Genomic DNA, 255,281 nt, shown 5'->3' on the forward strand with positions numbered 1-255,281 from the left:
TATCTAAATTAAAATGATTTTAATTTCCTTGTATAATAATATCTGCCTTTACTTTCTCTAACTTTCATGTAGAGAGAAAATCCTATCTGAAGACAGTTTCTCCCTGACAGTTGTGATAGAGCTGCCCATCTCACAGGCTGTGTCTCAGAGAGGCTTACAATAAAAATTATAAAAATTGCAATATTAATATATATTTTACATGGGAAAAGACCCGAATACACCAAGACTTGCATACCTGTACCCATGAAAATCTATGAAAACATGTATGTATGTATGTATGTATGTATGTATGTATGTATTTCTCTTTAGCCAGGTTCTTCCTACGTAAACCAAGATTTTTATGCAGCCCTATGTCTGTTTCTTTTTTTACTAATATACCTGGAACTCGTATTTTTAGAATAGTTTGTTATATATGTTTGTTTAGCCAGAAAAAAAAACCTAGTGTGTTGGGTTGACATGGCTTCAAGTTCCCACCCAACTATGGAGTTTGTTAGATGCCTTTAGGCCATTGACTCTTTCCTGTCTCTCAACTCAAACTAACAGAGCGGCTGATATGGTAAAGATAAAAATCAGGGCTTTATCTGTCTTCAGATCTCAAGAGACTTGGTGGTGGGCTGTAAATTGCAGAAACAAAATAAATAAGGGAGAACGTCATTTGTACATCCGTATCTCCTTCCCACCCAGGCAGAGGCCCATTTTGTCCAAGTTAACTGCTGCATCCAACAGCAGCATTTCTTTTAATGTCAGTATACCAGGCAGAATATCTGTGTAGAAATCTAAGGTAAGCTTTGCAGGAAAATTTTGGAAAAACAGCAGAATCCAAAGAGTGCTTGAATTAGTGTCCCCTGTGGATTCCTGGATTCCAGGAAGCTGTTTGGCAAAGTAGAATTGTATCAGGATGTTTGGAAGATGACGTTCCTTCCTGTTTCCAATTATTTCTTTATCTCTCCATGATGCTTCATGTTACTTCACTGTTTTCTTAGCTGACAGCCATTATACTTTAGGATTGGGAGGATAAATGGAAAACTTAACAAATTATAAATATCCTGTTTCAAGATGTGTTATCACCCACCAAAAAGAAACTGCAACTGCAGCCTGAGCTCTTTTGACAAGGGTTTTCTGTTTGACTTGAAGTTTTTTCTTATTTTAAAGGAAATATGACATTGGCAAACACTAAAGACCATGTTGGTATAACAGCAAGGGTGAATCTTTGAATCTTTGCTCTTCAGCTGAAAAGAAAATTAGCATGAAAAAACTGAAGGAAAAAGAAAACCTTTAATTAATAAGAGAAGAAAGGAGAGGAACATCATCAAGGGGCATTTAACAGCCATCTAAACATTTTTTGGACATGATACGAGTGTGGATAATTTCCAAGGAAAATAGTAGAGGCTGAAAGTATGTGTACAATCTCATGGCTCTGATTAGCGCATCTGAGCGAAGATGATAGTGAAGTGGAAATTGCTAAAGATTAAAAAGCCCAAATGTGTTGGAAAGAAATGTAACTCAGGATAATAATTATTCCCAAATATTATCTATAGTTGATACATTTTATGCAATCTTAATGTATGTTCCTATATTCAACAGAAAATCATGGCTGCTTGCTGCTCTTCTCCCAAGTCATATACACAATAAGCAGGAAGGATACAAGATTTTCTGTACAGCACTAACTTACTGTATAAAAAGGTGATCATACCAGAGCAAAAGAACTAAAATGCCTCAGAGAGATAGGTTACCTGGTCCCAGGACATGTTTGGGCTACAGCTTCCCTTGCTATTGGCCACTCTGGGACAGGATGATGGGACCTGAAGTGCTTAAGTGATTGCCTGAGGCTATTGATGTTAAAATACTCTCACCAGTTCTATGACCTGAGGGGATATTTCTTCTTCCTGATGGCAAATTTACAGAAGATGCCATTGAAAAAGCACTATGCAATCTAAAACCATTTCTATCTATTGGCCCTGATAGATTATGTGCCTACTTCTTAAAAAAGCTCTCAACCACCATAGCAGAACTTTTTAGCATAATCTACGAATATCTTTCAGAACCAGCTTCTTGCCTAATTTACTAGCCATGGTCATCCCTATCTTCAGAAAGGGTGACCCTAGCCTAGTTGAAAATTACGGACCAATCTCCTTATGTTGCATCACCTGCAAAGTCATGGAATCAATCATAAACCAATCCATTACCCTCTACTTAGAAACAAACAACCTACTCTCTAACAAGCAGTTTGGCTTCAAAAAAAATTTGTCCTGCGATCTGCAACTCTTACACTGCAAAAACCTATGGACTTCACAACTCGACCAGGGTAAAGCAATAGATGCAATTTATATAGACTTCTGTGAAACCTTTGATTCAGTGGTACATGACAAACTACTTCTAAAACTAAAATCTTATGGCATTTCTGAATCCCTGCATAAGTGGATAGCTGCATTCCTATCAAACAGGCAACAAGTAATCAAAATAGGAAACACCTTATCAAACCTTGCACCTGTTAACAGCAGTGTCCCCCAAGGTAGCGTTTTAGGACCCACACTCTTTATACTTTACATAAATGACCTTTGCGATCATATTATAAGCAACTGCATTCTCTTCGCTGATGATGTAAAACTATTCAACATCACCAACAATGCTGCTACCCTACAAAAAGACCTTGACTATGTGTCAGAATGGTCAAACAATTGGCAACTACAAATCTCAACCAACAAATGCTCTGTCTTACACATTGGCAAAAAAAATTAGAACACAAAATACAAGCTGAGGTGATACGACCTCGTAGATGTCCCTCACTCTGTCAAGGACCTTGGAGTACTCATCTCAAATGATCTAAGTGCCAGAGCTCACTGTAACAGCATTGCCAAAAAGGCATTAAGAATTGTTAACCTAATCTTGCGTAGCTTCTTCTCCGGTAATATTGAACTGCAAACTAGGGCATACAAAACTTTTGCTAAACCAATTCTTGAATAAAGCTCATCTGTCTAGAACCTGCACTGCATATTGAACATTAATACAATCGAATGAGTCCAGAGATATTTCACGAGAAGAGTCCTCCTCTCCTCTGCTCGCAACAGAATACCTTATGCCACCAGACTTGAAATTTTGGCCTTAGACAACTTAGAACTTGCTGTCTTCCTAAGACCTAAGCATAGTACATAAAATTATCTGCTACAATGTCCTACCTGTCAATGAATACTTCAGCTTCAACCACAACAATACATGAGCACACAATAGATACAAACTTATGGTAAACCACACCAAACTTGATTGTAGAAAATATGACTTCAGTAACAGAGTTGTTAATGCCTGGACTGTACTCCCTTATTCTGTGGTTTCTTCCCCAAACCCACAAAACTTTAACTTTAGACTGTCTACTGTTGACCTCACTCCATTCCTAAGAGGTCTTTAAGGGGCGTGCATAAGCGCAACAGCGTGCCTACTGTCCCTGTCCTAATATTCCCTCTTATTTGTATCCATTTCATGTATTCATAATAATGTTTATACTTATATCTGTTATCTAATACATGCTTGATGAAATAAATAAATAAATAAATAAATAAATATAAATAAATAAATAAATAAATAAATAAATATAAATAAACAAATAGATCAATTGGTTATGTTTTGAGTACAAAGAAAAACATGTAGAAAGTGCATAAAGCACATAGTCCAATTTTATCTTAACACCAAGGACAAAACACTTAAAGGCTAAATTTGTATGAAATGTGAAGCCATAAATTAGCCATCCACAGTTAAACTGTGCTGAGTGTGTTGTGTAAACCCAGAACATTTGATTGAGTAAACTACTTATTTATGCATAAACATGCCATGCAAACAAGACCAAAAGTTTATATGCAGCTATGACATGTTCTCAAACCCTCAGGCCAGAGCAAAGTAGGTCCATAGTACTGCTTGATGTAACACTTCTTTTGTGTCTGTGTGTGTCTATGTGTACCGCCAAATGAATATTGACTCTAAACATAGACAAGTCCTTGCAATTTTCTTGGCAATATTTTCAGATCTCGTTTGCTACCACTTTCTCGGGTACATAGGGAAAAGTAAGTAACCCAGTTAGCTTTCTTGGTAAAGGGAAGACTTGAAGTCACAATTGTCCGGCTTCTAGTTATATGTCATTAATTACAACACTAAATAGGTTCTCCATAATACCTAATATTATATCTATTTACTATTGACAAACATTATTGCTCATAAGGCAATAAGACGCTGCCCATATTTGTGCATTGTTGCCAATGCCTGATTGTGTCCCATGTTGCCTTACTCAACCTGGCACCTCCAGATGTGTTGCGAACAACAATTCTCACGATAATTAGTGAGGAAACAGGCTGGGGAGATTGTTTTATGACAAGAGACTTTATTTTCCTTCAAGTTTTTTATTTTATATTACATATACATATCAATGCTTGAACAGTGTGACACCCGGATGCCAAACATTTCAGTACTGATAAAATAATATTGTTAATCATAGTTATCACATTCATCCAGCTTATATATTTCTAGTAGTAATACACATTTATATCAAATTGTAATCTTGCATTATTTCATATTGTTTAAACATACACAGTACTACCGCCATTCAGTTTCTAAACCTCCCTCTTATCATTGCACTTATTTTATAAAAACGTGTATGCTAATATTCTCCCTTTCTCTTATTTCCGTCTTTATTCTTTTATATTAAAAGACGCTCCCTTTGTATTACAATACTATCCTTCATTATTTCATTGTTCAATATTTAAATATACAATCCTAATACCAATCACAGTATTATTTAAACATACAAATTATTTCTATTTATATTCTTTACATTCGCCCAATCTATATGATTACACCATTAATACACCTGTTTATATTAAAATGTTCTTTCAACATTTTATTACTCATTATTTCACTTTATTATTCCACTACAAATCATAACATGAGTTAAAGATACTCAATAATACCATTATTCAATCTCTAATTTTCCCCTTTTTAATACTTAGTTCTTATTCATATTTCCTATATTTCCCTCTTCGAATTTATTTATATTAAAATACTATCTTTCATTGTTTCATTATTCAATGTTTCAATATACTATTCTAATGCCAATCACGATATTATTTAACATACAAAATAACTCTATTCATTTTCTTTACTTTCATCCAATCTACATGATTCTAATATTAATACAAATGTTTATATTAAAATATGTTCTTTTCGTTATTTGATTGCTCAGCGTTTACCAATCACAATGTTATTTAAGCTTATTTAATAGTACCATCATTCAATCTCTATTTTTCCCATTTTATTATTACTTTTGTTTCATCATGTAAAGATATATGTACAAGTAATCCCTCAATCTCTTACTGAACACATTTCTATCTCTGTTCTAATTTCTCCTCCTGCCACCATTATAAAAAAAGGAAAGAAAAAGAAAAAAAGAGATTTTTTTCTTTCTTCTTTTTCCTATCTGCCTTCTATCCATCATCTCTTGTCCGCATCAATACTTTAATTCTTATTCTTTTTTTAACTTGCCTCCCATATTCTTCTCTTAAATCTTTATCTCTGTCTGTATCTGTGTCTACATCCTACCTAGTCAATTCAATTTTATTTATTGATTAGCCCTTTGGGCCATATCAAGTGCAGAATTACAAAGACAAATCATTACAAAGGTTTGGTAAAACAAATTAAGTAAGATTGGAATAACTCGCAATTAAAATACAATTAGAATAAAATACGATCTAAAATAAAATCGGGATAAAATACAATAATTTAAAGTAACATTTAAATATAATTAAAATTATATTATAATGTCGCCCCTGCATCTACCCAATCAGTGTTAACTGCTATTAAAATTACATTGTTAGATCAAGTGGTCATTCTTATAATCTACCGCATTTTGCTGCACCAACTTTGTCCTCCTTCCCATCAACTTTACCACAAATTTAGCAATCCATTTTACCAACTGCAAGTTGGAACCTAACAAACAATATTGCAATTTAGACTTAGGGGTGCTGGTATAAAAGATCCTGCCCAGTTGATGTTCCCTCAGTTCTGAATATAGGGGGCAATCAAAAATTACGTGGGACGTTGTTTCGACTTCCCCTGTCCCACATAGACAGACCCTTTCCCTTACAGGAATACCCTTATATCTACCCCAGAGCATATTTGTTCCAAGTTGGTCCAACCTCAATTTTGTAAAGAATCTTCTCAGGATGGGAAACAAAGGCACAGCTAAATATTTTTCTATTTTGAAAATTTGTTTATTGGCTGATAACCAGGGGCAAACTTTACTGCTGTCACCTGTGCAATATCCGATTGGGCACTTATGTCCTTAAATCTCTGTGCAATCCAATTTTGGATCTGCCTATAGTCGTACTGCTGCCAATTTAAAGGGATACCAGAGCTAGATACCTGCTTCAGAACTCTTGATAACCAGTTATTTTTATTACTTGAGATAATCTGCTCCATTAGGGCTAATTTTGGTAACCTCCCTTTCTCCATCTCGATTATTCTCAACCAATAATAAACAGTCTTCAACAAGGCCCTAGTGCCAGTCGCATGGACTCCTATTTCTGCCCTTACTACACATGCTGGGGTTCCGGGGGACACTGCCAAAATTCTCCTCAGGAACTTATTTTGAGGGGTTTCCAGCCCAGGCAGCTTAACTGACCCCCATATTTCTGCCCCATAGGTAAGTACTGGTTCGATTTTCGCCTGGAAGACCTTTAGCACTGGGATTAATGAAGATGGAGTTTTCTCTAAAATAAGTTTGTTTAATTGAGCCATCCGAGCCATGGCCTTCCGAGCTCCGGCTTTTACCTGCTTATTCCATTTGCCATTTGTCTGAAATACTAGCCCTAAATAGGTAAATGACTGAACTTGTTCTATTCTTCTGTCATTTAAAACCCATCTCCTTATATTTTGTTGCCTGCTAAATATCATTACCTTTGATTTCTCTATATTAATTGTCAGGCAATTTTTTATACAATATGCTGCCAACCTCCCAAGTGACCTTCGTAGCCCCACCTGTGAGGCCGACAACAAAATTATATCATCGGCATATAACAAGCAATTGACCTGTCTTGTTCCTATACTAGGCCCATGGAGTGATGTATCTTCCAGACATTTTGGGAGGTCATTTAAATATAAGTTAAAAAGTGTTGGGGCTAAAATGCAACCTTGTCTGACGCCCTTTTTTAATGGGATTGCATTTGTTACCGATCCTGACCTATTCACTCGAACTCTTACTTGTGTTTCCGTGTATAACAGTCGAATTAAATATAACAATTTCTTTTCTATTCCCATAGCCTCTAATTTATCCCATAAAATTTTTCTATCAATTGTATCAAAGGCTGCCTTCAGATCTATGAATGCCACATACAGAGGTTTTTTCCAAGACTTAAACTTTGTTATTAGATGGTTCAGCACAAAACAATTATCCATAGTAGATCTTCCACTCCTGAAACCTGACTGCTCTTCAGCTAAAATGTTATTTCTCATTATCCAATCCTCTAATTTATGAAGCAAGTGTTTAGCATAAATTTTTGCTGAAATATTGATTAGACTAATTAATCGAAAATTATCTGGGTTATCTCTAGAGCCTTTTTTATGTAAGGGGATAATTATTGATGAATGCCAACTAGCAGGAATTTGCCCTGTTCTATTGATAAAAGTAAAGAGACCCGCCAGGACGGGCGCCCACCAGGCTATGTTATCTTTAAATAATGAAGCCGGGAGCGCATCCTGTCCTGGAGCTTTGTTTGTCTTCAGGGAGGAGATTAAACTCCTCACCTCCGTGATTGACACTTCTTCCCACTGCGGTAAGGCTTCATATTCCTGTATCAAGCTCGGGGAGGATATAAGCTCATCAGAGCTTTCCGCTGCTGCTGGTGTGGCCAAATGCTTCTCCCATCTTTCTGCACTAATGTTTGGGTCACTTATTAGTTTTCTATCTCTAATAATTTTTGAGACCTCCAACCAGAATAGTGTGGGTGAGGCCAGCTTTGCTGCCTGTTCTAGACCAGCCCATAAGTTGTCGATATAGGAGGCCTTTTTTTCAGTAGCTGCTTATATTTCTGCCTTATGGTAATATACTCCTTCTGTAGTTCCATGTTTGGGCTGATTAAGTATCTCCTAAGTGATTTCCTAAGCTGTTTTTTCTTTTCCTTACAGTCATTATCAAACCATGTTGAGTACCTAGTCAATCTAAGTGTTTTTCCCATCCCTACCCTCTTCCACTGTCTAGATTTGAAATTATCAGCCCGGATCCCAGTCTCCCTTCCCAAAGTATCTTCCTGCTCCTCCTGTTCTCTTTTCAGATCTCTTAGAATGTTTTCCCCTGGTTTGATTCATCAAACATTATTGATTTTATTGATGACTCCTCATTATCTTCTTTTCATTGATTCCTCAATTCTGTTTTTCCTCTATTCCTTCTGCTAGCTCCTTTCTTTCCTGGGCATCTTGGTCATTACTCTTTGTCCTTTGTATAATATTTCCCAATTTTTTATCTATGCCATCCATTAATTCCATTATGTTCTTTCTGTATAATATCCTTTATGCTTTGAAACATCAAATCCATCTCATTCAAAGTTCCACTCCTTATGTTGCATCTTATCTTGTTTTAATAAATTCCACTTTTGGCCACTAGCCCAAGAACCATTTGTTTAAACCTTTAGTATACACTAATCACAGTTCTTTATGTTCCATAAATAGTCAGTCAGTTCCATTTACATAGTCCAGGGAGTTATCCAAGCTTCTTTAATTCACCTTTATAGATTCAATCATATAACTTAACACTCAGGGGTCACTTTAATTAAATGTCTTCCTTGTTCTCACATTTAAATGTCCAGTGGTCATAGGATAGATGAATATAGTCCAAGGGACGTGGTGGCTGAGTGGCTAAGATGCTGACCTTGTCGGCAGTTCAGCGGTTCAAACCCTAGTGCCGCATAATAGGATGAGCTCCTGTTACTTGTCCCAGCTTCTGCCAACCTAGCAGTTCAAAAGCACATAAAAAAATGCAAGTAGAAAAATAGGGACCACCTTTGGTGGAAGGTAACAGCATTCCATGCGCCTTTGGCATTTAGTCATGCCGGCCACATGAATATGGAGACATCTTCGGACAGCACTGGCTCTTCAGCTTTGAAACAGAGATGAGCACTGTCCCCTAGAGTTGGGAACAACTAGCACATATGTGCGAGGGGAATTTTTGCCTTTACCTTTATATAGTCCAGTAAATATTTTCACAGTTCTGTAAATGGGTATTTCCAGGCTTGTATATTTTCCTTTCACCAGCAGGCAGCACGCTCAGGTTAATTTTCAATATTGTTACTAGAAATCTGGTTTTAATTATTTTAAATTGTAATTCAATTATAGAAGCAAGTTAATTTTTTAAATCTATAATTCCAGGATTTTAAATTGCTGGGATTTAAATTCCCAATGTCACGTCTTCCCAATTTGACAGTCCAATTTCCTGCGTTTTTAAAGAAAAAAATTTCTCTCTCTTTAATCCTTTCCTTTCAGTCTGATAGTTTTCTCAAAGTGTTTGATCATCACTTTAACAGATAGTCTGAGTAAATTCTAGATTTTTCTTTTGGGGATAACATTCACGTAAAAAAAAATCCTTTCACCCAGTTCCACACTGTTCACCAAAGTCCGCTCCAACTCAAAGTTTAGATGGTTGTTGGCTGTCCCAGCTTTGTGGCAGCTATCTTAGGCTGTCTCTTCTCCTCATTGTGGCTGAGAGGGAAAATAAGCTCTGAGTCAGGCAGGAGAGCTGCGACTCTCCAAGACCTCTCAGGGCATACCTCTTTGCTTCACCACCCATTCAAGGTGGCTTTGGTTCCTTTCAGAGGCTACCAACGGGGAGAGCACGGGAGCATTGAGACGCGCTCTCCATGTCTGATCTCACCGTGACATCAGCCAGAAGTCACCTATGACAAGAGTCCCTCTCTCTGACTTCAATGGAGCAGTACTGAATGAATCTAAATGTGGCTATTTAACAGATGAAGCTTCAAGGAAAAAAAATCTAACAAAGGGAAATAGTTTGCTCTTAGAAGTTTGAGCCGTCTTCCCCAGAGGGATACTCCTTCATTCTTCCTTTTAGTAACCAGTGTTTGCTTAATCCTGTTGTGATATTTTTAACAGTCAACAGTAGACAAGGAGACAGTTGTTCCATGAGCAAATAATCACCTGTAGAACTGTAACCTTAGGGTATATCCATCAAATTTGGCCACACAAGTTAAATCTTGACTTCCTGATTACAATCAACAGATTAAGAGTGAGTTTGAAGAAGCTACAGCAAGATCAAATCAACTGTTGCATACGTGGTTTACATAAGAGCTGTTTTTCCAATATTTGCCTATATTTCATTGGATTGATTTTTGCAAACCAAAAAGTGATACGTTATATATTTTTTAAAAAATAATTTTAAAGTTTTAGAGACCACATGAGTTTAACACAAATGAATAGAGTGCAGCACAAAGGAAAAGAAGGAGGGAGGAAGGAAGGAAGGAAGGAAGGAGTGCAGAAAGAATCAAAAAGAAAAATAAAAGCTTCCAATTTCTTTTGCAGCACATATAACTATATTTACAAAACTCTTTCTAAATCTGATTATTAAAAACCTTCACTGTTTCTATTCTCCATTTTTTAATCATTAAAACCATAAATCTTTATTATTATTATTATTATTATTATTTACAGTATAACACAACACAATATAACAAACACAAAACACAAAACACATATTCTCTTTTTACAACTGTTTTGTAATGGTCATCTTCTAATATTTACATTTTCCTCCAATTCCCTTTGTATTATTCATTTTCTTTCCTGTCCCTTTCTCTCTTATTTACACTATAATTAACGATCATAATATTAATTTTGAACACTTTATACATTGTTCTATACACATTTTACATTTATAACTTCTCCTCCTTCCTTATTGTTCACTATTTCTGGTCTCCAGCCACAAAACCATAAATCTTCAGTGCCTTTTTTGTTTCATGCAAAAAGTGTATAAGGGGTTTCCAGTTGACCATAATGTAGATATTGTTTTTTCTCTAATCAAAGAGGTTAATTTTGCCATCTCTGCAAGTTCCATCACCTTCACCAACCATTCCTCTGTTGTAGATAGTGTCGAGACAGTCCACTTTTGAGCATATAACATTGTTGCTGCAGTTATCATATATAAAAACAAAGTTCTGTGACTTTTTTCTAGTTGCCTGTCCATTAGTCTCAAAAGAAAAGTCTCTGGTTTCATTTGTACTTCAACCTTTAAAATCTTCGTGCATGGACTTCTATCCAAAATGTTCTGGCTTTTTTTTTTTTTACATGTCCAGCAAACATGATGAATTGTCCCTTCAAGTTGTTCACATTTCCCATATTTTCCCATTAGTCTACTTGTATATTATAGCCAAAATTTTTAGTCCATTTTATCATGCATTCTTTCACTTGTTCTTCTTCTGTCTCATATTTCAATAAAAGTGTGAACTTCTTAGCAATAACACGCTCATTTTAGTACATAATTCTGTTTCTTCCTTTGTCCAAAACCATAAGACTTTTATCCATTTCAAACTTTTCTATTAATTGTATTTAAGAAACCCGTTGACAAGAATATCCTTCTGTTATCAAATCTTCTCATTTTACAATCTCAAGGAGATTGACAAAATTCTAGCACATCTAGGTATGCTAACTACTGATGTTTAGCTATTTTTTTTTATTTATAGAATGCTTCTTGTCCATTATAATTTTATACACTGAAAAAATTATAACATGCCTTTAGAGTGCATACAAAACAGTTTCTACTGTGCTGCTGTCCAACAACTATACTGTAAGGGCAGGGGTTGGTGGTTTTCTCCAGCTGAACCTTCAATTTCACCAACTCACAGAAACGCCACCACCAATCATCCTACAGAACATGTGTGGGGCAAAGCTTGTATACTCTGGGTGCTCCCTCCAATCAATTGTTTTTTCTTTTTTCTTTTTTTTTCTTTTTGCCAAAGGATAATCAACCTATGTGGCAACCAAGAGCTGCATTTTTGGGGTCAGGGTTATCCAAATTTATGCAACTCAGATGAAGCTGTTGTGTTACTGAAGAGTTGAAATATGAGAGAGTGGTTTTGGTATGTATAAATGAAAGAGATGTTTCTCAAGAAAATACATGTGCGGGTGCATATGTATTCTTATTCCAAGGCAGAAATACTCTGTATTTTTGTGGATGGATATTTCTGTTAAAATTCAGTTGGAGTTTCAGTTCCCCACAGACCAAAACAACAATGAGGTGCATTGCCCAACATCCAGAGGGGAGAGGGATTTCCTACAGCAGACCTGATGGGCCCATTGAAAATGAGATTGCCAATGCGGATAGAGCCACCACAATGTGCTCTACATTGTCCATAGGAGAGGTCTTGTGGTAGAATAAGAGGGAAAACAACTTCCAGGAAAACATTCCTGAAACTAACTTTGGGCTGTCTCAGCAGCAGGCTGGCAACGAGACGATGACTTTATAAGGATATGACCTTATACAGACCATTAGTGGGCTCTCTGTGCCATGGCACGTGAGACACATGGTTGGCTTAAACAAGCAAAGTAAAAAATGTAATTGGCATAATTTGTTTTCCTATTTCAGATTTTTTTGTTATTATTTGCAGAGTGATATCCACTGAAATCTGTCTTTAACCTGATCTTTCAGGTCTCCCACTGCAGGTGTAACTGAGTCCATCCACTTTACTGCTGGTCATCCTCTTTCATTCCACCCTAGCCAGCGTTCAAGTCCTTGCCAGAAAGCTAGGTCTTCGTATAATGGGACTTCAGTAGGATAATTTGAGCCTTACTATTTATTTATTTGTTTGTTTGCTTATCTATCTATCTATCTATCTATCTGTCTGTCTGTCTGTCTGTCTGTCTGTCTGTCTGTCTGTCTGTCTGTCTATCTATCTTCTATCTATCATCTATCTATCTATCATCTATTTAGTCAAGCATGTATTTTATGACAGATACAAGTGTAAATATAATTATAAATACATGAAAAGGATACGAATGAAAGAAAACATTAGGACAGGGACGGTAGGCACACTGGTGCACTTATGCATGCCCCTTACAGACCTCTTAGGAATGGGGTGAAATCTACAGTAGATAGTCTAAGGTTAAAGTTTTGGGGATTTGGGGAAGAAACCACAGAGTCAGGTAGTGCATTCCAACATTCCAACTCTGTTGCTGAAGTCGTATTTTCTGCAGTCTAGTTTGGATCGGTTTACCATGAGTTTGTATCTATTGCGTGCTCTTGTATTGTTTTGGTTGAAGCTGAAGTATTCATTGACTGGTAGGACATTGTAGCAGAAGATTTTATGTACTATGCTTAGGTCAGACCGAAGCCAGTGAAGTTCTAAGTTGCCTAAGCAGCTCGGTACTGTAATAAAGCAAACAGACAACAAAAAGTTGTTCTAAATTTAATTCTAATGTAAATCTTTAAATGTTAAATTCTAATTGCATCTTATTACACCCTAAGGCCATTTTTAAACTGAATGCATATAAGACAGTGCTGTTTATATGGAAAGTTGTATTAGCGACAGCAACTGCATTGTGTGGAGAGGTGACATTTTTAATCACTTAGCTCTTGAAGTTTTCTTCCTCCTCCTCCAGTTATCTCTGCCGTCAATCAGGCAGGCAGGCTGCTTTTACTTTGAAAAAATTAATAATGGTGAGTCTGAAGTTATCCTCGGTATGTTTACACAAATCAATTCGTTTTTTAAAGCAGAAGAAACTTATTCCTCTTCAGAATCCCTCCCTCCCCCCTTTATAATAGGCAAGACTGTCCTTAAAGCTTTGCAGCCTCAAGCAAGGGGTAGATTATAGGCCTGTTTTTAGCCTTAGCTATTGAAACTTTCCACACCTGTGTCTGTGTGTATACCTTCTAAGGATTGTTTTGAAGTCCTATTCCCTCCACCTTTTCCCCTAGGCTAAGATGACCTCTAGATGACTTGACCTGACCTTGGAGAATGTGATGAGCCAGAACCTTCCCAAAGGAGAACAGAACAAAACAAGAGTTATTACTGAAATGAATTTAAAGATAAGATCAAGAGTTCTGCTGAGCTGTGTGCTCTTTGCCCAGTGCTCTGCAACTTAAGCAGTGCTGATTTTTTTTGTCTTCATCTGCTCAGTTGCATCTGATTTTCAAGTATATACTATATCTCTCTCTTGATTCTGTTTTGCAATTTCATTTAAGATTTCTAGATTCGAATTAGTAACTTGTTTCATAGTATTAATCCAGCTTGTTCTCTGCCACTTTTGTTTTCTAGTCCCATCAGCCATTCCTAGCGTAATGGATTTTTCTAATGAATTTGAACTTGTGGTATGATGAAAATAAAACAGCCTTAACATACTGTTAAGTATGTAACAGTCTTACATACTGTTGTTTCCAGTGATATTCTGGCTTGATGCAATCTAAAATATCTTTACCTGTAGTTTTTGCTGTCTAGGAGCTAGCTCCAGTTTAGTTTTCGTCTTCCCATTTTTTTTTCAAAAAATCTAAATCTACTGGACAATAAAAAACCTGTACTGTTACAGATAACAAAATAATAATAATAATAATAATAATAATAATAATAATAATAATAATAATGTAAAAATATGTAAAAAATAATGTAAAAAAACCCAAAGATACAAAAATCCACTAACAATCCAAACTGCCGACTTTGCATGTCCTAGAATTTTACAAAACACATCAAGAAATTGCAGCTTGTTGCAATTGTTGGAAGTGTGGGGAGATAGGTACTTACTATCACGTATGGTGGACCTGCCCTAAGGTAATCGAATTTTTGAGATTTATACAGAGGTGGATATTAGAAATCATGGGATATAAATTACAATTGAAACCAGAATATTATCTATTAAATATTAGGCCAGATAAGATAGGCACGAATATATGGTGTCTGATTACATATATCACAACCACAGCAAGAATATGTTTTGCTCAACATTGGAAGGGGAAAGACCTACCGGCTGAAGATTTGATTTTGGGAAAAATTATCAAATATGTGGAAGCTGACAGGTTAACAAAAATTCTGAGAGATCAAAAGGATTCCATATATTTTCAATGTTGGGACCAATGGTATATCTGGTTGAATAATAGAATAAAAAAAGGATAAGGTTAGTGTAGATTTTATTTTTTATTCTTGACTGAAGTTAATATACTGTGTAAAGCTCCCGTTGCGATCTGTGTGTGAATAAATATTTTGTTGTAAATAAATAAATAAAAAATTTAAAAAAAATTGCAGCTTCCTGCAATAACACCAGCGGAACTGCAAAACTGCACTACTCGGAACATCATATATTTTAAGATACTTGGTTGATACCTAGGACACTGGCAGCAACCCGTATCAACCATTAGTACCAATCAATCATATTTGTGACACATTTTTAAATGTTCAGTTGACTGAGTTTCATGTTTAATGAATAAAAGAGATAATAATAATAATAATAAAGAACAAGCACTACAAACTAATGCCATGAAAGCAAAGGTACAAAAATCCATCAACAATCCAAACTGCTGACTTTGCAACAACAAAATCGAAACTGTTTCACATTTAATATGTGAATGCAGCAAAATTGCCCAAACTGCTTGCTAAATTAATCTACTGGTCATTATGTAAAAAATACGACTTTCCTGTATCCAAAAAGTCAAGGGAACATAAAGTGGAAAAAGTTATAGAAAATGAGAAGGTGAAGATCTTGTGGGATGGATCGTCACTTGGAACACAACACGCTAGATATCACAGTTGTCAAAAACCGAAATGTATAATTTATTGACAGGCAAATTTAGAATTTCAAGGTTATCCTTGTAGTATTATTATAAAACGGTTCCTTTAGGCCTTTTTTACATCAGATTCAATCATATTCAGACACTGCTGCTTTAATGAGTTGCAGGTCCTGCATTACAAAGCATCATCATATTGATCTGAATGCAAAGTCCTACCAAACCATGGCTAATTGTTGTTCAGTCACTAAGTTATGCCCAACTTTCCATGATCCCATGGATCACAACACACCAGCCACTCCCATCCTCCACTGTCTGCTGGAGTTCACCCAAACCCATGCCTACTGCTATCACCTTCTCTTTTTGCCCTTAATCTTTCCCAATATCAGTCTTCTCTTCTCATTTAGTGGCCAAAGTATTTGAACTTCAGATTCAGATGAATAATTACAAAACACCAATATATTAGGAGGCCAAGACAACAGTATTGTGCTAAAGCCATTCTCCTTACCTGAACTATATAGAGAAAAAAAAATATTCAAACTTGAAAATATTCTTCAAATTATTAGCTTGCTTGTTATGCTAGTTTCCCAGAATCTGCACAGATGATGGCAGGGCAGCAGGAAGCACGGGGAAAGCCAAGGAATGTGCTCATTTACCAAATTAGGCAGCCAAGGTTTGCATCTTTTAAGATAGGTTTAGTACCCAATTAAAGGAGGACATGGACAGGAATTTTTCATTTTTCTTCAGAAACCAATGAACTACAACTTTCAGAATGGCTAGCAATCAGTCCTACTAGCTGGAGCTGTTTTGAATGATAGTTTGCCAACCTCTGGAATGCCACAGTTTTTCTTTTGAGTCAGACAGAAATTAAGCCAAACCTTCTTTTTAAAACGTTTGAATCTAGATTTGAGGGTCTTTCTTTCTTTCTTTTTTTCTTTTTTCCTTTCTGGCAGCCAGCAGAAAAAAAAAGCTCAGAAACTAGTGAATTGTGATTTCACTGAACTAGGGCTGCATAATATCTTGGTTTACGTAGGTGAAACCTGGCTAGAGAGAAATACACATAAAACCTACGAAAAAGAAAGAAAAACAAATATTGTACCTTTACAGGGAGGATACATGAGATGAGGGTGTGGCTAACTGATGAGGCCTTATAAGGCCGAAATAGATCTATCTTAGTCTCCCAATGGGCAGCAAAGGGTCTGCTGGCTGCCAGAAAGAAAAAAAAAAGCCCAGAAACTAGTGAATTGTGATTTCACTGAACTAGGGCTGCATAATATCTTGGTTTACATAGGTGGAATCTGGCTAGAGAGAAATATACATAAAACCTACGAAAAAGAAATATATATATATATATATATATATATATATATATATATATATATGTAGGTCTTTGGTTATTCGGGTCTTCTCCCACGTAAAATTGGAAGTGTCTTGGCGACGTTTCGACGAAGTCTCATTCGTCATCTTCAGGCTGGTGTTCTCGGCTTCGTGCTTCCAGGAGCATTGCATTGCTCCTGGAAGCACGAAGCCGAGAACACCAGCCTGAAGATGACGAATGAGACTTCGTCGAAACGTCGCCAAGACACTTCCAATTTTACGTGGGAGAAGACCCGAATAACCAAAGACCTACATACAAACACCCGCGAAAACCTGAGAAAACAAATATATATATATATATATATATATATATATATATATATATATATATATATATATATATATAATTTTTATTTCTCATAAAACATATATAAATGTAAATCTCTTTAACCATTCTTATCACACATATTATCTTTTGGTTTCCATATTGGTTCATTCTTCATCCTAAAACTTTAAAATACATTCGGAATTGCTCTTCTACCATTCCATATCTCGCTTCTTCCACAACAACCATTCCTCTCCTTCAGTGGTGGGTTGCCCCTGGTTCGCACCTGTTCTATAGAACAGGTAGTAAAACAGGTGGGAGGCTCTGCCCACCAACCCCGGCGTCATCAAAATGCTTCTGCGCATGCGCATGCACGGTCCCATTGCAAACTGGTAGTAAAGGTAAGTAGAACCCACCCCTGCTCTCCTTCTCCCCTCTTACCCTTCCCTCCCTTCTTTTATTCTTTTCAACTTTCTTCTTTCCTCCTCTCCTTCCCCTCCTCTACTTTTCCTTCCTTTCCCCCACTCCTCCCCTCTTCCTCTCTTTCCAACCCTCTCTCCTATTCTTATTTCCCCTCTCTTTCTTCCTCTCCTTTTTCCTTTCTTCTCTCTCTCTCTCTTTCTTTTCTTCCCTTCTCCTCTCTCTTTCCTACCTGTCCCTCTACTCCTCTCTCCCTTCTCTCTCCATTGTTGTGTCCATTTTCAATTCAATATTTTGTCAAGATGGTATTCAAGCAAATCCGATCTTATATTTACCCACATTTTCCTTTCAATTTCTTTTCTATTTTGCTGGTTAGACATATATCATCCTTAACGTACATTTATATAGTACCTTTTTTTTCATTTTCCCCTCCTTCCCCCTTTTTCATTTACTCAGGTGTCATCTGGATTTCTATTTGATAGCCTTTCTATATGAAGATGGTGTGCTGATCCTATTCCGCTTGATTTTCCCAATTTTGTATTTTATGTGGATAAGGCCCACAAAAAAGAGGTGAAGCTTCCATTGTCCAGTGCAAGCTGCATCTTGACATGGTTGACCCTGACCTGCAAATGCCCCCAGCCTTCTACAGCTCTTTTCTGCTCGAGCTGATTATTTTTTTGTCTCGACTGCAGAAATAGAAAGACGTCTCTGACAATAGTTCCGCAGCCTGAACTCCAGAGGAAGGGGGGAAGAAGGCATTTGCCCTGGCAAGAAGACTTGCCTTACCGCCAGAGGTCTCCTCCCTTTGCTGAAATTGAAGTGTCAATAGCTTTTGGTTCTGTATTTTTCCTTCTTACAAAACTGAGTAAGACATTGGCTGCAAGTAATTGATGTGTTCTTCCATTGGTTAGCTAGAGGGATGGGGATTGGTTCATGAGAGTTTTAAGGATGACAGTGGTGCAGACATTGGCAGGATAAGCAGGGTGAAAATGCTGCTGATGGTTTTGGAGGTGACGCGGGTAACGGGGTTTAAATGCCCATGACTTCCATTTCTTTCAAAGAACTATTATTATTTAAAAACCAATGAAAACAGTCTTAAAAATAGTGCCCAAACAAAATAGACTTTTATTCCCCACAGAGTAGTTGAAAAAAAGAGGGAAGATTAAATATTTTGTGTTTAAATATTTATTTTTATGTTTTATTACTTACTCTAATAGACACAGACCTACACATATGCAGCTTGTTCTCCACCGAGTTAATCTGCCTTCTTTTCAGTGGTGGCTCTCATTCTTGGAGCCCGTCCACTTGGCCAGGACACAGAGAGATCAGGCCTGTTGGGGAAATGTTTTCAGTGCTAACAATTTCAATGCAGCAAGCTTAATCATTCTTTGTTACTTTATGACATTTTACTGTGGTTTTTGTGTTGATTCTATTTTTACTATAAGCCATGTTGTGGTCTATCCTAGATAAAAGATGGGATTAAAACTAAACAATTCAGGCTTTGTCTTGCGTTGGTGGATTTGAAAGTGTCTTGCTCTACACCTTTATTTATGTCTGCCTGAAGCAGCACTGGGGAGTTTCTTTTCAGTGTTCTAACAAGGGGGAAAAAATTAGAAAAATTATTTCTTGATCTCAACTCCTGGATCTGCCAAATCACAGGGCCATCAAGAATTTCACTCCTATATTTCAGCAGCTGCAAAACACTAAAACCCAAGGGCGCAATTTCCTACTAGTTTACAGCAAAAAACAAATCAAAATAGATGTGTAACCTTCGTGAAATATTAACACACCCAAATGATTAAAACCCTCAACCATTCTGAACAAGCTAGGAACCCTGTTATCTTACAGCCCCGGGCCAATTTCTTTTCTGCCCTCAAACATTCCTTTTTCCTACTGAAGGTTTGTCCACCCTTGATGTAAAACTTGCAATATCCCTTATTAACAATGTTTTGCTTAACTTTGACTACACACATACACACATGTACACTCTATGGTTCAACCTATTTCATGCACAATATATTTTGTCTCTGGCTGCTACTCATGATTTGGTATTTCAATCTCCTGGTTCTGGTACTTTGTTAGCTTTCAGTAGTTCTAATTGCCTCCTTATCTACTATAGGAGGAAGGAAAATCCTTTCAACAATTCACTCCCCAAAGCTTAGAAAAACAAGCCTGAGTTACTAGGCCTCTTATCTTTGTTCCTTTTGTGTGCTCTGACATGAGGAAATCATTCAGACTCTCAACAAAATACCCATCTATCACTAAGTCAGCTCCCACTTTGATCTCTCTCCTACTGCATCCTTGCCTTTGAGGTGGCTTCTCTGTGGATTTTCTTTCTGTGCTGTCTGCTCATTTTCCATGCTCCTAAATTCTCCACACCTTTGTCTGTATATTATCCCTTTATTTTTTGGAAAATATATATGTTATTGTAACAGGGACTATTTTCCAGTTTTATTGTCTTCATCAAAATACCATATTCTCCTCCCCAAATTTATAATTGCACAACTATCCACAATATGTAACTCAATTAGATGGTAATTCTTCTGGCCAAAATTTGAAAGTTGTCATCTTGGTCTATTAAAGAAAATCCAAAAGGAACAATATAATAATGATTTTATGGAACAACTACCAAGTAATAATAAAAGAAGGAAGAAGAAGAAAAGTTGATAAGCTTTCAAACAGTATGTTATTAACCTTCGTAAAGGAGGTTTTAGTGGGAGATAGGAAAAAAAAATGTTATGGGGTTGGATTAAAATTCAAAATTCAAGGTTGCTGAAAATGCTACTCTATAATTCAAGCCCAGAAACTTTGAATGATCAAAAATGGATCTGAGAAAAAAATTGTGTTCCCCTTGAAAATATTAAAAAACATCAGGAATTTTTTCTGTCCTTTTGGTTGTTTTTTTTTTTGCCTCCAGAAAATTCAGGAACAATCCTATTGATAATCTCATGAAGTCACAATTAATGAGTTGCAGCAAATTAATTGAATGCTGGTCCCAATGACATCAGCAGAACAGATTAATTATGAATTAACCTGTCCACTAATTTCTTATTGAAATAAGTGGACAGGTTTCTTCTTTAATAAAAACTAAATGCAACCAACATAATTTGGATCTAGATCTGTGAACACAATCTAGCCAAAATCAATAGTAGCTATAGCAAAGTAAAAGTTTAGACTGACAAGTTAAATACCTTTGATTTCAGCTGATGAAATCAAAACTAATATTTGCTGTCTGAAAATACTTAAGTATACATTTGCTATTGAATATTGATCTGTTATTGGATGTCCAAATATTTGTATTCAAGTGCAACCTTAAATGCTCCCAACTATTGAAGCTATGGATGAAAGCGTTTAATTCTTTGACTCCACACAAGCTTTTCTTTGTTTAAATTCTCCAGCCTAAAGCTAATGTTAGCTGTTTGGGGGAATGATACAGCTCATGTTGAACTTGTACACAAGCTGTACAGAAGATCTTATAAATATGTGTGGATCAAAAGAATTTCCAGGAGATGCAACCTCAATCCACATAGATGTTTTCCCAACAACATCATAAGCACATTGTTTTCCAACAACATAATGTCTACATGCTGAAGTCATCAAAATAACTTTTAGTCTAACATTCTGCTTCTCATGTAAGTTCTTCACAGAATTGGCTATCTACAGGTATTGCGTCATAGGTCTTCTGGAATCAATCACTCGGAAGAGTGACAGTATGCTGTAGTGATAAAAGTATTAGGTTATAATTTAGGCAGTCTCCCCTAAAAATGAGCCAGCTTTTAATCATATAACCTGGGAAATATAGAAAAATAGGTTCATCAATCTTGTTTGCTGTAGCCCAGTAAATCTGTAGACATTGGGGAACACTTGGAACCCTTGATTTTCAAAACATGCCCCTGAGAACAGCCACATCCTGCAGTATGTAAGAGTGCTTTGCTCCTGTATGAACACTGGAATCATACCAACATTGAGACTGGAACCCATCCTTTCCTCCTTGGCTCATCCTAATAAATAAGAGTTTAAGTGAGTTCTTATATTTTCCTCCAGAATATTTGGACTTCAATTAGTCCTAACAAGCAGGGGTGGGATTCTATCGGTTCGGACCAGTTCGGGTGAACTGGTAGCTTCGACAATCAGCTGGGAAAAAAACGGTTCGTCCCGACATTCGGATGGGCCCTCCCGCCCACCCGCACTATTTTCTGACCTTTATCTTCTCAGCTGATTCGCGTGATAGAGTAAATTGCTGCGTGAATCAGCTGTATTACTCTTCCAAAGAAACCAGGAAGTGAAGATTTCTTGAAACTGCGCATGCATGCGCAGCAAATCACTGATCACCGAACACCTAAACTCCGCTGAAGATGTTACCTAGCCTGGTAACGAAATGTTCAGAAACCAACCACAAGCTTGGAGAATGAACCTTTATCCTCATCCTACACCTAAGCTACAGATATTCGCCACTATAGATGACTGAGAATCTCTATAGACATCCAATCTCATTCCCCCAAACAGCTAACATTAGCTTTAGGCTGGAGATAGCAGTCATCTTCACTTTAGAGCAACAGATAGATAACAAGAAAAGACTTGAGTCCTGGTATGCTTTAGCCAAGTAAAACAATTACTTTAAGAGACAGATGGGTTCAATCCTGAATCAATGCTGGGCTGTTCTGCTGCTCAAACTGGATGTTTGAGCAGCAGAACTGGTGCATAGGCAAGGATGTTTGAGCAGCATCCTTGCCTATGCACCAGTGGTGAAATCCAAAATTTTTTACTACCGGTTCTGTGGGCGTGTGGCATGGCTTGGCGGGTGTGGAGGGGAAGGATACTGCAAAATCTCCATTCCCTCCCCGCTCCTGGGGGAAGGATATTGCAAAATCTCCATTGCCACCTTACTCTGGGGCCAGCCAGAGGCGGTATTTGCTGATTCTTTGAACTCAAAATTTCCGCTACCGGTTCTCCAGAACCTGTCAGAACCTTCTGGATTTCACCCCTGCTATGCACTGAACACCAACTTGTCCAACTGTATCACTATCAAGCATTTTTCTAGAGAAAGATACTTTGAATATAGCAATTCAGACTGGAGAAGCAGGAGGAAAGGTGCTTTCATTTTGCCAACCTGCCCATTTTCCGCTATATTCATTGCCTTCCTTCCTGGGAGCACTGAGAGAAGCCAAAGTAATGTATTTTTTATATTGATTTTAAATAGGCAACCCAATCTGGGGTGCTGGCCGCTATGTTTTAATATCCAGAAATCCATCATATTCAGAAGCGTTTCTCAGTTGTGCATTCATATTTCTGGTTAAGATGAAATCTTCCAAAAATAATATTGGCTAGAGAAATCCAGGAGGTGATTGCTTCTGTGGCTTTTCTGGTTGGGGCCTCTGTTAGGCCACATTTCCAATAATCAGTCTGTGCTCCTTAATTATGCACTATATATATAACAGTTTCGGCTACAAATGATGTTTTCTTAGCTCTACTATTTTGCCCATTAAACTGTACAGTAGCTGGAAACATTTCCATCCCCAAAGAGAAACCTTTGGCTTAAAAAATATTGTCATTTGGGAAAGCTAGACATACTTTGGCAAAGTGACCCTATAAAAATATTATCTGAAGTACAACTGAGGCTAAATTGTATGACAGTCAGCTAAGTCCCCTTCAATGGAATAATTTGAGAGGTCAGAAATCACGTAGTCAGATGCACAAAAGAGTTTAACAACCTTCTCCAGGTTGCAGAAAAGAAATCCACCACAGCTCTGCCTCTATCAAGGCCTATTACCTTTTTCTTTGGGAGTTTTATACAGATCAAAGAATTTGGCGGAGCAAAATGTGGCTCCATTGTCTAGACAGCTGGGGAATTCTGGGAGTTGGAGTCCACACATCTTAAAGTTTTTGAGGTTGAGAGACACTGGCCTAGTCTAAAGATTTCTTTGGTATCTTTCATATTAAAAAACCAAGGCTGAACGCAAGAAATAGTAAAGCACTGGAATTATTCATAGCATCTTGCACTCTTTCCAGAATATATAAATAGAAAATTTATATCTATTTAAAAGAAGAAGACAAACGCTATTATTATTTGAGCATGATATCATTGAAAACATCCCAACCTCTTATTTAATAGATAAGTGAAAGCTTATTAAGATATGATTCATATGTTGTTTTGAGACAAAGTCAATCTTTAAAGGGAAGGCATGTGATAATTTTTCAGCAGACTTTTGCCTTGCTTTGTAAGAGACTAAAAGGTAGAGCATAGCAGTTTTTGTGCAGCGGAGAGGCCTTTTGTCTTCTTGGATACATTTAGCATTTGCTATCAGAGCTATCTGTAGGAAAGATAATAAAAGTCAGGGTGATGGCTGGGCCTGCATAATCAAAACCATGCCGTCTTTTTTTAAAGCATGCATCTTGATCTTATCTTGATCTATCTAAACTCAACAAAATTTCTGAAATGCAATCCTTCCTTCTAGTTCCTGGCTGATAGTGGAGTTAAAAAAATACTGTAAAATATTTGCAACCTAACCATGTTACCATTTATCAGCAGGTAGACTTCAGTTTATTGGGACTGCAAATTCTAGATGCCCAACAAGACCCTTCTTGACATCATTTAGGAAAATGGTTAAAATCAAGTTCTTTTGAAAACTGTTTCCAGATTGAGATGACACAATCTGTGTTGAATGTGTCTATAGAGATTCTCAGTCATCCAGGTCATGGTTGTCCCAAAGATGCTTTTTCAAGAGGCAACTGGACTGTCTGGTTTTTCTTTGAAGACATTTCGGTTCTCATCCAAGAAACTTCTTCAGCTCTGATTGGATTGTGAGGAATGGAAGGATTTATACTCCTTGCAGCAGCTGGTCAGGGTCACCTGAGTAATACAAATGGGTGTGGATCAGGGGTGAAATGCTACTGGTTCACCCCAGTTCGGGCGAACTGGTAGTGATAAAAACTACCAGTTCGGGCGAACCAGTAGTAAAAAAAAGCTACTGGTTCATCTGAACCAGTATTTCTGACGGTCAGCTGTGCCGCACAGTTTATATTTGCTAGAAAGCAGGAAATTCTTACCTAGTGAAGTCTTCTTTTTCCGTGTGATGTGCGCATTTGGTGTGTGATGCACTTTTGGTGTGAGCTTTGCATGCACGTGCATAGCGTGCTTTTGGCATGCATTGCACATGCGTGCGTGCAGCATGCATTTGGCACGCAGCGTGCATGTGCGGACAGCAAACCGGTGGCAATCCTCGGAGGATTTCACCACTGGTGTGGAGCCTTCTTGGAATTGTTGAAAGGATTGTGTTGTAGACTGGAGATAGATGATTTCGTATTCCTCTCCCTCTGTTTCTAGTTACAGGCTGAGGAAGAGCAAACTACCATGTAAAAATGTGTGGTTCTAGCTTTTTACAATAAATGAGTACAGCATACTGTCAACATCAGCATGTCCATGAATTCCTTTTTTGATGTCCTCCAAAATTCCTATCTCACCAGATTTCAGGTTTTTTTTTTTTAAAAAAAACCCTGATTTATTTTTTTAAAATGCTGCAAATACTACTCTCTATTCTGCTATTCCTGCTATAGGTTATTTCCAAAAAACGGTGGTTCCTCTGCCTGTTTCAGTCCTGTTTCAAATCCTTCATTCAGCCACAGAACTAACTAGATGACTGGATAAATCACTGACTAGGTTTATACAATTTATTAAGCAGAGGTGCTATTCAGCAGATTCTGACAGGTTCTGGAGAACCGGTAGTGGAAATTTTGAGTAGTTTAGAGAACCGGCAAATGCTACCTCTGGCTGGCCCCAGAGTGGGGTAGGAATGGAGATTTTGCAGTATCCTTCCCCTGGAGTGGGGAGGGAATGGAGATTTTGCAGTATCCTTCCCCTCCACACCCACCAAGCCACACCCACAGAACCGGTAGTAAAAAAAATTGAATTTCACCACTGATACTAAAGTATAAAGTGGGTTGGTTGTTGTTGCAAAGACCCAGCTAAATTATTATGTTTATTCAACAGTTATAGTTAGATAAGCCACAAATTGCAAATTGAGTTACTTATCTTACAACTATCTACCTTGACATGGTACAATGAACAAAAATGCAAGGGAAGGAAGTGAACAGAGATACTGTTCAGAGCAAGGAAAAGTTGCGTATGAAGTGCAATAAATCAATACATTGTAGTTCCACTTTGGACCCCAAAGCAAGCTAGGTGACCTTGGGCTAGTCACCTTTTCTTAGCCCTTGGAATGAGGCAATGGCAAATCCTATCTGAAAAAGAAAAAAAAAGAAGAAAAAAGAAAAAAAAAAGAAAAGAAAAGGTTCCTGGACTGGGGCTGAAAGGTGAAAGTGGAAGCAATATGCTCCATCCCATATTTGGGTAAACCAGGTTCCCCTGATAAAAAAACACACTCTCTTCCATGATATAGCCAACAATAGAGCCTTGGTGGCACAGCAGACTAAAGCACTGTTAAGTAACACCAGCTGCCTGCAATTACTGCAAGTTCAAATCTCACCAGGCTCAAGGTTGACTCAGCCTTCCATCCTTCCGAGGTAGGTAAAATGAGGACCCGGTTTGTGGGGGCAATAAGATGACTTTGTATAAAAAATAACACTGCTTAGGGGGGGGGGCGGCGAAAGCCCTACTAAGCAGGTATATACAAAAGTATGAAGGCTATTGCTTAACGCATTGTAAGCTGCCCTGAGTCTCCGGAGAAGGGCAGCATATAAATCGAACCAATAAATAAATAAATAAATAAATAAATAAATAAATAAATAAACAAACAAACAAACAAACAAACAAACAAAGTGAGGAGAGCCTGCGGCTTAAAGGTTAATACATCTACTTAATATATAAGTAGCCCGGGTTCAAATCCCAGGAAGGTATGGCTAGCTGATGTGAGCTAAATAGCTTCAAATAGATCTATACTAGTCTGCCTTTATTTCTTGTTGGTAAAAACATAAATTTAACACAAAAATAGTTTGTCGTGAAAGCGACTGCCTGTGGAGGCTCCTGGATTGGGGCTGAGAGGCAAAAGCGGAGGCAGTATGTTCCATCCCATATTTGGGTAGACCAGGTTGCCCTGATTAAAAAAAAAAACTTTTTTTTTTAAAAAAAGAGAAAACTTTGCCAAGACAACTTCAGGGATTTGTCCAGACGGTATCTTAGAATCAGACAGAATTGAATGGAAGACAATAATAAACAAACAAACAAGCAGAAAACATCAGAAAGAAAATGGGCATGCAAAATTCTCCTTTAAAAACAACTTTAATGAACATACTGCATTTTTCCTTTAAAAATAGAGATGCTATCTTAACATAATGCCCATAGACCTCTGTTTAGAGTTCATTCCATTGCTCTTAATATTTGGGGCTCCACTTACAAAAGAGGCTAAAGGAAAAGTAAGTCAAGGAGTATTTAGTGTATCAAAGGCATTTATGATTTAAACAAGCAGTAAATTTTTCTCTGGCTTGCCATACTTGCTTTTAACACTGTCTCTTTCTCTGTCTCATTATTCAATATAATCCAGGGGTCGGCAACCTTAAACACTCGGAGAGCCATTTGGGCCCGTTTCCCACAGAAAGGAAAACACCGGGAGCCACAAAACTCTTCCCGTACCTGACTATTTCCTGAGCATATATACTTGAATTGAAGATTCTGTTTTCTTCTGAAACTTTTCTTTTCTTGGATTTATCCATGATTGGCTTACCGGGGATTGAAAAGCTTAATAAATTGCGTGTCAGCGGGTGTCGCACATTGGCAGTTGTGATGTATATTGTGAGCGACAGGGAGCCGGAGCAGAAGGATGAAAGAGCCACATGCGGCTCCAGAGCTGCAGCTTGCAGACCCCTGGTATAATCATTAAACTTCATCAAACAACATATTTTGGTTTCACCATGAAACACAATGTAAAAAATAGTCTAATCAAGACCACTGCTGATCAAAAAGTTTAAAATAACCCCAATGATTTTTTTTTAAGAAAGCTAAAAGAAAATTTGAAATGGAAACGTTTTCTAAATAAATTTTGAATTACAGCTGCTGCCAAGAGGATTTCATAACTTTGGTCCATTGTGCATTATAGATGTATTTTTTTATTATTCTACTTTTTATTTAACTCTGATTTGGGTCACATTTTAATTTTTTCCAGATATGGAGACAGAAAAAGGACGTAACACTTTTCTAATTAAATCTGTCCCTTTTCTTCTCCCTATACAATAATCAGTGGGTGAAAAGGGAATACTTGTGATAGGTTACACATTATTTCTTGCTTTGTATTATTATTGGCTTACCAAGTAGCTTTTTACTTATCATTAGTCAATCAACAATTGTTTCATTCACCGTCTTATGGGAGGCAAAGTCACTTTTAAAAAGTACATATGCAGTTGATGGGGATTTACATTTTTGTCAGCCTATTTGGAGTTTTCAGCCTGTTTTATCATGTGAACAGCCCACCGTGAACCCAGATTCATGGAATCAATTTTATTTATTCAGCACCATATTTATATATCCTGCCTTTCCACATTTACAAAAAACCCACAAGATAGTTAACATGAAAACATTCCAGGACATCAAAATAGCAGTGAGTCTGATAATAATAGCAAATTTTTAAAATTCCAGCCACATTGTCATTAGCTATAATGGGATGTCAATCCAAGATCCCATTGGATCAGCATATTTTTGTATACCCATAGATAACTGTACACTCAGTGCATTCATCTTGCCGTTTTTTAAAAATCATTTGAACCTTCAGCCTTCACCACCTCGAATAGCAGTCATTTCTCCAGTTTAGCCAATCCCAGAAAGGAATGTTTTATATGTTTTTCCCAACAGATTTCAGTTGCTGGGATAAAAGATCATTTCTTTTTGGAATCCTTTTAAAAGCAAAGAGAATCTCAGAGGGAAAAAAAAGGTAGATTATTAAGGTATAGTTGCAGTGTTGGGTTTCAAAACTTTTTACTACTGGTTCTGTAGGTGTGGCTTAGTGGGCATGGCATGGCTTGGTGGGTGTGGCTTGGTGGGCGTGGCAGGGGAAGGATACTGCAAAATCCCCATTTCCTCCTGATCACCTGGGACTTGGGAGGCAGAGAATAGATGGGGGTAGGGCCAGTCAGAATTTTTACTACTGGTTCTCCAAACTACTCAAAATTTCCGCTACCGGTTCTCCAGAACTGGTCAGAACCTGCTGAAACCCACCTCTGGCTTACAAGGTGACCACGACTGTGCTTCCCATAATCTCACTAAAGCCCAAGTGATGACATCATAGAGGTTCTCCTTCTCCTGAGCTTTTTCAGAGGTGACAATCCCTCTCTGCTAAGAGAGGAACCTCTCCATAAGAAAGTCTGGAGAATTTGTTGGAGAATTTCTCCTCTTCCTAGAGAAGTCATTACCTATTTCTATGGGTAACATAAATGAGGTACAACATTTAATCTGAGGTTTAAATTTATCTGTGTCTTGCTTAAAGACATACCACTTCTGAACAATCCTTAAACTCCTCACAATTAGTCTCCATGGATCATCTTCATGGGTGTTGTGATACAGGGAGAAAGTTTTTTCTCTGGTCAGATTTCCTCTGCCATACTCATTGTATATCCCTATATATGTCATATCCTTTTCCCTGGCTTCTTTGTAGAAGCATACACAGGAGGGATCAAAATTGAAGATGGTGGCCACCACTGTTATCCAACACAATTGAAAGAGCTTTATGTGATATAACCCACCATTGACTTCCTCCACTCCTCACCTGTTTCTTTCTATGCAACAAAGCTTAAAATATGTTGTTTTTACTCTCCCCCGTCCCCCCCCCGAGCAGTGTGTCTCAACTTTGGTAACTTTAAGATATGTGGACTTGATCAGAATTCTCAAATTAGGCTTCACTGACATCCAGTCTCCACTGCAATGCCACCCCTTCTCCTTCTAGGATGTCTAGTCCACCATAGATCTTCTCCTGGAAGCCCCAAGGAGGGAGAACAATCACTTCTTGGTGTGAACCAGAAAACGACAATGTGTTGTCTATCTTTTTGTACTGTATTTCTTGGCCTCTTCTTCATTTACCCTTTTTGGAACAGTCAGTTGCCCATTCCGCTATCTTTCCTAATCATGTTCTATGTCCTTATGGGCCTGTTCAGAAATTCTCTTTCCTGAAACTTTTCATTTGCCAATCCATGTGAATGCTACCGTATGATCTATCTGAGGCATTCATTCCTGAATTTCAGAAAGAAAATGTAAGGTAATGATATCAGCTATGCCTGCTAGGTTATCTTATTTGTCATTCTTATCTGCATGGAAGTTTCCAGAGTATATTTCCTAAAGCCTGTTTTAAATAGTTGGAGATTTTTTCTTAATTTTTGAAATATGAATTCTTTTATACTTTTCAAGATGAAAAAGTAATTGCTGTTTCTTGCAAAAAAAACCCCAACCATTTGGAAGGAAATTAATCCCTTGGTAAGAAATTAATAGCATACAGTGAATGGTAGATATAATTAAAGTGATTAATGTTTTAAGACCAAGGGGTCAGAAACAATTGAAAATATGTTTATGGCTGTATTTATCATATTAGAATAATAGAATTAATGAATATTGATGACTTACGTGTCCTAAATGTTTGAGTATGGTCATTTGTGCTTTGAGTGAGAACGTTGAAGTGCTTTGTTCTATGATCCATTTGTTTTCTTCATTATGCATGGTACTCTCAGGAATTTTATCCAATACTAACATTTTAAAAAGTTGATTTTGTTTCTTTGAAGTCCAACTTTTGCTTCTATAGCAAAAGTTATTATGTCCAGCATCAGCATCAGTCCAGCATCAGTCAAGGATTTCATTCCTAGCCTACCAACTTCTTGTCTTTGTACACTTCTTGCCTGCTAGTTCCTTTACTAATCTTTGTTTTCACTGTCATTTCTAAGGATGATTACCATGCCTGGTGTTATGATTTGGTCTTCTTCATCTTAAGCTTAGTCCCATTTTTTCCCCATTTTGTTCCTCCATTTCCATTACTACAGGTTCCAGATCTTCAACTCTTAGAAATAATGCCATCAGCACAGTGCATGTTATTGGACATTCTTCCTTCCAATTCAGTCTCCCTCATTTAGTACATATGTTGAATAAATGGGAATATATAGCTTTGTGTCCTTCCTTTGCTATCCTGGAGTCAGACTCGGGCAGCCAAGGAAATGTTCCTTCCTGACTATAGTTTCCTCCCCAATGTATAGATTTCTCACTAAGTACTCTGGAATACCCATTTTCCTAAGAATATTGCACCGCTTGACTTTATCAATACAACTGATGGCTTTTCTATCATTAATGTTGGTTTTTAATTTTTCTCAATGATCAATCATGAATCAGCAATGATGGTTTGCACACTCTGTTAAGTCATCTGTTTTTGGTGTTGGCATATGTATGCTGTTCTCTTCCAGTGTCTTGAACACTACACCCTTCTCCAGATTTGCTGTCATCATTTGTTGGAAACTTACTGATTTTCCCTTTGTTGCTTGTTTCTTGAGATATTCCATCTACAACCTGTTGACTTGGTAATGATAGATCCAATGTCAACTTTTAGTGCAAAATATTCTTGTAAAGAGTGAATGTTTTCTAATATCATCCATCTGCAATCACAGTATGCCAAATTAATTATGCGTATAGGTAGACTGGAATCTGGGATATTTTCTGTAGCAATAAAAATACCTAAGTTTTATCTACCCATGCATTTTCATGAACATAGCATTTTAAAAGAAACATGTATATTCCAACCCCCTGTCTGTAGAATTTGAGTTTAAGCAAGTGGTGGGTTGGGAAGGCATTAAATGTTTAGGCTGGAGAAATCTTGAAATTTTTTTCCTCCCAACAAAGAATTTTCAAAATTGCTCAAACGTAGCAAAATTTAATCTTGTTTGTAAGTGAAATGCTTGATGAAAAGCCATATGTTTGATGATATTGTTATTTTAATTCATTTGATAGACATTTTGTTTACCCTTCAGCAGGATTTTCAGGCCATGCGGCATTCAACAACATAATGTAAATCCTTTAAATGTCTATAAAAATGAAATCAGTCGCCACTATTTTAGTAGAGTTAAAATTAGTTTGAGCACAAAAGAAAACAAGATAGCTTGAGAAAACAAAAAGGTAACTACTTAGTGCTGAAAAAAATATAAAAATGGCACCCAAAGAACCTTCAACCCTAGAGTTGAAGCTACTCAATGAAAATATCCTTTGCGTGTGGATTAGAGAAATAATAAAAGAAAATTTTGATTTTGACCCAAAAGCTTTTCTCCTGGGAATTTTGAAAACTGAATATGCAAAAAAGAAAAAGTATTTAATTATACATATTCTGACAGCCACTAGAATTTCCTTTGCCCAGTATTGGAAAGAAAAACAAATACCACCTCAAGAACATGTTATTGGAAAAATACTGGAGTGCGCCGAAATGAACAAATTGACTTCAGAAATTAATGACAGAGAAGATTCAGAATTTTATAGCGTGTGGGACATGTGGTACGAATGGATGGGGGAAAGAAATAAAGAAGGTAATAGAGATTAAATTTTAACTAATTAACAAAATCTATATGAATAGTATTAGATTTAGTCTTAGGGAGTTGAGCACTATTATTTTTAAGTGTTTGAAATTAAATCTAGCTTCAAGAAACAATATCAACAAAAGACAAGCAATAATGTATGTAGATGTATATATGTATATAACTGCACCAATGAACCGAAAATGTACCGATTGTATCACTATATGTTATAATAAAATCAAATTTAAATAAAAAAAAAAAAGAAAATATCCTTTGCGTCAGAGAGCAAATTTGGTATAATGACCAGAGTGATGGATTAAGGCTGGCCGGGTGCAAATTCAAATTTTCATTCTGCCATGGGGTTCTTTCTTTTTCTTGAATTGATACGAAGCTTTTCAGGCCCAGCACCATCATATGATGAACTTGTCCCTCCAAAACCTGAAATTACCTATAATCTCAATAATTTTACTATGAGGGGTTCAGTAGATAATGCTAAACTTTGAAAGTTTTCAGCATCCTCTTACAAGGTCCTGCAATCTCATCGAATTTGTGGGACAGCAGGTGCCCAGGCCAAACCTTTTCCCAGCACTGTGGTCAAGGTTAAAGGAGTTAAGTGAAAAATTTTGATTTTGGAACATGAAATAAACTTCAGATAAATAACAGCAGTTTTGAACTTATCTTTGCATTTATAGTTGGTCTCTTCTAAAAATTTCTTCTTGGCTAGTATATGGACATAATATATTCCCGCAGAACTTCAATCTCTGGCAAGCTAATTTTTGTTTCCTACTCCAAGTCTGTCAATTAAAGTCTTAAATATTCCCATTCTGTCTGCTGCATTTATGAGAACTACTTCCAAATCAGACTCTACAATTTTTTAAACATGTGGAAGCTTTGTAATATAATGATTTCCTACATGATTGAAGTCAGAGAATAGTAGTTGAGAAAAATGGCAATATGCCCTGAAATAAAATATATTTTTAAAACCAGCAATCTCTTTTACACTAGTTAGGGTAGCTGTCTAGAAATATATTACTGAGAACTTTATCTGAATTAAGTTGGTTTAGCAGAACTTAAGAAGTAGCAGATCAGTAATACAATGGGACCAATAGAACACGAAACACCAACATAGAAAATTGCTTATTTAGAGTTGTTAGCTTTAGGCTGGAAGTTTCCAGAGGGCCTTGAACTCCTACAGCACATGATTGGCTGAATACAATTCTGACAACCAGTGGTGAAATCCAAATTTTTTTACTATTGGTTCTGTGGGCGTGGTTTGCTGGGCGTGGTGTGGATTGGTGCACGTGGATTGGTGGGCATGGCAGGGAAAGGATACTGCAAAATCTCCATTCCCTCCCCACTCCTGGAGGAAGGATATTGTAAAATCTCCATTCCCACCCCACTCTGGAGCCAGCCAGAGGTGGTAATTGCCAGTTCTCCGAATTGCTCACAATTTCCGCTACCGGTTCTCCAGAACCTGTCAGAACCTGCTGGATTTCATCCCTGCTGACAACCAATATGACTGGCCAATGCATTTATCCATTGCTATAATTTTAGATTGATTCAAATCCAAGCAACAATTGGCTGGTTTAGTTTCAATGTGCAGGTTTCCTCTTGTGTCCTATAATGAACTTTCCATCCGTGATGCTGTGTTCTCCACTGTAGCTTCTATGAACTAAAACTATTCCAAAAATATGCACATATCATCTCTAGCCCAGGGGTCCTCAACCTGTGGGCCACAACCCACTACTGGGCTAATCACCACCGGCCGCATTCCTCTGCATGCGTGCACAGCTGCACTCGCATGAGTGTCCTCATGGGTGCTCATGGCCCCACTCATGTGAACCTTGTCAGGACACTCACGGCTGTTGTCACCCACCAGCAGCCTGCGCGGATCGTGGCTGACCCTGACAACGAGGAGGCTGGTGTGGTGTCACGCCAGCAGCCTGCGCAGCCAGTGCTCGCGTCGGACAGCGAGGAGGCTGAAGAGGATGTGGTGCCAGAGGCAGAGACTCAGCCAGGGCCTTCAGAACCTCCAGAGGCTCCTTCAAGTGGAGAGAGTGAAGTGGAGGAGCCTCTCCTCAATGCTCGAGCATGCAGGGCTGCCAAAAGACAGGAATGGCTACTCAGGAGGAGGAGGTCTCCTCGAGGGTAAAGCTTGAGGATAATTGGCCACTCCCTTAGCCTATTTAAGTCACACGCCATTAGTAAGTTTCTTGCTAGAAACAACTCGTATTTATTATCAGAGTATTTTGGTTTACATATCTTGTTTTCTGGGCTGGTTGCCAACCTTTGCCTGTCTTGTTTATTCTTGCTACTTAATAAATTTGATAAGGACTGTTCGTGTGTGTCAATATCCTCGGAAATCCGGAGCTGGGGCAGAACAGCGGCCCCCCTCGCACGAGCCTCATCATGGGCGGCATGAACATCATAAGTATTCTTGTGCACATGCACTTGCCCCTCTCACAAAATCATCCCCTCTTTTCTCCCTCCCCCTTCCCCACTACGGACTGCCAACTCAAAAAGGTTGGGGAACTCTGCTCTAGATGGCAGAAGAGAAATACAGAAAAAGCTACCTCTTTGCTGCCTTCTGCCTTGCAGAATCATTCAGCCTAGATCTGTTAACCGGGAAATATTTTTATTTAAGGCTTCCTAATAACTTTGAAATGTCATCTAAACTTTAAATTTATATCTGTTGATTGATGATTGAAAGTTATCTTGGAAATTCTTTGGAGCCAAAATGTAGTTAATGAAATAAAGGGAGGAAAGTGTTAACAATCAAAAGGGTTCTTAATTTTTCTTTTACATTCTTTCATCCATTTTTATCGAGTCTGTTTGAAAGTAAATTGCCTTTTTTTTTGTTTCATTGCAAAATAATAATTTGATGAACTTGTCTTATGTGTGTGCACAAGATTATTTTACGCAAGCCAAGTAGCTGAGAAATCTATGTGAGGGCCTTTCAGTGCACAAGTGTCTCTATATCTCTGCAGTCTTCCAGTTTTCCATGCTTCACTTAATACCAAGAAAAGATTTTGCATGGGCTCTCTTCCTATGAGACTTGTTCAGAACAGGCATGCAGGAGCTAGCAAGGAGCGCCTCTGGGTAATTGGATATACATAACAGAAATGAACAGCAACGGCACTTTCCATTTAATAAGAAAGTTAGCTCAGAAATCATGCATAAAGAAATTCTGAAGAAATTCTAGAAGATCCCAGAATGGGGTAAAATAAATAGAAACCTCCTTTATAAGAGAAGGACATTTGAAAAACTGGGGGACAGGCTTGGGCATAATATTATTTCAAACTTTAGGTACAGCATGTCTGTCAACTTTAATATTGTAAGCTGCTCAGAGTCACTTGCAGTGAGATGGGTGGCAAACAAATTTATTAAATAAAAAGCAATAAATTTATCGCAACAAGCAACATAAACAGCTGTATTTGAATCATAAGTCAAAAGAAAATAGTGATTGAGCCTTACACATTTTCTTTAAGAGAGCATTTTGGCACTGTGATGTTGTTACAGGCATGTCGTTGATGCCATTACATACATGTCATCCATGAAAATACTTGACACTTAAAGAAACTGGAAAAGGATGTGCATGCAGGTTAGACATAAGGGGAGAAATATCAATTTCTCTGTCACACATTTAATCAGTTTCAAGTTTTTATACATTCTGTGCATTCCTAATTGGAAAGAGGGAATCAAAGAGCTACCACCAAATTCATAGGAATTCCATACTTAAGGTACCTTGCATTCATCTTATTTAGTGGTTAGTGGCAGATATGGTCCTTTCTGCAAAATATCATTCCCATGTCAGTCTTTTTTCAGAAAAAAAATATTTAGTCAGTGGCACCTCATTTAAGATACACACATGCCAATTACAAAGACTGAGCTGTCAGTGGTGTCTTGTACATTTACAATGAAGCCCTCTGCAGATGTTCCTGGTTAGTTTAACTTACTACATAATGATAAAGTAGTCAAAGAAAACACTGAGAAACCAAAGGATCAAGTGTATGGTCTGAGCAGATTTTTTCCCCCAAAGCTGTTGCTGCTTTTAGCAGAGAGATATGAGATGTAGCCACTGGATAAATTGCTATCATGAAAAATAATCTGTTTTCAAGGCAAATTGAAAGCACTGAAATGAGGAATGTCTGAAATGAAGAAGCTCCTTTCCAAACTGATACCCTCCAGCTTCTTTTGAGACTACAGTTCCCAAAATTTCTAGGGAGTCAATCTTGCTGATGTGGTATTCTGGGAATTGGCCCCAAAATGTCCAGGAAGCATCACATTGAAAAGTCTGCAAGGATGTGAGCATCTTCAGGGAGAGGCAAAGTAACATCATGATGACATTTGACCACATAATGTCATTCTAACTTCTACAAGACGCCTAGGATATGACATATTATTACCACTCTTACTAAAAAAAATAATCTTCAATATTATTAGCCTGTTCAGAAAGAGACTTTGGAAAAGCCAATAAGATGATCAGTCCCTCAATTCAGTTGGCAATCCAGAAAGCATAGTAGCTACACTGGTGCTGTGAGTGAATCTTTAGCACTTTAGGCAAAGTTCTTCAGATCTTTGGTGTGTGCTTGTGTGTGTGTTGGTATCATAATAGTTTGGATCCTGATCTTATAGAATCTTTAAAGCTAATAGCCAACACTTTGTATCACCTCTAGAAATAAACTGACAGTTGGTGCAATGCTTTCCTCATAGGTGTGAGATGTTTCTTTGAGCATTTTCAGAGAGTTCAGAGGTCTAGTTGCTCTTTTGCATTAAGTTGACACTAGATATAATGGTAGGCCTTCAAGAGATGGACTTCATCTATGGTAAATACAAATATAAATTCATCCCTCATCGTTCACATTGACCAAAAAGGAACCTCTAAAAGCAGCATTTTCTTCCCAACAAAATAAGGATGGCCTGATCACCTCCCCATATATATTGTATGTTATTGAATGGCATACAATATCCCTAAACATAAAGTCCACTTAGGTATCATAGCAAATTGTTATTGAATGTCTGCAAATGTATTTATTATCCTTTTAAAATTATATGAGGCTGTATTTATGTGTGGAAAAAAATCTCTCATAAATAATTTCTGAGGTGGAAAAGAGGAGGAGAAGGGAAGATTGTACTCAATCTGAAATATTTTACCCTGTTTCCCTGAAAATAAGACCCAGCTGGAAAATAAGTCCTAGCGTGATTTTTCAGGATGCTCGTAATACCCCCAAAATAAGCCCCAGTTAAGATTGTCAGCCAGATGGGTGCATTTAGTACTGTATTTCCCCCAAAATAAGACCTAACCAGAAAATAAACCCTAATGCGTATTTTGGAGCAAAAATTAATATAAGACCGGGTCTTATTTTCGGGGAAACATGGTATCACATGATGGCCTGCTTCAGACAATATTCTGAAACAATATCTATCGTCTGACAACATGCTAAAGCAAAAACTACCCAATCTTGTTTTTTTAACTAGTGGTGGTATAGAGCCGTGGTGGCGCAGTGGTTAGAATGCAGTACTGCAGGGCTAACTTACTGCTCACTCCAGGAGTTTGATTCTGAGTGGCTCAAGGTTGATTCAGCCTTCCATCCTTCCGAGGTTGGTGAAATGAGGACCCAGATTGTTGGGGGCAATATGCTGACTCTGTAAACCGCTTAGAGAGGGCTGTAAAGCACTGTGAAGTGGTATATAAGTTTAAGTGCTAGTGTTAGATGAGCCCAACTAGATAAATCAAACCAGGCAATTATATTAAGCCATGATATGTTTGAGTTGTTTACTTGGGCATTGCATGTTATATGAGCATTGCAATTCTATTTTATTAATAATTTTTTGAGTCATTAAAACAGTAGGACTATGCTATGCTAAGTCATAAAATGGTCTGATTTTAGGTCTTAGGTCTTTCTCTCATCTCTGTCTATCATCTATCTATCTATCTATCTATCTATCTATCTATCTATCTATCTATCTATCTATACCTACCTACCTACCTACCTACCTATCTACCTTCCTACCATCTATATATCTACTTATCAATTGACGGGTCTATCTATACTGTAGATCACTCTGTAATCTATTTATTTACGTAGTTACTAGGAGTTGAAAATGAATCACTCAATGTCAACCCAAGTGAATAGGATTAATTCAATAAACTATGGTTAATCATCACACTGCATTGTGCATTGTGCAATGTGTAAATCAGATCTTTGTTAATCTAAACTATTAGCAACCTGAGAAAGCATAGCTGTAGTAATTCAGCCTGTGCTGTAAGAGGAGTGGACAGAAGTAGGGTAACAGTTAAGGGAATGTGTATGTGCATCTTGACTACACATCTGTAAATAATATTGAATGTACATCTAGATAAGAATCATTGAATAATTCAGAGACACAGAATAGTCCAATGTGACAGTGAGGATAGAACTACTGAGTAATTGCTAACATATTGACCTCTGAAGAAACTATCTGCAAAGTTACAGCAGAATAGAAAAAATTCTAAATATTTTTTTGTTAATGGTTTGTTCCTCAAATTGCTTATCATAAAGGTCTCTAGTAAAGTAAAGCAGGACTTTTGCATTATTCTTTATTCTTATGGTGCCAAATTGTCTGGAGCTTATACTTTTTATTTCCTTCTCCCACCCCAATGAGAGACAAGAACTTTTACTGCAGGATTTTCAGACTAGTTTCAAAGTTCAAATAGTTTCAAATATTTCAGCCTATTGCCAAAAATTCAGGGGCACCGAATAAATAAAAAAACAATGGGCAGTCATTTTTATCACTTAGTCTTTGAGCATATGACTCCTTTGCCAAACTGGAACATATTTTCTTTTTCTTTTTCTATTTCAGATAGTAAGACATGGTACTAAGATACCTTATGAACATTTGAAAAAAACCAACAACACAACACACACTCTCACACAGCACTTCTTCCTGTCCATTCCGTGAGAGCTAAGAATTGCCAAGCTGTCTGGAAAAACTTCTTTCTCTAACAGAGTTGAGAACTGAGCCTACAAACTGTTCTATATTTTTTTTCATCTCAGATCCAACTAAGCTGGCTGTAATTACAGACCACATTTTAGGCTTCTAGTGTGATGCTAAAAGTGATGCAGTAAATGTTCATTACACCCTGAGTCCCAATAAACATTATTTGTCAGCTGCAAGAAAAGAATCTCTTGAAATGCACTTCTGTTAGACTGCTTTTCTGCAAGAGCTCATTCCACACTTAGTAGGAAATTGGTCAGGCTGCCAGATTTTAGAGTTATGCTTCCCCGAAACAGATGGGGTTTGGGGGTGTTACTGTCTTCAGTCTCGTATGCAACACAGGGGTCGCCTCAGCAAGAGTATGTCTTGTGGAACATTAAAAAACAACAACCCCCAGTCCTTGTTATGACTGCCATCAGAAAAAATATTGAGTCAGAAGGACAACCCAAATGAAACAAAAGCTTCACATCTGTTCATTGCAAAGAGACTGGTAGCAGCCTTTCAGGCTAATGATTAGAAAAAAGGCACATGTTTTTGTGAATCAGGAAAGCTTATGCCTTTTCATAAAATGGGATAGTTTGAAAAGGAGCTATCAGGCGCCTCCACATTTTTAGATACCATAAACTAACATGGCACTCTTCCTTCAGCACAAAATGTCATGTTCTCCAGAACGTGTCCTTGGGGAAGATGTTAGAAAAACCAAGGCACTGAAAAGGGATGATAGAATAGAATAGCTGGAAGGGACATTGGAAGTCTTCTAGTCCAGCCCCCTGTTCAAGCAGAAGAACATATACTATTTCAGACAAGTGACTGTCTAGTCTCTTCTTTAAAATCTCCAGTGATAGAGCACCCATGATTTCTGATGGCAAGCTGGTCCACTAGTTAATTGTCTTCGCTGTTAGGAACAGTGGTGGGTTCCTCCCGGTTCGGCCGAGCCAGTAGCGGTGACGATATGACATCACCGAACCGGTTCTCTTTGTTCAGGAGCTGGGCCCTCCCGCCCCCCCACGTTATTCTTACCTTTTATTTGGCCCCGCCCCCAATCTATTTGCTGCCTCCTGAGTCCCAGCTGATTGGCTAGAAGGAAAAAAATGGTTTAAACTCTTGCCGTGGGGCTTCAAAGGGCCACCCTACAGCTGATCAGTGTTAAAAGGCAGTGTGGTGGTAGACCGGTGCCTCCAAAAACAAATGAGTAGACCGGTGCCTCCAAAAACAAATGAGTAGACCGGTGCCTCCAAAAACAAATGAGTAGACCGGTGCCTCCAAAAACAAATGAGTAGACCGGTGCCTCCAAAAACAAATGAGTAGACCGGTGCCTCCAAAAACAAATGGGTAGACCAATGCCTCCAAAAACAAATGGGTAGACTGGTACAGCTCTGCAAGCAGTTAAAAGCCTGGTAGACCAGTACCTTTGCTAATCCTAAAGAATTGTAACATGACCATCAAACCACACCCACAAAATAAGCCACGCCCACAGAACCGGTAGTAAAAAATTTTAGAACCCAACCCTAGTTAGGAAGTTTATCCTCAATTCCAGGTTGCTTCTCTGATTAGTTTCCAACCATTGTTTCTTGTCCTGCCTTTTGGTGGCTTGTAGAATTTGATCCCCCTCTTCTTTGTGGCAGCCCCTCAAATACTGGAATACTGCTATCATGTCACGCCCTAATTCTTCTTCTCTTTCAACTAGCCAAACCCAAATCCTGCAGCTGTAGCTCATTTGTTACAACCAGTGGTGAAATCCAAATTTTTTTACTACCGGTTCTGTGGGCATTACTTGGTGGGCGTGGCTTGGTGGGCATGGTAGGGGAAGGATACTGCAAAATCTCCATTCCCACCCCACTCCAGGGGAAGGTTACAGCAAAATCCCCATTCCCTCCCCACTCCTGGGGGAAGGATATTGCAAAATCTCCATTCCCACCCTACTCTGGGGCCAGCCAGAGATGGTATTTGCCAGTTCTCCGAACTACTCAAAATGTACACTACTGGTTCTCCGAACTACTCAAAATTTCCGCTACCATTTCTCCAGAACCTGTCAGAACCTGCTGGATTTCACCCCTGGTTACAACCATGTAGTGCAGTTGACTGTCCCTACTGAAAGGGAGGATTGCAGACTGAAAGCATTTGCAGTGTCAAGAGTTTATTTACCATTCAGAAACAAGGAGAAGAATGGATCTCTCCTTTACCTACAGATGATAAGCAGGATTACAAAGACTATCTAACAAAAGATAAGTGAGGGAGGTGGAGGCAGGCAGCATTAAAGTAAAATGGTTCTTCTAATTTCTATGTTCTTTATAAAACAGCAAGTCATTTGACAAGAGTATCAACTCATCAAAATCTGGTCTAAATGCTGCATCTGTGTACTTCTGCTATCCCGTTTTGTTTCATTGATTTGTGTGTGTGTGTGCTGGGAAAGGGGACGCGGTGGCTCAGTGGCTGAGATGCTGAGCTTGTCGATCAGAAAGGTAGGCAGTTTGGCGGTTTGAATCCCTAGCACCGCATAACGGAGTGAGTTCTCGTTACTTGCCCCAGCTTCTGCCAATCTAGCAGTTCAAAAGCATGTAAAAATGCAAGTAGAAAAATAGGGACCACTTTGGTGGGAAGTTAACAGCATTTCGTGCACCTTCAGCATTTAGTCATGCCAGCCACATGACCACAGAATCGTCATCAGACAGAGCTGGCTGTTTGGCTTAGAAACGGAGATAAGCCCCGCTCTCTAGAGTCGGGAATGACTAGCACATATGTGTGAGGAGAATCTTTACCTTTACCTTACCTTTATGTGCTGGGAAGCAAAAGATAGGCTGCATACAATCTGTTTGGGGTCATATGACAAGAGGGGGAACTTAGAACGGAATATTCAGTATCAGAGCATAATTGAGTTGAGAATTTTGGTAAAGAAATAAGACAATTAAGTAGCTGTTGCATGCTTTGCAAAATAAAACCTCAAAAACACACAATCCACCTGAATACGTAATTGATGACACTTAATGAGTTGAGCCATCTGAATGGCTGGTTAAGAAGCCCAATCTGGTAAATTTCAATTGAATTAAGACGGGAAAAAAAGGTGCTCCTGGCAGGAAGTTCTCTTGTGCAGGTTCCACTCCAAGATCCTTGAAGAATGATACATGTTATGGAGTGCAGGAGGAGTTTCTATTGGATTGTACCTGTGAGTAGAAAGCAAGCTAGTGAAATAAACATAATATTCTAGTTGAAAATAATGTTAGGGATATAATTACAAAATTCTCAACAGATATTATCCTCAGTTTAGACACTTAAATGATATCCTCACATCACAAACTTGATGTTTGGGGGGGAAGAGAGAGGGAGAGAAAGAGAGAGAGAGAAAAGAGAGAGAGATCGATTTGAATCATGTTAATAGTAGAAAATTATTTTTTAGAATCTTTCAGATGAACCTATTTCTGATTTGAAATAGCAATATATGTACTGGCATTAAAAGTTTAATTCTTAAAAATGCAGAAATGATTTAAAAAAAACCTGAAGCTTAGAAAGTATATATCCTGGATGTCCTTCTGGTGAATGTGGTTTCCTTGTAAAGAGATCTGATATAGATTTTAGGACAGGCTATGCATGTCAGCTAAGAATTATATATTTTATGGGTATATCTGCCTGTAAAGTAAGCGGTTATGGACTTACCTTTCCTGACTCGAAGGATGTTGACATTTAGAATATATTAGATCTCTGAAAATTTTCAGTGGCAACCAAAAGTGGACATTTCTTTCCAAAATTAAATTAATAATTGAAAATAAGAAGGGGGAAATTCTTGAATGAGATTATTTCAGTTCAGATTCTGCACATTTCTGTACTTGAAATATGGTTGCAAGAAACTTAATTCTGTAATCCTAAACATGTATTTTTTGCACTTTGTTCTGTTGGTGGATCTTTGGTTTCTGATTAAAAAAAACAAGCAACAAAATCCAGAATTGATCCAGCTAATGCATGAGGAGTGTTCATTCTCACTCAACAATGACATCAGTTACAGTAGTTATTAAATCGTGTGGATAAATCTTTTAGACTTTAACCCTATCAAGCCACTAGTAATATCCAGAAAGAGCTAGATCTGTGTGGTATGGCCTTAAATTTTGTACGAAAATATTTGTTTACTAAAATTATATGTCACCCAGCTCACTATCGAGTGACTTTAAAAATGGCCTCGTCTCCCTAATTGTTAGCAAAGGAAGTCATGGTAGCCTTATCTTCTATCTATAATTTGGAAGAGTAGCAATGAAGTTAATCTCTAAGTAAATACATTTAGAACCAGGATATTAAGAAGCATCCGTCTGTAGAACAGAATAATCTGACATTAGATTTTTATATAAAAAGGGGTGCTCTATTTTCATTTACAAGAATAATTTAACTATACATTAATGTGGCATGGTAGAAGGAAAGCTGTTTTTAAGAAAGTCTGTTGTAACAGCAACTTACTAGCAAATTAGAAACATGAGAAATTTGTCTTATTGTAAATGACAATTTAAGAACATACCACCCGTTAACTGCTCTGTACCCTCACATGTAAGCTGGGGACAATGACAACCTCTTACAAGGACTCTCTTCACACCTCCATTCTTTTGGTGTGTTATCTTAGCGAGATTATATAGCATATTTTAACAATATTCAGCACTAAACTAACCCATGCCACTTGGGCCATATTAACATGATACGACAGTTTTATGTTTGTGACACGTCAGACCCTATCGAGAAACTTAGTTATCATAGCCTGATAAGGTTACTACTATACCTTATTGAACTCATTCTAAAAACAACATCAGAAGTGTTGCAATTGAGCTTTTAAAATGACCTTGGTTGCTTCATCCATTAAAGTTGTCCCAGTTACTCCTGGACTTCATTTGTTTTAAGTTGTATTGAGAACAACAAACAGGAAGTCTCCATTTAAAATGATCAGAAACTACTCAAGAGCACCCATATTTTTCACTGTTAAGTGCTCTGATGTGCTTAGAATCTTAATAATTCAATAAATAATTCAGGAACCCAGTATTATAATTATTAGGCAAACTGAGTTTCTTAACATCTTTAAAACTGAATTTAATAAAGGACTCTATATTAAATCTGTAGCGGAAATCATTAGGTCTTTAACCTCCTGTTAATCCATAAAAGGTGAAGTAATTCTAATCAAAGGTATCTGAAGGGTACCTTCTTCTGAGCGTTGGAGATACAGAGGTTAGACCCAGGGCAGAATCTCCCATCCAACACCCTATAATTACTACTGTAATTAAGTAGCTAGCTAGAAACCCAGTTTTCCAATTGTAATTTAAGTGCCATGACAGAATTAGAAAGATGAGCTAAAAGATGAAAAACCTTTCATTCTGTGAATGCTTGAGGTGTGTTTGATTTGCATTTTAGCCCTATGTAGGATCACACAGACACTTGAACATCATTATGTTTAGATGTGGTGCCACTCTTATAAATTTGGAATTGTTTTCAGATCAGATATGTCAACATATGCATGAAACATTTAAATGTATTCAAAATATGCATTTTATTTCATTAAAGAGATACTTTTTGCATGGTTTAAAATGTACAAATTGTTTCCCCCCATTTCTGTGTAAAACACATAAATAAATGCAAGACTTATAAGGAGAGATAATACATTGATTATTTTAATGATTGCAATGTCCACCAAATGAAGGGAATATATATGATGTAGCAATGCAGAATATTGCTGAATCTTTGTATGTCTCCATTCTTGGTCCTTTGCTTCCAGATTATTAAATGTGTTACACTTTAATTTTGTTCTAATGCAAAGTGTGTTCATTTCAAGGCATACAAATAGTTCTGAAGTTAAGGTGGAATTGCTAACAATATCATAGATTGCAGTTTAAATAATGAAGACATGAGGAGATTCTTTTCAAGAATACTTTTGCACACATGCATATTAGAATAGATTTTTTTTTTATTGTTGAGGAAGCTTGCTTCCAAAGTGATTAAGATCAAATGGTAATATACGAGTTGTAAATCAGATTGTGATCCTTTTCACACATTGTACTACAGATTATGTTGGCATCAGAAATAAGAGTGGTAAATGGAATTGCAGTTACAGAATGAGTTGCTAGAGCCTTGCAAGTTATATAATTAGAACTAGTAATTCTGTAGGGTCCTTGGTGCTTTCTGAATTTGATTATTTTCTGGCAGATCTTTATTATCCAACTAGGTAACATCATCAGTGCACAATGAACATCATGAAACATCTGTAAAACCAAGAGAGCAGCAAGGACCTCAAGGTTCAATCCTGATCTACAAATATTCTATTAGTACTGGCCATAATCTCTCTCTCTCTCCCTTCCCTCTCTCTCTCCTTCTCTCTCTCGCCCTCCCTCCCTCTCTTATGCTTGTTTCAAAGTTCTGACAAAAGAACATGCACAATCTTTTATCATCCTGGGTTGTTTTTTTTACTTTTGTTTTGTCATCTATTACTTCCTGAAGGTTTTAGGTTTTGCTATTATTTTCCAATCTTGGGGTTTTCCTGAGCATGCTGATACTCTCCACTGCTTCTCTCCAATTCTACAAGCAATAAATGTCTGAGTTTGTTACCAGGAGTGATAACATTATTTTTCAGTAATGCCAAATCCTTTTGTTCTACATTCTGGAAAAAGTTTTCAGTGTTCCGAGAAGATTGTAAATATAAAATCCTCTATTTAACAATGCAAATACATAAAAAAGGAACAGAGTATGGAAAATGAACTATTTATTAACAATAATGACTAAAAATAGACTCCAAGGACTTTACTGAGAAGACTTGTTTATTTTACATCAGAATTCACAAAACAGAGGCGATAGCACTGCTTCCAAATTAGACCCCAGATTCCTTTTCACACCTTGTAAGTGATATATTTTGGGACATCAACTTCTGCAGAGACAGAAGTACTGCGATGTACTTTTCCAAGCTGGATCTGGTGAGTTTTACCACACATTTCATCTCCTCGCCTTTTTCTCTCTCAGAATCTTTTTGCTTTCCTCCCGCCTCCTCTTATTAACAGGGTTCCGGGGATCATAAATTTCAAATGTGTCTTCATCTTGCACACTTGCATCTTTTACTTTTCTGGTTTGGTCCTCAAAGTGGAGCACATGTGACATCCTATAAGGTTTTTTTAAAAAAAGACATAGTAACTGGAAAAAACTTTAGATACTGTAAGCAAATAAAGCCTGAACAAAACATTTACTTCCACACAGAACATCATAAACAATCTTACAAAAAAAAAAAATTGCTAACAAGTAAAAATTAGGAACATAGTTGCCTTATTAGACATTTGAATTCTTGCGTCTCCTGGAACAATTTCTACCAAAAACAACTCAGGAATTTCATTCCTTCTTCCTTTGGAAACCCCACCTCTATCCCCTGCCACCTTCCTCTCTCTTTTTTTGTCAATAAATAGAATAAAACACCAACAAAGAAATAAATCCAGTTTGTTACACCTTTATCCTGGGGTTGTGTAGCATATTTCAGATGCACAGGCTCATGAATGTAGTACCTGTCCAAAATCTCTTGAAGCAGCCATGGCTTTTCCTGGAATTGCATATCAGCTACAGAAGGTAGCTGGATGATTTACTATGGAAAGGCTCAGCCTGCTAAAGTGCTGCAGACAAGAAGCTGCCTGTGTGACCCTGGAGGTTACAAAGTGCTTTCTTGAGGTGGCATTGAAGCATTGCAAGTCTACTATACATAAACATGTAAGCTAGCCAAATATGTTAAAGTCCAGATCAAATGAATGGAGATTCCATTTTAAAACCTCCAACAATTAATTGGAATTGCTATGAAAAACCACCATATCTATTTTTGTTGACCACAGAATATCCGTCAAGTATTATTGATGTTTTGTTTTGTTTTGCTTTGACATTTAGCCCTATTTGTGACTGCATACTCAATGGCCGAATCCCCTCTCATTGCTTTCTCTCCCTGATCTCAACCAAGTTCCCCCACAGACCACGTGTTTTTATTCTTAGGGCCAAGTCTGCCCGAGCAAACGCAAATAAGAAAGGAGTTATAATCAATTCTCAAGTGTATATAATCTGTACCACTTATGTGCATTTAGACTGTGGCCATAATATTTTCATGGCTTTTGATAATTATGCTTGGCCCCCACATCAGTTTATATTTTGGTGGTCCTTCAGGCTTTAAATCTCAATTACCAGAGAGGATTGTATAATTTTGGTAACAGAAAAATTTGCATAGAATTATGCCCTGTCTCTGCCTTCCCATTTAAGAATTTTTCTTTTAAAAGTTGGCCCCTCACAGTAGATCATCTTTAGCCTAAACCAAATGATGGAAGCTATATGTCATAGCTGCTTATATTAGGCAGCATTTGATATGACGATTTCACAGAGGTTATAGGGCTGCATAAAACACTCCACAGAGGTTATTCGCAAAGCACGTTAGTGTGACTGAAGCGTTTCCTTTTGAAGTATTCCTGTAGCTGCATCCTTGCTCCGTCGTTGTTTCAAAAGTTATTACAGCTGCCTCCACAACCATGTGCCAGTTTGGTTTAGTGGTTAAGGCAGGGGTGTCAAACTCAATTTCATTGAGGGCCACATCAGGGTTGTACTTGACCTTGGGGGCTGGGTGGGCGTGGCCAAGGTGGGCACAGCCAGTTCGACGTCACTCATGTCGTGGGCGCCTGAGCGCTCCTCCAGCAAAAGCGGAGCTTGGGAGGCTGCGACGGCCTCCTGCAACCCTCTGCCAATGAAAACAGAGCTCCGTTTTCACTGGCAGAGGGTTGCAGGAGGCCGTCGCAGCCTTCCAAGCTCCACTTTCACTGGCAGAGGCACTGTGGGCTGGTCCTTCTCTGTTTTCAGATCTAAAACCCTGTGGGCCGGATTTGGCCTGTGGGCCTTGAGTTTGACACCCCTGGGTTAAGGCATCAAGCTAGAAACCGAGAGACCATAAAGTCTAGTCGTATCTTAGGCATGAAATCCAGCTAGGTGACTTTGATTTGATTTGATTTGATTTGATTTGATTTGGGCCAATCACTCTCTCTCAGTCCATCCCACCTCACAGAGTTGTTGTTATGTGGAAAACAGAACAAGGAAGGAACATTAGGTATGTTCGCCATCTTGAGTTATTTATAAAAAAATTAATGAAGGCAAGATAATCACTTAATTAGCAAGCTCAGCTGAAACTCCCTGACCAGCGAGTGTAACTGAGCACTTCTTTCCACAAGGCTTGTAAAGGATATGATTGTTTTAACACACCAAAGAAAAGAGATTTATGTTAATTAGGGCCTAATATAATGTAGTAGTACTTGAGTTTGTACCATTCTCAACAATGTATGATTTTGCTTTTACTTACATATTCAGAAGGTCTTAATTAATTGCCCTTTAAAGACATCCTTTTTGCTATAATATAGATAGTAAATATATAATGCAACAAAAAGAATCCAAATTTAACTAAGGTTATAGATACATAGATATAGGCTATAGACAGATAGACAGGCTAGGTTTCTAGAGATTTCTATCTACCTTGCTGATATAAATAATACTATTGGTTATAATTTGGAATTTACTCAGTATTGGCTTGCATATTAAAAACTATTCCAAAAAAATATATGAAAAGAACAACCAAGTCTCCCAGAAAGGCCTTAGAAATAATGAAGCTGTTGCCAGTTAGGAATGTCTTTCAAGTTCTCTATTAATCACATTGCTTAGTTCTATCATTTCATGAATCATGAATGCTTGAATGAAAAAATTGCCATGACTTCTGTAGCTGGAAAAGAAATTTCCTACACTCCTTGCAATCAATTTGAATAATTCAATTGTATAAATCCAGATTAATTGAGCAGTCTAGAAATTAAATATAACGTTGCTTCTTAATACAAGTATTTTTGTAACCATCTTTACCATGTTTGCATTAACTCTACGTAATCAAGTTTCAAAGATATAAAGGTTATAAGCTTGCTGGGAGTATTCTCTATCTTTTTTTGGCTCCAAGATGCATGAAAACCTGGAATAGATTAATATATAAACTCTGGTTTTATTCGTAGGTGAAACATATGCACATATAAAAATCTTTCCACTAGAGATGGGCTCAGGCAAATAAGGTTTTTAAAATGAAGTGATATAAGACCATGATAAGCAAAACTGCTCGCATGAAGAAAAAAATTACCAACTGAGTAAGGATTCAGGCACCTCCATCATCTTGGTTGCAATCTGAGAGAAAAATCAGAAGATGGAATTGCTCTCTATATCTGTTTTTAATTACCTTCTAAAATACTCTGTCACAACTCTAGGTAAAAAAATTACCAACTGAGTAAGGATTCAGGCACCTCCATCATCTTGGTTGCAATCTGAGAGAAAAATCAGAAGATGGAATTGCTCTCTATATCTGTTTTTAATTACCTTCTAAAATACTCTGTCACAACTCTAGGTAGCCACCAGAGGCTTTTGAGTTCATCTTCTCTAGTTCCTTAGCCAGCATGGTCATTAGGGGAATTTGAGCACAGCATATCTACAAGCCGCATGGTTGGAGAAGCCTAAAACAGGATATTCAACCAGATACAGAAAACTCTGCAGGTAACACTGCATGCTTGAGGAAGCTTTATCTCCTAACGAACAGCTGTTTAAAGCAGAAGGCAGATCTCTTGCTGAGATCATTATTTTTTCAACAGAAGAACGAAGCCTACAGAATCAAGCTTTCCTGGCATAGCTAAGAAACATCTTTAGTTATTAAGCAGTAACCATTCCATCAACATTCCTCTAAGCAAGGGCTGAGAAGACTCAGCTCAATATCTTTAAAAAAAAAATCCAGATTTTCTATAGATCTTTAGAGTATTTAAGGCACTTTTACAGTATTTATCCGGTGTCAGTATGCTGACATTTCATATATTTATCTTTTGAACTTGTACAACTTCAAGAAACATTACTGTGCAGCTGGGGCTTATCTCCAGAAGTTTACATCAGGTCATGTTCCAATTTTGCAACACATAAAACTGAAAGTTACGAAGTAAGTTAATCATTTTATTTTGCTAGGAGTTTTAAAAATTCCATTTTGTACTTTTCAAGAAGTACCCCTTGTAACAATTTACAAAGAAGTTACCTGCAGTATTTTTTCCCCAAATATGTCTTGCTAAAAATCTTAGCAACTTAGAATAAGCAGCACCTTTTCACTTTTAAGAGCAATAGTTATAGTAACTCAAATCCAAGCTCCTCCTCCATATGTTAACATAAATAAGAAATATAAAATCAGTAATTAAAAAAAAACATATATAGGTTACAAATTATTTTAAGACCAGGGTTGATGATTTTAATTATTTTTATTATAATTATTTTAAAACCAGGGGTCTCCAACCTTGGCCACTTCAAGCCTGGATGACTTCAACTCCCAGAATTCCCCAGCCAGCAAAGCAAAGCTGGCTGGGGAATTCTGGGAGTTGAAGTCCACCAGGCTTGAAGTGGCCAAGGTTGGAGACCTGTGTTCTAGCCTAACCTATTAAACAACTCCTTAAATGAGTGAGAACTTGAAAAGGTAGTTCACCTGCTGGAACAATCAAATGGAGCCAGAACAATAATGCAGAGGCACAGAGAAGAAAGAAAAGAGGAAGAAACCATCCCTAAGTACATTCCACAGATACAAAACCATCAGCCCAAAGTGATAGAGCCAAATATGCCCCAAGTCCTTCACACGCTCATCACTGACAAGGTGAGTTAACATCTCTAAAAAAGCTACCATGGTTTTCATTATTAACACTCCCTTATAATTCAAGAAATATAACACCCTCTTTGCCTCTGCTGAGGCAACATAATGCTAGTCAGGGAAAAATTCTAAGACCGAATACAATACTGTATTATTTTAAACATAACAATAGGGATAGGCAACTTAACTGACAACTGTTATAACTGATGGAAGCTATTGATCTGACACCCCCCTCCCCAAAAACGTCTCCTCACTCCCTCAACTTGGTCCCTTCCCACCAAAGCTCTTCTGGGTCTGTCAGAATGTTAAAAACATGTAAGTGACAACATCAAATTAATAGAAGCCTGGTGGCGCAGCAGACTAATAGCCTGTTATTAACATTCAGCTGCCTGCAATTACTGCAAGTTCGAATCTCCCCAGGTTCAAGGTTGACTCAGCCTTCCATCCTTTCTAAGGTAGGTAAATTGAGGACCCAGTTTGTGGGGGCAATAAGCTGACTTTGTAAAAATATACAAAAGTATGAAGGCTATTGCTTAACGCACTGTAAGCTGCCCTGCGTCTCCGGAGAAGGGCGGCATATAAATCAACTTAAAAAAAAAATTGTATTATTGTGTTATTTCAGGCCTAGCAGAAGAAGTCTGCCTTTCTCAAAGAGAGTTGGTGAATACCTTTATTTGGCCAAATATTGAGATACTCACACCTTGTGTATGGGCCGCCCCCAAGCGGGGCAGCGGTGGGGAGGCCATTGGAAGAACCCCATGAGGCCCTCGCCTGCTTCGGCTTCACCTTTGCCAGGGCAGTGGGTGCTAGAAGGGTGCTGTCCCGAAGCCTCCCCACTGCTTGGTTTGGGGTGGATGGTGGGCAGGCAGAGCAGAGAAGAAAAACGGCGCAGAGGAAACCCTTTCAAACAGCGTTGCCTGCAATTTTTGTTACTCTCCTCTGTCATTTCTCTTTCACTCTCTTTCTCTCTCTCATTCTCTCTCACACACACACACAGACATTTGATCGCTTGAAAGGGACAGGCTGGGCTTTCCTTCTATCGTAAGCACATGCTTCCCACAATCTTCCACAACTGCCTGTCCTTTTCTCAAGCAACAGCAGCCAGGTAGAGGCAGGGGGTGGAGCCGATTCCGACGGGCCACATGGCTTTCTGCCTCACCATAGCAGAAGCCTAAGCAACACTGGAGCACCAGGCCTGGTGGAGCGCAAACCGTGGTTGCCGCCTGCTCCATAGTCACAAGGTGAGCTGCGGAACAGAGGGGCCCTTGGCTGCAAGGTTGCCTGGCGCCGTGGGCAGGGCTGGGGCTAGCAAGAGTGCGCTGGAAATATCTCCAGGCACCTGGAGAGACAGAACTCCTGGCCCTTGCTGGATCAGCTGATCTGTGGGCCACAGTTAAGGGGCCGAACAGCCATGAGGTGACCGGGGAAGGGAAGGGCTGCCTCCTGTGCTGGACATGCTCACCCTTTTCACAAGGTCTTATTTTTGGGGTAGGGCATATATTAGTCCCACCCCAAAAAAATTGGGTTAGGCCTTAATTTTTGAATAGGTCATATATTCGGGGAAACATGGCATTTAAGGGGAAAAAGGGAAGAACTTCATTTCTTGTCACATGCCTGGATGCGTATACATCCAGGCATGGGTATACACCCTCCCAACATTGTCTGCCTCTGGATGATATCATAATTGTACTGCCAGGAGGATGCATAACTTTAGTTAACAGGCTGCTCTACAGAAACTACAAAGACCGTACAATAAACAACAAAGGTTTTGTGCTGTTTTATTCTGTATGCCCGCAAAGTATATTAAAGTTGGAGACACAACCATAAGCATTGTCTAAACAAACAGACAAACACATAAAACAAAGGCTGGTTAGAACTGTGCCCCTTGTGCAATGCCAGGATAAACAACACAAAGCAATAGATAATGGAGAAAACCTACAAATCACTTCCATATTTAAAATCAAATTAGTTCAGCAAGATTAATTATATTGCAAAGTACACCAAAGATGACTATTGTAAATAATCAGCTCTATATTTTATGTAGTATGTTAGGTTCACCCTGACAATGAGGCATAATGAAAAAACAGCTGGCTTTTAAAACTTTATGTCAGCCCTTGTCAGGGCTTCCAAATATATTAAGAGGATCTCCTAAAGTTTAAAAAATGCTTAAAGCTTTGACTTTAAAGCTATATTTCTTACATAGAATCTAGGTCCTAAGAATGTTGTGATGATGGGGAGGGGGGGCTTCTGCTGATTTGCAATATTCTCTTCTTAAAAGTATGGCATATAAGAAATATGTGGATTTAAAGTCCCAAGCATAACAGGAGATTTATTAATCTCCCTACACCAATGAAATTACAAGTCAGAGGAGAGAGATTCAGGCAGCTTCCAATGGGGTAAGAGATTCTGCAGAGAACTGCAATGATGGCTTTCTTTTAACATCCCTCCCCCCACCATGAGCTCCCGGTACTTGTCCCAGCTTCTGCCAACCTAGCAGTTCGAAAGCTCTTAAAAAATGTAAGTAGAAAAATAGGGACCATCTTGGTGGGAAGGTAATAGCGTTCTGTGCGCCTTTGGCGTTTAGTCATGCCAACCACATGACCATGGAGATGTCTTCGGACAGCGCTGGCTCTTCGGCTTTGAAATGGAGATGAGCACCACCCCCTAGAGTCGGGAACGACTAGCACATATGTGCGAGGGGAACCTTTACCTTTACCCCCATTTTTGCATGACTGCCGCTTTCTGCATCTCCAGAAGGAATGACAGACTGCATTATCATCTGCCTGCTCACTAGCTTTCGGTTCTTGTCAGCATTTTGGTTGAGCCCAAACAATCAATGTGTGTCTAGGATTGTGGCATGTGCATGTCTATAAAGAAAGCAACAGAAATGAGGTTTTGGCTTTGCCATGGCCTCCCAAGCATACTAGTCAGTGGGAAGGTATGCCTTTCAATCTTGGACATTTCCAAGAAATAGCACAAAAAATGTTATTTGTAATGTTAGAAGTGCAAATGACAAGAAGAAAAGATTGCAACACTTCTTTTTCTATTTACGTTAAAATTGCAGGATGCAAAAATAAGCAGACAGACAAAACAGCTAAGTGATTCCACAGATCAAAAATATAATTTTCTTACCTAAAAAAGAAGTGTTAGTTGTTCTGGAAGAATGAACTCCCTGGCATTCTTTTCATTACCAGCAATGTAGTGGGTGGCATAAGAAAAGGAAGGTCAAAGATGTTGGATAACCATTTGTCTGAAATGGTGTAGGGTTTCCTGCCTAAGCAGGGGGTTGGACCAGGGGTGAAATGCTCCCGGTTCGGACCGGCTCGGGCGAGCAGGTAGTGATGGTGGCGGGCAGTTTGGAGAACCGGTAGCAAAAATCCCTGCCCCCGCCCCCCATGCCCAGCTGAGGCTTTTTTTCTTTTAAATTTTTAATTTTTTTTTTTTAATTTGATTTATATGCCGCCCTTCTCCGGAGACTCAGGGCGGCTTACAGTGCGTTAAGCAATAGCCTTCATACTTTTTGTATATTTATACAAAGTCAGCTTATTGCCCCCACAAACTGGGTCCTCATTTCACCTACCTTAGAAAGGATGGAAGGCTGAGTCAACCTTGAGCCTTGGAGAGATTCGAACCAGCAGTAAATTGCAGGCAGCTGTGTTAATAACAGGGTGCATTAAACCACTGTAGTACCAAGGCTCTTGGCTCTGACAAGCCAAGCTCTGAGGATCCTAGCTTTTAAAAAACCCTCTGACGATCAGGCAACTCAGCTGGGATTGTCAGAGCCTTTTGAAAGCATTTTTTACATGGTTTTACATGTAAAAAATGGTTTTGAAAGTAAAAAAAAAAATTGGCCACGCCCACAGAACCAGTAATTGGCCACGCCCACATTACCCCCCCCCCCACTAAACCACGCCCACAGAACCAGTAGTAACAAATTTTAGATTTCACCATTGGGTTGGACTAGAAGGCCTCCAAAGTCTCTTCCAACTCTGTTATTCTATTCTATTCTAAATGAGAAAAAGAAGTAACCCAGAAGAAAAATAAATCAAGGAAGACGTGTAAAGAATGAAAGAGGACAGAACAAGCAGGGACCGAGAAGGCAGAGAGACAATGGACAAAATGTTGACGATCAAATTGCAAAGGAAAGATGAAGAAAAAGAAAACCATGAACCCCCCCCCCAAAAAAAAATAAAATAAAAAATATTGAAAGGCATCTAAAGTTTCCCATAGTTTCTGAGGGAAATTATGTGTTTCTAATTCCATTTGAATTAAGAGGTTTAAATATGCCTAAGTGTGCACCGGTTTGGGCAAACGTCTGTAGAAATTAAACTGAAAAATATAATTACTAAATTGGTACCTCCTGCAGGATATTTCGATTAAGGCCTTGATCTAGCTCTTTTTATGCAACTTATTTTATTAGGGCTAAAAGGCATTAGGAGATGAGTAGGGCCTGAGTAATTTAGCACTTCTGCTACGACTGCACTGTCTCCTTTTTTCGTTCCTATCCTTTGCACAGAGCAGCCTCTGTTTAAAACAAATCTCACTGAAATAAATGAAGATTCTGCAGAGGCAATACTTGGTGGATTGCAAACATAGTCTTCAGAGACAAGACCTGCAAATCTTAAAATGTACTTTAAAGTGTAGTGGGAGTACTTAATCAATCACATGAGAGAAAGAGAGAGAGAGAGTTTGGTCCAAAACCAAAACTGTGATAAAAAAGGCTAATTAGCAGGAGCAATGGAAGAAAGATGGATGTACTGCCTCCAAACTCAAAACAGCAAAATTAATTACTAAAGAGAATTTGCACACAAATCTCTTGAGGTCTAAATGAGGTCTCTAGAAGGTTACACATTTCTTTAATTCTAAAGAAATGAAAGTGGATAAATAAATTCCAGGCTTCCAAGAGTATTAGACCGATACTTCTCAATGGGTGGTGCACAGAGGCAGTCAAGTGGCATGCAGCCACTCTTGCCAACTGCAACAAAATGGGAGCTATCAGGAAGAGATGGCAACATTTGGGAAACAGCTTAAAATGCTTCCCCTTGTAAGAAAAAGGAGGCAAACTCACATACTAGAGCAGAAAAAGTAAATGTGAGTGCATAAACATACACATGACAATTAGAACGCAGCTAATTCTTACTCAGCCATAGAAATCAACCTTGCAAGAGAGACCCGGGAAGTCCTACTGTTGGACAGCAGTGGCCAACAGGGTCAACTGTGCTATTCTGCATTCATCTGTGTGCTGAAAGGCTACCAATGGCTTTGCCTGCCTTTCCCCAACCTATTTTGCATTGCTCAAGAGACCAAATTTGTATTCCTTCCAAGTTGCAAGGTTGACAAATGGCCCAATGAAAACTCCTTCAAGGCCTGCCTGTGAGCAAGTACCACTGTTCATGTTTACGAGACCGCCTGCTGCGATCGATAACCTCCCACCGGCCAATACGCTCTCACAGAGAGGGCCTCCTCAGGGTGCCATTGGTCAAGCAATGTCGGCTGGTGGCCCCCAGGGGGAGAGCCTTCTCTGTGGGAGCACCCGCCCTCTGGAACGAGCTACGTCCCGGAATACGGCTGATTCCGGATCTCCGCACTTTCCGTAAGGCCCTGAAGATGTTTTTATTTCAGCAAGCTGGCCTGGTCTGAATAGGTTTTAGGGGTTTTTAATTGTATTGCTAGGGGTTTTAAATTGGGGCGGCCATTTAATTTAATTTATTTTTAATTATTTTAACTTTTATATTGCATGTTATTTTAATTCTTGGCTGTTCACCGCCTTGAGTCCCTTCGGGGAGAAGGGCGGGATATAAATTTAATAAATAAATGTGTCATTTCCAACTGACAATGCAAAGCACTTTCTGATCAGAGGCCAAGCAGCAGGGATATCTTTGCAACTTTTATACCTGTGGTTGTCAGAGAATGCTGAGAAATTGTGGTTGCCTCATGGGAATGGATTTCACTCAAATGCTATGCTGTATGAAGCAGTTCATGGGGAAAAGCCCCCTTAGGCCAACCTTTGATAGCCTCTATATTCACATCCATGCTACCTACTCCTCAGTATCAAGAAAGAAGCTACGGTATGGATGAAGACATTACAGGTAGTCCTCAACTGACATCCACAACTGGGATCAGAATTTATGTTGGTAAACAGGATAGGTTGTCAAATGATTCGCACTCTTAGCAACTGCAATTGCTAAGTGAATCGTGAAATTAAGTGAATCCGGCTGTCCAGTGGTGGGTTGCCCCTAGTTCTGACCGGTTCGCAAGAACCGGTAGTAAAACTGGCAGGAGGCTCCGCCCACCACCCTGGATGTCGTCATAGGCAATCTGCACATGCGCAAAAGCTCAGCGCGCGAGAGAGTGAAGCTCGGCGTGCACACAATCCCATTGCGAACCAGTAGTAAAGGTAAGTAGAACCCACCCCTGCGGCTGCCTCCATTGACTTTACTTGTTGGAAGCTGCCTAGGAAGGTCACCAATGGCATCTGGGACGAGGCAACTGTCATAAATACCTGCCAGTTACCAAGCAGTTGTAAGAATGAGAACTGGTTGTACGTCACTCTCTTCAGTACTGTTCATAATGTTGCAATATCGTAATTTCATCACTTGCTTGCCCCATGGGGTCTATACTGGGAAAAACTAATAGGAATTAGAGGGAGAAGACTAGGCTGATTGGAGCAAGAAAGTGTTCTCCTTGTACAATGTTTGTGGAGGGATGCTCTTTTGCAGGTTAGCTGTATTTGCTTTTTGTTTTGATGTGATCTTTGAAGTTGTCAATATTACTACATTTTTTACCATCGAAGCAGGCTATTAGTATTTCTTAAACCTGCATCATTTGACCTTCAGTAGTATCAAAGGCAACCATGTAGACCATGAGAACAGCACATTAATGTTTATCACAACTATTAGAACAACAACCCAGAGAATATGAGATGAAATCAAGAGAACAATTGTGCTTTAAGGGACTGAAATTTCCATTATATTTATAACCTAAAATGATGCACTGTTGTTATATAACTCCAGAAAAAAAATAGCCAAAATGTATGAGGGCACTTCAAATTTATGTTGGAAATGTAGGCAACACGAAGGATCATTTTATCATGCCTGATGGACTTGTAAACAAGCCAGAAAAGTTTGAGTTCAAATACATACAATGATCCAAAGAATTTTAAAGACTAAGAATCAACTGAAGCTAGAACATATCTTGTTGGAATTAATGGGCAGACAATAGAAAAGAACCACAGAAGACTATTTTTATATATGATCTGCTGCCAGACTATTATATGTACAAAAATGGAAAATCTCTGATATACCCACAATTGGAATGGTTGGTGAAGATAATAGAGTAGGAGAGATGACAAAATTAATTAAAAAAAGGTCAACTATTACATTTATTAGTGACTGGAAACCCCTTATGGATTTCTTGCTGAAAAAAGAAAAAAATGAACTTGTGATTTATGGGTTTGATGATTAGAATGGGTAACTTATGGAAGAAGGAAATTAAGATGCAACTTTAGAGAGAGTAAAATATAAATGCATTTTTAATAACTGTCAAGATGCAAAAGTTATGCCTTCTCTTTTATATTTCTATCTCTTTTTCTATTTTCTTACCTATTCAATTTTCTTTATTGTATTTTTTTCTTTTCTATATTTGTATTGCTTTTATCTTGTTAAAAATCTCAATGAAAACATATTACAAAGTTAAAAAAAAAAGATTATTATGAAGCCATACTTTTTATATGAAAAACAGTGAGTTAGCGGATATGCAATTTCTTGAATCTTTCCCAAATGTATGTGACTTGTATGTGTGCATAATACATACTGCTTATATAATAAATATATTTATTTTTGCCATACATGGTATATTCATAACCAAGTCCTTATTTCTAATCTTTGACACATTAGTAGATATGAACAGGGCTTTTATAAACTTCATCATGAATGATAATTATAATCAAATGTCAATAAACATATAAAATGCCCTTCTCAGAAAAAAAATAACATTTTTTTTCTCTATCATAGTGGGAAACAAATTCTTTTGATAGGATTGCTTAAAAACCTCTGTATTAAAACATTTCATCGAAGTTTTCAGATAGTGTAATAATATTGCCTATATTTTTATCTGGCAGTTCATCTTCAAGTTCTGGATGAACTTCAAAGTTCATCCAAATTTAGATTCACTTTGGACCAAGAACTTCAGTATATATATAATACAAGATTTCTACTGTATTTGCAATTCAATGTTTTAATTTAAAAAATGGAATGTAATTACAGCGGAGGCACAGATACTTCAAATTTTATTTGGGATGCTTTTATATCTCCAGCAAAGTAAAGAACTAGATCAAAGATAGAATATGTGCTCTGACTATAATCCATCACTCTTGTTCCTTTTTCTGTTTATCAGTAAGAAAGGCTATTGCTTTATTTAATAGCAATAGCAATAGGATTTAGACTTATATTTATTTATTTTATTTTATTTTATTTTATTTTATTTTTTATTTTATTATTTTATTATTTATTTTATTTTATTTTATTTTATTTTATTATTTTATTTTATTATTTTATTTTTTTATTTTTTTATTTTATTTTATTTTATTATTTATATTATATTATATTATATTATATTATATTATATTATATTATATTATATTATTATATTATATTATATTATATTATATTATATTATTATATTATATTATATTATATTATATTATATTATATTATATTATATTATATTATATTATATTATATTATATTATATTATTATATTATTTATATACCGCCCTACTCCTGAAGGACTCAGGGTGGTGAACAGCCACAAAATAAAAAATACATCATACAAAAGTTAAAAACCATTTAAAAGTACAATTAAATAATTTTGGCCCAACAAACGAATTTAAAAACACCCAATTTGTATAAAACTTAAAAGCAAATTAAAAGGGAGAGTCAAGCCAGACCAGCCTGCTGGAATAAAAATGTTTTGAGGGCATGGCAGAAAGTGCGTAAATCTGGAATCCTCCGTATCTCCGGGGGGAGCTCATTCCAGATGGCAGGTGCCCCTACAGAGAAGGCTCTCCCCCTGGGGGCCGCCAGTCGACACTGTTTGGCCGATGGCACCCTGAGGAGCTCCTCTCTATGGGAGCGTACTGGTCGATGAGAGGCTACTGGTGGCAGAAGGCGGTCTCGTAGGTATCCTGGTCCTAAGCCATGGAGCGCTCTAAAGGTGGTGACCAAAACCTTGAAGCGCACCCGGAAGACCACCGGGAGCCAGTGCAGCTCGTGCAGGAGGGGAGTCACATGGGAGCGCCACGTCGCTCCCATAACCACCCACGCGGCTGCATTCTGGACCAGCTGGAGCCTCCAGGTGCTCCTCAAGGGGAGCCCCATGTAGAGAGCCTTACAGTAGTCCAGGCGTGAGGTGACGAGGGCATGAGTGACCGTACGTAATGAGTCTCGATCCCGAAAGGGACGCAACCGGTGAATCAGGCAGACCTGATAGAAAGTCCTCCCGGCCACAGCTGTCAAATGCTCTTCTAAAGACAGCTGTGAGTCCAGGAGGACACCCAAGTTGTGAGCCCTATCTGTGGGGGCCAATGACTCATCCCCAATAGTCAGTGATGGCACCAACGGACTATATTGGGACATCGGAAACCACAGCCACTTGGTCTTGGATGGGTTGAGTCTGAGTCTGTTTCTCCCCATCCAGATCCGCATGGCTTCCAGGCACCGGGACATCACTTCAAGGGCATCATTGGGGTGATCCGGGGTCGAGATGTACAGCTGAGTGTCATCAGCGTACTGGTGGTACTTCACCCCGAAATCACGGATGATCTCGCCCAGCGGCTTCACATAAATGCTGAACAGAAGGGGTGAGAGGACCGAACCTTGTGGCACCCCACATACAAGGGGCCTCGGGGTCGACCTCTGCCCCCGTCAACACAGATATACCAGTCCATAGTGCTTTATAGCCCTCTCTAAGCGGTTTAGAGGGATATGATAGCTCAGTGGCTAAGACGCTGAGCTTGTCGATCGAAAGGTCAGCAGTTCAGCAGTTCAAATCCCTAGTGCTGCGTAACGGGGTGAGCTCCTGTTACTTGTCCCAGCTTCTGCCAACATAGCAGTTCGAAAGCACATAAAAAATGCAAGTAGAATAATAGGGACCACCTTTGGTGGGAAGGTAACAGTGTTTCATGCGTCTTTGGCATTTAGTCATGCTGGCCACATGACCAGGGAGACATCTTTGGTCAGCGCTGGCTCTTCAGCTTTGAAACAGAGATGAGCACCGCCCCCTAGAGTCGGGAACGACTAGCACATATGTTCCCCTAGCACATATGTGCGAGGGAACCTTTCCCTAAGTGGTTTACAGAGTCAGCGTATTGCCCCCAACAATTTGGATCCTCAGGAATAGAAATTGAGAATAAGCTTTGGAGTGCCATGTGTAATAGTGTTAATTCAATTTGCATGTGCTTTCATGTGTGCAGATACACACTTACTGTGCTACAACCCCAATGGCAAACGAGAATAAACAACTGGCAATCCCACTCACTCACTTTCGTTCTTTGCAGAAATCTAGTTGCTAATATACATTCTACTTTGTAAAACTGCTGTCACAGGTTGATCCCCCCTCCCACATCCCCATTTTAAGGGCCCCAGATTGGTCATTCTGCTCTTAAAACATTCTGAACAATCTGTCTGGTGGGATATTAATGTGTCTACAAAAAAGCAGGCTATCAGAACTCACAACCCTGCTCCATAAAAAAAGCAACTGGGTTTTGCAACAGCATCAGGACAGAGACATATAAAACCATTATGATTTATGCTTCCAGTATTTCCACTGGGGAAGCAGAGACATGATGCCTTTGTTCTATCATTTACAGGAACAGTTCACACATACACTATATTTAAAACATTTCCCAAAACTGCTACAGAAACATATTTCAAATGTTTTGATAAAGAAGATTAATCAAGTGCTCTCAAAAGTACATACCAGTAGTGCAAATGAATATGAGACATGATAATGTGAAGGCCAGATGTCATCCCAGACAGCAGAATGATGTACACAGAGTTACAAAGCATGTCTTATAAGATACAGGGATGTTCAGACTGGAGTAGGTCAATAATTCAATTAGTCTAATACCCTAGCTATGCTGTTTCACTGGCCCAACAGCTCTGAACAGTCTTATGGTAGCAAACATCTCAGGGATCAGAGGACCTGGCAAAACTTGAACAATGCCAGAAGTAGTATAGAGGACTGCAAAGCTTTCCATAAACAGGCCCAGACAATTAACAAGAAATGAGACCTTTAATGAAATCTTATCTACTGTAGCCAGTTCTGGCTTTTATGATCAGAGCTGGAAAATCCTTGATGTAAGGGCATATAAGTGCCCAGATATGCGATGCTGAAGCCTACATTTTTAAAGAAATGTTTATAACTACCCAAAGGAACCTTTTATAAAACAAAATCTATATAACAGTGTTTCTTATACAATGTTAGAGTTGTGACATGGCCCAATTCTCTCTACAGAGAGTTGCAATGTTTGAGGTGCAGTCCACCAGCACTTTTTCTGTTCCGATTGGAAGTTTTTCTCCTGGTTATAAAGTTCTCATACTTAACTTAATTCTATGGGCTGGTAAGCTTTGTAATAATCATATCTGCCTGGCACTAAAATATTTCATTTATGCTCACTGAATGTTCTCAATTCTTGCACATGATTAAGAATCTGTTTAGATTCACCCTGACGATTATAAAGGCAGTGTGCCTTTATTATTGCCTCAGAAACAAATATTTAAGATTGCTAGTTTGTGCATAAATTGATATACATGTTATAGATCTGGGGTCTCCAACCTTGGCAACTTCAAGACTTGTGGACTTCCGCTCCCAGAATTCCTCAGCCAGCAAAACATTGCTGGCTGAGGAATTCTGGGGGCTGAAGACCACAAGTCTTAAAAGTTGCCAAGCTTGGAGAACCCTGTTATAGATGATGTCCGTGATGTTTCACCTTTGCCATGTAATAAACAATTAGAATATTAAAAAGATAGATTTTTAAAAAATCTATTTTAAAATCCATTTTTTTAAAAAAACACAGATTGAGCAAAATGCAAGAAAAACAACTCTTTTTTCCCCCGACTGATGAAATGTATTTTAACAATAAAAATTACAGTTCTGGCAGAAGAACTCCACGTTATGCAACATTCCATGTCTCTTTCTCGCTCTGGGAGAACAATTTGCCTCTTAGAGCAGTCAGTGTTGTACTGGAATTGTGGTACAGAAAGGTACTTATTGCATATGTTAATATTCCAGCCAATAATATTATAGCATTATACCATAATGCGCAAGAGACAAGTGAAATTGCTTCTCTATAAGATTGGCCTAGAGCAGGAGTCTCCAACTTTGGCAACTTTAAGCCTGGAGGACTTCAATTCCCAGAATTCCCCAGGCTGGGGAATTCTGGGAGCTGAAATCCGCTTGGTTTAAAGTTGCCATGGTTGGAGACCCCTGGCCTAGAGTAGGGATGGTAAACTGGAGCTATCTGGCTGAACTACACTCCCATTATTCCTGAGCAATAATTGTCCTGGATGAGCTGATAAGATTTAATCACATTAAAAAAAATTCTAATAAGCAAATGATAGTAATAATTAACTTTTGCTATTATCATTATTTTTTTAAAAAAACCAACAACAAGAAGTCCTTATTGCTATACAATACAACATAAGATATTTTATTGATCTGGGAATTTCAAATGGTTTTAATGGTTTAACTAAAGGAGCTATGGGGCTTTTTCATGCAGAATTATATTTGCTATATATATATATATATATACCATTTTGAAATCAGATATAATGAAAAACAGTATAATAATGTTTTAAGTAAATATTTTAAAAGAGAAAGGCTGACCAGATACAGTAATATAAAACTTATGATTAAAACCGTTACCCTGTTCCAACCTATTAATAACTACACATACTTGAGGATTTTGAATCTTTAAAGGAAAAATTACAAAATGTAAAAGCTTGAACTGAGTGGACACAAGATTTAGAATGCCAGACTTATAAGGCAAAGATAAAAGATCTGGCTATGTTTAGTCTATAGGAAATGGGGAAAAAATAAACTTAATTATAGAAATAGTCAGATTTATACCTATGATTAAATTCAAATAAAGTGAATTAGTGAGTTTAATGAACTATTGTGTTCATATAGAAATGTAGCTGATTAATTAACTTTGTATATTATTGCAGAGCAATATAACTTTTGTCTAAGTTTGGTTTCCAATTTAAGAAAGCACAAGTGAATAATAAGGATTTTTCCATTAGAATTGGTCTAAAATACAAGAAACACTAACAAGTTAATCCTAGAGACAAACGCATTGCAAAAACTGCAGTGTATTCCTATGATCTTTGAGTTTCATTGTATTTTTATGCATTTTTCTACACTAACCAGACAAGTAATTGAAGGCAAGCTTATAAATATATATTTTATATTAAAACATGCTCAATGTTACGATTTGCCATTTTGGAAAAGAATAACCATAAGGATGCATTTGTCACCCCAATCATCAAAAACTGATTAGGAAATAATATTTCTATAGAGGCTCTTAAATATTACATTACCTCACATTAAAACTACATTATTATCCTCAGACTTGGGCACATAATCAGCATATTTGTACAAAGTTATCTAAATTGCATAAGGTCTATGGTTTTGTTTCAGAACACAAATTATACACTTTTCCACTATTTGGCCAGTCAGGCATGGTATTATCCATGCTCAGCCAACAAGGCTCAAAAGTATTTAAAAAACCCAAAATAAAATTCAGAGTCAGAGAGTTTATGATGAGTTGTTTTTGTTTTGTTGTTTTTTTTATAAGAAGTAAAGGCCATAATAGCTTTAAAGAAGCTGGAAAACTCATTTTATGTTCTGCTTCAAGAAAAAAAATATTGGTGAAGACCCAACTTACTGTGTTAATAGTATGGTGAGTAGCATGTTTTGAATTCCATTTTATGATTTTATTCCTATAGTAGATGTTTAATATATATACTTAATTACTATAAGCTGCAGAGTCTCATGATTGCAGCAGATATAAATTTGATACATATGTGCTGTTGTAATTGCTTTGGAGCTATAGTTTTAATTATGGCCGATCTCTGAGGAAGCTGTAGTATTCTATTATTATTTTTTTTAGCACTTGTCTCAGTCAAATTTTATCTCTGCTGGAATGATATGAAAGCAAGCAATACAAATACAGGTAGTCTTCAACTTATAACCACAATTTAGCCCAAAAAATTATATTGCTAAAAGATACAGTTGTTAAGTGTGTTTTGCTCCATTTTATGACCTTTCTTGCCACAATTGTTAACTGAATCACTGCAGTTGTTAAGTTAGTAACATAGTTATTAAGTCAATCTGGCTTCCCCATTGTCTTTGCTTGTCAGAAGGTTGCAAAAGATGATCACATGACCCAGGACCATCATAAATATGAATCAGTTGTCATGTAACTGAATTTTGATCATGTGACCGTGGGGGTGCTGCAACAGTCATAAGTGTGAAAATGGTCATAAGTCACTTTTTTCTGTGCTGTGGTAACTTTGACTGATCACTAAATGAACCACTAATATTAGGGGTGTCAAATTCAAGGCCCGGAGCCCGGATCCGATCCGCAGAGTACTTAGATCTGGCCTGCAGGGCCACCCTGGAAACAGCGAAGAACCAGCATGTGGTGCTTCTGCCAGTGAAAATGGGCTCCTGAGCTCTGTTTTTGGCTGCCATGGCCTCCTGCAACCCTCTGCCAGAGAAAACGGAACTCAGGAGAGCCTTCCCGAGCTCCATTTTCACTGGCAGAGGATTGCAGGAGGCCGTGGCAGCCACCACAGATGCCCCCAACACGAGTGATGTTGAGCTGGCCACACCCACCCCGGCCCCTGGAGATCAAACATCCCTGATGTGGCCTTCAATGAAATCAAGTTTGACACCCCTGACTTACATAATATGAAGTTGTACTAGTGTCCAGGTGGGCTAGATCTATCTGACTTCTACAGGCAGTCCTCAATTTAACAAGTTGACTTAACTACCTGTACAAGTTGGACATACCAAACCCACATGGACACTAGTGTAACTTATGCATTATATAAGTGAGGCCAGAGAACCAGCCAGATAATCTGAAAAGATTAAACCATGGTATCAGAGTGCGCACAGTGAGACTATGTGAGACAACCCAGGAGCAATAACATCAAACAGAGGTTTGTAATAATAAATAGTGGTTTATCTCTACAAAAGAATATACATACACGTACTAGGCAAAGGTCAAACAATCAATCAGCAGCTACAGCATGGAAGAACAGAGAGAGGTGGGGGAGAGAGAGGGAGAGAGAGAGACACACACACCCCAAAAGGGCCTCTCTTATAATACAGACTCTTAAAGTGGTAACAGCCAAATAATCCTGCTGACTCATTCCTACCATTGCATCATCATTACAGCATTACAGTATTACAGCAGCTGGTCAGCTATTAAATCATCATTACCCTGACACATGGTGTCCTGTATAACCACCTGAGCCCATTAAAAATGTATTTCTTTGAAAATTGTGGTGGCTAATCTGGCTTTTTCTATCCTTTGGGCCTGAAGGAATCTTTTTGAAGCAATGTTAGATGCTACAATTTGAAGTGACACATCATTCAGCTTCTTATTGGACACACCTTTGATTTGATTCCTAAAGCTGAGAAATTCTTCCATTTTGAATAATTGACTTGTGATATATTGTTTAATCGCTAGACTTGGTATACCACATAAGAAAGGACCTTTCCTGTAGATCCTGGGTGACCTTTGGAGTTGGCAACTCTTAAGAAATTAAGAGCTTATTTTGTGATGCTTGTATGCTAGGGAGATCAAAACAAAAATTGTCAATGTACTAATTGCTTGAGTAATGCAACCAATTATTTTATTGCAAATCATGCCTTATGTTTTGAAGGTCTAAACAATACTCTTCATTGACACTCTCTGACAAAGTTACTATCAGAGTTGACAATACAATATCAAGGCAGGCTTTTAAAAGTTTACTTTGTAATTATAAGAGTATTTGCGAATCCTTGGAAAATTTTATTCTAATCAGCAGCAGGTTGTTTAGCATGTAAATGATTTAGGATATGTTCAACAATCAAGCACATCTAAGTTTGGAATGCAGATATTTGAACAACTTGATACTATGCACTATGAGAAAAGCCAGAAAATGCTTTTAAACATCAAGTTGTGCATGGTTTTATAACTCCTGGCTTAATCACTTCCAGAGTGGAATATGTTTATATAACAGTCTCTCAAACGAACTTAATCTTGATCCAAACAGAAATTTAAATCCTCATAATCAAAAATGTTCAATCATCTAGCAGACAAGAACTAAATCAATTGTGTGAAGCTGCCAAATTGAGGTGAAAATATGCTGGTTAAAAGGTGGGTTCTCTCCCTATAATGGAGAAAGAAGAAAAACTGGTATCTATTTCCTGCTGCATGACCTTGTTTCATTTATTGTGAAAAACTTCCCAACATTCTTCATCCCATGAGTCTCAACCTAGCAAATCAGGATATTTGGGATTAATAAATGTATCTTCATTTGCAACTTTTTTTAAAAAAATATATACATTCTCATTCCATATACGTACCAGACAATTGTGCATCTTATTTTGCCAGTCTGGAATATATTAAATCTGGACCTTTCTGATCTGTAAAATTTCTAAACTCTTTATAGTTATATAGTTCTGCTAAACATAGTCAAAAGCAGAAGCAGGAATCTGCAGCTACCAAGGCATGTCTTTTTGCCCCAGCTCATATCCCAGAAGAAGTCTGATTTGATGTGAAAACTGACATGCAAAAAGGGGCCCACATATCTTCCCCCTACTTCCTCTTTATCTCACATACACATGTGCACAGTGACTGGGTTCATCCATTGAACTAAGCCAAATACTACTTCTTTTGGGCATATTGTGGTGTATGGCCTTGTCTACGCTGCCTTAGCATTGCATACAAATCAGGCCTTCATCGTTTCTTTAACAAACATGGCTCAAAATCCTGACTTAGCATTGTGAATGTGGGCAATGTATTTGATGATAGTGAGAGGCAAGGATGTACATGCATGTGTGTTCTATCTTCCTTCTGAGGTCACTGTTGCTACAAGATGAGTAGAGAGAACTTTGGAAAAAGAATGCGACAATTAGCGACGCATGATTTAAGCTTGAAAGGAGGAGAGTATACTAAAGTGATTCCATTTTAACCCTCTGGTATAAGAGGGAGGGATGTCACCTCTTAATGGTATTCCTGGATTGTGATTTGATCCCACAGAATGTATTAAGGAAGTCTGATCCCCGAGGCAGAGCTCAGCTGTACAAATTCAGGTCTCTTGTGTTGGACATAATCAAGGCATATGCCTTGCAACATGCATAGCATTTCAGAATGGCAATAGCTTTTTCCTAAAAAGGAAAGAAATGGTTCTCCGTCTTTCCACTATTAACAGAAAACAAATATGAAGCAGAAAGCAGTTTAGTCTTGTCCCCTTTCTATTGCATCTTGTATTACTGGAATCATGCAATCAATCAGAATAGAGCTAGAAGGGATCTCAGAGGTTTTCTAGTCCAACTTCATGCTCAAGCAGGAGACCCTATGCCATTTCAGATAGGTAGCTGTCCAGTGTTTTCTTAAAAATCTCCAGTACGCACAATTTCTGAAGGCAAGCTGCTCCAGTTGTCCTCTCTGTTCGGAAGTTTCTCCTTAATCCCAAATTGCTTCTCTCCTTGATTAGTTTCCATCCATTGTTTCTTGCCTTGCCTTCTGGTGCTTTTGGAAAATAAGTTGACCCCTTCTTCTTTGTGGTCAAACACTGGAATACTGCTATCATGTCATCCCTAGTCCTTCTTCTCTGGACTTAGCCATATCCAATTCCTGCAACACAGTGGTGAAACGCATTTTTTTTGCTATCGGTTCTGTGGGTGTGGCTTGGTGGGGGGAGGGGTCATGTGACTGAGTGGGTGTGGCCAACATTTAAAAAAAACTTTTTAAAGCATTTTTTACTATCTATTCACCCGAACCGGTAGTAAAAAAATGTTTTAAAAAAGTAAAAAAAGGTTCTGATGATCGCGCGGCACAGCTGTGATCGTTGGAACCTTTTTTTTAAAAAAAAAACTTTTTAAAGCATTTTTTGCTACCGGTCGCCTGAATTGGTAGTTTTTATGACGACCGGTTAGCCCAAACTGGAGCGAACTGGTAGCATTTCACCCCTGCTGCAACCGCTCTTTGTATGTTTTTCTCTCCAGACCTTTAATAATCTTCTTTGCACTTTCCCCCCCAAAATCTCTACAACTTTTTTGTAATGTGGTGACCAAAAACTGGATGCAGTATTCCAGGTGTGATCTTACTAAGGATTTATAAAGCGGTGCTAATACTTCATGTGATTTTGATTCTATGTCTCTGTTTATACAACCACAGATCGTATTACCTCTTTTGGCTGTTGCTGCACACTGCTGGCCCATGTTTAAGTGATCGTCCAATAGGATTCCAAGGTCCCTATATCTGTATGTAATGCTCTCAAATCAATACTCCTTCAGGAAATGTGCTGAGCAGCAATGAATGAGCAAATGCCTTCATTAAAAATTCTTTGAGAAATTAAGCAACTCTCTATGTTAAAAGAGGATAACTGAAGCTATAAACATAAAAAAAAAAAAAATGAAACCCGAAGGTGTCAGGAGCACCTTTTTAATAATGGTCATGAAACTAGCTGCTGTTTATCAGCATTAGACACCTCAGTGTCAGCCAGTGCCAAGAAATGCTGAGTAAATGATGCAAATGCCATTGCTGTGCCAAATCCAGATGTGTCATGTAGCAGAGGGTCATATAGGTTTTCACAGGGCTCCATCAACAGTCCTGCAAATGTCACATTGGCATTTATGACCTGTCTTTTATATGCATTTTACATTATATAGCTGTTATAAGGAGACGAGAGCGCCATGAAGCAGACAGAAGCACTGTTGAGTTTCAGATGACAGCGGTATGTCCTAATAAGAGATTTTAAGCTTTAGAATGAAACTTTACCCTATCAAATTTGCTTTAGATCTTTTAACAATGCTTCCTCAAATGCCTCGTAAAATAGTAATGTCTGGTAGTAATTATCAAACACCATACACACTGTTTACAGTAGAGTTGTAATATTTAAAAAAATGTTTTTGCACAGAGAAGTCAAATACGTCTGAAAAGTACCCAAATGTCTGCTGTATTCTATGCCAACAGGACAATTCAGCCAAAAATGCAGAAAGAGAAGATTGCCAAATAAAAGAAAATATAACAAATTGGTAATGGCTTCTATCTTGACAGAAAATGAAAATTATACCTCAATGTGTGGCCACTCATGTGGACACAAAAGAATGTCTTACAGGCAATCATTTTATTTCAGATAACATACCCTGACAGTTGTGCAAGGCCTGCTGGCTTGATTTCACTTTCCATAAAAGCAGCAACCATACCCTACAAAATGGTTTACAATCATATAATTTATGCATCTCTCTTTCTCTCTCATTCTCTCTCTCTCTCACTCACTCAGTCACACACACAGACACACACACACTTTCAGTAAATCATCTCAAAGCACACTGCTGTAGTTTTTGAGGAGTGGGTTGGAAGTCTACACTAAAAATTCCATCGAAGTTGCCACAATTGGATCCAGCCACTCAACCTAGTTAAGGGCACTGAAGAGGGGGAAAAAAACAATTTGAATCCAAAAATATTTTTTTCTTCCCAAACCAATCTCTCAACCAAAAAATTCTTCACGCTTGTTATAGTTTTTAGGTTAGTGAAATTCCAAAAGACACAATCCAAGAAGAAGCAACTTAATCTAGAGTATACAAAATAAACTTTTATTTGTGTGCATATTCTCAGCAGTAGGCTAACTCTGATTAAGCCCTAAGATCAATATGTTGCTAAATGAATGTGCCCATGGTAAGAATCCTTGCTCTGTCTGTTTTCTTCTTCCTCGTGTGCATTGGTTCAGAAATCAGCAATGGTCATGAAACAAACAAACAAAAAAGCCAGAAAGAGAATTGACTAAATGGGTGGTGCATGAATGTGTGTGTGAGGGAGGTTTTTTTAAAGAAACTAACAGAATAAAAAGCAAAGATCTCACCCACTAATGGCAAGCACTCCTGACTCCCATAATATTTCCTATAATGCATTGTGTGTCTCAAACAGAAAAGGATTCCCTGTCCTCTTTTAGGCTTACTATATTCTTGAAAATAAACCATGGTCTGATATACACAATTTTATTTGGAAGGGGGGGGGGGTGCTATTGTTACTGGTAGTGGGTTTTTTATATATGTGTTTGTGTATGTGGGAGAAGGGGTTGTACTAGTCTTGACTCCTGTTTTCTTGGTTTGCCAGAACTGGCTTGCCACTGCTTTCTAGGCTGAAAAAAAATGACTAGCACAAGTTACCTAGCTGGCTTCATGCCTAAGCAAGGACTAGAATTCACAGTCTCCTGGTTTCTGCTGGAGTCCACTGGAGAGGATAGATTTTAATCCTATCATTCAATTTGTGTGATTAAGTTTGTAACAGTTAGGGTGGGTGAAGGGTAAACTTGCTTATAAGCTTCGCTAGTTCTGATGCAGGAAAGTTAGTTTTTTCTACACTAGTAAGGAATTGTAGTAAGGAAATGGCAATCTTATTTAGGTTTATTGAGAGTGGAGGTAGAGATGAAATCTATCCAGGGGTGAAATGTAAAATTTGTTACTACTGGTTCTGTGGGCGTGGCTTGGGAGGGGTAATATGACTGGGTGGGCGTGGCCAACTTTTTTTTTTCCAAAGCATTTTTTCTACAACCTCTTTAGCCGAAGAGGTTGCAAAAAATGCTTTGAAAAGCCTCTGACGATCCCAGCTGAGCCACGCGATCATCAGAGGCTTTTTTTTTACTTTTAAAAGCATTTTTTCAGCAGAAGAGGTTGTAGAAAAAATGCTTTAAAAAAAAAGAAAAAAAGAAGCCTCTGATGATCGTGCGGCTCAGCTGGGCATGGTGGGGGGGGGGGGGTGTAGGGATTTTTGCTACTGGTTCTCTGAAGCACCCGCCACCATCGCTACTGGATCGAGTGATCTGGTCTGAACCGGGAGCATTTCACCCCTGAATCTATCCCTTACCAGAGGAGTTTTTCTCTTTGTTAAGGAAAAAATATCCTTGCATAAAACAATATATGGTTTTATAATTAGGTTAGAGTTATTGGGGAAGAGAAAATTAAAATCCTGAAGATAAGACTATGAAAATATTTTCTATTCTGTATTTTGTACTTAAAGTTATTTTGAATTCATAAGTTTCTCACCATCCTTCATCATTCTCCACTTCAGGTTCAGGTACTTCATCTTCAGGTGTTTCTGATATTGCTTGGTTTAGCTTTGATTTGAATCGATCCAGTAACGCCAGTGTCTGGAATTAAAACATGAGGCTTAACACATGCCCAATACACTCTGTCTTACACAAAGGTGCTTTTTCAAAAGGCAACTGGATTTTCTTTGTTCTTCCTTGAAAATATTTTGTTTCTCATCCAAGAAGCTTCTTTAGTTCTAACAGTAATGGAGAATGGAAGGATTTATATTTATATAATTATATATAATTTATATAACCAGGTTTGAAAGAGAGGTCAAAGAGGTCATCTACATTAAGACTGAACAGCCCTCTCTCAACAGAGGGAGAGGCATACAACACCACAAATTTCCTGTTTACAACACAGTCCTTTCAGCAGTTCCAAGAAGGTTCCACACCCATTTGCACTATTCAAGTGACCCTGAGGACACACATAAACCTCCAAGTGGCCTCAACTGAGGACCAGATGAGGAATATAAATCCTTCCGTTCTCCACCATTCATTCAGTCAGAACTGAACAAGCTTCTTGGATGAGAAGTGAAACATTTTCAAGGAAAAACAAAACAAGTCAAGTTGCCTTTTTAAAAAAGCACCTTTGGAAAAACCATGACCTGGATGACTCAGAATCTCCACAGACATTGTGCTTTACACAGTATTAGTGTTCACAATATAGAATTTGTAAAGTGTTGTATTTTGTGGAAAAAATACTCTGAACTATATTTTTTAATGTACTTATTTTATCAAATAATTTTTTTTCTATTATTCTTCAATGAATGTAGTTCCAATGAACATTCTAGTTCTTCATTGGCTATACTGCCATACAGCTATCTGCTATATTCTATTTATATTGTAAACTATACCCTACAATACAAACATACTGTAAGGTATAGCTTATGTTTGTACACATCTTTAATGTTCCCATACAAAAATTTTCATTTATTGCAGAATTATTTGCCCATTGAATTGTGTTGCTAGGGAACATCTGATTTCACAACTTATGTTCCAAAAGAAATAATCATTTCATTCAATCAATGTATACAGGTATTAATGGTAAGGAGCCTATTCATTGCAATTATTTAAAATACTCTGTGGTCGCATATTGTCAGAAAAGATGAATAGCATTGGCGGAATGACTTTAGTGTGACATTACTAATATCCCCAGTGAGAAATCCCTCCCTTCCTGCTCAATTCCTAAAAGACTGGCATATCACTTAACTGACAAAATAGTGAAATGTTAAAAATAAAAATAAATAGCAGCTTGTTTTCTTGGTGATCGCTATCAATGTGCAAAAATCTTAAAAGAAATGCAGGTGGTACTTGGTGACAGGGCAGCCAAGGACTATCATATTAAGTGTACAAAGATGCAATATGTAGGATTTAACTACTATATACACCTGCATCTGTTCAACATACTACAGAAAATCCACAGAGGATTCAGTGGCTGTTGGAGACTGTATCTATATCATGGAAGTTGGACATACAACAGAGAGAGTTTGCCAATGGCTTATTAGTCTGATGAAATATTCTCCTCTATAAACAGCAGCACGTGCTGAATCAGGTACAAGTAAATTGCAAAGTATAACTGTAACTAAGAAAAGACATTTTCATATATTCGCCTATTGAAATATTGCTAGCAAGGCCTCATGTATTCAGAAGGTGCCCCTTACCATTGCAGAGATGACAGTGACTGTGTCTGTCACTGAAAGATAATTTATCACCACAAACAAAACACATCCAAAAAGAAGAAACTGAACTTGAGTTTATGAACCAGCAATCATTAGAGTGGGCTTTGAAAGAGGTAGACATCTACTAAAACACTTTCACTAGCTGTAAAACAAGTTTTGAATATAGCTCTGTGAAGATGCGGTATAATGTTTAAAAAGGATAACAAATAATTCCAGGCTTCTACTTTCACTATTCTGCTATGGTGTCAAGATCATAGATTTATTAATATGATTTAAAATTAATGTAAGCATTCAGCGCACAAATTAAATTGTAAAGAAAAAGATGAAATAAAACTAAGCTCCTCTCTCTCCCTCCTTTATAATGTAGAATAACAGACTTGCCTTAGATATTTCTGTGAATGTAGAAATGGAGTTAGATTATTTGGTTCTGTCTAATCTTGTTTTGCAAGTGAAAGATGATATTAAATTAAAGTCTTTTTTCTTTTTTAGTAAATATGACACTTACTTGTTCTTCACGAGAGGTTCCTTTCTTTGGCTGATGCTTTCTCAATTCCTCATATTTCTTCTTTTCTTCAAGATATTCTGCAACAATGCTATTTGGAGCAGCTTCCTCTTCTCCATTTAGAAACAAAAGAAAACACACATTTTATTCAAAAATAATTGTGATACTTAAGTTTACATTAGTCATTTTACATATACATCTTAATCCCAAAAGTGCTTTTTCAAAAGGCAACTGGACTTTTTTCTTGAAGATGTTTAGCTTCTTATCCAAGAAGCTTCTTCAGGTCTGACCAAATGGTGGAGGATTATAGTATTTATATTCCTTGCAGTGATCTGCTCATTTGCATTCTTTCTGAAAGTCGTTGAGGCCACTTGAAAGTTTATCTGTGCCCTCAGGGCCACCTGAATAATGCAAATGGGTGTGAAACCTTCTTGGAACTGCTGAAAGGATTGTATTGTAAATAGGAGATAGGTGGTATCAGATCTCTCCCCTTCTGTTGAGAGACGGCTGTTCAATCTTAATAAATGGCCTCTTTGATCCCTCTTTCAAAACAGCAGTCCTCCCTGTCCAGAATATGGTCTTTGTTGCCTTCAAAAGAATGACCTTTGTTTTTCAAATGCAGATGGACTACTGAATCTTGTCCTGATGGGTTTGATCTCCTATGTTGTGCCATGCGTTTATGAAGGTTGTTTTGTTTCTCCAATGCACAGATCTGTACATGTCTCATAGCACTGAACTGCATATATCACATTGCTCAGTTTGTGTCTGGATGTTTTATTCTTGGGGTGGACAAGCTTCTGCCTTAGTGTATATGGTGTTGGTTGAAAATCCTCCTGAGCTTATTCATTCCATATGTTGCAGGAATATCGGAAAAGCTCAGGAGGATTTTCAACCAACACAATATACAGATCCACTTCAAACCCAAAAATAAAGTCTAGTTGGCTTTTGAAAAAGCACTTTGGGGACAACCATGACCTGGATGACTGAGAATCTCCACAGACATACACATCTTATAAAATATTAACTTATTTAACAGTGAAACCTTATGCAAGTTTATTCAGAAGACTCCAGTTTGACAAACTGAAATCCAGGCAATTAACAAATGCCTGTAATCAGTGTAAAACAGTCATTATTGGTTTAGAATTTCTAGAATCATGCAACCATCAATATTCTGTGGATAATACCGTGTTTCCCCGAAAATACGACCTACCCCAAAAGTAAGTCCTAGCTTGATTTTTACATGTGTATCCAATATAAGCCCTACCCCCCAAAATAAGCCCTAATTAAGACCCCGCCCACTCCAGGGTGCATGGGTAAAAATTAAGCTAGGGTGGGGATGGAGCTGCCCTACTACTTATCTTTGGACAGTTGCATCCAGGCCTTGCACACTCCGACACCTGCCTTGCGGGCCCATTTCTTCTGCAGCCAACAAGGCATTCCTGAAGGCCTTTGTAGCTGATAACAGAGCTCCGGATCGATCCGGAGCTCTGTTATCGGCTGCAGAGGACTTAATGAAAGCCTTGCTGGCAGCAGAAGTTCCTTAAGGCCTGTGACAGTGAAAAGGAGGCCGGGGGGGGAGGTGATGCCCGCAAGTGAGCCCCCCCGCCCGAAAATAAGACCTGATGCCTCTTTTGGTGGCAAAAAATATAAAACAGGCAGGCACATGTGCACATAGGCACACACACACACATTCTCCCAGATAAGCCAAAGAGGAAACACAGCCAGCTGTGGCTAATATAATAAAGTATAATATTGTATTATATTATCTACATTAACAGAAACTTGCAAATCTGAAAGTACAATCTCCTACTATTTTCTTTATAGTCTGAGAAGGTCCCTTCTCAGGGAGGGTCCCTTCTGAGCTCTGTCTATTATGTAGCTGCAGGCTGAGTTCCCTAGGCAATATTTCTTTGCCCTACTTTCGGGGTGGATTTGATTTAAATCAAGTCGATTTAAATCACGATTTAAATAATGATTTAAATCACTAGTAAAAAGGCTTGATTTAAATCAACTTGATTTAAATCATAATTTTTAAAGAGTAACTGTCATCTTTGTCCTGCAGCAGCTCTGACCCGCTGTTGACTCACCAACAGTCCTAATATTGCAGAATATATAACCTCATGCTACATAACTAAGCTCCATGCTGAATAAACTAAATTATTAATGTATCTTAAAGAGAAAACTATCTTTAGATAAGACTTCAACAGGAAAGGGAAACTTGAGGACTAGATACACTTCACCAAAACTTCACCAAACAGCCAAACTGTGGAACAGATTGTCTGAGTTGAGTACAAATTCGTAGACAGTATAGAAATTTTTTAAAACACAGCTAGTCAGTCAATGATGTTGATCTAACAGGCCAACTTTTGCTTCCAAATGTGTTTCTATCCTAAAATAGGCCTGAATCCAAATTGAAGTACATTCCGCTTATGAAGATTTTAGAATCCATCATCTATTTCTGTATATGTTCTACTTGCTATTTTTTCATGAACCTCAAAAGCACTTTTATTTAAAGAAGTATTGACAAATGTTTCAATAAATTTGTTCTTGTGCTATGAAATTGTTCTTGGTTTTTTAGCTGAATCCTTTTTTTCTTTTCTGTCTTAAATAGAGGTTGTTTTGACTAATTAGAGAAAATAGTCTACATATTTTCCCCCAAGCAATAATTTCTGAGCAGCAGATAGAATGTTCCCTTCTCCAGCCAGTTAGCAGAAATTACCAAATTGGAGTAACAAGAAAAGATCGTAACAAGAGTTTGAGGATGTCTGTCAGCTAGATAGTATTAGTACAAACAAAACTAATGAGACAATATGCAAAGACCTTAAAGGTTGAATAAGAGTCCCCTAAATGATGACTATATTTAAGATAAAATTCTATAACCCAGTTCACCCTACAGGTCATTGTTCAATAATACACACACAAAATTTAGGAACTAAATTTTAAAAAGTAAGAAAAATACAAATGTAATATAATGCAATTCATTTAAAAAGGGTGATAAGTACTTAACAGGAAATCACATGGTTACATTAAAACTAGCACTAGATCATACAGATAAGAAACAAATGCTTTCTTCTTCCTTTATCTGCAAGATGAGATTTCCTGCTTTCAGTAATACTTTATCTTAATCTAAATTACTCTTTTATTTAGTGCTCATGATTAGCCCTACAGATTGTTGAATGACTTCAGGACTTGCCTTTTTTAGCAAGACTATTGTACTTTAATATTCAGGAATAACTACTGACAGCTTTCCTGCTTAAATCCTGTTATTGTACCTGAAAAAACCACAAATGAACACAATAATGAGAAGTGCATTTCCTCCTCCTATTACAAATTAGATATAAAAAATATTTGACACCTAATATTGCGCTTCTGCTGTTCTGATCTCTAACTTAACTGCTATGGAAATTTAGAAACTAAAGTTGCTTTTAAAATATTTGCACTTCATAAGATATTTAAAAATTTTTTTTTTAACAATATTGCTTTCTGATTTTATGGGTAAGAATACAATAGTGTTCTATACAACACAGACATATTTCAAAGGAATGACATTATTGATGGGCCAAAATATGGTAACCAAGTAGTAAGAACATGTATTAACTATATGCTCGCATCTAATAGGCAGATTGTGATCTGCCTCCAGACACTTGTTTTCCTCACATATACATTTTATATGTAATAATCTAATGGGACAGTGTTGACAAGTAGTGAATCAGTGCCATTTTTTTTCTACAAAGAAAATGTGAAATTACTGCTGGCCCAAGAATATTTTCTTTAAAAAAAAAACCCAAGGAAATAATACACAATGATTGTTAGGAAAAATACCATTATATTTAGTTTTAAAGTGCATCACAGTAGCTTTGAGGTCAAGGGACTCATAAAACTCAAAATTAATAGCAGAATAAATGGCAGAAACTTAGACAATGTATCAGGATGTGCAATAATAAAACTATATAATTGAAAAGAATAAGTAATCTGATTACAGTAAAATATTTGTAGTTGGTTATGCAACTGCACACATCTCCATGCATTAATTGGCACATTTAAACCAGGACAATGGTTGTACCATAAAAAGAGAGCTTGGGGAAGGAAGCTGTAAAATAAGAAAGCATTTCAGTTATTCGGCTTGAAAGTAGACTTGCATCTAGATATTTATCATTTTATAACTTAACCATAGTAATGAATATTGCTATTATTGCAGTAATCCAATGTATGAATAACGAACAGTCTTGTAGCTAACAAAGATTATTCTGAATGTTTTGTTCCGGTTAAAGGTAGCATTGAAACATTCTTATGAATAATATCAATATGGGAAACATAAAAGTGCATTTTGCAGTGCTTTTATTCCACAATTCTAATGGATTATGGAATATTTCCCCAAAGTTCAGGGGATGTGTTTGAAGAAACAAGTCAGTTCTGATTTTGGTGCAAACCAAGGAAAGTGGCCAGGGGCCACTGTTGTAAACATGCATAAAATAAAAGGCGAGCTTTTTTTAACAGTATTAATAAAATTTATTGCAGGATCTCTCTGTCTTTGTCACCTATCTTTGATCATCTCCAAAAGACACCACATATCTGACTTTATCTTTCTATATATTGTTGAGACAGCATTTCATGCCTTTCATGGACATAATCTAGTAAAACACAGTAATTGAAAATGTTGCTCAATATTCAAACATATTGATAGTTCTGTTCAGATTTTGTTGAAACATAGAAAATGGATGGCAGGAAAAAACCTTGTGGTTTATTGAGTCTGCCCTTTGAGGTTTTTATTTCATTTTACATTTTTGTTGGTTAATGGACCTGTGTTTATCCCAAGCTTCTTATATCTATTCAACAAATATTCAACAAATGTTGAATTTTACTCTTTGCCTTTATTCCCAAAACTCAAATTGCTTTTACCCTACATTTTTGCAATTCACAACAGAGATGTTGTTTTGATAATGCACCAAAAAAGGGAACTGGCTAAGGAATAGAACATTTGTTTAAGGAATAAAACATTTGTTTAAATCTTTATTTGTATAGGATTCAGCTTTATTGGATGCTAATTTGAAACAAACACTTATATTCAAAGCCACAAGAGAATGGTTTAGAAATATAATTTAGAGACGTTTCTAAGCAAACAAATAAATCTACCATATTTTGGATCAACCAGGTCAACAAAGCAATTCAGACTAATTTATGGCAAGCCATTACAAGAAGAAAAAAACAGAATAAAACAAGTATATCCTCACTACTGTACATAAATGGGAAAAGGCTGTGCTATTGAATTTGTGCCCAGTGTTAACAGATATTCCAGCTGAATTGCCAAAATAACTGGAGAAGAATCCCGCATGAACCCTGGAACCACCAGTACTTTACTAAACCTTCTGTATTTCTCTTTCTTATGATCCAATACGGTGCTTTGGGGCATTCTCTTCCGCTGGTTGCCAGAAATTTCTCTTTTTAGTTTAAGAATTCAAATGATAGAATTGTTTCTATCTTTTTCATGTATCCATTTCCATTGGATAGACTATAGCCGTGATGGCGAACCTGTGGTACGTGTGCCACAGGTGGCACGTGGAGCCGTATCTGTGGGCATGCGAGTGTTGTCCTACCTCAGCTCCAGCATGCATGCGCGAACTGGCCAGCTGATTTTTGGGCCTTCTGGGCCCACTGGAAGCCAGGAAATGGGCCATTTCTGGCCTACGGAGGGCCTCCGGGGTATGGGGAAGGCCGTTTTTGCCCTTCCCATGCTCCTAGAAAGCCTCTGGAGTCTGGGGAGGGCGAAAAAACGGGCCTACCGGGCCCACCGTGCCATCACGTGCCAAAAGCAGGGTGAGCAGAGGGGGTGGATGGGTCACATGCGCATGCGTGGGGGGGCGGGGGGTGTGGGGCATTGAATTATGGGTGTGGGCATGTGTGTGCATGACCCCCCTGCGCTCCCCTCACTTTTGGCACAGTGGCAAAAAGGTTAGCCATCACTGGACTATAGTCTATCTGCATCTGCTTTTTTCTTGCCTCCTATAGCACAAGATCGCCAGTCTTCACTGTTTACTTGTATAATGTCAGTATGTTAGACATAAGACTATAATAACAACAGTAATGGCTTCTTTAGGTTTACTGTGAACATAAAGGTAAAGGTTCCCCCTGTGAGTATGTGTAGAGCTTATTCTTATTTTTTTTTCTTTTTACTCAAACAAAAACAGGAAGACATACATTATCATAATTATCACTATAATATCCAGGATCTATATTCTTGATGCAATAGATCAAAATTTGTAAACCTGTAAAAACTAGTCTAAAGCTGGCTTGCTGTTTTTACTTTCTGCATGAAGGAATAAGCAAAGTAGAAACAATTGGGCTTATTTGTACTAGCATGCTACTGATGAACAAGAAGTCAGATGAAATAAAAATGTGTGCTTTCCCCTTCCCCCCACTTAGGTTGTGTCTAATTGCTGATTCGACTTTCAAAAATATATCTTTAATACATCTGTTAAGTTTCAATGTACCACAGTACTCATAATTTTCAAGAGATGGTATAAATACCATCAATAACCTCACCATTTAAATTAGATTCATGAGGTTTTTTTCTTTTTTTAAAAAAATCAGATTGTTTAGCTGCAGTATTATAAAACAACAAAAACAGAAAAGAGTAATGAACATAATATTTGATGTCTCCTGTTGTTGCATTAGCAAAATATACTTAAGCAATTGAAATTGGGAATCAATTTAACTGTTGAAGAAGATAACAGGCAAGGAATGAGCCGCACATTACATGAGAATGTGATGCTCTCCTAGGGGGTTTGAAAGCATAGTCACATCTATAGTAACTATCATTACTTAATTAAGTAACAGAATTTCCTCCCCCCTTCCCCTGCTAATACATGTTTGCTGAAACCTATGATTCTAGGGAGGCAAAACTCAGTTTACCTAACTCATATAGAATAAGTTTTTCTTAAACGAAGTCGAACAATATTTCTTAATAGCTTAACACCATGCTTTATAAGGAAATGTATCCTATTTATTAGAATATGATTGCAAGAAGTGATACTTTGCTTCATCTTTTACCTTCAGATTGATCCTCTTTCACTTTTGAGGGATTTTCTTTCATTTGCTTTGCCTTTATTAGTTCACGTTTCAACTGGCGAACTTCCTTTCGTAGTTCCTCACTGCACAGAACAATGTTTAGACAAATTAAATTTTCTTTAAAAAATTAAGTCAGAGGAAAATAGACACAAAATTAATAGTTGACGAATCTGTATTCAGACATGATAATCATAATTTGATTCTGTCAATTGTCTTCAGCCTACACAATTTCAAAAGTTGTATAGGCAGAAACTCTGCTAATATAACAGGAAATCGAACTGTTAATTGAAGAAAAAATCTTAACTGGACATTATAAAAGGTTCTGAACTTCACTAAGTCCCAGCCAGTAAAATTTTTCTGGTGCTTTTTTAAACTGAAGCAACCAAGCAACTGTTCTGGTAGATTACAATCACCATTAAAATACCTCTTTCATTTTGATCCTTATGAATTGACTATTTAACATATTACTTAAATATAGGATTATCACCAAACATACTAATGAGTATTTCCCAGTGGATACTTTGAAGTGGAATATGTGAATATATTGTAGAATATATCTTACATCTGCTCCTAGAAAGACAACCTTGGATTACAGGCTGCAATAGCTTCAAAGATTTTTACAAAATGGTCTGGCACTCCAATTCCAAAATTCATTTACAAAAATAACCAAATCACAGAAGTAAAATTTCCTAGTAATTACTAAGGAAACCAAAGGAAAAGGGCATGTCGGCCTTTATTATATACAAATAAAAATGAACTTTTAGCACCAAATAAAAAAATAGCAACAGCAATCTCAGGTGGCTGTTCCTATTATCTTTATCTTCATCTTCACCTACCATGTTTTTAGTTTCAATTGTATGTATGTTCAATCTAGGCAATCCTTTTGTTCCCTCTTTTACTTTCCAATACTAAGAGTTGTTTTCTAGTGAAAGCTCTCTAAGGTCTCAGTATTTATACATATTGGAATCTGCAAACTAGTTTATGAAATCTCACAAAAAGCAGAATTCAAAGTCAATTTTAAAAAAATCAACAGAAGCTATAAAGTGAAGGGATACAGGTATGATGGGGAAGCTATCTTGTTAATCCCAGGTATTTTGTTGAATACAATACAGAGGCTTCTGTATTGTTGTCTATTCTATGCTGGGATCTTCTATGGGTAAACTAATGACCTCACATCCAGAGATTATCAGTCTGGATAATTCATTCAGAATTTACCACTATAGAGTTAAAGAGCATTACTCAAGAGCAGGCAGCCAAATCTGAAATAATAGATGCATTAAAGGGCATTGTCAGTGCTGTGAGGTTAAGCTAACACAGCACATTCCAGGATTAGCTCTGACTGTAGCTATTTGCTCTAAATTTTCATAATGGTAATTCAACTTCATTTTAATAAATAGAAGCAACAATGACAAAATGAGACTTAAACAAAAGATTTGCATTTCTTTTCTTATTTGAAACTGAATACTTATAAGAAGCTATGTTATCCTTAGATGACATCAGTGGCATATTTTATTAATTATCAAAGAGCCAAAATAATAACTTGCAGGAATAAAAATAGAAGTCATTAAGCTGTCTAGGCAAAAAAAAAAAAAATGCTGGGTGGAAATCTAATGCTGCAGGTTTATGTGTATTTACTAGGGGAATAAGCCAAACTCAACTCAAATGGGATTTTCTTCTGAGTAAGCATGCATATGACTGCATATACACGCTAACATTGCTTTTTCTTTGTGGGTGTGAAACAGCACTGTGGATTTATTGACATAGGCTTTAAACCACTCACTCCCCAGCCACAGGAAATCACTGAAATTGCATTTCTCTGAGGAGGTCCCAATATCTCAACAAAATGTCAGCACTCCCAACATTCTTTCTTAGAATGCTGACTGCAACATTTGCATATCTGTAGTGTACATTTACTCTTATAAAGTATTTACAGCACAACTCAAATAGAAAATGATGATTTTTCAATGCATTCAGCTTGCACCAACCTCAATGAAATACAGGTAAGTCCTCAATTTATGACTATGATAGAGCCCAAAATTTTCATTGCTGAGTGAGACATTTGTTAGATGAGTTTTGCCCCGTTTTACGACCTTGCCTCAGTTGTTACGTGAATCACTGCAGTTGTTAAGTTAGTAATCCAGTTTTTAAGTGAATCTGGCTTTCCTATTGATTTTCCTTGTCAGAAGGTCGCAAAAGATGATCACATGACCTTGAGACACAGCAATAGTAATAAATATGAGTCAGTTGCTAAGTGTCTGAATTTTGATCACATGATCATGTGGGTACTGCAAAGGTCATTAACTGTGAAAAATGGTCTTAAGTCACCATTATAACTTTGAATTGTCATTAAATGAACTGTTGTAAGTCGAAGACTACCTGTATGTTAAGGTGTCATTGATTTGTATTGTAATGTTACTTACCTGCTTAAATTCTTCCTGAAAATTATCTGAAATTGAAATTATAGCTATTGACAAGGTTGTGTTTTTATTTTGAGGAACTTCCTTCATGATTTCTCATACATTTAATATTTTGTGCAGAACAATTAAACGTTACTGATTTAATCAGTGGTTTAATACACTCTTTTGAAGCTTGATGTTTTTGAGAAACAATAAAAATATTCGGTTACTATTACTTCAAGTATACCTTCAATAGGACTCATAGTTTGACTAGGAGAGAAAGTTCATGTTGATTATCAGCTCTACAAACATTTTCTTCTTTTAATTTAATTAAGGAAATATAGATCCTGGGAATATGAATCGGTTGTTAACTGCACAAACAATTAAGTCAAGTGTGCGCTTGATTTGGGATGTTGTGAGAGAAGCCACTTAACTATTAACTCATTTCCCCTATCAAAATCATACTTGTTGTATAGGAGATTGTTTATTAACTCTACAAACACTTTCTTTTAAAATTTATTTAATTAAATGTAGATGTTGGGAAGATGAATAGATTAATTGCACAAACACCCCAGTCAAGTGTGTTCCTGGGCTAAGATATTGGAAGAGAATAATTTCTTAACTATTACCCCATTTCCCCTTTCAAGAACATATTTGATTTGTATATTCCAGCAGAGAACAGTCAGGGACTGTTGATTATAAAAATTAACCTCTGTATTGAGAATGTATAGGTATATGCATAAAAATTTAACATACTGCTCTCAGACATAATGCACAAAACCAATATATCAAATATATTGTTCCAGTTTAATGAAGAATTATATTTCATTAAAATGCACAAACATTTGAAAAATGCAGTCAGGAACCTTCTGAGCATTATACATTTGGTTGTACTTTCCTCATAATTGTTTCATTATTGCAAATAATAAAGCAAAGTGAATCATGATTAAGAGGTAAATTTTTTGGATATATGTCATGGAAGAAAAGCTGGTACTTTTTTCTTTGTAGACATCAGCACATGCAAAAATTAAAAGCTCTATGACGTAGGTTGGGCTGAAAGAGTCCAATTGGCTCAGATTTAACCAATAAACATGAATGATGACAAACCTAAAGCTGGGACTCACCAGTACTGTCCAACATCTTAATTACCACACTGACTATTTTAGTATCTTATTTATTATTTTAATAAAACTCATCCATTGGATAAAGAATATGGCTTTTAACTGGGGGAAAAGTGTAAAGATTATACTGCCAGCTATTTGAGAATATTTTTTTTAAGTGTAAAAAAAAAAAGTATTTGAACTGTATATGTGTGTTGATACATCTGCAATATCTATTGTTCACTATATTCTGGATTATTGTAATGAATTCAAGATTAAACCTTTACCATTATCTACAAGAATAAAAGTTACCAAATACTTTCCCGGTATGCATCTTCCTGTGGAGTTTCTAAGAACAAGTGCCATAGCAAATTTTGGCTTACTGTGTATAAGTGTATTGCTTTTACATTTTTACAAAACAGGCCTTATTATTTTCCTGCAGAATAAGTGTTTTGGATTATTTGATTATTTGGATTATTTATTAAGTGCTGTTACTGCATATTTTAATGTTTTTCTTGATACAGCTCATGCAGCAAACATAACAAAACAAAAACAAAAGTATATCCTTCTCCTGAGTTTCAAATAACCATACCCAACCGACATGACTAGCAAATGGGTATAGAGATTGTAGAGCAAAGTCTATGCCACTCCAAAACTAGACTTGTCTCAAAGACAAGATCCCACACATAAATTCTACACTAAAATGAGCAAAAATATTAACCCAGAAACTGGATTGCTAAGATTTCACATCAAAATCCCTCAAATGTTGCTAAAGATTTTACATTAATTGCCTATCACGCTAAACAGAGACTTGCCACCAAGGTTGTGCATATGGCTGACTTCAGCAGATTGGGGCATGAAGCCTCTCCCTAACCCAATCCTCCTAACATTCATTGCTTCAGACTTTATTATCTCTACTAGCTGTCTGCTGACAGAATGTCTTACTCAACAGGTCTCACCTTTGACTAGTTCAGATTCATTGGCAGGCTAAGAAGACTTACTCTAGAACTTGAAGAATGTCTTTGTCTTTGCTATTCGGTAAATAAATATTACTTCTTTTCTTTCATCATTAAGTGTTTTACAAATATTAACAAAAATTCAGAATTGATCCTTGGAGGCAAATCTTCTTTCTACTGAAATTAGGAAGCCAATACAAAAACAAAGTAATATAAATTACTTTAGCAGGTGTTATCTACTAATAATACCCATTATCTAATTGCTGATTTAAACATACCATTACATTGTAATTGTATAGAATACACTGCTTTTCCAAAATCCATCTATATGTGTTTAAGACAAAAGCCTTTGATTTCATAAGTGAAAATTATTCAACTACTGTGACTGGAAGGGGGAAAAAATTCCTATTAAAAAAACAAAACAAAATAAAACTCTGAAACCAATCTGTGTGAGAATTGTATATTAGTAAAAAAAAAGTTCAACTGAATGATTGTGAAAATGGACATATTTTCTTTTCAAGCAACCTTTCATGTAACTTTCTTCCTTAAAATATCAGAATCAATAAACCATGCAAAATGGAGACTGAAAAACTGCCAACTATTTTCTCCATCCAAGGTTGCTGCAGAAAGTCAGTTCCCATTTCTGCTACCTGAGTCTCCCTATTCACTATTAAACAAAGTTCCTGTTTGGATTATGTTAATATTAGACTCTCATGATGTAAAAACACTGTTAATATTAATATTGTAGTGTGGATTAGTCACCAGACATTACAGTTTACATGCTGTACTTTGCAGACTGAAGTCACTTCCATTAAAGATAAAAACTTTCTTATTAGGATCCAGAGCTGACAAGGACTTAATGATTCAAAAACAGGTTTCAGTAGCTTAGTAAAGAACAACATATTAATATGCCATGAGATGCTGGATGTGCATTTGTGGGAAACTAAATCTAATGAAGGCTACATTCTGAAGCAAAACTGATGTAACTTGCTTGAGACAGTCAGACAGCCTAGCTGCTAACACTGGTTTTCAGTTTTCATAAATTGTGGATATGCAACTTAAAATATATACTAAAGAAATAGTTCATTCACTGCCACTGTCTTTTCAACTGCATATTGGATATTACATGTGTAGCTTTTATTCTCAAACAAGTTAATATTCTAGAAGTTCATTAGGTATTATCTCTGTTGCTGTTTTACTACTATCATGTCTTGAAAAGAAATGCCATGTCTTCAAAAAGCATGTTATAATAATGCCTATGCTAATGGTGTGCAAACAGTATACCCTGTTTCCCCAAAAATAAGACATCCCCTGTAATAAGCCCAATCGGCTTTTGAGTGCATGTGCTAAAATAAGTCTCCCCCCAAAAATAAGCCCTCTCTGAAAATATTTAAACACAGAGCTGGAAATCAGGTAAAATGGCAAGAGGAGCCCCATCTTGCTCCACGTGCCCCAAAATAATAAGACCTCCCCAAAAATAAGGCCAAGCGCTTATTTCAGGGTTTAAAAAATATAAGACAGGGTCTTATTTTCGGGGAAACACGGTAATACACACACCAGTTACTTCATGCTTTCTCTAAGCAGAAAAAGCTATTGTCAACATGGTAAATCCCCACTCCAGAAAGGAAGAATACTCTTGTGTTGTAACTTCCTTTACATCTGTCAAATAGCCCTGATTTCTATTCTGCAGGTGTTACAGCCTTTTATTTACGCTTCATTTAAAATAAATAAACCATTTATTGCTATGTTTTCAGAATGTTGAGCAGTTACCTCTAAATAATGATCCTGCAAGATGAGCAACATATCAATTTGATAAATAAATAACCCCACTTCCAAGAGTTAAGATGAGTAGAATACAGTAAAACATTCCTGTTTCATTCAAATAATTTCAAGTGCTAATATTGTGAATCTAGGTAGGCATCTATCTATATGATTGCCATGGGTTTGGTGTTCTTGGGGAATATTACATGCTGATCTCAAATATTCTTGGGCCACTTTTAAGAGATCTAATAGCAGAAATAAAAATAAATTAAGATTGTGTGCAGTTATTGCACACTGTCTTAATTTATTGCCATTCTGTGCCTAAATCAAGAATTTAGGGTTTTTCATCCAATTCTACATTCAGGTTTTTCACTGCTTGGAACAAAGGCTAATGAGATCACACAAACTTTTGTGACACAACAGCCTTCTTCCTAAACCTATATTGAATGCCGGTTCTCTAACATTGGATGAGGGAACCTGGTGCCTAATATTTTGTCTCAACTCATTATTCTTCTAACTTACATGGCAAATAATAAAGGAATGCAAGAGCCTAGAACTTCTAGAGGGCACCAATTTGCCCTTCACTATCTTACATGATCATTTTACAATCAAACATAGCTCCTATTCAAAGAATATTTTGTATTAATGAAAGTATCTTTAATTTCACCATTTTAGACTTGTGTGCAGGTTTTTTAAATGCCCAATAGTGTTGTTGTTTTTTAAAAAAGCATTGCGATTATTACTCCAGCAATGATGGCTTTAAATAATAATTATTGCCTAGTTTTCTGAAGTAATATCACAGCTATTTCTAGCACTCCAATCCTTCTGATTTTTTCCTGTCTTTTCAGGCTGCAGGAGGGAAGAGAAGTCTTATACTTCCAGCACAATACTGCAGACTACTTTTCAAAACTGTTCAAATTTCAAAAAATGCCTTGCTGGGAGCTATTTCATGGATTGGAAGCCATTTGGCAAGACAAAGCCCTAAACCTTGCAGTATGTGAAATTAGTTGCGCAGTTCATTCCACGGAATAGATTCTCTTTTTAGCCTTAAAATATGATCCAAACATTTTAAAATAAATATATAATAAGCTAGCAAGCATTCTTGAAAAAAAAAATTAAAATATCAACTTAATTTCCAGCAGTATATGAATCTATACAATAAAGAGCTTCTCCTTGGTGGATGGTTAGAACACTTGCTATTAGCTTTGCCTGCTGTTTCCCAACATCTGACAAGAATTTACAACAGATGGAAATGATTCTATGTTGAACAGCACACCCTTCATGTTCTCCAGTCTGCAGACTTAATAACAAACATACCAAATCTGCTTAAACAATAGCCTTGGAAAGGGTAGATGGGTATAGGCTCAGCCTTTTTGTGGGCCTGCAATAATGGAAAAGACACTAGATCTTCACTGCTGCCATGAACATCATGGTTTTATGTCAACCCACATTAGAGTCTAATTCCAGATATTCTGCACTTTGAGGCACAAAAAAGGGGGTTAGACACCCATCTTTTTCCTCTACTTTATCCAATTTGAAGTAGTGCAATGAAAGGGGTTTTTTTTTCATAGCATAATGTTAGAAACAATGGCAGAAAGATAGTGGTAATCTGACACAGAAGATAAAACAAATGTTAATCAAAAGATAGCTACATGTATATCAACCCCAGAAATTATTCTATAGCACAGGTGTCAAACTCTCCACGTCACGTTGCCATCTCGTGATGTATCGCAACATTTTACCCTTTGCGGAGCTGGGGTGGCCTGCACTTGATGCATCCGGCCCATGGGCCGCCAGTTTGACACCCCTGTTCTATAGCAAAAATGCACAATCTATCGCTACCAAAAACATGCAAATGCTTAAAGGAGCTTTTTTGATTCTCAAATCAACCAAATCATTTAAAAAATGGAGATGGATGTTAGCCTATCCAAACAAGTAGTAATTCAGAAAATATGAATTGTGCGGAATCAGATCAGCTTATTATCAGCTTATTATGATATTGAAAGGACGAGGGGGACACAGATTACTATATATCTTGGAGTCAATGGTATAATTGGATGTCAAATCGAGCTACAAATAGAGGTATTGGATAAGCATGTCAATTGGTATATGTAATACCCTATATATGTAATGGGACAAGTTTATTTCCTTCTTGCGTTGTGATGTAGACCGCTATAGATTTAATGTTTGTTGGATGTATAAGATAAAATTAAAATTAAAAAAAAAATGGTAGAGCAATAACATTCAGCCTATTCATAGAAAAAGCCATTTTCATACACACAGCAGCTGTATTACAAAAGTAACTGGACAGTCTGAGCTAATCACTACTTTTCAGCTCAATATCCATTAATCAGATCCAAAAAAAGAGAGCAAAACCATGACCTCAGGTCTGACACTTTTAAATGTCATCTACCAGATACGTGTTGGAGCTGTTCTGCATCTTTTGGTATCTGGTATTAAGCAAGAAAGGCCAAATTAATCATTTGGGAGGTACACTAGACAGAGTGGTATGAACACTGTTATTTAAAAAGTTCATTTTTTCCCTTGTTACAGGGGGGAGAGTAAATAAGTTTTCTCATTCTTCCTTCTTAAATCAGTTTTAGGAATTCCACCAAGTTTTCTTGCCTCAAAAACGGGAAAAGACTGTGGCCACCGAAATTTACAAGTCAGACTCCAGTCTAGGGTCTGCAAGACCACAGGGCTACAAATAGTCCATATCTGATTTATTGTAAGTGCTGAGTGTGCTTAATATGCTAAGTGTGTAATTATTTGTTAGTTAGATTTATTCTTCCTTTTCTCCAAGAGTTCAGTGTGGAATACACACCAGAGCTGTGCAAAACATTTCAAATTCAAAATGTTTCAACATTAAATTGGGCTGTTCTGGCCTTGCATGAAATGTTCTGCTCTTACTAGAAGCATTCCAAGCGCAAAATAACTGGGATTTGTCTTCTAAAACTTAGCTGGATTCATATATCACATCAAGCCATAACACACTGTTTGGGTTTAGCTAAGCTTGTTGTGAGAACCTAGCCTTTCTCATTTATTTTTGAAACAATGGCTTTTTATGACAGATACATTATTACTGAATACAAGTTTTTGTATTGCTCCCCAGTTCTCAAAGTTGGAATATGGGAGCTGGAGGAAGAACACTTTCTGCAATTATGTTGTGCTACTTTACCACTAAAGTTGCAAAGTTCACAGAGCTACCCAAGTAACCAACTTTCTTTCACAGTATTAAGAACTAGATGTCATGTTCTTCCTTCTCACTGACCTGATATTTGATTTCTCCCCAGAACCTCTAAGAATTTGAAAAACAAGCATACCAGAAAGCAAGGAGAATGAGTGCTCATTCACTTTCCCTTTTGAAAGCAATGTCTGTCATTACTACCTTCTCCTGTCCTCTATCCTTACAATGGTAGCAACCTGAATTGAATCACAACTGTCATACAGACATCCAACAGGTCACCACATTGTCCACAATTATGTAAAGCAGAGAGACAGAGAAATTCAAAGTTGTCTAACCCACCATCACTGAATTCACCTATCCTATAGTCCTCCTTAGCAAATGGCTTGCTGCATCTTAGATCTTTTTCTCACAGAAGCTTCAGACAGCATACATATTTTTCTCTTCTACTGTTCCTCACTCAGTGTATCCTATGAAAATAAGACAATAAAAGCAACCCTAAAATAATTAAAGTAGGGTGCAGTTATACATTAGTTGAATGAACTACTCAGTTTCAATGCAAAGTCATCCCCAAGAGCAAGTCCCTGAAATAATCTACACAATTTATTTGTTTTAATGGCAATTCTTCACAAAATGTAGAGGTCTGTAGATTGAAGAGGGATAAAGTTAAATTGCAAAGTAAAGCTTAATCTATGTAACATGTCTTCACCGTATTATGAATCAGTTAATATTCTTTACTCCAGAAATGCTGAACCACATTATTTTCCTGCATTTAATTAAAAACAAGAAAGAATTCATTTTCAGAAAAGAAAACAGAACGTCAGGCACAGTGGCAAGAAATAAGGGAAAATAAAATCTTTATCACTTTATTAATATAACATGTCTTAATTGCAGTTTTTCAACTGTTAGATACATGATAACCATTTTTATACATTGGCAAACCTATTTCCATTGTTTTTCTGATTGCCTGGTCATATATTACACAGGTAAATGGCCAAGCCTGGGCCTGATGCCCAGAGGTTTTGAAGAATCGCACTGTGAAACAATCCAGCCTTTGTTGAATGCAGCAGTCTGCTAGCAGAATTCTTCAAAATGAAATCATTCTGTTGGTTTACCAAACTTGTTAAGAGTCGTGCTGAACTTCAACAAAATAAATTCTTTTCGGGGCAGACTAAATAAGAGTTACGTAAAATGGTTTTCGTTTCATATCAAGATTGACTTGTAGTATTTTAGTCATCCACAGAAAACCAGACAGGAGTATTTATTCTCAGAGGTATGCTAAATCACATGGCTAATCATTTCTTGTGGTTTTATTTTGTTCTCTCAAATGTTACTTCTCTGGATTCAATATTATAACTTAACACTGAAGAGTGAATCTTAAAAGTATTTTTGAACATCTTGCCCATCAATATGTTACAGATACTCAGCTACAATGATACAAGCATAACCTACCCACCATCCCATCCCAAACTTTATACAAGGTCAATAGGAATAGCACTTATATACCACTTCACAGTGCTTTACAGCCCTCTCTAAGCGGTTTACAGAATCAGCCTATTGCCTCCAACAATATGGCCCCTCATTTTACCAACCTCTGAAGAATGGAAGGCTGAGTCAACCTTGAGCCACTCAGAATTGAACTCCTGGAGTGAGCAGTGAGTTAGCCCTGCAGTATTGCATTCTAACCATTGCACCACCACAGCTCTATCAGATACACCTGTTCTCTATGACTACACCTTCTAAAGTTCTGCTATTTACTGTATATCTGTGCTGCAACAACAATATTAATAATAAAATTAATGCCAAAGTCTTGTTAAGCATATCTCCAAGTATATGCAGAATGCATTTGCCTCAAACCATGAATAGCTCCAAACTCACCTCACTTACCTACAATTCAGAAGTAGAGTTTCCTTTTGGGGAACATAGTAAAGCTTCCACTAAGATTAAACACCCTCTTGGAATGAAGCACTACCCATATTTCAACAGCATTAAAAAGATACAGCCTGTGCTTTTTTTTTTTTCTTTTTATAATGAATTAGGTTTGTCAAGAGAAAATAATTTATCTAAAGCATGGGTCTCCAAACTTGGCATCTATAAGACTTGTGGACTTCAACTCCCAGAATTCCCCAGCCAGTATGTTGTATTTGTTATCTATTTATGTTGTATTTAGTATTTATTTGGAATCTACAATATTGAGATCTTTATAATATTTTATAATATATAATATAATAACATATAAAGAACGGTTGCAGGAATTGGGTATATCTAGGGGAGACATGATAGCAGCATTCCAATATCTCAGGGGCTACCACAAAGAAGAGGGAGTCAAGCTATTCTCCAAAGCACCTGAGGGTAGGACAAGAAGTAATGGGTGGAAACTAATCAAGGAGAGAAGCAACTTAGAACTAAGGAGAAATTTCCTGACAGTTAGAACATTAATCAGTTGGACAACTTGCCTCCAGAAGTTGTGAATGCTCCAACACTGGAAGCTTTTAAGAAGATGTTGGATAACAATTTGTCTGAAGTGGTTCCTGCCTAAGCAGGGGATTGGACTACATGACTTCCAAGGTCCCTTCCAACTCTGTTATTCTATTCTAACATTCCATACATTAGCAGTGAGTGATATTATCTTCTAAGACTATTTTCTAAATTTTACAAGAAACAATCCATTTCCTTATTTCTTTGATATTTCCAAAATGCTTTCCAGAATAAATGAAAAAAAGAAACAACAAGAAGCCTTGTTAATTAATTAATTAATTAATTAACTAATTATCAGATTTATATACTGCCTTTCTCCCGAAGGACTCAGGGCGGTGCACAGCAAAAGTAAGAACATAAATACAAACATTAAAATACAGTTTAAAAGATATATATGCGTTTGGCCCCATAGTTAAAAAACAATAACAAACCTATTAAAAGCATTTTAAAAAGTGTTAAGCCAGCCAGGCTTGCTGAAAAAGAAAGGTCTTAAGGGCACGGAGGAAGGCACCGAGGTCTTGGATTCTTCGTATCTCCGGGGGCAGCTGATTCCAGAAGGCAGGTGCCCCCACAGAAAAGGCCCTCCCCATGGGGGCCACCAGTCTACATTGCTTGGCCGATGGCACCCTGAGGAGGCCCTCTCTGTAGGAGCACACAAGTCGGTGGGAGGCCATTGGTAGCAGCAGGCGGTCTCGAAGATATCCAGGTCCTATGCCATGGAGCGCTTTAAAGGTGATAACCAACACCTTGAAGCGCACCCGGAAGACCACTGGAAGCCAGTGCAGCTCACACAGGAGAGGTGTTATGTGGGAGCGCCATGCGGCTCCCCTAACAACCCGCGCGGCCGCATTCTGGACCAGTTGGATCCTCCGGGTGCTCTTCAAGGGGAGCCCCATGTAGAGAGCATTGCCGTAGTCCAGGCGAGAGGTGACGAGGGCATGAGTGACTGTGCACAAGGAATCCCGATCTAGGAAGGGCCGCAACTGGCGGATCAGGCGAACCTGATAAAAAGTCCCCCTGGCTACAGCCATCAGATGTTCCTCCAAGGACAGCTGTGTATCCAGGACGACGCCCAAATTGCGAGCCCTCTCCGTGGGGGCCAAAGACTCGCCCCCAATAGTCAGTGATGGTGTCAACTGACTATATCGGGATGCCGGAAACCACAGCCACTCAGTCTTGGATAGGTTGAGCCTGAGCCTGTTTCTCCCCATCCAGATCCGCACGGCCTCCAGGCACTGGGACATCACTTCAAGGGCATCATTGGGGTGGCCCAGGGTGGAGATGTACAGCTGGGTGTCATCAGCGTACTGGTGGTACTTCACCCCGAAGCCATGGATGATCTCACCCAGCGGCTTCACATAGATGTTGAACAAAAGGGGCGAGAGGACCGACCCCTGTGACACCCCACATATGAGGCATCTCGAGGTCGACCTCTGCCCCCCTGCCAACACAAACTGTGACCGGTCCAAGAGAAAGGAGGAGAACCACTATAACATGGTGCCCCCCATCACCAACTCTTCCAACCAGCGCAGCATGATACCATGGTCGATGGTATCAAAAGCCGCTGAGAGGTCTAACAGGACCAGAACAGAGGAGCAACCCCTGTCTGAGCCCTCCAGAGACATCTACCAATGCCACCAATGCCGTTTCTGTGCTGTACCTGGGCCTGAAACCCGACTGGAAGGGATCCAGATAAGACGTTTCCTCCAGGTATTGTGGAAACTGTCGTGCGACCACACTCTCAACAACCTTCGCCACAAAGCGAAGGTTGGAGACAGGACAGTAGTTGGCTAATACTGCCGGGTCCAGGGAAGGCTTCTTGAAGAGAGACCTCACCACCGCCTCTTTCAAGGCCATGGGGAAGTAACCCTCACTCAACGAAGTGTTGATAATTCCCTGGAGCCAGCCTTGTGTAACCTCCCGGGAAGCCAGTACTAACCAGGAGGGACACGGATCCAACAAACATGTGGCCGCACTAAGACTCCCCAAAGTCCTGTCCATGTCATCAGGGGTCACAGAGTCCAACTCTCCCAGATAACATTCTCAAGACTATTCCTCGCCACCCTGCCCGAATCTACCCAGTCAGAGTCCAAATCCCCCCGAATCTGTGCGATTTTGTCATACAGATATTGTCCGAAATCCTCAGCCCTGCCTTTTAGGGGGTCCTCCCGCACTTCCGGATGTAGCAGGGAGCGGGTCACCCTGAACAGGGCGGCCGGACGATTATCTGATGATGCAATAAGAGTGGAAAAGTAATTAAACTTCGCCGCCTTTATCGCCACTAGGTAGGTCTTAATATGCGACCTTACCAGTGTTCGGTCAGATTCAGCGAGACTGGCCTTCCAACCGCTCTCCAGGCGTCTTTTCCGGCGCTTCATCTCCCTCAGCTCCTCGGTAAACCATGGAGCCACATGGGATTGGCACCGGGTCAGGGGCCGCAAAGGCACAACTCGATCTAAAGCCCCACCAGCTGCCCGATCTCAGGCAGCTACCAGGTCTTCGGCCGAGTCATGTGCCAGATCCTCAGGAAATGGCCCAAGCTCGGTCTGGAACCTATCAGGATCCATCAGGCGCCTGGGGCGGACCCACCTTATTGGTTCCGCCTCCCTGCGGCGGGGTGTAGCGGTTTGAAGGTCCAGGCGAAAGAGCGAGTGATCTGTCCATGACAAGGGTTCCATCTCTATATCCCCTATAAGACCATCCAACCACTGGCCAGAGACAAAAGTCAGGTCCAGGGTGTGTCCCCCCCTGTAAGTGGGGCCATGATCTAACTGGGTCAGGTCCATGGCCGTCATGGAAGCCATGAACTCCTGGGCCATCTCAGACATTTCACCAACGGATGGCAGGTTGAAATCACCCATGACCATAAGCCTGGGTGTATCAACTGCCACCGTGGCTATCACGTCGAGTAGCTCGGGTAGGGCCATTGCCACGCGGCAGGGAGCCAGGTACATTAGCAACAAGCCCATCTGAACCCCCCTGACCCCGCCTCACAAAGAGGGACTCACACCCTGCAATCTGTGGCACAGTAGTCTCCCTCAGACCAAGACCTTCTTTAATAATAACTGCCACCCCCCCCGCCCCTGCCTTGGGCCCTCGGCTGATGGAATGCTCTGAAGCCTGGTGGGCACCAGAGGGACCCCTCCCTCCGGGCTCAGCCAGGTCTCCGTAATACCTGCCAGGTCCGCTCCCCCCTCCTGTATAAGATCGTAGATGAGGGGGGCTTTATTTACCACGGACCTGGCGTTGCACAGCATCAGCTGAAGGGCCCGGTCCTGAGTATCTGTGCAAACCTAGTACCCGAGAGGAGCATTGAGGACCGGGGTGTGCAATTGCTCTCAAACAGCGAGTGCGCACCCCCGACACATGGTATGGCCCCCTGCTCCCGCCGTATCTGCCCCTCCTCCACCGTGCTGATAGTACATCCCTCATTAGGATGGCCCTCCATCAGCTCCCCAGGCCCTCGTCCTGCACCCTCCAAACCGTTACCCCATGCCGGGCTCGGCTCCGACCTTGGTGGATTACCCCCCCATCCCCCTTGGTCGTCCTCCCAATTCCCCTTAAAAGATCATTAAAAGCCCTAATTAAAAAAACCCTCAATCCCCGCTTTAAAACATGCCAATGATTAGATTCAAAACAGTTAAGTACCCATGCACTGCAAATCATAAGAGGAAGTTTTCACCACAATTTCTAGCACAAAGTTTTGCCTAGTGTTTGAGATATCATTCAAAACTTAACATAGGACTTCTGAAGTTAATGCAAAAAAATATTACGATGGTATTTTAAATACAGAAATGGAACAGTCAGAAATTCATAATATAGTTTGTTGCTAGAAATTTGTATATGCAAGTTACTGTTTTTTCTGGCAATTTATAATAACTAAATATAGCAGAAAAAGTTAAATGAAGCCAATATAATGAAACACAAATATCTCAAGGAGAACGGTTCCAAAAATTAGCAGCTCAAATACCAGAAAATCAGGGTCTCTGGTCCAACATATATTTTCCTAGAAGAAAACTGCACATACTGGGACTTCTAAGCAACAATGCACAGAATTGCACTTAAACAAAACAATTAAGAAAAAAAGAATCCAAAATTACAATCCTGTTCAGGTTCACTGCTGTTGTTGAATTTATAATTTGCTGCTCCTTCTCCAAGAGATGCTAAGTACTGGTAATACGTATGAATCTATTCCCTTCCATATCCATCATTCATACATAACTATATACAGTGGGGCAAAAAAGTATTTAGTCAGCCACCAATTGTGCAAGTTCTCCCACTTAAAAAGATGAGAGAGGCCTGTAATTGACATCATAGGTAGACCTCAACTATGAGAGACAAAATGAGAAAACAAATCCAGACAATCACAACCCTAACCCTAACCCTAACCCTGCCAAAATAGGGTAATGAAAAGTTGAATCAGAAATTTGTCACCAGAGAATTATAATATAATAAATGTAATATAATAAATGTAATATATTTTAAAAAATTAAAAAACAGGTCCCCCAAAATGCACTTCTAGTTCAGCACTCTCATACTAGTCATCACCTCATTGAAGATCACTATTATTCTCAAATGAAAAGATAACTTTGAGTTGAGTTACAATCACAATTGAGTTTGAAATTTTGAGTGTAAGTAAACTGGACTCTATTTTATAACTGTTTTTACAATGATTGTTAAGTGAGTCTTCACTGTCATTAAGTGAATCATAGGTATACAATGCTTATTATATAAGCATACAATGACATGCATACAGGACACTGTACCCGGTCATAAATGCAAACCGATTGCTCAGTGCCTGAAATGTAATTGCGTGGTGTGGCAGAGGGCAATGCAGTAGTTGTAATTTCAAGGATGGGTCATAAGTAACTTTTTAAAAATCTGTTTTAACTTTAAACGTAAGTCAAAGGCTACCTTGTAATCTATGTCTTTATATAGTCAGTAGATCCACAAAAACAATTTCCTGACCATTGAGAATTGTTCCAATTTCTCCCAAAGTGTCCCTCTGGGTCACCAAATCAGAAATGGTCTGCAAAGGTTACAGTATATATATGCTTCTGCAGAAGAAGACATAGTTTTTCAGTCAGATGAAGTCAAATTAGTCCTTGGTTTCTTAATTTTAAAACAGGGAATAGATGATTATCATTTCTAAAATATTTTAGATGGGCTCACATATTTTCACACTTCTGCAGGCTCTGAGTGACCTGGGGCTTTTAACAGAGAGCAAGAATAAACATATATACAAGGTAAACACACCCACATATATTTCCACATGAGATAGTTATAGATTATCACCACTTTGAACTTCACATACTCTGGGAATTTCACAGATTCATACACATCCAACAACAAAATCTGAATGAAAACATTTCCTCACAGAATTTCTGGAAATCAAACCATGGAGTAAATGAAAAGCAGTTTTTCTCAAGGGAATCTCAGCAGCCTTTTAAGAGCTGAAATGAAATGCCAGTTTAATTCAAAATTGGGAAGAAAGAAATGTGTACAAATAAGCTGGCACTGTTTACTTTCCAAAAGGTTCCAGAGACAATTCTACTGACGGTTTATAGATAATCAATCTAGGATTGATAAAGATTATAGACTGGACCAGGAAATGGAGTGAGAATGTTTCAGACTTGTAAATTAGGTGAAAACCATACATTCTGGGAAAAAAACTCTGTAGTAGTGTTGTCCCAGGTGGCCAAAACCATGAAAAAGAACTGCCCCTCAAGAGAAAAGATTCTGGCATCAAGTCACATCTCTAAACTATGTGTCTGTAATTTCAGAATTCATCAACAGTCCAGAGCCATAATAGAATTTGGTTTTAAATAAATACATCTGGAATAAAACCCAGAAGAAAGGCAGTTATTATTGTTGGCATTTAATCTAGAGGGAAAATCCTGGTTTAGATAAATATTACCTGAAGAAATTTTATTTTAATTCACTGTTACAAGTATTTCAGTACAGGTAATGAGTGACCACTGCAGATGTAAAGCACTGCCAAAGGCTACGCCCTTGCAATTTAATAAAGCACTTGAGAGTACTCACAGCAGGTCTGGTAAAATTCTTAAATTAAACTTGAAATACACACATACAAAAGCAAGCATAAGAAACTCCACAGTTTTTGCAGGTACAACATTTTAGAAAAGTAGTAATAGCCAAATCTTTTTATATTCTTATAGTACAATGTTAGAACCAATTATAGACAATACATTTTTTAAAATTTGTGCCCAAACTTAATACACATGGTAAATAGATTATCAAGAGCCCCAAAAAAGAAATGAACCAGCAGAAAATAAAGTCTAAGGACTAATTTGCAATTGGTTGGATATAAATATATATTTTTTTCTAACTGAATTCTGACCAAATAACTTTTTCTGGAGTATCTGAGAGCATCTTATATGAGTTTTCAAAATATGTTCTCCATTCACCACCCTGCACAGAGCCCTGAACAGTGTAAATCTCTGCTTCAGCACAATATTTCTGGAAATACGTAATGATGGTTCCAAGCGGTTCAGTAGCAAGATTTCTTCTTCAGCATTAAAAGCTACATTATCTTGACTGTGCCAAACAAGTCTTAAACCAGTTTGTCTCATGGATCAGCTTCTTACTAGCTGGATTTTTCTCTTTTCCTGGTTTGCCTTTAATGTTCTTGATTTATAATTTTTATTGTGAAATTTATTAGCTTCCCATCTTACCACAAGGCAACTCTGATAAAACTGTGAGAAATCCAATGATATAATACTATAAAAATCCAGATAAACAACCTAGCTAAAAGATAGGGAGGGTGGGAGTAGGATGAGAAGGGGACAGGGTGGGATCTGTTGTTAGTCTATCAACCCCCCCCCCCCCAATGTAGAACATTTAGTCTTCTTGTGAGCTTTTCGATCAATGCTTCAATTAAAAGAAAAAGATTCTGTGGCATTACTGAGGCACTATAGCAGGAATACTGTTGCTATGAGTAAATTGCCCATGGAATTTCCAACTATTAAAATTGAGCAGTCAAGTTGGATCATCAATTTCCAAATAAAAAACCTAGGAATGCATCTTTATATTCTTCAGCTATGATCTCATATTCAAAATAATTGGCAGCATCATTAAATAAAGATTTCTTCCTTTTTTACCTGTTGAAGAAGACTTCTGAGGATACTGTTGACAGCCAAGAAAACAAACAGATGGATCATAGAACATGCTGTCATTTAAGGCAAAAATTACTTATTTGATTATTCCCTAAAATAATTTAATACCACGTTTATACCTTCTTGCTTAAAATGATAATGTATTTTATAATTCTAAGGCAGGGTTGTCAAACTGGCGGCCCGTGGGCCGGATGCATCACACGCAGGTCACACCTACGCCAGCTCTGTGAATGGGAAAAATGTTGCAAAACGTCATGTGGCGACAATGTTCTAAGGGCTCTGTAACACAGATAGAGCTTTATCTTCTCTCCTCTTGTGTGTAGCAACAATCTTCATCAATAAGTATTTGCAATAAGATTTGTCCAGTGAACTTTCATCAGACTGGTTCATCTACCTTAAATAGATAAAATACCTTCCTAATATCATAAAGAAGCATGTAATATTTTCTAAGCACAAAAAAAATAACAATGTAGTGAGCTGCTTGGGCAAAGTGTTTGAGCAACTACTTTCAATGAAAGAAGTATATTAAAAAAGTTGAAATATAAAGCTCTGGGTCACCATACAGGAAAACCTCTTATTTTGGAATATTTTAGAGGAATGGCATAACTTAACATTTTGTTATGACTAGCTTTGCAAAAAAAAAAAAAAAAAAGGAACAATTTCAGATCTCCTTCTCAGTAACAGTTCAATACATAGCAGGATAGAAAATAGCAGAATTAGTTACAAGCGCTGCTGAAATATAGCCACTGATCTCTCTGCCAGGCTCTACCACTACCTTTCTTTTTCTTGAAAACTAAGCAAACATTTTGTAAGCCTCTAGTTTTTTTAAAAAAAAGAATTTCTATAACCGGGTGGGAAAATAATAAGGAATAGCAATAACTTCTAAGTAGATTGGAAATATTCCAAAAGCCTTTACAAGTGAAAAACTGCAAATTAGGTTAAAAAATAACCTTAGTACTCCAGAGGAAAAAAGTATCAAGATACAAAAACCACAGATTAATTTTCTATAATAGCAACCAAAAATATTGTTTTTCCCAGATGTCCACATACTACTAAAAAGCATTCTCCTTCAAACAGAATGTACATTTAGGTGCATTGATCATTATTTTTTCTTTCCTAAATAATTTTAATAACCCTTTTGGTAATACTGCCAGCTTTAGGAATAATTTAATCTTCTCAGCATCAGTTAACAAGGTACATAATAAGATAGCAAATGGGATTGAATGGACTTCTGGCACAGAATAATAATCTTCCACACTTGAATAGACAGATAATTTATTACAGTTAAAAAGAAAAGCATAAAACTTTTACTTTAAAAATAATTCCTCACAATATAAAATCAGGTAATACATACTGTTTTTCCTCGAAAATAAGACCCTGTCTTATATTTTTTTGAACTCCAAAAAAAAGCGCTTGGCCTTATTTTCGGGGAGGTCTTATTATTTTGGGGCGCGTGGAGCAAGACTTGCCATCTTACCTGATTTCCAGCTCTGCCTCCCTAACCCTAACCAGAGGAAATGGCGGTGACTGGCTGTGCATGCGGTTAAATATTTTGGGGGAGGGCTTATTTTCAGAGAGGGGACTTATTTTAGCGCATGTGCTCAAAACCCAGATTGCATTTATTATCAGGGGATGTCTTATTTTAGGGGAAACAGGGTACATATCTGCCACATATCTGGACAAAACTGCAATTACTATTAGACAATAAGCACAAAAAGAAACTATGCAACTGGAAATGCCCAAATTATTCTAGCAAATAAATCATCCCCAAGTGGTTGAGCAATTGTAATGATATAATTTAAAGGAACAATTACTAGAAGTGTTTTATAATACTGGATTTACTTACAAATGTACTCATTAAGAGTAGTTCCCTAAACCTGTACAAACATACAGCTTCACTTTGATAAACAGCAAATTCCACTGTCCACATCAAACCTCCAGAGAGAAGCAGACTCTGAAAGATGTTTTCCAGGACTAAGAACTAATCCTAGGCATTTTTCCAAGTAGCATTTGAAAATTTCAATCTCTGGCCTGCTTTGTGAATTATACTAAGTGAAAATGTGATCTGCTTTGGCTTATCATGTGGTGCAAACTCAGCCATTGCGATTTATAAACCAAGGTTATTGTTTCGTGTAACATGCAAGCCTAGCCAGTTATAACTTATGATCAAACTATGTTCACAGACATAGATTGCATTTATATTACAGTTCACTAGGAATAGAAAGAAAAATGCGCTCTTAATCTATTTCCTTATTATTGTAGACTATAGTTTTAATTTACTAACAAAATAATCTGCCAATATATTAGTTCCATAATTTTTTGTTGCCCCACCACCCAAACGTTATAAAATATATATAAAAAAATAAAGCTGATAATTTTTATTTGAGAAAGTAAAAGGGCAACTTTTCAAGTGACCATCAATGCTTCTCTGGTCCAGTCATACAGTTTTGATTTAGGTGAACAATTGTTTGTTTTCCCTTTCCTAAATACTGTATAGTAACTTAGCTCCTGCATACAGATAATTCTTCTTCACATACACAACTCTACTAGCTTCCTAGACCAAATGTCTAACAAACATGAAAATTGTATTTTTCACTATTGCTTCCCATTCATCAAATCTTGCAAGAGAAACAACACTTTTAGGCTAATCACTCATCCAAACTTTGGACCCAACATGAATCCACATAAATTTGCTTTTTTAGTCAGAATTCCTCTATGATATAAACTCTCAATTTAATGGACCTCAATTTAGGAGATTTTTGATGAAATGGATCTGAATTTTGGTCAACAGACTTCACTCCAAACTAAGCAAACAATGGCAAAAGTCCATAGTTTGACAAATCAGTACAGTATTAGTACATTTACTTACATTATGTACATTTGTTTTGCACATTACACTGAAGTTTTGATAAATGTGCATATGTTGAACAAAATATTATGGGCTTAGGTGGCATTAAAAGTATCTTACCTTCCATTAATAGAAATTTGGATGGAATCAAAGCTGTTACTTTTCTTAAAGAAGGAATTTTATCCCATATTAAAAAACACTAACAAGGGCAAGGGCTTTTTTTTCTTACCAAGATGGAATATTTATATAAATGTCCTTGAGATACTGATATTTTAGGACTGTCAAATAAATAGTAAAAACTGAGATGCTTTTCATATAAAATGTAAGTACAATATACTAGTTTCACACTAGTATAACATTTCTTGAAAATATTGTAAAATTATTTTTATTTATTTTTCTGCATGCAAGCATCACTATTTGGTGCTTCAGCCTTCAACTAAAACTGGTTTCAGAGTAATCTCAGAACAATAGAGGACTTAACATCTATATGACAACACACTGTAGTTACAGTATATATATATCTCATCACATAATAATTGTATTATGATAGAATAACATCAGGGCTTTATGGAGCTTGGTGGCTCACATAGTTAAGATACTGGCTTGACAAGGAACAAGCTTGCTTTTGAGACCCGAGTGCTGCCATGGGGCAAAGTGAGCTCCTGTCCTTTGCTGAAGCTCCTACAGGGGCTATGAAAGAAGCCCCTGGATAACGGTAATGTCACCACCTAATCCTTTCAACCTGGTAGCGCTTTGGTGCTCCCAACATGAGTGCAATGCGATCAGGGCTTTAATTTTCATTTCTTAGGAATTCACTAATTTAATAAAAATACATAGTTGCCCTTCATGATAAGGAAGTATTTGTTTAAAATGCTACATGGTAACATGTTCATTTTTTAGATATCAAATTTGGCACATATTCAGTATATTATCAGTCTGACAGGTAATCTGTTATCTACCACTATGCCCTCCATATTTTTTAATAAATAGGATTGATATCTGATGAGCCTGTGAAAGAAAGCATTTTGATTTTTTAAAATGGCAATTGGTTTCATTATGAAATAGCTGTGTGGTGTGGTAGATACTTCCAAAGAAGACAAAAGAAAATGGGAAAGCCTTTGTAGTATGCTTTCTAATACTTCTGCCCAGGAAGCATTCCTTAGCATTTAGCCAAAAAGTTGGCAGCTTAAGGATTTAAGGAGGTTAAGGATGTCAGATCTGCATGGCATTAATTAAAAATGATTTTATTTTTAAAAGGACTAAAATCTTGAGAGGTTTTGGCAAATTTATCTTAAAAGTACTTGACACATGAAAAGATTGCTGACACCTCATCTGGCCAGTCATTCCTTGCTTTGAAGTTTCATGTTCTCAGTGCTACAAATCCACATGATTAGCACATATACTTAAATACATAAAGACAGGCATAAGACGATTTTTAATTTTGTTTCTTAAAGGAGTTTAACTCGCTATTTGATACCACGCACAAAAAACAGGTTTTAAAACTCAGCATCTTCAAATGTTTCTTAACCAGACTCTAGCCAAGAGCAGCCTGGACCTATCTCAAAGGGGGGGAGGGGGGGGAATCATTGTCTGTCCAAACAGCAGCTTGGCCAATATGCAAGCTTATTTGTATGTATGCTAAGGGAAGGAAAGCTTTTATTGGAAAATATACTTATACGTCTGTTTTGACTGGAATCTGGTTTTAAGAAACGAATATGAGAACAAGGAAACAGTGAACCAACTGACACTGACTGCTGATGTAGTTACAACTGGGAGTCAGTACTATGCGAAATTTCAACTTCTGTGCTGCAGGGAAAAAGGGAAGAACTACTCATTGGAGTTTACTGTAAAAGTCAATAAACGTGGTCTCCTTGCCTAAAGAACTTACTTTTTATTGTAGGGTTAATGCTTGGTACAATATCCCCCTGCATTCATTCTGAGGATGAAAATCAGAGGTGGGTTTCAGCAGGTTCTGACCAGTTCTGGAGAACTGGTAGCGGAAATTTTGAATAGTTCGGAGAACCGGTAAATAACACCTCTGACTGGCCCCACCCCCATCCATTCTCTGCCTCCCGAGTCCCAGCTGATCGGGAAGAAATGGGGATTTTGCAGTAACCTTCCCCTGAAGTGGGGAGAGAATGGAGATTTTACAGTATCCTTCCCCTGCCATGCCCAAGTCATGCCCACCAAGCCATGCCACACCCACCAAGCCACATCCACAGAACCGGTAGTAAAAACTTTTGAAACCCACCATTGATGAAAATGTAGAACTGCATACAACACAGAGACTTGAAGGAGAGGTCATCACTCCTAGCTTAGTCAGCCCAGTTTGCAATGCAAGGAGGCAGAGTGATGACAGCCTCTAAGTACTATATCTTGCTGATCGGTTGTTCCAACCAACAATGCATCATTTAGCTGAAGTTGTATTGCTGGAACAATGTAAAGATTATGTTGCTTCCTTTCTGTTTTGTCTATGCAATTTTATGGACAGCTTAGTATTATCTAAGATTATTCAATTTGGAAGATTATAAAGCCCACACTGAGGTTGCTGTATTAGGACCGAAATCAGGATTTCATATACACTAGGGCAGGGGTGGGCAACTGTGGCTCTTTTACAACCTGTGGACTTCAACTCCCAGAATTCCTGAGATAGCCAAGCTGTCTCAGGAATTCTGGGAGTTGAAGTCCACAGGTTGTAAAAGAGCCACAATTGCCCACCCCTGCCCTAGGGAAACAGAAATGTATGCCAACAATGTTTCATGGAAACTGTACCATCTAGGAACAATACCAAAATTGTATTATGTCTATTTTAACCGAGCTATAATAGTCACTTGTTGCTTTCTGGATATGAGTCAACTACACAGCTTATAAATGCATGTGTTCTAACTTCTACTGTTGCCTGATGCTCTCTGCATCAATTTCTACATTGTTCCCAAGGATCTCAAGCTAAAAGATTTTCAGGAGACATATAGAATTATGTCCACAAAAAGAAAGTTAGGCTTTAAGTTAATGTCATGGACACATATTTGCCATTCACAGAACTATAGAAGCCTCCTCCATCACGTTAAAGCAAAGTCTCACATGACACATCTTTCTGGACTGTGGTCAAAGAACCAATGCATCACTTAACTTTTGTTGTGTCTTTTGCCTTATCCAATGACAACTCCAGTGAAGCACCCATCTTAAAATCAGACATCTAGTCCAGTAGTGGGTTTCAAATTATTTTACTACTGGTTCTGTGGGCGTGGCTTGGTGGGTGTGGCTTGGTGGGCATGGCAGGGGAAGGATCCCGTAAAATCTCCATTCCCACCCCACTCCATAAAAAGATTACTGCAAAATCCCCATTTCCTCCCAATCAGCTGAGATTTGGGAGGCAGAGAATAGATGGGGGCGGGGCCAGTCAGAATTTTTACCACCGGTTCTCCAAACTACTCAAAATTTCCGCTACCAGTTTTCCAGAACTGGTCAGAACCTGCTGAAACCTACCTCTGATCTAGTCAGCATTATTTGTTGGTTACAGTATTCAATGATAACAATGGCTTGTTCATATCCTTTCCCAAATGTCACAGAAAAGACTTCCACCTTATCTGTCCATCAGTAGAACTAGTATGTATACTGTAAATAACCAATTAAATAATCAGCTGATGGGCTCTGGGGATGTGAATTTTAGAAAGTAATCCAATATTACATATGAAACTAAATGCAGCACATAGCGCAAGTATTATAGAAGCAGGACTCAGGCATAGTGAAAAACATTTGGTTTCTACCTGTTGCATCTTATTTCAGTGTGTTCTCTTAAACAGTTTTACCACTGGCTAATTTATCAGACAATCATACAACTGTATTATTTTACAAGTCCTGCAGCTAGAGCATAGTAATCCAAATCCTCCTTATAAATTAACCATGATTACTTGACCAATTCCATAGCAAATGATAAGAACAGATGTCCTAAAAATGCAATGGTATTTTTCTATCAAACAAAAGGATAGTATTAGTAGATCACATTTCCCTTCTTTCCCTACAGCTTTCTGCTGACCTCCAGACCATGCTACAGCTAGAGAGGGAAAAGAAAATAGCCTTGTGTAAGAAGCGTGCAATGTTGGATTATGTCTTTTTTCCCCTCTGCTTTTGCTCTACAGATAGCTATCATTATAAAATGAATATAATCTACCACAGCTTTCTAGCATGATACCCTCCAGATGGGTTGGAATTCTAACTCCCTGGTTCCCAGCCAGCTGGGAACTGTAGTCCAAACACATCTGGAAGGCACCAGGTTGTGGAATGCTGATCTGTTATCTTCCTCCAAACTATTAAAAATGTGCGTATGCTTGAATCATAGAATTGGAAGTTCTTTAAATTGTCAAGTCCAACCTCTTGTTCAAAAAAAGATGTAGATTCAAGCCTCTAGTTGGGCTTCATTCTTAGTGACTTTAGAGCATATATGTACACAAATTTCTTGGTAATAATATGTAAATGATTGCCATTGCTTTCTTTCTTTTTAAAATAGTTTTCGCCAAAGGACAAAAGCATATCTAAGAATATATAATATATTTTAGTATTTCCAATATAGTGCTCTCTAAAGATATTGTAAACCCACCCCCTTTAAGTACATCATTGGAAACCTTAAGGACCAGGTTAGGGACAGACCATCATCAGAGAAAATTGATCTATATAGTCTCTAAGTGTTGATATTAACCTAATGGTCCACAATAAATCAATCAGTCTAAGATGATAAAAGTTAGTTCAACAGTTTTTCAAGGTATCAGATTGGGAAAGGCTGAACACTATCTATCTATCTATCTATCTATCTATCTATCTATCTATCTATCTATCTATCCATCCATCCATCCATCCATCCATCCATCTATCTATCTACCTACCTACTACCTACCTACCTACCTATCCATCCACCCACCCACCCATCCAGTCAAATTTATATAGCAACCCATCTCACCCAAGGTGACTCTGGACAGCACACGATATATTAAGAGTGAAAATATAAAATACCATAATAAATATCCTTAAAAATATCAGGAACATAAGAAATTGTGGGAAGAATAAAAATGTTCCCTCAACAATGGAGCCATCTAGATAAGTCCATAGTTCCATGGGAGCATCAGGCCTGATCACATAACCAGGTTTTAAAGGCCTTTTGGAATATGATGTAAGTGGGGAAAGGCAGCCTCTGTAAACTATGGAGAGTGATGGGATCCTTGAGAGAGGAGAGGTCACACGGGTGCAATCTGATCCAAAGCCTCAGCTGTTTTCTTATTCCAAGTGGCAACTAAAACTTCAGATGGACCATGCAGCAGACTAACAGGGACAACCCCCAATTCTCTTTGAAATCACTCTGGGTCCATCAGTCACTGGGGACAGATCAGTCTAACACATCCAACATCTGTGCAGTGGGTTAAGTGGCACTGGAGAACCGACGGAAATTAGTGAGTGAGCCGATCATGATAGAAAGGAGACTGAAAGCTCTCCCAATTTCAGATCACCTTGCTACTTCTGCAATAGGAACAGCAAGTCCAGAGTGTAACCACTGTTCCAAGTTGGGCTCTGGATGAACTAGGAGAAGTAACTAAGAACACCTGAGCCACCTTATCCCATTCCCAGGGAAGGGAGATCAAAGTCCTGCAGAATCAGAACACTGAGGAACTCCACTGCCAACCTGGAAATGGCATCAAAGAACTCAGGCAGGGAGGCTAACACAATTGGTGGTCCTCGCCAAATATTCCTGGGAGGAAAAAGCCAGACATTCACAGGCACTTTAGCTTTACCAGTTCTCAACACCAAAATGGTGCCAAGCAATTCTTCCCCCATATCAATACAACACATTCGGATCCATTGCAAACAAGGAAACTCTCCTCTGCCACTTTCACCCGCTCCTTTCCCCACTCTTGCCCTTCTTTCTCTGACCAAATTCACCCACACCTGCTCATACAAATGGTATGCTTCTCCTGCTGCCATCAGTCAGGAGAGGCTCCCACAGAGCCACAGGAGAGAAGGCAGAAAGGCTTCCATAAGGGAAGAGGGTCCACTGTAGAACTGCAACCTTCCCCCCACCCAGTCACCACTCATCCCACCAAACCCCAATGTCCCACTGTAAAACGGCATGCAAAAGGATGGAGGCTTATGTACCATTGAGCCCAAACAGGTCCAAGCAAATCTTTTCAGCAGCAGACCCATGGGAGTAGCCCAGCTGGCCCAACAAAACCAACAAAATCAGAAGCTATCCCATTCACAACAGCTGCCACAAAAGGGAGCAGGTACAAAAGCAGTTCAGTTTGTAGAGGTACAAAGCTGACAAAGCTATCCAATTCATTAGGACAGGAAACAAAGCCAGCCTGGCATTTCCTGACCTGTTCCTCAGCCTCCTCCTCCATCTGGAAACAGCTATTCCAGGAAGTAGCCCAAACAGCTCTCAGTGACGTAGACAATTTCCAGCAGCAGACCAACAATGACAGGGCAGTTTTGAGCCCCATTGCCAGATTTAAAAAAGCTACGCAATTTCCAACAGTGGTCAGCATGGAAGTGTGGTCAATGAGGACAAACATTGTCCTCCTCTGTCTCAAGCTCTTCGGACAGTGGAAGTCTAGATTGGGCTAAGGAGTCCAATCCCAAAATCCACAGTCCAGCCTTCCTACTGGTGAGTACCATGTAGGCATCTCACACACAACAAAATATAACATAAAATCACCAGCACAACAGTTCCGAGACTCCTGCTTTCTCAGCTATCTTACCGGAAGATAGATAGCCATTTAACTATATGATTTAAATATTCATATAATTAAATTTGCCTTCAAACTGATTTCAGTTATTGGTGACTTTGTGGACAGGTCCATGGAGTTTTCTGGCAGCAATGTAGGAATAGTTTAACACTACTTTTTCCCCCCAGGATTTGTTTTTGATTTTCTAGTGTAGCTTACAGCACATATAGGTACTAATCAGGCTTGATCATGTTTAGCTTCCAAACCAAAGAAAGCTGGACAATCACTGCTATTTATTGAGACTAAACATATCTTTCCCTAAATTAATATGAATAACTGCTATATATATATATATATATGTATGTATGTATGTATGTGTATATATATATATATACACACACATACTGATCATACCAAATAATGTATACAGAATATAGAATTTACAAAGAATACTCAAGAAGTCAGAAATGTAGAAAGTTGTCATAATTGGGAAATAGTTTTTTAAAATTCATTTTGTGTGCACTAATAGGCACATTATACACATATTATTAATCTTAAAAAATCCTTGTTCAAATAACAAAATATTGTAGTATATTTGGAATATTTCTTTTTGATAGGAAATAATATAAAATTAATGGGTGGCCAAAGGCAATAATAAATCATGTTATCAACTTTATGCTGACCCTAAAAAAATCCTACTTAAGCAAATCGCTAAAATATTTCTGGTCTATAAATCACAAATGTATCGCTAAAATATATTTATTCATTTATTCAATTTACATACCATCATAATCACTTTTATTCTCAGCAGTTCATAGAAAATGTAAGACAGTATTCATAAAAACATATGAAAGCTAAATTACAATTAAACTCAAAACCTCAAGATTCTGTGAAACAAAGATAACCCCCCAAGCTATTCAAATATTCTCTTGAGCAGCTGAGAAGCTGCACTTCCTGGCTACAGCTCCCTTAGCCTCCCAAACATGGGGCATTAGGAGTTTTTCCATAGATGACCTGATAGGTCAAGCCAATTATATAAACAGTTGTGTAACTGTTTAGAAGTTGGCAAGGAAAGGTTATGTTTTTGATTTGGTTGAAGTTCTGAATATTGTCAGCTTCTCATTTTACATGGTTATAATTTTATTACAAAATAATGCCTATCACCAATTTGGGCCTAATTCCTTTGTAGACAAGTGATATATAAGTTTCAAAAAAATATGTTAATGATATCTTTTGGAAAGCCTTAAATCTTGTTAAAATTATCGTAATGTAGCTCAGATATAGCATTTGACTATACTGTCAGATGTATGTGACACAGATATGCATGTAGCACAGATTTATTCATATCAACTTGAATATTTATAATTAAAACCAAGTGTAGAAGCTGTTACTTTGAAGTATTTTTTTAATAAAATGGAAACTATTCTAGTTGTCTTGAAAAACATGAAGCCATCAAACCAAGTTTTCTATGCCAAGAAATTAAACATGAAATACAAGGCAAGTTAATCAACTGATTAGAATGAATTAGATGCCATAAAGATGTTTAAGAACTGCATACTTTATGTTATAATATTTTCAACATAGAATAAGGAACAATATTAATTATTCCCTGAAGAAATACTTAGATCAAAAAACCTGGTCCTCATTGTAAATTAAAATATTTGCTGAACCAACACTGCCATGACATGAAAACCAGGAGACTTATTCATGATACCATATTTATCATTTAGGACATATTGAAATGCCACAACAGCAATTGTTCTTCTATTTGTTTAATTACTTTGAAGGCCAATTAATAGATGAATGAATAGCAAATGCTACTTTAGTCATAAATTAAGCAACAAAGTGAAAGATTCATGTGATTCTCTCATCCTAGAAACTAAAGTGATTCCAGAAGGATTTTGTGGAGGAAAACATTATGTTCCCAGTCCACGTGTGCGTTTCCCTCTTGAACCTTGAATGTTTGAGAGGGAAAATGAGAATCTCTTATTTGAAGGAAAAAATTCACAACACGCTGACATCATCACATTAGATTACTTTTCTCTATTTTGTGGCTAAAATTAAATAATACAGGATTAGTAATTTCTAATAGGTTATCTAATATTTCATTACCAATTTTTTCATTACAGAAACAATTCAACATTAGAAAAATTCAACAGCATTAATATCAAATACATCCACAAATTGGACAATTTAAATAACCAAAACAGGTATGTGCAAAAAGACAATTATAAAAAGGTCCCCCTAAATGGTGACTTGCTATTTTTTGTTCTTACACATACAGAATGCTTATTTTTCAATAACGTATTTAGTGCAATAAAAGGTCAAAATTGACAAAGTTAGGATTATGTCTAAACTTGAATAGGCAGGCCATGATAAAGGCCAATAGATGGGGTGAACCTTGACAAGACTGTGAGAAAGACAATTCATGTGTACAGGAATTGCAAATGGGGTGCACTCCTTCAAAAATATAGGCACATATTTCAAGAGTACTCTAGAGCAGGGGTCTCCAAACTTGGCAACTTTAAGACTTGTGGACTTCAACTCCCAGAGTTCCTCAGCCAGTAAAGCTCAACAGCATGTCTTCAGGATAGTGGTGGCAACATATGTTGGCAGTGAATTTACTGATTTTTTTTTAAAAAAGGGACTGTGGGTCACACAAGGTGTTTGGTGGACCTGCATGTGCCTTGTGGGTTGCATATGGTGCAAGCTTGCCCACATGTGACATGGGGTGTTTATTATCTACTTTAATAGGTACATGTCAAGAGTCAGGGAAATCAGAAGATCCAGGCAGTTCAAACGGGTATAAAGATTTATTGCAAGCTTAAGCTCTCTACAAGAATATGAATTACTAACAGTCAAAACAATTTGGCAGTAGACAAGAGTCAAAGGAATTCAAGGTGGGTTGGACTTAGATCTCTTTTGGGCGCAAAGAGACTTATGATGTGTTAGACCACTTCGTCCGGCTAAGCCTGGTCATCCCCTATAGTACACCAAGTCCTGATATCCAGCTATGTTAGTTCACACAGTGTTAACTTTATCTTTTGATTACTGTATCTACAATATGTGGCTGCTCCTATGCTTGGTGTGGAACCTGCAGCTGATGAGAAGTGACAGCCCGTTTCTCAATGGGATCCTTTACCATATATGTGGGGGAACTCTTCTGAAACCATCTTTCTCTTACACCATGTGTAAGGTCTGAAGAGACTGCCCTCCTTTGCAACTCCAAAATGCCCAGTTTGTATGAAAACTAGAGTCCCTTTTTGGTGGGATAATTTAGCCACTTTAGTAGCAAGGAAATATATACTCAGGACCAGTCTAACTTTTCTGTATTTAGCACAAGATAAACTCAAAATTTAAATAATTATTAGTAAGTAAATATAGGCATATATAAATGGAAAGAGTGGTATGTTAACTGTGAACTAAAGAAAAATCATTTAACCTATTTAATCATTATTATTTGCAATGCTTTTGAATGAGAAGAACACATTATAATATAAAAAGGACTTTATGGTTGAATTTAACAAACATAAAGGGTCACCAAGCTATATTATCTAACCATTTTCCACAGTAAACAGAGCTCTTTCCTGATTCTTTTGACCTTTTAACAAGTGGGTTAGTGATTATTGGATTATGATAGCTAAAAAAAAATTACAGGTGCAACCAATTAACCAAGCAGTGACATAAAAGATTGGAAGAAGGTTTTTTTTTCCCTAAAGGAAATGGTGCTTTCCCATCAATTAGTTCATATGGCTGCTTATCAGTCAAGCCTAACAATTTCAAAAGCTCTATACTGATGCATTTCTCATAAAAGCATAAATTCTCTATGTAGTTAGCCAATTGTGATGGTAGAATCCTATGCTATCCTTTAACTTGGAAAACATTAATTTAAACTATGGTTTAAATAATTTGGTTGTGGCTGTCATATCTGGGTTGTAAAAAATCCAATCATTAGATGGCACCAAAGAAACAATTTTCGCTATTATACAGAACTCATCTAAATTCTGCAATCCAGGTTTGACATGTCCACAGGTTTGATAGCAGTTCTAGACTATTTTCTAGACTTCAATGCAGCAAGCCAAATTCCTTTGCAATTCAAGTAATTTCTGTAATAACGCCTTCATAAAAATTATATCATTTGCATTGATTTAGATTTACTATTACTACTACTAATAATAATAATTTGCAAACTGAAGCTGAGCAATTGTGGAGGAAGAAATCAATGGTTGTATCTACAGTAATAGGAGCCCTTGCAACAATACCCAAAGGGCTGCCTAGATACATGGAAATGTTGAATTTATTAGACCTGAATATTCTGACTGCAAAAAATCACCTTATTTGGAACTTGCCTATATACTCAGACATTCCCTTAATAGCTCTTAGGTTCTTGGTTAGGACTTGAACTGTTAAGTTTTTACCAGTCCCAGACTGTGAATCTAATTGAAGATTAAATCTATAACAATAACTGCAAGTTATAGGAATTATTATCCTTCCAGGATCTTGGAGCTTACCTGAAGTCAAAGAACAATGGCCTATATGAACCAATAGTCTGATTTACTACTGTAAGATTGTTCCTTATCTCACTTTTATTAAATTCCTTTTTTCACTCATTTACCTGAAAGCTACTTTAATCAGGAATTGTCTTTGGAATTGGACAAACTTTTGGCTTCAGTGAGTTTTCAAGTGCCAAGTTTAGCTTGAACTCTTTGGAGTTCTTCCACTTAATGGTTATTTCTTTGTATCCAAAATAATAATTGAAGCTAAGTTTCCTGCTTAAATGTCTTTTCTTCAGGCTATTTGGCTGTGCTGTGCCCATTTAAAGCAGTTTTTAGCTGCCAGCAAATCAGTGCTCCAGCTAGCACTGATTTGCTAGCAACAAATAGTCACTTTCAGACTTCCCAATTATACAATAAAGAATAATTACATATATAATTATACAAGTATAATTAATATAAGCAATCGAAAGATAGAAAAGGCATAAGGTTTCTAGTCTTATTTACTTGCAAATTTAGTCAAAAAATCAATAACTCCTCTCCTTCAGTTGCATTGGGGAGAAGAAAACAAAAACAGTGCTCATAACTGCATGATTAAAGCTCCATTTTTTAACACATATTGAATATAAAAAGAAGTGGGACTTCAATCATGTGATTTTGGCTGCCATCTTTACTTTTCTGCCAATAAAGTCTGGAAATAAGGTTTCCTTTGTTGTAATTAAGTAACAACAATGAAAAAGATAAAATTAGGAACAAGTATGAAAGTGGCATCAAGAAAGGCTTCATGATCGAATGGGGAAAGCACAAACCCTTGCTTGCATCCTGTCCTTTTCAAAAGTAGGAAAGAGCCTAACTATGCACTAGGGGTAAAATGCTACCGGTTCGTCCCATTTCGGGAAAACTTGTAGTGATAAAAACTACCAGTTTGGGCAAACTGGTAGTTAAAAAAAGCTACCAGTTCGTCCGAACTGGTATTTCCAACGATCAGCTGTGTCGCGCTGTTTATATTTACTAGAAAGCAGGAAATCCTGCTTTCTAGCGAAGCTAAATCGCGCAGCACACTGTTCCCACCCCTCATTGTTCTACTTACCTAGTGAAATCTTCTTTTTCCATGCGAAGTGTGTGTTTGGTGCGTGCTGTGCATGCGCACAATGTGCTTTTGGTGCACGCTGCACATGCACAAGCACTGCACGCAGCAAACCGGTGGCAAACCGGTTCAGATTTCACCACTGCTCTGCACATACAGTTTCAGTTTACTGAACATTACCGAAGTTTTACAAGCAGCATGGGCTACTTGTATGTTAATTGCACACAAGCTTCAGTTAAGTTTACAAGCAACTTGGCTGTGAAAAGTTCAAGTCAGCTAATAGTAAGATACTCAGGTCACAATTCAAGATTCTAGGTCAGGCCTGTCAAACTCCCGGGATATGGGCAGAATGTATCATGCACTGGCCACACCCACGCTCAGTTTAGCAAAGGGGGAAAATATGATATGTCACGTGACACTGCCGTGACGCTGTGAGCTGGACACCCCTGTTCTAGGTGGTCGCAAACAGGTCATCAGTCAGTGTGGCATCAGAGAGTTTGAAGATGCATTGGTTTCAAGCTTCTGATACAGAGTCTAGGTAGAATTGACTGTTTTCAATAGAAAGTTTCTGGTTGGCAGTATCATTCTTATGAAGAGTCATTGCTAGGTGGAAACCAATTAAGGCAGTAGTACTCTTGCTTGACAAGGAGGCACACTGAGCATTTTTGTTTGCTGCCTAAAGCTAACAGTGCGTCTAGACAATCTTAGCCAACAGTGGGAAGTTGGCTAAGATTGGGATCTTCATCATCTGACCTTGGGCACGGTGTTATGGGTAGCTTCAATGTCCACCTCAATTGTATGTTTGCTTACCAGTTCCTAAGGCTGATGTTTGTCTGGCGCATCTGGAAAAATTTCCCTTGAGTCATATTCCTCAGAGTTGGGCATGACACAGACTTTGTTAGTATACCTTAACAAGTTTTTCAGTGCTGGTCTCTTAGAGATTATCATATAGAAGTAGCCCTCAATTTAATAACCACAATTGAGCCCAAAATTTCTGTTGCTAAGTGAGACATTTGTTAAGTGAGTTTTGCCCCATTTTACCACCTTTCTTGTCACAATTGTTAAGTGAATTCGTGACACCATTGTTATGTGAATCTGGCTTCCCCATTGACTTTGCTGGTCAGAAGGTTGCAAAAGGTGATCACATGACCCCAGAATACTGCAACCGTCATATGAATCAGTTGCCAAGCAACCATCGTAAGTGTAAAAAACGGTCATAAGTCACTTTTTTTAGTGCCATTGTAACTTTGAACAGTCACTACCAAATTGTTGTAAGTCAAAGACTACTTGTATAGATAGCTTTTCTAATGAATGATGCATTTACAAAGCCTTGGAGACTATCTAACCTATTCTTTTTTAAAGCAAGTATTATCTAACTAGATCTCAATTTCCTGAAGCCAAATAAACAATGAAAAGAGTTGAGGTGGCGCAGTGGTTAGAGTGCAGTACTGCAGCTACTTCAGCTGACTGCTAGTTCAGCAGATCAGCGGATCAAATTTCACCGGCTCAAGGTTGACTCAGCCTTCCATCCTTCCGAGGTGGGTAAAATGAGGACCCAGATTGTTAGGGGGCAATATGCTATTTAGTATACTGTCTTTGGTGTAAGCCGCCCAGAGTCCTCGGAGAGTGGGCGGCTTAGAAATATGACTAATAAATAATAATAAATACAATGAGGAAAGCTATTGTGTTTTCTTTTCGTTAAAACACCTGTGGCTATGCTTTAATTGTCTTGGCATATACTGGATAGCAATATAAAGCTGGTAATCTTGCTTTGACCATCAGCATTAGTTGGCAGTGTAGGTCCTATGTCCACCTAACAAACCTTCAGAATCAGAATAGAGCTGGAAGGGTCCTTGAAGGTCTTCTAATCCAGCCCCCTGCTCAAGCAAGAGATCCTATATTATTTCAGAAAACCACTCCCGTATCATACAAATCTATATATATATATTTAACTGTATTTTAATATTTGTATTTGATGTTTTTATTTGGCTGTTCACCGCCCTGAGTCCTCAGGGAGAAGGGCGGTATACAAATTCAAAATAAAATAAATAAAATAAAATAAATACACAAAATCACTCTCTGTCCACTGTGGTCTACACATTCCCATTAGCTTCTCGTTTATATTTTCAAAGTTAGAGTTAACTATAATCTTTGCTTTATCCTATAAAAATATTTGCAGGCCCAGTTTAAGGTTGTGACCTAATGCATTAATTGACAGCAACCTAAACCTTCCACTTACGCCTTAGATAACTATAGTGTCTAAAACTGAGCAAAATATATTTAGGTAATCTCTTAAAATCATTATTAAATCTCCTACAACGAAGAAACCAACAATAAAACTAATGGATGAGGTAAGTAATGAAAAGGTCTGAATGAGCATGAAATGCTTTGCTTTGTAGTTAAATTAAACAAAAATCAAGAAGCTCAGTCCAGATAAACAAAACTGCATCCTTAGGAGCTGTATGTACATCCAATAGTACAAACTTCCTATACTGTTCTACTGAAAGAATAATTAGATAACACATTACAGTATCTTTGTTGAATCTTTCCAGCTATAGTATAAAATAACTAAACAATCAAGAGTACTGAAGTGATTTCTCATATGGTACTGAATTAAAAATGGAATATATAATAAGGATTATGCGTTTTCTTCTAACTACAAGTACTCTAACTACATTTTTACAGGTCAACTAAATATTCTTTTTTTCCAGGTGACTAGACAAGTGCACATACAAATTTCACTTGAAAGTACACCAGCTTTGCCAAGTAGCAGCAGGATGAAATACACTACTGTAACAATTGAATCTTTGTCTGAGACCAAGACTATACCTATTAACATGCTTTGAAGCCAAGCCAATAAAAATCTCAGTGCTGGGATAGAGTTTTTACGCCTAAACAATCTGTGCTTGTGTTTAATATACTATAGTCTATTTTCAAGGCTATGTCAATCATGCATTCTACATGAAGAACTTAGCTGACTCTTTTTTTTCTCAAGAATTTTAGCAAATCCAGAAATATAAAAAAATGTATAGTACTATGAAAGGAGGAATCATGCCATTACACTTATATTCATATACATATATTCAAGTTTAGCTAACAGCTGAACTGAAAAAAAAAATCATCCAAACATGTTGACAATAATATTTTGAAAAAAGGAATTGTTGAAACAATGTGCTGTTTTAAGGGGAACTGACTCAACAATGTAACATGTCTTAAAGAAGCAACTTTACTGCCCCGCTGGAAATCAGTGTCTCTCCCCACCACCACACCACCACTTTCAGGCCACTCCTACACTGCCAGATGTTCAGGAACAAAGACCATTCAAGTTAATGTGTACCAGACGCTACAGGGGAAGTGGATGGATTTTGGAGGGTCAAGCAAACATTGCAAGTACTTCATTTTCATAATGAAGCATGCTTCACTGAACAGTAAAACGCAGGTGTTCTCTCCGTACGGCTTCATAAAATCAAAATCACCAACAAAATCTATGCTTAATTGTAATATCATTAGGACCATAAGAAAGATCTTGGAAGGAAAAAAAGGACAAAAGCAAGCTTTCGGGAAAGAAATCATATATGAAGTACTTTAATTTTATTCGTTAATTGCACTTGCTCTCTACTCTTCTTCCAAAAAGCTCAGGGTTGTTTGTATGCAATTTCCTAGTTGCCACTCATCTAAGCAAATTTGGGACCCACATCAACTTAAACTCATATTTTGACAAGTTACTCCAATTTCATACAACACCAACCTTCATTTCTTCAATGAATTGATAATAAACTTTACAATCAAATAAAGTTGTTTGGCTACAAAAATTTGGGCGCACATTAAACATATTACACAGTTACAAAGAAAAAAAAAGAATACGTGGATCTAAATATAGATGCATTAACGGACTGGCAGAAGCAGAAACTTATCTTTTTTCTGCCACATTAGCCTGTCCAACCTAATGAAAATATTGCACACCATGGGATCTACTGAATGTGCCCAGAAAATTAGGAAAAATAACTTTCTGTAAGTTTAGTTCTGTTAAAAAAAATTGCTTCCCTTCTGATTTAAGAAATCTTTTTCCTCATATAAAAATCTATTCCACTGCACTGTCTGACACAGAGTATAGTATTTCAAAGAGGTGCTACACTGTTAGAAGAAATGGAAAGCAAGTTTACTGGTATAAGTCTGGATCTAATCATATTTATCTCCCAAATCATTCTACAATTTCAAGGTAACAATCACAACAATCACTAGACAGGGATTTACTCCTTTTTTCTATAGAATTATATTAAAAAGGGGTTATAAACAAGGCTGATATATTGCACTGCCCATATACAAACCCATACGGGAATCCCATTTGGAATGCATACAGTTCTGGATACTCAATTCAAAACAGTAATCATCGTGGTGCTTTTTGAAAAGGTAAAAAGACAGTTTATAAGGAGAATATATAAGAGATTTACAAAAAAGATACATGGGATGGAAATAAGTTTTTCTCCATTTCTCTGAATATAGATCTTTGAGTCAGCAAACAAAATCGGTTGGGTAAAAAAACACATCTTTACAGAATGTATTAATTAGATGTTGTGATAGTCAGTATTTACAGTAACTAACTTTAAAATTCGATTTAACAATTTCCTAAGGTTAGATTTATCACTGGCTACTAGTCATGAAATCTGTGTTTGCTGGAAAATATTACTGCCTTACACCTCCAGGAAATTCTGGTAGTTACTAGCAAAATATTGGTCTTGATTCAGTAGAACTCATCCATATGTTGTTATTCCACAAACAGAAGGGCTCCTCATTAAATCAATCACTTGGGAAAACTTCCTCTTTTAAAAAGATGCTTTATACAACATAATAAAGTGCCCTTTGAGTCTAATATTAGCCCTGGAGACTTCATGGAGAGATCCACATAGGTTTTTTTCTTCTTCTCAACAATGTGGAAAAAAAGTGCCACTGCCTCCTCCTATTTTTTTTAACTTCCCACAGCATATAGAATTGCTTATTCAAGAAGAGCTCTATTCCAGGCCCTGGATCCAGTGATGGACTCTTTGTGTGATGTTGGGTTTTTGAATGGTTGTTTTTCCACGAATTATTTGCATTTAATCTTTTATTATTGTATTCTGTAAGCTGATCAAAGTAGTAACAGAATGGGTCAACCTACAAATCCGATGAATGAATAAATGCATGTCCTAAACACTATTAGATACACAGAACTATTTGCACACTTTAAACTCAGCTATAAAAGATCAATAGCTATCCTTTGTTAGTTAATAGAATTGGTGAAGTGAATGGTGACCAAAACATAGATTGTTCAGTTATAGCACCCTGCATTTCAATATTCAGCACTACTTTTTAATCTCCCAAGGATATTTAGAAATTGAATTGTTGTTGTTCAATTGACCTCGACTGAAAATAAAATACAGAAAGACAATTTTGAACCACTGAGAAAATTTTAAAAAAGAAAAAGAGGGATAGAATGTGTTTCAGGGAACCTGGAACTTAACTACTTAACCATCCTTTCTTTTTATTTACTTTAGTTGTATGCTAATCTTTCCTCCCTTTTCTTTTGTCCATTTTATTTGTTAGTGCTTAACTGGGATTATCCCACAGGCCTGTATTTGTACAGTGACTACAAAACAATATGGCCTTTAGCCCCTGGCTGCAGCTAATTTGGGCCAAAGTGTGTAATTCTTTTAACAAATTTTAAATTTTGTATTGGGATGTTTTTTATTTTGGCTATGCACCGCCCTGAGTCCAGCAGGAGAAGGGCGGTATACAAATTTAATAAAATAAATAAATAAATAAATAAATAAATAATTGATTCTGAAGGATGCAGAGGAAACATGTCCCAGAACAGAACCACTTCCAATAACAAAAGGGGGAAAAAAACCAACAGTTTAGTTCAGAGTAAGTCTTAGTCTTCTCAATGGCTTAGATTCACACAATGTAAAGTTTAACATTTGATTACATGTTACCATGAATTTCAAATAACAAGTAGCTTCCAGATTATCTTGCAGCTAAAGCACATACAATGTAACAAGAACGGTTAAGTCAAAATATATCATCCTCTGAGGAATGACATATACAGTATTCTAAATGATCAAGAAACACCCCAGAGAAAATTATTTAAAGATGCAAAATATTCTTCAAATATTCATAATCTAAGGAAGGTTCTTCTTTCTCAGAAAAATATTAGTCAATGTCCCATTTTGAAATTAAATATGAAATAATAGAATATAAAATACAAATATAAATTTTATATATAAAATATAAAACGCTTTTGCAGTTATTGTTTTTGATGTTCAGTTTGTTTCAGTTTTTCCCGTCTTAAATTACTGAGCTGTTTCTTTATGACATATTCCATAGAGCCTGGCTTGATTAAATAAGCAATGAGCAATAACAATAGCTTTACATAATAACGTTACCATTGTGTTTTGCACTATATGAGAATATGAATTTACAAAAAAATATTTTTATTTCTATTTTAAGCTACTTTGCCCACTTGCTAAGAAAAAATAGCACCATAAAGAAGTGTACTGTACAAGCAATTATATAGGCCGATCAAGATTTCTGGGTTTTAAGACACATAGAAATAGCATCATTATTATTATAATGACTTTGACTACAGCTGATGCTAAATACTTTGTTTTCAGAAGGAGACACATGCTTCAGCAAAACTGTCATTACGTATGATTTCATTATATATAAAATTTAGAAGTGGTTTGTTCTTGCTCAACTGAGCATAGCAGTCCTCTATTTCTAGTAAAAATACATAAAATCATATTTGACAATGCTTTTCAGATGTTTGTTACTTTTCAGAAAGTTTGTTACTTTTCATGTGTTCCCACACTGATAACTAAAGACAAATGTCTACATGCAAACAAAATTAGTCATAACTGTAAGCGACAATAGACTTCTAAGAACTCCTGTAATAGAATAAATAGGTTTTTCATTATGATACTTTGAATAAAGTTAGAAACATTGAAATTAAATATATTATGCAGTAGGGATTGGAGCATCTAGGAAAAAATGACATTACTGTCACACAAATTGTTTGCCTGCAGAAGTTATGTACATTTAAGAAACATCTCTATATGCAGTAACTTGCAACTAACCGATATTTCAGTGTTCCAGACAGAGAATTTATAGCTAGCCATAAATTTCTTGAACAACTAAGTGACATATGTTTGCATATGTTTATTCTGTGATTTGCTTCAGGAATTTCCAACATCAAAATAACAGCTATGTTAGAGATTGTCTTGTATGAAGCACCTTACTCAAGGGATAAGACTCAGGTCACATGTTACACTGAGCCATACTGTTGCTTGTTTCATTTTAGCTTAGTATGATGAATGAGCCAACCAGCTTGTCTATTCAATAAATCATACTTAAGCAAACAATGGCTTAAAACAATTCTTAAATCCAGTTTAATTTTCTCAAATCTCTAAAAATCTGCAGCATGCTTACAAAACAGGATAGTGCAAACATTTTATGGCATTTAATTGCAGCTGCAGCTATTGGATTGAGATGTTTTCTTGAGAACTTTTGTGTCCATTTAATAGAGTATCAGCCCTTGGCACTGTGTCAACACTGCTTCTCTCACCACCTACTGGATACTGGACAAGCAAGTAAATAGCCAAATACTTAAAACAATATCCCAGGAGATAACTGGAAAAGCCTCAAGACTAACCCTTTATAGCAGTAAACCAACCTGTAAAGGCTATCAGAGAATCCACTATTTGACATAGTTAAAACTACTATACCAGACTTAAAAATATGACTGTTATAGTAATTAAGACACCAAACTAGAAAATGGGAGACCTTGAGTTCCAAGTCCCATCTTAGCCATGAAAGTCAGCTGGGTGAGGAAAATAGGAGAAGGGTATGTGGAGAATATATTCATTGTTTTGAGTTATTTGTAAAAACAATAAAGAAGGAATACAAATTAAACAAATAAATCAAGTATAAACCATAGACTCAATATTTATGTTATTTGAATTACAATAGGAAAGAACCTACTTGATCTTCTCAATCATGGACATCCTCTAACTAAAGTATTTATAATAGATATCTATGCACCTTTTTCAAAGTCTCAAAAAAAAGAGAGATTCTAGCCAGTTTATTCCTCTATTGAAGAGTATCTACTGTGGGAGATTATAATTTAAAACCTAGTCTGTGTATTTACGAAAGCAACATTCAGTTTGTACAAAGAGCAACAAGCATCAATCTAGGATTATATTAGATTGAGCCAAGCACTCACCACAAACAATTAATTTAATTTATTGCTTTATTGTTCCAAACCAACATCCATTAAAGCATATGTAATTAAAATGCAATTAAAAATGTAATTAAAAATAATGTGAAACCAAGTCAATAATACCAGTGAGGGAGACACCAGTCGATTTCTATAGCCTAATGCTACAGATAGAAATTTCGCCATTGCCCTTCACACACCTAAAAATTAGTAATTTAAAAGAAAAACAATGATTTCATCATCATGAGGGAAATTAAAATTTCCTAATAATTTGGGTTATGAATTCTGATTGCCAATGTAAACATAGTGGGCATTGTAATAAGACAATATGAGATACAACCTCTATGCATGAACATATACAAGTATGATTTTCATATGGAAGATTATAAAATCTTCCAGTCACACTGATTGATAAGGCGTCGACTTGGGTCGCACAAAAAGTCTCTTAGGGGCAGAGCATGCATGATCTTGAAAAAAATAATTAGGGAGAATCCCCCCAAAAGGGGGGGAGGTTATTTAATTCTACTATAATAACAATAGAAAAAGTTACCAATATCCACCTGAATGTCTAAGTCCGAGACCTTGCTTAAATTCTGCTAAAGAATTATTGGGGCTTAGGATAAGTTAGGCTGATTTTGACAAACTACACTAGACCTTGGTCAATTTGTCTTCACTGATTGGATTCAAATCTTTTGTTCGGGATAAGATGAACCAAAGAACCCCCTCCCAAAGGAGTTGCCCTGCCCAAGACCTTAAACAGCATAATCTTGTGTGATCTTCAAAAAATGCAGCCCAATTCTAATAATGTTATAACCCTAGACACTGAATGCAGGATGCATACTATTGTTATTAAAAATTTAGAGTATGGAATTCAAGGTTGACTTGTTCTTAGAGATGCAAATTCAGTTCTACAATGTAACATAGCCAAAAACTTTGACCTTGAATAATTTAATGGCAGCCGAGACAAAATAATTCCCCTGCCAAGTTGTAAATTTGGTAATAGCTGGAGATGCTTCTTGGGCCTTTATAGATAATTCCCTGACTTGATTTCTCCAGCAGGTAATACTTGAAAATAAATGCTTAATTATTTGAAAGCTTTTACCTACCTGATCATTTTTCCATTAATCATCCCCTAGTTGAGGGATTGGGACGCTTTCTAAAAAATACCCAAACTTTTGTGTGTTTTTAATAATTTATTTCAAGGTATTTTCTATTGCAATAGGATGATAGCTCACTAAGGCAACTACACAGTTCAGCATTAGAGGGTAATGGGGAAACAGGCTTCGACTCAACCCTTCCAAGACCGAGTGGCTGTGGCTGCCGGCGTCCCGGTATAGCCAGCTGACGCCATCACTGGTTATTGGGGGCGAATCATTGGCCCCCACGGAGAGGGCCCGCAACTTGGGTGTCCTCCTGGATGCGCGGCTGTCTTTAGAAGGGCATATGACAGCCGTGGCCAGGGGGGCTTTTTGTCAGGTTCGCCTGATACGCCAGTTGCGCCCCTTTCTGGACCGGGACTCCCTACGCACGGTCACTCAAGCACTCGTCACTTCTCGTCTGGACTATTGTAACGCTCTCTACATGGGGCTCCCCTTGGGGTACACCCGGAGGCTCCAACTGGTGCAGAATGCGGCTGCGCGGGGGATTATGGGAGCGACGGGGCGCTCCCATGTGACTCCTCTCCTGCGCGAGCTGCATTGGCTTCCGGTGGACTTCCGGGTGCGCTTCAAGGTGTTGGTGATCACCTTTAAAGCGCTCCATGGCTTAGGGCCAGGGTACTTACGGGACCGCCTTCTGCCACCAATAGCCTCCCACCGGCCGGTTCGCTCCCACAGAGAGGGCCTCCTCAGGGTGCCGTCCGCCAGACAATGCCGGCTGACGACCCCCAGGAAGAGAGCCTTCTCTGTGGTGGCACCTACCCTATGGAACAATCTACCCCCAGAGATACGAGTGATCTCCGACCTTCGGATTTTTCGTCAGGCCCTAAAAACTCATTTTTTCCAGTTAGCCGGTCTGTCTTGATTTTAGGGTTAGTTTTAAAATTTTAATATTGATTTTAATTGACAAGTTTTAAATTATGGGCCAAATTTATAAATTATTTTAACTTTATCTTTTAACTGTGATGTTTTGTATAGATGTTTTTATCTTGGCTGTTCACCGCCCTGAGTCCGAAAGGAGAAGGGCGGTATAGAAATTTGAATAAATAAATAAATAAATAAATAAATAAATAAATAAATAAATAAATAATAGATAATTCAATAGAGAATCAAATGCTGTATATGCAGCATTTGCATATACAAGAAAAGATATGGGGCAATGAGCAAGAGATCATAGCTGAAAGTCTATGTAGCAAAATACTCAACAATATTGTTAATATAATAGGGGGAACTATGCACTGGGGCAACTGTGCACCAGTTCTTCACTCATTTACACATGGGAAAAAGGTCTGCTAAGTCCCCATTGCTATTTTCTTTGAACTATGCAATAGTGCTTTGAATTATATGATTAATTTGAGGAGATGATGATCAACTGTTGAGCCTGCTAATTTCCCCTAAGAGTTTATCTCGGGGTATAGAGTCAAAAGTCACAACTTACAGGGATCCATTTGGGAGAGTATATTTATCTGCTGCATGGTACAAAGTTATGCACTGATTCATCATACAGTATTCAGGCTTGAAACTGGTCTGCTCAGACTCTGATATTCTCAGAGTACAACAATCCAGCATTTTATAATGTACAAATTTGACATATAATTTGCCAATTACTGAGAGAAGACTGGGCACTAATTAATGAGGATGCACCTAGCTTCCCTTTTATATATTGAAAGGGTAATAGAATTAATTCATTATTATGTGCATAGGATTATGGTATATACGAATTTATGGCAGTGGATGTGAAAGCAATCCGCTGGTAGTATCTATCAACCCATTGATCATCAGGGTTATTGATTGGCTATCCCCTTCCTTGCTCTTCTCCCCATCTTTGTCCCTCCCAAAGCTTGTGTTTGAAAGGACAACTATTCCAAAATGAGTTTATGATCAAATGTCAATCAATTTTTTTAAAATTACTAATCAGCCTACTATAGATCTAAGAAAAGTATCACATATTGTTGTAGCATTAAGAACCTAGCTCAGATTTTGAAATAATAAACATCTCAAAAACATAATTAGTGACATTATACACAGTGAAAAAAAAAAAACAAAACACTGTCCTGTTTTGTAAATGTAATCAGCCCACAAACATGAATTTGATAAAATATTCCCAAACTTAAACCAAACGAAGTGGGATGATAATCCTACAGATTAAACATATAGGGTTGTCCTGTTTTTGTGTGCATTTACGCTTTATCAAATGTTTTGAGATGAAAATGACATTAATTAATGTCATTTTGGAATGTGGAAATTAATAGTGGAATTGGGCAATATGATAAAACCTTTTATATAACAACCAAGGTTTTTTTAAATAAAAGTATTCATTGAATTGAACATACCTGATGTTCCTTCTTCCTTCTATTTTCTCCACAACAACTGGGTGAGGTGAGTTGACCTGAGAACGAGTAACTGGCCCAAAATCACTCAGGCAGCTTTCATACCTAAAGCTTAGAATTACCTAAAGCTTAGAATTACCTAAAGCTTAGAATTACCTAAAGCTTAGAATTCAGCCTACTGTTTTCTAGCTTGGTGCCTTTTTTTTTTTCTTTTCTTTTTCTTCCTACCAGTCCTTCTATATATGGGGCACCAAAATTCTCTTGTGCATTACAGCATTTCTTTTCTAGATATTATAGTACATTGCACTGAGAAATCAATTTTCAAACTTGGAAATTGTGTGATCACTTGAAGACAAAAGGACCTTTAACTCCAGATACTTATAGTTCACTAACCAATCTCTTAACACCTTCTAATCTTTGCAGTTTACAAAGGCTAGTTGTATTTCAATACTTCTCTATTTATTTTCCAAAAGTACAACATATCTAAATAATATTGGAGTACACAGTATAAATCTCCATAGCCCATTTCGTTCATCTGTTTGAATTGTTTAAACTCAATGGGCAAATTGCTCATACATTTGTTTATATCAATTACAGCCTGAGTGAGTTTAGCTATCAACAAGACATATCTGCAGAATATTTTCTCTCTGAAATTCCTGTACAGGGATTTCACTCCAAACAATATAGAACATTGGGTAAAAAAAAAAAGATTAATCATTAGAAGAAACAGCCATTTCATAACTGTTATTTGAAACATGTTTCATGGCTTAGTAAAATGTATGAAAATGTATCAAAAGATTGCTTTTCATGGGTCAGCGATTATGGTGAATGATGATTTCTTCCCCTTAGAATGTCCTGCAATAGTATAGGTCAGTGTAAATGGAACTTCTCTATTATGCTACAATTCTGTTTGTTTTGCTTTATTTAAAGATCTAAAGACTGCAATAAGAGGCATAAAGTCTAGGCAAACAAATCAGGACAGGAAAACTGTAGGAGATAATAAAGCAAGAATTACTGAGGCCCTGTTATCAGTCACTAAAGAGTTGGAAATAAAAGGATATTCCAGCAAGAAATTGCCTAGAAATTAACTCACCTATAAATAACCAAGACCCAGGGGAAAAATGGGCATCAAACAAAATAAGCCAGTTATATATTTTGTAAAAGCACATCCATGTCTTGTTTCTACTGAACTCAAAGAAGCATACATAAAAAAATATTAAGACATATGCCTGGAATTGAACTCATTTTATTGAATTCAAACCATATTCTGAAACACATATGTTTAGGGATCTTTTGATTTTGGCAATAGCATATCCTGGCAGACATATCCAGCAAATCAAGTACACAACAGCTGCTTTTCAAATTAATCAACTTATTCTTAACTCATCAACACATATGTTTAAATATATAAATCACTTAATTTGTTTAAGAAGTTTTCCACAACAAACTGTTCTGTAGAAACACAAGTACAACTGATATGGCTGTGCAATACTTTCCAAAAAGGTGCTTTGAGTACATAAATAGGACGACTTTTTAAACATTAAAGTAGCTGTGTTCTTTTACAGATTTGTATTACTCCTTCAGAAACCATTCAATCCTGGAAAAAAGAAATGACTGTTTTAACAGTCCAAAAAGAGATGTTTTATATATACTGATAAATTATTAAGCACCTCATTTGAAGGTTTATGGCATGTATAAATCAAAACCCTGAAACAGATTACTGACTATGGTAGTAAATATGACTTTATTATGTGATGGAGAGCTCAGACCAAAGCTGCTCTGCTTGATGTGAATTAAAATGCTGACTGAAATCAAGATCTGACAATTCATTGTAAAAAAGGGAGATGGGTAATAAAGTCAAGTAACTTTACAGGTCTCATTTGCATACAAAACTACCTAAAAGTTCAACCCCAAGCACTTTCCCACTACACTTTGATAAAAAGTATACCATTTTCAGATGACAAGCAAATGAAGATACTGAGATGAAGAAGAATTTCTTAAACTAGAAACCCTAATCAGGGACATTTTCAAGTAGATTGTCTCAGAATATCTATGCTACAACCAAAGCATTTGATGTAGTCAATCGAGGCCTTGGGTGATTTGGACAGGCATTAATGTGGAAAAAAACGATATTTAAGTGTTAAATCTTGTATGGCCTAGAATTATGAGAAAAGGATTGAAGTAACGTAAGTGCTAATATAGTGCTTTTGCTTATTCCACCACCTAAAGAAGTTTAGGATTACTTAAATGAGAATCACAGTATAAAAATTTGATTGATAGATAGATAGATAGATAGATAGATAGATAGATAGATAGATAGATAGATAGATATAAATTCATATTTTAGAATATTATGTACCAGCATCTCATGAGAATTGTTAAATGTTGAAGGGTAACATGGGAAGAGCTGCCTTTGGTCTACATTTTTGCCCAAAATCTAATTACATCAAATAAAAAAAATGAACTTTGCTTCTAATCTCTAAAATGTATTGATTATTCAAAACAAAGGATGAATCCAACAATATTCGAACTATGAAAATTTAAGCAAAAGATTTTTCCTTACAAAATTGTTTCATTAAAGATATGCTTGTTTTATATTCTATCTTGGCATACTTAAATCTTTAACATTTTGAAATAACATGTTAATTTTATAGTGTTTAAATTTTGCTGTAAACTGCTGCGGAAGGATTTTAATTTGAAAATATGAAATATAACACATAAATTACCTATTGTTTTTTGTTTTAATATGTAGTTAGAAAGTTGGATTTACACTATGTTGCAAAACGTTAAGAAATACAAGCAAAAATAATGAATTTTGCTGTAGGAAGATTTTTGCTAGAAGCTTTACCCTTTGTGTGTTTTCTACGCAATGGGTATGAATACAACAATCTATTATTTTATTCAAATAATAAAGAAATAAAAAAGCTGCACCATTTGCTTGCTCAGTTTTCTGCAAAATATAGCATCAGCAAATTAAATATAATTTAATTAATCACAAAATCATAGCTTCATTTTTGCAACAAAAATAAAATCCATATTAGAAAGGATCTAACATTGTGATGTTCAAACAAAACAATACTTTGTCTTAGCTGCCCACTACAAAAATTCTAACCACTCTTAAAATATGTAATATAGTGTATACATCTCAACAAGAATACCACAAATGAAAAAGGTACAGAAAGGAGCAGCACAAGTGATCAAAGTCATGTGGGTAATGGTTATAAACATTAGGCCTTTTTAGCTTACAAAAAGGCAAATAAAGAAAAACATGAAATGATGCATGATATGAGAAAAAAAAATAGGAAAGCAAACATTTTTCTCCCTAAAATGGGCAGTGAGAAGAGATAAAAGAATATACTGATTTACACAAGACATGTTAGCATATAGACTCTGCTACCCCAAGAATAGCTGGTGCATAAGACTGCCATTTCAAATTAAATTGATCAAAAAAAAAAATAAACTTCCACTGAATTTGGTATGATGGATTCTGTGAGATGAGACAAAACACTTTATGCACTGTTTCTCTTGTGGAAAGGACCAAAAATTTATGCCATTACAGAGAGGCATTACTGGAAAGCATGTTACTGCTTGTCATCTTGAGGAAATGAAGTAAAACCATTATAGTGGAGTTTTCCCTCCTATTTTCAATCAAGTTCTAAAAATATGTATACATTTTTAAACATTTTTATTTCAAAATGTGACTTTTGGAAATACTGAACAAAGAAGTAACAATAATTATTCAAAGGCTTCTTTTACTGAGACATGCAAATGAAAATAGCTTCTAAATAATCTGCTCTCGGTTTAATTAAAAACTAATTCTCATCTTTCAACTAAAGCTTATTAATTAGTTTTAATCATTACAGTTTGGTTATGCCATAATTAATGATCATGTGTTTACTGAATTTTATTTTCCTCTGTAGAATGACTGTATAGCTTTACAATTTTTATACTGAAAACCATAAAAAAGATTGATTCTTTATTCTGCCATCTGTGGCTCATAATCAGCATGCCTCTGTTATATCCTTAAGGTTGAGACTGTTATATCAACGATCAGTAAAAATAATTTAAATTATATTAAACCAAATTTTATAAAATGAACCCAATGGCTGTCTATAAATACATGACACGTGAGCTCCATCTACAGGTCAACAATTCAACTAAAAGCTTTAATAGGTGATTACTTAAAAAGGAAGATTCTAATTTCATGTTCTAATATTTTTTTTCACACACATTTTAAATGTATATTTTATGAATAGCTACATAATTTGTTTTATGATTGGAAAAATCTATTTTACTTTAGGTCTTTACAGCTGGGTGCGACAGGAAACAAAATTATCTTTGCCACATTTTTTTTTGAACATGCGATCCAGTGGTGGGATTCTGCCAGTTCTAGGCAGTTTGGCCGAATCATTTGTTAAATTGCTGGCTCGCACCGCCCCGCCTCCCACCCGCGCGGCGTCAGCCTACCCTAGGGCAGGGGTGGGCAATTGTGCTTGGCTGTCTCAGGAATTCTGGGAGTTGAAATCCACAGGTTGTAAAAGAGCCACAATTGCCCACCCCTGCCCTAGCCCATCTAGTCGCTGGGGGAGACGCGCGACTTTTCTCCACCCTGGAACACTGGCTGCCCAGGCTGCAGCTGAAGCTCCGCATCGTAATGGGCTCCAGGAGGAAGAGGAGCGCCGTCTGCCCCATTGCAAAGCTCAGTAAGAGCAATAAGAGCCAGCTGCAGGCGCAGCCAGGCGGACGCATGCACAGTGGGGCGCAGGCTTAAGATGCCGCCTCCAAGCCGAGGGGCGACCCGATGGTGCGGTAGGTGTGCTGCCACCGCCACCCGGGCGGAAGAAGAGAAAGAGATGGAGAGGAAGAGAGATGAAGGAGAGAACGGGGGACGGAGAAAGAAAGAGATGAGAGAGATGAAAGAGACACACAGAGATACCTGTTTAAAAGAAAATACTGGGAGCCACAAAACCTGGGTGGGAGTAAGTGATATGGAGTTGGCAATGCCCACCCAGGTTTAAGGTTGTTTTTAAGTGTTTACATGTGTTTAAGGTTGAGTGTTTAAAGTTGCAGACCCCTGACCTACCCCATCCGATCGCTTCACCCTGCAGCCAACCTTGTAGGCCTGCACCCGCCTCCCACTTGGGCAGCAGCGGCCTACCTACCCCGGTTGTATCACCTTGCCCTGCAGCTGGCCCAAATGCACGTCTCAGACTGCCTCCGACCGCTCCAGCGGGTCATTTTTATTTAATTAATTTAATTAAGAATGCTGCAATGGGCATACATGATGACTGGTCAAAAGTGCGAAGACCTATCAGAAATCACTTTTTTCAGCCCTCTGGGTAGTCCCTATGTGCATATGAACTACTCAGAAGGCTGAAAAAGTTATTTTTGACCGGTCCTCATACTTTTGACCAGTCCTTGAACTTACGACTGTCCTCACATTTTACGTTTTGCGCCCTATCTTGTCACCGGGGTGAAGAGAAGTAGTGGTGAAATGACTGACACGGTTGTTAAGAATGCCGCAACAGGCATAAATGTGAGGATGGTCATAAGTACGAGGACGGGTCAAAAGTGCGAGGACCAGTCAGAAATGATTTTTTTCAGCCCTCTATGCACATAGCCACGCCCACCCAGTCACATGACAACCAAGCCACACCCCCAACTAAGCCACACCCACAGAACAGGTTGTTGAAAAAATTGAATCCTACCACTTAATTGAGGAGAAAAGATTGGACCACCAAAGATTTGTCCAAGATGGAATTGAGAAATTCTGCCTTGGGCAAGAGTTTGGACCAGAAGATTTTCAAGCTCCCTTCCAATGCTATAATTCTATGACATCACATATAAGAGGGATACCAAGAGATGGATTTGAAACAGGAATTTAAAAAGAAATTGTTTATTTTGTAAAGATTAATCAAAGTCCAGTCCAAAGTCATGGAAGCCCAGTCTCTTCAATCTAGATTGCAACCAAAGCATCCTCCTGGAGAAAAAGCCATTAAGTTTGTTTCCTTGCAGACCAGTATATAAAATTAAATGATCAGATATTAATGATTTATTTTGGCATTCTCTTCTATTAGGTAAAAAGCAAGTTTCGCTGTCTCATTAGAATCCCAATTCTCAAGAAACAAGACTCATATGTAAAGCACTAAATGAGCAATTTTTACAAATGAATATAAAAATTAGATCAGAGTTGCTATAAAAGCAATATTACTTCACATATTCCAATAATGTATTTAACTTTCAGAATTGTATTTGATTATTTAACTTTAAAACTTTTGATAGCTACCAGACATTTGACAAAATGTTAGCAGAATCTTCCACCGAAGTTCTATTCGTACTATGACTCGCCACATGCTTTGATTCACAGAAATTAACAGAAAATTGAATCAGCTTTTCCAAAGCCATCTCTTGAGAACATGCCATTCACAAGTGTTTCGATTTTATCTTGAAATTGTTTTTTCCATTTCCCATGTCTGACAATTGCTGAGTAGACTGTAACTAACACATTATTGAATGTTATAACATAGAACAAGACTATGCTTTATTTTTACGTTCAATATTTATTTAAACATTTTTAAATTTATAGTTGGTGACAAAATGGACCTCTTAAAATAATTATGAAAAGTTTAGATACATTATAACATTTTATTTAAAATGACAACTATAACATATTTGAAAGTTTCCTTTAGAAACTTACCCTCTCAATTAATTCAAGATATGCATTACTCACCTACGGCTACTCTTCTGCTTTTGCTCTCCTTCTGTTATTTTTTTAACAGGTATATCAGTATTTTTCTTTAACTTCTGCATAACTCGTTTTTTCATCTGATTCTTTTCTTCATTATCAAGACCATCATCTTCATCACAATATCCCTCCTCTTCTTCCTGGGCAGGATTGTTAAGACATTCACACATTTTAGTTTATATGTCTGAACTGCTCAGTTTCAATCCAAAAAAGATTATTTCTCGTGACCTATGTATTAGAAAAGCATATTTCTAAAAGAGCAAGTTATTTATAGAGATATGAAAGGTCCCCAAAAAATAAAAAATGGGGAACCCTTTTAAGGCTTTTTTCCTCTCAAATAATTAGGTTTGAACCTAAATGGAATATGTTTTTGGCACAATTGATAAAAATGCTCAAGACATTGTGTGTCACTGTCACAAGCGACCTCTAAAAACTATGTCACAGCACAGCTTCCCTGCACAGTTATTAGGCTGTGGGCAAGTAGTAACTGCAACACTCTCAGCTTCGAAAGATGCATTTCTGTATTCAAAGAGCTATCATTTCCAAAAGAAATTACATTTCTTTGCTTGTGGGTTCTCAAACAGCAAGGAAATCAAGTGAATTTACTCGTTGATCTCCATTCAGAAGCTAAAATAAAGTATTCTATATTTTTTACTAGAATTTTATTTATTTATATCCTTCAATTCTTATCACATCTGTAAAATATATATAAATTCACCTACCAAGGGCATTTTAAATTTTAATACCAGACATTATTCAGTACAAAAACAAGTGATGCAAATATATTTTTTATCTCCAAATGTAAAATGAAAACATCTTTGTTGGCAACTTAAAATTCCTGGTCCTGGAAGGCCTCTAGTCTCAAACAGCAATGTCTAAGTGGAAGCACAGTAATGCTTTGTGGGAATCATCTCACATGGGAGGGAGGGGGAAGCGGTGCTGCCTAGGGAATGATCAGATAAGAGGGCATAGCCTACAGCTGCACAACTACTGAGAACGTAAGTCACAAAGGAACTTCCCCAATTTATAAGGCTGTAAAAGAGATGGTGGGAGATTAGTACTATCCGATTTGCATGAGTCTGTTAATATAAGTTTACAAGAAAGTAGAATTAGTTCAGCTGGTCCTGTTTCCTGTCTATCTATCTTGGAAGGCTGACATCAAACTTGCATTCCATGACAGGAAATGAAATGGGTCACCTTAGAGGACAACTACTACCAGAATGATACTGAAGCTTTTAACACAAATAGTTCAGCTATACAATCCAAGGATGGTTAGTTAGAACCTAGGAACAATGATGCGTGGCAGGAATAAATATAGCCGTTACATGCTATCAGCTTTAAGCCTGGGCTGAAAATCCAACAGTATATTACTCCATCAAGTGTTTACACTGTTGGAATCTAAGAAATCACATGGTTGACATCAAATCACTTGGTTGAATTATCAAAGTTAGCTTTCACCCACCAAGAGTTCATTCATCCTTTCACCCAGTTATTCTGGAGAACCATTTCCCTTACCTGATCTTCTTTTGGGGATCTCAAAGTTGTTTGAGAAAGGAAAAAGCCAATTACAAAATATCCTGGATAAATATTATCTCAGTGCAAATCAGTGAGGGATTGGATACGATTAAACAAATTGAGGATGTAACCCAAGTGCCTCTAGGCCAGGGCTGTCAAACTCCTGGCCCACGGGCCCAATGCATCACACGCTGGCCACACCCACGCCTGGTTTAGCAAAGGGGAAAAAAGTCCAGATATGTCATGTGATGCCACCCTGATGACGCAAGTTTGACATCCCTGCTCTAGGCTATGAAGAACTGGATGGCATAGAACAGACTTATAATAAATCTGAACAAGACAGAGGTACTGCTGTGCAAAAGCCTTCTGATTCCAAATCCAGGAGGCTTCTGGGTACAATTCAAGGTGACAATTATTACTTAAATTCAGGTTTTCATTACCTCAGAGATGACTATATTTGTTCCATACAGAATCTAATTAACCAGTACATGCTGGTGAGAAGGACACGGGGCAGAAACTTTTCTGCATCCAAGATATGAAGAACATAGGGCCCCATGGACAAGCTTTCTCTGTTGAATGAGTTTGGAACAACTTACTCTCCAAAATCAGATCCCCTCCGTATGGTCATTTCAGAAGAGCATTTAAATGGTGCATTTTCAAAAAGCTTTCAAAACAAGAGGTGATGGGAGTGACAACTGTTAATTGGGCCTGGTATTGAAAAGATGGACTATATTTGTAATGATATTATATGTTTTATTGTTTACTCACAAAAAGCCACCTCATATCTAAGATGAACTGGCAGAACACAAATCTCTGAAATATATAACTGAACTAATGAGGTAGGGAAGATTTCCCTACCCTATTGAAACCTTTTTGTTAACAGGATAATTAAATACTACCAATGTTTCAGCAGCAGCTGAGACAATAACCAGATGTGTATAGTGGTAACAGACATTAGCCCCATAAATATTATAGCAAATGTAAAGGTCTTACCTTATCTGAATTATCACTTTCATTTCCTTTTTCACTGAAAGAAAATGCAACATGTAAGTTAATTGTTTCATAATGCATGTTCTAAAATAAAATTAATCTAAATGATTTTTTTTGTTTAGGTTACAGGTTTTTACCTAGTGTACCCTTTAGCCTAACTCATTAATGTTTTTCCAGTAGAAACAAAGGCAATCTGATTACTATTTCATAAATAAGTATCATATATATTTGAAGGAGCCGTCTTAACTCAAGAGTTGCAATCAAAGCTGCATGATATCCTCAAGAAATGTTTGGTAAATAGGCAATTGCCTAATAATGTATGGCAGTCTTTCCTAATCTTAATCCTAGCCCTCCCTAAGTGAAGAGTAATTCAAACATGGCTACTGGCCATGCTAACTGGGAATTCTGAAAACTGCAGTACTAAAATAAGTGAAAAAAGGTTGGTTTGTAATGCAGTAACAAGTAGGCCAAATTTCACATATTTATCACAATAGAAATTCTACACTTCTAAACTAACAAAATTACTTTTGAATTAGCCAGAGTTTATTTACCTGTCAATGGCAGGAACAGAACTCAGGTGTGGATCATCTTTCAGTAAATCATGACTACTTTTGCTTTTTCCTTTCATGCTCTAAATTTTTTTTAAAAAGAATGGAATGATGGGTTTATGATAAAATGTCTTCACTTTTGTAACACAAATTTCTCTATGAAAAAAACAGAGCATTGCTACTCATGCAAAAGCATTAAACAATATCCTAATTATTACATATATTGTGTTGATTGCAGATGTTCATTCAAATAAAACTATGAAGATCTGCTACCTATATTTGTTACAAAGGAGAAATGGATTTATTCTGCAGGAAGATCTAACCTTGGTATTGTTTCTACTATCAAAATGACCATTTGACTTTGAAACTCCCTGGATTTCAGAGAAGCAGGAAAGAATCAAAAAGTCTTTCTCCTATATTGCACAGAGATATATTGAGAATTTTACTTAAGAAAAATAACCTCCAGGATACCGGGTGCCAGATTATTTTGTGCTTATAATTGTAATCAGGACTTTCAATTTCTTTACTTACTTTCAATAGTGTATTGAAAGTAAGCAGGAACCAGTTATTTTATCTCTATTAATAGCCTGGCAGTGATATCCTATACTAATTCGATTTGCTAGACAGTTTTCAAAGGCAGCCCAAAAAGCAACTTAAAGGCAACTAATCTGGAAACCACCCTCCTCCATCATTCTCTCTATACATTCAATAGTTGAACTGACTGCCAAGACTGATAAAAAGCACTCCTGGCAACAGTAGCACCTAAATTTCTCGGAACAATGCTAGGAGCTTAGAAGAAACCTAAGCTATGGTAAGACATTAAGGGAGGGCAAATGCATTCAACATAAACAATACAAATCTCCCTACAACCTCATCTTTTTACTTTTGGCTGAAGATGTGTATCTGCAAACTTTCAGAGAAATAATTGCTATTAAGCACAATTTACTATGTTTTAGTGGAAGAATAAGTAATCTTTAAGTCTAGATCTGTATAATTTCTACTAGTAAGACTTGCTAATATACCATCAAGATATATTATTTCTTTTATTTATCTTTATTTCATCTAAATCCATAGTCTGGGGCCTCAGTTTATATTCAGTTTACTAATAAAATTTCAATAAGCAAATCTGGCCATTAATTTCACAATGCTGAAAATTAAAGAGATTCACAGAAATATATAGGTAGTTAGCTTGAAATTATACCTGACTAACTCTGTTGACTTCTACTTCTTCCTCCTCAGCTTCTTCTCCAAATGAAAGCAGACTAAAATTTCTTCAAATAGAAAAAAGAGGTACCTTCATTTAACAGTAGAACACATAAAAAAACCAGAATTCGTTTGAACATTATTGCCCCTTTGAAAGTCTATAGAATTTAATTTTCCTGTTGAAATCTCATATAATCCTAGCCAACCTCTGCAATAGGATTTTCTTCTTGCTGCACTTTGTCAAGTATCCTTAAAATCTTGCCTAGAACACAGTGTGAGAATGCATAAGAGACTACAGCATAAGACTTACCTTATCAGGGTAAAAGGTTCCATTCAAGAAAGCATACAACTGGATTCTGTTCCTTATCTTTTACACAACTATTATTTGTATATAATTCAGTGTCAAGGCATGAATCAAATCCTAATCTGTTATGTAGAAAACTATAACTGAGTTTGCAGGAAATAAATAAATATGCTATTCTTACTTTGTGCCCTTTGATTTTGCCTTCTCAACTTCTTCCACTGGTTTCTCATTCTTCAGCGCTTTAGTCATCCTTGGAATTATATCATCAAAAGGATTAAATAAAACCTAAAACAAACATGTTTTGTTAATCTTTTAAGACCTTTTATTCAGGGGTGGGTTCTACTTACCTTTACTACCGGTTCGCATCGTGCACGTGTGCTCCTCTGCGCATGCACAGATCACCTATGATGATGTCTGGGTCAGTGGGCAGCCTCCCGCCAGTTTTACTAGCGGTTCTTGTGAACCAGTCCGAACCGGGGGCAACCCACCACTGCTTCTATTGTGAAAAATAGTATTTCATAAGCCCCTAAACACTGCAATCTAGAAATGGTGATGAGGCATAACTAGGCTTACTGAACATAACTTATTAAATTGGCTGAAGCTTGTATACTTTAGGTAATAGCCTTATCTAACAATGGCCAAAATAATTATACGCCAGTTTTTATTGGAAATCAATCAAACAAATGTTTGAATTATCCATTGATTAAGAAGTATGAAAATTTAACAGAATAGTTCGATGACCTATATGGTGATATGAGTTTAAGAGTTTAAGAGTTTATTCGATTTCTATACCGCCCTTCTCCCGAAGGACTCAGGGCGTGTACAGCCGTATTAAAATACATAGATTTATAAAATTTAAAACCAATTAAAATCAATATATAAAATTGGCCCGCAAGTTAAAACATACATACACGCATAATAAAAAAATCGTATTAGGCCAGTCCGGCTTGCTGGAATTGGAGGGTCTTAAATGCGCGGCGAAAAGTACGCAGGTCAGGGCTAAGACTGAGCTCTAGGAGCAACTCATTCCAGAGGGCTGGTGCCCCCACAGAGAAGACTCTCCCCCTGGGTGTCACTAGTCGACATTGTTTGGCCGACGGCACCCTGAGGAGTCCCTCTCTGTGGGAGTGTATTGGCCGGTGGGAGGTTGTTGATGTTTGTTCAAGGGGAGCCCCATGTAGAGAGCGTTGCAGTAGTCCAGACGGGACGTCACAAGGGCATGAGTGACCGTGTGCAAGGCATCCCAGTCCAGAAAGGGACGCAACTGGTGCATTAGGCGAACCCGATAGAAAGCTCCCCTGGCCACGGCCATCATATGATCTTCCAAAGACAGCCGTGCATCCAGGAGAACACCCAAGTTGCGAGCCCTCTCTGTGGGGGCCAGGATCTCATCCCCAATAGTCAGCAATGGAGTCAGCTGACTATACCGGGACGCCGGAAGCCACAGCCACTCGGTCTTGGAAGGGTTGAGTTTGAGCTTGTTTCTCCCCATCCAAATATGTTCTTCACACAGGTCCTAAAACTAGAAAAAGATAACCAATTAAACAAATGAGCCAAAATCATTATACCTATTAATATATTTATTGAGGAAAATGTATCATAGCTACAAATCTGTATGTGCCAAAATATATGAACCTTTGGATTCAGTAACTAGTGTGATCTTCTTGGACAGCAATAATTTCAACTAAACATTTCCTGCAACTGTTGATCAGTCATATACATTGACTTGGAGGACTTTTTGTTCATTCCTCCCTATAGAAGAGATTCAACTTTGGGATGGTGGTGAGCTTCTGTGCATGAAATGTCTACTTCAGATCCTTCCACATTTCTATAGGATAATAGCAGATCTTGGACATTCCAAAACAGTTTTTTCTGCTTTAATCATTCTTTGTTTATAAAACTTGTGTGTTTTGGATCACTGTCTTGCTGTATGATCCACTTCTTTTGATCTTCAAGTTTTCACAGACATACAGTTTACCCTGAATTTGCTGACATAATTCAGAACGTTTAGTTCCATCAATGATGGGCAAGCATTCTTGGTCCTAATAGCAAGACCAAACCAAGATCCTAACACCATGTTTCACAGCTGGGATAAGATTATTACACTGGACTGCAGTGTTTGTTTTTCAACAAACATAAAGCTTTTCATTCAAACTACAAGTCTACTTTGGTCTTATCTGTCCACAGAAAATTGTTCCAACAGCCTTCGACTTATCTAGGTGGTGTTTTGCAAACCGAAGATGGGGAACAATATTCTTTTTGGATAAAAGTGGCTTTCTTCTTCCAACCCTGCCAGGATTGTTGTTGTTCAATGTTGTTCATTGTTCTTCTGATGGTGGTTTCTTGAACAGACATTCACCAATGCAAGACAGGCCTTTAAATCCTTAGACATTATACTGGGCTTCTTTGAGACCTCCTGGAGTATAACAAGCCTTGCTCTTGGTGTGATCTTGATTGATCTCCTGGAAAGGGAAACAATGCCATTGATTGCCTCTATTTGCACATGATCTGCCTGATATTGGACTAGTGAAGTCCACACTCTTTGGAAATAGGTTTTCCCAGTCTGGTGAACATCAACAATTTGTTTTTCAGACATCCTCAGAAATCTTGTTTGTTCAAGCCATGACATACTTCCACATACCTGTGTTGTGAATATCACATAGTGAATACCCAGAAGTCTGTTCTTTTAATAAGACAGAACCTCCCACACTCAAACCTGATTATTATCCCATTGATCAAAACAATCTAATTGTCATATGACTAATTTTCATGTGAATTGATAATTAGGATCATTTTCCTCAATTAGTCAACGAACGAATGTGTTTTTGACTCATTTGCTTAATGGGCTCTCATTATCTACTTTTAGAGCTTATGTAAAGAACAGATCACACCTTTTTAAGATCATATTTATGCAGAAATATTGAAAATTTGAAAGGATTCACAAACCTTTTTTTCACGTACACGACTGTACATGAAACTTCATGAGATCTTCTAGAATTTGATATAATTGATATGTAATTAATCTTCAGTTCTGAACCTATTATTTGAACTCCTTGGGCAAGCAACTGTGGTCAAATATACAAAATCCAGGCAAACCAAGGGTTTCATTCATGGCTTTTTCTTGTTTTAAGAAAAATAATAATGTAAAATAAACACAGTGGTGGGTTGCTACCGGTTCTCCCCAGTTCGGGAGAACCAGTAGTGGAATCTTGATAGGAGAGCGAACTGGTTCACTCCAAACATCAGTTGGGCCCTCCCCCCGTACTATAACTATCTTTATTTCTTTGTTTTTAGATCAGCTGTAAGGCGCGGCAGATTGCCGTGCCTCAGTGGTTTTTTTACTCAATGCGCTTACGTGAAGCGCAAGTTTGGCGACCATGCGGCGCAGTGAGCATGCGCGCGGCGATCACACGCAAAGCGCGTGCGTGATGCAAACCAGTGGTAAAACTGGTTAGAACCCACTACTGAATAAATATCAGTGAATATCTCCTAGAATTGCCTTGATTATGTGTAAGCAAGTAGTATTAGTAGCTGCTGGCTTTTTATTAACAACAGGTAGTCCTTATTTAGTGACTGCCTTGTTTAGCGACCATTCACAGTTATGACAGTGATGAAAAAATAACTTTACAACCTATCCCTGGATTGATGACCTTTATACGTCTGTAAAGCAAAGGAAAGTTGAAGTAAGAAACAATCAGTTTCACTTAGCAACAACTTTAACAACTAGGTTGCTGGTCCCAATTGTGATAGCTACTGTAAATAAGAACTGTGCAATACATTAGAAAGAGATGTCAAGATCAGCACTTGGGTCAAAAATGGTAACATATTCATGGTATACAAGTTGAGCTTTCAATTATTTCTAATATTGAATCAAAATGCAAGAAAACATCTGATTTCATTTTAATAGCATTGAGACAAGAGAAATATATATTTATATCTATTACAAATAATCTTATTCCTACCTCTGTACTTGTTATTTTATGTGGATTGACTGGTCTTTCATCTGTACCAATTTCAACTTCTGAAAGTCGCAACATATTATATATAGTATCTCCAGTGATCTGCCAAATTAGAAGGACTCTTTTAAAACCTTTTCACAAATTATTTTCAAAACACATTTTAATTTAAAAATCTCAATTTATGTATTTATTACTATTATTTCTACACTGGCACATTCCAAACAACTTCTGATTACAATAGTAACAAACCCATAAAACATAAGAATTAAAAATATTAAATTAACAGCAATTCCTCCCCCAACTTCTCAGAAAGGAACATGGACAACCTCCCAGATCATTCCTTAGAAAAAACTAGAAGGAGCATAGATTCAGTGCCTAAATTCATGTTTAAAAGCTACTTTTCCCAAATTATTTTCAAAACACATTTTTCCCGTATTTTTTGCACTATCAGACACTCCGGACTATAAGACACACCTAGCTTTTAGGGAGGAAAACAAGAAACAAAAAATCTGCCTCTGCCTCCCAGCACTTTGCCTCCTTGCAGCAAACAGCCAACAGCCTGGTCAGCTTCGGCACAGCCTAATTTAGCACAAGCAGCTGATTGGCGGTTGGATCTGCCTCCAGAATACCGCCTATCAGCTGTTCCAGGCTGCAGGATCGCCACCGCCCATCTCCACCATTGCCGCTGCTGCCTATGACTGCCTCCGTGTGCCCCATTTTTGGCTTCTGTGTGCCCCATTTTCAGCCTCCACGTGTCCAATTTTGGGCCTGTTCCAGGTGGCAGAGATAGGTGGCGTCGGCAGCAAGAATTCATTTGTTAACCAAGGTAATCTTTAAGATTGAAGTAGCCATGTTGAATGATCTGACCACCCCACTTCTAGGGATTGACCAGATGACCGATGGAATTTCTTGTCAAATTGCTGTAAAATCTGAAGGTGCCCATTGGAATCCATCAAGATACATAAGGTGGCTGATCGCACTAGTTTTAATCAATTCTCTCACTATGGAGAGGTAACAAGGTTGCTTCATTTGAACCAGGAAGTGATCTACCACAGCAAAGAACTAACAGCAATCTCTTCCCTTCTATTCTTTCTATTTATCATCGCTCCTTCTTTCACTAGCTTATTTATTTTTTTACCCATTATGACATAGTTATTTATATTGCAGTCTATGTTTATTAATAATTTATCAAATATCCTATCCAAAGGATTTGAAAGCTTTTCCTGTCACTTTGTTTAGTTCTCACAAATAAAATAATATCAATATGAACAAATTTTTGCAGACAGTAAATATCATTTGAGTAGAAGTTTTCCAAACCTTTCCAAAGATAGTGTGTTTGTTGTTAAGTTCATCCGCACGCCCCAAAGTGAAAAAGAACTGGCTGCCATTGTCATGAGGCTCAGAATTTGCCATGGCAACGAGTCCTCGTCGAATAAAACGCAATCGTGAATGGAATTCATCCTGTAAATTATGACAAATAAGAATTAGTGCACAATTGCCTCCAATTCATTTAGGTTGACGTACATAGGATGAAATCCAAAACGATAACAATGTTGTGGCCCCGCCCTCTGAGCCTGTCCCATCGGAGGAAGAAAGCTCCGAGCATGAGGAAGAGGAGTCAGCCAGGCCTCCCTCTCCAGGCCCCTCCCCTCTGGCATTGTTTCAAGTGCCGGCTGAGGGAGAGGAAACAGCTGATTCGAGTCAAAGTGATAATGAAACATCATTCCTGGACGCACGCCTCCGAAGGCGTGATAAACGTTTGCAGCAGCTTGGGAGGCGTGCTAGGGATTAGAACTGAGTCACTGGACCACACCCCAGAGACTATATAATAGAGGGTAGTGGTCGAAGGATCCTTGTGACGAACAAAGCAAAACCTTGGAGTCACTAAAGCCTCGTCCGGAACTGCTGGGAGGAATATTATTTCTGTTTGGACTTTCTTGAACGTTCGTATCTTATCTGTCTGTTTGTGAAAATAAAGACCCTTGGCAGACGGTGTGTCTATCGCTGCCAAGTCGGAGATAAGACCTGGGTGCGTTCCAAAGTGTTTCCTTAACCCTCGACTGGCTGTGTGGGTGTGTGTGTGGGTACGGGGACAGATCAAACAAAAGGCATTCTGTATTTCCCACCAACATCTGAACAAATCAACTGGCAGTCCTCAGTCAACGACTGACCTGTTTAATGATGGTTCAAATTTATACAGCACTTAAAATGTAGTTATATAATTAGTCCTTGAACTTACAATTATTGCAGCATCCCCACAGTCACATGATCACCATTCAGGCACTTTATAACAGACATACTTATACAACAGTCACAGCATCTCTTGGTCAGGTAATCATCATTTACAAGCTTACAGCTGGCTTCTGACAAATAAAGTCAGTGGAGAAAGCTGGCAATGGCACAAGTCTTAGTCATGTGATAATCTACAGGTGAAACTCGAAAAATTAGAATATCGTGCAAAAGTTCATTTATTTCAGTAATGCAACTTAAAAGGTAAAACCAATATATGAGATAGACTCATTACATGCAAAGCGAGATAGTTCAAGCCTTGATTTGTCATAATTTTGATGATTATGGCTTACAGCTCATGAAAACCCCAAATTCACAATCTCAGAAAATTAGAATATTGTGAAAAGGTTCAATATTCTAGGCTCAAAGTGTCCCACTCTAATCAGCTAATTAAGCCAAAACACCTGTAAAGGGTTCCTGAGCCTTTAAATGGTCTCTCTGTCTGATTCAGTAGGAATCACAATCATGGGAAAGACTGCTGACCTGACAGTTGTGCAGAAAACCAACATTGACACCCTCTATAAGGAGGGAAAGCCTCAAAAGGTAATTGCAAAAGAAGTTGGATGTTCCCAAAGTGCTGTATCAAAGCACATTAATAGAAAGTTATGTGGAAGGGAAAAGTGTGGAAGAAAAAGGTGCACAAGCAGCAGGGATGACAGCAGCCTGGAGAGGATTGTCAGGAAAAGGCCATTCAAAAGTGTCGGGGACTTTCACAAGGAGTGGACTGAGGCTGGAGTCAGTGCATCAAGAGCCACCACACCCAGACGGATCCTGGACATGGGCTTCAAATGTCGTATTCCTCTTGTCAAGCCGCTCCTGAACAATAAACAACGTCCGAAGCGTCTTACCTGGGCTAAAGACAAAAAGAACTGGTCTGTTGCTCAGTGGTCCAAAGTCCTCTTTTCTGATGAGAGCAACTTTTGCATCTCATTTGGAAACCAAGGACCCAGAGCCTGGAGGAAGAATGGAGAGGCACACACTGCAAAATGCTTGAAATCCAGTGTGAAATTTCCAGTCTGTGTTGATTTGAGGAGCCATGTCATCTGCTGGTGTTGGTCCACTGTGCTTCATTAAGTCCGATATTGTTCTATGTACAATCCTTGTTTTATTGATTTCATGTAATATTCTAATTTTCTGAGATTGTGAATTTCATGAGCTGTAAGCCATAATTATCAAAATTATGACAAATCAAGGCTTGAACTATCTCGCTTTGCGTGTAATGAGTCTATCTCATATATTAGTTTCACCTTTTAAGTTGCATTACTGAAATAAATGAACTTTTGCACGATATTCTAATTTTTTGAGTTTCAACTGTACTTAACGATTGCAGTGAAGCAGACATCTTAAGTCTGACGCAGTCAAATGATGTCTCAATTAACCATAATGCTTAGTGGCGCTGAGTTGCTGAGCAACTGAGCTTAACACAGTCGAGTTGCCGAATTGACCGCATTGCTTAGCAATGGAGTTATCCATCCCAATTGCTGTCATTATGTGAGGGCTACTTGCATTTTATTTATATTTGTTTGTTTAGTCTTTATGAATAAACTCACATTTCTTGGAAAACCTAGAAAAGACTCATCCTTTAATACTCCCCAAAGCACACCTCTATTTTCAATAGTTAGCCATATAAGCTCTATCTATTTCAGCAGAATATGTCCCACATCTCCTGTGTCCAAATTTCTACCATTGAAATCAAAGGTGGGGGAAAGAAAACAGGAACAAATTGTAAAAGAGACATGCTTGTATAGTAATAAAAGGAACATAAAGAAACCAACTAGCTAAAGCAGAAGGTTACCCTGAAAGGGGCTCCATAGATAGATTCTCCTCCTGAGCCAGTACCAGTTGGATCACCACCTTGTATTATAAATTCAGGTACAACCCTATGAAATATGGTGTTGTCATAATAGCCTGAAAATAAAACAAGTGTTAAGCCACTTTACAGGAATTGCAACATATTCACTTGTGGGAGATTTACTTTTTATTTGTGTGTATTTATTTCAGAGGAAATGTCAACATCAAATTAATTATGTATAATTAAAGAACTTTTATTAAAATATGCAGTTTTCTGAATTACATAATCATTTGTACAAAAAAAATTTTTTTTTTTAAAAGAATGAATGTCAATCCTGAAGCTGGCCTGGCCAAAGCCATCTTGGAGCTTCAGTGCTGCCACACTGAAGCTGAGGGATAGGGAGGGGGGAAATAGAAATAGCTGGAGTTGTGTAGTCAAAATAAAATACATTCTCTTGGGAGCCAACCCACCTGGCTGGAGGAAGGAGGAGTGATGTCACCAGACCAGTGGACGCTGCCTTGATTGGGCCATGTGACTGATTGTTTGGGATTGGGGGGAAAATTTTCACTTTTATTTAGATGAAAACCGAGAGACTCTTCTGAGTCGGTTTTCACCAGATATGTGCCAATATGATATTTCCAATCAAGCTATTCTTGATGAATCTACCTGCCTCTGAGTTTTTGCTTGCAAGGGCTCTATTACTTGGAACTCTGACAATGAAGGCATGAAAATACTTGTTAGATTTACCAATTAGTCTTTGCTTAATTTCATACAGGCACCCTTAAATCTGCAGTACAATCTTATCAACTCTTATTTGTACAGATCTGGGATTTGTTTTGCAGCACAAATAATAAATTTTCCTTTTCTTATTTTCACTGTTTCAGTTTTCACCTCTGAAATTAAAGAATAATGTAATTTTCTTCTCTTCCCCAATCCCTCTGGCAACCTGACTGACTTGGAAAAGATTTGGCTCAATTGTGTGGAAGTTTGGATGAGAAAGAACAATTTCTATTGCTTTTTTAATCTTGGGGAAAATCAGAGCAAATCCATCATTTTCTCCATGCCCTATGACAGGGGTGTCAAACTCAAGGCCTGGGGCCGGATCCGGCCTGCAAGGTGCTTAGATCTGGCCCGTGGGGCCACTCTGGAAACAGTGAAGGACCGGTCCACAGTGCTCCTGCCAGCAAAAAAGGAACTTGGGAGGGCTACGGGCAGAGGGTTGCAGGAGGTCACTGCATCAGAAAACGGAGATTGGGAGCCTGTTTTCGCTGGCAGAGTGCTCAGGCCACCACAGGCACCCCTGACACGAGTGACGTCAAGCTGGCCATGAAGTCAAACACAACCCTGATGTGGCCCTCAGCACCTAAGAAATAGATCTTCAATCACTTGCATGGAATTTTGCAGAGAAAGGAAGTGAATCAAAAGCATCTCTTGGCTGAGTCCTCTGGTAAAGAGCAAGAGAGTTTGATAGAAAGATGACATTATCTCACTTGCCACACACTTTTGAGGACACAGAGCAAAACTGCCACTGCTCCTTCCCTCTCTCAACTATAAAGTATGCAAGAAGCTGTTCCAAGTCTGATCATCAAAAGGGCTAAGAATACTTCCCTAAGTGAGGGTACTGCAGATGTTTGCTGTTTCTTTCAAACAAAGCTTGTATTTCTATTTAAAACTTTTTGGAAAAGTAGTATGAGAATTAAGCAGACATATTGAAATTGAGTACTTTTCATTGTATAGGAACTATATTTTATTATATTACTAGTATTATTATTTATTATTGTTGTTATTGTTCTTGTTGTATCACATTAGGAACAACTGTGTTTTTCTTTATCATTACCTTCCATACAAAGCTGAATAAAATTCCGACAAGCTTTGGGAGCTTCTTTTGACCATAATTCAATATCAATATCTCCAGCTGTTGTTTTCAATAATACCTACAGAATAGATTTAATGTATGATTATGTGATCATTAGAGGTTTCAATATTTTTTAAATCAGTCTCAATACATAATTACATCTTCTGAAGCATATATTTACTACATGTTCTCTAGAATGTGATATAACACAATCAACAGCAAAATAACTAATTAACAGAAAATAATATGGAAGAAATAAATAAGACATTGTTAATAAAACAGTAGTTAGTAATGCAGACATACTCTTGTACTTTTGTGTACAGTACACAAATACGTTAAGAATTGGAACTGTATCTCTACAAGTTTATTGTAAGAGGATTTGAATATTTTAATAAAAAAAGCAGATAGAAATGTTTAGGATTGCACAGTTAGATGTCCAAACTGGTAGACAACTGAATTATAAGTATTTAATAATTAAATAATTAAAAGTATACTATTATAAGTATTTTTTTACTGGATAAAAAGTTAACTAATAAGGGTCCTAAAATATGACTCCAACGTTTTTTTCTTTGTTGATTTGAGCAGTTTGTTTGACAGCCAAAATGTTGGGGAAGAAAGTTTTTATAAATAACTAAATTACAGGAAATCATGTCATACCTCTGTTAAAACAGTTGTTTAGGAAGCATAACCTGAGCAATATTTCAGAAACTATATAGAAAATCTGCCCATACAACTCTCTTGACTAGACCATTTTGCTACATTCTTAGCAAAGACATAAAACATTTTTCAGTTGCATGAAAAAGGTTCAGCTTTTCAGAATAAAAACAACCAATCACAAGAATAACCAATGACATCTCCTATTGATATTACATGGCCTTGAATTTGATCCAGAAGCAAATCAGCAACCATTTTTTGCTCCCTGACAACCACAAGTTCTACAGGCAAAACAAAAAAGTGCTTATTAACAGATAGGATACAGCAGGGGTGTCAAACTCGCATTGTCATGACGTAATCATGTGATGCATTTTTCCCCTTCGCTAAACCGGGGGGAGGGGGGAACGTGACACATCTGGTCCATGGGCCACGAGTTTAACCCCACTGGGATACAGGTATATATATTTGATATATAATAGGTGTATCAGAAAGTAACAAATAAAAAAAAAAGGATTGATGTGTAATAAAAACACATTATTTTTGTTAGGCATGAAAGTTTTATCATATAAAATGTTGCGATTGTGGGCTTGTTTCTTAACACCGATCAAGGACTTCAGAATACAGCCTCGTTGTTTAATTAGTCATATCCTTTCCCTGAAAAAGCTAGTTTTGCATGTCAAAAGAAATATCTTTGTCTCAAAAGAAAAGCATGGTTTCCTAAATTTCAAAAGGAGGTATAGATGCCATGCTAAAATGCTAGTGTTATCTGTACTTAAATGGTAGCAGCGAACCCTAAAATGTTATACAGATATCTGAGGTACACCTGAACTTTGGTAGCACTTCTGTATTAGCCAAAATGTCCCCACAGTGATTCTTACTATCCTTATCATGTGCAGAAAATATTGCAAGGGCCACAGGTTACAAACACTGAGGCTGTAATTTCCAAAAGTACGTGAAAGCCTAACTGGACCAAAGCACAGTAACAGAGTAACAGAGGTCAATGAGCTCATCTGATGCTTGCTATTTCTCATCACTCCTTTTCCACTCTTTTCATTAGAGTGTTTACCTAAAAAAAGGGATAGTAATATGATGGCTTTTGCAAACTTCCATTTCTTTCAAATGCTTTGAGGATTTCATTATTTAGTCACATAACTCAATTAAAACCTTTGCAAGGCTTTTGTTGGAAATAAAACGGTTTCTGCCATTGGAGTGAACAGATTTCCCTTGGCTCTCATTTTAATACGCATTAAGTCCTATCACAGCTATTACCCTAACAATGATTCCTTGGGGAATGTTTCAATCTAAATTCTTTACATTCATATTCTGCAGTAAACCCTATTGAATTCAACCTGTCTAGTATTACAATATTGAAATCACACTGTTCCAACCGAGATATACTCGGGCCACGAGCAGGCATTTAATACAATTTCATTTCAATTTAAGTCACATCGCAAATTAAGTTCCTACATTCGCTACAAACTGAAGCACTTCAGTGCTTCCCACTCAACCTGAAGCAGTTATTAAGCACGGGGTATATGAAAGCTCTTCCTTAGATGAGCGGAAGGACTCTCACCTTGCCGTTGGTTGGCGGTTCCTGGATGTAAATATTGCTCATGGTGAAAACTCCCACACAGCAGCTGCCCTGACAGAATATCTCACCCTTAACACCCACCCAGTGGGACTTGAAAGCTCGTCAATGACTATTTGGGACTCCAGCGGGAATCATTTCCCCGCCATGTTGGGTCATGGAAGACCTCATTTCTAGCCGGGGGGGGAGAGACAGAAGATAGCGTCACCAAGAGAAGTCTGGCTTCTGATGTTCTCTTCAAGAAGAGAAAGAGAAATCTCCCTGGGATTTCAGGGAACGTCGACGAGCTAACCACTGCTCAGCGCGGCCTGGTATGGCCAATTTTTTTGCGTATTAGGAGGGTCCCCCTCTTCAGATCTTAGCGAGTAGTATGACCCGCTGTGCCGGGTCTATAATCTTCCGACTAGAAACATTGCTCTAACTATTTTTATCCGCCTGAGAGCGGTAACCTCTTCCACCGCGAAAGCGAGGGAGACTTTTCTGAATTGATCTGCCTGTCCCACGCCTTATCCCCCGAACTGAAGGAAAGGAGCAAGGCCTACGGAGGAACACTATGGGGGAAAATCTTCAAAGGCCGCCGGAGGATTCAGTTTCTAATTCACCTAGGTGTCTATGGAGATTCTCAGTCATCCAGGTCATGGTTGTCCCAAAGGTTTTTTTTTTTTTTTTTTTTGCAAAAGGCAACTGGACTGTTTTTTCTTCTTAAAGATGTTTCGCTACTCATCCAAGAAGTTCTGAACTGAAGAAGCTTCTTGGATGAGAAGCGAAACGTCTTCAGGAAAAAAAACAAAGTCCAATTGCCTTTTGAAAAAGAACCTTTGGGTAAGGGCTTCCCTGATAATGGAAAATCCCGACGACGACTCGGCTTATCCGGCTACATTCAGTATTATATATTCTTAGACAGGTGAAATCCAATTTTTTTTTTACTACAGGCTCTGTGGCCGTGGCTTGGTGGGCGTGGCAGGGGAAGGATACTGCACCCAACTCCTGGGTGAAGGATATTGTAAAATCTCCATTCCCACCTCACTCCAGGGGAAAGATATTGCAAAATTATTTTAAATAAAACTATTGCTTAGCGCATTGTAAGCCGCCCTGAGTCTCCGGAGAAGGGCGGCATATAAATCAAATTTTTTTTAAAAAAAATCTCCATTCCCTCCCCACTCCTGGGGGAAGGATATTGCAAAATCTCCATTCCCACCCCACTCGGGCCAGCCAAGATGGTATTTGCTGGTTCTCTGAATTACTCAAAATTTCCACTACCGGTTCTCCAGAACCTGCTGGATTTCACCCCTGTTCTTAGATCAATTTAAATCATTTGTTTCTGACTTTTCTTACATTACATGCTTAAGAGTTGCTCAGCACATAGGAAAACACCAACACCACCCACAAAAGACAAGTGCCAATTGAATCAGCTAGGATGTACCCACAACTGCACACTTCTAGCGTTGGGAGTCGAGTGGAGACTATTGGGTGCCGCTCAGATGCATTCGGTGCATCAAATTCCCAGTATTCCTCCACCCCTCCCCAAGGAAGCATGCTCTGCTGGTCTTGGTCGACCCTTCTTCGGGTACTATATCTGATCAAGGGTCTACAAGTCCACCGTTCCTTTTGAAACTGGTGTTTTCGTGGCCCAAAAGCAGAATAAGCAGAGGGCAAAAAGCGGCCGCTTATGAGTTCAGTTAGCTTTAGCAAGATCTGAGGGCCAAATAAGGGAGAATATTTGTAAATCGGCGTTGAAACGAAGGATCCTTAGTGCTGAGTTTGCTTGTTTTCTTGCAGACGTTTCATTACCCAAACTAGGTAACGTCATCAGTGCTGGTGACTTAAAGAGAGCACCAAAGGATCCCTCAAAGATCTGAGACCGATTTAGTCCTATCACCCTGCAAGCAATGAATGAAGAAGACAGACGCTCAAGACTTGCATCCTAAACTTTCAGAGTAACTAGACAGAAAATAAGCATTACAAAAACGAGCTTCCAACCTAAATGCAGGTGGGATGCACTAGATGCCGAGCACCGGTGTATTAACAAGAACAGGGGTCTCCAACCTTGGCCACTTTAACCCTTGGCGGACTTCAACTCCCAGAATTCGTCAGCCAGCAAAGCTTGCTGAGGAATTCTGGGAGTTGAAGTCCACAAGGCTTAAAGTGGCCAAGGTTAGAAACCCCCTGAACTAGACTGTTTTCTTAGAAAAAAAAACTAACCTTGGCTTATACCCATTGGACCAAGGTGCTGTCAATCAAGAGAACAGCCCATTGCCTTTTAGTGGGAAGGGCTCGAGAAGAAAACTCTGGTATTGCCGGGGGTGGGTGGCACAGTGGTCTCTCCCGTAGGACTGAATAACCTTCGGACTGACTTCAGACAGGAATCAACAAAGAGACAAAGGCGAATGATGGTGCTCTCCTTTTCTCTCCCAGCAAGCCAGGAAAGAAAGGCTTTTGCTGCTGCCCGCCTCTTAGTTCTTTCCTTAAGAACTTCCCCCCCTCCCCCTACACACACTTGGTTCAGCCCTTCTCGTTTCGGGTCAGAGTTCCCCAGCGAGGAACGTTACCCCGCGAGCTCGTCTGACCGCCGTTAGTTGAGGCTTAGAGGCGGGGAGGGTTGCGCTGGGCGCATGGCGTTGCCAGGTGAGCTGTTGGGGGGGAAAAAAAAGGGATGCGGAGGAGATCCGCAAGGTTCAGACGCGAGTCAAAAGCGGCGGCTTTTGCCGGAGGAGCCTGGGAGACGAGTGCAAGCGAGGAAGCCGCGGCTGAAAAACAGCCGTAGTGAATGAATTTGACTGCCTCTCGATGGCCGTCTAAACTGCCGTTACTTTTAATCTCTATTTTAAGGCTGGGTTTAATGAAGTCGCGGCCAGGGTTCCTTAAAAAGGTGGTCCGAGGACTCCCGGGGAGGGGGGGTATCCCCCCAATGCCCTCTCGGGGGTCCGTGACATCAACGTGCTTTGCCAGATGTTGGAAGATATTTGCAAACGTTTAAAACAATGGCTCTCTTCCATTATTACTTTTTTGTTTGTTAAAACTAATCCCCCCCCCCATGAAAAATACTTTTATTGCTGTTAATATCTAATACGTTTAATGTGATTTTTACGTGATTTAGACATCTACCGATGGGCCGATGTTAATTTTTTTTAACACTGCAGATATGGATAAATATAACCCATGCAAATGAAAGCTTTTGAGGTGGTCCTCCGTAATCCTTAATAGAAGTGGGGAGAAGGCCTCAGTCTGAGAGCAAAAAGTGTAAGAAACACTGGTGGTCTATCTAAATCTATCTAGAAAATGGATCGATAGATCAATCCTATCCTTCAGTTTGTATTTGGGAGATTAGCCAAAATGGGGATAAAGTATCATCACATATCTAGTAGACCATCAAGCAGTTTATAAACCATACTAACTGGAATTCCATAAATCATAAAACCGCAAACAAGCAAACTATATTTTGGCTTAAGGAAAATGCTGAAAGTCTTGTTGAATTTCTGTTCGTTTATATTGACATTTTCACTAACAAACTTAATATGCAAGACTTTAATTAAGATTTTAATGAAAAGGTTTTTAACCCATTATTTAAAAAGTAAAATGGTTAGTCATTCTAGTATTATAAACCCCACGATTGCAAGTTTGTACTTTCAGTTTTATATTCTATTACTTATCCAGATGTTTAAATATTAATATTTGGCAGAAGGAAAAACCTTACACACAGACCTATGTAATTTTAGAGCATTTTTTAATATACTTCCTGTTTGATACCCTATAATTTTACATATTACGATATTTTGTAAACACATGACAAATTGAAGTGGGGAGAATCAGGAATTGGGCTGTTCAGTAATTCTTTCCAGAGTACAGAGCACCAGGATGAATTCAGGGTATATAACAGTACAGGTAGTCCTCACCTTGCAACAATTGACCCCAACATTTCTCTTGCTAGGCAAGACAGTTATTAAGTGAGTTGTGCCCCATTTTGCAACCTTTTTGCCACGGTTTTAAACAAATTACTGCAGTTGTTAAGTGAATCATGCGGTTGTTAAGCAAATCCAGCTTCCCCCGTTGACTTTGCTTGTCGGAAGGCAGCTGGAAAGCTTACAAATGGTGATCACATGACCTTGGGACAGTGCAACTGGCATAAAAATATGCCAGTTGCCAAGCATCCAAATTCCAATCACGTGATCATGGAGATGCTACAATGGTTCTGTGAAAACCAGTCATAAGTCACTTTTGTTCAGTGCCATTATAACTTCGAATATTCACTAAATGATTGATTGTAAGCCAAGGATTTACCTGTATGGTTGACTTTTGTTAACATGACAACAGTATTCTGGATGGCTTGGAAATTGAGAAGGGTCAGATCCGATTAGTACTCTGATGAGAGCCATTAGAAAAGCACAAACTGTACAGTCAAATTCAAAAGAATATCTGAAAGAAAGCATTGGTTATCCACCTCTGAAATGCTTGCGTGAAAACTATATGCTTGGAAGCTTAATTTGAAGGACACCTTAGAGGCAGAGATGCTGCTGCTTTCTTCCTGTTCTTTCATTGGGGCAATAAAGATGCAATTTAATTTAACATTTATGTTATGCCCTTAAGTGCATGTAAACTAAAGCTGCTACAAAAGTAAATATTTTTAAAGAAAACAATTAAGACAAAAGGAGTTAGAAAAGGATTAGTTAATGAAACAGATGCAGCAAGTTAAATGTACCTGGTCATTAGTTTTCTAAGTAGGAAGCTATTGAAAAACAATATTTCCAGTTCCTATCTGAACAAGAAGTGGAAGAATGTACTAGGTTTATTATAGCCCTCCCAGCAGTTCTTGGACCTCAGATATCTAAGTGCTAATGGACATGTTTTAGCAATAGAACCAATTTGGTCTAGTGGTTAAGGCACCAGGCCAGGCTGATCTGGAGACTGAGATCTCATCCTGCATTAGGCATGAAAGCAATCCAACTCACCTCACTTGACCTCACCTGGGTGGTGGTTGTGGGGAAAATAGGAGGGAGAAGGATTACATATGTTTGCTTTGAGTTGTTTCATAAAAATAATAAAGGTGGGATATAAATAAATAAAAATGACATAGCTAGCTATAGAAAATACTGAACATATCATATCGTTCAATATTTGAAGGCTATTACACTGGGAAAAGCTATTTACACTTTTGATATATAAAGCAAGTCTATTTCCGTACCCATGTAGCTTCAGAAAATTCTGTCAGCTCTCAAGATGGTCTTTGGATATAATAAGTCAACTCTTTTTTAAACTTGGAAGTGTCAACATAATTCTTTATTCACATCTGGCTCCTATAATTTATGGAGAAATAGATTCATGTAGCTATGTTTTTTTTTTTTAAATGAATAGGTGATCAGTTTATGCAATCCTTGGTCACACTTGTTTTTGTATTATATTTGAGTGAGTGCCTAAATGTACTTTACGTGTACATCAGTACTGATTTTTAAAAATGAAGAATATGAATAAGAACCTGACATATTCTAAATGTTTTCAGTTTTACAAAGAATAGTTTCAGGATGATAGGATATCTTATTCTCCTATTTTAATTCACATGTTAATTGTTTGCCAAATTCTTTATAATTGTGGTTGTTCCTGTTTTATGTCAACCAGAGCTCATCAGCTCCATATGTTCTATACATTACTAGAAAACAGTAATTTGCACATTGTGTGGAGTTTTTATGGGTGTCATTGTATTGTGCCTTATGCCAAATTGGCTTAGAAGTAGCACTAAGTCAGTGTATAACCTCATGTGAGCTGCAAATAGAAAAGGCAGCTTAATTCTGCCAAACAGTCTAATGTAGAAAAAGTGGTCCTCTGTTGTAGAGCTTAATCTACATAAAAATGCTGCAAACCCAGGAACAACATTTTATTTAAGAAACATACCTGGCTCCGAGATTTAATTGATCAGAGCAATGTAACAAGTCACAATTTGGCACTAACCATTGTAATTGTAGGTGGCTGTTATTTTTATTATGCAATGCACAAGAAAGTAAAATTTACAAAATTATTATTGGGACTGTTGCATCAAGAAGTTTCCTGTACGTTGAATATTTCTAGAATGTCCACAAACTAATAAAAAATCTGTTTGGCTTTTTAGGTGGAAATAAGGATAATATCAGGGCAGGGTGCAAGAAATGTGGCTATCGTAAGTATCTACAAAGATGAAGATACAGTTCTGAAAATGAACAGGTTGGAACAAGTCTTCTTGCAATCTATCACTTGTATTAGCAGCAGCAGTTTTAGGGGGTTGGTAAACGTTTATTTTTTTCGCTGATTTTTTTGTAGTGTGGTGCTTGACTGATAAGGAAATACTGAAATTCAACTTACTGAAGGAAAGAAGGGAAAAGTGAATTTCAATTCCTTATTGGTCAAGTGCCATATTAAAAATCAGTCAAAAAATGAATGAATTTTTTTCCAATCTTTATATCACTAAGTGGTTCTATGGTTTTACTTATCAAGACATAGTAATTTTGGCTTTCTTTTTGTAAAATTTATTGGTTTATTGGTTTGATTTATATGCTGCCCTTCTTCGGAGATTCAGGGCGGCTTACAATGCGTTAAGCAATAGCCTTCATACTTTTGTATATACCTGCTTAGTAGGGCTTTTGGGGGCGCCCAAGCGGTGCCCTTTTTTATACAAAGTCAGCTTATTGCCCCCACAATCCGGGTCCTCATTTTACCTACCTCGGAAGGGTGGGAGGCTGAGTCAACCTTGATGATGACATGGTATATATGTTTTGCATTGTTGTTCATCTGAGGTTGTATTTACCTACTTTTAAGAATTGCTAAGGACCAGGTGTTTTTTATTATGCCCTAATATGTAAAATCATAGAATTCAAAGAGGGTGTACTTTCTTTTTCACATGACTGTAGTAGTATGGTGGAAGTAATGTGTTATTTGCTAAATCAGCCTTAGTCTGCATAAGCAGTGGAAAGAGAGTGATGGGAATTGTTGTCCTCATAGTATTTTGCTGATTTTGAAATAAGTGACCTAAGACTCATTTGAAAGAAAAACATTCTGTCTAAAGAATAGAGAATCTGCTAGGGTAGAACGTAATAGGTTGAACAAGCTTGTCAACCTAATCTATTACAAGGAACAATATATAATAGTCTTGCCAACAACACAATTATAAATAAATATATAAACATTTATTATTTACTGTATTTATTTTGAACATATATAACTGAAAGAAAAATGCAAATTATGTAGTTTTTGCTGATAAACATCACCAATGGATGTCACAACCATAATTGGTTCCATAACTTTGGTAGCAAACCGATTCGGTCGTGACCTGGACCTAATTTTGAAAATTTGGTGCTAACAAAAAAAATGGTCTGGAAGGGGAAATTGGCCACGGGGGAAAAAAAACTTGTGAATTTTTTTGGTCGGAACCTAATTTAATTGTGGTCAGAAGTGTTTATGACCAGAGGTTATACTGCATGAGAGAACTTTTGTAGATACTGTAATCATTCATTCCATAATGTTTTAAAGAACCTGCTGAAGATCTATTTTGAACACGTCTAGCTAATTTTAAGCAGAAGGAAGTTTCACTAATCCTAATTTACTTGGTGAATGGATCTTAGGTTATAACAGGGTGTCTAGTGTGTGTGTGTGTATAATATATATATATATATATATATATATATATATATATATATATATATATATATATATTTCTTTTATCAGTGCTTGATCTAGTTTTATATTGAATGATGCTGAAATAGAGCTAAAGCAATTTTGTTTAAGATATGATTGACCATATTGGTATAAGGATAGGTTTTTGTGTGGGAATAATACATTTGTAACATTACATGTATCGGTAAATGTTTAAAGCATTATTTTTATACCTCTGTGCAAGTGTTTCTGAACAGCATTTGAGCTAGTTTGCATTCTGTTAGTGTCTTCAGTGGTTAATGGTTTGTGAATTGTTGATATGAGGAATACTAAAAAGAAAAAGGGAATGTGCTTATGGATTTTTTTTTATTGTTTGACTCGGCTTATAACTGAAAAAACTAGATAGGAAAATTTTTTCCTATTAACCTTTTTAAATTGACTTATATTTTCATATGCAACAATTTTATGTTTCCACTTTCTTATTTCATATTTATTTCATAAAAATTATTATAGCTGCCCACTTCTTAATACATATTAGAAGAATTTTCTGCACTAATAAGGATTTATATTAGCAATGTCCATACTTTTTTAAAAATCAAAATCAAATTAAGTGAATTTTCTGAGAAGAGATGTTACAACAAAGTAACATCTTCTTGCCATTATGTTTATTATTTTGTATTATAGCTACGGATTTACTATATACTCCACTGCAAACCACACCCACATAAAATACAACAATAGCATCCATTAACCTTGAAGAAACTGCCATATCTGCTGTGAAAAATGGAAATGAAAATATTTTCAGTGTTAAGTATTGTTGCTAAAAAAAACTACATGGATGTATCTATATAGATACCAGGAAATGAGCTTGAGTAGAAGGAGACTTTACTTTTGGTCTTTTACCAAAAGGAGAGGGGAGAAATAAATCAAAATTTCCTGACTTTTTTTTTTTTTTTTACTTGCTTGCTGAACGCCACATAATCAATTGTACCACTTCTGTTGTTTCTTTTCCTTTCTCAAAACTTTACTTAGCGGGTCATCTGACATTTGAGTGCCGAAACTTTCTCCGTGTAGATCCCAAAAGAGACATTGTTTTAGATGTGAGTAGCACAAGCAGTGAAGAGAGTGAGGAAGAGGAGCTGGGAAAACTTGATGTCGTTCCAGAAAAGCAGGGTAAGTTTGATTGTCTTATATTTGTCATTGTTGTTTTTCGTTTGCAATTTTCTTTTCTGAACACCGGGTTCCCACGATGCTGTCAGGATATCTGCCAGAAGAAGAAATGACCTTCTTCAATTATCTTTGCAGTCAGTCCTTAAAGCCAGATGTCTCCTACTTCAAGAATCACTAAAATCTTAATCCCTCTAATTTACAGGTATTCCTGAGGATGAAGAAAAGAAAAAAATCCAAAAGAAAAGCAAGGAAAAATCAAAATTAAAGAAATCAAGAAAAAGGTAGCAAAAAACTGAGACAGAAGTATAGGTAGTCCTCGCCTTACCACAGGTTTAGTGACCATTCATAATTACAAAGGCAGTAAAAAAAGTGATTTATGACCGTTGCACCATCCCCATGGTCGCACAATCAAAATTCAGATGCTTGGCAACTGATTCATATTTATGACAGTTGCAGTGTCCTGGGGTCATGTAGGGAAGTCAATGGGGAAGCCAGATTGACTTAACAGTGATGTTACTAACTTAACTTAACTGCAGTGATTTAACTTAACAACTGTGATAAGAAAGGTCGTAAAATAGGGCAAAACTCTCTTAATGCCTTGCTTAGCAACAGAAATTTGTGGCTCAATTGTGGTCGTAGGTTGAGAGCTACCTGTAGTCAAATTGCTAAAAGCATATAATGATGCCCTGGCAAATCATACAATATATTATTCTATTAAAAGGAAAAAGGAAACAACATTTTGAGATACTGAAAAGTTTCTCATACTTTCCTGCTTAGATGGAGAAACAGTCCAAAAAAGAACTTTGTTTTGGGTAACTAGCCCAATAATGCTTGCTTAGGCTAAGTTATATTCAGCCACAATGTGGTTGCTGGAAACTAGCTATTGTAGATTGAGTAGACCGTGTTTAATCAAGCCCTAACTCATAGTTTAAGCACAATGTGTGACTTTAGTTATAGAACAGATTCACTGGAAAGAATGGTGTGTATATATGTATGTATATGTATATGTGTGTATGTATATATATATATATATATATATATATATATATATATATATATATATATATATATATATATATATATATGTGTGTGTGTGTTTTTCTTCTAGCCAGGTTTTCCCTACGTAGCCAAGGTTTTTTTGTAGCTCCAGCTCAGTAGAATCTCATCTACTCGGTTCTGGGCTTAGATGAGATTCTACTGAGCTGGAGCTACAAAAAAAAAAACCTTGGCTACGTAGGGAAAACCTGGCTAGAAGAAAAACACACATAAACCCTACGAAGAAGTAAGAAAAATATATATATATATATATATATATATATATATATATATATATATATATATATATATATATATATATTATATATATATATATATATATTAGTCTGGTTGCAACTCTTAAATTTACTACAAATAAAACAGTTTTAAACTACTTTAGCTTGATTTCTGTTTCAGAATTGAGGTAGAAGTAGCTAGATTGTTCTCTGCTCCATTTCTCTTGTTTTTATTTAGTGCATCTGTACTTAACATCTGTTTCCTCTGTTTTTGCTCTTCTTTTAAATCATTAATTTTTTCATCTGTAAAGCTTAGTTATCTTAGTGTCACCCTGAGCCTGTAGAATTTCTGTCTACTATATGGGTGATGTCTTTTAGCAAATTAATTCCCTATTAATATACTATCCCCAACTAGAGGACAGTTTCTCAAATAGAGAAAGACTATTATAGAATAAAATGTTATAGGAATGAAGAAAAGTTTCTTTGGTGTATTTAGCTACAGTAATTAGGTTTACCAGAAGTTTTATGTTTAGCATTTAGTGTTTTAATTACATCATAAACTACATATATAATCCTATGTTTTATAGATCTCATTCTTCAAGCATCACAGAAGACGATGAACCTAAATCAAAAAAGCAGAAATCCCATAAAAAAGAAAAGAAGAAAGTGAAAAAGAATAAATCTAAGAAAAGAAAACATCATCACAAAAAGGGAGGAAAAAAACACAAAAGAGGAAAAGATTCTTCATCTTCTGATAGTTCAGATTCTTCTAGCAATGACTGAAAAACAAAACTTAGGTTGATTTACGTCAATCCTAGTTCAAATAATGCCGCAAGATATATATAGTCCTTAATAATTTATTTTAAAAATCTCTTTGTATCAAACTTTTTTTTTGTGGGGCGGAGGGAATTAAGGTTTTCATTCTCCTTTGTGGGTTTCAATCTTTATTTGTACTTCCTGATTTAAAACCGTTTGAGAGATTAAAATCTTAGAAGTAATTGTTGCTTCTAAAATTTTAATCTCTCAACAATTACAAATTATTCATGAACAAAAGCCAATAATTTTAGTTGTACAGTCCCATGTTTTTTTTTAACACTTCTGATAATCATTGGGTACCTGCAAAGAGACTGCCGTTCCACAGATTCCAGATCCCATTTATTTCCATTATAGTCCCAAAATGAGAAGAAAAAAACCTGCCCAATTCTATAGCAGGCATTTATGTCCCTTAACTGGGAACATAAGAAGTTCCGCTTGCATCAGCATCCGTTCCAGTACAAAACTAGCAGAGCATGGAACCAGTAATTTTCCCTCTTTAAATTCTCTTTTTTTTTTTTCTGCCCCATGGAAATGTTTTGTCATTGTGTTCTGTTATTAAGATACCGTATTTTTTGGAGTATAAGACGCTCCGGACTATAAGACGTTCCTACCTTTTTTGGTGAGGAAAACAAGAAAAAGAAATCTGCCTCTGCCTCCCAGCAATTTTACCTCGTAGCAAACAGCAAATAACCTGCTTTACTTTCATTTTTGTTTTCAGCATAGCTTGATTACCACAAGGGAAAAAAAATCTATTCCCAGCAATTTACCTCCTTGCAGTAAGCAGCAGAGGCCTGCGCAAAACAGCTGAGAGCAAAACAGCTGAGAGCCAGGACACTGATCCAATCAACTTGTGCTAACTAGGCTGTGCTGAAGCTGAAAGGAACTGTTTCTTCTTGCTGCTAGGAGGTAAATTGCTGGGAGGCAGAGGCCAGAGGGTGGGGGCCAGAGGGTGGGCAGGACTACATTTGGTGTATAAGACGCACCTAAATTTTCACCCCCTTTTAGTGGGGGAAAGGTGTGTCTTATACTCTGAAAACTATGGTGCATGTTCTTTTATACGTTTAGTAAAACTAGAAGGGAGTATGTATCTTAGAAAATTTTGAAACATACAATCATTGCTACTTATAGCTGATGATTCTAGAACTAATTAAAGGAGTAATTAGTTTTAGAATCATCAGCTATAACTAGCAATGATTGTATAGTGTACAGCATGGAATGGAAAGAAGTGAAGATGTTGAAAGGCTGTTGTAGCGTATTATAAGTTTACGTGGTAGAAGCATCTCTGAATCAAGACATAAGCCTGTGTGTGTGGGTAAATATTGGGAATTAAATGAGCAAAGTGGACCTAGATTTTTAAGCACCAAGTGTTTTTTTTCTAGTAAAAAATCCTGTTTTTTAACCACTTGAACTAAAGATGAAAACTATTTTTATGCTGCTTTTTTATTTCCCTGTTGTTTCTTGCCATTTATTTGTATATATGAAAAATTAGTATATACTTTTTTTGGGGGGACCAAAGAAGTAAACATGATTGAATTTGTAAGCTAAATGATTGCTTTATTGTGCTTAGTTTGCTGAAAAATTAAAAAAAAGGTCATTCTTTTACCACCAAGTTCTTCTTTTTTCCACTGGAAAAATGGTGTGAAAAGCAGTGGAGGGGAATACGTTCTATATTTTCAATAGTTCTGCCTCATTTGTTTTGAGGCTGTTTATATGATATTGCAGCATATACCACTTCAGAGTAAAAGTTCCAGATATAATATTTTAAAAATGTTATCTTGGCAACATATACATAGGGGTGTTTATTAGATGCAGCACGTTAGATTTAAAGGGAGAAAGGTGCTTTGAAGTACATGGCTACTTAGTTGAGCAGCAGTTTGTAATATTGTGGCAATTAATTCTTAATGGTATTTATTATATTAAATAATTCCCCATAGGCAAGTAACTCTTCTGTTTGCAGACAGGGACATCTAAGAACCCAGCTTCCTGTATAGACACTACCTCTTACTATCAAATTGTGTATCGGATACTGACAGGCACTGTAAGAATTCATTAAACAAAATAGCTCACAAATTTAAAATAAGATCTGTCTACTCACAAAACATCTTCAAATTAAGTGGTAGAAATTAATGCTTACCTTCCTGGACATTCCTGCATCATCAGACATAAATAGTATTGTTTTGTTGCTGACATAAACAAACACATAATGAAGCTGTTCACAAACCTGTAATTTTGTGCTCAGAGTTGGAAGTAGGATTGCTTTATTCTACCTATTGCTTGACTATTTTGAATATAAAGGAAGAACCCCATCCCATACATGGAACAAATAGTGATGTGGGCATGATTTGACATGGTCAGTGAGTTGACATTAGTCAAATGGTGCTTAAAGTAGTGAAGTTCCCACTGCCACCACAAGAAAATATAGCAAGAGGGGAAAAAATGGCTGTCGCCTTAGAAAAAAGTGTGAGAGATTTTGTTCATGTTGCATTGAGATACTAAACTATCACTGTAGTTAGGCAAATATTCTGTTCTGTCACTAATAGCAACCATGATATTGCTATATATTGCTATCGGAATCTATTGCTGAAATGTATAAGCCAAGAGTGATTGGCAGCTAATCATTGGCCCAAGAAAAGGTGAGCTCCTCACATAAAATAATGTGGGAGGTGGGTTTCCCACCCACCCCCAACAACTTGCTTAATATCTTAAACAGCATGAGGTTCCAGTTGTCTGGTTTCACACACTAGGTTAAACCATAATGTTACTGGTGAACCCTGACAGTATCTTAGTGATCTATTATTCATTAGGTTTATAAGGTTGCCTATATCAAATACTTGATTCTGAGCAGCTAATAATTAAAAGCCATAAAGTAAATAAACCAAACCATATATTAGCAGTCTGTCTCTATTTAGAGGGATCAAAGCCAATAAATGCGGACAACTTTATTTTCTCAAGAGATCTAATTGGATGCAACTGGTTCAAAGCAATTGAATCCAAGTGCTGGTTTATTACTGTGTATAGATGCCACTACTCAGTTGGACACATAGCAGACAAGCAAAACAATCTAGCAAACAAGATGAAGATAGAAAAGATGCTCCACATAATCCTAGGTAATTGTCAGGGCAGTAAGAAGAATTATTCTTAGATCACCTCTTCCAAACATAGTATTTTCTTACTCATATCTTCCGAAGGTCTGAAAGAAGAAGGATCTGTTACAATCCAAGACAAAAAGAACCAAGGAATAAAATCCCCAAATCAGGGTCAAAGTTATGATTCACTCTGCCTCAAAGACTTGAAAAAGCCATGTTTTAAGGGCTTTCTCAAATGACAACAGGGTAGGGGATTTGTGGGTTTTGGGGGAGAACTATGATGGTTGGGACAGAACACTGCAACATTTTAATGATGAAATCTGAACTATGCCTGCTCTATTAGATCTAATAAGATGGGTATCCTGTTTCCCTGAAAATAAGACATCCCCTGATAATAAGCCCAATCAGGCTTTTGAGCCCATGCGCTAAAATAAGCCCACCCACCCCGAAAATATTTAAATGCAGAGCTGGAAATCAGGTAAGACGGCAAGAGGAGTCCCATCTTGCTCTACGCACCCTAAAATAATAAGACTTTCCCAAAAATAAGGCCAAGCGCTTATTTCGGGGTTCAAAAAAATATAAGACAGGGTCTTATTTTCGGGGAAATACAATAGATCTATTGGGAGATGGGGAGTCCTGCAAGTAACCAGGTCTTGACACCTGATGGGTTTTATACATTTTCTGTTTGTACAAACAACAACTGATGTGTTCCAGGATGGCAAAGAAAGGATACTGATGTGGCTAGAGAATCTGCTGTGAAAGGGAGACGCCACACTCAGAATCACCTTTTGGTGACTGAATCCAAAGAACCACATGTTCTTACCTGGTGGTTCTTTATAATAACTTTTCTCTCAGATTGTTACTTGTTACATCTGCTTGCTATAAAACATCTGCTAAGTTATCCCGCCTCTTTTACATGGACAATCTGAAATTGTATGGAAAACTACCATCCGAAATAGAATTATTGCTCAACAATATCTGCATGTATAGCCAAGAAATTGCTATGGTGTTTGGACTGGACAAATGTGTCACACTCACCATCAACAGGGGAAAAAATAGTGAAAACCGAAAATCATTACAAATACTTGGGCATCCTTCAAGTTTTTCTTGAAGTCAAGAAAAAAATTACAAGTGGAGAAAATACCATCAAGGCAATTAACACTTAGGCAGTTCCGGTCATTAAATACATGACTGGAATAGTGGAATGGACTCAAGCAGAACTAAAAACCCTGAATAAGAAGAACAGAAAAATAATGACAATTAATCATGCTTTTCATCCATGCAGCGAAGTTGAAAGTCTACTTAAAGAAAATAGGTGGGTGTGGAATGTTGAAGAAGAAAAGGGCATTGGAAGAATATTTGAAGGACATTGAAGAAGATGTATTGAAGCTAATATACCACAGGGGCTAACTGAATTGTGGAGACACCAAACTGGCCTGGCAATAGATATGAGAAAGAAAATTGAAAAAGATAGAGCAGCTAATTCTGGCTGCACAAAACCAAGCCTTAAGAACAAATGCATAGAAAGCCACCTCTGCAAAGAAGCTGAAGAAACAGTGGACTACCTAGTTAGCTGCTGGGACAAGATTGCACAGACTGACTACAAGCAACAGAATGACATGTAGCAACAATGTTATACTGAAAAATCTGCAAGAAATACTGTTTGCCTATAAGCAAGAACTGGTAGAACCATAAAATAAACAAAATAATAGAAAATGAAGGAGCTAAAGTTCTCTAGGACATTAGAATCCAAACAAATTGGCACCTGCCACATAACACTCCAGGCTTAACAACTGTCAATATGAAAGCCAAAAAAAGTCTGAATAGTGGATGTTATGGTACCTGAAGACAGCAGAACAGAAGACAAAATCACAAAATACAAAGACCTTCAAATAGAAGCAGACCAACTATGGCAAAAGAAAGCAAATATAGTATCAATAGGTACACCTTGGGTACAATGCAAAAATAATTGGAACACCACTTGAGCATTATCGGTATTGACAAAATCACCATCAGTCAATTGCAAAAGGCAGCTTTACTTGGAATCCCTTACATCCTTTAACACCATCAAACAATATCTGCTACCCCAGGTCCTGGGAAGGACTCAATAGAGGAATAAAAATGTCAAATTCAATCTAAACATCTGGCTGACTGTGCAACGAACGATTATAATAACAATAGTGACAATTTCAAGAATTTTACCATGAAAGTCTTTTAAAACATCTCTTTAAAATGTCTAGCTCAAGAGATTTTGAGTTAAGTATGGAAAACAGCATTTTGCATGTTTACAAGTTAAAATAAAAATAGTCAGCATGTAATGTTCTGCCTTTGTTTAAGTTAATTGTCACACACACTTCTGCAAGATATATAATTAATTGCCATTCCAACTAAACACTTAAGAAATGTGACTGTTATAATTAAGGACTCTTAGTAATTCTTTGTGCTGTCAAGAGTATGCAGTGCCTACCTTCTCAGAGGGAAGAGATCACCAGATGTTGCCATTTTAGAACAGCTTCTAATTTTTGTGGCTTTGTAAAAAGAAATAAATAGCAAAGCACCAGAGCATTCACGATGAAATCAACAAACATCAGCCCAGCAATGCCCAGTCAAACCCATACTAAAATGTAATTTGCATTCAAATAAACAAGCTGAAACGGGTTATCTTTAGTGGCATTGAATTATGCAGTTATTTTTTTAAAAACAAAATCTGCTATTCTTGCACACCAATATAACTAACTGCTATTGTACCATTGTTTTAATGTGAGTTACCAACTCCTACCAGTGCATTCCAACCTTCCTCATTTATCAGCTGGACAACTCAAATCCAGGAAATCCCCACTGACACTTGCACAACATTTGCCCAACAACTTTTAACATCGATTCCCCAAGAAAGCCAAATGGGTGGCTGAACGCCCAGACATAGGAAGACACATAAATGATTCCAAGAAAAAGATGTCAGGCTTTGAACTACCACATCAGCCATTTATAATCTTGAATAGGATTCGCACCTCACATAGCATCTGCCAGGACTCTCTGTATAAATGGGGCATAGTATCCTCCCCTCAGTGTGACTGTGGGGTTCCATGTCAAACTGTAGGTCACATTGTGATAGGCGGTAAGCTAAAGGCATATACTGGTCCAGTACCTGATTCTTTTAATATAAATGATATTGTGCTTCAATTATTAGATGATCTAGACATTGGCATTTGAACATAAATCTTTTTAACATTTATATTTTATTGCCTTTTACTAATCTAGGTGAAATGTTTATACTGCTAGTCCATGTATGACATGCCATATGCTAAATAATAATAGGAGTTACTGTATTACTTGCTTAACCTGCACTTTAAAATAGCAGATACTCACAAAGAGTAAGATCCAAATATATTACGGTTCTATTTATTTTCTATTCATCCTTTCAGACTTTGTAACTTGCTTTGATTGGGTCTCACATACTTCCATCTTTCATACATTCCATTCTTACAAATACTTGGTATAAAGCTTCTCACTAATCCTGTACTATTGCATTAGACAGTGATAGGCATTAAAGACAATTTAGTTGCATCAAAAGACTGATAAATGATTGATGGGATTATACTTGATGAGCATAGTCTAATCTGCCTAATATTCATGGATGTTGCAGTGGATCTGTACTTTGGGATGATAAAAGTTAGGAAAAGCAAAGACAGTCAGCAGCTGTCTTTGTGGTGAGCTGGGGCAAGCTGAGGATGGAGAAATGTGTTCCAATCCATGAAAAAATGTAGTGGGTCTCTGCACACTGGTGCAAGTTGAATGTGCAAATGATATCATGTTCTTTATTTATTTCTATGTGAAGGAGTGGGAGTAACCTGAAAGTGGAGATACTGCTTGCCATTGGACCCCAAAAGGTGTAATCTGAGGGTTGGGTTGGTACTTATTCTTACAATGATTTGCATGCTGCCTATTCACCATATTCTAGTGATGGCTAACCTTTTCTGGACCGAGTGCCCAAAGCGCACGCGCATGCCTGAGCCCCCCAAATGCAATGTGGATGCGGGTCTCGGACATGTGCACGTGCCTCCTCATGTGCCCCACCCCCACATGTGTGTGCAGCCCCCATGTGGCCCCCCGCATTTACCTGTGGCCCACCACATGCCTTCCGCATGCATGCACCCCCTGCATGCGCCCACCCCCATATATGTGCGTGCCTCCCCACATGTGCCCTGCCCGCCCGCATGCACGGCAGAGACCCCAAGACCAGCTGGACAGCAGGAGGTGCATGCGCATGCACCTGGGGTGATAGCTCATGTGCCTACAGAGAAGGCGCTACATACCACCTCTGGCATGTGTGCCATAGGTTTGCCATCACAGTTCTAGTACTTAGTAACATACATTTGTAATTTTGTACAGCATGTGCAGATTTAAGTGGTGGTAACTTGAGTTTTTCTATAATTAAATCTTGTAACTTTATAAAAGCCGGTTTAGAAATGGCAGATAGTTTTGATTTTGGACTTCTGGGTGAGACATGGCAAACTGTAGACATCTCTGCAAAAGTGGAGTTGACAAACACTGCAAAGACTAAAGCATCCGTAAGTAGAACGGTCCTTGAAATTTCTCAGATAAGGTGAGGATGGGAGATTGCCCACATGTGTTTTGGATGACTACTCCTCATGAGGAGAATGAAGGATACTAGTTTTCTCCAAGTTTGAGTGCTGGGAGATGATGAGACCAGCTACCTTGCTCTTAATGGAAATGGGACAATTTAAAGGATACTACATTTGCAATTCTCACCCGAATAATCACTTTTGGAAGTTGCCTCTATTCGCCATCTTAAAGCTATTAGAGAACTGTGCAAAATCTCCATCAGGTGAGTTTATCTTCAATTCTGAACAAAGGAAAAAGGAATTATAAGCTTAAGAATTTAAAAATGAAATAGCAAGAAACTGAATAAGATGTTGATCTAAGAAAGTTATAAATGGACTAAGGGTCCAGATATTTAGAATATTGACTTTTACTGTGAGAGTTTGGAATTACCTGTAAAAATAAGTAGCTTTTGTGGGAAACAGACTTATTCGGTTATCTTGGCTATTAGAAGTCATAACAAAAAAATAATGATTTTACAAAACTGGGCACTAAAGGGAACAAAAGATTTAAAGCAGAAGGGGGAAAATGCAAACCTTTGCTTGATGTCAGTTACTCCTAAGACTTGCAAAATGATACAAAATGTTATAACATTAAAGGAGATTTTTGGAGAATGGACCAGAAATTAATAACTACAATATTAATAGTAATAATGCCTGCTACTATGGATAGACAATATCTAAAAGATGTTAGTGAAGAAATGACAGATGTAGAGAAATTGGCTTGGTTAGCTGGGGAATTCTGGGAGAATTCCCAGCGTGCCTACCGTCCCTATCCTAAAGTTTTCTTTTATTTGTATCCTTTTCATGTATTTATAATTATGTTTACACTTGTATCTGTCATAAAATACATGCTAGATGAAAATAAATAAATAAAAATAAATAAAAAAGGTTGAAGTCCACAAGTCATAAAGTTGCCAAGGTTGGACATTCCTGCTTTATCACATTCTAGAATGAAGCCACTAAGATATTTGATTGCCCTCTATCAAAATTGAAGTGCACTTCCTTCTTATATTCTTTGTAGTTTATTTCCAAAGCTGCTTTTTTCTAGCTTTCTCACAGTTTTAACCATTTTTTTGTTTTGCCTTGCACTTTCTGACCTTGAAACTGAATTGCTGGCTGATGACACATCTCCCTTGAGAAGCTCTCTCAACTCCCAGAATTGGACTTTGAATTTGGGAACAGTGGTATTAAAGCATCAAAGTGGGCTTGTTGATGCTTGCAGAGAACAGACACATTTGAGCTTTCATTTTACAAAAACAAACCAAAAATTATCTAAAAAGATTTCATTCCTACAAATAAGTCTCTTTTGTCACCTAATTTTCATGGCAAATTGGAGACTGCATGGGAGTTGGTATGAATAACTCAATGTTGCTTGTTTTTACATTTTGTATATATTGTTTAAATCAACACTTTTATATGAATTATTCCAAAGTCATCTTTGAAGGTGCCGATGATATGTGATTGACACTGAGGGATCATGAACTACAGCTTGAAGCCTCTGTTAGGATCTACTGTGAAACAATCTATCCATTTCATTGTAGAAACTCATAAAAATGTATATTAATGCATATTATGTATTTTATACAGGGGTGGGCTTCAGATCCTTTAGCAACGGGTTCGCTGCCCCATTTCTGGGTGGGCATGGCCATGGTGGGCATGGCTTAGTTGGCTGCCTGCACCATGGCGGAGGGGGGTGTTTTTTGCCCTCCCCAGGCGAAAACTGCTTCCCCCGGGGTCTGGAGGACCTCCGGAGGCCAGAAACAGGCCTGCTTCCAGACTTCTGGGAGGCCCATTTTTTGCCCTCCCAGACCCTCCACGTGGCCCCTGAACTTACCTGGAATGATGAACAGGTTGCATGGAGACTCCTGGGAGGGGAAGAGTAGGAGAGGTGGGCGTGGCCAGGCAGGGGTGGCATTTGGGGCTTCGCTGAACCCCGGCGATCCTTGGTTAGAGGATCGCCCGAACCTAGGATCCCACCCGATTTTATATTGTTCCAACAAGTGTATCAATGTGTTCTTTACTTTTTTATCTTTATCAGGGAAAAAAAGGTAAACCAAGATAATGATAGGGAGAAGTTAAGCACTCCATTAAAAGTTGAACTTGAGTCTCTGTAGTATTAGTTTGATATTAAACCAATCTATTGTGTTGACCAGGAAGCCACTTAAAATTTAAGAAAGCCAAGATAAAACTGATTAGTTTCTTTTTATATCCTAATTGAGATTGTTTCTTTTTCCATTACATAACAAATTGCAAATTGTGAAACATCTATGCCATTCAGCTGTGCAAACCAGTAACTGTATATGTGAGCCAATGAAAAAATACATAAATTTTACACGTCCTATCAGTACAATGTAATATTGATTTTTCTGTATACATTTAAGGAAAAGCAAGCGTAAAAATAAATTTATAATTTAAATTCATCTACATGTTTTTAAAATAATTTTCTGCCCTTTAGTTTTTATTAACCTTTAATATTGTTTAGATTACCGTTTACATCTCAAATCTTTTTATATGTAATTTATATTTGCTGTCTGCATAAGACTGTATATACAATTAACGTAAGTAATTTATTTCGTTTCCAGTATATGCTATCCATTTTGCAATACTGATTAGAATAAAAACAAATTAAATTCATGGCGAATGGTTAAGTGTTTATGAATTAAGAGCCAAATGATGGACAGATGGAATACTGTGTTTAAATCCTGAAAAAAACAAATTCTAAAGCTACTTTTTGGCATGAGAAAGAAACTTCCATTGACAGAGGATGTTCTTCTGGGTCACTGACTGATATGAAAGATCCAAACAGCAAGGAAGTGTAAATGTAGGCTATTTCTCTTATATCATGTCCTGCTGCAATGGCATCACAGTGGCTGCAAAATTTTAGAAACCATCTTGAACACATTCTCTAGAGCTGTGATGGCGAACCTATGGCACGCGTGCCACAGGTGGCATGCCAAGCCATGTTGCCTGGCACGCCAGCTCAGCTCTGGCATGCATGTGTGTGCCGGCCAGCTGATTTTTGGACCTTCTAGGCTCATCAGAAGTAGGGAAACAGGCTGTTTCCTGCCTTCGGAGGGCCTGGGGGAGGGGGGGAGGCCTGTTTTTCTTTCTCACCAAGCTCCAGATCCTCTCTATGCATCTGGGGAGGGCGAAAACAGCCTACCCCACCCCCTCAGAGACCCTCCGAGGTTTCTGAGGGGGTGGGGAAGGCTGGATGTGGGCATGCACACACGCGAACCTCCCCCGCCCCCCCTTCCTGATACCCGATGGCAAAAACGTTAACCATCACTGCACTAGAGTTTAATATTAGAAAATGCTTAATAATCTGACTTGATTTTAATGTATAAAATATAGGATTGGTTGGGTCCAGCCCACAGCTGGAACTTCTCTTGGCATATAAAAAAAGAGAAAGATAATATAGAATTCTTATGTCTTGCATGAAATTTGCTTTGGCAATGCATTTACATTAGTTTCTTCAGATTTGTTTAACAATAATAATACCTGAAGTTCCTTTGATGAATCAAACTGTTTCAGAAGAAAAAAAAGAAGAAAAAAGTGCTCTATGCACACAATATGTTGATGTTGAGCAGAAGACCCAAATATGTGTATCTAAATAAATGGAATCATTGTAAGAGAAAAGTGGAAGACAGAAGGAGTTGAGCACCTTACAGTTAGACTTGAAACCACTGATAATTCTAAGGCAGATTCCTCATATTGTCTGTTTCAAGGTTGCTGGCGTACATAGCAGGAAACAGGAATGTAATTAAAAAGCCTGGCAGAATGCGCTTGCTAGAAAAATGTCAATATAGACCAAGAAATAATAGCATAGTCTGAATATGTTCCGAGAGACATAGAAGATCAAATCAAGTTCAAGAGTCAAAGGATCACAAAAGGAGGAAGAAAAATTATGAGCTGGAAAGCCAAAGCGTTGACCCTTATAACGACTACAAGCAAAGCAACTATCTAACTCTGTCTGATGACAACTGGCTGCAATCACTTGCCCTTTGCCTAGTAAGGAGTCTCATTGAGGAGCATTGCTCTGCTTGCTTCTATAGACATCTAGACCTGGGGCTTGGGGGATTGTACCTCATTATCTAACTGCTCCAGCAGAACAAGAGATGCCTGTGGCTGATCAGCCTAAAGTGAATTCTGGTTTATTGGCTTCTGAGGCTGACAATCCTGAAGCACAGGCTCAGCTGGAGCAACATTGTCCGATTCAAGGTCAGAATCACATTCTGAATCATGGCTCATAAGAGATATAGTGCCGAGGAGTTAAAAAAATAATAATATAAATATTACAAAGAAGACATGTTTTAGTTTAACTAAAAATATTTATTAACAATGTAAAATGTTTAATATTTTACAGTTAGAGCTATTCTGGCATGCCCTATAAGCAATAACACTAAGTTGATGTTCTGACACCATGCTTCAACCTTTACAGGAAACAAAATGGAATAATCTGTTTCACATCGGTGGATTTTATTGTTTCCCACACCATCTTTTAAATTTTCTACTTAAGGTTGTAACATAAACATGTTCATTTTTCTTTTAAAAAAGTAAAATAGCTATTCCTATGCATTATACAATATGTAGATATTATCTCATATTTACATGAACAACATATCAATGTTATGTTGCTTATGTATTAGAAATTAAAAAATTTGTACTATGAAGATCTTGTATAAGTTGTGTTATAGAGTGGAAGACTAAATATGAATGAGAGCACAAAAAGCAATAGAGTGTGTATGTTCTCGTACAATATTGGCTCTGTTTATTTTAGCATTTTAGAATTTAAGCACAATTTTGCTTTTCTAAACAGTTTTCTATGGATTAAAATTGCTTAATAGAATATGTTCAAATGTTCATAACATCATACTAGCAAGAGCTACAGTCATACTGTTGCACTGTACATAATTGGTTGTGGCTTGTACACTAAAATAAAAAATCTGCATGTGTTGGTTAATAATCATATTTGCATCTAATCACAAAATGATTTAAAGTAGACATGCTGTATGCCATTAAAAAAAAAGTTTAAAAATATTCTTGATAATGTTTAATTGGGTTTCTGAATTTGGTTCTTGTCAGCAACAAACTCTTTGAAAAGGAGGGAAGAAATATAATAAGGGGCATGTAGAAAACACACATGGTCATTTTAGAACAGTGCTTCTTAATCTCGGGAACTTTAAGATGGTGGATTTCAAATTTCCAGAATTCCCCCAGCCAATTCTGGGAGTTGAAGTACACCCGTCTTAAAATTTCTGACGTTGAAAAACACTGACTTAGAGCATTTTAACTGATCCCAATAAAGGACATTTTGTATTGGCTGCAGTCATCTATACTCTTCTGAAATGGATCATTTAGCTGGAGACAAGACAGCACAATCCAAAGAATCTTCTCTTCCGTCTTCGCACTAATGGATAAGGAGTCAAGTTTAGCAGGCTGCTATCATCTGTGGTTTTAAATAAAAAGATTAGAATTAGTCTCAGTAGCAATGGAGCACGGATTCTTAACAGCAACACTTCTGCTTTACCATACAGTAAAGCAAGCTGTGAAATCTGGAAGGCTTTAAGAGGAAAACTTGATTCATAGGGTCTGGGGAAGTTTTCTTTCAGACTTTACTATAATAATAAGTAGTAACTCTTGTGTATCTCTCAGTATTAGAATAGATTTTGTTATGGTTTAGGAGAGAAGCACATTCCTCAATCATATTTGATATCTTCAGGTTTCAGTAATGCCAGCATCTTGAATACTGTTATTATTATCAACAATTATTCTGATCTACTTTTGTAACCAGGATGCTTATAAGCATATTGAAAATGTAAACAGAGACTAGAATATCTCTTTGGTGACCAAAACAGGTTTAATTTAATATAGACATCAGTTAAAAATTCCAAATTGCAAACCTGTCAAAATAGAAAAGTCTCTAAGAGATGTTTAATAACACGGATAGCAGAGAATTGATTAACATAATCAAAATTGAGTTACATCTTCTAATTTATGGGTCCCAGTAATATCTTTTAGTACTACAGATACAACAACAGCAAATTTACAGAGTAATATGAAAAGGTAAAAAATTTCAGAAGCATGTAACATCCATTTTGACACAAGAAACTGATGAATGAAATATGCTAGGACAGGAAAGGGTGGGAGCTAAAGTACATGATACTGTATACAAGAGCAGATGTAGTATTCACCTTTAGGCTTTATTTTAGCTGGGATAAGGAGGAAGCCAGTGGTAAAGAACCTATTTCTTTCCAACATTGTTTGTTTGTTTGTTTGTCAACAAGTACAAGGAAACAAGTAATAGTATAGACATAGACATGGACACATGAAAAAAATTGGCACAAATAAAAGGATATAAATAGGCAAAACATAGCCATAAACACATAGAATGATTACATATAAATGGGGACAGTAAGACGGTAGGCACGCTGGTGCACTTATGCACGCCCCTTAGGGACCTCTTAAGAAACATGAAAGGTCCACGGTAGAAGTTTAAGGTAAAAGGTATGGGGATTAGCAAGAGTAACAACAGGATCAGGTAGAGTGTTCTAGACATTTACTACTCTATTGCAGAAGTCATATTTCCTACAATCAAGATTAGAGCGAATTACATTGAGTTTGAATCTATTGATAGCTCTTGTGTTATTACGGTTGAAATTAAAGTGCTCATTTACAGGTAGGACTTTTTGGTAAATAATCTTATGAACTAAGCATAGGTCGGAACGTAGACAATGTAGTTCGAGGCTATCCAGACCTAAAATTTCAAGCCTGGTGGTATAGGGAATCTTCGAGCAGAAGATTTGAGTACTTTTCTAGTAAAATATCTCTGGAATACAGTGAGGATTCCAGGCAGATGAACAGTATTCAAGTATAGGTCTGGCAAAATTGAACCCTTCAGCAATCCTAGCCAGTCAGGGCAAAATCCTAGAATGCTTAGAGTTCAGCAACAGCTGAAGGGTCATGTCCCTCAGTTACATTTTAGTTTATATTCAAAGTATAAACTAAAAGGAAGAAGAGAAAGATAGTACAGGCAGTCCTCCCTTACTGACCACTTCAATAACGGTTTGAAGTTATGATGGTGCTAAATGAGGGGACTTATGACAGGTTCTTGAAATTGAGGTTGCTTGGCAACTGCCGTGCCTATAAGACAGTTGCAATGTCCTTTGGTCAAATGATGGTCATTTGCAACAGCTGGCTTCTGGCAAGCAAATTCAATGGGGAAACCGGCAGGAAATCACAAGTCGTGGTCACATGACATTGTGCCTTACAACCTCAGTGACTGCTAATTAATGCAGTTAGAATTGTTGTCATAAGTTGGGTGTGGTCAGTGGTTTTTTTTTTTTTCATTTTATAATATTGCTTAGCAATAGGGTACAGTTGATGAGTACACATTTACAGCTTCTGAGGAGTCAAGGCAACATGAAAGAATGGATGGAGTTGTTCTATTGACTGATATTTTGAGTGGAGAAGCTTCCCACCAAACTCATGACTGTACAGTACTATATTGGATGCATTATCCTAAGTATGTTAGCCCAGCCAGCATAGTTGTTTGCTAAGGTAAGTGGACGTTTAGTGTAAAATATCTGCAAGGCATAGAATAGACAAAATATGCTTAAAAGTGGATAAAAACCACCATGATCCGTGACCCCTGGCTTGCTGTAATTGCTAAAAACTGTTGGTTAGTAGGAGGTTGTTCTGAAATGGAAACAATCAAAAGTGTATTGTAAACTCTAAAATAGATTTAACGTTTTTAAAATAACACCTCCAAACTCCCATAATAGGTTTTTAAAAAATCAAAGAAAATTCTGGCTCCACTTATTTTGCATCGTCACCTTCATAATGCTTCCAAGAATGTTAAGCATAACAGACTGCTCACCCTGGCATGGGAGACAACAACAGGTATCACCTGTTTTGAAGCATCCAATGTAGTTTATAAGAAATTCATTTGCCATTACTGAAAGGAACTTAGCCTGCCCACTCAACTATCATATTGATAAATACAGAAAAGAAAAGCTTACCTTGATTTTTCAATGGTAAAGGCATAGTCTCCCTGAGTTTACTTAAAAGGTTTTTCATTTCTCTCATATCCCTGCAGAAATAAAGCACAGAACTTAAATAAAGACCTATTTCTACATTTTAGAATACAAGAGTAACACTACGGAATTTTTTTTAAAAAAAGGAGAATATACATATACCAAACATGGTATCAACATGGTTTCAATAAATATCAGCTTTTACTTTGAGACTATGCTAACAATATGAGCAACAATAAAGAAAAACATAAGGAGGAAGAATTAAAGAGTGGCAAGAATGGCATTAATACATATTCAAAATCTATTTATTTTGAATGTGTGATGCGTTTCTAATACTTATTTAAATGTTTATAGCCCAGATTAATCATAATGGGATGCAATAAATAAATAAACATTCGAATCGATCTTTATTACAGTCAAATCTTTATTACTGCGCAAACATTAAAAACCTATGACAATAAAAACCAGCAATAAAAAACTAGTACATCTTCATGATATACTGTATGTTGACAAATATACACTAGGCAATTTACAGCAAATGTACACCAGTATCATTCAGCATATTAGTTTTGCTCACAAAACTAAGATCAATTACCATTTATTAGGTATCTAGTTCTGCATTTTTTTCAGCTGTGATACTGAAAGTATGGAATAGCTTTGACGAATTCTACCAAATAAATATAAAAGTAAAAATAAATAAATTTAAGAACAAAATTAGACCAAAAAAAAAAAAAGCACCATACCTCTCGGTGTTTTCAATATCTGTGGAAACCTGCCATAAATGTTGTTGTATTTCTACTGGCGAAGATGATGTTTCTTCCAAGATAGGAGCTTCCGAACTCTCCTCTAGCTTACTGTCAAGGCTCTTGGGTGCTGCACAGGTCTCTGTTCCTTTGAAAAAAGCCATGAACAAAACATTTAATCACAAAGATGTTATGTCAATATCTTCCCCCTAATCCAGTGTTGGCAAACCTTTTTGGCACTGAAAAGACCAGCTGGCCAGTGCACACATGTGCGCTGGAAATCGGAAGAGCAGGTGCCTGGTGTGCATGTATGCGCCGGGAAGAACATCTTCTGGTTTCTGGCACGTGCATGCACACCAGCCAGCTGGTCTTCGCATGCGCATGTGCGCTAGAAACCAAAAGACCAGGTGGCCGGTGTGCATGCGCGCACTGGAAACAGGAAGATATCTTCCCGGCGCGCACATGTGCACTGGGCGGCTGCTCTTCCGGTTTCCGGCGTTCCCGTGTGTGTGAGAGCCAGCTGGCCAGCGCACCGGAACCCGAAGATGGCTCTGAGTGCCACTTCTGGCACGTGTGCCATAGATTCGCCATCACGGCCCTGATCCTTTCACCTGCCAATTGGAAACTTAATTTCTGCTTAATTTCGGTGCTATAAATAAATTAAATAACACACTAACATTTTTCAGGCCCAAACAATCAAAAATAACATGCGGAACTACTTCTGAGTAGTTTATTTTTGTTTGCCTACAAATAGAACCTTAATAGCAATAACTATAGATATACTCTGTGAATTGCTGGGGAGGATATCACCTGGTTCTCTTCCTGCCTACCAGAGATTCCTAGCTCCCTGTCTTGTTGCCTTCTGGGAAAAAAAGAGCTCCTCCCTCCTGTGGCTCCAGATTACATTTCACTATATATTTGACAATATGACAAATTGAATAATATAAGCTGCATAAACAATGTAAATTTGCAGTGTTTGCAGTTTTCATAGTTTATTCTCCTTCTGTTAAAAAAAAAAAAGAAGAGTTGAAGGATGTGTGCCAGCTGGAATGTTCATGTCTCCCCTTCACTTTCTCTTTTAAGGATCTGCCTTTTAGAATGGGATAAACTGGCCCTTAAAAAAAAGCCACAGCTATGATGCCAGGCACATTGTCCACTGAAACAAAGGAGAACATTTGAAACAGCAACATGAGCTAGCAGGCTTAGGAGTGGGCAGAAGAATCCTGATTAAGAAAACATAAAGCAAAGTCTAATACTAGCTTTATCAAGAGAACTGATAAAATAGAAAACAGAAGAACACAGACATCTAAGCATCTAGAACCCAGAATGGTAGATTAATCACAACCAAGCAGCAAGAGGCAGAAAAGTAATAATGACATAAATAATGACATAGAATGCACTCTAAAGTTATCAAGAAAAAAGTGAGTGAAATAACTTCTAAATATAAAAAACCGAAATGAAATGCATCTTTCCTAAGAGACCTTTTTTGAACAATTTCTGTATAATCTTCTAAAACAATTGCCATTTTAGCTTCAGTTTCCACAGCAATTTTCAGAACAAATCGGATCCATATTGAAATAATCTTAAAACATGTTTTCTTTCTCATGCTTTGTATCACCATGGTGTTTTGGAGCATTTTTTTAAAAACAAGTGATTTTAAGGTACAAGTAAGTGTTTTATTTATCTGCAAGGTTTTCATGCTCGTCTCTCAGATATTGCTGATATTTATGCTGTACTTGTGCTTTACTGTTAGTGATCAGATTATCAAAATAAATAAACTTTCAAAATATGCAAAAATCTATACCACATGAACTGGACGAAAAGACAAGTAACACTTATGCTACACCCTTAACGTTTATAGAAGAGGCCAACAGTGTACATGTGTATCAAAAAAGTCATGATACTCACAAGCAAAACCTCTTATGAGGCATGTAAAAATGTTCAACCGCATGGTCACAACCATTATCTTGACCAGGGGTGGTATTCACTTACCTTCACTACCGGTTCGCAAATGTGAGCGCACGCTCCACTTCTGTGCATGACCTTCTACGCATGCGCAGAGCATTAAAAATGGGAAGTGATGATGTCCAGGCGGGTGGGAGGAGCCTCCTGCAGCCGCCGCTACCGGTTCGCCCGAACTGGATAGAACCGGCTGAATACCACCACTGATCTTGACTATTTTTGATCCCTGTGATAAGGCCAACTGACCAGTCTAAAAGATCCTTTCTTGACCAAAGATTTTTCAATTTACAAACAGAAAACTGAGTCCTCTAAGTTTATATGCGTCTCCTGGGCTAGGGAAGAGTCCCAGAATCATCGCCTACGATCCTCCACATAGTGGCAGTCTGCAAGGAGACTTTGGAACGGCACTCTGAAGTGCCAGGCAACATGTACAAAAGCTGGGAGGTGGGGCTGCAACCACTTTATGGTTGAAAAACCAGCCTTTTGGGTATTTTTTAAAATGGATAATAAATTACACTTTTCACTTCTTAAACATTATTTATTATATTTACTAAGCTAAAAGAGGCTCTTTTCAGTCACAGCCTCTTATTCCTTTTATGCCATTTTTGGGACATCATTATTGTTGAATGAGGAGGAGGAGGGTTGCCAGAGTTGACCTAAATTAAAGAAAAGTGGACTACTTTTTTTCTTTCTTTGATGGAGAAATATAAGGAATTAAAGGAATTGTGGTTTTATTTTGTCATTTCCATGAATTTGCCACATTTATTCAATGTCGGGAGTTATAATTTACAATTTTATTGAAGGATCTAACGAAAAAAATTGATAATTTGAACAAGTATAGTGATCTTTGTTAATATGGATGATGATAATTTAGAAAATTAGTAAGTGCAAACAGAAACATATATCATTTCCCACAACAGGGAAAAATGGATTTGGTTAAGATGGTGATATAAACTGTTTTTAACAAAGAGATTTAATTTGATCTTGTTTTTATGGGACATTGCTTCTGGTTTTTATGCTTGAAATAGAAAAAAAAAAGAAATTTAGTAAAGATTTAGTAAAAGGTTTAGTAATCCTTTAGTTATAGAACCGGTTTATAATAATTATAGTAGTGTAAAAAAACTGAGGTCATAAATGTATTAGCATTTCACTGTGTTGAAAAGATTCAGAAGTCAAACCATTTTTTCCTCTCTTTTTTTTATCCTGCACTCTTTTTATTTTTATTTATTTTAATTTTACTTTATGCCTTAACTTAATAAAACTTTCATTTAAAATGAAAAGAAAAAAAAATGGCTGACAAACTATGCGGCTTATACAGCTATGGATCTGCTGAAGTTTTGCTTGTTTCAGAGCAGATCAAGACCACTGAAGAGGTCTAGAGCAGTGGCCCCCAACCTTTTGGGTACCAGGGACCAGTGCTGTGGAGAGGGGTTTTTCTGCAGACTGGAGGAGGCGTGGTTTTGCATGCTGCCTGCATCCCGCAGATGGGGCTTCACTTGTTTGCACAGCCCAGCTTCTGGCATGCTGTGGACTGCTGCCAGTCCACAGACCAGAGGTTGGGGACCCCTGGTCTAGAGCAGCCCAGGAAAGGACTGCTGTTGCAGAGTAGCCCAAAGGCTACAAACAGGACTAGGGATGAAGCAAGGCACCTGTCTTCTTCTTTCTGCAGTCAGTCTGGCTGAAGGCTAAAAAAATCAAAAGCTGCAAACTCTAAGAATAATAATTAAGCTAAGAATAATTAATGCCCTTATTTACCTCTAAGGGAGAGTCCTTGTACAAATGGTAACATACTTAACAAGATAGACTGTACCAGAAATGGAAGCTTCATGTTGCCATTGGCAAGATAATTAACTTTTACTCCCTGCTGATTTATTGCAAAGCTGCAGGAAGGCAGGAGATGATAATTTAAACGACTTAGCTTAAAGGCTTGACTCAAAAGACATTTGCATTGCTGAAGGAAACCCTTCTTATCTAGCATACGTTATAAATAAAAAGGAGAAAAACCATAAGGTTTTTGGATGCTGGGCATCTGATTATTTTTTGAGAACTCAAGATCTTATGACACCCTGGAGCCAAATCTGTCTCTGTGACAGCAAGTTAGTCAATTTAAAGCAATTTCATTATATCTTTAAGTTCCTTCATGTACTTAAGATTCTGTTTATACAGCACTTGCAAATTTTATAATAAGAGTGAGAAAATCAAAACACACTGTTCAACCAATCCATTCCTTAAATGCTTGGCAAGCCATTTTTGTATCATGCCAAGAGTAAGTTACTAGAAGTCATTAGTTTATTACAGTTATGGAATGCAGCAGCCTAGAAATAAAAATTTAAAAATAAGCCCTTAACAAAAATGGTCTGGCCTCATAGGCAATATTTTTCAGTTGCACCCACCATATTGTGGAGCAGGGCTCTCCAACCTTGGCAACTTTAAGACTTGTGGACTTCAACGCCCAGAATTCCTCAGCCAGCAAAGCAAAGCAAAGCAAAGCAAAGCTGGCTGAGGAATTCTGGGCATTGAAGTCCACATGTCTTAAAGTTGCCAAGTTGGAGACCCCTGTTGTAGAGCACTCTCATCTTGAGAGTAGATTAGCATCATCATTGTTGGCCTTCCAGAAACTGTGAAAGACAGAATTTTTCCTTTGAGGAATGAATGGCCATAATTCTACTTACCAATAAAAACACAAGCAACCACTTTTATGGTTGCTTGTGTTTTTATTGGCTTTTATGTTTTTATTTTGAGAGAACTGGTCTAACACGTGAGATAGCTCACCCATTAACAGAAATAGCTGGACTCAAGAGGGTGAAACAGAAGTATCAGGCTACTTCCTTCAGCTTCAAAAGGGAGGCCGAAAGAAAAAAAAATGCCTTCTCTTGGTAATTCAGAAGGCTCTCTTGCCCAGGATTCCTTCTATTTCAATCAACTCTTCAAATCTGCTTGAATTTGAAGGACATTGCAAATAATGACTCCTTTCGGTCAGTATCAATGCCACAAGGAGTACAAAAATCATTCAACTGTCTGTCAGCAATTTCCCCCTCACAAATACTTGACTGCCACCAGGCAATTGCTCCACCTTGTTCAGGACAAAATGGTTATGAAGTGGCACCTGTGAACAGATAGAAATTCCCAACATTCATCACAGCAAAAGCTCGTAAATAGACACCCAAGTTCTCTCGTCGACTGTGTTTCTTTTTTTTTTATTATTATTGTTTGCCTCAGCCATCACATTTCCTTCCTAGTCTGTCTTTTTTAAAGTACATGTGGAAGAGTAGACTTAGAGGTTGAAATAAGTAAAAATCAGTATGTGAATTGCTTGGGCATAAGTTGCATAAGCATCTGCTTCAAGTGTTCACTTAGACCAATGTTTCTCAACCTGATCAATTTCCCTGGCTGGGAAATTGTGGGAGCTGAAGTCTTAAAGTTGCCAAGGTAGAGAGACACTGATTAGACAAATGGAAAGAAAGCATTTTAGATTCTGCAGGTTGGCCATCTTTTTGTTTGTTTGTCTGTGTGCCTCCACATGCATATTGGAGAATTGTTGGAAAAATATTCAAAGCAGGCAAGTTAGTAAAGATGTGGGTTAACTAACATATGTTAGATGGACATAAATGAAATAAATCAGTGAATAATCATAATGGAGTAATATGAAGTGTACATACTTGTATATACTAGTAATATAAATAACATGATTTCTTCTAGGCCAAAAGTTAATGAAGCGAACAAAAATATATTTCCTACATACTAGAAATTCAAATGAGGCAAATGCAAATTTCTTCACTTAAGAAAGAGAAGTTAAATGTGTAAAATATAAGTGGTTTTGTAGAAGTGCTGGTGAAAAAGACCTTGGAGTAATAGTCATTATAATCGAAAGATAAATCAGCAAGTTTATTTTCCAATGATGTGAAATTACTAGTATGCATGTATATAATTTATCACTGCCTCAATTCTAGTGGATTCTAGATGGGTTATAGAGAACTAATAATACATAAAACAAGAATAATGAACAATACATTTTAATTTCTTTAATTTCTTTTGAATTGGGAAGGGCTCATTTTGACTACTGTGTCCAGTTCAACCTGTCATATTAATGGTAGTAAGAATGATCAAGAAACTAGACACCAATCCTTAGAAGGACAAAGGAGATATTAGGTATATTTATTATTTAACTAGAAGGATGTGATATTAAACAGAAGACCAAGACACGTTCTGTAACATTAAAATGTTGATGCATTTAATGTTGCTAGTTTGGTTATCCTGGTTAGGCCCATATATAAGAGACTGTAGGCTTTCTTGTAATAGTAATATTTATTTCTTTTCTTTCTCAGGAACACAATTAGACAAGCACTAATCTGGGAGGAACAAGAACTTATATACAGAGAAGGCGGGGCTAATGGTAAGTACTAACCAATGGTAAGTGACACAATGACATCACATAATGACATATAAACAAGCACACATATTTACAGATATCAGGTTAGGTATTTTCATCTGTAACAAATCCCCCTCTAAAATACCTAACTAATGGTGGGTTATTAAGATTATATATGCACATCAAGTTTGGAAGTCAAATACATATGTTGTTTGGTTGGCAATGGCTTAGTGAGGATATCAGCAATTTGTTCACTAGTATTGCAATGGATAGCTTTAATAAATCCTATACTTGACAGTTGTCTTACATGTTTATATTTTATATCGATATGTCGAGATCGTTGACCTATTGCTTCGGAAGCTGATATATCAATTGCTGCCTTATTGTCCTCATTGATAATAATTGGATAAACAGGTTCATCCCACACATTGGTTAACAAGTCATCGAACCAAGTTAGATTGTTGACCGCTTTGGATAAACAAACATATTCGGCTTCCGCTGTGGAAGTGGCAATTAAATTCTGTTTGCCTGTGTACCAGTGCACCGCACAGCCATTTATAAGAAAAACATATCCAGAAGTACTTTTTCTGGTTTTTGAATCAGTAGCCCAATCAGCATCAGCGTAGCAGGTCAAAGTTGGTTTTTCAGAAATGAATGGTTCTAAGAATAAGCACATATCAATGCTAGACTTTAGATATTTTAGAATCCTCTTAATTCCTTCCCAGTGGTATGAGTTAGGATTGCTTACATGTCTTGACAACAAATTTACAGCAAGGGTGATATCAGGCCTGGTCCAATTAGATATGTATAATAAGGACCCAATAATTGATCGATATAACGTGTTATCCTTGAATGGTTCGTACTCATTATACACATTCCTATAAAAATCAGTTGACATAGGAGTATCACAAATTTTTGAATTAATTAAGTTACATTTTTGTATGAGTTCCATAATCTTGTCTTTCTGAGATAATTTGAACCCCTTATCTGTTTTGTCAATTTGGACTCCTAGATACTTATTTACCTTTCCTAATATTTTTAAGTTGAAATTTTTGCCTAGTTGTTCAGCGAAATTATCACATTTAATTTTGTCGTGTCCAAAATACAATATATCATCAACATAAATCAAAACATATTCAATAGAATCATTATTTTTTTTTGTGAAAAAACAAAAATCAGATGAAGTAGCTACAAAACCCATATTTTTAAGTATCTTTGATAAGCACTCATACCACCGCTTACCGGACTGTTTTAGTCCATAAAGGCTCTTGTTTAATAGCCAAATTTCTCCCTTTTTTGTATCCTTTCCTGGGGGTGCTTTCACATAAATTTCTTTATCTAGATCAGCGTGCAGATAGGCTGTCTGCACGTCAAATTGATATACTTCCAGATTTAAGATAGAAGCTAACACTAGTGCTGTTTTCACGCTTTCTGATCTAACGGTTGGGGAGTAAGTGTCTTCATAGTCATCCGGAAATCTTTGGGCAAAGCCTTGAGCCACCAACCTGGCTTTGTATAGGAATTTACCATCCTCTAGCTCCTTGATTTTATAGATCCACCTAGTGCCAATAGGGGATTTCTCAGTGGGCAGGTCTGTTGGTGTATATACATTTAGTTCTCTCAAACTGTCCATCTCTTTTTTCATTGCTTCCTCCCACTTACTTTTTTCTTCTAGGGGTAGCTTAAGTATGTCATCATATGTGTTAGGAGTCAGGTGTTTAGCTTGGATAGACAGTACGTAATCATCTAATCTTTTAGGAATTATGCCCCTATTGGATCTAATGGGCCTATTCTGGGGATGTTCATCGCTATGCATATACTTAGCTTCTTTTTCGGTTAATTGATCTACTTTCAAAGTGGGGTGTCCTTTTTTCCATTCATCATTAACTATTACTGGGCATTTGATTCTGTTAGTAGATGTGGATTTGGGGTTCGTATCTGATGTGTGATGTTTTGCGTGCGTGTGTGTAATATTTTTTGATTCTGGGTAAATTTCATTGAGATGTAATTTTGACCAGTTCATGTGTTCATGAAACACGGCAGATCTGGATACAATGAAGTGATTATTTTTATCAATGAAGCGATATCCCTTGGTTCCTGATTCGTACCCCATAAATATCAGTCTTTTGGATACTTTCTCTCCTTTGCGCCTTAACTGTGAGGGCACATATACATCAGCAGATACACCAAATACGTGTAAATGCCCAATTTTTGGTTTCCTTCCATACATGAGTTCGTATGGGGTCTTATTGATTGTACTGGACCATAAGCGATTTATAGTGTAATTGGAATAATTAAGGGCTTCAGCCCAGAATGACTGGTTTAAACCAGCATCATCTAACACACATTTAACCATGGTTTGTAGCAAACCATTCTTCCTTTCAGAGACTCCATTTTGGAATGGGGAAAATGGACAAGATTTAAAGTGCAATATTCCTTGTGATTTTAGCCAAATTGAAAATTCGTTGGATAGGAATTCCGACCCCCTGTCAGTCATTATTTGTTTGATTTTGGTATTGTGTTGTGTTTCTACCATTTTAAAGAACTCCTTAAATTTTTTGAAAACCTCACTTTTGTGGTTAAGGGTGTATACAAAACCAAATCTACTATAGTCATCGACTATGGTCAGGAAGTATCTTTTTTTGTATTTAATTGAAGGTTTTAATGGGCCTACTACATCCATATGAATTAGTTGAAAGGTTGATTGTGTGGTGCGAGTGGCTTTTTTGGGTTTTGGCTTGTTTTTAATTTTGGAAGAATTGCACACAGAGCATTCTAAGTAATTTTTACAGTTCTTTATCTTTAAATCTTCGGAACACTCTAACATTTTTCGTATGACTGGAAAGCTCGCGTGTCCTAGCTTTCTGTGGAGTAAGTGACTACAATTATCGTGAATAGGTTTTCCATTGTTTAAATTTTCAGACATATTAGTATCAGTGTTTGATGCATTCTTATCATTATTTTCATCATGGCTATCTGAATTTGGTTTTTCGTTTCTTAATTGATAGTTTGCATAGACTAGTTCGTTATCTTGTGGCAGTAGGTATGTTAGTCCATCATTTGTAAATAGTTTACCTATGTTTCTGTTGTTCTTAGTCATGAATACCTTTCCACCTCTGAAAGTGGTTTCTATTGCATTGTCTATGCTTAACTTTAGGGTTGCCAATATGTTATTTGGAATTTCGGGCACAAATAGTACCCCCTCTATTTTTCCTATACCTTTTATATGCGTGTCTCCTATTCCTCTCACTAGGACTCTATTTTGGTTTGCTACTTTAATATAATATTTCTTTTCAGTGAAGTTACTTAATATTTCTCTATTATGAGTTGTATGGCATGTGGCTCCTGAATCTATGAGCCAGGTGTTGAGTGAATCAGATATCAAAGTGTTATTATTTCTTATTCCATATAGTGATCCTTTCTTATTTTCTCTAGGGTTATTTCTGTATGTTTGTCTTTCTCTAGAGTGTGGTGATTCTCTTCTCTTATACCTGTAATCTGGGGAGGTTCTGTCTAAAAAGTGTATTCTTCTATCCTTGTGTTTATATGAGTCACTGTATCCTATATTCTTGGGGCAGTCTCTACTCTGATGTCTTTCAGATCCGCATGTGAGACATTCATGTGGGTATCTGTCTCTGGCCCTGAAATCAGTCCTTCTTTGATTTCTACCTTCTCTTTGTTGTGTATATCGCTCTCTTCTAAGTCTATCTTCAGTAATAAGCTTATTGGTAAGGTTTTCTAAAGTAATTTGCTCTATACTTAGGTTATCTATTAGTGTAATGTAGTTATCCCAGCTGTGATCTAGTGAGTTAATTATAATGCTTTTCATGGTGTTGTCAGAAATGGTTTCTCCCCTTTGAATAAGGTCTGCTCTTACAGCGTTTAAATTCAAGATATGCTCACTCATGGATGTATCATGTTTTAGTTTGGCAGAATAGAATTCCCTAGAGATTTTTGTGGTAGTGGCTACATTTTTGCTATAGAACAGTCTGAATAATTTTTGATATACTTCAAATACAGTTAAATTATGCTCTATACTGGGGAGTATACTTGGGGAAATAGAAACAATTAACATATAGTATGCTTTGTGGTGGAGGCAGTCTATTTCATAGGTCCAAGGCTTATTTGGTGGGTTATCAATAAAAAATAAAACATTTTCTTTCATATATACAATCTGTAAACACTGATCCCATTCCATTAAGTTGCTTCCATCTAATTTCAATTTTATAAAGTCTGGAGGTATTGTCCCTGAGTGTAGTGAGGTGTTATTCATGTTTAGTAGCTGTCCATGATTTAAGACCTTAGCATACTCACAATAAGGCCTGGGTATGGTAGATGTATGTCTGTATTTACTTATCTCTATGTTGCGCTGACTTGTATTTATGTTTCCTTCTTCTTTCTTTGCAGGCTCGTTCTGGGCATGCTCAGTCCTCATTTTTCTCCAGCAGTCGATGAGGGAGGTTCCTGTGTCTGCAGCTCCTGGGGTGAAGTCCCAGACGGCCTTCTGTTGCTCTGCTTTGTTTCCGGAGGGCCTCTGGTGACTGAAGAATGCCTGGGGTGCTGCTCTGCTCATCGGGGAGTCTTCTCTGAGGTCGTCAGTAAGTGGAGCTTGAGGCGGGCCGCCATTGCCAATGGAGCCGGGTTGTTCAGGGAGCTGCTCTTCAGTAGGTAAGTATGATTGCCAGCTTGTCTTTCTTCGGGTGGCTAGGCCTTTCTTTAGACAGTCTATTTCTTTTTGGCCTTTGGTAGATGGTAGTTTAGAATTTTCTATTTCATTTTCTGGTTGTTTGTTTGGTATTGTTAGTTTAGTCCCGAGTGCTGCAGTTAGCACCTGTATAGCATTGTCTATTTCTACTTCAGTAGGTTGAGCTTTGTTTTGTTTAAATAATTGTTTTTTATTTGTTTTTGGACTCGGGTAATCATCTTCTTGGTAGGTTTTGTTTTTTATTTCGTAGTTTGAGGTTTGGAATTCTTTTAGTAATTGGTCAGGCATTTTAGAGGTATTAGGTGGGTAAGATGGCTGCCATGAAAAAGGCGGGAAGCTGTCGCCATCTTTGGTGTCATTTTTGAAGTCAGGGGTTGAATTTCTTACCTTGCAGTTTTCTTGTTTGTTATTTTCGTTATCTGCTGCTGTTCCGTGGTCGTTTATTATGCTGCGGATTTTCACAAGCAGATTTGATTCAGCTGTAGTTGTTTCTATTAATTCTAGTATTTTTCTTTTTACCTCATCTTCTTTGTTTGGTGTTAGCAGTTCATTTTCTTGTAATTGCGTTTGTTTCTTAATATTTTCAAGTGGTGTATATTTGTCAGGAGTTAGTTGAGCTGCCATTCTTTTCGTTATGTATCTGGTGGCAGGTCTTCTTTTGTCGTTATGTGAGTCTTGCATCTTTATGTTCGGTTGGGCCTACCAAACCATCCTCTTGCTACCAATTTGTTGCTAGTTTGGTTATCCTGGTTAGGCCCATATATAAGAGACTGTAGGCTTTCTTGTAATAGTAATATTTATTTCTTTTCTTTCTCAGGAACACAATTAGACAAGCACTAATCTGGGAGGAACAAGAACTTATATACAGAGAAGGCGGGGCTAATGGTAAGTACTAACCAATGGTAAGTGACACAATGACATCACATAATGACATATAAACAAGCACACATATTTACAGATATCAGGTTAGGTATTTTCATCTGTAACATTTAATTACCAGAAAGCACTTTCCAAATGACTTCTTAGTAGCAAGAGAAGTATGACAGAATGTATAGAATGTACAGTATACTGTACTTAGAAAGTAGATGAGCTCACCACTAAATGAATCAAGGAGACTCTGGAGAGTGTTTGGTCAAGAATACTTTAATTTATGTTCCTCCAAGGAACATACATCCAGTATCTACGATTGTGCATTTCTTTTATTTGAGAAAATGATGCAACGATCTAGTTGCACAATATTCTCCAGGAAAAGCTGTGCACATCAGGTTTGTGACATAAGCACAGGTTTGCTAGCAAGTTAATAGTTGAAAAGCAGGCAAGCCAGATGGTAAATCCCAACTCATGTCACATAGAAGGAGTTACTGGAATAACATTCTATAGTACTTAAGAAAGAAGAGCATAGGGGACTGAGTGAACTTTGTGAGAAAACTTTAAAAGCATTTGTACGTTAAAAGTGTGACATTCTTATAGAAAAGTGTTTTTATAAGTAGTAACAGGAGGAATAAGTCCTGTGGATAAAAAAAACATTTTACTTTCTTAATTCTGGCTACAACTATGAATTTACCAAAAACAGATGAGGGGATGTGCTAGTTTTGGGCGGCATAGGAGTGCTTTTAAAAGTACTCCTTTCCTCCTCTCTCCCCCATAAGAATATCCCCAGAGCAAGCCATGCAGAGTTGAGTTCCTAAGGTTTGGCTTCTGCTCAATTAGTGTGTAGGAGGAAGGCATCGTGCTTGCAAGAGAAGGGCACATCTGGATTAAAAACAGCTCAATGTCTTTTTGCAAAAGAGCTATTTTAGTTTCAATATGTTTACTGCCCCCATACAAGGAGGTTGATTTTATTTCTGTAGATTAGCTCCCCGAAGGAAGAAAGTGGACCTAGGTAGCTAGCTGAACTTTACCAATGATATAAAAAGCAACAGGGAACCTTGAGCTTTGATTTTGCAAAATTGTTTTGTATCCACAAGGCAAGAAAAGTCAGCAAAGCATCTAAATGCGCAGCTTGCTTAAGTTGATATCCTATCTTCCTGAGTTTAGGGGGTCAGAGAACTGATGATGCTACATATATTCATAATTACACGTTCTTGGGAACATATTCATAAAGAAAACGAGTGCGGTCAGGTGAAAAATTATTTGGTAGACATCTCCCAGAAAATTGCTTAGTAATGCATCTTGACTGTGTAGTACAGACTCAGAACCTCAGTCTCAGGAAATAAAATAATATTCAGAGTTAAACATGGAAGATGCAGTTGTGAATAGCTGCTATATGTTTAGTCAACTGTGATGCCTTTTATATGTCGGTTAATAATGCAATGATAACACTCTTACTTTCAGAATATTAGGAGTGCTTGGTGGACATGACCTTCCTTGCTTCTGAGAACAAAGGCTTTGCTTGAAGCCTCTTAGAAGTAGGGTTTTCCAGCATTAATGAGATAATTATTCAGAAATTCTGTTCCATTAGAACATGAAGCTAATGATATTTCCTTCTACTGGCTTGTCTCGCTATGTATTCAGGAGTCATTTTGTTTCATACATCTAGTGTAATATGCCTGCTTTGGTTGGCAGTAATTTCAGGTCCTGGTTAGAAGACCTTCATATTGCTTTCTATTTGGTAAGTGGAGATGATAGAGACCACTGATATTGATGTCATTAACTATTGAATTAATCTCCCTCCCTTATAAATTGCCATTTCACCAACTACCAGAACTAAGAAGTAGAGTAACTTCAACAATTCTGCTTCTGACTTGCCCCCCCCCTCTGATTTGTTTCTGTCTTAACTAATTTTTATGATAATTCTGTGCTCTAAGAAATTATTTATTGAATTTATATGCCACCCATCTTGCATAACGGCAACTCTAGGTAGATTGAAAAAAATTGTGTTTTTTCTTTGCTGCTCAGGGGAAGGATGTTGTTCCTTCCCCCAAGTAATACTGACCCTTGATGCTACAGATTGAGATATTGTTCATGGAGAACTAAGTCTTAGGCTTGTCACAGAATGCTGTCAATGCTCCTCCTCCATTAAAAAAAACATACAAGCTGGTTGATTTTGAGCTGGTGTGCTATTTTGAAATGTGGGATCTGTGATTCCAAAGAACGGTGGGTTTTATTTTGGCCTATGGAAGAAATAAGAAGAGATAAAATGGTTGGTGTGTGTGGGTGTGTGTGTGAAGAGGATGGGATGGACCACATATATATTGCTTTGACTTTTAGGGGAACTATGAGAAAAATATTTATTTCTAGCTAAATATACAAATACTGTTACGATACTTTAAAACAATGCTTTTAGACTATTTACTTAAAATGAATTCGTAGTGACCTGTGGCCAGAATAAATTTTTTGAAAGCAACAAATCAACATCCATATTCTTTTGCAAATCTGCATCAGAGGATTTACCGGTATACTGCCTAAAGATGTAACAAATGTCAACTGCAATGGAATGGCTACAAAGGTCTGGACTGAGTGGCTCTGTAACTATATATGGGCAGACTGACTGAAGATTAATAGATGATGGTCCTATTTCACAATTAGCCAATTAGAGCTGAGCTGAATGAAACAATATCTGAAGGATTTATCATGTTACCTTCCTACCTTTCCGATGAAGTTGAAGTGATCCAAGAAGGCATATGGATTTCAGCATCTCTGTTGTGTACATTTCTAAGCAACACTGCAACTGGATATATAGTCTACAGATTTCAGGATGAATTTCCCCATCTTCTGGCCTGCAATAGATATATGTATGTGTAAAACAAATAGAAAATGTTATCATTGCCAACCAATGATTCTCCTCCCCACGTTTCTCCATACAATTTACATTATACATACTGTGTGTGTGTGTATATACACATACACACACGCATGCACGCACACACTATATAAACATTTTTCTTTTGGAAGAAATGCCTAAACAAAAACCATTTAATTGTAGCGACATTAAGAAGGTATAGAATCATCAGCTACCAATTCTTCCCTGCCTTACTTCTCTGGATAAGACAAGCCAAGACTGGAAGTTCAGTTGAGGAAACAATTTGTGATTGTTATCATGAAAGTCAATGACGCCAAAAGAATTGCATAAGGCAATGAATATTTCAAAACCCAGGTAGCAAAATCAAGCAAACACTTCAGGAACAAACATTCCCAATTTTATTTCAAGGTGTTGATTCCTTCCTTTTGCTTCTTTCTCCAGCAAGAAAAATCAGTATGCTAATGATCACTTGTTTATTAGTCAATTTCCAACTTTGCTTATTTATTTTTTTTAAAAAGCACCCAACCCCAATTACTAAATCTTTCCCAAAATTTGCCAAATGGAAATGCAAGCTTCATTTATTTTATGTAAGAGAATGTTATTTCTAATTCCATATGAAATATATTTAAAATTACATTAAGAACTGATTTACGCCAACATAACCTGTGAAATCTTTGATCTTGATCTTTTGATCAAGTATACTACCATTCTGGCTCCAAATATATTCATTTATTTTTTTAAATTATCTGCAATATAGCATTATACTTGACCACAACTATAGTGAATCCTAATTATGACTGAAAAATACTTTTAGAAACATGTTTTGAAATTAACTATGGGTTGTGAAAAAGACAACAATTCTATATTAGTTATTAGGTTCAAATAAAATTAAACAGTGGTTTATTGAAAATCGAAACAAAGTTGTGCGGTGAGTCTTAGTAGGACTTACTATGGAAGGTACTGAGATGTTGTACTGCACTTCTACCAATGAGGTTAATTATAATCACTTGGTACACACCTGATTTAATGATGGTAATTGGGATGATAATTTCCACCATTAAATGACAGTTGTAAAGTGCAAAACCATATGATGGTGCTGCTTAGTAATGGCAATTCCAGCATTTCTGGTTGCTATCGTTAAATTGTGCAACATTGTTAAACACGTCGCATGGTCACCATCTGTCACCTCTTGCCATCTTACTCAGACTTTGCAAATGGTGATACCGCGACTGTAGGACACTGCAACCTTATATTTGCAAAGCAGCCATGAAGACCAATTGGAAGTACCACTTGTTCAGTGCAGTTGTAATTTCCAGTGGTCATTGAATGGGTGGTCCTTAATCAAGGGTTACCTGTATTCTATGCAACACTAAGCCATTTTAAAATCCTAGCTGTTGAACAATATTGCCCTGATTTGCATATACCCTAAGCCTAAATCAAATCAAATAATGTCTTAGTGTTATATGTGAACCAAATATTCAACAATGAAAGACATTTCACATTTTGAAAGATTGTGAAGGGGAAAAAATAATCTACCAACTTCTATTCAAAAAGCTTGATAGTTATACAGAATATAGTTCTCTGAGCACAGGATATTTTTCTTCTTTATTCATATGGGAAATACTCCATGTGAATGATGGGAAAATAGCCATGTGTACAGAGTTCTGGATTGCAGCCATATTTATTTTTAACCAAAACATTAAATAAACATTTCATTAGGCCAAGAGAAATTACAAGCATGATCCAGTATTTCTCAAAGCTCTGTTGCTATGCATGCCACATAGATCAACACTGCCACATAGATCAACATTACCCCAGAGAGCCAGATGGCCCTGACTTCATTGGCCTTTCACAAGGCATTAAAGATCTGAATCTTCCCACCCGCATTTGGGCTGGGAGATGTTAAAATCAATCCCATCTTCTAATTGTTTTGTCACAGTAATTTGAAGGGCAATGGGTTTTTTTGACCCATGGCTTCTGTTATAGGCATTATTTTGAATACAGATTTTATGAATCATATGTTATTATTTTTATAGTACATTGCTCAGGGTTGTCTTGGAAAAATGGGTGATTCTACAGAGTTACACAAATAAGAAATAAAATTAATTGTACAGAATATGACATCTCAATGCAATAATTTTCTAAAAAAGAAAAAAGAGGAATCAAAGAGGAATTGCAATACTTGCAATTTCAAAATACTATTTCTGAGTTAGTATTATTGCCCTTATTTGTAAGAGATTTTTTCTATGTTAAATTACCCCAATCTATCATAAGGACAGAACCTGACAAAGCAGTAAACAATGATTCTCCAGCCAGACATAATCATGTAAAATGGAATAGGTGCCTTTGGTATTACTTTCCTATCTGCAATTTATCTAGTTGAATTTTTGAAGATTCTATTGTTACAGAACGGACGTTGCTTACCTGAACGTCCCTTCTCGACGCGCAGCTGGAGAATCCAAAGCTTCGGGGTAGTTCAGTAGTTAGGTAGCCTACACTGAGTGTGCTCCTTTAAGAGATTTCTCTTCAGACACGCCCACTTGCTCAACAGAGTCCCAGTTTTGTTCACGAAGTAAGGAGCAGTAGAGCGTAAAGAAGAAAGGTTCAGCAGCCAGGCTGGGTGGGTTGGATTCTCCAGCTGCGCGTCGAGAAGGGACGTTCAGGTAAGCAACGTCCGTTCTCCAACGCACAGCTTGGAGAATCCAAAGCTTCGGGATTTACCCAAGCAAGTTTATACAGGGAGGGTGGCTGGCTGCTGCGCATCGTCTGAAGAGTTGCATACAGCTTGGAGCACCCGACGGCCGAAGGATGCCTCCGCCGAGGCAAAGGAGTCCACCTTGTAGTGTCGGATGAAGGGATTCAAGGATGACCAGGTGGCCGCTCTGCAGATGTCAGAGATGGAGGCATTAGTGGCCCAGGCGGCCGTTGTGGCGGCGCTCCTGGTAGAATGTGGAAGAATCCTCTGCGGAATTGGTCTGTTCCGAGCTGAATAAGCCTTGGAGATGCAGGACTTAATCCACCTCCCAATGGTTGTGGAGGATACCTTCCGGCCCATGGAGGAGGGCAGAAAGGAAACGAAGAGCGATTCTGATTTCCGGAAATGCTGTGTTCGTTTAATATACCTGCGCAGGGCCCGTCGGACATCTAGCAGGTGCCAGTCTGCTTCCCGAGGATGTCGAGGATCGGGGCAGAAGTCCGGAAGGATTAATTCCTGGGCTCGATGGAATGTGGAATTTACTTTAGGCAGGAATGAGGGGTCTAGTCTTAGTACCACGCGATTTGCATGGAAGATACAAAGGTCGCTTCTCACAGACAGTGCAGCTAGTTCGGATACACGGCGAGCCGAAGTAATCGCGACCAGAAACGCCACCTTAAGAGTCAGAAAGCGGAGGCTAATGGAGGCGAGAGGCTCAAATGGAGGATGCATGAGGGCCTGAAGGACCAGAGTCAAATCCCAGGTCGGGTATCGATGTATAACCGGAGGGCGCAGGTTGGATGCCCCTCGCAGAAAGTCGCGAATCGTCGGGTCCTGGGAGAGAGGAAGCTTTGCAGAAGTCGAAAGGACCGTACTAAGTGCAGCAACTTGGCGACGAAGAGTGTTAGGCGCAAGGTGCTTGTCCATGCCCCGCTGAAGGAATCCCAGCACTTCGGGGACAGAAGCAGACGTTGGATCTAGGTGGGATCTAGCACACCAGGAGCAGAAGGAGTTCCAGGTTGCGTTATAAATGCGGCATGTTGACGGCCGACGTGACGCCTGAATCGTGGGGATCGCATTGCTAGGCACGTTGGCTCTCCTGAGCAAGATCCGTTCAAGCGCCAGGCGGTCAACTGCAACCATTGCGGGTCTGGGTGCAGAATGACCCCCTGGCTGAGGATGATCCTGTCCCCTGGAATTCTCCACGGCCGAGCCACCGACAGGTCCAGCAGATCCGCAAACCAGGACCTCCGAGGCCAGTGGGGTGCGACCAGAACGACGTCTGCCCTGTCTGCTATTATCCTGCGGATCAGACGAGGAAGGAGCGGTAGAGGGGGAAAGGCATAGAGGAGACCCCTGGGCCAGGGAGAGGCGAGGGCGTCGACTCCCTCCGCCTGAGGGCACTGGTACCGGGAGAAGAACCTGGGGAGGTGAGTGTTGTCGCGGCTGGCAAATAGATCGATTAGAGGCGTGCCGAATCTGCGGACGATCTCGGCGAACAGATCTGGGTGAAGTCGCCACTCGGCGTGGTCCAAGTGTTGCCTGCTGAGCCAGTCCGCTGTGATGTTCGTGGTCCCGGCGATGTGCTCCGCCACAAGGGACAGGACGTGCGTCTCCGCCCAGATCAGCAGTAGGGTCGTTTCCTCCATCAATGGACCCGAGCGAGTCCCCCCCTGGCGGTTCACGTGCGCCTTTGCTGTTACATTGTCCGTGCGTATCAGGACATGGTGCCCCGACACAATCCGCTGGAACCGTTGGAGGGAGAGGCGGATCGCACGGAGTTCCAACCAATTGATCCCGTTGAGGCTCTCCTCTGCTGACCACGTTCCCTGGGCAACGTGGGATAAAAGATGACCTCCCCATCCTGTCAGGCTGGCGTCCGTTGTTACTATCAGGCGCTGTAGATTCTGGAAGTAGCTGCCCTGATGTAGGCTCTGGGAGGACCACCAGAGGAGAGACCTTGAGACCTCCGGCGGGAGGGAAACGTGTGTGGAAGAGTTGCTTCTCCTGGCTCTCTGAAAGGGGAGGAGGAACCATTGGAGCTGGCGTGAATGGAATCTCGCCCAAGGGACGACAGACAGGCAGGAAATCATTTTGCCGAGCAGGCGGGACAGGAGCAGCAAGGTCACCCTTCGCGAGGAAAAGACCTGAAGGGCTAAGGACTGGAGACTGGAGCACCGATCCGGTGACAGGAACACCTGGCCCTGTACTGAGTCTATTACTGTCCCGAGGTGAAGAATATGAGTAGTGGGCTGCAACTGGCTCTTCGGGATGTTGAGGGAGAAGCCATGATGACGAAGGCAGCGACACACCACTTCCAGGTCTCGAGAAGCCCGGACCGGGGAGGGGGAGAGCACTAGAATATCGTCCAAGTAGCAGTGGAGCCGTACCGGATGTTGACGAAGATGGGCCGCCACTGCTGCCAGGAGCTTCGTAAAGGTCCTTGGGGCGGAGGAGAGGCCGAAGGGCATTGCTCTGTATTGGTAATGCCTGTTGTTGTAGGCAAAGCGTAGAAAACGACGATGGGACAGCCGTATTGGTACGTGGAGATACGCTTCTTTCAAATCGATAGAGGTCATCCAGTCCGATGGTCGAATGGAAGCCAGAATCGATCGGAGGGACTCCATTTTGAACTGATGGTATACGATAAATTCGTTCAGCCTCTTGAGGTCTAGGATGCCCCTGTGACCCCCGGACGATTTGGGGACCAGGAAGAAAATCGAATAGAAGCCGGTCCCGCGATGATGGTGGGGAACCGGTTCGATGGCTTGAATTTGAAGCAGGTGATGGATTTCTGCCTCCATGAGCTGGCGCTTGTCCAGGTTGGGAGAAATAGGGCATTGGACAAAGTGTGAGGGAGGTCTGGAGCGAAACTCCAGGGTAAGGCCCAGACGAATTGTCTGGAGCACCCAGGCGTCCGTTGTCGAGATCTCCCACTGGGGAAGAAAATGAGTTAGACGGCCGCCAATGGGAAGATGGATGTAGTCACTTTCCTCTTCTAAAGTTACGGGATCCCGTACCTCGAAAGGGCCGTTTGGGTGCTGGGGCCTTTCGACCACGGTCTCTGAAGGAGGGTCTATCGAAGGCACGGTCGAAGCCTTGAGAATAGTGCCTTGAGGAGAAGGACCCCGAAGGTCCGGCGTCGTTCCGAAAGGGCTGCCTGGTGGAGTAGGACGATGGTTTACGGTCTGCCCTTTTATAGGAGGATGGCATTACCTTTCGTTTATCCTTGTCCTCGACAAGGATGGGGTCTAAGGATTCTCCAAAAAGGCGGGAACCTTTATACGGAGTCGAAGCGAGGCGCCATCTAGACTTGGCATCCGCTCTCCAATTCTTAAGCCATAATAAACGGCGAGATGTGACGGATGACACCAGGGCGCGCGAAGCGAACTTTGCGGCATTGAGCGAAGCGTCCGCCGTATATTCAGTAGCCGCCACCAGTTTGTTGACATCTTGGCGGAGGCGTGAATCCGCGGGCGGAAGGCGCTCGTGAAGCTGGCGTAGCCAGATTAAGCAGGCACGGCTGAAGAAGGAAGCCGAGGTGGCTGCCCTAACCGCCCAGGCGGCCGCATTGTGTGTACGCCGGAAGGTAAACTCGGCTTTCCGATCCTCGGAGCGCAAGCCGTCGGCGACATCATTGGAAATTACCGAGGAAGCCGTTAGATTTGCCACTGGTGCGTCTACTATTGGTAACTGAAGAAGGTCCTGGAGACTAGGCGCCGAACAATAAAGTTTCTTGTCTAGCCCCGAAGGGGCGGGCAAGGAGGAAGGCGTGGACCAGGATCGCTGGACCACCTCAGAAAAGAGCTGTGGACATGGAATAAAGTCCGCTTCTGCCTTAGGCGCCGTAAATAAAGCCTCATGTTGTTGAGAAGGACCAGGCTGATCCACCTGAGGGGCTGGGTCAGCCATATTCGTGGCCAACTTGGCCTTATGCAGGAGTGACTTGAATAACGAGGGTCTAAAGAGTCCAGAGAAGGCTGGCTTTTCGGGTGGCATATCGGCGTCATCAGATAAGTCCATATCCGAGGGGTCGCACTCTCCCTCCTCCGAAGACGACTCCTCGCGGTGACCATGGTCCAGATACAGGTCAGACCCATGCGACATAGCCTGATACTGGATAGGGGCCTGTTGAGAGACCCGGGCCAGAGGAGGAGGAGGAGGAAAACGTGGCTGAGGCCAAGCCCCATATGGTGCAGCATGTTGAGAAGTTGCTGCCAGTGTCTTGGTAACCGTGTCAGAGATGATCTGCTGAATGTCATACTGAAAGGGCGGAGGGGCTGGCTCCGTGGCGCGCAATCCCGCAGCAGTGGGAGTAAAGGTTGCCTCTGGCTGAGACCGCCGAGAAAGAGTGGTGTTGCGCGAGAGGTCCACCGGTTCTGTGCAGTGGGCCGAAAACGCCTCAGGGACATCTTCCATGCCCGGCGTCTGATGCAACAGTGGTAAGGGCTGCTGAACAGCATGATGGACGGGCTGGACAGGAGCTTCAGCCGCCGGCGAGAGTGGGACTGGTAAGTGTGCGAATGCAGCCTGTGTTGACTGGCTGCGCGCCTTCTCAAACTGACGCTCCAGGGCCTTGTGCCTCCTGGAGGCATCCTTGTCCGCAGCTGACGAATGTTTGGTCTTTTTAGGAGCAGCAGACGAGGACGAAAGTGAAGCATGTTTTCGGGACCTTTTACGTTGCTTGGACTGTTCGCGAAGGCGCTCGGGAGAGCTGTTGTTGTCCTCAAGTTCTGACGAGAGATCACGTTCCGCCATGTTGGGATCTCTTGCTTCCTTATTTGTCCCTTTTTTTTTTTTTTTTTTTTTTTTTTTATATTCAGAAAGGATGAAGAGTAATTCCAAGTAAGTATTTAATATTTGTGGTTATGTAGACGGATACAAATATATATAGTTTGATTTTTTTTTTTTTTTTTTTTTTATATTCAGAAAGGATGAAGAGTAATTCCAAGTAAGTATTTAATATTTGTGGTTATGTAGACGGATACAAATATATATAGTTTGATTTTTTTTTTTTTTTTTTATAGGAAAAAATTGAGGATCGACGGATCAAATATACAGAGCCAAAGGGCTAGTCAGGTAAGTCCAGGAGTAGAGGAGGGCGGGGGGGGGGGGGTGGAGAAGTAGTGAAACTAGCCGATTGCTCCAGAGAGACAAGCTAGTTAGGTCACAAATGGCAGCAGAAGAAAAAAATTTTTCCTCTAGGAGTCAACTGCGCATGCGTGAGCTAGTTGCCAGGCAGAAATTCACAGCCGTTGAATCCCTTTCCCTTAGGGTAAAGGGAATGGCGCCAGTCAGGGCTGCAGAACGAGGGCGACAGTAACAGTTAGAAGGGCTGTTTCTTTTAATATCCTTGAGAGGCCGATGAATTGGCCGGTCGAGAGATCGATGAGGAAAGGAGGCTTCTTGTGGGGAGGGGAAAGCCAAGGAGCGCGAGCTGCCGCTGAGCGCAGCTCCCAGCGCTGAGGCGGCTAAAAATGGCGCGCACTTTTAAAAACAGTCCAAGCGCCGCCGCCTAGAGCCCCGAGCAAGGTGTAATGCCTGCAGGAGATCAGCCGAAGGCTCAGAAGCACTTCCCGGCTGGGTAGATACAGGCGAGCGCTCCGGCGATTAAGGGGCGCAGGAGGGGCGTTCCGGCGCTCGAAGACAGCCACGATGATCCAGGCGTCCGTGGAGGGGGCTGTAACTCGATCTCCGCGAGGGCAAGGCGTGCGATCACTCAGAAGTGATCCCGACGCTAGGATAGTCTCAAAGTCAATAATGGGAAGAGAGAGAGAGACGCCGCTGAGCGCAGGGCGTCAATCTCAGGCCGCCAAATTCAAATTGCAGTCCAGACGGCGAGGGCGGTATTGCCGGCAAGCCGGGGGACCTACCCACACGCCTGCGGCTATTAATGAGGGCTGATAATAGGCCGGGCTTCAGTAAGAGCGAAAGGTCCCTGACAGCGTGCCTGAAGCAGCAGGCAGACTCACCCCCCGGCAAAATTAGTCGAAGAGAAGAGAACTGGTGTGGAAACACTCTTGAAGAATCCAAAGCTTCTGGAATAGTTTTAGTAGTAACCAGAGAAATTTTCAGACAGTGTCACAGGCTCAACTGAGTGAACTAAACTGGGACTCTGTTGAGCAAGTGGGCGTGTCTGAAGAGAAATCTCTTAAAGGAGCACACTCAGTGTAGGCTACCTAACTACTGAACTACCCCGAAGCTTTGGATTCTCCAAGCTGCGCGTTGGAGAATGCAGGATTGAGTTTCTACATATCAATTGCCTACGTCAGGTATCAAACTCAATTTCACTGAGGGCTGCATCAGGGTTGTGTTTGACCTAGGGGACCGGGGTGGGCGTGGCCAGCACGATGTCACTTGTGTCAGTGGCACCTGTGGTGGCCTGAGCACTCTTGACACATCTGGCCTATGAGTAGTGAAATCTGACACATGTTTTGGAAAGTATCAATGCTTTAAAGAACAAAGAAGCCGTCTCTTTCTGGAAAGTTAAAAGAAACTTAGGTTGGACAAAGTCCTGGAGCCAAAGTGAAAAAAATAAGGATGTTATGAATTAGATTACAGTTAATGAGGTGTTCAGACAAGGTTATAAATGTATTTATTACTAGGCTCACAGGCCACACATTTTTTTCTTAATGTCCTCAAAATTCAATGTGGAGGTTTGCAAGGGAGTGAATAGAGTGGAAAATCCCAATGTAAGAATTTCAATGCTGTATTTCATCCCATGAATTCTAGGAAAAAGTTATAGATTCCCAGAAGCAGAACACATGTTTTGGAAGGAAAAGGCATAAACAAGTTGTAAGAGAAACTTCCAACACGTCTGTCCAGGCTGAAGGACTGAGTCAAAAGCTGGGAAGACCTAGCAACAAAGGCATGGCTTAACAACTTTGACAGACTCAGTCCTTCAACTGAACAGACGAGGACAACCCATTCCTGGATACTATCTCCACCACTATGGAAAAAGGCCTTTGGGCCATCTGCTGCATGTCCAGTTAGTAGGAAGCAAGTAATGAGAAAAAACTGCCCAAGACTTTGGAAGGACTCCATTAATCACATTAGGCAATATTAGGCTACGTTCTACATACTGATTAAATAGGCAAAAATATGCTTTTGTATACAGTAGCTTGCTATATACCCAAGTGGACATTTTGAAAAGATAATTATCTTATGAATGGAAGCATTTTCTGTTAAATTAAAATAAAACCATAAGGGTTTTTTTTAATCAAGGAAATGAAAGCCAAAATATAACGATCACTGACAAACTACTTAACAGCTGATGATAGCAATTTGAAAATGTGAGCTCATTTTAAAATAGGAGTGGTTAGTGGAATACAACAATGTACTTATTTCTCAACTATGAATGGTAAATTTGTTCTTTTTTCTCAGGCAGAAGAAATTCTTTCCTTGGCAGAACCTGGAAATACTCTTCTTCAGAATTCATTCTGAAACTCAGGAGAATGAGTTCTTCTTCACAAGCTTGGACCTGTAGGCCACTGTCCTCCACCTTTCCTTTCCATCCACATGGTCTCCTTGTTTCCTTCTAGTATCTGGGAAGCTTCTTGGAATGCTTGCTCTGCCTAAGTGCCTTCTGTGTCTGATGCACAAACTCCATACAAAGCTGGGGAGTGGACAGTTTTACCTTTCACTTTCTCTTCCAGGAGCACTTATAGCATATATCCTTCTTGTCATCTTCTGAAGACAAACACAACTACAAGCCTTATTTCATCTTTCAACATTTATCTTGTTTTTTGTGGCTTCAGCCTTGCCACGTCTTCACCTTTGGATGTACTCATGAAAATCTGAATTAGGTAGTCCTCGATTTATGACCATTCCTTTAGTGACTGTTTGAAGCTACGATGACACTAAAAAGTTATTTATGTCAGGTCCCCAAAGTAACAGCCATTGTAGCAGCCCATAGTAACATGATCAGAATTCGAGCACTTGGCAACTAGGATGTATTTACAAAGTTTGCAGTATCCCATGGTCATGTGATCACCATCTGCAACCTTCCTAGCAAGCTTCTGACAAGCAAAGTCAAAGGGAGAAGCCATATTTGCTTAACAACATGATTCACTTAGTGACTGCAGTGATTTGCTTAACATTAGCAACAAAAAAGTTTCAAAATCAGTGAGACTCACTTCCTAGGTTGTACCTCTAGGTGGACTGCTGAAGTATTTTAAAGTGCACAGAATACACCTAGATTAGCAACTAACTAGCTTTTAAAGTACTTAATTTCGTCCCCACAGAGGGAGCTCTAACACTAACCATTACTTTTGCAAGGCTGTATCCAGCCAACAGTGATTTAGTATTTAAATTAATACAAGAGAAAGAGAATGAAAGGGACAGGATTGTCTCTGTGGAAAATAAAAGTATCTCCATATCACCAGCCTATTATAATATATAATGTATTACACAGTCGTTTATGACACAAAACTGGAAAATATAACTTTGACAGAACACTGTAAAATAGATTTTCTTTTAGGGCTATTCCCATAAAAACGTATTATGGCATCTAATTCCCTATTCTGTTTTCTCAATAATCTTGGGTAGGAACCAGAGAAACTGGGGAACATCCTCATCCCTCAAAATTAATTTCCCCCAAGAGAAAAGTGCCTAAAACAGAATTCCATTAGGGAAGTATAGAAATAAAGTGGTACCCAATTAACTGTGACATAGTATGGACATTTAAAGATACAACATTTCCACAAGTTTTGAAACTAGTCTGAAAGAAACTCTTTTAGTCCCTCTGGGAAGAAAACGAAACATGTGAATGGCTTAGTTCAGGAGTGGGCAACTGTGGTCGTTTTACAACCTGCTTGGCTGTCTCAGGAATTCTGGGAGTTGAAGTCCACAGGTTGTAAAAGGGCCACAGTTGCCCACCCCTGGCTTAGTTATATCACCAGTAATTGGAATTTATTAAGGCATCAATAAACATGAACCCTTTTATGCACAGAGATGACCAAGACAGGACACAACTCTGGAAAGACAAACCTAAACTTGATTTGCAACAGTGAACTGGTGATATTGGCTGTTTGTCATTATCCTCATCATTTTACTTCTTTTTGTATGGATAAGCAAAAAACAGAAGCAATTGAATAATTTCTCTGTTTTGATTTCGTTTCCAATACAAATTTTTAGGAAAGTTGTATCTTTCATTAAAAAAAAGTCATTTTTCTTGGTTTTTTTTTTCCTAAAAAGGGGAATATGTTTGGTACATATGTTTAGTATATTAACTTGATATAATTAGAGTGTTAAGATTTAACTTGAATTATATTTTTAGATTCCTTTGGGGAGTATGAAGCAAAAACATTTGACACGTTTTGGTTCCCTGACTGTATTCCCTTTAAACACAATCAGTTCCCTTGACAACCTGGATGTTTCATTCACTATATACTATTTTAGAGATTATTTATTTAACTTACTAGGCTACAAAGGTCCCTTTTGTGGATATATTCTGCCTAGCTATTTAATTAGCATATACTTCATAGAAGGTTCTATCTCTTGAATCTGCAGCACTAAAAATCCAGAATTAATTCTTACTACTGATACAATTGAGATTTTAAGAAAAGGAAGTGTAATAGCTACCAAATTGTTCTGGAAACAATATGGCATTATAAATGTTTAATATGTTTGCAACCATGAATTGTTATTCTGATTGGCTTTTTACTTCTGATCTTTAAGCGGCAACACATAAATGGAACATTTAAGAGATTACACTAGGAATTCTCAGGCTCTGAACTATGTTTAGCAGCATAGGGGATGGGCAACAAAAAATAAAAGATGGTGGTTGGGATCATGTGATTGCAACCCCTCTCTTTTATAAGTGCATGCACATAGAAAGGGGGAGGGCTTCAACTGCAACCACTATCTCAGGGGTATTAAACTGAAGGCCTGCAGGCCGGATGCATGACGTGCAGGTCACACCCATCCCAGCTCTGCGAAAGGGAAAAACATTGCAAAACGTCATGTGATTGCAACTTTCTATCTTGACTTTCTTGACCCTCCTCCTGCAGACACCATTGAACACTGCAAAACTCCTAAAATGATAAATGAATTCATGTGAATTCTTCAGGAACAGGGATGGAACGTAGTCTGGATTCCCAGTAGGGAGAGGCTGCATTCCAGAGGTCAAAGAGGACGAAAAGCATGGAATGTTTGGTCAGGTGGAAGACAGTAAAAACGGCTCCTCCCTAGCAACTCTCAGGGAATGTCTATAATCATTCAAATATCGTATTTTTCAGAGTATAAGACGCACCTTCCCCCCCCAAAAGAGGGTGAAAATGTGGGTGCGTTTTATACACCAAATGTAGCCCCGCCCAGCCTCTGTAACGGAGGTTTCAGAGGCTTTTTCCAGCCTCTGAAACCTGTTTGACAGGCTGAAAAAAAAGCAAGGCGCAGAGCTCACAACTAACGAACCTGTTGCTAAAGTTCACCTCTGGGAACAGCTGATTGGGGGTATTCCGGGAGGCTGATCCACCCCCAATCAGCTTTTTTCTTATTTTTCTCCCAAAAACTAAAGTGCATCTTATACTTCGGTGTGTCTTATACTCCGAAAAATATGGTAGTTGTTTTAGTTTGACAAGACTTTGGTCTATAGGTGAGGAACAACAAAGGAAATTACTCAGAAGTAACTCCATATGTCTTTTTTTTGTTCTTGGGGGGGGGGCTGACATAAACAAAGTAAATGAGTAGGATCTGGAAAAAAGGTAAATATCTGCAGGTGTCACTTGTGCTGCTTTTAAGGTATAAGGTAAAGGTAAAGGTAAATGCATGCCAGTCGTTTTCGACTCTAGGAGCGGTGCTCATCTCAGTTTCTGAGCTGAAGAGCCAGCGCTGTCCGAAGACGTCTCTGTAGTCATGTGGCTGGCATGACTAAATGCCAAAGGCACACGGAACACTGTTTCCTTCCCACCAAAGTGGTCCCTATTTTTCTACTTGCATTTTTTATATGCTTTCGAACTGCTAGGTTGGCGGAAGCTGGGACAAGTTATGGGAGCTTACCCCATTACGCGGTGCTAGGGATTCGAATTGCTGAACTGCCGACCCTCTGATCGACAAGCTCAGTGTCTTAGCCACTGAGCCACCGCATCCCTAGTTATAAAGTATAAGATCCACTAAAATCACCATAGCCAGTGTAAAAAAAATGTGTACAAGACCTCTAGAATCATTTTCCCTCGCTCTAGCTGCATAACTTTCTAAGAGAAAAATTTCTGACATTTAGAATTGCTACACAGAAAACGCACAGCAAGCTGCCTACACAATTCTTCCTTGACTTTTGCTTGAATTTAGGATAGCTATTGACTGTCATGAAAATAAGCCTCTGGGATGCAGTTTTTAGAAATGCCAAGGTGTTAAATAATTAATATATTCAATACTCTTGATAACACTTCCAAATTTAAAAATCACTAATAACCCTATCTTTATCTCAGTAACACACAAGTCTGAAGGCGATTTATAAACTTCACTTAACTCCTGAAGAAGATTATATTAAAATCTTTACTCACTCCTTGTAAACTCTCTTTTCATATTGTCCATTAATACAGAATAAGAGAAATATTCATTTCTGCATTCATATTTGAGGAGAGGATATAGATATCCTAGTCTAGCAGAGGCAGCAGGAACCTGCATGCATAGCTACTAATGTGGATCAGTTGGGACCACATCTACCATCTGATTGTTAGCTTCAGTCTTTTAATGATTTTTTTTTTTAATGAATCAACTGTAATCCTGTTGAAAAATTCACTTATTTATATTTAGAGTCTAAGGTGATTCAACTCAGCAACAATTCTGGATGCCCTTAGAAATCTAAACTTATTGAAGTTATAACCTGCCTTATGAACAAAGAAAAATGCTTTGAAAGAGAGAGAGTGGGAGAAGTAGATTATACTGGGGAAAAGAATTTCAGCCAATTCTGAATTGCATCAGAAATTATAGCATATTCTCTGTTCCTGCATATTGCCACCGATCAATCTGGATCAATCTGCTGATTCACTAGTTTTGCTTAATGGAGACTTCAGAGATGTTCAGCAATGGTTATGAAAACCAAGGGAATCTGCAAGGGGGCAAGGAGAGGAAGGCAGTGTCAGAGAAGGCAAGATGCATAGTTGACGCTCTACCCCTTTTATCTACTTGTGATGCAGATAAAAAAGGTATTAGGCTTTGATGCCTTTTGCCAGCCTGCCTCCCGTAAGACTCCCTGGGTGGAATAGGAAAGTCCTTCCTTCTTTCCTTCCTCCCCTCCCCTCCCCCCCTTCTTCCTTCTCACAAACAGTTTTCAAGATCAATATCATAATATCACTTTTAGTCAATTTCTAGTGACTTTGTAGATGTGTCCATACATTTTTTTTTGTAATTTCCAGCACTGCAATCAAATTACAGATTGAATTACACATGAAGTATTTTATAGCTCACTTACCTTTTATAGTTCACTATTCCTCATTTCAGGAAAATATTCTTATATGAGAATTGTAGCAACCATAATTTCTATAGGGGCAAACATGAGATCAGGAATAACAAATATTTTGTGGCCCACAAAAAAACCCCAATACCTTATTTCTTCTGCTAACCCAAGTTTTTTTCCCCCTTCAACCAATCCATACACATCATTTAACAGAAATTGACCATCTGAACTTTAACTCGTTCATTTGCTTGCTGAGAAATTTTGCTCAAGCAGAAAAGTTGTTTAAAATAAAAACAGCAGAAAGAGGAAAAAACTCTGTACAGTAAAGGAAGAGAAGGTTAAACAGAATTTAAGTAAAAGAGTTCAGCCTGCATATTCTGCCAGTACTGTACAAGTATGATCCCTCAGGGCTTGCTAAATCAATAAATCTCTGCAGTCTTTTATGGTCCCCAAAACAAATAGCTTAAAAAATGCTGAGTACAGTGCAGCTGGATAAGAAAAATGAAATCCTAAGAGAGGGTTCATATTATAATGACACTCTTAAGATTATATAAAATCATCTTAATGTCAGCATATAGTAGAGAGGAAAAGCAGACAGAGTTAGGATGGGCAGCTCATCTCAATTAACACAAATGGAATGAACAGGCCAGTGGTGGGTTCTAACTGGTGTTATCACCGGTTCGCTTCATGCATGCGCTTTGCGTGCAATCATTGCTTACTGACTTAAGATGAAAAATGGATTGTTGTTGTAGGGAAAAAAAAGCCTTAAATGACCTGGGCTATCAACCAAAACCAACTTAATCTGAAACACTCCCATTAACTTCAATGGATTTACACATGAATAAATGGAAAGTGGACTGCAGCCAGAGCCCAATGCTTTCAATTTAGACTCCTTTTTAAAATCTTGTTGTGTTAGATTAACGAATGTGTCATTTTCGGAGTATAATCCAAAAAAAAAAAAGTAAGCAAGCAAAAAAAAAAAAAAAAAAGACATTTTCCTTGCCATTTGTCAGGCACATACAGTTTGAGTCTTAGCACAGTAAATTCATTTTACAAGGCTAGGGGTCTTTTCTAATGCTGGAAGACTCCTCCTTTAATTCTTCCACTACAGGAACCTCAATCAAAGGAACTGGGTTTAGCCCAGTGTAAAGAAGAGCCACTCTTCATTTCTGGAGAGGAAAAATACACGACCTCATTCTCATCTCATCCCTTTGTTATAAATTCCTTATTCCAACCTTGCCCTTGTTTTTAGGTCTTGTTTCTTATCCTGTCCAACACCATGTGCTACTTTTCAGTTATTTTGTTAGTAATTACTCAGCTCCAACCGGCTATTGTGGCCTCTAGTAGGAACTGCTCTTGCCCTCCTCCTCACCATCACTCCACATCAGCCTTTTATTTTTCTTTACAAGCTTATTGATGGAATGTAAAAAACTTTTCCCACATTCACTGATGGAACAGTGTAATGATGGATCTGTCTTGGTTTTTCTTTTCCAATCCAGGTAGAGTCAAGAAGCAGAGCGTCAACCATTCAGGGCCCAGGATAAACAAATTCCAACAGAACTTCAAGCCATCCCTGTAACCAAAGTGAAGGTTGGAGATGAAATCTGCAAAGGGATTTCTTAAGCCACTTTCATCTCCAGCTGTAAACCAATTTAACTTTGGCCTTGAGAAGAGGGTGGGAGAGTAGAAACAGTTATTCAGTCCTGGGAAAGTAGACAGTGGGAGAAAGAAACTCGATTCTGCCAGGACTTTGTTGTCCTTCAAAAGAGGCAGTGAAGGTTCTGGACAGGCTTCCAAGGTTCTTTAAATAGACACAGCTACAATAAGTAGCATTCTTGGAATCTCTGCGTTTCTTGACATGGTCTACCTCAAGGGGCCAACACTAGCCAATTTACACACAGGAGAAAGCTACAGTGCAGAAATATCATTAGTGACTCTCTTGTATGTTACTTTACCCTAAATGGTTATAAGTACTTATACGATTATTAAATTCCAACGTGTTAGTAGAAATGAAAACACAACAGATTTAACTTATGGCACAGGATCAAGCAGATTCAAATGCCTTGATTTTCAGAACAATACAATTAATAAAAGGGAACTGTATGGGCTGGAGAAAATCCTTCCCCTTAATTTTAGCAATTAAGAAAAAAAGGAAATTGCAAACAAGAAAAAAAATAAACTACTGTAATAAACAGACTTCAAAGCAAATACTGGATAAAATTTGCTTATCTAAAAAAATAAAAAGTATTCGTTGGAAAGGCTGCCAAGCAAGAAGAAAAAGATTCTATATAATTTCAGCTATAAGGATATTCCACATAATTTCTACCATTAGGTCTACAACATAATTGGGACATTAAAAAAAAAAAAAGGGGGGGGTATTTTATCAATTCTTAGAAAAGAGTGCAAAAAAGTCCAGCCTGAAGGCCAAATATGCCTTCTGGTTTATGGCAACCTTTGCACTTAAAGCAGAGGTGGGTTTCAGCAGGTTCTGACCAGTTCTGGAGAACCGGTAGTGGAAATTTTGAGTAGTTCAGAGAACCGGTAGTAAAAATTCTGACTGGCCCCACCCCCATCTATTCCCAAGTCCCAGCTGATCAGGAGGGAATGGAGATTTTACAGTATCCTTCCCCTGGAGTGGGGTGGGAATGGAGATTTTACAGTATCCTTCCCCTGCCTTGCCCACCAAGCCACTCCCACCAAGCCCTGCCATGCCCACCAAGCCACGCCCACAGAACCGGTAGTAAAAATTTTTGAAACCCACCACTGACTTAAAGGCTCAAGACACCACTAAAAAGTAGGTTACAGTCCTACATTTTTCTACCCAAAGTTTTGTTTTGCCCTTCAAGTAACAGGAAAGGTTGACTTAATTATGGCTTTATAAGCGGCCAATTTTAATTACTAAATTCTGAGCCAACTGCAGGTTCCAAGACATCCATAAACAGAGTGCATTACAGCAGTCTAACTTAGTCATAACTGGATCTAAGTGTTCTTCAAATCTAAAGTAGCATACATTCAAAAATTCAAAATTAACAAAAATCATAATAAATGGACAGGAGTCAAGTGCTCTATTACTCAAAATTAAGCAGGTGCTTTTGAAACGCTCAGGCAGTGAATGAAACCAATCCACTTAATTTCCATCACTGAGAAATGCTGCATGTGCTATAGTTATTCCACTGTCACAGTATATTGAAAGAAACAGTGCCTTAAAAATAAAGACAACTGCTGTTGTAGCACAGGTTACAATTGAGACAAACTCTTACTTTTATATGTTTTGAACTTTAATTCCTAATTCTGGGGATTGAAATTCAAGATATCTGGAGATATACTAGGTTAGGGAAGGCTATCTTAGTCTATTAACAATTAAAAACAACTAAAGCTCAGGATGAGTTAATAACCACTCTGGCAGCTGACAAGTTTCCCAACCCACAGCTGTAAACAGAGCTTTCCTTTGAGAATACCTTCTTGTCTTTGCTTGAGGGTAGCACAAAATACAATACCAAAACTTAATTATGATCATAGTTTATAGCGGATACACATTACTTAACATATTTCTATCTGCAATCATCTTCCTAACTGGAAATATATGTTTGCAATCTCTCTTTCTTTCTCATTAATGCCCAAGACCCGAAACGGCCAGTTGTGGTGATAAAGGGAGCGCGATCACTCCACAATGCTCCCAGGGATTCCCCCAACTCAAGGGAAGGGGCGCAGAGGAATTCCCACCCCCACCCCCCAAGTAGCCAGCAAAGCCAGTTACTGGGGAATCTGCTTACTGCAAAGTTGAAATCGAAGTCCAGAGGAGATCCAATAAACAGTCCAAGTCAAACCAGAAAGGTAGTTAAGAAAAGCTGAGAAAACAGCCAGGAAAGGAGAAAATGATCAAGAGGATCAGTCCCACACGCCTGTCTAGGCTGACAGACTGAGCCAAAAGCTGGGTTTGCCCGGTAACAAGGGCGGGACTTAGCAAATTTGATGGGCTCAATCTATCGGCCTAACAGATGACCACACCCATCCTGGCTGCTGTCTCCACCCACAATGGAGAAACTATATGTTTTTATGTATTCATTTACTTATATTTCACACTTCTTAACCACCCATCTCCCTTAGAGATGAGCTATGGGCAGTGTACAATTTAATCAATAAAATTAAGCATTAAAACAGAACAATTCAAGATTATTTTTTTAAAAAATATATAAAACATTATAAAATTATAAAAGATGGAGAGCTCCAAGATGGAGAAGTTAGCAGTTGTTAATCCAGATTAATCCATTAGTACAAGGTGAGTCACCTTATAGATGTGAATTTCAACTCCTACTGGTCCTAAACAACTAGGATCACAATGAACAGATTCATTCATTCATTCACTGAAGTGGCTGGCTGCCTCTGTGAAAGGAATTTTTTCAGGCATTGTTATCTTACCTGCAGGATGCCTGAATGCCAGTAGGCAATCGGGGGAGACTCCTTTCCTGTCCCTACGTGGTTTATTTGCTCATGGGAATCGAGCCACCAAGCTGTCGACCTCAGCGGAGCACGGGCTCAGAGTCTTACATGTGAGCCACCGCTGCCCCGCACAATGAACAGTATCAGCAGGCCATACAGCATATTGCTGCCTTCTGCATTAGGAGAAGGCTATTCTTTGCAAAACATATCTCCTCTCAGAATTCCATTTACAATTATAAGCAATTATTTCTAGGTTTATATTTTAAACTTGCTAATCCATTAGTTATCAATCAGAATATTTTCATATCATTTTATTCTTAGAAGGGAATTAATATTGGACATAATCAAGTCTGAGTTTCAAGCTCTTTTTGCATATAGAAAATCTACTCTTCAATCACTAACATGAAGAATAATTAAAAGCAATTGTTTTATGGCATTTTACAATTTAATCATGCCTTCTTTATACTCTTGGTTTTATCACATTGTTAACAATTCATTCCCTAGCTAAAGAAATCTTTAGAAATCTTTCTTCTCATAATGTCAACCTATTTCACAATGCCAGACTTTTTCAAGCCAAAGATTTTGTTTGTTCAGATCAAATATATACTTAATCTAACATTTCAATTTCAACAAAAGCCAGATCTACAGGTGCACCAAACCTTAAGCAAAATATGAACACAGCAACACCTTTTCACTCAGATTCCTCAGCCAACTTTCTATCTGATCCTGGAAACAGCATGTAGCTATTGTAATTACCACTGATACCCTGATTTTCCAGAAATCTATTTAAAACCCACCCTGCAAGGGTATCCAATTAAGCAGCTATCTCATCAAATAAAGGTAGAGAATTTCAAAGTTTGCTTTATATGAAGTACTTCGATCAATTTAAATTCTACTCATCAGTGAAGCTTTACAATTATCTTTTCAAAAATATTACTACTGCTAACCATTTGGGGAAAACATATAAGGGCTGATGTCATATATGCAGCAACCCATCAAAAAATAACTACTGGATATATTCAGCTTATTGGATCACAAATTGTATGTCCCTGTAACAGAAAGGGGAGTCAATAAATGCATGCAATTCTCTGTTGTACTTCTAACTTCCAGTCCTTCCCTTAGGCAGCCAGAGATTGGGCAATGATTAAATGCAAGTTCATATAAGCGTTTCAAATGTGCTCTAATTAATGAGCACCTACTACTTTTGTTATTTTTGAGGGGAGGAGATGATCTTGTTCATGCTTAAAATGGTTCTTGGATGATGGCTCATTTTAAGACAGCTTTACCCAACTAGGCTCTCTTTATTATCCTCAGTTATTGGTTATTTTGTGATTGATGGAAGTTATAGTTTGACACAGATGGAAAATTCCAGGTTGGGCAAGACTAAATTACAATACGGTTGATGTTAAATTTCTCAAAAAATATTTCATTCCAAAATATAAAAATTGAAATGCATTATTTCTTCAGTAACCAGATACAATATATGCATTAGTTTATATTTTATTAATTTTGAAACTTTGTTACTCAACATCTTCATTAGCACTTAGGCAACTATTTGCAAAATAATGAATACCTCTGAAGTTGGGACTATAGCTCATTCTTATACATTCACATCCTATTTAATAGGATGTTACTGAATTAATCCAGCCCACTTACCTCTTCAGAGATATCATACATTTGACAACTGAGCTTATCTAGTATAGAAACAGTGATTATAAAAATGTACCACTTGGGTGTTAATTGTATCTTCCCAGGTTTAAATATGTTTTTGTAGTATTACTAATACCACTGGGTGGAATACAATTATCAATGCATTTTAATAGAATAAAAACAGAAAGACTGCATTTATCAAACTTTCAAATGACTGACATTGTTTAAGTATTAGACACTCATGTGAAGTAATAGTGATTTAAATTAATACATGATAAAAATGCAAATTTATCATAAGTCTTTTCCAGATGTAATGGAAAATGAGAAACCAAGGTTCTTCTTATGTGACTGAACCACAAATTCCACATATTTAATTTCCTAATGTTTTCTAAGTTCCAAAGAATCAAAAGCTTCTGTTTTGTTCACACAGATTGCTTTGTTCCCTCCAATTCTAGAAAGTGTGGTTGCTTAAATTATATTTTCAGAGGAGGTCAAGATCCCAAATAATGGATCAATCATGTCTTATTCTCACAAAAGAAATTGGACTCCAGCAGTTCAAACATAAGAATTGTTTATTTAAATCGGACAGCCTTTGTTTCAGCTACCTTCTTATGAAGACAATGGGGATGGTGTTGAAAAAGTAAAGAATGCTGAAAGCATAATAAAACTCATCCATAGCATGGATACCCTGATTTCCCATCACATACAACACAGGCCATGATTTAAATACATAATTGTGCTAAGATAACAAAATTCAACTCTATTGTTATGTTAATACCTGCCTAGTAATTAGAATAGAAAACTCAATTTAGCCTTTGCAGAATAAACTTCTTGGTAATACAATACTATCTGGTACAGCTGAAGAGCTATGACAGGGGTCAGCAACCAGTGGCTCTGGAGCCGCATATGGCTCTTTCATCCCTCTGCTGTGGCTCCCTGTCACCAGTCGGCTCCACAATTGATACGGCTTTCGGTTAGGACAGGTAGAGGAAAAAGGACGCTGCGCTAGGAGGACACTCTATGGTGGGGGAACTAGACTTCCAGTCGGCTCCAGAATTGAATGGGGGGGCTTCTGGTTAGGACTTTTGTGGCTCTTTGTGTGTTTAAGGTTGCCGACCCCTGAGCTATGATATATTTTAAGAGTTCTGCCATGAATAAAATTTACCTGTGTTTATAATTCACATTTAGTCTATAAATAAAACTTGTTTTATCATGCTAATAGTGAACATAACAATCACAAAACTGGTATAAGGTATATATTCCTCTGTGACATGGTTACAGCTGTTATTTATTTATTTGTTTTTATTTATTTATTACATCTCACCTTTATTATTTTTACAAATAACCCAAGGTGGCAAACATATCCAACACACCTTCCCCCTATTTTCCCTATAACAATCCTGTGAGGTGAGTTTGGGCTGAGAGGGAGAATGACTGGCCAAATGTCACACAGCTAGTTTTCACAGCTAAGGCAGAATTCAGTGTCTCTTGCTTTTTAGCCTGGTGCCTTAACCACTAGTCCAAACTGACTTTATTATTTTAAAAGTAACTCCAAGTGGCAGATATACATAATCCTCCTTCCTTCTCCTCTTTTTACCCACAACAACCCTGTGAAATAGTTGGGCTGAAAGAGTGTGACTGACAAAAGGTCACTCAAGCAGGGCTTAATGCCGAAAGTCTCCTGGTTTCTAGGCCAGTATCTTAAATTATTAAAATTATTCACACTTTTCTCTTCTGTTTCAGGGCCTGGAATACATGGGCTGAAATACATTCCCATGTATACTATAACCCGTACGACAGGGGTGAAATCCAAATTTTTTCCCTACTGGTTTTGTGGGCGTGGCTTGGTGGGCGTGGCAGGGGAAGGATATTGCAAATCTCCATTCCCACCCCACTCTGGGGCAGCCAAAGGTGGTATTTGCCAGTTCTCTGAACTACTCAAAATTTTCACTACCAGTTCTCCAGAACCTGTTAGAACCTGTTGGATTTCACCCCTGCCATAAGACCTATTTCTTTAGCTGGTAAAAGTATTTCTGTGCTGCTATTTCTCAGAAGCTGCAGGTTTCTATGAATAAACTACAAGAATGCTTTTCAGCTCATTTGCCTTTAAATGACTTGTCTCCTACAACTTTTCTGTTTTTTTAAAAAGCTAACCACCTTCATGGTATGAGCAAGGGCTCATCGTAACTTGTGGCAAAGTTAAATGTTAATGGAGACCTGGATGCTTAGATACTGTGAACAAATACCTCTTTTAAAATTCAATAAAGTGAGGCACTGCAACATTTTTTTTAAGGCAGTGCTAGCCTTTTGGGATAGCCAAGCTCTGTGGAGTTCTCTAAGCTTGATTATTTTCTTGCAGACATTTCATTACCCAGCTAGATAACACCTTCAGTGCTAAAGGGGAGTGGGACTTACTCTCTCTATATACCGGTATACAGTAGCTTGATTTGTCAGTCTTGGTAAAGGTGATGTTTTCTTCTTAGTACCCTAGTTCCATGATTAGGCTGTTTTGTTTATTGCTTATTTAAAAAAAGCCCCCCTCATTTGCAAACTAATTCAGGAGGGGAGAGCGGACCTGGCAGGTATTACAGAGACCTGGTTGGGCCATGAAGGGGGGGGGTCCCCCTCGTAGAGATGTGCCCACCAGGTTTCCGCGCATTCCATCAGCCAAGGGCTCAGGGTAGGGGTGGAGGTTATTATAAAGGAGGGTCTTGATCCTAGGGAAGCCACTGTTCCTCAGACAGTCGGATGTGAGTTCCTCCTCGTGAAATGGGGTCATGGGTTACAAATGGGCCTGCTGATCGCGTATCTGGCTCCCTGCCACGTAGCAGCAGCCCTGCCTGAGCTCTTCAACATAATAGCCGGGGTGGCGGTTGAGACTCCTACGCTTCTTGTCATGGGAGATTTCAATCTGACGTCCATCAGTGAAACATCTGAGGCAGCTTGGAAGTTCATGGCTTCCATGACTGCCATGGACCTGACCCAGTTAGTTCATGGCCCTACTCACACGGGGGGACACATTCTGGACTTGGTTTTTGTATCTGACCAGTGGTTGAATGGTCTAGATATAGGGGATATAGTCATCGAACCCTTGTCATGGTCAGACTATTCTCTCCTTAGGCTTGACTTTCTGTCCGCTATACACTACCGCAGGGAGGCGGAACTGATTAAGTGGTTCCGCCCCAGGCGCCTGATGGCTCCTGATAGATTCCAGATGGAGCTTGGGCCATTTCCTGAGACTCTAGCTCACAACTCGATTGAAGACCTGGCGGCAACCTGTGATAGGATGGCCGCTGATGCTTTGGATCGAGTTGTGCCTTTGCGGCCTCTGACCTGGCGTCGAATTCGCCCGGCTCCTTGGTTTTCCGAGGAGCTGAGGGAAATGAAGCGCTGGAAAAGACGCCTAGAGAGTAGTTGGAGAGCCAGTCGTTCTGAATCTGACCGAACACTGATGAGGTCATATATTAAGACCTACTTAGTGGCGATAGCAGCGGCAAAATATAACTATTTTTCCGCTATTATTGCATCGGCAGAAAATCGCCCAGCTGCCTTGTTTAGGGTGACCCGCTCCCTCCTCCACCTGAGGGCACAGGAAGACCCCTTGCAAGGTCGAGCTGAGGATTTTGCACAATATCTACACGATAAAATCGCTCAAATTTGGGAAGGCTTGGACTCTGACTGGGTAGGTTCGGACAGAGTGATGGAGGCGAGTCTTGAGGATGTTATTTGGGATGAGTTTGACCCTGTGACCCCTGAAGACGTAGACAGGTTACTGGGGAAGTTGAACCCAACCACATGTTTATTGGACCCGTGTTCCTCCTGGTTGGTACTGGCTTCCCGAGAGGTTACACGAGGCTGGCTCCAGAGGATTATAAATGCTTCTCTGTGTGATGGTTTCTTGCCTTCCGCCTTGAAAGAGGCGGTCATGAGGCCCCTCCTCAAGAAGCCCTCTTTGGACCCGGCTATTCTAGCAAACTACTGTCCTGTCACCAACCTTCGCTTTGTGGCAAAGGTTGTTGAGAATGTGGTTGCACAGCAACTCCCACACTACCTGGATGAAACTGTCTACTTAGATCCGTTCCAGTCTGGCTTCAGGCCTGGTTACAGCACTGAAACGACACTGGTCGCATTGGTTGATGATCTCTGGAGAGCTCGAGATAGAGGCTGCTCCTCTATCCTGGTTCTATTAGATCTCTCAGCAGCTTTTGACACCATTGATCATGGTATCTTACTGCACCAACTGGAGGAGCTGGGAGTGGGAAGCACTGTTCTACGGTGGTTCTCTTCCTATCTCTCTGATTGGTCGCAGTGTGTGTTGGCAGGAGGGCAGAGGTCAATTTCAAGACACTTATTTGTGGGGTGCCACAGGGGTCAGTCCTTTCACCTCTTCTGTTCAACATTTATGTGAAGCCGCTGGGTGAGCTCATCTGTGGTTTTAGGGTGCAATGCCATCTTTATGCTGATGATACTCAGCTATACATCTCCAACCAAGACCACCCCAACGATGCCCTTGCAGTGATGTCCCGGTGCCTTGAAGCCATGCGGATCTGGATGGGGAGAAACAGGCTCCGACTCAACCCTTCCAAGACCGAGTGGCTGTGGCTGCCGGCGTCCCGATATAGCCAGCTGATACCATCGTTGACTATTGGGGGTGAGTCATTGGCCCCCACGGAGAGGGCTCACAACTTGGGTGTCCTCCTGGACACATGGCTGTCTTAGAAGAGCATATGATGGCTGTGGCCAGGGGAGCTTTCTATCAGGTTCAGCTGATTCGCCAGTTGCGACCCTTTCTAGATCGAGACTCCTTATGCACAGTCACCCATGCCCTCGTCACTTCCCGTCTGGACTACTGTAATGCTCTCTACATGGGGCTCCCCTTGAGGTGCACACGGAGGCTCCAACTGGTCCAGAATGCAGCTGCGCGGGTGATATTGGAAGCGACATGGCGCTCACATGTAACACCTTTCCTACGCGAGCTGCACTGGCTCCCGGTGGTCTTCCGAGTGTGCTTCAAGGTGTTGGTTCTTACCTTTAAAGTGCTCCATGGTTTAGGACCTGGGTACCTACGAGACCACCTTCTGCAACCGATAACCTCCCACCAACCAATACGGTCTCACAGAGTGGGCCTCCTCAGGGTGCCATCACTAAAGCAATGTCGACTGGTGGTTCCCAGGGGGAGAGCCTTTTCTGTGAGGGCACCTACCCTTTGGAACAGGATACCCCCAGGGATATGAATGATCCCAGATCTTCGTACTTTCCATTGTGCACTTAAGACCTTTCTGTTTCACCAAGCCGGGCTAGCATAAATTTCTTCTAATTGTTCTAAATTTTTATGCTGAAGATTCTTAACTGATGAGTTTTTTATCCAAATTGGTTTAATTATTTTAAATTGCTTTATTTCACATTTTATATGTATGTTATTTTGACTGTTCACCGCCCTGAGTCCTTCAGGAGAAGGGCGGTATAAAAATTAAATAAATAAATAAATTTGTCTGAGTTGATAGTTCTTTTATTAGGGTATTGTTTACTGCTTATTTGTCTGCTGTGTTAATTTCTGGTGTTAATTTCTGTTTATCTGAATGTTGATTGCTAGCAAGGGGATGTTCTATCTTTTTGTTTCCCTTTTAGCTTTTTTATGGTCTCTTTTAAATGGTGAGCAAATCTGGTTCACCTCTATAGGTTCTGTGTATAGCCAAGCTCAAGAAACAGAAGTAGCAGAATTGTAGAAATACCTCTATTGTAAAGTAGAATAACAAAATCTTGAAAGCCTCTCAGTTTTACGAGTGGCATACTATCCATCTTCAGATATTCCATGAACACATGGGAATCCTTCCCACCTGATTTTGAACATTCTGTGGCTCCTTCTTTGTTTCTGTCTAGACACTTAAAAGAATTTTCAAAAGGTTGCTTTGTACTAAAACCTCAGGCTTTTCCAAGCATGCCAGCAGAACCACAGTGTTTCTCAACCTTGACAACTTTAAGATGTATGGACTTTCCACTCGGAGAACTGAAATTGGTTGGGGGAGTCTGGCAGTGGAAGTTCACACATATTAAACTTGTTAAGGTTGAAAAACACTGATCTAGGCAGGGTGGATAAAAATCAATGATTTTTATTAAAAAAATCAAAAAAATCAGATTTTTAAAATTTAAATCAGATTTTTTTTATTTAAATCGGATTTTTTATTTTTATTGAATTTATTTTAATAAAAAACTTTTGGGGTAAAAATCTATCGTAAGATAGTTTTCTATTTAAGATACATAAATAATTTAGTTTATTCAGCATGAAATGGAGCTTAGTTATGTAGCATGAGGCTGTATATTCTGCAACACTGGGACTATCGGTGAGTCAACAGTGGGTCAAAGGAATAGCAGAGATGACAGATGCTCTTTAAAAATTATGATTTAAATCAAGTTGATTTAAATCAAGCCTTTTTACTAGTGATTTAAATTGTGATTTAAATCAACTCGATTTAAATCAAATCCACCCTGGATCTAGGCCATCCAAACTTCTGCTCAGTGCAGAAATCCAAGTAAAAACATACCGGAAAGATAAATAAATAGCAGATAACAGAGTTGGAAGGGACCGTGTAGGTCCGTGATAGCGAACCTATGGCACGTGTGCTGGAAGTGGCACACAGAGCCATCTCTCTGGGCACACCAGCTCTCCCCCTTTGCTCTTCTGAGTTCCGGTGTGCACATGTGCGTCGGCCAACTGGTCTTTGTGTGTGCGGGAATGCCAGAAACTGGAAGAGCAGCTCCCTGGTGCGCATGCGTTGCTTTCTTTAAAGCAATATTTTTTCTTTTTTATTTAATGCCTTAACACCTAGGTTGATTTTACCACGATAACAAAATGACACAAAAAATAAACATTTAAGTCCAATACTGGCACATGAAATTTTAAAATGTAATGTTTTTTTAACTTACTTTAACAGCCAACTTCAGTGGCTGTTCAGCTTTTCTTGCCTGTATCTCAAGGGTGCATTTTTGCACTTTTAGATCCAGTAGAAAGCTTATGAGACCTGGCCATGACAAAAGGACAGGCTGAAACTTGTTCAAACACAAAGCTATTTAAAAAAGAGAGGCAACAGCCCTCTGCACCTTCACCTTCAATTTCTGAGCAGCTCCCCCAGGAAATGCAAGAAGAAGTAGAAGGTGGAAGTAAACCCATAGTAGAGAGATATTCTATGAGTATCAGTTATAGGTAAATTACTCTGTTTTTTACTTCATGAATTACTGAAGTACAGGATTGGACTTTGATCACGGATGAATACTTTAAAATAATTTATTTTTCTTTTATTATATAATTTACGAATGGCCAATCAAAGAATTGTTCATATTTTAGGTATAAAAGCATTTTGTAGTTAACCTGAAAGTTAGGGTTCTAGTCTTGTTTTGAAATGTACTTGTGCAGATATGGCCACATATATTGTTATGTGTATGCTCTAAGGAATATGGAGAACATTATGTACTGTAGTTGTGTTAGTTTCAACTTATTTTATGGCAAATGGGGTTGTTTTTTAGATAACATTGAGAGGCACCCACACTTTTGGCCAAAACTACAGTATATCTGAAAAATAATTTAATTTAGTGGAGTCAAAATATACTCTTATTATTATGCACACTTGAATTTTCAGTTGGATCCAATTTTCTATATATACTCTACACCCCCTTTTATGGCAAACTAAAAACAGTCACGTTCTAGAAAGTGCTGAAGAAATTACCTATTACAGACTTCAAGACTCTCATAGGTTAAATGACTTACTATCACCAATACAATGACATATAAATACTCACATAGCAATAAATGCTGATCAAGATGATATGAACATTCAATATGGAGCATATTAGGAAAGAACATTTAATATGGAGCATATTAGGGAAGGAAACGTTTCAAGTCAGAGAATTGGAACATTAGAATTAGTTAGCTCTCATATTTTTTTTCAAGTGGAACTGAACAACGCCCTACATTCATTAGAGCAGGAGTCTCCAACCTTGGCAACTTTAAGCCTGGAGGACTTCAACTCCCAGTCACAGCCAAAGCTGGCTGGGGAATTCTAGGAACTGAAGTCCTCCAGGCTTAAAGTTGCCAAGGTTGGAGACCCCTGCATTAGACAGGCAAACTGGCAATCTGTTTGGACTATGGTCCCTTCATTTTTTTTCTCATTTAGCAATGCCTTTGCAGCATTTCCAGAAAATGCTTAATTTTTCCCAGGAATATGAGAAGCTGTCTTGGATCACTTTAGACAATTTACTTACTCATTTTGCTCAACACTCTCTGACCTTGGCTGAAAAGCTAACAGTGGAACATGGTTACTATCTGACTGGGTAGCTACCAAGAAGCTAGGACCCCAAGCTAGACAGGAAAAAGGGGGGGGGATTCTGCAAGAAGGCAATAGCAAATCACTTCTGAACTATTGCCAAGAAAACCACGTAGATGTGAAATTAAATTATTCAAGCATTATGAGTCAAGCTCAAATACAGGAGGCTCTAAGTAGGAAGTCGTCTTATATCCAAAGAGACTATTTAACCACCTTACTTAGTATTACCTATTTCTAGATTCTTCAAATATTTCAAATAAACTGCTACAAATTCTTTTTGAAACTAAGGAAGCCAGGGATCAGACTTGAGACTTTCTTTAACTACCATGTTTCCCCGAAAACAAAACAGGGTCTTATTTTTTTTTGACCCCCAAAATATGGCCTTGGCCTTATTATCGGGGGTCTTATTATATTTGAGGTGCAGGACTTCAAAATCTTGGCCCCCCGGCAGGGGGACTAGTGCCAGAGCACTAACCAGCTGCTCTGCTGGTGCAGCTCAGGCCACTGCCTCTAGCAATCGTGGCAGCTGCCCAATGCCCAGAAACTTTTCTTTTCTTCCAACTCCCCCCCACTCCTGTAAAGTTGGCAGGGCTTGGTTGGGTGGAAGGACACCCCAGAGGAGGGTCCTGAGTCCGACTCCCGAGCCAAGGTAATGCCCGATGCGGAGCAGGTCAAAAGGGAAGTGAGCGGGGCTCACCTGGTGCAGGGTGCGAAGGCCAACAACAGGTGTCTTTTCAGGCTTGGCCGCAGCTGAAATCGGCCGGTGCCTCTCCAGCCAGCTCCGCCAGGCTCCACGGCATCCTGGACAAGAAAGGCTCTGGAGCACAAAGCAGGAAGGAGGCGGAGTTTCTGGCAAGCCTGTATGCAAGCAAGCTCCATGCGATTGGCTGTTTGTGTGAAAGGAGGGCGAGGGGGCAGGAGAAGCGTGCGGGGCAGCCTGGGGGTATTCTTGGACCTTCTCTCCCCCCATCCCACTTCCCTGGCTGCCAACCAAGGAGGCTGGGTGGACTGGGCTGGGCTTGCACGGCCGCTCTCAAAGCGGCCAAGGGGGCCAGGGTGGGGGTCTCCACCCTGAGGGGCACCTGGCCAGCCTTGCCAAAGATATCTCAAGCCCACCCCCAGCCAGGGATGGGGTGGGATGGGGGTTGGTTGCAGCTCCTGGAGCTGAAGAGGAGTACAAAAGGACAGCCAGGAAGAGTTTAAAAGAGAGAATCCAAGTTCTCAAGTTACACACCGCTCAGGGGGGAGGAAAGGGGAGCAGGAGAAGAAGCACTGGCTTGGATTGCAAAAGCCACGGACTGGCTCGATCGCCTTCCTCTTGAAGAGCCTGCAGGGCAAACAGGAGATCTGGGGTTTGGGCGAACGGCAGAATTCTTGCTTCTCTGCCGCCCCACCCCTTCCCACCTGCCACTCCCCCTCACTGGCCGAGATCGGCAAGCCAGATTCGGAGAGCTGACTGCACTGCTGCTGCCCGGGAGGAAAAGAACATGAAAAATGGGTGCTCTCGCAGCGCCTCCTCTCCCTTCTTCTCCCGAGTGGCAGAGGTGCATCCGTCTCACCGAATCTGGCCTGCTGATCTCAGACAGCAGCAGCTCTGATGTTCCCCCTCCCTTCCCTCCCTGCGCATGGGTCTAAGTATTTTTGGAGTGGCTTATTTTCGGGGGGGGGAGGGCTTATTTTAGTGCATGCGCTCAAAAGCCCAATTGGGCTTATTATCCGGACATGTCTTAGTTTTGGGGAAACACGGTAGTAGTCACTATTCTGAATGATTTTAATAGCATAAAATAGTTATTGCAACACAACACAGCAGGAAAAATCAAGCAATAGGGCATCATTCTAAAATACACTAAAAAGAGAGTGCAGGGTTCACCAAATCATTTTACTATTCATTCTAGAAACCAACAAATTTATTTGTCAATAAGTCCATTATGTCAGCTTTCTTCTGCATTTCCTTGCTAATACTAAATTGTGCTTTAAAATTGTTACTAATTTTTTTATTAGAGCGAGGCAGAAGAAAAGTTTCATTCAATAAAAAGGCACTTGCATACCCATGTATTCTTAACTTTCAATTTCTTTAAAGTGAATATTGTAGTCATCTCGCATCCCCTGAACTTGTGTTTACTAATAAAATCCCCAAAGGAAATATATACCTGCAACAAAATCAATTCTACTGAAAGGTTTTCTATGTATTTCAGACCCTCCTAATGGAATCCAGATCTAAACTTTCTTTGTGTAAAATCTTGCACTAATGTGGGGGGTGGGGGATAAAAATATATACAAAGGACATTTTGATGTTAGCAGAGATTATTTGCCAGTTCTGAGTTAGTGGTCTGTGAGGGCATAGAAAATACTGTCAAAGTCAACAATTATTCTATGTCCATCCAAAATCCTTTGCTTTTAGTTTACTTCATTCTTTGCATCTCAAATTTTTTTGAGACCATTTTATTTCCTTGGAGCTACTGTGCAGCATCCCAATATGCTACCACTTCAAAATCATCCTAACTGTTGAAAATTTCCATGAGTTGCAATTTGTTATCAAATTATGAAGGTGGCAATTTGGTTTGTCCTTCTCTTATCTCGATTTAAAAATGGAATGTCAGGGTTCAGTTTAGAACCAAGTAACATCTCCAAGTACTTCAGCCACAGAGTCCACCTGATGGTGCTACTCCTTGTTTTTTATGTACACTGAGAGCTTATGCACTGAAGACAAATTCCTTGTGTGCCCAATCACACTTGGCCAACAAAGAATTCTATTCTATTCTATTGTTGATATTCATCTCTTATCACACACCCTTCTACCAGAAGGCACTTCATCTTGTAAGAAAAGTTATTTAGGAAGCCAAGCAAATGATAAATCCCACTTCATTGCAAACAACTGTCATAGTAAGCAATGAATCATCAAGGAAAATCTTGGAAATTCTGACACGCTGACTTCGTTTTTATCAGGCACTGCTGGGAAGTAATTATACCTATCAGAAAGTAAGCTGACTAACAGTAGTGACTTAATGTGGGGTTTAAGTACTGTGTTTCCCCGAAAATAAGACCTTGTCTTATATTTTTTTGAACCCTGAAATAAGTGCTTGGCCTTATTGCCATGCATTCAAAAGCCCGATTGGGCTTATTATCAGGGGATTTCTTATTTTGGGGGAAACAGGGTAGAAGAGGCCAGACAGAAGGACTCTCAATATTTCAAGGAGTCTAAGTGGAAAAATTATAAAAGGCCTCTGGCAGATGCCCAATCACAGACTTCTGACCAAAATCTTAAATTCAAATTGAAACATTTCATAATGGGTAAAGGGAAAGAGAAATATTCAATATGTAATAAAAGAAGGTACATGGTTGAAACAAACTAAATGAGAAAAAAGTGGAATAATTGTGCATTTCTACATAGCCTTCCACATCCTTTCTCCAATGCTCGGAATCAGGTAACAAAACAGGCTTAATGGTTATTAACTGCTTGCATTCTCAAAACACTGGTATCTTTGCATAAGCCAGCCAACAGTCTCTGTACCTGACCATTTAAGGAGTTCAAAAATTAGTCAAATCCTCCCTCCACTCAAATTCTAGTCCTTACTTTGAGTTCTATTTCTTTTCTTGACATCTTCTATTACAAAACACAACCAGTCATTCAGAAAGGAGCAGCAAAATAGTTCAACTACTCCCGTAGTCATAAAGAATAATCTCAGGTTAGTATAATTCTCTAGTGACTTTCTCCTACAGTTTGCATTCTGACTGTTGTACAATCAAAAGGACAGATGGAAACATATTGCCCAATTTAAACGAGAGCGCCAAGAAGTGTACAAAATGGGGGGGGGAACCAAAATTCATTCATTTTAGCTTCTTTCTTCAATAATAATTATCTGAAGTTCTCTGGATTTCTTATGAGATTGTGTAAATTATTTATTCCTGCCTGGGAACACTAACTCTGATACCACCACATGTTGCAGTATTTTTCCTGCCAATGTATGTTCAACAACTATTTTTTTTTTGCATTACATCTGACCTGGAAATTAATCAGCCAGCTGCCAAACACAGATGATGACAGAGGAACACAAGGTCAATCCACAATGCTAATCCAGGACTTAAGCAATTATAATAATATATGGAATTGCCTTCTATCTGACTTATAAAAAAGGATTATAAATTTCATAGGTGACATGTTTTTAAATGACGTTATCACCATTTTTTCAGTTCTGCAAAGGAAGAAATCGAGTGGGTAATGCTCCCATTAGGTATTGTGAAATTGCTTTTGGCAGTGATTCTTAGATATTTTGATTTCAGGACCCTTTTACATTCCTAAAAATGATTATCTCAAAGAGCTTTATGTGGGTTATATATCCACTGATATTTATTATATCAGAAATTAAAACTGAGAAATTTTAAGTATTGATTTATTTGACTTCCTAGATACCTTGAATGGTTGTTGATGACTCACAGTAGTCCTCAGACCACACTTTGAAAAATACCTCATATATATATTACAATGAAACAAATGATACATGACATTTAAAACTCTTTTACCATTAATTTTTTAAAAACTGGTGACAAATCAATCTTTTCATCATTACAAAACAAATGCATTCTCCCACTCTCCTGAGTGTCCTCCTACTGAGAAGGCTTCAACCAAGCTTCAAGAGAATAGAACTTATGGTTCATTATAAAGGCAGACTGTGTAGATACAAATACAGTTATCACTCAGGGAAGATTAATGTTGAGGATGGCAGTGACTGCATTTCCAGTAAAGTGGGCCACAATTTCCTATGGAGCAGGCTTATTTTAGGACTTGCAGGCAGCTCAATGGAACCCTTGATTTACCTGAACATCATAGTCACTGAAGCTTTGGGACCTGGTTGTGGCAGTCAGAAGGAAACTAGAAGACTGTCTATTCTATTTATCTTCATTCTACTCAACTTAATTTCTGATGACTCATGAGATGTCAGTTTGCACAAATCCTAATTCAACTGAGTTTGAGAATTATAGCAGGAGGGGAGGATGACTTCCTAGTCTCAGTGAAAGACATTACTGTGTGACTGTTAGAAATGTCATTTTCTATATAAAATGCTCTGACTCATGGCAGGGTTTAAATGGGATTCAGGCTAGGCTTGAAGTCCCCGAAAGTCTCATTGTGGATATCGCTGGATAGTAGCAGGAAACTGTTTTAGGAATCATTGATGGGAAGAGAGAAACTTCATGCTCTTTAAAGAAAGGACTGAGGAAAGGATTGTTGTAGGTTTGTGAAAGCTACAACAAGCAGTCCCGTGCTGGAAGGCCACAATTTACAGAAGGAGATTGATAATAAGTAATCTTTGTCTTACAACCAGTATAAAGCCCTGAATTTTGGTTGTAATCATAAACCAAGGCACCACGTGACCCGACTCAATTTTATAACTGTGTTACGACAGCTGTAAAACAAGTCATCCTGGTCATTATATGAATTCACCAGATTCAATGGGTGTTTTTTGCCCATTGAACATGATGAAAAAGGCAAAGTGTTGCAAATTGTGTCATGTGACCATTGAGAACACTGCAACACTATAAAAGCAAGTTGGTTGCTCAACACCTGAAACGTGATTGTGGGGTGAGAGGCAACTGTCATAACACTGAGGATGGGTTGTAAGTAGTTTTTCTTAAAGTCTGTTGTAATTTTGACCAGTTATATAACATTTTTGTGGCCAGGTACTTCTGGAAACCTCTGTTACATCTGAATAAAATGAGTCTTTGCAAATACTTAACCTCCTAAAGATGAAGATTTGTTTGTTTGAATACTCTGGGATTGAAGCACCGTATCTCTGCACCTTACCCAGCCCACTGCTGTGCTGTGGATTCTTTTGAGGGTTATACTGTGGGAGACAATACATTTTTCTCAGCTCAGCCAGAGGTGGTACAGTGTAGCAACCAGTTTGCCCAGCACCGGAAATGTGAGCGCGCACACTCACTTGCCGTCCACACATGCATGCGGTGTCACAAAACACAGCAATTTGCTCATGTGTGCCATCCACACATGCATGCGGCATAAAAAACACAGCGATCTAGGACGGCACTGCGCCTGGGCGGGCCTACCCCCACCCACAGGTTGCCACTACCGGTTCGCCTGAACCGATCCGAACCGGTTGAATACTACCTCTGCGCTCAGCGCAGGCGCCTGCTACCTCCTTTTCCTGTGACATGGCTTTCTCTGATCATGTTTGTTAAGAGGAGGATATTCTGTCCTTTTAGGAGAGTGTGACCTCTCCTCAGAGCTAGCTGTATTGTATATCGTTCCAGGAGGTTTATGCTGCCTTCGGCTTCTTCTACTATACAAAGTCTCTTATTTCACATAAACTGTATAATTTCTAGCTTGATCTGAGGTGAACTTGACCTAGTGAGTTTGGATAGGGCTTCTGAGAACTGCCACTTGAGGGAGCTCTTCACCTTCGTGTTGTGAGGATCCTTGGGCTGGTGTATCATTTCAGATAACCATTTAACCTAATGCTCATTTGACTTGGATGTTTTAGACAAATTGTTAACACTGATTAAATTTTGGTTTCATGCTCCAGGTTGCAGCTCCTGAATTAATATGGGACTTTTTCTTAATTCTCAATTGTGCCATGGGCATACTTAATTAACCTGTTTTTTTTAATGAAGTGAACACAAGACTCAAACATGTACTTCTATGGACGGGATTACAGGATTATCATTTGCAACTTTAGAAACTGCAGAAAGCATTTTATTCTAGTTTCAACCAGAACTTTACTGTAGGCAGTCAGATGTACACTGGGGAAAAAAATAAGTTTTAATTCCATGAGAAATTAACACTTTGAAATAATTGTTATTTAAAACTGGGAAGTATTTTTTTTTCCTGAAAAGGTTGGGCCAAAAATGGGGTCATTGCTCTAGACCAATGCATGCTAATAACACATTTTATAAAACTCTTAAAGGATTACAAAAACAGTATAATTTATCTAAAACAGCTGAGTAGCAATTGATTCAACTGAAATGATTGAGAGAGGTGTCTGAACTGTGGCAACAAGCAGTGGGACTAGCTGCTACTTCCTTTGCTTGTATATCCTGTCCAGCTGTCGTCCTTTGGCAGCCTGGGCTTCAACTTCTGCAGTAAAGATCCGGAAAAGTCTATGAGGAGAAGCATGAAGAGGAGGAAGATGGTGTTATTTCTCCCATCCTCATCTACATTCCTTCCAAGCGGTTCAATCTGATTGAGGAGACTCTCTCCATGTCAGGAAGGACGCAATAGCAAGCCACTTCCAAGAAATCTTGCCAAGAGAACTGCAGGAACTAATCCTGGCAGTCACAAGAAATCAACACTGACTTGAAGGCAAACAAAAATAAAATAAAATAAAACCATTCAATCTACTTCTTTTGATGAAATAGTACTCAAGCACCTCATATTTGGTTTCTCTTATATAAATTAAGTAATTGCAAAAGCAGGCAGTATTTTTCCAACTGTCTTTGACTAATCAGAAATTGAGCATGTGTATGTATATTTGTGTGTGTGTGTATTTGTGCTTCTTTGCTTTGAAACAAAGTAAGCATAAGCTTCTTATGTTTCAATTCTGCACTTCCTTTTCATGATAACCCTTTCTGCTCTGTATCTGGCAAATGTAGACTCCCCTAGATTCTTTTAGGACTCTTGGAAACACTATACCTGCCCATGTATTAGGGGATTAGTAATGCAGTGTGGAGATGGGCATACAAGTATATGAAAAATAAAATCCGTAGCCTTCGGTTTGAATAGCTGTTTGGACTAATTACTTCTCACTTTAGCAATAGCTATACTTCACTTTGTTAAAGCATCAGATATAGATTTGAAGTATGTGCTCCACAGTTCTGGAAAAAGTTCACGGTTTGTGTCTTTGTATATACATAAGAATAGAGGTTAACCCAGCATGTCCTCTTTCATTCCCTTGTGAAAAAAAAAAGGATTCTTCCCTGTTCTGGGTCTCCAAATTTATTCACTGGAATGTTCCCTCCTTCCTGAATACAACTCCAATTGAGTTTTCTTCTTCCAGTTATCACCAATGATTGCTGAGGCCACCAGAGAAAAACCAGCAACAGCCAATCCCTTATCTTCTAACCTAGCACCATTCCCAGTTGAATTTATTTTGTTTTAACTTTACTCCCAAGACTCTAATGACATCTTAAGTTGGTTGTTTATTCCCAGTCTGCCTTCCTTTTGAATGGTGTCTTTTAGACTATAAGCATGTAGGCAAAGGCAGTTTTGTTTCACATGTACATAATTGCAAACTATTCTGGGAGTCTTTTACGCAGAAGAGAATGGGGAAATCTGGGAGTCTTTTAGGCAGAAGAGAATGGGGAAATCTGAACTGTAATATCACAAAATCAACAGCTCTATAGCTATCAAACTCCTCTGAAGCTATGGAGGCCAATGGCCACCACTGCATCCTATGTCAACAAGCATCATAAAATTAAATATTGATTGTGTAAACAATTGGTTTATTTTATCTGTCCTAATCTACTTCCAGTGTCACAGGTGGAGCCACAGCTAAACTTATTTTCATTTATCACTATTTCTTAGTGCTGAATAATGTTTTATACACTACCATTTATTCCAAAGATAAAGCATCTTGTTAATCCCTTTCTGGTGTACAACTAAACTGCTCTTTAAAAGCAAGGGGGAGAAATAAAATCTTCTCTCACAGCCAGGAAGCTGAAGACCATAGACACGTGGCATCTTCTGCCTCGTAAAAAGATTATCATGGGAAGATGTAGATCGACCCAACTTTCCATAGTCCTATGGATGGAAAATTTCAGCCACATTTTAACTATTAAATCTTATTTAGCATCTTGAGGAATTCACATCTCAGGAGCACAACTCAAACTGACCTGTTTGCTATTTTATTAATGATTAAAATTATGTTTTCAGTTATAGTTTTCTATTCAAACACCCCACTAGCTTAAATTCTCTAAGGTTCACACATTATTTTCTTAAAATAAATTTTCTAAGCAAAATACAGTTTGAAAATAGTTATAAATCTATTTTTTTCAATCACACAAATGTTTGGAATCCCTATTTTTGCTTTTTTTAGGAAACTGGGACTAATTAGTTTTAAATGGTTTTACTAGTAGTGTAGAAATTCCAATTTAAAGCACATCCACCAGAGAATTTTCCCTCAGCTTTTTAGTACATTACACATCAATCACAACTCAGTAATATTCCATAAGATTTGCAGCAAACCTATAAAAGGAACTGTGAAACTGAAATTACCTGTATATAACTATTTTTTTTTTAAAAAGATCCTTAAATGGAACACAGTATTATTTCCTGCAATTTTTTTTGAAGAAGCAAAAAGTAAACCTGCTCATCTATTCAGGGCTAGCCCTACCACTAGGCAAGATGAAATGGATGCTTCAGATAGACTGAAGAAATGCTCTGTCTACTATTCCATTCCAGTCCAGTCTGTTTGCTGGATCGATTGACCATCCAAATATTTCACTTTAAGGACTTTCACAAGGTTCATTCAAAAGACATCAGCCAAGTATGATACCCTGGCTGGTTGGGAATGGGAATGATGGGTCAGGTGTCTGGCAAACAAGGGCAGCATGAACAAATAGTATTAGGGAAAATTGAAGCAGGCTCTGTCCTACTTCTGACCTTTATGCGTATCTTTAATTTAATAAACATTTCAGGGGCTATGTACAGAACAGTGTGTAAGTAAAAGGGCATTTTTAATCCCTACCGCAGTCTGAAAGCCAGTAGTGAAGGTTGGAAACAAGATTACATCAGTTACACTGCCATGCATTTAAAAGAAAATGTCAAAATAGCAAATTTGGAGCCACGGACTTCATATCTGTGTAATTATCACAGATGCCTATTTAAGGGCCACAGCCCAGTATAGCATTCTGGCACAAGCAAAACTGAAATTAAATCCAAATTCTCTTCTACTTGACTCATCTACTTTGTAAAATATATGCTTAATTTGGCATGATAAAAGCAAGTAGGGTTAGGAACCGAAGTATGGGTTCCTAGCTTAGAAGAGCATGATATAATGGTGGCCTAACATTTAGCTTAGTGTTTTCATTGAAAGAATTATTGATATTTAATGAAAAAGTCTTCCACTTGAGATATGGATAGATACTGTCAATCAGAGCAGACCCTATAAACCTAAAATAGGCTGCAGTAGAGTATAAGGCAGGTTCTGAGTTTTAAGAATTATCTGTAAGATAGGCAATTACTGATATTCATTGTTTATTACAACTAATGTTTATTTACAAACTTGCTTTTAAATGCATGTTTTGAGGACTTCTGGTTTTCCACTTTTCAATTTTTAAATGCTGTATTTTTGGTGGCTACTTGCATCTTTTTATGCTGCTTGCTGAACTAATTACAAAGCCTCTACTGAGCACTTATTCAAACTAATGGCACTGTTGCCAATAAATTATTACAATGTTTGATGACAGAAAGGTGTACTTCTTATCCCTAATATTAAAACCTTTGCATCCTTAGTGCTAAGTGTATCTGCATCAAACAACATTACGTCTCCAAAAGTTTATAGCATGACAAGAGTGTTTAAAATTACTCAATCACTACTAAAACTAGAGCTTTGAATTTTGCTTTAACTGAAACAAGATAGGACTATTTAGTTATGCTTGTCAATTACTGTCAATTACGATTTATTATTGATTTAAGAGATAGAAGGAAAATAAATTGAGACATAATTCAGATGACAGATAAGATGGGGTCAAACTTTCCTATGCAGAGCAGATATTCAAATTGTGAGTTATTGTGCAGGAGGACCTCTTATTTCCTTAGATGGAAGCATTTATTATAGGCTTTCTTTCCTAAATAATGACCTAAAAGCAATTTATAACCTCTAAGCTTCACTTAGATAATACATTGAGTGTTGGGTTACCCATGTGTGAAATACTGGTACAAAGTGCTATACCCACTTTGGTCTTCAGTCTATTTTTTAGAGACAAAGTTAACAATAATTTTGAAATCTCTATACTAGTTGCTAATTTAGTTCTGGGTGCAATATAAGGAGTCACTTGTTTTTACAGATCTAAATAGTTTCGGTTCAGGATACCTTAGACATTGCCTCCTTTTGCAAAGTTCCCATCATTTAAATCATCTGGGGAAGTACATCTTCAACAGTAGATGGCCACCATGCTACGACTTGGGGCCTGACTTTTTGTCATGACTGAATATGATGAATTTGCTCCCCAATGGAGTTTAATGGTGCCTTCCACATTGGCTAAACCCCCTGCACCCCCGCCTTTCAGTTTACCTTTAACTATGCCTAAGTATAAAATTTAAGTCTGAATTTGTAGTTTTAATGACTTAAATCACTATCTTATCTTTTGGTAGAGTCTGTTGCTTTTAATATGCTTGCCTTTTGTATAACATCCAAAATATTTGTATTTTGGTAGCAGCTAAAAGTAAAATACTTCAATGAATATTATTAGGTTTTTAGAGTCCTGTTTGCAGGTACAATTAGTACTGCAAGGCTGCATAAAATGTACATCCAATGTAAATTAAATGTATTCCAGTTTTATTTCCACCTTAGATGTAACTGATGGGCATAATCACAGATGCAAACTGTTTATTACGTTAGTTTAGAAGTGATTTGCTGTTTTAGCTGTAAGTTTTGAAGCAAAACAAAAATGTAGCATCTGAAAGCATATTGTAACATTATTTAGAATGCTATTTTCCAGTTAATAGATAATAAAAGTTTTAAAATAATAGTCTGGTCTAATAATGTCGCTCTTTAACTTTGTATTTTAGAATGTATTTTTTAAAAGTTCCTCTATCTCTGTCAAAGACTCGTATCAGCTTAACTATGAACTTCTGTTTGTTACAGCAGGTTACAAAATGCTTTCAGTTTCAAACGATTTTAAATGGCACAGCTTTCCTCCAAATGTTCTGAGAGCTGTAACTAAAGACCAAAGAGGTGCTTTCCTATCCCAAAAGCCAGCTCAGAACGAATTAAACCTTTTAACCGAAATCCAGGCTATTAAAATACAATAGTGGCTATCTCTTGCTCCTAAACCTTGTACAGAACTGGTAACAACTCAGGCGAGTAGACTGAAAGAGTCTCCTACCCAGAGATTGCAGACAGCTTTTGGTGTGCCTGATAGGCGATCTCGCATCCTTTGGTACGTGTTCTGTGCATTTCAGCATGTAACGATGGGCAACTGGCTGAGACATCCCCAATGGAAATGACCAATTCCCGATACAGAGCCACCTGGGTGTTGAAGTCCTGGACAAGCTGAGAAAGAGAAAGAGAAAAATCCATTTACATAAAACCAACGTTTTGCTGCAGTGAAAGATAAAGCAGGATTTTTTTAAAAAAAATGTTGCTCCAGCCATGCTGATGTAGGCATTTGAAAAAGAACGAAGATCTGCCCCTACCATGCCATAAATAATGAAGCATGTTATAAAAGCTGCCCTTTGCTCACCCAGAGCATGCAATTTCACTAAGAAATGAAGATATTCCACATATTTTAAGCCTTTGAAAGTGTTTTTACACGCTGAAGCTGGCTGACTAACAGCTTCTCTTTTCCCAGAAGCCAAATATTTTATCATGAAAGAATATAATGTTTCCAGAAATAGTTTCTCCTCTATGCCCCCTGCCCTAGCCTCCACCCACCCACCCCAATTTTCTGACTTGCTGTCTATCAGGAGTGGAATGTGTCACTCATTCCTCTGCTATTTTTTTAAACTGCTTTTCCTGGCTCCAAGGCTGTTTTTACTATTCTTAAGAATCTGACTATTCATCTAGGAGGAAAAATCCCTTGCCATTCAATATTTGTACTAGTACCTTAGTCTGTATATAAAAATACTTCCAACTCAAGGCTTCAGGGTTAAATGAATCATTATCATTCTGCTTAACACAATTACTATTGTTGATTTCTCTTCTGAGACATTAACGTTTGTATATGTATGGTATGCAACAAGGGAAAAGATTAACAATATATTCTAACATTAATTTGTAACACAGTTCAGATTTGTCCACCGTTTAATCCTCAAACTATCATAAAATGGCATCCCTTCATTTGAATATATGTAACCAACAACAATATATCTTATTGTTGAGTTGGCCTATATTTTGCCATAATCCTAACACCAAATTATATTTTCAACACTTCTGTTGTACAAAGTGAAACATCTCTACATCCATAGCTGGATTCTCTGGCCAATCAGTTCAACTCCAAGGGACTGTTGTGCACTGTGTGATAAAATAAATCTTCCATGCTTTCCCTTCCAGATTAGTATGTTATGGGCCTGACAAAGAAAATCACATTTGACAGACTGCCCAAACCAAGGCTTGAAAACACTATCCTCAAAAGCTCTTTTGTGACACTTGCTGAGCCTTAATAGAACCTTATGAATGTCAAGCTTTATTTTTAAAAGTTAACGTTTTGTAAACTCACAATTGCATTTAAAAGAAATTTAAATGGGAAGATTTTTTAAATGCCCTAAAATGAAAAGAATACTAAAAAGTTTAAGAAAATCATTTCCTAAAGAAAATGACTACATTCAATATTGTAACCTTCATAGCCCAGATCACATATTTCCATTGAAAAAGATTTTCAGCGCAAATAATCAGTAGTTTCATTTTACAAAATGGACTTTTATTTAAATTCATAGATTACAGTAAGAATCCCATTAAGTGTACAGCAGCCTTATCAAGAGCTAATTACACAAATCTCAATGTAAATTTGTTGTTTTAGGACACATAGGTCTTGCTGAAGGAAGATGCATATTCCAATCTAATGTGTCTGAAATAGAAGACTGGTCTGCTGCCTATCTCAGCCCACTGTGTTCAGACTACTTATATCACATTGAAATAAAAGCAGTAATTCTAAAATTCTCTTGCTTGATTTATGAAGGCTCAGACCTTCCTGAGCTGCATTTCAACTTCAGCTAACTCTGACAAATTCAACATTTATATAAAAATTAGAAGCCCAAGGCAATTTACAATCCTATATAAGTTTATGCAAAGGAAATTCCTTCTGAATTCAGTATTTATTCTGAAGTAAATCTATATATGATTGCAACCAAAATGTTTTGTGTAACTATTTTTGAGTTGTCATTAAATGTTTTTTTTTTTTAAATCATGCATTGTTTACAGTCATGGTCACTATAAATAATAGCCTAAGAAGTATCTGCAACCAATAGATTCCAAAAGGGTAAGTACTTAAATAGGGAAATTAGAAAACTAATAGATTTTTCCTAACAAGTACTATGATTTTAGCTTTTTCAACTGCACAAATTAGCATAAAAATATAATTGTTTTTTTTTAAAAAAAGGAACAGTTCGATGTTAGAGCTCTATCTTAATGAATTTATAAGTTAACCATACTACAGAGCTCAATTGCACCAAAGTTCAACGTAATTTGGATTTGGGAAGAATATACTTCTAGTAGATTAACTTCCTATCTACCCTGGGGGTTGAAGTGGCAAGTTAGTTCATACATCAACAGGCACAGCTGCTACTTGCACCAGTAAGTTAGCACAACTCTGGCGTGAAAAAGACGGGTGCACATCTTTTAATATCACCTCCATGTGCATTCACAGCCTTGTTTTCTATTGAGCCAGCGGAACTGTGTGAGATTTATTTATTTATTTATTTATTTTCTTGTTTCCCACTTCCGAAATTAAGGGGAAGCAGAGAAAATGCCTGCTCTGGGGGTTTCCGAGGTCTACTACACAGGGCGTAGAAGTACCGTTCCAGATTACACGGTGGGCAAATACTACCAAACAAGTAGCAGATGTTTGCTACTTCTGTAGTATCCACTGCCCCACGCAAGCCCCGATGTTCCAAAACCGCATCTTTCTTTAAACCTTTCCTACGAAAGACGTATAAACGGGAGCTCTTTCTCCAACCTATTAAACACTTAGAAAAATAAATAAACCCATCATTATAACGCACCCCCCTCTCCCCCCCCCCCACGCCTTCCTGACGACGCCGCCGCCTCACAAGCCCTGGTCTTGAAGCCGCTACTTGAGCAAAAAAAAAAAAAAGGGTGTCAACTCAATTGCGGACTGCAGTTTTAAAAATAGTGCAGCTGCACGTGATCGGAATAGACAAGGAGCGGGAGACGGGGGGGGGGTAAGGGTTGGTGGGGGAGAGGAGTGGTCCCTCCACCGAGCCCCACACGAACACGTCTACCAAAAAAACAACAACAACAAAGGGGAGGGGGCGCAGCTGCGCGGTACCCACCATCTTGCAGTCATCCAGGGCTAGTCTCTGGGTCTTAGGGGCGCCCTCGGTGCTGCCGCTGTCTCGGCCTTCGCAGTCTCTGCCGTGCAGCGACGTTTTGCCGATTTGGAAGATCGAGCCGGTGGACCTGGGGCGCTTTTTGCGCCCATTCGGTGCAGAACTCATTCATACGCATCCACCAAGCAAAAGCTGCTGCTTACACGGGTGCCAGCCGCGGTGGGTGGGGGTGGGGGGAGCGCAAAGATTTTCCACCACGCCAGATTCGAGTGCCGCCGCCTCAGGCGGCAGCGGCGGCGGCAACAGCAACAGCAGCAGCGCGTCGATGAACCCGGCGAGAGCTCCAGAATCGCTCGCGCTCGCCCGGACGCCTTTTTTTTTTTTTTTTTTCCCTTCCCCTTTCACAGGCGGGAAGGCTGTTCGGGCTCCAGGGAGCCTTCGGCCGGCAAGGGAGCACTCGAGGAGACGGTGGCGGTGGCTTGCAGCATCGCCTCCCGTCGGGCTTACGGCAGCGAGCGAGACGGAGGATGCTCAACAACTTCTCCTTCGCCTTCCTTTCAGCGCCGTCGTGACCCGCAGCGTGTCAGTCCCTGGAGCCAAAAGTGAGCGCGAGTCCGCTCTGCAAGCGCCGGTTTGCAAGCGGCGGAGATCCCAGGCTGCTCGGCCGAGCGGGGCTTCCATTCAGGACGGGTGGATGTGGGTGGGTGGGGGAGGGAAACGCAGCCCTTGCCTCAGCCCGCCCGTCTCCAGCAACCCCGCTTCTTTGTGCCTCCTTCGCGCACAGCAGCACCAGCTTCTGCCTCGCTCGCTCGCTCGCCCGCCCCCTCCCTCGACGCCGCAGCACAGAAGGGGAGCGAAGGCATGTGCGCCTGTGTATATCAGGCAGAATTGGGCGCGCGCAGGCGCACGCCTCAGTCGGGCGATTTTCTTTCCCTGGGCTCTTACGTTACTTGTTCCCTTTCCAGACGGTCTCGTCGGCGGGAAGGCTCCCTCCCACCCCCGACGGGAGGAAACAGAAAGCCGCTGAGGGTTGCTCCTCCAGCAAGGCGGGGCCTGATGTTGCGCCAAGGTTAGCGGCTTAGCCCGCGAAGCTAACCCAAACCTTCCAAAACAGGCAGCCCCTCGTACCGGAGACAAGACCTAAAAAAATAGGATCCACTTGCAAAAGTGGAATTCTGGAGAACCGTCTTCTGAAGTTCCATCACCAGGCTCTAGTCCTTTTTTTCCTACTATTTCCCCCCCCCTGCGTTTTTTTTCTTTCTATCTGGTATCCCCAAAAAAGCAGAAGCATAAATTCCCTCTTTTATGTTAAACCAGGTCAGTTGCAAGACTAGCAACTGCGTTCAGATAGTATAGTCAACTAGGTTAGTGTTTCAAAAAAAGTGTGGGTCGATTGTGCTTCGCATATTGTGTAGAGTCAACGTTGATGGTTCAGTATATTGTGCAATTCAAGGAAAAGAAAAAAATTAGTAACCAGGCTAGGTGTACTGTATTTTGCAAACAAAGTCACCGAATTGGATCAACCCGTGTCATCTGGATCATGAGCTATTGAAGCAAACACCAGGTGTTTCTCAGAAAAACAACATTTGGATAACAAAGGTCAAGGTTACTCATGCAGGAGAGCTAGTTGGCTTACTTGAATAAAATAACTTAGGTTTATTTCCACAGACCAGCAAACCCCAAATTTGGATCCACTTTTGGCTAGCACTTTTTGGATAAGTTACATTTTGGGCATTTGAGGTGAAATATCACTAGATATTCATCAGGAGTATTTTCCTGCAATTTCTTGGTTATACTGTACAATAGAACAATTAATGATAGAACAAAAAATGTTCAAGGACATAATTCTCTGCAGAAAGTAGGAGACTGTGAGTTCTAGTCCTGCCTTAGTCATGAACTCCGGCTGGGTGACTTGGACCAGTCACTGTCTCAGCCCAACTCACCTCAAAGATTGTGAGGAAAATTGGAGCAAGGTGTGTTGGATATGTTCGCCACCATGACTTATTTGTAAAAATAATAAAGGTGGGATGCAAATAAATTACTGTCATAAAATCTTAGATGGGCACGTGTATGCCCATCCTCTCCTTAATGGCTTTTTTTTATAATTGCAGAAAACATTACGCAAAATTATGAAAATTATTTTTATTGGGAGTTACTCATAAAACTTTCAGTTTTTACTTCAGTACATTCAGTTATGAAAAACAATAACTTTTTCATCTCAACTTGTAATTAATGTAGTAAGACTCAGCTTTGACATAAAGTGGCTTCATTATTTAATAAAGTAATCTTTTAAATTTACAGTGTGTCTTCACAGATCAGCTTATACAACCAATGTCAATTAAACCAGCATAATTAGTTAAAACGTATGTAACTATAACTATAATATGATTATAACAAATTATAGAATTATCTAATTATAGAATCTGAAAACACAGAAAAAGAGGCCAGAACATATTTTCTGAAAGAAAGTTCTAAATTGAAGCGATCAGTGTACAAAAGGCCCATTACAAACAACTATTAATTTAATAGTTTGTTGAAAAAAGGCCTCAGAAATCAACTGCAAGGCTCAAATGGGTTAAGGGAAACTTAGCCTGATATTTAGGGCCCCAAATTGTTTAAGGCTATTAAAGCCAATAGGTAAAAAGGACAGATAATTTCACCAAGCATATTAAGGCTGATCACCTGCCTTAATGCACTGATTGAACAATACTTCTAAATTTGACTGTTTTAAGTATGTATATAAATTATGGCTTATAAATCATATTGCTCTTGTATAATAGTAAAACAGGTTGGCAGCTTATTTGCAGTGATCACAATTCTTTTAAGAAAACTCAAAGCTTGGGTTTCAGACTCCAAGATTTTGAACATGAAATGTCCAGTGAAATGGCTGTTTTGAGTTCAAGAGAGCTTGTTGCACTCTTGTGAAAATGTTAAAGCTGGTTTTAGCCAGTTTGAAAGCATTTTAAGACTGAATTTAAAATAAGTGTTCAGATTTCAAGCTTGGAATGCTTTTGGAAGGTAAAAATCAGAATCAGCATTTCAAATTCAAAATGGGGCATTTTATGCTCAAACATTTTAAATTTGAAATGTTTTGTATCCATTACTAAAAATTGACATCAGAACTAAAGTACTTTCATTTTTAATTATTTCTAGATTTCATGCCTGAAAAGGAAGAATAGACAATGTAAGGACTGCTTCTATATCTTTTTTTTTTTTGCTACTATTCCAAAAGTTTTAATGCGCACATTATTGGTTTCACATAAACCTAGGGAACACTGGAAATATGGACTATAGAAATATCTGTGCTATTAATTCCCATTTTTTCTTGTAATAGTTCAGTTAAATGGATCAGAATAAAAATTGTTTAGAAGCTTTCATTCCTCCCCGAGAACTGAATTTTGGTATGGCCCAAGACAGTCCAACTATGATAACCTAAATCATTATGAGAAATGCTGCATACAGATGTGCATTCTGATAACAAGAATCTGAATACACTATAATTATAATATTTAATTGCTGGAAGAACTGTAATCCAGTAATAGAGCAAATCTGAGGTTCAATTCAAACATTTAGATGGGTCTTGGAAGACTTTGTTAGAAATTATAGAAGATGTAAGTATAGACCAGTGTTTCTAAACCTTGATCACTTTAAAATGTCTGGACTTAACTCCTAGAATCTCTCAGCCATATATTGAGTTTGGATTCTATTATAAAATTCCAAACTTTTTGTTGCTATGGTTGTTACTCTTATGTTAAGCAATAATTATACTCATTTTGGTTACAGAAAGATATAACACCAACCATATTCTTGCATATTTATGTTACATGATTACACAGGTGGAGAGAAACATAATTCTTGCCCAGATCACTAGATGAGCTAAGCATGCTTGTATCATTTTCAGAAAATAGTGTCCGGCATCAAATATTGCATACAGAGAACATATATATATTCTTTGTGTAGCAGATCATTCTAAATGATCTTTTAAACAATCAGGGTGAAAAATATGGACAAATATATACAACTCAGCTAACATTTTAATGTACTCATATGTAGGATTATTGATTGTACACTTTTTTCTGATATGATTTTTATGCCCTTAACAGCTACAAAAGATGAATAAACATAGCAGTGTGGATGTGATGGAGAAGATTCACCTAATAAATTCTGTCTTGCAGCTTTTAAAATAATGAAACTGCATTCACAAACAAATACAAATATTGGCAACAAATCCAGATCCAGAACCTGATAGTAAGCTATGTTTATACATAAGTAATATATTATGTCTTAATATAAATTTCTATTATTTCATTTATAACCTGCTTCAATGGATACTTTCTAGGAATATATATGTGTAGTAACAGCAGTATGCTCCATTACAGAACATGAAAGTTGCTTAGGTGCTATTTTCTTTTTGAAACAAAACCTTTTAATGTATTTCCACAGATGGAGAAGTAGAAACCATCTGGAATTGCAAAAATATTTCATGAACAGAGAGCACCCTGGAATTGCATTTTTTTTTTTTTTGCTTTACAATATAGTACTGTTCCTATTAATAATAATACAAAAAGAATCCCCATCAAAAATGCAAAACAAACCTGTCAACAGTACAGATATATAAACAATATATATAAAGAATCCTGTAAACACAGAACTGAACCTAATATTAATAAGTCATGTCGTATTTGACATTTAGTACTGGACTTCTTAACAGGTCACAGATTTTCCATACTACTTGGATCTTTTTGCTTAAATACTGCATTTGCTTAGAGACTCTACTGTTTTGGACAATGTTTGGCACATGAGTCTTAACAAACCAGGGCCTGGTAGTTTTTGTAACAAGTCTGATTAACTACCTTCCTGTTAAGTTTTTAATTATTTTTAAAATTGTAATTTACCACAGGGTTAAAAAATAGGAAAGCTAAAGTTGCACATTTAAAATGAAGAAATAATGAAATTTGAAGCCATTGAGTTTTCAATAATTTTCAAAGACAAAAACCGCTGGTGATGATTTTAACTGATTACATTAGAAATTTGTTAATAATAAATATATATGAGAGAAGCCCAATATAAAATGTAAATACTTTCCTAAGGGATATAATTAATTGAATGGAGAACTTAGCCTTTAATTATCAACCATCAGAATTGCTGCTGCTTGGTTTCCAAGCCGTAGTATGTCAGCAATAAGTATCCCAGTCCAGGTTTTTACATTTTAAAAGCAAATACTTGGTTTTTACTATTTCAGTTATCTTGATATGGAATGACAAGAAAATACAGGATAGAGCATGAGAGAGAAGTGGGATGAAGAATGAGGAAGCTCAAATAATTACTATTTTGAGATTTGACCTAAATCTTACTTTTAGCTTCACTAGAACTACAGGTAATCCTCTACTTAGACTACATTTGAGCCCCAAATTTGTTAAGTGGGTCATGCCTCATTTTACAACCTTTTTGTCACAATTGTTAAGCGAATCACTCCAGTTTTTAAGTGAATCATGTTAAAACAAATCTGTAACTTTGCTTGTTGAATGGCAGCTGGAAAAGTCACAAATGGTGATTATGTGACCCCAGGATGGTGCAACTCATAAATACATGCCAGTTGCCAACCATCCAAATTTTGATCACATGACCCTGGGGATACTGCAACAGTCGTAAGTGAAACCTGTCATAAATCACTTCGTTCACTGCTCTTGTAATTTTGAATGGTCACTATATGAATGATTGTAAGTCAAGGAACTACCTTTACTTTCCTTTTATATCCTCATATCTTTGCCATTTTCTGACTAGTCTGTAGATTTTACTCTCCTCCTTGTTTTCATTTATCAAACATGCTTACACTAAGATAGCATTTGCCTTTTATATCTTTATTGTGTTTGGCTAGTACTTTCAGTTTCCGGAAGAACAGATTCAAGGGATCACATCAGAATAGACACAAGGTAAGAATTCATTTCTTAAAAATGCTTTAGCACAGGGGTGTCAAACTCAACGCTGGCAGGGTGCTGTAGGAGGCTGTTGAAGCCGAAAACAGGGCATGGTAGGGGGCACGTCAATGGTGAAATTCACATTTTTTTACTACCAGTTCTGTAGGTGTGGCTTGGTGGGCATGGTGTGGCTTGGTTGGTGTGGCTTGGTGGGCATGGCAGGGGAAGGATACTGCAGAATCTCCATTCCCACCCCATTCTGGGGCCAGCCAGAGGTGGTATTTGCTGGTTCTCCGAACTACTCAAAATTTCCACTACCGGTTCTCCAGAAGCTATCAGAACCTGCTGAATAGCACCCCTGGGGCACGCATGGCCCCCTGTGCTCCATTTTGGCTGGCACTGTGCTGCAGGAGGTGTCTGTCTCCCCCCCTCTCCTCCCCCCCAGCCAGCCTGAGAAGGACAACTACAATGCTGATCCGGCCCTCGAAGAAATTCAATTTGACACCCCTGCTTTAGCAGAAATCATTACTTAATTAGGAATAGTTAATTCCTTTCATTCTCTCTGCTCACTCCACCAGACCTAACAGTGAGGGCATATTTTAGGCCCTTGTAGCAAATAGTATTATTTTGGTGGATTCTGGAGTTGTGCCTTCTCACAGCAGCACGTGATCTATGTAGTAAAATCCTGGCCCCCCGCCCCTGAAATTCAAAACGACCAGACCCTGTTACCCTCTCATAAGGCTTTGAAGACTTGGCTGTTTCCCCAGACATTTGGGCCAGGAGGCTTAAGGATCTTTGCTGTTGATGTGTTTTTTATGGAGGCGGGAGTGTCATAGTTTTATCCTTGAACAACTAGGGTTGTATGTTGTAGTTTTTGTGCTTCTAATCCATGTATGCTGCCTTCATAGATGCGTGAGGTGGGTGGCAATTTAAACCAAATAAATAAATACGAGCTAATTAATTTTATGCAAGTGATGCCTAATAATTTGGCATAATAAAAGTTGTTTGCTTCTTAGTCTGCATTTCCCATGTACAAATTGACTGTTAGTTGATATAACTAGCATTCTTCCTTCTTTCTTAGTAATGGTAAGCAAAACCTGGTGGAACACACACTATGCTATCAGCGACATCCGTAACTTCTCTTGGTGGTTTTTGAGACTTCTAACAAAAACTAATGCCACAACGTTTGATACTTTTCAATGGTTTCATGTATTCATATTTACTATTAAAAAGAAAACATTTGGTAGGAGGACCATAGTGCTTCTGCTCTTTTGAATAAAGTGCATTCTGAAAAAATATCTAGAAACCAAAAGACGGTGAGTTCTAGTTCTCCCTTAGGCATGAAAGCTAGGTGGGTGACTTCGGACCTGTCACTCTCTCAGCCCACAACATCATGCATGGGCAGCAAGCCGGTTTGTTTATTCCTGTCGCAATCAAATGGATCAAAGCAAAACAGATCCTGTACTTGGAGGAAAACACTAGGAAAAAAAAAAAAGAAAAGAAATTTGCACTAATGTATGCCGTGTTATCTGTTTCAACAAAACGTTTATAAATTATTTATGGAGCATTATACAATCTAAAATGGGAAGGACACGGGGCAGAAAAAAAACGTAGGTCTAAAGAACAGAGCCGATACTTTGAGAATTTCAGGGACAGAGCGTTCCAGAGATGTGGCACCATCACAGAAAAGAGGTTTTTGCAGTAACTATCAGGTGATGGTCAATTCACACATCAAGATCTCATCTGATTGAAACATTCTATCAGTGGTCTAGTGCAGTTTTTTTTAAAGCATGGCAACTTTTAAGATGAGTGGACGTCAACAATCAGGCCCTGCCTAGCATGCTGGCTGGGGAATTCTGGGAGTTGAATGCCACATGTCTTAAAAGTTGCCAAGTTTGAAAAACATTAGTCGAGGACATTATCAGGAGGAAAACCTATCAAACTTGATTAATTCTAGTTATAATAATAGTGCACAATGTATGCATATAATTATGTATAATAATAGTGTTACTCTGGAATAATGCTGCATAAGCTTGATAATTAACTGATACCAGCTAAATAGGGTATTTTGAACACTGCTATGCAAAACAATTGTGCCAGATGAGAGCTGGTTGTTGGGCACCTTTGGGACATGATGTTAGGGCTCTTCCAGAACAACATTAAAATAGTGTTCAAAAGTGATCTAAACAGCTGACGTGGTGGAAAAGTTGTGCTATGAAGTAGCAGAGAGAAATCTTTATTCCTTTCTCTTCATTATATATAGCAGCTCTTCCTGCTATACCATGGGTCACTTGCTGTTCAGACTGCAGATCTGTTTGTTAGATCTGGATTAGCAAAACAGTCCTAGAAGGCAGTACCCAGGGACCAAAGGGGAAGAGCTATGCCAGGGGTGTAAAACTCAGTGGTGAAATCCAATTTTTTTTTACTACCGGTTCTGTGGGCATCGCTTGGTGGGCGTGGTGTGGCTTGGTGGGTGTATCAGGGGAAGGATACTGCAAAATCTCCATTTCCACCCCACACCAGGGGAAGGATACTGCAAAATCCTCATTCCCTCCCCACTCCTGGAGGAAGGATATTGCAAAATCTCCATTCCCACCCCCTCTGGGGCCAGCCAGACGTGGTATTTGCCAATTCTCCAAACTACTCAAAATTTCTGCTACCGGTTCTCTGAACTGCTCAAAATTTCCACTACCGGTTCTCTAGAACCTGTCAGAACTTGCTGGATTTCACTCCTGGTCAAACTCAAGGCCCGTGGGCCAGATCTGGCCCGCAGCATGCTTAAGTCTGGCCTGCGGGGCTGCCCTGGAAACAGTGAAGGACTGGCTTGTGGTGCCTCTGCCAGTGAAAATGGAACTTGGGAGGACCGTGTGCGGTCCTCCCGAGCTCCGTTTTCACTGGCAGAGGGTTGCAGGAGGCCATCGCAGCTGAAAATAGAGTCTGAGAGCCTGTTTTTGCTGGCAGAGTTCTCGGGCCGCAACAGGTGTCCCTGACACAAGTGACATCCAGCTAGCCACGCCCCCCCCCAAAGTCAAACACAACCCTGATGCGACCCTCAATGGAATTGCGTTTGATACCTCTGAGCTATGCTCACACTAGTCTAAAGTAGCCAGTGAATCCTGGGCTGATCCTAGAGTTTATCTGACGGCAATGCTGGCTGGTTGATAAACCTTATCAGTTTGCACTCTGGTAAAACAGCCATGTCTTGTTGCCTGCCTAGAGGGCTAATCATTACTTTAACAATGCTGAGGACGACCTTGCTAACAAGGAGTTGAGATAGGATAAAGACAGTGCTATGACAATTGCAGGGGAAAAAAGTTACACAGGCATGTTTGTGCTGTGGTTAGTTGGAAATGAGGAAGGGCTTCTGAGGAACTATTGGAGGAAGAAAGTCCTTGAAACAAATGCAACTTTTGCCCAAATGTGAAGAACAAAAATAAATATAATCTTTGACAGAAGCAACACAACCAGATGCAAAAACAAATTTCAAGAAGAACTGGCAAGATCATTAAAACCCATTATGGAAATTATTTAAATAGTTCTAAGAAGGAAAACTGTTTTGAGGCTACTGAACTTGTAGATGACATAGATGTTAACAGTGTGGAAGAACAATAAAGTTGAACATCTATCTAGATGCCCATTAGTGAATTGATTTTCATGAATGTGAATCTGAAAATATGGTTTATTTGGTTTAAATTAGGCAATATAGTTTAATATATACAAGTGCAAATGGTGTATAATAAAACAAAAAAAAAATCTAAACTTCATATATTCTCTAATTTCCATGCATTTTGCTCATCCTGAGCAGAGATGCTTAGGACTCCCCTGACATGGTTTGGAGTGGCAGAAGACAGCATTTTCCTTGGAATGGCTCTATCTCTGTGGAACAGTTGATTCTGAGTTGATTCTGTGTTTAGAAAAGTGGTGAAGACAAGATCTTCTTCTTTCCTTTCTCCATCTTTCTTCCAAAAAAGATTATGGCTGACTAAAAGATGCTGGAATTGTATTTTGTGTATGTGTTACAGTGGTGGGTTGCTACCAGTTTGCCCTGGATCAGGCAAACCGGTAGCGGCGGTGGCGGGAAGCTCTGCCCACCCACCTGGATGCTTCTGTGCATGTGCAGAAGCATTGTGTGCACGAGAGCACCCACGAGTGAACCGGTAGTGACGGGTTTTGAAACCCGCCCCTGATGTGTTAGTATGGTTGACTTTATTGTAAACTATTGGAAAAAAAATTGGTAGTCTGGTTTAGATATATAAAATCTAAACAAGCAACAAATAATTGAATCTGAGCTGGCAATGACAGACTGGAAAAGGGATCTAGGATCTGTGATAGCTCAATGAAAATTTCAGCTTAGTTTGGAGACGAGGATATGCATTCCAATAGGAAAGGTGTTAGAAGAAGGATAGTCTTTCCTTCTCCCTACCGCACTTTGCCACTCTTACAAATTTTGCACTGCACTGAATGTGACTCACCAAAAAATGCAGTTTAGCTTAGCTTTTCCTTGTTAATTTATACAGACCCAAAGAATAAGTCGTCTTCATCTGTTCCTGGCTACTTTGGGCATCCTACTAGAAACACTGCTATCCAGAGGTGGGTTTCAGCTGGTTCTGACCAGTTCTGGAGAACTGGTAGCGGAAATTTTGAGTAGTTCGGAGAACGGGTAGTAAAAATTCTTACTGGCCCTGCCCTCATCTATTCTCTGCCTCCCAAGTCCCAGCTGATTGGGAGGAAATGGGGATTTTGCAGTAACCTTCCCCTGGATTGGGGAGGGAATGGAGATTTTACAGTATCCTTCCCCTGCCACGTCCACCAAGCCACGCCATGCCCACCAAGCCACACCCAGAGTACCAGTAGTAAAAAAAATTTGAAACCCACCACTGCTGCTATCCATTGTTTTTTGTCAGGACTTAAGAGTCATTGTCTCAAGGCAGCTAGGCAGGCCTGCTTGGGAATTTTTATTTAACTTTCAAAGATGACAAAGCAGAAAAAAAATGTCTGTGGATCCTTCTGATAATCTAAAATGCATAAGATAATAAATAGAGAAACGCACTATTAAGCTTTTATTCCTGTCTCATGATTTCTTTTGAGATAAACTTTCCAATAAACTTATTGTTAAATAAGTTTAACAATAAACTTATTGTTAAACTTTCCAAAAAATTCTAGAGGAAGTACCGATATTAAAATAGCAACAGTGGATCAGTATACTTTCATAGTTACAATTGTAGAGGAATGTAATTCTACAGGAGAAGCAAAACGGGAAAGCAAAAACAAGATTCAAAACAGCCCCATCCTGACTTTGTTGTCCTCACAAAAGGAGCAATGGATACTTGGACAGGCTTTCAAGATTGTAGTAGCACATCTTTTTCCAATAAAGTAGCGTTCCTGGAATCCATGTAGTGTTTGTTTTTTTAACTGACTTACTTTAAAGAGCTGACAACAGTAATGCTTCTAGTATAACGGCTGTAATATCTTCATGGTGGGCCTTATAGTTTTATCCTTCTCTGATGTCATGAATACATAGTATTTATAAAATATTTACTGAGAGGAAATCTGTTACGCTATGAATGGTCTACTGGAAAGCATTATCCCGTGAATCAATTGTCTTCTGAATGCCTTTTTTGTTTCAAGACAGAGCTGAGAATGTACTTGAGAAGGAAGTTGAAGGTTATAGTTTTGATTCAATGAAAATGAGCCATTTTAATTAATATTACTCCTAGTTTACAATAATATTTATTTCTTTTTTTTCTCAAATTAGATGATCAGTGTCAGGAAAATTGGCAATGATAATATTTTCATAATGTTAGCCTGGTCTGATTTTCATGGAAACTGATTGCAGTTATGTTTGAAACAAAGTAAATTGCTTCAAATGATAATCTTATCCATTTAAATGAGTAACTAAAACCTCTTTTTCTCTAATTAAGCATGGAAAGGCAAGTATACCACCTTATCAGTTTTTATTTTGTCCCCATTTTGTTTTCCAATTCCCTAAAATATGGAAAGTTAATTTTAAACATATTTTTATTTGGTTGGAAACAATTTTAAGTTTAAGCAACAGCAGCCTATTGATCAAAACCCTAATAAAGCTAATTGTATTGTACTTCAAGAAAAAAAAACACCCTCCCTGTTTTTAACTATTCACATAGGGAGACAATCTGAAAATTTGTCTCCAGAACAACTTAGTTTGCCTTTCTTGTTAATCATGATTTATTGCTGGGAATGGTGGTGCATCCCATGGCGAAAATATATGCTTGATAGCTCAGTTATTTGACATGTGGATTTAAAGGGCTTTTTTCTTTTTCAAAATGAGATGCATCACTTCCCATTGTAAACAGATACACTGTAATGCTGTGGCATGTAGCTGTAGTTTGCTGTTTCCTTGTGGTTTTAGCCATTATGAAATTGTGAGGCTCTGTGGTTTCTTGTTGCCATGGTTTTTGAGTAATGCTACACAGAGCTGTTTTATTCAGGGACCTGCGTGCCGCATGTCTTTGGAGAAGTATCAAAAACATGGTTTGTTTGAAGGAACACATCCAATATACTTTCTAAATGACATGTGATTTCTGATGAACTTATCTCAGAGTAAATCAAATGTTGGATTTTTAATCTCTACAAGCAATCCTTAGAATTTGTGATAATTTACGCTACGTCCAAGTCACAAATTGGGAAAATAGAATTATCTTTGAACAAAATATGGAGGCTGGGGAACTATGGAGAACTAAATGAGATTCTACAATTGCAGAATACTACACTGGTTGTTTTCAGTATGAGCTACTGGACCCAGTAAGATATAGATATTGCTTATACAACATAGGTTGCAAGTTCCTAAAGGGGCACATTCAAACACTCAACCTATGTTTAAATATCCATTCAAGATGCTCTGCTTATAATTTCACTATAATTCAGCAGCCAGAAGTAGGAATTCTGTCTCAAAGCATGTTGACTAGCATATTTTTATAGAAAACTGGAAAGGCATAACTCTTCTGCCAAGCATTTGTGGGATAAGAAAACATCCTGAATGTTTTTAAATTACCTGTTATTTTGCTTTAGGATTTTTTTGAAGAGCCATACTAGGCATGACAATTTTTTTTTTAATTTTATTAAAGAGTTTTACAGAAAGAGGAAAAAAAATTTTTTTTACAAGTATTTCCCCACCCCTCCCTCCCTTCCTTACCCCCCCCCCCAACTTCCCAGAACAAAATACAGGGTATACAATTGACAATCATATTAGCTAAACTAAGCTAGTAAACTAAGGATTCATATCCCCCCTTCACACTTTAACTCCCCTTTTACTAAGCATCAATACTCTTAATTTTTCTATTCATTCATAAGCTATTTGATACTTTTTAGTCCGATATTTGTTTTGAATATAATCAATCCATCTTCTCCATTCCGATATATATCTTTCTTGTGAGTGATCTTTCAAATATGCCGAAATCTTTGCCATTTCTGCCAAATTCGCTACTTTTAATGTCCATTCTTCAATAATAGGCAAATCTTCCTTCTTCCAATATTGTGCCACCAAAAGTCTAGCTGCAGTTATTAAATTTAAAATCAATTTAGTCTCTATAACCGTACAATCTGTGATTATACCCAACAAAAACAATTGTGGAGTAAACTTTATCTTCTTTTTAAGAATATTTTGGATAATCCACCATATTTTAATCCAAAATGCTTTAACCTTTTTACAAGTCCACCATATATGATAGTGGATCATCACAATCACATCTCCAACACTTGCTTTAGGATTGTTTTGAATGAACACTTAATTTTTTATATTTATTGTTTTTAAACATTGCTAACTTTATTATGATGGTACACTGTATTTAAGGTGGCTTTATTGTTTTCTTGTAACAGTTGTGAGGGTTTTTTTCTGAGAAGAAAAATGTTACAGAAAATTGATAAATAAAAAGTATATGTATGATTGCGCATGTTTTTCAGTTTTGTCATCTAAAATCTGTCTTTCTTAGTTAGTGTTTTCATTTGTACACTTTAAAAAAAAAATAGTAGGCCAAAATATACTGGGTTAGGTTTTTGTGGAAGACATGCGAAATGGACAAATATAAAATAAATTTCTTTCAAAACAAAGTCCATATTTGGAATAGAAAATCATATGTATGATTCATTCTAGGCCATGTTCACAGTTGACCACACTGCTTATTCCTTAGCTGGTCCTTGGGGGAAAGTTAATGCACTAGAAAAAGTCTGGCAATGAAGAAAATTTGGATCTGGGCCCTACACTGCAGCAAAAGCTTACCCACTTACGCAATGCTGTGCCTTAAATGCTGCTGGACATATTGGCCATTTTGGGACATCTGTGACAGTTGGTTGATGGGGTGTTAGTTATAAATTGCTTTCTAAATATAAATATTATCATGCTGTCTAAAAACAATATGATTGGACTATTTGACACTTCCTGATAAATTACTTAACTGAGCCTCAAATGCCTGTGTGTGCAATAGAAATAATTTAATGTTTCCAGGACTTAATTTTAGTTGGAGCTCATTGTGTTTTCAAATTCAGTGCATGGTTTTGGTGATATAACGCTGGAAAGAATAAGTCAACTCCCCCAAATGTTTTTAATTGCAAAACATCTCTTATTGTCAATAATTGCGTTAGAGTGCAGGCTACTTCTGTTGACTGCCAGCTGACTGCAATTTGGCAGTTCAGATCTTACTAGCTCAAGGTTGACTCAGCCTTCCATCCTTCCGAGGTGGGTAAAATGAAGACCCAGATTATTGAGGGCAATATGCTGACTCTGTAAACCACTTAGAGAGGCTTGTAAAGCACTGTAAAGCGGTATATAAGTCTATTGCTATATGTCTCTGTTTGCTGAAGCAGGTTGAGCTTCAGTGGGAAGCTGACAAAAAATTGTATATGCTTATTCTATGGCAGTTCTATGTAAAATGCAAGCTTGCTTCCTTTCCAGACTTCATCCTAGCCACAGGTCTTTTTTATTCCCAGTGTTGGGCTCCAACAGGAGAAGAGAGAAAACTAACCTTCCAAGTCAGTAAAAGAATGCTTGATGTGAATTGAATAACAGTAATATCTCATTAGCTCAATTTACACTTCCTTCCAAAGTGCTCATAATTACTATAACTCATGATATAATAGCTGTTGTATAAAACGCAAGCTTAGTGAAATTTTCCGTCCATCCACAATTCCCTGTATATTTTTAGCTATAGTACATATGTTTTGTGCATTTGCACGTGATAATTTTTTCATAGTATTTTACAGTAGCATATGGTACTCAAATCAGGTCCATACATTAATTTGTTATGCGTAATAATGAAGCCCTTTTAGTAGTGGATGACAGCTTCCAGATAAAACCATGCACACTAAAATTCCCTTTATGAACTTTTTGGTTAGATAGTAAAAATTACATTGCATATTTTAATGTTTATATTACAGGCAGTACTATTTTCTCTTGTGGCAATGGCAGAAAAAAAACTTGATCTTGCTTTTCTTTGCTTCCAGTTTAAGAATATAGTGACAAACATAGTGGAGCGTACAAGTGGAACTTTATATAAGAAAGGAATGGAATAGCAATGATTATATATTAAATGTAACTGGATATGTGGGATAATCATGTTTGGTGATTAAATTTTCCAGTAAACAGAGCTTCATATATGTCAATCCTACTATTCTATATTTAGAGCACAATCTTTGGGAATAAGTTCAGTTAAGCTTAATATGTCTGATTGTAGGAATATAATTGTTGAATATTTTTGTGACAGGTTTTAGAAAATACAGCTGCAGCTATTCAATATCCCTTTGACCAATACTGTCTCAGTCCACTTAATAAATTACATAGAATTTTGAATGTCTGTGCATTGTTTGATGCAATAAACACAACCCTCAGTAGAAACATTCAACTCACTTTTTTCATTAAACTTAAACCCATCTATTTTTAATTCATGCAAAATCATCTATTGCAAGATGCACTGTATGGCATTTTATAAAGTACAGTCACTTTATGCAACTCAGGGTTGCTAATTGAACTGCAAGAGACTGCAGAATGTGAGAGATTGGAGATACACAGTGGTATATCTTTCTCCAGTCCTAAAAAAATATGTATTTGGAAACATTCAAGTAACTGAATTATACATTGGGAATAACTGGAAATGGTTTTGGAATCTGACATATGCAATATGAAATGAAACTGATTTACCTACTGCTAACAATACTCTGCAAGCTGTTTATAAGTATTGTATGGAGGTGTGGCATCCTGTATTTTGCCAGCATCAGCCTGGTACCATAAGATTTTGAGAAAAACACTTACTCCTATGTTTTAGTGATCTAGATTGCTATGTTTTAGTAATCTAGATAAATAGATTTAGTTCTATTCTCTGGGCAACAAATTAGAAAATATCTTTAAAAAGATATGACCAAGGCTTTTAAATGATCAAGAATATGAGATAAATGATTGCAAATAATGAATTCTTGAGTAGTACTTTCCTGACTATGATGTGTGCAGTGCAGTTGAAGTTGCCAAGACAGTTGTCTGAAATTGGCGAGAACTGAGTTGGAATTTAAAATAGTGGAAGAATTCTCTGAGTCTTCACCATTATTTTAGTCATGGTCAAAATAATATCAGTTATATGCATAATCTGGATTTATAATAATTATTGAAACGTGAATAAATTTCACTAACTTTCTGAAATGTGCTGAACAACTATATAGTGAGCAAGCTAAACATTGTAATTTAATATTCATCCCTCATCATATTTTAAAATGCTTTGATTTTAGTACTATTTATTTATTTAGATGAACAAATGGAAAATGTATCTGCTGTCTTTACTTCTGCTGGCTAATCCTTTCAATCCAGAAGCATCCAAATCGTAGCGAGGTGCTCATTTCTATCTGTGACACTATGTGTATCCCAAAAAGAACCTTTTCGGGTCCACAGATGACTTCTGATGTTTGTTTATATGCCTTAAGTAAAAAAAATGTAAAGCACTGAATATCTTCAGATAACTGGACATTTGCAAGAAGCAGAGATTTCAACCGTGCATAAAAGACCTACAGATGTACAGGTGTGCATATTAGTTCTTCAAACTATGTAGGATGAGAGCATGATTGTAAGTCAGGCTACCATTTACAAATAAGTACTTATGTTATGAGGACAGCAGGATCAAAGTAAATTTTCTCCTGCTGAGATGAATATATTCTACAAGAATGTAGCAGCTTGCTAGTAAATATTATTGGACTCAATTAAGTAATACACCAACTGTGATTAAAGTACATCTCCATCTGTGTTGCCCAGTTATCACCCACATGAATAGTGGGCTTGAATTGCAATTGGGCAATAGAAAGGGACTAGATAAAATGAAAAAGCCATTAAAATACTGCCTAATAGACTTTTTATACTAATTAAAAAACAAAAATGTAGTAGAATCCTGATGTGAAGGGAGAAGAGGTAACTTCTATCATGTAGGAAACTCTGCTGAATTATATGACAATATACAGTTAATGTAATTGCTTAATCTTTACATTCTATATCAGATATTATTCATTTGATTGGAAATAGTGATATTTAATATGCACATAAATGGATAAATGTCAAAGAAGTTGAACATGTACACCTTTGATGCAAAAAGAACAAAAAATGAGGTGAAAAAAAATTGAAAAGAAAAAAATCCAGAGGACCAAATTTCTCCAAAGTATTATGATTGATTTCATAATAACAAATT

General features: G+C 38.1%; 3 protein-coding genes across 4 annotated transcripts; 1 reads left to right on the plus strand and 2 right to left on the minus strand.

The window, feature by feature from the left end:
- Window positions 1-46,015: 46,015 nt before the first annotated feature.
- CWC27 (CWC27 spliceosome associated cyclophilin) lies at window positions 46,016-150,998 on the minus strand. 2 transcript variants are annotated; one of them, XM_070935859.1, is made up of 14 exons: window positions 150,845-150,998; window positions 148,600-148,696; window positions 146,766-146,878; window positions 143,999-144,142; window positions 142,685-142,783; window positions 138,904-139,007; window positions 138,417-138,486; window positions 137,219-137,298; window positions 136,671-136,704; window positions 134,148-134,302; window positions 81,516-81,616; window positions 74,472-74,578; window positions 72,241-72,344; window positions 46,016-46,368 (listed from the first exon to the last, which is right to left on the minus strand). In XM_070935859.1, the coding sequence occupies exons 1-14, from the start codon at window positions 150,884-150,886 to the stop codon at window positions 46,206-46,208; spliced, it is 1,413 nt and encodes a 470-aa protein (XP_070791960.1). In that variant the 5' UTR covers window positions 150,887-150,998; the 3' UTR covers window positions 46,016-46,205. The 2 variants fall into 2 exon arrangements, with proteins under 2 accessions (XP_070791960.1, XP_070791959.1); XM_070935858.1 differs by having other exon boundaries at window positions 74,472-74,581.
- A 2,371-nt stretch (window positions 150,999-153,369) lies between these two features.
- SREK1IP1 (SREK1 interacting protein 1) lies at window positions 153,370-163,333 on the plus strand. The gene is made up of 5 exons (XM_070935860.1): window positions 153,370-153,484; window positions 156,957-157,004; window positions 159,506-159,646; window positions 159,846-159,924; window positions 161,502-163,333. Exons 1-5 carry the CDS (start codon window positions 153,472-153,474, stop codon window positions 161,695-161,697), a joined length of 477 nt encoding a protein of 158 aa, XP_070791961.1. The 5' UTR covers window positions 153,370-153,471; the 3' UTR covers window positions 161,698-163,333.
- A 10,851-nt stretch (window positions 163,334-174,184) lies between these two features.
- RGS7BP (regulator of G protein signaling 7 binding protein) lies at window positions 174,185-238,471 on the minus strand. Its single transcript, XM_070935861.1, has 6 exons — window positions 237,677-238,471; window positions 234,553-234,719; window positions 192,842-192,972; window positions 178,218-178,365; window positions 177,460-177,530; window positions 174,185-174,887 (listed from the first exon to the last, which is right to left on the minus strand). Exons 1-6 carry the CDS (start codon window positions 237,839-237,841, stop codon window positions 174,796-174,798), a joined length of 774 nt encoding a protein of 257 aa, XP_070791962.1. The 5' UTR covers window positions 237,842-238,471; the 3' UTR covers window positions 174,185-174,795.
- Between the last annotated feature and the right edge of the window lie 16,810 nt (window positions 238,472-255,281).

The sequence above is a fragment of the Pituophis catenifer genome, unplaced genomic scaffold, assembly GCF_029215685.1.
Source record: "Pituophis catenifer annectens isolate HBS135680 unplaced genomic scaffold, rPitCat1.0.hap2 SCAF_2, whole genome shotgun sequence".
In the NCBI taxonomy this organism is placed as follows: domain Eukaryota; kingdom Metazoa; phylum Chordata; class Lepidosauria; order Squamata; family Colubridae; genus Pituophis; species Pituophis catenifer.

What these genes read in the sequence shown, in the direction of transcription:
- SREK1IP1 (XM_070935860.1), top strand. An exon ending in GTGCAAGAAATGTGGCTATC is followed by an intron (nt 157,005 to 159,505) that starts GTAAGTATCTAC and finishes AACTTTACTTAG; the next exon opens with CGGGTCATCTGACATTTGAG. An exon ending in TGTCGTTCCAGAAAAGCAGG is followed by an intron (nt 159,647 to 159,845) that starts GTAAGTTTGATT and finishes TCTAATTTACAG; the next exon opens with GTATTCCTGAGGATGAAGAA.
- RGS7BP (XM_070935861.1), bottom strand. Translation starts at nt 237,841, where the DNA reads ATGAGTTCTGCACCGAATGGGCGCAAAAAGCGCCCCAGGTCCACCGGC. An exon ending in CCCTGGATGACTGCAAGATG is followed by an intron (nt 234,720 to 237,676) that starts GTGGGTACCGCG and finishes TCTCTTTCTCAG; the next exon opens with CTTGTCCAGGACTTCAACAC. An exon ending in ACTTCAACTTCATCGGAAAG is followed by an intron (nt 178,366 to 192,841) that starts GTAGGAAGGTAA and finishes CTTTTTTCAAAG; the next exon opens with GAACAGAGACCTGTGCAGCA.
- CWC27 (XM_070935858.1), bottom strand. Translation starts at nt 150,886, where the DNA reads ATGAGCAATATTTACATCCAGGAACCGCCAACCAACGGCAAG. An exon ending in TATTCAGCTTTGTATGGAAG is followed by an intron (nt 146,879 to 148,599) that starts GTAATGATAAAG and finishes TTTTATTTTCAG; the next exon opens with GCTATTATGACAACACCATA. An exon ending in GAAAGAGGATCAATCTGAAG is followed by an intron (nt 74,582 to 81,515) that starts GTAAAAGATGAA and finishes TTCTAAATGGAG; the next exon opens with AAGAGGAAGCTGCTCCAAAT.